At 49.0% G+C, this 284,583-nt stretch overlaps 10 protein-coding genes across 18 annotated transcripts in view; 6 read left to right on the plus strand and 4 right to left on the minus strand.

The window, feature by feature from the left end:
- Positions 1 to 5,497: 5,497 nt before the first annotated feature.
- dek (DEK proto-oncogene) lies at positions 5,498 to 20,527 on the minus strand. Of its 2 annotated transcripts, none has more exons than XM_075466405.1 (12): positions 20,430 to 20,527; positions 18,348 to 18,491; positions 16,110 to 16,208; positions 15,904 to 16,013; positions 14,994 to 15,088; positions 14,785 to 14,914; positions 14,362 to 14,706; positions 12,872 to 13,018; positions 12,719 to 12,791; positions 6,561 to 6,700; positions 6,415 to 6,483; positions 5,498 to 5,902 (listed from the first exon to the last, which is right to left on the minus strand). In XM_075466405.1, the coding sequence occupies exons 2-12, from the start codon at positions 18,463 to 18,465 to the stop codon at positions 5,891 to 5,893; spliced, it is 1,338 nt and encodes a 445-aa protein (XP_075322520.1). In that variant the 5' UTR covers positions 18,466 to 18,491; positions 20,430 to 20,527; the 3' UTR covers positions 5,498 to 5,890. The 2 variants fall into 2 exon arrangements, with proteins under 2 accessions (XP_075322520.1, XP_075322519.1); XM_075466404.1 differs by having other exon boundaries at positions 6,561 to 6,703.
- An 11,669-nt stretch (positions 20,528 to 32,196) lies between these two features.
- Positions 32,197 to 38,622, plus strand: kcnv1 (potassium voltage-gated channel modifier subfamily V member 1). The gene is made up of 3 exons (XM_075466540.1): positions 32,197 to 32,471; positions 34,948 to 35,609; positions 38,099 to 38,622. Exons 1-3 carry the CDS (start codon positions 32,197 to 32,199, stop codon positions 38,620 to 38,622), a joined length of 1,461 nt encoding a protein of 486 aa, XP_075322655.1.
- Positions 38,623 to 53,420: 14,798 nt separating this feature from the next.
- gbp (glycogen synthase kinase binding protein) lies at positions 53,421 to 54,572 on the minus strand. The gene has a single exon (XM_075466875.1). It carries the CDS (start codon positions 54,242 to 54,244, stop codon positions 53,720 to 53,722), a length of 525 nt encoding a protein of 174 aa, XP_075322990.1. The 5' UTR covers positions 54,245 to 54,572; the 3' UTR covers positions 53,421 to 53,719.
- Positions 54,573 to 75,404: 20,832 nt separating this feature from the next.
- LOC142380504 (mothers against decapentaplegic homolog 4-like) lies at positions 75,405 to 140,393 on the plus strand. 2 transcript variants are annotated; one of them, XM_075466407.1, is made up of 11 exons: positions 75,405 to 75,717; positions 90,297 to 90,545; positions 124,376 to 124,553; positions 125,794 to 125,919; positions 125,991 to 126,194; positions 129,452 to 129,571; positions 131,404 to 131,457; positions 132,838 to 133,021; positions 134,388 to 134,556; positions 137,088 to 137,226; positions 139,777 to 140,393. In XM_075466407.1, exons 2-11 carry the CDS (start codon positions 90,303 to 90,305, stop codon positions 139,980 to 139,982), a joined length of 1,623 nt encoding a protein of 540 aa, XP_075322522.1. In that variant the 5' UTR covers positions 75,405 to 75,717; positions 90,297 to 90,302; the 3' UTR covers positions 139,983 to 140,393. The 2 variants fall into 2 exon arrangements, with proteins under 2 accessions (XP_075322522.1, XP_075322523.1); XM_075466408.1 differs by having other exon boundaries at positions 75,405 to 75,573.
- A 2,771-nt stretch (positions 140,394 to 143,164) lies between these two features.
- On the plus strand, positions 143,165 to 154,433 carry LOC142380505 (acidic leucine-rich nuclear phosphoprotein 32 family member D-like). The gene is made up of 7 exons (XM_075466409.1): positions 143,165 to 143,364; positions 146,601 to 146,750; positions 147,532 to 147,651; positions 148,384 to 148,546; positions 148,960 to 149,090; positions 149,179 to 149,236; positions 153,458 to 154,433. The coding sequence occupies exons 1-7, from the start codon at positions 143,311 to 143,313 to the stop codon at positions 153,529 to 153,531; spliced, it is 750 nt and encodes a 249-aa protein (XP_075322524.1). The 5' UTR covers positions 143,165 to 143,310; the 3' UTR covers positions 153,532 to 154,433.
- A 7,315-nt stretch (positions 154,434 to 161,748) lies between these two features.
- On the minus strand, positions 161,749 to 181,281 carry plekho1b (pleckstrin homology domain containing, family O member 1b). Its single transcript, XM_075466427.1, has 6 exons — positions 180,815 to 181,281; positions 178,904 to 179,050; positions 167,520 to 167,660; positions 167,275 to 167,379; positions 165,003 to 165,101; positions 161,749 to 164,876 (listed from the first exon to the last, which is right to left on the minus strand). Exons 1-6 carry the CDS (start codon positions 180,839 to 180,841, stop codon positions 164,352 to 164,354), a joined length of 1,044 nt encoding a protein of 347 aa, XP_075322542.1. The 5' UTR covers positions 180,842 to 181,281; the 3' UTR covers positions 161,749 to 164,351.
- Positions 181,282 to 182,148: 867 nt separating this feature from the next.
- Positions 182,149 to 191,946, minus strand: LOC142380930 (retinol dehydrogenase 13). Its single transcript, XM_075466876.1, has 7 exons — positions 191,809 to 191,946; positions 189,703 to 189,837; positions 187,424 to 187,615; positions 186,212 to 186,373; positions 185,996 to 186,115; positions 184,035 to 184,239; positions 182,149 to 183,765 (listed from the first exon to the last, which is right to left on the minus strand). Exons 1-7 carry the CDS (start codon positions 191,942 to 191,944, stop codon positions 183,660 to 183,662), a joined length of 1,056 nt encoding a protein of 351 aa, XP_075322991.1. The 5' UTR covers positions 191,945 to 191,946; the 3' UTR covers positions 182,149 to 183,659.
- Positions 191,947 to 199,557: 7,611 nt separating this feature from the next.
- Positions 199,558 to 245,664, plus strand: pogzb (pogo transposable element derived with ZNF domain b). 2 transcript variants are annotated; one of them, XM_075466410.1, is made up of 18 exons: positions 199,558 to 199,937; positions 202,952 to 203,070; positions 203,200 to 203,699; positions 211,770 to 211,863; positions 211,939 to 212,097; positions 212,953 to 213,072; positions 213,290 to 213,506; positions 219,029 to 219,174; positions 227,301 to 227,401; positions 227,482 to 227,628; positions 232,500 to 232,634; positions 232,740 to 232,939; positions 235,419 to 235,562; positions 237,318 to 237,377; positions 237,453 to 237,565; positions 240,239 to 241,888; positions 242,378 to 242,414; positions 242,498 to 245,664. In XM_075466410.1, exons 1-18 carry the CDS (start codon positions 199,867 to 199,869, stop codon positions 244,731 to 244,733), a joined length of 6,249 nt encoding a protein of 2,082 aa, XP_075322525.1. In that variant the 5' UTR covers positions 199,558 to 199,866; the 3' UTR covers positions 244,734 to 245,664. The 2 variants fall into 2 exon arrangements, with proteins under 2 accessions (XP_075322525.1, XP_075322527.1); XM_075466412.1 differs by having other exon boundaries at positions 212,953 to 213,066.
- A 12,212-nt stretch (positions 245,665 to 257,876) lies between these two features.
- On the plus strand, positions 257,877 to 271,687 carry selenbp1 (selenium binding protein 1). 2 transcript variants are annotated; one of them, XM_075466424.1, is made up of 13 exons: positions 257,877 to 257,942; positions 262,472 to 262,525; positions 264,467 to 264,579; positions 264,671 to 264,856; positions 266,968 to 267,088; positions 267,197 to 267,379; positions 267,952 to 268,133; positions 268,344 to 268,422; positions 269,621 to 269,742; positions 269,828 to 269,920; positions 270,801 to 270,919; positions 271,009 to 271,189; positions 271,260 to 271,687. In XM_075466424.1, exons 1-12 carry the CDS (start codon positions 257,939 to 257,941, stop codon positions 271,169 to 271,171), a joined length of 1,419 nt encoding a protein of 472 aa, XP_075322539.1. In that variant the 5' UTR covers positions 257,877 to 257,938; the 3' UTR covers positions 271,172 to 271,189; positions 271,260 to 271,687. The 2 variants fall into 2 exon arrangements, with proteins under 2 accessions (XP_075322539.1, XP_075322538.1); XM_075466423.1 differs by having other exon boundaries at positions 271,009 to 271,687.
- Positions 271,688 to 273,128: 1,441 nt separating this feature from the next.
- Positions 273,129 to 284,583, plus strand: part of pi4kb (phosphatidylinositol 4-kinase, catalytic, beta) — a 26,581-nt gene continuing 15,126 nt past the window's right edge. For 2 of the 5 annotated variants that reach the window (XM_075466413.1, XM_075466417.1), the window contains exons 1-5: positions 273,129 to 273,251; positions 280,586 to 280,740; positions 280,839 to 281,541; positions 282,942 to 283,301; positions 284,579 to 284,583. The exon at positions 284,579 to 284,583 is cut by the window's right edge and continues 40 nt beyond it. In XM_075466413.1, coding sequence (XP_075322528.1) covers positions 280,867 to 281,541; positions 282,942 to 283,301; positions 284,579 to 284,583 — 1,040 coding nt within the window. In that variant the 5' untranslated portion in view covers positions 273,129 to 273,251; positions 280,586 to 280,740; positions 280,839 to 280,866. The remainder of the gene's footprint in view (positions 273,252 to 280,585; positions 280,741 to 280,838; positions 281,542 to 282,941; positions 283,302 to 284,578) is intronic. The other 3 variants (XM_075466415.1, XM_075466418.1, XM_075466414.1) reach the window with 2 other exon arrangements.

A 284,583-nucleotide genomic window follows, 5' to 3' on the forward strand; every position in this document is an offset into this window, starting at 1 on the left:
AGGAAGGGAAGGAACCACCTGCCCTCAGGAGGGGAAGGAGCCACCCGCCCTCAGGAGGGGAAGGAACCACCCGCCCTCAGGAGGGGAAGGAACCACCCGCCCAACAAGAGGGGAAGGAACCACCCGCCCTCAGGAGGGGAAGGAACCACCCGCCCAACAGGAGGGGAAGGAACCACCCGCCCAACAAGAGGGGAAGGAACCACCCGCCCTCAGGAGGGGAAGGAACCACCCGCCCAACAAGAGGGGAAGGAACCACCCGCCCAACAGGAGGGGAAGGAACCACCCGCCCTCAGGAGGGGAAGGAACCACCCGCCCAACAAGAGGGGAAGGAACCACCCGCCCAACAGGAGGGGAAGGAACCACCCGCCCAACAGGAGGGGAAGGAACCACCCGCCCAACAAGAGGGGAAGGAACCACCCGCCCAACAGGAGGGGAAGGAACCACCCGCCCTCAGGAGGGGAAGGAACCACCCGCCCAACAAGAGGGGAAGGAACCACCCGCCCTCAGGAGGGGAAGGAACCACCTGCCCTCAGGAGGGGAAGGAACCACCCGCCCTCAGGAGCGGAAGGAACCACCCGCCCAACAAGAGGGGAAGGAACCACCCGCCCTCAGGAGCGGAAGGAACCACCCGCCCTCAGGAGGGGAAGGAACCACCCGCCCTCAGGAGCGGAAGGAACCACCCGCCCTCAGGAGGGGAAGGAACCACCCGCCCTCAGGAGGGGAAGGAACCACCCGCCCTCAGGAGCGGAAGGAACCACCCGCCCTCAGGAGGGGAAGGAACCACCCGCCCAACAGGAGGGGAAGGAACCACCCGCCCTCAGGAGGGGAAGGAACCACCCGCCCTCAGGAGGGGAAGGAACCACCCGCCCAACAGGAGGGGAAGGAACCACCCGCCCTCAGGAGGGGAAGGAACCACCCGCCCAACAGGAGGGGAAGGAACCACCCGCCCTCAGGAGGGGAAGGAACCACCCGCCCAACAGGAGGGGAAGGAACCACCAGCCCTCAGGAGGGGAAGGAACCACCCGCCCTCAGGAGGGGAAGGAACCACCCGCCCAACAGGAGGGGAAGGAACCACCCGCCCAACAGGAGGGGAAGGAACCACCCGCCCTCAGGAGGGAAAGGAACCACCCGCCCAACAGGAGGGGAAGGAACCACCCGCCCTCAGGAGGGGAAGGAACCACCCGCCCACAGGAGGGGAAGGAACCACCCGCCCACAGGAGGGGAAGGAACCACCCGCCCAACAGGAGGGGAAGGAACCACCCGCCCTCAGGAGGGGAAGGAACCACCCGCCCTCAGGAGGGAAAGGAACCACCCGCCCTCAGGAGGGGAAGGAACCACCCGCCCTCAGGAGGGGAAGGAACCACCCGCCCTCAGGAGGGGAAGGAACCACCCGCCCAACAGGAGGGGAAGGAACCACCCGCCCTCAGGAGGGGAAGGAACCACCCGCCCAACAGGAGGGGAAGGAACCACCCGCCCTCAGGAGGGGAAGGAACCACCCGCCCAACAGGAGGGGAAGGAACCACCCGCCCTCAGGAGGGGAAGGAACCACCCGCCCTCAGGAGGGGAAGGAACCACCCGCCCTCAGGAGGGGAAGGAACCACCCGCCCTCAGGAGGGAAAGGAACCACCCGCCCTCAGGAGGGGAAGGAACCACCCGCCCTCAGGAGGGGAAGGAACCACCCGCCCTCAGGAGGGGAAGGAACCACCCGCCCAACAGGAGGGGAAGGAACCACCCGCCCTCAGGAGGGAAAGGAACCACCCGCCCACAGGAGGGGAAGGAACCACCCGCCCTCAGGAGGGAAAGGAACCACCCGCCCTCAGGAGGGGAAGGAACCACCCGCCCACAGGAGGGGAAGGAACCACCCGCCCTCAGGAGGGGAAGGAACCACCCGCCCAACAGGAGGGGAAGGAACCACCCGCCCACAGGAGGGGAAGGAACCACCCGCCCTCAGGAGGGGAAGGAACCACCCGCCCAACAGGAGGGGAAGGAACCACCCGCCCTCAGGAGGGGAAGGAACCACCCGCCCTCAGGAGGGGAAGGAACCACCCGCCGAACAGGAGGGGAAGGAACCACCCGCCCTCAGGAGGGGAAGGAACCACCCGCCCACAGGAGGGGAAGGAACCACCCGCCCTCAGGAGGGGAAGGAACCACCCGCCCAACAGGAGGGGAAGGAACCACCCGCCCTCAGGAGGGGAAGGAACCACCCGCCCTCAGGAGGGGAAGGAACCACCCGCCCTCAGGAGGGGAAGGAACCACCCGCCCTCAGGAGGGGAAGGAACCACCCGCCCTCAGGAGGGGAAGGAACCACCCGCCCTCAGGAGGGGAAGGAACCACCCGCCCTCAGGAGGGGAAGGAACCACCCGCCCAACAGGAGGGGAAGGAACCACCCGCCCTCAGGAGGGAAAGAACCACCCGCCCTCAGGAGGGAAAGAACCACCCGCCCTCAGGAGGGAAAGAACCACCCGCCCTCAGGAGGGAAAGAACCACCCGCCCTCAGGAGGGGAAGGAACCACCCGCCCAACAGGAGGGGAAGGAACCACCCGCCCAACAGGAGGGGAAGGAACCACCCGCCCAACAGGAGGGGAAGGAACCACCCGCCCAACAGGAGGGAAAGGAACCACCCGCCCAACAGGAGGGGAAGGAACCACCCGCCCAACAAGAGGGGAAGGAACCACCCGCCCTCAGGAGGGGAAGGAACCACCCGCCCAACAGGAGGGGAAGGAACCACCCGCCCTCAGGAGGGGAAGGAACCACCCGCCCAACAAGAGGGGAAGGAACCACCCGCCCAACAGGAGGGGAAGGAACCACCCGCCCAACAGGAGGGGAAGGAACCACCCGCCCAACAAGAGGGGAAGGAACCACCCGCCCAACAGGAGGGGAAGGAACCACCCGCCCAACAGGAGGGGAAGGAACCACCCGCCCAACAGGAGGGGAAGGAACCACCCGCCCTCAAGAGGGGAAGGAACCACCCGCCCAACAGGAGGGGAAGGAACCACCCGCCCAACAGGAGGGGAAGGAACCACCCGCCCTCAGGAGGGGAAGGAACCACCCGCCCTCAGGAGGGGAAGGAACCACCCGCCCTCAGGAGGGGAAGGAACCACCCGCCCTCAGGAGGGAAAGGAACCACCCGCCCTCAGGAGGGGAAGGAACCACCCGCCCTCAGGAGGGGAAGGAACCACCCGCCCTCAGGAGGGGAAGGAACCACCCGCCCAACAGGAGGGGAAGGAACCACCCGCCCTCAGGAGGGAAAGGAACCACCCGCCCACAGGAGGGGAAGGAACCACCCGCCCTCAGGAGGGAAAGGAACCACCCGCCCTCAGGAGGGGAAGGAACCACCCGCCCACAGGAGGGGAAGGAACCACCCGCCCTCAGGAGGGGAAGGAACCACCCGCCCAACAGGAGGGGAAGGAACCACCCGCCCACAGGAGGGGAAGGAACCACCCGCCCTCAGGAGGGGAAGGAACCACCCGCCCAACAGGAGGGGAAGGAACCACCCGCCCTCAGGAGGGGAAGGAACCACCCGCCCTCAGGAGGGGAAGGAACCACCCGCCCAACAGGAGGGGAAGGAACCACCCGCCCTCAGGAGGGGAAGGAACCACCCGCCCACAGGAGGGGAAGGAACCACCCGCCCTCAGGAGGGGAAGGAACCACCCGCCCAACAGGAGGGGAAGGAACCACCCGCCCTCAGGAGGGGAAGGAACCACCCGCCCAACAGGAGGGGAAGGAACCACCCGCCCTCAGGAGGGGAAGGAACCACCCGCCCTCAGGAGGGGAAGGAACCACCCGCCCTCAGGAGGGGAAGGAACCACCCGCCCAACAGGAGGGGAAGGAACCACCCGCCCTCAGGAGGGAAAGAACCACCCGCCCTCAGGAGGGAAAGAACCACCCGCCCTCAGGAGGGGAAGGAACCACCCGCCCTCAGGAGGGGAAGGAACCACCCGCCCAACAGGAGGGGAAGGAACCACCCGCCCAACAAGAGGGGAAGGAACCACCCGCCCTCAAGAGGGGAAGGAACCACCCGCCCAACAGGAGGGGAAGGAACCACCCGCCCAACAGGAGGGGAAGGAACCACCCGCCCAACAGGAGGGAAAGGAACCACCCGCCCAACAGGAGGGGAAGGAACCACCCGCCCTCAGGAGGGGAAGGAACCACCCGCCCAACAGGAAGGGAAGGAACCACCTGCCCTCAGGAGGGGAAGGAACCACCCGCCCTCAGGAGGGGAAGGAACCACCCGCCCAACACGAGGGGAAGGAACCACCCGCCCAACACGAGGGGAAGGAACCACCCGCCCAACAGGAGGGAAAGGAACCACCCGCCCAACAGGAGGGGAAGGAACCACCCGCCCTCAGGAGGGGAAGGAACCACCTGCCCTCAGGAGGGGAAGGAACCACCCGCCCAACAGGAGGGAAAGGAACCACCCGCCCAACAGGAGGGGAAGGAACCACCCGCCCTCAGGAGGGGAAGGAACCACCCGCCCAACAAGAGGGGAAGGAACCACCCGCCCAACACGAGGGGAAGGAACCACCCGCCCAACACGAGGGGAAGGAACCACCCGCCCAACAGGAGGGGAAGGAACCACCCGCCCAACAGGAGGGGAAGGAACCACCCGCCCTCAGGAGGGGAAGGAACCACCCGCCCTCAGGAGGGGAAGGAACCACCCGCCCAACAGGAGGGGAAGGAACCACCCGCCCAACAGGAGGGGAAGGAACCACCCGCCCAACAGGAGGGGAAGGAACCACCCGCCCAACACGAGGGGAAGGAACCACCCGCCCAACAGGAGGGGAAGGAACCACCCGCCCAACAGGAGGGGAAGGAACCACCCGCCCTCAGGAGGGGAAGGAACCACCCGCCCAACAGGAGGGGAAGGAACCACCCGCCCAACAGGAGGGGAAGGAACCACCCGCCCTCAGGAGGGGAAGGAACCACCCGCCCTCAGGAGGGGAAGGAACCACCCGCCCAACAGGAGGGGAAGGAACCACCCGCCCAACACGAGGGGAAGGAACCACCCGCCCTCAGGAGGGGAAGGAACCACCCGCCCAACAGGAGGGGAAGGAACCACCCGCCCTCAGGAGGGGAAGGAACCACCCGCCCAACAGGAGGGGAAGGAACCACCCGCCCAACAGGAGGGGAAGGAACCACCCGCCCTCAGGAGGGGAAGGAACCACCCGCCCTCAGGAGGGGAAGGAACCACCCGCCCTCAGGAGGGGAAGGAACCACCCGCCCAACAAGAGGGGAAGGAACCACCCGCCCAACAAGAGGGGAAGGAACCACCCGCCCAACAGGAGGGGAAGGAACCACCCGCCCAACAAGAGGGGAAGGAACCACCCGCCCAACAGGAGGGGAAGGAACCACCCGCCCAACAGGAGGGGAAGGAACCACCCGCCCAACAAGAGGGGAAGGAACCACCCGCCCTCAGGAGGGGAAGGAACCACCCGCCCTCAGGAGGGGAAGGAACCACCTGAAATGTTTCTGCACATTTTAAACAACTTCAACACAATTTTGTCCAAAAAAGTCCGACTTTAATCAGAAAGTTAATCACTGGAAACAGAACAGTACAAAGAAACAGAGTTTGTAGGGTCACCGGATCAGAACACAGAAATGAAAATGTCCTGAGTCTGAAGCAAAGATCCACTAATCTATAAAACATGAGTTCTCCTGGTTCTGACCCGCTCCACGTGGACTGGAGAACCCTTCTTTGAACACTCAGAACATTCTGACGGTCCAACATCCGGTTCAGGAACTCTCGGCCTTTGCTTTGGACCGCAGACGTCTCAGATCTTCATGAACGGCTGAGGTCGTCAGAACGAGTCCTAAAAAAGAGCTTCGTGTGAAACAAACATGACAAGAAACCAAGAAGAAGAAGTTTGTCCTGCTGGCGTTCTGCAGGTCCTCATGTGATGAGCTGTGGAGATTAAGAACAAACGTTAGTCCCCCGAAGGAACCGGGGCTCAGAACCGGTGTTTATCTGAGCTACAGTCAGTGCCTGCGTGCGCATGCATACGTGCACGTGTCTGTGTGTGTGTCCGTGTGTGCGTGCACATGTGTGCCCTTGTGTGTGTGCCTGTGTGTGTGTGCACGTGTCTGTGTCCGTGTGTGTGTGCACGTGTCTGTGTCCGTGTGTGTGCGCACATGTGTGCCCTTGTGTGTGTGCCCGTGTGTGTGTGTGCACGTGTCTGTGTCCGTGTGTGTGTGCACGTGTCTGTGTCCGTGTGTGTGCGCACATGTGTGCCCTTGTGTGTGTGCCCGTGTGTGTGTGTGCACGTGTCTGTGTCCGTGTGTGTGTGCACGTGTCTGTGTCCGTGTGTGTGTGCACGTGTGTGCCCTTGTGTGTGTGCCCGTGTGTGTGTGCCCGTGTGTGTGTGCCCGTGTGTGTGTGCCCGTGTGTGTGTGCACGTGTGCGTGCTGGGTACTCACAGATTTGACCGTCTGTTTGATGAAGTCCTTCCTGCTGCTCAGGTCGTGCTCCGGGTACGTGTCAAACACCTGAAACACAGAAAGGAAGTTGCTGTGAGACAGCTCGCCACGGCAGCCCGATGACATCACGGCGGCGCGCTGCGTACCCTCTGACAGATCTGCTTCATGGTCATCTCCTCCAGGTTGGCCTCCTTCAGCAGCCGCTGCAGCGTCTGCTTCAGCTGCTCGTCCGTCGGAGCTTTTTTTATCATGTTGATGAGCGGCTCGTCCTCATCCGAGCTGTCCTCTGCTGCCGGAGACAGGAAGAGGAACCGTCAGGGGAACCCACAGGGGAACCATCAGGGGAACCAACAGAGGAACCAAAAGGGGAACCAACAGAGGAACCATCAGGGGAACCAACAGAGGAACCGTCAGGGGAACCAACAGAGGAACCATCAGGGGAACCATCAGGGGAACCAACAGAGGAATCATCAGGGGAACCAACAGAGGAATCATCAGGGGAACCAACAGAGGAACCAACAGAGGAACCAACAGAGGAATCATCAGGGGAACCAACAGAGGAACCATCAGGGGAACCAACAGAGGAACCAACAGAGGAACCAAAAGGGGAACCAACAGGGGAACCATCAGGGGAACCAACAGAGGAACCAAAAGGGGAACCAACAGGGGAACCATCAGGGGAACCAACAGGGGAACCATCAGGGGAACCAACAGGGGAACCAACAGGGGAACCAACAGAGGAACCAAAAGGGGAACCAACAGGGGAACCATCAGGGGAACCAACAGGGGAACCAACAGAGGAACCATCAGGGGAACCAACAGGGGAACCAACAGAGGAACCAACAGGGGAACCAACAGGGGAACCATCGGGGGAACCATCAGAGGAACCATCAGGGGAACCATCAGGGGAACCATCAGAGGAACCAACAGGGGAACCATCGGGGGAACCAACAGAGGAACCATCAGGGGAACAAACAGGGGAACCATCAGAGGAACCATCAGGGGAACCATCAGGGGAACCAACAGAGGAACCATCAGGGGAACCAACAGGGGAACCAACAGAAGAACCATCAGAGGAACCATCAGGGGAACCAACAGAAGAACCATCAGAGGAACCATCAGGGGAACCATCAGGGGAACCAACAGAGGAACCAACAGGGGAACCAACAGAAGAACCATCAGAGGAACCAACAGGGGAACCAACAGAAGAACCATCAGAGGAACCATCGGGGGAACCAACAGGGGAACCAACAGAGGAACCATCAGGGGAACCAACAGAAGAACCATCAGAGGGACCATCAGGGGAACCAACAGGGGAACCAACAGAAGAACCATCAGAGGAACCATCGGGGGAACCAACGGGAGAACCAATAGAGGAACCATCAGAGGAACCGATGGTTCGTCAGAGGAACCGTCAGAGGAACCAACAGAGGAACTAACAGGGGAACCATCAGAGGAACCAACAGGGGAACCAACAGAAGAACCATCAGAGGAACCATTGGGGGAACCAACAGGGGAACCAACAGAGGAACCATCAGAGGAACCAACAGGGGAACCAACAGAAGAACCATCAGAGGAACCATCAGAGGAACCATCAGAGGAACCAACAGGGGAACCAACAGAAGAACCATCAGAGGAACCATTGGGGGAACCAACAGGGGAACCAACAGAGGAACCATCAGAGGAACCATCAGGGGAACCATCAGGGGAACCATCGGGGGAACCAACAGAGGAACCATCAGAGGAACCATCAGGGGAACAAAAGGGGAACCATCAGAGGAACCATCAGGGGAACCAACAGAAGAACCATCAGAGGAACCATCAGGGGAACCAACAGAGGAACCGATGGTTCGTCAGAGGAACCGTCAGAGGAACCAACAGAGGAACCAACAGGGGAACCAACAGAAGAACCATCAGAGGAACCATCAGAGGAACCAACAGGGGAACCAACAGAGGAACCATCAGAGGAACCATTGGGGGAACCAACAGAGGAACCATCAGAGGAACCAACAGGGGAACCAACAGAAGAACCATCAGAGGAACCATCAGAGGAACCAACAGGGGAACCAACAGAAGAACCATCAGAGGAACCATTGGGGGAACCAACAGAGGAACCATCAGAGGAACCAACAGGGGAACCAACAGAAGAACCATCAGAGGAACCATCAGAGGAACCAACAGGGGAACCAACAGAAGAACCATCAGAGGAACCATTGGGGGAACCAACAGGGGAACCAACAGAGGAACCATCAGGGGAACCATCAGGGGAACCATCAGAGGAACCATCAGAGGAACCATCGGGGGAACCAACAGAGGAACCATCAGGGGAACAAACAGGGGAACCATCAGAGGAACCATCAGGGGAACCATCAGGGGAACCAACAGGGGAACGATCAGGGGAACCAACAGAGGAACCATCAGGGGAACCAACAGGGGAACCAACAGAGGAACCAACAGGGGAACCAACAGGGGAACCATCAGGGGAACCATCGGGGGAACCAACAGAGGAACCATCAGAGGAACCATCAGGGGAACCATCAGGGGAACCATCAGAGGAACCAACAGGGGAACCATCGGGGGAACCAACAGAGGAACCATCAGGGGAACAAACAGGGGAACCATCAGAGGAACCATCAGGGGAACCATCAGGGGAACCAACAGAGGAACCATCAGGGGAACCAACAGAAGAACCATCAGAGGAACCATCAGGGGAACCAACAGAAGAACCATCAGAGGAACCATCAGGGGAACCATCAGGGGAACCAACAGAAGAACCATCAGAGGAACCAACAGGGGAACCAACAGAAGAACCATCAGAGGAACCAACAGGGGAACCAACAGAAGAACCATCAGAGGAACCATCGGGGGAACCAACAGGGGAACCAACAGAGGAACCATCAGGGGAACCAACGGAAGAACCATCAGAGGGACCATCAGGGGAACCAACAGGGGAACCAACAGAAGAACCATCAGAGGAACCATCAGAGGAACCATCGGGGGAACCAACGGGAGAACCAATAGAGGAACCATCAGAGGAACCGATGGTTCGTCAGAGGAACCGATGGTTCGTCAGAGGAACCGTCAGAGGAACCAACAGAGGAACCATCAGAGGAACCAACAGGGGAACCATCAGAGGAACCATCAGAGGAACCATCAGAGGAACCAACAGGGGAACCAACAGAAGAACCATCAGAGGAACCATTGGGGGAACCAACAGGGGAACCAACAGAGGAACCATCAGAGGAACCAACAGGGGAACCAACAGAAGAACCATCAGAGGAACCATCAGAGGAACCAACAGGGGAACCAACAGAAGAACCATCAGAGGAACCATTGGGGGAACCAACAGGGGAACCAACAGAGGAACCATCAGAGGAACCATCAGGGGAACCATCAGGGGAACCATCAGAGGAACCATCGGGGGAACCAACAGAGGAACCATCAGGGGAACAAAAGGGGAACCATCAGAGGAACCATCAGGGGAACCATCAGGGGAACCAACAGGGGAACCATCAGGGGAACCAACAGAGGAACCATCAGGGGAACCAACAGAAGAACCATCAGAGGAACCATCAGGGGAACCAACAGAAGAACCATCAGAGGAACCAACAGGGGAACCAACAGAAGAACCATCAGAGGAACCATCAGAGGAACCAACAGGGGAACCAACAGAAGAACCATCAGAGGAACCATCGGGGGAACCAACAGGGGAACCAACAGAGGAACCATCAGAGGAACCATCAGGGGAACCAACAGAGGAACCAACAGAAGAACCATCAGAGGAACCAACAGAGGAACCATCAGGGGAACCAACAGAGGAACCAACAGAAGAACCATCAGAGGAACCATCGGGGGAACCAACAGGGGAACCAACAGAAGAACCATCAGAGGAACCATCGGGGGAACCAACAGGGGAACCAACAGAAGAACCATCAGAGGAACCATCGGGGGAACCAACAGGAGAACCAATAGAGGAACCATCAGAGGAACCGATGGTTCGTCAGAGGAACCGTCAGAGGAACCAACAGGGGAACCAACAGAAGAACCATCAGAGGAACCAACAGGGGAACCATCAGAGGAACCATCAGAGGAACCATCAGAGGAACCAACAGGGGAACCAACAGAAGAACCATCAGAGGAACCATTGGGGGAACCAACAGGGGAACCAACAGAGGAACCATCAGAGGAACCATCAGAGGAACCAACAGGGGAACCAACAGAAGAACCATCCGAGGAACCATTGGGGGAACCAACACGGGAACCAACAGAGGAACCATCAGAGGAACCATCAGGGGAACCAAAAGGGGAACCAAAAGGGGAACCATCAGAGGAACCAACAGGGGAACCAACAAAAGAACCATCAGGGGAACCAACAGGGGAACCATCAGAGGAACCATCGGGGGAACCAACAGGGGAACCATCAGAGGAACCAACAGAGGAACCATCAGAGGAACCAACAGGGGAACCAACAGAAGAACCATCAGAGGAACCATCGGGGGAACCATCAGGGGAACCAACAGAGGAACCGATGGTTCGTCAGAGGAACCACCAGAGGAACCGATGGTTCGTCAGAGGAACCATCAGGGGAACCATCAGGGGAACCATCAGAGGAACCAACAGGGGATCCAACAGAAGAACCATCAGAGGAACCATCAGGGGAACCAACAGGGGAACCAACAGAAGAACCATCAGAGGAACCATCAGAGGAACCAACAGGGGAACCAACAGAAGAACCATCAGAGGAACCATCGGGGGAACCATCAGGGGAACCAACAGAGGAACCGATGGTTCGTCAGAGGAACCACCAGAGGAACCGATGGTTCGTCAGAGGAACCGTCAGAGGAACCACCAGAGGAACCACCAGAGGAACCGATGGTTCGTCAGAGGAACCATCAGGGGAACCATCAGAGGAACCAACAGAGGAACCAACAGGGGAACCAACAGGGGAACCATCAGGGGAACCATCAGGGGAACCAACAGGGGAACCATCAGAGGAACCAACAGAAGAACCATCTGAGGAACCATCAGGGGAACCAACAGGGGAACCATCAGAGGAACCATCAGGGGAACCATCAGGGGAACCAACAGAGGAACCGCCAGAGGAACCAACAGAGGAACCGCCAGAGGAACCAACAGGGGAACCAACAGAGGAACCGCCAGAGGAACCAACAGGGGAACCATCAGGGGAACCAACAGAGGAACCAACAGAGGAACCAACAGAGGAGCCGATGGTTCGTCAGGGGAACCAACAGAGGAACCATCAGGGGAACCAACAGAGGAACCAACAGAGGAGCCGATGGTTCGTCAGGGGAACCAACAGAGGAACCATCAGGGGAACCAACAGAGGAACCAACAGAGGAACCATCAGGGGAACCATCAGAGGAACCAACAGAGGAACCAACAGGGGAACCAACAGAGGAACCATCAGAGGAACCATCAGGGGAACCATCAGAGGAACCATCAGGGGAACCAACAGAGGAACCATCAGGGGAACCATCAGAGGAACCATCAGGGGAACCATCAGGGGAACCATCAGAGGAACCAACAGGGGAACCATCAGAGGAACCAACAGAGGAACCAACAGGGGAACCGTCAGAGGAACCATCAGAGGAACCATCAGAGGAACCATCAGGGGAACCATCAGAGGAACCAACAGAGGAACCAACAGGGGAACCATCAGAGGAACCATCAGGGGAACCATCAGAGGAACCAACAGAGGAACCATCAAGGGAACCATCAGGGGAACCATCAGGGGAACCATCAGAGGAACCAACAGGGGAACCATCAGAGGAACCAACAGAGGAACCATCAGGGGAACCAACAGAGGAACCAACAGGGGAACCATCAGGGGAACCGTCAGAGGAACCATCAGAGGAACCAACAGGGGAACCATCAGGGGAACCATCAGAGGAACTAACAGGGGAACCATCAGGGGAACCAACAGAGGAACCAACAGAGGAACCAACAGGGGAACCAACAGAGGAACCATCAGAGGAACCAACAGGGGAACCATCAGGGGAACCAACAGAGGAACCAACAGGGGAACCAACAGAGGAGCCGATGGTTCGTCAGGGGAACCGTCAGAGGAACCATCAGAGGAACCAACAGGGGAACCAACAGAGGAGCCGATGGTTCGTCAGGGGAACCGTCAGAGGAACCAACAGAGGAACCGATGGTTCGTCAGGGGAACCAACAGAGGAACCGTCAGAGGAACCGTCAGAGGAACCGTTAGAGGAACCGATGGTTCGTCAGGGGAACCCTCAGAGTGATGAAGGCTCAGTTTCTGAGGCTCAGGTTTTCTCACCTGTGTTGGTGTTGTTTCTGTTGCTGCTGCTGTCGGCCTTCTTTGTTTTGGCGGCAGGTTTCTTCTTCTTGGGCTGAAAAGCAACAGAACCGATGAGGTCAGAGCTTCCTGCTGGATCTGAACCCTAACCCCACATCGAGGCTTCTTCTCTACCTTCTCCTCAGCTTCGCTGTCGCCGTCAGACTCGTCCGAAGCGTCCTTCTTCGCCCTCTTCTTAGGAGGCCCCGTCTTCTTCGCTGGTGTCCGCCGTCTCTTCGCCGGCGTCTTCTTCTTCCCTCGGCCTGACTTCGGTTTGGAGGACTAACACACACACAGTTTCAAACATCTGGTTTCCAGTGGCGATTCTAGAGATTTATACATGGGGTGGCAGGCATATATTGTAGGGTGGCAATTATTTTAGGAAGCCCATCTTCCTTTGTACTTTATATGAACCCATATAAAATAGTTTTTTCAACACCCAAGTGTGATAAATTCAATATTTGGTCTACATACATGAGCATTCCACTTTTTAGTATATTAAAACAGCGTTTCCCTTTGGATTATTGTAGCAGCAGAATTGTTGCTCATCCCAAGCAGGCCTTCTGGGGGGGGGGGGGGGGGGGGGGATTGTTAATTCAATCGACTCAATCTGAGGCACTTTAACCGCTTTCGGACTGTAGGAACCTTTGGCAGTTCTAATAACCTTTTAATCCGCGGGGCCGTTTTCTCCCGTGTTCGGACATACAGGAACTCGGGGCTTTCTCCCTCAGTTCCTATAACTATTTAGCTCCTTCTCCGAGGTCGGGTCTTTTCATGGTTCTATAGAACACACCTAACGGAGGTGTGTGGTGGTCGGTAGCTACGCCCCATGTCATGCTATCACGGCTGAAATGTTTCCTCATAGACACAGACACAACCGGCGGGTGTTTAATAAGTTAAACTTACACTGGTCTCATTTGTCTGCGGCGCTCTGCTCTCCTTTCTTCCTTCATGAAATAAAAAAGGTATCGTCTCCTGACTCTCTCTGTGAGCTCTTCCAGCCTCGATATTAGACGCCTGATGCGAGCGTCCATGATTAATATCACCATCATGCAGACCATGAACACGGTGGCCTCCCCGCTCTCCATATTAGCTTCTTTGTGGTGTTTTTTCTACTCTCCTTACTTTTACCGGGTTTTGTTTTGTTTTGTTGTTGAATGTGGCGCTAAACGGCTAACGTAACACGTCACTGAAGCAGACGGCTGCGCGCGGCGCATCAGTCCCGACTCATGTGCGAATGCAGACTGAAACAGTTCCGCTGGGGAAGGACAGTTATCAGAACGGAGTTCGGGTAGGACAGTTCTGATAACTGCATTCTTATAACTACTCTGTTCGAAAGCGGCTAATGAAAGCAAAATCAAGCCATAGGAATGATTTAGAAATTAGCGTACTAGCTAACGCCAACCAGCAGACTTTTTAAGAACGGTTCATAGAACTACAATGATATGAAATGCCACAACTTGTTTTGCATTTGATTTGATCTTAAAACGATATTACTAATAATTATCCAATAAATCATCAGTTGGTATTTTTTGACTGGGGTGGCAGCCGCCCCGTGCCACCCTGGTAGTTTCGCGCGTGCTGGTTTCTAACACAAAAACAAATGAATGAGCGGCTGAGCTCACCTCCTCAGACTCCTCTTCTTCTTCTTCTTCCTCCTCCTCAGACTCCTCCTCCTCCTCGGACCCGTCGGAGCGCCCCTCCTCCTCCTCCTTCTCCGACGTCTTCCCCTCGGTGTCTGATTCCTCCACCTCGGCTGAAGCTCCCACCTTCTCGTCCTCCTCCTCCTCCTCGTCCTCGTCGCTGCTGGAGTCCATGACGATGGCCTTGGACTTGCTTCCCGTTTTGGACTTTTTGGGGCTGGACGAGGAGCTCCTGGCCGCGGGTTTCTTCTTCTTCGTGCTCTTGGCCTTTGAGTCGTCGCCGGTCAGCTTCTTCTTGGATTTCTTCTTCTTCTTCACGGGAACGCGCTGCGGGAGGACGGAACTCTCAGGCTCAGACGGTTTGAAACAGGCAGATAAAGAATCTCAGCGGACGCCGCGGCTCACCTTGCCGCTGTTCTTCGGTGCGATGAGGAAGCTGAGGATCCTGTCGATCAGGTCCGAGTGGGTTCCCTTCTTCTCCAGATCCAGAACCGTGCAGAGAACCTTCAGCTTGCTGTTGGTCAGGTGTGAACTCCTGCGTTTCAGGATGAGATGTTTGAGTTGAACTGAACGGGTTCATTAAACGCTGTGAGCGTCTCTGAGCTGAAACCTACTTCAGAAGCTTCTCCCGTTTCCTGCTGAACTGCTCGCTGTCAGCGTCGAACGGGAAGCCGTTAAACAGGCGCAGGTTCTTCTTTATGGTGGCCATCTGAGAGCAGGACAGATGTGGAGAGAGCAGGACAGATGTGGAGAGAGCAGGACAGATGTGGAGAGAGCAGGACAGATGTGGAGGAGAGCAGGACAGATGTGGAGAGAGCAGGACAGATGTGGAGAGAGCAGGACAGATGTGGAGGAGAGCAGGACAGATGTGGAGAGAGCAGGACAGATGTGGAGAGAGCAGGACAGATGTGGAGGAGAGCAGGACAGATGTGGAGAGAGCAGGACAGATGTGGAGGAGAGCAGGACAGATGTGGAGAGAGCAGGACAGATGCGGAGAGAGCAGGACAGATGTGGAGGAGAGCAGGACAGATGTGGAGGAGAGCAGGACAGATGTGGAGGAGAGCAGGACAGATGTGGCAGAAACAGGAAGTCAGAACACCAACAGACACATATAACGAGACATTCAGGTTTAAAAGTCAACAGCTGGCAGGGATTCTGCGGTGGGCGGCGCCCTCTGCTGGTCTGACACGGTAACAACGTCCTGATGTTTCTGCACAAACACTGAAAACTAAAGTTTAACAGAAGCTGAAGGTAAACACTGAAAACCCAGAGGAACCATCTGTGGCCAGACACCTCAGAGCGTTAACCACCATCAAAAATACCACTTTCAAAGTCGACTTCAACGTTGAGTTTGTCCTACTTTCGTATTCATTTTATTTGCAGTTTTTTGTTCGAACTTTTAGCTTCTGCACGTTTGAGGTGAGAAATAAACGCCGTCAGTGATCCGTCTGATTTCTCCTGAATCCGGTTGAATCCTGACAGGATTTATCTGACTGGTTTATCTCTCAGCTCTGAGCTACTGACCTTCCCCGGCCGGTCGAACAGGATGGTGTGCAGAGGCTTCAGGTCGGCCGGCTTCATCCTGGTGATCTGGTAGCCGGTGCGAGGAATTTCTCCCAACTTATCCCCGGTGCCTGAAAATAAGGAACCAAACAAGCCGTCAGGTTCTGTTCACCGGACGGTCCGACAGCGGACACAGAACAGAACAAAGTCACGTATTCATCGGTTACCATCTCCAAACTTAAGCTTCTCCTTCTGCTTCGGCGCCTGGAAGTCGAGCCGCTCCACCGTCTTCTTGGCCCGCTTTCCCTCGATGATTCCCCCCACAGCTGCAACAACAGGTCAGACATCGGTCAGCCCCCGGCCGGTGGACAGAAGAGTTAACTCAGCAGTTAACTCTGAGCAGTTAACTCTGAGCAGTTAACTCACAACAGTTAACTCTGAGCAGTTAACTCTGAGCAGTTAACTCACAACAGTTAACTCACAACAGTTAACTCACAACAGTTAACTCTGAGCAGTTAACTCTGAACAGCTAACTCTGAGCAGTTAACTAACAACAGTTAACTCTGAACAGTTAACTCTGAACAGCTAACTCTGAACAGTTAACTAACAACAGTTAACTCTGAGCAGTTAACTCTGAACAGTTAACTCACAACAGTTAACTCTGAGCAGTTAACTCTGGACAGTTAACTCACAACAGTTAACTCTGGACAGTTAACTCTGAGCAGTTAACTAACAACAGTTAACTCTGAACAGTTAACTCTGAACAGCTAACTCTGAGCAGTTAACTAACAACAGTTAACTCTGAACAGTTAACTCTGAGCAGTTAACTCTGAACAGTTAACTCACAACAGTTAACTCTGAGCAGTTAACTCACAACAGTTAACTCACAACAGTTAACTCTGAGCAGTTAACTCACAACAGTTAACTCACAACAGTTAACTCTGAGCAGTTAACTAACAACAGTTAACTCTGAACAGTTAACTCTGAACAGCTAACTCTGAACAGTTAACTAACAACAGTTAACTCTGAGCAGTTAACTCTGAACAGTTAACTCACAACAGTTAACTCTGGACAGTTAACTCACAACAGTTAACTCTGAGCAGTTAACTAACAACAGTTAACTCTGAACAGTTAACTCTGAACAGCTAACTCTGAACAGTTAACTAACAACAGTTAACTCTGAGCAGTTAACTCTGAACAGTTAACTCACAACAGTTAACTCTGGACAGTTAACTCACAACAGTTAACTCTGAGCAGTTAACTAACAACAGTTAACTCTGAACAGTTAACTCTGAACAGCTAACTCTGAGCAGTTAACTAACAACAGTTAACTCTGAACAGTTAACTCTGAACAGCTAACTCTGAACAGTTAACTAACAACAGTTAACTCTGAGCAGTTAACTCTGAACAGTTAACTCACAACAGTTAACTCACAACAGTTAACTCACAACAGTTAACTCTGAGCAGTTAACTCACAACAGTTAACTCACAACAGTTAACTCTGAGCAGTTAACTAACAACAGTTAACTCTGAACAGTTAACTAACAACAGTTAACTCTGAACAGCTAACTCTGAACAGTTAACTAACAACAGTTAACTCTGAGCAGTTAACTCTGAACAGTTAACTCACAACAGTTAACTCTGAGCAGTTAACTCAGCAGTTAACTAACAACAGTTAACTAACAGCAGTTAACTCTGAGCAGTTAACTCTGAGCAGTTAACTCTGGACAGTTAACTCTGGACAGTTAACTAACAACAGTTAACTCTGAGCAGTTAACTCTGAACAGTTAACTCACAACAGTTAACTCTGGACAGTTAACTCACAACAGTTAACTCACAACAGTTAACTCACAACAGTTAACTCTGAGCAGTTAACTCAGCAGTTAACTAACAACAGTTAACTAACAGCAGTTAACTCTGAGCAGTTAACTCTGAGCAGTTAACTCTGAGCAGTTAACTCTGGACAGTTAACTCAGCAGTTAACTCTGGACAGTTAACTAACAACAGTTAACTCTGAGCAGTTTACTCTGAACAGTTAACTCAGCAGTTAACGCTGGACAGTTAACTCTGAGCAGTTAACTCTGAACAGTTAACTCACAACAGTTAACTCTGGACAGTTAACTCACAACAGTTAACTCTGAGCAGTTAACTCTGGACAGTTAACTCTGGACAGTTAACTAACAACAGTTAACTAACAACAGTTAACTAACAACAGTTAACTCTGAGCAGTTAACTCTGGACAGTTAACTCAGCAGTTAACTCTGAGCAGTTAACTCTGGACAGTTAACTCACGACAGTTAACTCACGACAGTTAACTCTGAACAGTTAACTCACAACAGTTAACTCACAACAGTTAACTCACAACAGTTAACTCTGAACAGTTAACTCTGAACAGTTAACTCTGGACAGTTAACTCTGGACAGTTAACTCTGGACAGTTAACTCAGTTAACTCTAACGTTGTTACCAGATATTTTGGAGCTGCTTCGGTTCTGACCCGCCCCGTCTCCCCGCGCCGCCTCCTGCTGGTCCTCCACTTCCTCCTCGGACACCGCAGAGCTGTCCATCGCTTCCACGTCACTCATGCCTGCGCAGCCGCCGTCACTCGATCCTGCCGGCAGGGTTATTCAAACAACTTAAATTAAAAATGTGAGTGTTTGATGAATGACTTTATCTCTGGGCTGTACCGACGTCCTTATTCTAAAAAGTTTTAATTTAAGGCATCATCAGGTGAACTCCGGCATCAGTGTCGGAGCTTCTGGACCCTGAAGCATGAAGACATTACAGATGTTTTATTTCACTGGAGATGGAACCCTGAACAAAGAACTGGAGGATTTAGTTTTCACTTTCAGACGCCTGCAGAACCGCAGCTGAGCCTCCGATGGTTCGTGGAGTGCGACAGTAAGTTACCGTTAAGGCGAGACACGGCGGGCTAAAACAGGGATTTCATGCAGTGGTCAGTTTTTAGATTTTGGGCCAGTCTACTCCTTCAACATGTGTTATTTCAAAACATAAATTAAAATGTTTATTTCATCACATTTTGTTTAATCGCAGCAGTACGTTTCGCCCAAATTTACCAAAATGAATTCCCCCTATTTAAATCTTTAAATGCCTTTTTCTCAAAATCAGTTTTTTGTATTTTTCCAGTATCAATATCTCAGACTATGGAGCACCTACTAACACCAAACTTTCCAGTTATACACTTAGCAGTATTCTGAAGATATTTACAGAAGGATTTGTTGATAAATCATTCCTGGCCTGATTTATGGGACATTATAATAAAAAAATATGGCGAAAATCGATGTTTTTCAGGCTATGGGCAGTATAATTTTGATTTCCTATGAAATTAAAGCAGATATCCTGAAATCCCTCCATAATTTTCTTTTCATTTTGTGTGTAAACAAAATGAAAAAAGAATTGTGCACCTGGCTATCATAAGTTCAGATCTATCTTACGGAAATATATTCAAATGTGCGCATATTTAATGAGATGATGCATCATTTGCATAATTAAACATACAAATTTCTAAAACTTGTAACAATTTTTTTTCCATACTTGTATAAGTAATCAACTGAGGAAGTTTCATGGTGATATTTAGCATTTTAAAATATTACCCTATTCACCTGTAGTGTCTCTAATCTCTTAAAACAGATGATTCTTCAACGCAGAGACTTCTTTCTGCTGTATGTGCTGATGGAGCTGCAGTTTTTAAACAGAGGTTCATCCTTTTTATTCTGACGTCACCCGCTCTTAACGTCCGCGCTCCGTCACGATAAACGTGCACGCGGATTGGCGTGCGGAAACTTGAGCTTTAAAACCTGTTAGCCGGTAAGTTAGCCCGCTACTGTCCGTCATGTTTTGTTAGAATGCCAAGCGTACAGCATAGAAAGGTATTCTGCTAGAGGTCAGAGAACTGGGGGAGACCAGGCTCTCTCCTGAGGGACTACTTTCCTTTTCTGTGCACTCAGCTTGGAGATTTGTGTTTAATTTCTTAAAGACTACAGGACTTTTTGAAAGGATTTAGTTCTTTTTTTTTTTATTTAGTGAATTGTTTATTATTTTTTCTATTTATTCTATTTTATCACTCCTTCGTCGACGCTCCATACCCGCAGTTACATAATTGTACCGTTGGTGGCGATAATGCAACATTACGGATGCTAACCGCCAATAAATTACAAGAAGAAGAAGAAGAAGAAGAAGTTAGCCCGCTAACGGACTGAGCGCCAAACTCAACACGTCAGCGCTCACTCATACGTCACCGCGGTGCCTGGTGGTTAGTTAACGGGTTCTACCTAGTTAACAGCTGAGTTTAAAAAAACTGACCGGCCGTTAAGTTTGACCAGCGGGAAGCGCTGCGGACAGCTAGCCGCCGCAGCTAGCATGGACGGCGGCTCCAAGATGCTCCGCTGAGCGCTTATTTAGCTTAGCCTTTAGCTTATTTAACGGCCTCTGTGACCGGAAGCAGAGCGAACAAACCGCGCGCACAGGTGACCGAACAGCGCGAGCCCCAATCGGCTGACGCATTTTTAACGGACATCTCAAAGTTTACCTGGTTAAGAAGAACCTGAGTGAACCAAGCCGCCGCTCATCTGTCACTTTCTTGTTTTTGATTTCATGATGGCGGTTTCTCGTAGGGGCGGGGACTAATACAGTGGCTAGTTCACTGATTGGACAAGAACCGATGACGTAAAACGTGTTTCTGTTTTCTAAATTAGCAGCTCAAACATAGACAGAGCTCAAACGCCTTTAATGTTTCATTACCGCCCCCTACTGTCTGAGCGGAGAAACAACAGGAGTCTCACCGCAAGAAAGAATCAATACACATTTATACATACATACATATATATATACAATCTATAATCTGTTCACAGATACAGCAGATTGGAAAATAAATTAATTTATAACACAGACACAGCAGATAGAAAAATAAATAAATGAATTTATAACACAGATACAGCAGATTGGAAAATAAATTAATTTATTTATAACACAGATCAAGTAGAAAGAAAAATAAATAAAACAATGAATAAGAAAGAAAGTGTGCTCAGGGTGGGATTGAACTGAAAATAAGTTTAGATGAAATTTGTTTGTTTCTTGGACTCATTTGGAACTTAAAGCGGAACTCCGGGGCATTTGAAGCGTGTTTCCATTGCTAGAGGTTGTCAAATACTGCCAGTAGGACACAGAGAGATGCGTATCTGCGCTCCCTGTGTGAAGATCGCTCTGTCCGCACACCCTGTCATGCGAGGCTAATACGTGGTGGCTAAGGGGCAAGCGCTAACCCTTCCACGTAAAACAACAACTTGCACACTGCAGAAACGTCACACCACTTTATAAACCATCCGACAATAAAGTCACAAGCCTTACCATCAAAACCATATGCATGGTTCTCACATTACTGGCATGGGGACGTTACAAAACAACTTTATAAACAGCATGTAACTCACCGGCTGGTTGTAGGCTCGCGCATGTGAAAGCCCAGAAGAGTCGAAGGAGGATAATCCCATATACAAAACAATTATATTCTCTAGAAAAACTGCGTTCAAGTATTTAAAACATTACAACAATACATGCCCAGTAATATTGTTGTAATGTTTTAAATACTTGAACGCAGTTTTTCTAGAGAATATAATTGTTTTGTATATGGGATTATTCTCCATCGACTCTTTTGGGCTTTCACATGCGCGAGCGTACAACTAGCCGGTGAGTGACATGCTGTTTATAAAGTTGTTTTGTAACGTCCCCATGCCAGTAATGTGAGAACCATGCATATGGTTTTGATGGTAAGGCTTGTGACTTTATTGTCGGATGGTTTATAAAGTGGTGTGACGTTTCTGCAGTGTGCAAGTTGTTGTTTTACGTGGAAGGGTTAGCGCTTGCCCCTTAGCCACCACGTATTAGCCTCGCATGACATGCTGTGCGGACAGAGCGATCTTCACACAGGGAGCACAGATCTGGACCTCTCTGTGTCCTACTAGCAGTATTTGACAACCTCTAGCAATGGAAACACGCTTCAAATGCCCCGGAGTTCCCCTTTAATGAATTGGATTTTATTAGAATGAACTGGAATCGAATTGGCTGAATTGAAAATATTTTCATCTATTTTTTATTTAAGTCATTAACAGTTTGTATGATGGTTCCTTTAAGGACTTTGTGGACCTGAAAGACAGTTTTGTGCTGGTTGAATCCAGGTCCAGTTCTGCACCAGGCTCAGATTCCCCTCAGAGCTCATTTTACTGAGATGCAGAACAACTGAACATGTGCTGAGTGTCCACATGGTGGCGCTGTGGGAGCAGAGAGTGGAGCAGCTTTTTCCTTTTTCTAAAGTTTGATTAAGAGGCAGCTTGTTGCTGAGCAGCAGCAGGCTGGTATGGGGGGTGATTAGTACCTCAGTCCATTTCTGAAGTTAAAGGAAGCTTTTTAAATCTGAACTGTGGAGGCTAAAGATGAGTTTATGAAACTCTTTATTCACCTTCTGCAAACTGAAACCTGCTGCTACAAACAATCTAAAGTTTACCTCCTCTGGCTTCTCGTAGGCTGTGTTCCAAACCGCATACTTCTCCTACTACTCCTACTAACTTTCTGAGTTAGTATGTGAGTTTGAGTGAGCGAGGAGTTCCCGGATGCATACTAGATTCTCCTAAATGTTGGGTATGCATCATGAGGTTACTACTCATACTCAAACTACCCAAGATGCAACGTAACGTGACGTCGCCGATCGTCATTTCTTGTCAAAACGGCAGTTTCAAGCTAGCTACAACGAGGGTAGGTTCACTTCCTGTTTTCAAAACAAAAGCACCAATTGTATGGTAATGGCTTTCCCTATGATAAAAGGCAACGGGTATTTTATTTGGTGAAAATAACCGGAAGTGCGTTAGCTCACTGCGGCTAGCTTTAGTAGCACCGAATTCGTGGGAACAAAATGGTAAACAGCCGGTATTTTGTCAGGTTTTCAACACGTTGGTGATCTAAACGACTACTTTCTCTCCTGAAAATGTTTCAAATGTTGCTAAAGTTTACAGAGTTTAGAGCTTAAGAGAAATCAGCTTCAGGCCGGCTGATTTCGGCTCGGGCAGGAGCGAAATGCATTGTGGGTAAACGCTCTCCATACTGTCTGATCGATGAGTATGCAGTATGCAGTATGTAGTATGTAGTATGTAGTATGCGGTATGTAGTATGCAGTATGTAGGATGCGGTATGTAGTATGTGGTATGTAGTATGCGGTATGTAGTATGCAGCGTGCAGTATGCAGTATGTAGTATGCAGTATGTAGTATGCAGTATGTAGTATGCAGTATGCAGTATGTAGTATGCAGTATGTAGTATGCAGTATGTAGTATGCAGTATGCAGTATGTAGTATTCAGTATGTAGTATGTAGTGTGCAGTATGTAGTATTCAGTATGTAGTATGTAGTATGCAGTATGTAGTATGCAGTATGTAGTATGCAGTATGCAGTATGTAGTATGCAGTATGTAGTATGCAGTATGCAGTATGTAGTATGCAGTATGTAGTATGCAGTATACAGTATGTAGTATGCAGTATACAGTATGTAGTATTCAGTATGTAGTATGTAGTATGCAGTATGTAGTATGCAGTATACAGTATGTAGTATTCAGTATGTAGTATGTAGTATGCAGTATGCAGTATGTAGTATGCAGTATGTAGTATGCAGTATGCAGTATGTAGTATGCAGTATGTAGTATGCAGTATGCAGTATGTAGTATGCAGTATGTAGTATGCAGTATGTAGTATGCAGTATGCAGTATGTAGTATGCAGTATGTAGTATGCAGTATACAGTATGTAGTATTCAGTATGTAGTATGCAGTATGCAGTATGTAGTATGCAGTATGTAGTATGCAGTATGCAGTATGTAGTATGCAGTATGTAGTATGCAGTATGTAGTATGCAGTATGCAGTATGTAGTATGCAGTATGTAGTATGTAGTATGCAGTATGCAGTATGTAGTATGCAGTATGTAGTATGCAGTATGCAGTATGCAGTATGTAGTATGCAGTATGTAGTATGCAGTATGTAGTATGCAGTATGTAGTATGCAGTATGTAGTATGTAGTATGCAGTATGTAGTATGCAGTATGCAGTATGTAGTATGCAGTATGTAGTATGTAGTATGCAGTATGTAGTATGCAGTATGCAGTATGTAGTATGCAGTATGCAGTATGTAGTATGCAGTATGTAGTATGCAGTATGCAGTATGTAGTATGCAGTATGTAGTATGTAGTATGCAGTATGTAGTATGCAGTATGTAGTATGCAGTATGCAGTATGTAGTATGCAGTATGTAGTATGCAGTATGCAGTATGCAGTATGTAGTATGCAGTATGTAGTATGTAGTATGCAGTATGTAGTATGCAGTATGTAGTATGCAGTATGCAGTATGTAGTATGTAGTATGCAGTATGTAGTATGCAGTATGCAGTATGTAGTATGCAGTATGTAGTATGCAGTATGCAGTATGTAGTATGCAGTATGTAGTATGCAGTATGCAGTATGTAGTATGCAGTATGTAGTATGCAGTATGCAGTATGTAGTATTCAGTATGTAGTATGCAGTATGCAGTATGCAGCGTGCAGTATGCAGATGTAGTATGCGGTATGTAGTATGCAGTATGTAGTATGCAGTATGCAGTATGTAGTATGCGGTATGTAGTATGTGGTATGTAGTATGCAGTATACAGTATGTAGTATTCAGTATGTAGTATGCAGTATGCAGTATGTAGTATGCAGTATGTAGTATGCAGCGTGCAGTATGCAGATGTAGTATGCAGTATGTAGTATAAAGTATGCAGTATGCAGTATATAGTATGCAGTATGTAGTATGCAGTATGCAGTATGCAGCGTGCAGTATGTAGTATGTAGTATGCAGTATGTAGTATGCAGTATGCAGTATGTAGTATGCAGTATGCAGTATGTAGTATGCAGTATGCAGCATGCAGTATGCAGTATGTAGTATAAAGTATGCAGTATGCAGTATGTAGTATGTAGTATGCAGTATGCAGCGTGCAGTATGTAGTATGTAGTATGCAGCATGCAGTATGCAGCATGCAGCATGTAGTATGGAAGTATGTAGTATGTAGTATGCAGTATGTAGTATGCAGTATGCAGTATGTAGTATGCAGTATGTAGTATGCAGTATGCAGTATGCAGTATGTAGTATGCAGTATGCAGTATGCAGCATGCAGTATGCAGCATGCAGCATGTAGTATGTAGTATGCAGCGTGCAGTATGTAGTATGTAGTATGCAGTATGTAGTATGCAGTATGCAGTATGTAGTATGCAGTATGCAGTATGCAGCGTGCAGTATGTAGTATGTAGTATGCAGTATGTAGTATGCAGTATGCAGTATGCAGCATGCAGTATGCAGCATGCAGCATGTAGTATGTAAGTATGCAGTATGCAGTATGTAGTATGCAGTATGCAGTATGTAGTATGCAGTATGCAGTATGCAGCATGCAGTATGCAGCATGCAGCATGTAGTATGCAGTATGCAGTATGCAGTATGTAGTATGCAGTATGCAGTATGTAATATGCAGCATGCAGCATGTAGTATGTAAGTATGCAGTATGCAGTATGTAGTATGCAGTATGTAGTATGCAGTATGCAGTATGTAGTATGCAGTATGCAGTATGCAGCATGCAGTATGCAGCATGCAGCATGTAGTATGCAGTATGCAGTATGCAGCATGTAGTATGCAGTATGCAGTATGCAGTATGTAGTATGCAGTATGCAGTATGTAGTATGCAGTATGCAGTATGCAGTATGTAGTATGCAGTATGCAGTATGTAATATGCAGTATGCTGTATGCAGTATGCAGTATGTAGTATGTAATATGCAGTATGCAGTATGCTGTATGCAGTATGCAGTATGCAGTATGTAATATGCAGTATGCAGTATGCAGTATGTAGTATGCAGTATGTAATATGCAGTATGCAGTATGCAGTATGTAGTATGCAGTATGCAGTATGCAGCATGCAGTATGCAGCATGCAGCATGTAGTATGGAAGTATGTAGTATGCAGTATGCAGTATGTAGTATGCAGTATGCAGTATGCAGTATGTAGTATGCAGTATGCAGTATGTAGTATGCAGTATGCAGTATGTAATATGCAGTATGCAGTATGCTGTATGCAGTATGCAGTATGTAATATGCAGTATGCAGTATGTAGTATGCAGTATGCAGTATGCAGCATGCAGCATGTAGTATGTAGTATGCAGCGTGCAGTATGTAGTATGTAGTATGCAGTATGTAGTATGCAGTATGCAGTATGTAGTATGCAGTATGCAGTATGCAGCGTGCAGTATGTAGTATGTAGTATGCAGTATGTAGTATGCAGTATGCAGTATGCAGCATGCAGTATGCAGCATGCAGCATGTAGTATGTAAGTATGCAGTATGCAGTATGTAGTATGCAGTATGCAGTATGTAGTATGCAGTATGCAGTATGCAGCATGCAGTATGCAGCATGCAGCATGTAGTATGCAGTATGCAGTATGCAGTATGTAGTATGCAGTATGCAGTATGTAATATGCAGCATGCAGCATGTAGTATGTAAGTATGCAGTATGCAGTATGTAGTATGCAGTATGTAGTATGCAGTATGCAGTATGTAGTATGCAGTATGCAGTATGCAGCATGCAGTATGCAGCATGCAGCATGTAGTATGCAGTATGCAGTATGCAGCATGTAGTATGCAGTATGCAGTATGCAGTATGTAGTATGCAGTATGCAGTATGTAGTATGCAGTATGCAGTATGCAGTATGTAGTATGCAGTATGCAGTATGTAATATGCAGTATGCTGTATGCAGTATGCAGTATGTAGTATGTAATATGCAGTATGCAGTATGCTGTATGCAGTATGCAGTATGCAGTATGTAATATGCAGTATGCAGTATGCAGTATGTAGTATGCAGTATGTAATATGCAGTATGCAGTATGCAGTATGTAGTATGCAGTATGCAGTATGCAGCATGCAGTATGCAGCATGCAGCATGTAGTATGGAAGTATGTAGTATGCAGTATGCAGTATGTAGTATGCAGTATGCAGTATGCAGTATGTAGTATGCAGTATGCAGTATGTAGTATGCAGTATGCAGTATGTAATATGCAGTATGCAGTATGCTGTATGCAGTATGCAGTATGTAATATGCAGTATGCAGTATGTAGTATGCAGTATGCAGTATGCAGCATGCAGTATGCAGCATGCAGCATGTAGTATGGAAGTATGTAGTATGCAGTATGCAGTATGTAGTATGCAGTATGCAGTATGCAGTATGTAGTATGCAGTATGCAGTATGTAGTATGCAGTATGCAGTATGCAGCATGCAGTATGCAGTATGCAGTATGTAGTATGCAGTATGCAGTATGTAGTATGCAGTATGCAGTATGCAGCATGCAGCATGTAGTATGGAAGTATGTAGTATGCAGTATGCAGCATGCAGTATGCAGCATGCAGCATGTAGTATGGAAGTATGTAGTATGTAGTATGCAGTATGTAGTATTCACGCAGTATGCAGCGTGCAGTATGCAGTATGTAGTATGCAGTATGTAGTATGCAGTATGCAGTTTTGAACACAGCTATATTTAGGAAATGAAGAAGATGACACCCTCCTCCTCCTCTCAGTGGCACTGTTCACCCCTCATACCTCTCGGCTCTCATTTAAAGCTCGGCGGAGCTCAGAGAGCAGCAGCTGAAGATCTGAGCAGCAGGAACGCCGAGCGTCCACCACTTCATTTAAAGCAGGTGAGACTCAGAGATGATGATGATGATGATGATGATCTGAGGAGTGTTTGTTAGATAAAGTCACAGCTGACTCCACAGTGAGAATATTTATGAACGTCTCAGATTAAAGGATTTAAATCAGAATCAGAAACGAACATGAAACTCAGATTAAATCAGGTTTGATGGTCTTTACAGATGCAGAAACAGCTGTTTTTCAGACTGAATCCAGCAGGAGGCAAACTGTTTATTTCTCTGCTGTGGGTCTGATTCTACGATTAATCTCATTTGTACGCAGAATCCAAAAGTAGTGTATAGCTTTTAGCATTTAGCTTTATTTTAAATGTGCTGCCATATGAATGAAAGTGCCATAACATTTGTTGTGCAAACACACTTTTAACATCAGCATCTTTCTGTAGTTTTTATGTGGAAGCCTCGCTCCACTGTCTGTTTCCTTGAATGACTTGCTGCTATCAGTTGTGTGTTTTGCCTTTAAGTGATATTTTAGACTGGAACTACTACGCTGAGAAGACAATTCAACTTGGCAGAGTTTACAGATGACTTTGGTTCTGTCGACTCCGCCGTCTGGAAGAACTTTAACATGAAAATGGCCGAGTAAAAGTTCCGTACCCTTCTCCATGTTTGGTGGATCCGCCGATTACTTTCTTTTCCTGTTCCACAGCAGACAGCAGCAGACTTTTACAAAATAAAAGCCTGTGAGCAGCAGACTTTTACAAAATAAAAGCCTGCGAGCGACAGACTTTTACAAAATAAAAACCTGTGAGCAACAGACTTTTACAAAATAAAAACCTGTGAGCAACAGACTTTTACAAAATAAAAACCTGTGAGCAACAGACTTTTACAAAATAAAAGCCTGTGAGTGACAGATTTTTACAAAATAAAAACCTGTGAGCAGCAGACTTTTACAAAATAAAAGCCTGTGAGCAACAGACTTTTACAAAATAAAAGCCTGTGAGCAACAGACTTTTACAAAATAAAAGCCTGTCAGCAGCAGATTTTTACAATAACAAAATAAATAATAGAACAGGGGGGGTCCGTGGCGTATTGGGCAGGCGCCCCATGTACAGAGGCTATAGTCCTCGCTGCAGCTGGCCCCGGTTCCAGTCCCGCATCGGACGGCCCTGTGCTGCATGTTGTTCCCCCTCTCTCTGCCCCCTGCTTCCTGTCTCTCTGAACCTTCCATTAAAGGCACAAAAGCCCCCCCTAAATAAAATGTTGTTTTTTTTAAATAAATAAAAGTAAAATAAAACCTGCGTTAATGCGCGATAAAATATTTATCAGCATTAAATAATTAACTCGCCCAGCCCTAGAATTTGTCAGGTTTTTGGGGTTGAGGCTGAAGGAGGGGGAGGTAGGACACGGATGCGGACTTTCAAAGATAACTGAATTTAATTTCACAAAAACAAAAATAACAAAGTTCAAACTAAAAGCGCGGCTGAGCTGGATTCAAAAACAAAACTGGGAAAAAACAAACAAAAGATTTTCATGGCATGGAATAATTAAATACTTAGCTTAAAACGAGGAACAAGGGTACAGCGGCTAACAAGGCGGGCAGGTCAGGTTGGTGAATCACTAACAAAGAACCAACAAACAGAAGGGAGACAAGAGGCTAAATAGAGGGCTGGGAGTGATTGGAGAGTGAGTGCAGCTGGAGACAATGACAGACAGGTGAGGGGAATGAACTAATTACCTGAGTGAGGGAAGTGAGGAGAAAAACAATGGCAAAACTAAAAACTCAAAACCAAGAAGGGGCAACGATCTCCGACTGATATGGTCAGAGACCTGGCCATCACCATGGATGACTCCGTGGTGACATCAACCCGGACCGCGAGGAATCTGGGTGTGACCCTGGACGACCAAACATGGCATCAGTGACCCGTTCCTGCCGATTCCTCCTCTACAAATCCGGAGGATTCGCCCCTTCCTCACCGACAAGGCAGCAGGTGCTCATCCAGGCTCTGGGCATCTCCCGCCTGGACTACTGCAACTCGCTCCTTGCTGGCGCCCCGGCTTCTGCCATCAGACCTCTGGAGCTGGTTCAGAAAGCTGCTGCTCGTCTGGTGTTCAACCTCCCAAAGTTCTCCCACACCACTCCCCTTCTCCGCTCTCTACACCGGCTCCCTGTAGCTGCAGCATCCAGTTTCAGACTCTGGTGCTGGCCTACAGGGCAGTGGAAGGAACAGCTCCTTCATACCTCCAGGCTGAGGTCCAGTTTCAGACTCTGGTGCTGGCCTACAGGGCAGTGGAAGGAGCAGCTCCTTCATACCTCCAGGCTGTGGTCCAGTTTCAGACTCTGGTGCTGGCCTACAGGGCAGTGGAAGGAGCAGCTCCTTCATACCTCCAGGCTGAGGTCCAGTTTCAGACTCTGGTGCTGGCCTACAGGGCAGTGGAAGGAGCAGCTCCTTCATACCTCCAGGCTATGGTCCAGCCCTACACCCCCGCCCGACCACTTCGCTCTGCGGCCACCAGGCGCCCTGCTGCCCCGTCACTCAGGGGTCCCTGCGCAGGATCGACACGGTCACGGCTTTTCTCTGTTCTGGCGCCCCGATGGTGGAACGATCTCCCGACTGATATCAGGACAGCTGAGTCGCTGCCCATCTTTCGCCGCAGGCTGAAACCCACCTCTGCAGGAAACACTACCCTGATCCGCCCTCTGAGGACATCACCTGCTCTGTCCTAGTTCCTTACGCACTTACTGTCTCCTCCACCACTGGCACCCTCTATATTTTCATTACCCCCTACCCGAACCAGGGTTTGCATCCCCACCCCGCTGTGACGGGTGTGCAGTTGGTGAGAGGCTGAGGTAGATTATGGTGGTTGTGGTGTGAGGGGCAGTGTTGGCTGGCATTAGGGGGGTGACTCTGGGACGCCAGTGGTCACTCTCTAGCCTCCTGGAGGTGTCGTGGGCCCAACTAGACGAAACACTGATGAAAGGAGGTTCCCACCTGATGACCCCAATGACATGTTGGTCAGCACTGCTCACTGATCTGTATAATAGGGAGTACAGGGAATTACTCACTGAGTCTGGTCCTTTATTTTATTTTAATTTTTTATTTTCTTTAGCACAAGTTTCTTGTGTTTATATTGAATCCTAAATTGTCTTTGTTTTCTAAATTGTCTTCCCATGTGTCTCGGTACCAGACTTACCGCACTTACTCTGCACTAGTTCTGCTCTTAGCTGTTTGGTTTTGGAAGGAAATGCACTTATGATTTCTTGTGACCTGAAATTCTTTTGCCTCCCGATGTGGAACACACTGATTGTAAGTCGCTTTGGTTAAAAGCGTCTGCAGAATGACCGTAATGTGATGTAATGTAATGTAACTGAACACAAAAACGTAACTTAAAACATGATATTAAAAACACAAGTCCATGGGCCTGACAGAATTTAATTTACTAAAATGTCAACATTTGATGTATTTCAGGGATTTCTGGGCTCAAAGAGTCTGAGAAGGAATCCGTGTCACGCCCACCGGACTCTGCCCAGGTTTTTAGTTGATTTTTTTTTATGTGTTAATTATGTCTTAGTTTTTTAGTCCATGTTTAGTTTTAGTTTTGCCATGTTTTAGTTTCCCCTCACTCAGTTCATTAGTTCAGTCACCCGTTAGTCATTGTCCCCAGCTGCAGCCTGTCTCCAATCCCTCCCAGCCCTCTATTTAGTTTCCAGTCTGTCAGTTTGTCAGATCCTTACCTTCTTACCCATCAATACCCCTTCATGCCATGACGCTACGATTAAGTTAAGTATTTATCCATGCCATGTTAAGTCTTTTGTTTTATTTTGTCTTGTCAAGTTTTTATTCCTAAGTTTAGTTTTGTGACATCCGGCTCAGCCGCGCCTTTTGTTTGATCTTTGTTTTTTGTGAATAAATCAAGTTTGCTGCATCCGTGTCCTACTCCTCCCTGACAATCAGCAGCTTCTGTGCGCTTTGTGGACAGAGGCCACGTGTTTCTGTCTGCGCTGCATCCCTTAAGGTCGTGTTTTTTGGCTGAAAACACCAAAAACGACTCGCTGCACGTTTCAGGCCGGGTGCTGAGTGGCGACTCTTATGTAATATTCACGGTGGAAGAATTAGAGGCGTGACAGCGTTGGATGGCAGAAAGAGAAAGAGCGATAAGAGGAACAAGAAGCTGGACCTTTGGTTCAGCTTCATTCCTCAGCCGATCACAGGGGAGGAGGTTAGCTCATGAGCTCATTAGCTCATCTTCCTACAGCTGCAGCTGTGAGGAGATGTTGGAGATCTCCCCCAAACTTCTCAGAAAGTTGCTGTGATTGACATCGGCCCTGAATAAGGAGGCTGGAGGCAGTGAGCTTTCACCACTTTTTAAAGCAGCCATGTTGGATTTGATGTCAGGGCTGATGAACGTTCCCGGGTTGAATGGTCCTGACAGAAACCTGGAGGAGCTCAGAGCTCAAATAAAGCTGACAGGAATATATCATGGTGGTGGTTTCACATCTTTGTTTCTACCTGCTCTGTGACTCCAGTCCAGCCAATCAGCTTTGTCCCTGGTCCTCACTCATGTGCTCCGTCCTCTCTCCATCAGCTCCTCCACCCGGAGCCTCCGGCACCATGACGGAGGTCATCAGTGGCGGCGCGTCTTTGGCGTCTCTGGACTCCAGCGTTTTCTTCGGCGAGGCGTCCTGCGTCAGAGACCCTCTGGACGTCTTCGTCATCAACGTCGGGGGGAGCCGCCACCTGCTGTCGCAGGAGCTGCTGGCGTCCCACCCGGAGACCCGGCTGGGTAAACTGGCCCGATGCAGCCGGGACTCGGCGCTGGAGCTCTGCGACGACGCCAACGTTCAGGAGAACGAGTTCTTCTTTGACCGAAGCTCTCAAACCTTCCGGTAGGTGGTTCAGTGCACGAGTGTTTCTGCTAATATGACTCATAGAGTCAGAAACACACCCGGGACAGATCAGTGTCCACAGATCAGCGTCCACAGATCAGCGTCCACAGATCAGCGTCCACAGATCGGCGTCCACAGATCGGCGTCCACAGATCAGCGTCCACAGATCAGCGTCCACAGATCAGCGTCCAAAGATCAGTGTCCAAAGATCAGCGTCCAAAGATCAGTGTCCAAAGATCAGCGTCCACAGATCGGCGTCCACAGATCGGGGCGTCCACAGATCAGCGTCCACAGATCAGCGTCCACAGATCAGCGTCCACAGATCGGGGCGTCCACAGATCGGGGCGTCCACAGATCGGCGCGTCCACAGATCGGCGCGTCCACAGATCAGCGTCCACAGATCAGCGTCCACAGATCAGCGTCCACAGATCGGCGCGTCCACAGATCAGCGTCCACAGATCGGGGCGTCCACAGATCAGCGTCCACAGATCGGGGCGTCCACAGATCGGGGCGTCCACAGATCGGGGCGTCCACAGATCGGGGCGTCCACAGATCGGGGCGTCCACAGATCAGCGTCCACAGATCGGGGCGTCCACAGATCAGCGTCCACAGATCGGGGCGTCCACAGATCGGGGCGTCCACAGATCAGCGTCCACAGATCGGGGCGTCCACAGATCAGCGTCCACAGATCGGGGCGTCCACAGATCAGCGTCCACAGATCGGGGCGTCCACAGATCGGGGCGTCCACAGATCAGCGTCCACAGATCAGCGTCCACAGATCGGCGCGTCCACAGATCAGCGTCCACAGATCGGGGCGTCCACAGATCGGCGCGTCCACAGATCAGCGTCCACAGATCGGGGCGTCCACAGATCAGCGTCCACAGATCGGGGCGTCCACAGATTGGGGCGTCCACAGATCGGGGCGTCCACAGATCGGCGCGTCCACAGATCAGCGTCCACAGATCGGGGCGTCCACAGATCGGGGCGTCCACAGATCGGGGCGTCCACAGATCGGCGCGTCCACAGATCGGGGCGTCCACAGATCGGCGCGTCCACAGATCGGGGCGTCCACAGATCTTCAGAAGTGGGTTGAAAAGCTGCAAAGTTACTACAAAAACAAAGGTTTTTGGTGCAGTTTTTAGATTTATTAACATTTATTTCATATCATTAAGTTATTTTATCTAAACTGACACAGTTTAATTTTCCGTATAAATCTATTGAACAGAAAGTAAAATGTTTGTGTTGATGGGAACAAATCATCTCTCCTCTCAAAGCTTTTCATCCTCACTTTATATGAAGGAGTTTACTCCTTTATACCCAAATGTTCAGAACATTTATTCCACTTTCTGGAGAAATAGGACCAACTGAGCTCTGAACTTATTTCCATTTGTTCTTGTTTGTAATGTTTTTTCTTCCCTGCTTTGTGTGTACAGATTTGGTCATAATGTGGCATGTTTACATCCTGTTATATTGATCTTCCCAGCCAAAGTTACAGAAAAAATAATGAATAAAAACCACACAGTGTTTGAGAAAAAGAGCGTCCCAAGAACCAATCCCTGTGGGACTCCATTCAGATCCGTAATATTCAACAAGCTTTCCCAGGCAGTGTTCAAACTGTCCTTCAGATGATCCTCATTAAAGCTGCTTGTTCCCAGAGTTTTACATGTGAGGCCCTCAAATCTGGCGACAGGCAGTATTTACCGCCGTACGTCACTGCTCTGCCGGGCTGAAGATTGAACGTCTCGAGTTGTGCCGGAAGTCAGACATGTTGCTGGTTGTTCCGAGCTTAGCAGCATGCGTTCTGCTGCGACTGTTTGCTGTAAATCAGCTTCATTGTCAGCGGCCGACAGTGTGATCAAACAGCAGCTGCCTGGCCTGGAAGCTGCGCCGAAGGAGGCTCGAAGAGGCCCAGACGATGAGGATGTAAATATTTGATGCTGCTCGTCTTCAGAGAGATGATGACATAACTCTGATCCTGTTAAACCGGACTTCTGTTCTCCTTTTTATCCAGTGAGGTTTGTGAAAATAGAACGGGAGGTCAAATCTGAAGGCTGAGATTCTCCTTCGGACACAGAATCCAAAATGACTAAATTCAGACATTATGAGAAGGTTTTATGTTTGAGTTACAGTCAGTCAGACTAAGACGCTCCTAGGAAGCTGAAGCTTCTCCTATGAAACATGAACAGAGTGAGATGTTGGGGTGGTGTGAGTAAGAACGCCTTCCAAACCTCAATAAAGAAGCTCGTTGGATTTAGATCCGTCTTGATACCAACTCGTTCTTACGTTTAATGTGACTGTGATCAGGAGGAGGCTTTAGACGGCAGCTTAGTGACAAACAGGCTGAGTTGTCAGCTGATCTTTCACCTGTTGGGAAAATGTTCATCCTGATTCCTCCCACAGCAGAGCGTCTGTTGGCCCCCACGTCAGACTCACTTTAAACTTCTCTGACTCAGTAAAGTTTGTGTCTTGTTGACAGATATGTGATGAACTTCTACTGGACGGGTCACCTGCACGTCATGGAGGAGCTGTGTGAGATCTCCTTCCTGCAGGAGATCCAGTACTGGGGCATCGACGAGCTTCGCATCAACTCCTGCTGCCGCGACCGCTACTTCCGCCGCAAGGAGCAGAAGGAGAGCCTGGACGTGCAGCGAGAGGCCGACGACGGTGACGAGGACTTTGTGGGCGCCGCCTGCCCGGCTCTCCGGAGGCGCCTGTGGGACCTTCTTGAGAAGCCCGAATCGTCGCGCGCCGCTCGCGCCTTCGGCTCGCTCTCCGTCTTCTTTGTGGTCCTGTCGGTCATCAACATGGTGCTCATCTCCCTGGACCTGGGGGAGGCCTTCGGTGAGGGCGGCCCGGGCGTCGCAGCGCAGCAGCTGTTCGACGCCCTGGAGTACGTGTGCGTGGTGTGGTTCACGGGCGAGCTGGCGCTGCGGTTCCTGTGCGTCCGAGACAAGTGCCGGTTCAGTCGGAGCATCCCCAACGTGATCGACATGCTGGCCATCCTGCCGTTCTATGTGACGCTGGCAGTGGAGAACCTCCACGGAGGATCCACCAAGCTGGAGAACGTGGGCCGGGTGGTGCAGGTGCTCCGCCTCCTCAGGTCACTGCGCATGCTGAAGCTGGGCCGACACTCCACAGGTAAACAGGTACAGAGTGTTAACCCCGATGTACAGAGTGTTAACCCCGACGTACAGAGTGTTAACCCCGACGTACAGAGAGTTAACCCCGACGTACAGAGTGTTAACCCCGACGTACAGATGGTTAACCCCAACTACAGAGTGTTAACCCCGACGTACAGAGTGTTAACCCCGACTACAGAGTGTTAACCCCAACGTACAGAGTGTTAACCCCGACATACAGAGTGTTAACCCCGACGTACAGAGTGTTAACCCCGACTACAGAGTGTTAACCCCAACGTACAGATGGTTAACCCCGACTACAGAGTGTTAACCCCGACTACAGAGTGTTAACCCCGACGTACAGATGGTTAACCCCGACTACAGAGTGTTAACCCCAACGTACAGAGTGTTAACCCCGACATACAGAGTGTTAACCCCGACGTACAGAGTGTTAACCCCGACTACAGAGTGTTAACCCCGACGTACAGATGGTTAACCCCAACTACAGAGTGTTAACCCCAACTACAGAGTGTTAACCCCGACGTACAGAGTGTTAACCCCGACGTACAGATGGTTAACCCCGACATACAGAGTGTTAACCCCGACTACAGAGTGTTAACCCCGACGTACAGATGGTTAACCCCAACTACAGAGTGTTAACCCCGACTACAGAGTGTTAACCCCGACGTACAGAGTGTTAACCCCGACGTACAGATGGTTAACCCCGACTACAGAGTGTTAACCCCAACGTACAGAGTGTTAACCCCGACGTACAGATGGTTAACCCCGACTACAGAGTGTTAACCCCGACTACAGAGTGTTAACCCCGACGTACAGATGGTTAACCCCAACTACAGAGTGTTAACCCCAACGTACAGAGTGTTAACCCCAACATACAGAGTGTTAACCCCGACGTACAGTGTTAACCCCGACGTACAGAGTGTTAACCCCAACGTACAGAGTGTTAACCCCGACGTACAGAGTGTTAACCCCGACGTACAGAGTGTTAACCCCGACTACAGATGGTTAACCCCGACATACAGAGTGTTAACCCCGACGTACAGAGTGTTAACCCCGACGTACAGATGGTTAACCCCAACTACAGAGTGTTAACCCCGACTACAGAGTGTTAACCCCAACGTACAGAGTGTTAACCCCGACGTACAGAGTGTTAACCCCGACGTACAGAGTGTTAACCCCGACGTACAGAGTGTTAACCCCAACGTACAGAGTGTTAACCCCGACATACAGAGTGTTAACCCCGACGTACAGAGTGTTAACCCCGACTACAGAGTGTTAACCCCAACGTACAGAGTGTTAACCCCAACGTACAGAGTGTTAACCCCGACTACAGAGTGTTAACCCCAACGTACAGAGTGTTAACCCCGACATACAGAGTGTTAACCCCGACGTACAGAGTGTTAACCCCGACTACAGAGTGTTAACCCCAACGTACAGAGTGTTAACCCCGACGTACAGATGGTTAACCCCGACTACAGAGTGTTAACCCCGACTACAGAGTGTTAACCCCGACGTACAGATGGTTAACCCCAACTACAGAGTGTTAACCCCAACGTACAGAGTGTTAACCCCAACATACAGAGTGTTAACCCCGACGTACAGAGTGTTAACCCCGACGTACAGAGTGTTAACCCCAACGTACAGTGTTAACCCCGACGTACAGAGTGTTAACCCCGACGTACAGAGTGTTAACCCCGACGTACAGAGTGTTAACCCCGACGTACAGAGTGTTAACCCCGACGTACAGAGTGTTAACCCCGACTACAGATGGTTAACCCCGACATACAGAGTGTTAACCCCGACTACAGAGTGTTAACCCCGACGTACAGAGTGTTAACCCCAACATACAGATGGTTAACCCCGACGTACAGTGTTAACCCCGACGTACAGAGTGTTAACCCCGACGTACAGAGTGTTAACCCCAACGTACAGAGTGTTAACCCCAACATACAGAGTGTTAACCCCAACATACAGATGGTTAACCCCGACATACAGAGTGTTAACCCCAACGTACAGAGTGTTAACCCCAACATACAGAGTGTTAACCCCAACATACAGATGGTTAACCCCGACATACAGAGTGTTAACCCCAACATACAGAGTGTTAACCCCAACATACAGAGTGTTAACCCCAACATACAGATGGTTAACCCCGACGTACAGAGTGTTAACCCCGACGTACAGAGTGTTAACCCCGACGTACAGAGTGTTAACCCCAACGTACAGAGTGTTAACCCCGACGTACAGAGTGTTAACCCCAACGTACAGAGTGTTAACCCCAACATACAGATGGTTAACCCCGACATACAGAGTGTTAACCCCGACGTACAGAGTGTTAAACACAGCATCATGCACATCGAGGAGTTTTTGTAATTGCTGCCCTGTCGTCCAATCAGATCAAAGTCCCTGTGATGGCCTCATGGCCTCATTCTTCCGTCTGTGTGGTTCTGGTGACTGTATCTCTGATGCGTTCCCTCTTCTGTTCAGGACTAAAGTCTCTGGGCATGACCATCGCTCAGTGCTACGAGGAAGTCGGCCTCCTGCTCCTCTTCCTCGGCGTCGGCATCTCAATCTTCGCCACCGTGGTCTTCGCCCTGGAGCACGACCTTCCCGCCACCACCTTCACCAGTGTGCCGACCGCCTGGGGGTGGGCCACCACCTCCATGACCACGGTGGGCTACGGGGACGTGCGGCCCGACACGGCGCTGGGGAAAGTTCTGGCCTTCCTCTGCATCCTGTCCGGCATCCTGATCCTGGCGCTGCCCATCGCCATCATCAACGAACGCTTCTCCGCCTGCTACTTCACGCTGAAGACGAAGGAGGCGGCGCTGCGGCACGCCGAGGTGCTGAAGAGGCTGGCCCGCGGCTCGGTGGGGGAGGGGGGCGCACCTGCAGCGGGAGGCGTGAACCTGAGGGACGCCTACGCCCGCAGCGTCCTGGAGATGCTGCGGCTGCAGGGCCGCGAGCGGGCCAGCACCCGGAGCAGCGGGGGGGACGAGCTGTGGTGGTAGGACCCGGGCCGGGGGCCAAAACACGGGGGCCAAAGACCTGCTGCCGGGGCGCCAAAACACCTGCTGCTGGGGGGACGGGGGCCAAAACACCTGCTGCTGGGGGGACGGGGGCCAAAACACGGGGGCCAAAGACCTGCTGCTGGGGGCCAAAACACCTGCTGCTGGGGGCCAGCTGTCTGACCCTGCTGTACTCAGAACTCAGAATCTGCTACTGGAAAATAACAACTCTGAGAGACAAATGAAGGGACTGCTGACGGCCCCACAGGGGCCACAGAGAGTCAGGGGAACCTGGACCTGATGGAACCAACAGGCCAGATTTACTATTTATATTCATGTGTTTATATTATGATGAATGTTAAAATAAATGTATGTCAAACTGAGTCCAAAGTTTGTGTTAATCTGTTTTCAACTTCATTTGTAATATTAATTTAAATATATTTCATTTATTTTCTGTCCGTTGTGTCATTTAATGCGTGAGGAGAAGACGCTGAGTCACCAGTTAAATGTGAATATCAGGCATTTAGTTCACGATGTGCAGAAAGAAAAGTTTTTAAACTGTTCTGGTGGATTGTTGTAGAGGAAGAAAAAAACAGTTTAATTCAAATTTAAAAGCTGGAAAACCATAAACTAACAAACCAAAGACTGGATAATGAAATAAGAAGGGCCTTCAAAATAAAACAGGAAGTAACACTAACAATTCAAAATAAAACAGGAAGTAACACTAACACAGGAAGAAGGGCCTTCAAAATAAAACAGGAAGTAACACCAACAATTCAAAATGAAACAGGAAGTAACGCAAACACAGGGAACGATGGCCTTCAGAATAAAACAGGAAGTAACTCCAACACGTAACAAGGACCTTCAAAATAAAACAAGAAGTGACGCCAACACGGGGAACGAGGGCCTTCAAAATAAAACAGGAAGTAACGCCCAACACGGGGAACAAGGGCCTTCAAAATAAAACAGGAAATAACGCCAACAAGGGGAACAAGGGCCTTCAAAATAAAACAGGAAGTAACGCCAACAAGGGGAACGAGGGCCTTCAAAATAAAACAGGAAGTAACGCCAACAATTCAAAATAAAACAGGAAGTAACACCAACACAGGGAACGAGGGCCTTCAAAATAAAACAGGAAGTAACGCCAACACGGGGAACGAGGGCCTTCAAAATAAAACAGGAAGTAACGCCAACAATTAAAAATAAAACAGGAAGTAACGCCAACACGGGGAACGAGGGCCTTCAAAATAAAACAGGAAGTAACGCCAACAATTCAAAATAAAACAGGAAGTAACGCAAACACAGGGAACGATGGCCTTCAAAATAAAACAGGAAGTAACTCCAACACAGGTAACAAGGGCCTTCAAAATAAAACAGGAAGTAACACTAACACAGGAAGAAGGGCCTTCAAAATAAAACAGGAAGTAACACCAACAATTCAAAATAAAACAGGAAGTAACGCAAACACAGGGAACGATGGCCTTCAAAATAAAACAGGAAGTAACTCCAACACAGGTAACAAGGGCCTTCAAAATAAAACAAGAAGTGACGCCAACACGGGGAACGAGGGCCTTCAAAATAAAACAGGAAGTAACGCCAACAAGGGGAACGAGGGCCTTCAAAATAAAACAGGAAGTAACGCCAACAATTCAAAATAAAACAGGAAGTAACACCAACACAGGGAACGAGGGCCTTCAAAATAAAACAGGAAGTAACGCCAACACGGGGAACGAGGGCCTTCAAAATAAAACAGGAAGTAACGCCAACAATTAAAAATAAAACAGGAAGTAACGCCAACACAGGGAACGAGGGCCTTCAAAATAAAACAGGAAGTAACGCCAACAAGGGGAACAAGGGCCTTCAAAATAAAACAGGAAGTAACGCCAACACGGGGAACAAGGGCCTTCAAAATAAAACAGGAAGTAACGCCAACACGGGGAACAAGGGCCTTCAAAATAAAACGGGAAGTAACGTCAACAAGGGGAACGAGGGCCTTCAAAATAAAACAGGAAGTAACGCCAACAAGGGGAACGAGGGCCTTCAAAATAAAACAGGAAGTAACGCCAACAATTCAAAATAAAACAGGAAGTAACACCAACACAGGGAACGAGGGCCTTCAAAATAAAACAGGAAGTAACGCCAACAATTAAAAATAAAACAGGAAGTAACGCCAACAATTAAAAATAAAACAGGAAGTAACGCCAACACAGGGAACAAGGGCCTTCAAAATAAAACAGGAAGTAACGCCAACACGGGGAACAAGGGCCTTCAAAATAAAACAGGAAGTAACGCCAACACGGGGAACAAGGGCCTTCAAAATAAAACGGGAAGTAACGCCAACAAGGGGAACGAGGGCCTTCAAAATAAAACAGGAAGTAACGCCAACACGGGGAACAAGGTTCTTCAAAATAAAACAAGAAGTGACGCCAACACGGGGAACAAGGGCCTTCAAAATAAAACAGGAAGTAACGCCAACAATTAAAAATAAAACAGGAAGTAACGCCAACAATTAAAAATAAAACAGGAAGTAACGCCAACACAGGGAACAAGGGCCTTCAAAATAAAACAGGAAGTAACGCCAACACGGGGAACAAGGGCCTTCAAAATAAAACGGGAAGTAACGCCAACAAGGGGAACGAGGGCCTTCAAAATAAAACAGGAAGTAACGCCAACACGGGGAACAAGGTTCTTCAAAATAAAACAGGAAGTAACGCCAACACGGGGAACGAGGGCCTTCAAAATAAAACAGGAAGTAACGCCAACATGGGGAACAAGGTTCTTCAAAATAAAACAAGAAGTGACGCCAACAAGGGGAACGAGGGCCTGGAAAATAAAACAGGAAGTAACGCTAACACGGGGAACAAGGGCCTTCAAAATAAAACAGGAAGTAATGCCAACACGGGGAACAAGGGCCTTCAAAATAAAACAAGAAGTGACGCCAACACGGGGAACAAGGGCCTTCAAAGTAAAACAAGAAGTGACGCCAACACGGGGAACAAGGGCCTACAAAATAAAACAGGAAGTAACGCCAACACGGGGAACGAGGGCCTTCAAAATAAAACAGGAAGTAACGCCAACACGGGGAACAAGGGCCTTCAAAATAAAACAAGAAGTGACGCCAACACGGGGAACAAGGTTCTTCAAAATAAATCAGGAGATAACAATAAATACTGTGAGTTGACTGAAAGAATCCAGGTAAAATAACAAGAAGAACTGAGATACTAGAAATGAAAACACAAATTTAAATGAGTGATGAACACGAAAACAAACTGGATCTAAAGCCAGAACTCTGAGCTGAGGACTCAGAACAAAGAAACCAAACAGAGAACACGAAGAAGAACCTGAAACAGAAGAAGGTCCAAACTCAGCAGGACAAGAACCAGGAAATGAGTCCTGGATCATTTCAGATCCTGACAGAAACTGCTGATAATGTTCAGATATTCATTTAGTTTCCGTCCAGATGTTTCCATCTGCAGCAGCTGGTTGGCAGTCAGCTGTTTCCAGCATGCCATCAGCTGTGAGCACACATGCAGCTGCAGGCTGTTCTGGGCTCTGGCCTCCTTTTCACCTCCTGTTTCCACTCAGTCATGCAGCAGCAACTCTGTCCTGAGGTCAGAGCGCTGTGGAAAGGTCAGAGAGAAAACACCCTGCAACACCATGTTCTGACCCAACTGCTGCCGGAGGGATGTTCCTGCTCTCTCACACATTAAATCACTTTAACTCAGTTTTCTCTTTGGGTTAGGGACAGAACGGCAGCATGATCATGTGACTGTCAGCGTCACACGGGCCAAGAGAATCTAAAGATAATATAAAATGGATTTCATTCATCACAAAATGGGAAATTTAAGTGAAGCATCAGCAGAATATAAATTATAGAAATAATTGTACACACAAATTTTACATACAAATCCGAAAACGATACACAAAAACTTACAAAAATGAAAAGAATTTACAAATTTTAAAACGTTTGCACACTTGAAAACAACAACAAATAGCTGCTGCATGATAATCACCACACAGGAAGTTTAAAATGAAACGGCTTCTGGTTCTTCACTTTAGACTTCAGATCAGTTTATTCCTCCTGCTGCTGCTTCGCTTCCTCTGAAGAGATCCCAGGATACGTTCATACCCTGCCACCTGCCACCTGCCTCCTGCCATCTGCCACCTGCCAACTGCCAACTGTCAACTGCCACCTGTCACCTGCCATCTGCAAACTGTCAACTGTCAACTGCCACCTGCCACCTGCCATCTGCCACCTACCACATGCCACCTGCCATCTGCCACCTGCCATCTGCCAACTGTCAACTGCCACCTGCCATCTTCCAACTGCCACCTGCCACATGCCACCTGCCATCTGCCACCTGCCATCTTCCAACTGCCACCTGCTACCTGCCACCTGCCAACTGCCATCTGCCACCTGCCATCTGCCAACTGTCAACTGCCACCTGCCATCTGCCACCTGCCATCTGCCAACTGCCACCTGGAACATGCCACGTGCCACCTGCCACCTGCCATCTGCCAACTGTCACCTGCCACATGCCACCTGCCAACTCTGGTTCCCCCAGCATCTGGTTCTGGGTGCTGCTGTGAAACAGTGAGTCTGGTTCAGCTTGTTCAGAGTTAAAGATCAGATGATGGGACTCAGACAGCGTCTGGTTGTCACAACAGTTTACCTCAGAGCTGTTTTACTGCCTCTGCACCGAGGAAGCAAAACCAAACAGGATTTAACTGTTTACAGGTGCTGAAGAGGAGAAAAATGCAGAACCACAAGGTTATTGTATTAATTTACATCTGGTTAACACCAGGTTAACATCTGGTTAACACCAGGTTAACATCTGGTTATGATCTCCTCATTATTCGGTGATGTAATTCAGTCTGGTCAGAAATCTTTTTTCTTTAATCTCAGTGTCAGCGGCTCATTAACATTCAGCACTTTGTTACAAACAGAGAACTGAACATGAATAAAGGAGGCAGCTATTAATATTCATTAAAACAGGCTGATTATTACAATAATTAGATCTAATAAGTGCTCAGATGTCTAAAGGAACTCCGTTCAGAGCAGGTTTGGAACATGAATTCAGTGAGCCGGTTCATCCGGCAGGATTTTACTTTAATCAGAAAACAGATTCTCCTGGATGTTTTCCAGCTGAGAGCCCAAAGGAGGCATTCAGGGCACAGAAAGGTGGAACCCTCTCAGGAGAACACGAGCCTCTGCAGTAACTGAACAGGTGAGATCAGTTTATCAGTCAGGAGTCTGAGTGATGAACACTTCTTCTTCTTCTTCTCTGAACGCTGACTCTGTTTTATTCCAACTCGCAGCTCCAGAGGAATGAGACCTGCAGGGTGTTCTGCTGCCCCCCAGAGGACAAACACCGTCACTACACCTGAGCTGCAGCACCGACTGACAGAAAGTTTAATCTTTATTACAGAACCAAAGCTCAGGAACCACCTTTAAATACAGAATCTGTTGGTAAATCTTTTATTAACGGCGTGTTGGGAAGGGTTCTCCAAAGGTTCTGAACGCACTGTTGGACCGGGCCTCCACTCCCCTCTGATTGGACGCCTGGGAAGCTGGGCTCTGACATCACAAGGGGGTCTTTGTTCAAACGCTCCTTCACCGCGGTTAAAGACGCTGTGAACAGAACCCAGAACAGAACTCAGAACAGAACCCAGAACAGAACCCAGAACAGAACAGAACCCAGAACAGAACCCAGAACAGAACTCAGAACAGAACCCAGAACAGAACAGAACCCAGAACAGAACCCAGAACAGAACAGAACCCAGAACAGAACCCAGAACAGAACCCAGAACAGAACAGAACCCAGAACAGAACCCAGAACAGAACCCAGAACAGAACAGAACCCAGAACAGAACTCAGAACAGAACCCAGAACAGAACCCAGAACAGAACAGAACCCAGAACAGAACAGAACCCAGAACAGAACCCAGAACAGAACCCAGAACAGAACAGAACAGAACCCAGAACAGAACCCAGAACAGAACAGAACCCAGAACAGAACTCAGAACAGAACCCAGAACAGAACCCAGAACAGAACAGAACCCAGAACAGAACTCAGAACAGAACCCAGAACAGAACCCAGAACAGAACAGAACCCAGAACAGAACCCAGAACAGAACAGAACCCAGAACAGAACTCAGAACAGAACCCAGAACAGAACCCAGAACAGAACAGAACCCAGAACAGAACCCAGAACAGAACTCAGAACAGAACTCAGAACAGAACCCAGAACAGAACCCAGAACAGAACTCAGAACATAACCCAGAACAGAACCCAGAACAGAACCCAGAACAGAACTCAGAACAGAACCCAGAACAGAACCCAGAACAGAACTCAGAACAGAACCCAGAACAGAACCCAGAACAGAACAGAACCCAGAACAGAACCCAGAACAGAACAGAACCCAGAACAGAACCCAGAACAGAACCCAGAACAGAACAGAACCCAGAACAGAACTCAGAACAGAACCCAGAACAGAACCCAGAACAGAACAGAACCCAGAACAGAACCCAGAACAGAACCCAGAACAGAACCCAGAACAGAACTCAGAACAGAACCCAGAACAGAACTCAGAACAGAACCCAGAACAGAACCCAGAACAGAACTCAGAACAGAACCCAGAACAGAACCCAGAACAGAACTCAGAACAGAACTCAGAACAGAACCCAGAACAGAACCCAGAACAGAACCCAGAACAGAACTCAGAACAGAACCCAGAACAGAACCCAGAACAGAACTCAGAACAGAACCCAGAACAGAACCCAGAACAGAACAGAACCCAGAACAGAACCCAGAACAGAACAGAACCCAGAACAGAACCCAGAACAGAACCCAGAACAGAACAGAACCCAGAACAGAACTCAGAACAGAACCCAGAACAGAACCCAGAACAGAACAGAACCCAGAACAGAACTCAGAACAGAACCCAGAACAGAACCCAGAACAGAACAGAACCCAGAACAGAACTCAGAACAGAACCCAGAACAGAACCCAGAACAGAACCCAGAACAGAACAGAACCCAGAACAGAACCCAGAACAGAACCCAGAACAGAACCCAGAACAGAACCCAGAACAGAACAGAACCCAGAACAGAACTCAGAACAGAACCCAGAACAGAACCCAGAACAGAACTCAGAACAGAACTCAGAACAGAACAGAACCCAGAACAGAACTCAGAACAGAACCCAGAACAGAACTCAGAACAGAACTCAGAACAGAACAGAACCCAGAACAGAACCCAGAACAGAACCCAGAACAGAACAGAACCCAGAACAGAACTCAGAACAGAACAGAACCCAGAACAGAACTCAGAACAGAACCCAGAACAGAACTCAGAACAGAACTCAGAACAGAACCCAGAACAGAACTCAGAACATAACCCAGAACAGAACAGAACCCAGAACAGAACTCAGAACAGAACCCAGAACAGAACCCAGAACAGAACTCAGAACAGAACCCAGAACAGAACTCAGAACATAACCCAGAACAGAACAGAACCCAGAACAGAACTCAGAACAGAACCCAGAACAGAACCCAGAACAGAACTCAGAACAGAACCCAGAACAGAACCCAGAACAGAACAGAACCCAGAACAGAACCCAGAACAGAACCCAGAACAGAACCCAGAACAGAACCCAGAACAGAACAGAACCCAGAACAGAACCCAGAACAGAACAGAACCCAGAACAGAACTCAGAACAGAACCCAGAACAGAACCCAGAACAGAACTCAGAACAGAACTCAGAACAGAACAGAACCCAGAACAGAACTCAGAACAGAACCCAGAACAGAACTCAGAACAGAACTCAGAACAGAACAGAACCCAGAACAGAACCCAGAACAGAACCCAGAACAGAACAGAACCCAGAACAGAACTCAGAACAGAACAGAACCCAGAACAGAACTCAGAACAGAACCCAGAACAGAACTCAGAACAGAACAGAACTCAGAACAGAACCCAGAACAGAACTCAGAACAGAACTCAGAACAGAACCCAGAACAGAACTCAGAACATAACCCAGAACAGAACAGAACCCAGAACAGAACAGAACCCAGAACAGAACTCAGAACAGAACTCAGAACAGAACCCAGAACAGAACAGAACCCAGAACAGAACTCAGAACAGAACTCAGAACAGAACCCAGAACAGAACTCAGAACATAACCCAGAACAGAACAGAACCCAGAACAGAACTCAGAACAGAACCCAGAACAGAACCCAGAACAGAACTCAGAACAGAACCCAGAACAGAACTCAGAACAGAACTCAGAACAGAACCCAGAACAGAACCCAGAACAGAACTCAGAACAGAACCCAGAACAGAACCCAGAACAGAACCCAGAACAGAACAGAACTTAGTCCGGTTTATTTTTACTCTGAAACTTAAAGAAAAAAACGTTTTGAACAGGTTCTCAGTTTATATTTATATAAATATATTTATTTAGACTCCACCCGGGCGTTTATATTTATATAAATATATTTATTTTGACTCCACCCGGGCGTTTATATTTATATAAATATATTTATTTTGACTCCACCCGGGCGTTTATATTTATATAAATATATTTATTTTGACTCCACCCGGGCGTTTATATTTATATATATTTATATACGTGGAACCTCTCAAAAAATAGTTGGTAGGTCTCCAATCCAAAGATGGAAATAAATGATCCTGTAGTGTTAAACAAATTAAGATAATATTATTTGAAAATTATAAACAAAATTGGGCAGAAGAGATTCTGTACAAACCTAAACTGCCCCCTGTGTGGGTTAGGGTTAGGGTAACAAAGGGTTAGGGTAACAAAGGGTTAGGGTTAGGGTAACAAAGGGTTAGGGTAACAAAGGGTTAGGGTTGGGTTAGGGTAACAAAGGGTTAGGGTTAGGGTAACAAAGGGTTAGGGTTAGGGTAACAAAGGGTTAGGGTTAGGGTAACAAAGGGTTAGGGTTAGGGTAACAAAGGGTTAGGGTTAGGGTAACAAAGGGTTAGGGTTAGGGTAACAAAGGGTTAGGGTTAGGGTAACAAAGGGTTAGGGTTGGGTTAGGGTAACAAAGGGTTAGGGTTAGGGTAACAAAGGGTTAGGGTAACATAGGGTTAGGGTTAGGGTAACAAAGGGTTAGGGTAACATAGGGTTAGGGTTAGGGTAACATAGGGTTAGGGTTAGGGTAACATAGGGTTAGGGTTAGGGTAACAAAGGGTTAGGGTAACATAGGGTTAGGGTTAGGGTAACAAAGGGTTAGGGTAACATAGGGTTAGGGTTAGGGTAACAAAGGGTTAGGGTAACATAGGGTTAGGGTTAGGGTAACATAGGGTTAGGGTTAGGGTAACATAGGGTTAGGGTTAGGGTAACAAAGGGTTAGGGTAACATAGGGTTAGGGTTAGGGTAACATAGGGTTAGGGTTAGGGTAACATAGGGTTAGGGTTAGGGTAACATAGGGTTAGGGTTAGGGTAACAAAGGGTTAGGGTTAGGGTAACATAGGGTTAGGGTTAGGGTAACAAAGGGTTAGGGTAACATAGGGTTAGGGTTAGGGTAACATAGGGTTAGGGTTAGGGTAACATAGGGTTAGGGTAACAAAGGGTTAGGGTTAGGGTAACAAAGGGTTAGGGTAACAAAGGGTTAGGGTAACAAAGGGTTAGGGTTAGGGTAACATAGGGTTAAGGCGCTAGCATGGTTGCCGCGTCTGTCACGGCGGTGGCGGACCGTGACGTCAAAATGGCGTTTCAGGCCTGGCGCTTGCCTTGAAAAGACGGCGCAGCGCGTTGTCGTGCACCAGTCGATTTTTGTAACTTGGCGGCGCCAAAAACAACAAACCAGATGGACCGATGTGAGACCGGCTCAGTCAGGAGGTGCGTTTGTACAGCAGCTGTACGACACTGTAGGGAAACAGCACAGGGAGCACGTAAACTCCCAAACTGGTGCACAGAGATTGGCAGAACTTTGGGGAAAGAGGGAGAGTTCTGTAAGAATGTGTGGAAGAAGCTACGGGACAGATACCTGAAGGCAAAGAAGAGGGCAGAGACTCTGTTGATGCCGGGGGCTTCAAACCTTCACCTCTATTAACTGAATTAAAAAATTAAAATGATCCGAAAACTGCAGCAGTATCATTAATTACAGTATTCTTGCTCTTGACAGCGGCATTGTTTTCTTCTCCACTTTCGTGGTTGTAGAGTAGAGGTAACCTTCAGGTAGCAGCGCCACCTCTGTGACGGAGAAAATTGCAACTACTGGGGCATCGACTTGCGCCACTATATAGGGTCCTATGGCGGGCACGAACTCGTGACGTCATCAACACCGCTCGCGCGAGCAGACGCGGCAACAATGCTAGAGCCTTTAGGGTAACAAAGGGATAGGGTTAGGGTAACATAGGGTTAGGGTAACAAAGGGTTAGGGTAACATAGGGTTAGGGTTAGTGTAGGAGCCAAAATGCACATTTGAGTTTTTTCTTACATCTCCCTTTTTTGTGTTGTGCAAGCCCATTCCTGTCTCCCTCTTGTGGCCAAAGGGGCCATCCACCTTTCCTATATAGACAGGTGACGTTACCTGAGAAGGCGTGGCCGGAGCAGGAAGTGATGGTCTTTGGCCTAAAAACCAAGCAAAACCCAAGCAAATGAATCCTTATTTTATCTTATTGATCCTGCTTCATATGGACATTATATATCTTCTAAGTTTTGTATCATCTGTTATTTTCATTAAACCCCTCAATATTTTCAGACAACCTTTTCTACTGGATATTATTTTCAACTTGGATGTTTGAGTCAGCCTCTCCAGCTCGGCCACCAGTGGCTATCAATAGGACAAAGAAATAGCCACTATTTGTTAGGGTAACAAAGGGTTAGGGTTACAAAGGGTTAGGGTAACAAAGGGTTAGGGTAACAAAGGGTTAGGGTAACATAGGGGTTAGGGTAACATAGGGGTTAGGGTAACAAAGGGTTAGGGTAACATAGGGTTAGGGTTACAAAGGGTTAGGGTAACATGGGGTTAGGGTAACAAAGGGTTAGGGTAACATAGGGTTAGGGTAACATAGGGGTTAGGGTAACATAGGGTTAGGGTTACAAAGGGTTAGGGTAACATAGGGGTTAGGGTTACAAAGGGTTAGGGTAACATAGGGGTTAGGGTTACAAAGGGTTAGGGTAACATGGGGTTAGGGTAACAAAGGGTTAGGGTAACATAGGGTTAGGGTTACAAAGGGTTAGGGTAACATGGGGTTAGGGTAACAAAGGGTTAGGGTAACATAGGGTTAGGGTAACATAGGGGTTAGGGTAACATAGGGTTAGGGTTACAAAGGGTTAGGGTAACATAGGGGTTAGGGTAACATAGGGGTAGGGTTACAAAGGGTTAGGGTAACATAGGGTTAGGGTAACATAGGGGTAGGGTTACAAAGGGTTAGGGTAACATAGGGTTAGGGTAACATAGGGTTAGGGTAACATAGGGGTAGGGTTACAAAGGGTTAGGGTAACAAAGGGTTAGGGTAACATAGGGGTTCGGGTAACATAGGGTTAGGGTTACAAAGGGTTAGGGTAACATAGGGTTAGGGTTACAAAGGGTTAGGGTAACAAAGGGTTAGGGTAACATAGGGTTAGGGTAACAAAGGGTTAGGGTAACAAAGGGTTAGGGTAACATAGGGTTAGGGTAACAAAGGGTTAGGGTAACATAGGGTTAGGGTTACAAAGGGTTAGGGTAACATAGGGTTAGGGTTACAAAGGGTTAGGGTAACAAAGGGTTAGGGTAACATAGGGTTAGGGTAACAAAGGGTTAGGGTAACAAAGGGTTAGGGTAACATAGGGTTAGGGTAACAAAGGGTTAGGGTTAGGGTAACATAGGGTTAGGGTTACAAAGGGTTAGGGTAACAAAGGGTTAGGGTAACATAGGGTTAGGGTAACAGGGTTAGGGTAACAAAGGGTTAGGGTAACATAGGGTTAGGGTTACAAAGGGTTAGGGTAACATAGGGTTAGGGTAACAGGGTTAGGGTAACAAAGGGTTAGGGTAACATAGGGTTAGGGTTACAAAGGGTTAGGGTAACATAGGGTTAGGGTAACAGGGTTAGGGTAACAAAGGGTTAGGGTAACAAAGGGTTAGGGTAACATAGGGTTAGGGTAACAAAGGGTTAGGGTAACAGGGTTAGGGTAACAAAGGGTTAGGGTAACATAGGGTTAGGGTTACAAAGGGTTAGGGTTAGGGTAACTTAGGGTTAGGGTAACTTAGGGTTAGGGTAACAAAGGGTTAGGGTAACATAGGGTTAGGGTAACTTAGGGTTAGGGTAACAAAGGGTTAGGGTAACAAAGGGTTAGGGTAACATAGGGTTAGGGTAACAAAGGGTTAGGGTAACATAGGGTTAGGGTTACAAAGGGTTAGGGTAACAAAGGGTTAGGGTAACAAAGGGTTAGGGTAACTTAGGGTTAGGGTAACAAAGGGTTAGGGTAACAAAGGGTTAGGGTAACATAGGGTTAGGGTTACAAAGGGTTAGGGTAACAAAGGGTTAGGGTTAGGGTAACAAAGGGTTAGGGTAACAAAGGGTTAGGGTAACAAAGGGTTAGGGTAACATAGGGTTAGGGTAACAAAGGGTTAGGGTAACATAGGGTTAGGGTTACAAAGGGTTAGGGTTAGGGTAACTTAGGGTTAGGGTTAGGGTAACAAAGGGTTAGGGTAACATAGGGTTAGGGTAACAAAGGGTTAGGGTAACATAGGGTTAGGGTTAGGGTAACAAAGGGTTAGGGTAACATAGGGTTAGGGTAACAAAGGGTTAGGGTAACAAAGGGTTAGGGTAACAAAGGGTTAGGGTTAATGAGATGCATTTTCTGTTTTACTCTCCTTTTTACCATGAAGTTAGACTTAAGCTCTTCCTTGAATTGACCTTGGAATGTCATGATTTATTTTCTATGTCCGATGAGTGCAGACTTACATCAAAGTGTTTTATTTAGCCCAATATGTATTGGAAGCTCACCAACTTTATGTCTGAGTGGGGTTGTTGCCTACTGACCCGTACATGTTGGATTAGCCATGATGGAGATGTTCTTTGGACTATTGCTTCTTATTACTTATGGTGTGGGTTGCGGGCTGGGCACCTTTTTGGTGTATGACACCGTTTAACAAAATAAACAAAACAAACAAACAAACAAACTCAGTACCACGTCATACATTTGGTTATGTTTGGGTATTCTGTTTCTGGGACATGTCGGAGCTAAGCTAACGGGTTCCTCCAGCTTGGTGTTCTCAGTAAAACCGTCAGCAGAGTTCTGGTTCCCCAGATCCGGTTCAACCAGTTTGATTTATGGATCAGATCCAAGTTTCAGCCTGAAAGTGTGTTGGTTCTGTTGATCGGGTCCAGTCAGCGGTTCTGATCACCATGTTTGCCCCTCGCTGCTGCCGCAGTCTGAACAGATTTTACATGAAACCATTCACAGGCAGCTGGCAACAAACTCCACATTTCTTCCTCGGTGACGTTTCTCTGAACGTTTAGACGTTTTCCTCCTTCAGTGTTTCAGGAAGAACTCGCTGCACATGCTCAGTTCGACCCGTTCCGTCCTTTATTTTGTGGAAATTTATCAGAACTTAGTTCAGTTTTATTCAAACAGCTCCAGTCTCATCTCAGAGTAAACCGATTAATTTATAAGCTTCATTTAGAAAGAACACACAACAAACTGATCAAATGTGGATTAAAGAATAACAAAAACATCAATAAAACCAGAGAAAGTTCCATAAATGAATATAAAACTAATTAATCAACTTAAAACAGCTGAAATTACACTGAATTTAACTTTAAATGTCCAACGCAAAGCAAACTCATAAAGTTTCAGACTTTTTCTGCAGGTCATTAAATGGCTCAGCTGAAAAATCTGGACTCAACGGGTTCAGCTTTGGTGTGACCCGGTTCTGTAAGAATGTGATAATGTCCGGTGGGTAAACAGAGCAGCTGCTGCTGGGGGTCTGACACCCAGGACCTGCTGTTCGCCCCGCTGCCCGCTGGGGGGCGCTGTGGTTCCGCTCACTTCACCTCCACGTGCTGCTCAGTGAAAACACAACGGCCTCCGGCAGGTTTACGCGAGTCACGTGTTCTTACCCCCACAGCGGCGTGATGACGTCACAGCTCCTGAGCACGTGGACAAACACGCTTTGTTACACACGAGCAGCTTCTGCTGTGGACAGAACAGGAACTCCATTAAAAATTCTGACATTTTTCAGTTTGACCCGGTGTGGGGGGGCGGTCCGGCCCAGCAGAACCGGCAGCGGGGTGGGGGCGGTTCGGCCCGCTTTGGGGGGCAGTTCGGCCCACTTTTGGGGGGGGGGGGGGGGGGGCGGTTCTGGGGGGATCCGCCGCCACAACATGTTTTTCTGCTGCTGTGACCCACCGAGGAAGAGTATTTATAGGCCGATAATGAGCGCGTGTCCTTTCAGCGCCACGCTCACATGCACGCGCCCCCCCCAGAGGAGGCAGCGGGGACAAACACAAGAGACACGTGCGCGGCTTGAAAAAACAAAAAGTGTGTTTTTATTAAGACAAACAGAAGGCCTGAACACGCTTCGGTACGAAGCAAGTCACACGTGATCATTCTTTACACAAACAAATAAAAAATAAAAAACCAAAAACAACAACAACAAAGGAGGAAAATCCCGCTTGAATTTCAAACATTGAAAAAGCACCACAGTGACGTCACCCCCATAAACAAATAAACAGGTTGATGACGCGGTCCGCTCAGCCAAGGTGAGCCGCTCCCAGGTGAGCTTTCCCGGGTCAGTGTTCCGGATCAACGTGTCCCAACATGGCGGCTGAACGCTGTGACCCCCCCCCCCCCCGCCCCTCCCTCACCCCTCCTCCCGCACGTCCGACACGCGCATTCAAACATAAACACGCTGATTAGCTCGAGGCTAGCTCGGCTAACTGTTAGCGTCCCAAACACGGTGAAAAATCAGCTCCAGAACTCCAGAACCCCCCGGGCCGGCTTCAGCCCAGCCGGCCTGAGCCCAGTCAGTCCGTGGTGGGGCCCGGTTCCAATATGAAAGTACCAGGGGGCCCGGTTCCAACATGAAAAAAGTACCAGGGGGCCCGGTTCCAACATGAAAAAAGTACCAGGGGGCCCGGTTCCGTTATGAGCAGGGCACGCTGTCCCGGGGGAAGTCTCCACAGTCCGGGGGGAACTGCAGCCGCCTCACGGCCTCCTTGATCAGGTTCCCGGACAGCAGCAGCTCCTGGAGCAGCCGGTGCGGATCATCGTCCTCCTCCACGCTGATCCGCTTCCGGTTCCAGGGCCTGATGCGGTCCCAGTCCTCTCCGCCGGAGCCGGGGAGGTGGTAGGGGCTGGCCCTGCTGGCCCTGCCGCCGGCCCGGCCGCTGCCCCGCTGTCCCCGGCTCCGGAGCCGCATGCAGCAGCTCCTCTGCGTTGGGCCCGCGGCGCCGCCCCCGGCCGCCGGTTTGCCCGGCCCGCCGCCGGCCGCCAGCCCGTGCAGGCAGGACAGGGACACGGACACGCTCTGCTGATGGCCGCCGCCGCTGTTGTTGTTGTTGTGGAGCTGCAGCGCCTCGCCGATCTTGGTGACCAGCGCGTCCACCTCCTTCGGGTCCACGGTGACGGACTGCTCCAGCAGGATGTAGTTCTCCTCCCGGCACGGCATCCTGGCTCTGTTCTGGCTCTGTTCTGGCTCGGCTCGGCTCGGTTCGGCGCGTTGTCCGGGATGAATGAAGCTTTGGGCCGCTCCTCAGCTCTCAGCACGCCGCTCGGCACAAACCAACAAGCCGTTTGATTTGTAAACAATGGATGACACGTTGTGGACCGTACCATTATCCATCGGAGGGGGGGGACATACCACCGCGTCACCGCGGGGCAGAGTAGCGGCTCAGCCCGGCACTCTTCATCACAACTTTCTGATTAAAACATTTATCCGCCTTCGCACCGCGGCTCCGGAAGGTTCTGGTTCTGGGCGGTTCCGGTTCTGGGTTTCCCGCCTCAGACCCCCCTCCACCCCCGCCACAGTGGACTGCTCCGCCCACACCAACATTACATAACATGTCGGTGTCTGCTGCTGACCCAACAGAACAAATAAACCCGGTTCTGCTGCCATTAAAACCAGCTTCTATTTATAGATAAATATTCTATTTATTTATTTATTTTAGTCAGATTTCTGTGTGTGCGTGTACAGACAATAGTAATGCGCGTGCACGTGCGCGGAGAACACGGTGTACTGTTGTGTTTCTGAGAATCAGCGGCCGCTCTGAACCCGCTGCTCCTGTCCTCATGACCAAATAAGGAGCTACTATCACCACCACCACGTGGTGCGGCAGCCAATCACAGGGCCGAGGCCCGAGATGTGTGCTCCTGTGTGTGTGTGCGCGCGACAACACCCCAGCTTCCTGCAACAACAGTAAACATGAATGATCCGGTATCAGAGGGAGGCAGACGGGACGCGCATGCGCACACGGCTTCCTGTGAAACCAGCAGAGCAGATTCCTGATGTTTATAAACACACCGAATAAACTTATAAAGTTTAAAGAATAAACTTTATAAAGTTTAAAGAATAAACTTTATAAAGTTTAAAGAATAAACTTAAAGAAAAAACTTTACAAAGTTTATAAGTGAAACCTGAAACCCGTTTGATGACATCATCTGGTTCTGGGTTCTGTTGGACTCTGGTTCTGGGTTCTGTTGGACTCTGGTTCTGTTGGACTCTGGTTCTGTTGGACTCTGGTTCTGGGTTCTGTTGGACTCTGGTTCTGGGTTCTGCTGGGTCGGGCCTCGGGCCCCAGGCGGTTCTGATCCAGCAGCAGCCCGGGGGAAACGTGCCTCTGGGCCGGAGGATCAACTCTGTTCCGAGTTGGAGGGCAGCCAGCAGGCCGAGTTCAGCGGGTTTACTTCCTGCTCAGAGGCTCCGCCCCCTCAGGCACAGGAACGTGAGTGGTGGAGGGGGCGGGGCCTGAGCAGCTCAGCCAATCACAGCCTCAGCTCAGGCATGTCCCCACACATCAGTCAAAGTGAGCCACAGTTTGGGTTCTGAGTCCTCCTAAAACTAGCTGCTGAAACCCAGAGGGGATCAGAACCAGAGAGGGGATCAGAACCAGAGGGGATCAGAACCAGAGGGGATCAGAACCAGAGAGGGGATCAGAACCAGAGGGGATCAGAACCAGAGAGGGGATCAGAACCAGAGAGGGGATCAGAACCAGAGAGGGGATCAGAACCAGATCAGAACCCAGACGGGATCAGAACCAGATCAGAACCAGAGAGGGGATCAGAACCAGAGGGGATCAGAACCAGAGAGGGGATCAGAACCAGAGAGGGGATCAGAACCAGATCAGAACCCAGACGGGATCAGAACCAGATCAGAACCAGAGAGGGGATCAGAACCAGAGGGGATCAGAACCAGAGAGGGGATCAGAACCAGAGAGGGGATCAGAACCCAGACGGGATCAGAACCCAGACGGGATCAGAACCAGATCAGAACCAGAGAGGGGATCAGAACCCAGACGGGATCAGAACCCAGACGGGATCAGAACCCAGACGGGATCAGAACCAGATCAGAACCAGATCAGAACCCAGAGGGGATCAGAACCAGAAGGGATCAGAACCAGAGGGGATCAGAACCAGATCAGAACCCAGAGGGGATCAGAACCAGAGAGGGGATCAGAACCAGAGAGGGGATCAGAACCAGAGGGGATCAGAACCAGATCAGAACCCAGAGGGGATCAGAACCAGATCAGAACCAGAGAGGGGATCAGAACCAGAGAGGGGATCAGAACCAGAGGGGATCAGAACCAGAGGGGATCAGAACCCAGAGGGGATCAGAACCAGATCAGAACCAGAGGGGATCAGAACCAGAGAGGGGATCAGAACCAGATCAGAACCCAGAGGGGATCAGAACCAGAGAGGGGATCAGAACCAGAGAGGGGATCAGAACCAGATCAGAACCAGATCAGAACCAGAGAGGGGATCAGAACCAGAGAGGGGATCAGAACCAGATCAGAACCCAGAGGGGATCAGAACCAGATCAGAACCAGATCAGAACCCAGAGGGGATCAGAACCAGATCAGAACCAGATCAGAACCCAGAGGGGATCAGAACCAGATCAGAACCAGATCAGAACCAGAGAGGGGATCAGAACCAGAGAGGGGATCAGAACCAGAGAGGGGATCAGAACCAGATCAGAACCCAGAGGGGATCAGAACCAGATCAGAACCAGAGAGGGGATCAGAACCAGAGAGGGGATCAGAACCAGATCAGAACCAGAGAGGGGATCAGAACCAGAGGGGATCAGAACCAGAGAGGGGATCAGAACCAGAGGGGATCAGAACCAGAGGGGATCAGAACCAGAGAGGGGATCAGAACCAGAGGGGATCAGAACCAGAGAGGGGATCAGAACCAGAGGGGATCAGAACCAGAGAGGGGATCAGAACCAGATCAGAACCCAGAGGGGATCAGAACCAGAGAGGGGATCAGAACCAGATCAGAACCAGAGAGGGGATCAGAACCAGAGGGGATCAGAACCAGAGAGGGGATCAGAACCAGAGGGGATCAGAACCAGAGAGGGGATCAGAACCAGAGGGGATCAGAACCAGAGAGGGGATCAGAACCAGAGGGGATCAGAACCAGAGAGGGGATCAGAACCAGAGAGGGGATCAGAACCAGAGGGGATCAGAACCAGAGAGGGGATCAGAACCAGAGAGGGGATCAGAACCAGATCAGAACCCAGAGGGGATCAGAACCAGAGAGGGGATCAGAACCAGATCAGAACCCAGAGGGGATCAGAACCAGATCAGAACCAGATCAGAACCAGAGGGGATCAGAACCAGAGAGGGGATCAGAACCAGATCAGAACCCAGAGGGGATCAGAACCAGAGAGGGGATCAGAACCAGATCAGAACCCAGAGGGGATCAGAACCAGAGAGGGGATCAGAACCAGATCAGAACCCAGAGGGGATCAGAACCAGAGGGGATCAGAACCAGATCAGAACCAGAGAGGGGATCAGAACCAGAGGGGATCAGAACCAGAGAGGGGATCAGAACCAGAGGGGATCAGAACCAGAGGGGATCAGAACCAGAGGGGATCAGAACCAGAGGGGATCAGAACCAGATCAGAACCAGAGAGGGGATCAGAACCAGAGGGGATCAGAACCAGAGAGGGGATCAGAACCAGAGGGGATCAGAACCAGAGAGGGGATCAGAACCAGAGAGGGGATCAGAACCAGAGAGGGGATCAGAACCAGATCAGAACCAGAGAGGGGATCAGAACCAGAGGGGATCAGAACCAGATCAGAACCAGAGAGGGGATCAGAACCAGATCAGAACCCAGAGGGGATCAGAACCAGAAGGGATCAGAACCAGAGGGGATCAGAACCAGATCAGAACCCAGAGGGGATCAGAACCAGATCAGAACCAGAGAGGGGATCAGAACCAGAGGGGATCAGAACCAGATCAGAACCCAGAGGGGATCAGAACCAGAAGGGATCAGAACCAGATCAGAACCCAGAAAGGATCAGAACCAGAAGGGATCAGAACCAGAAGGGATCAGAACCAGAAGGGATCAGAACCAGAGAGGGGATCAGAACCAGAGAGGGGATCAGAACCAGATCAGAACCAGAGAGGATTCTTTGTAGTTTACATGCAGAACTTCTCCAGATCAGGCAGCTCAGACAGAAACAAACCCGTCCTCAGCGGTTCTGTAGTGATACTTCCCGGGTTTACCGGTTCTGATTACATCATGAGTTCCTGTTCCAGGTGCTTCAGGTGTGATCAGACATGGCAGCCGACCCGATGTTCTGACTGCTCTTACATAACAGCACAGCAGGTGCTGCCCCGCGGCATCATGGGAACGATAAACAGCATGTGCTGCCCCGCGGCATCATGGGAATGATAAACAGCAGGTGCTGCCCCGCGGCATCATGGGAATGATAAACAGCAGGTGCTGCCCCGCGGCATCATGGGAACGATAAACAGCATGTGCTGCCCCGCGGCATCATGGGAACGATAAACAGCATGTGCTGCCCCGCGGCATCATGGGAACGATAAACAGCATGTGCTGCCCCGCGGCATCATGGGAACGATAAACAGCATGTGCTGCCCCGCGGCATCATGGGAATGATAAACAGCATGTGCTGCCCCGCGGCATCATGGGAATGATAAACAGATGTTACATGGTGGCTGTAAAAGCTGCTGGTTACTGATTCTGGGAGTTCCTGATGTAAGCCGCCTCCAGCTTTCTTCTTCTCTGCTTTTACCCTCTGAACAACGTAAACACCCGCCAACAAGTATCAGACACTTTGGTCAATAAATAAATAAATACCAGGGGCGTGTTTTAGGGGAGTTTTACACCGGCTGGTGGCCACAGGTGGGAGGTAAAAGTACTGTTACTTTAGAATAATGTGACTCAACTAAAAGTAAAAAGCAGTCATCCAGATAATTAAAAAGTGCTTGGTGAAAAAACTACTCGAGTAACGTCTGATTTATTTGTTAACACAAGCATTCAATCAGACACAAAAAATACTAAATAATCATCTTTAGGCAAATTAGAGTTCATCCAATTGATAAAATGAATTAATTACAAAATAGCTTAAATTAAAATAATCCAGGTAAATTCAGGAACTTCAATATAAAATAAAAGAGACTTAGGAAATGTTTAAAACATATGTAACCCATATGTAACCTAAAAAACAAACATTCACCTATCCATGGGGGAAAAAACGAGTTTAGGAAACTTAGCGCTACATGTTTCCTCAAGTTAGATGTTGAGTTTCTGCTGAAATGTGCGTTTGTTTTGGTTGCCACAGAAGACACATAATGTAGCTGCTGTTTCTCACTCTTTGTAAGGTAAACATGCTTTCAGTATGAGGCCTCGTCTGCGTCTTCATTTCCCACCGTTGGTTCTGACATTTTTCATCTGTTTCTTTCTTTGTTTGCTACGACTGCTAATGCTAAAGCTAACCCGTCCCGCCGCTGAGATCGAGTACGGTCACGTGACCAGACTGCACGGCTGCGTCTGATTGGTGGAACACAGTCAGGTGGTAGAGCCTTTGGCGGAAGTCTCTCTCTCTGTCAGAATAAAACATTAAAATGAGGCGTACGCGGGGGGATAAAAATAATGAGGCGTAGAATACCAAAGAGGTAAGAAGAAAAGTAACCAGCTCATTGTAGCCTAATGTAGCGGAGTAAGAGGACAGTTTCTGCTGCACACATCTACTCAAGGAAAAGTAAAAAGTATAGAGATTTAAAACTACTCCGAGAAGTACAATGCTTTATAAAACTTACTCAAGTTAATGTAACTGGTTACTACCCACCTCTGCCCGTGACTTCAGACGCCCTGATATATGCTCCCAGGAACAGGAAGAAGGAGTTTTACACCTCAGACGCCCTGATATATGCTCCCAGGAACAGGAAGAAGGAGTTTTACACCTCAGACGCCCTGATATATGCTCCCAGGAACAGGAAGAAGGAGTTTTACACCTCAGACGCCCTGATATACGCTCCCAGGAACAGGAAGAAGGAGTTTTACACCTCAGACGCCCTGATATATGCTCCCAGGAACAGGAAGAAGGAGTTTTACACCTCAGACGCCCTGATATATGCTCCCAGGAACAGGAAGAAGGAGTTTTACACTTCAGACGCCCTGATATGTGCTCCCAGGAACAGGAAGAAGGAGTTTTACACCTCAGACGCCCTGATATATGCTCCCAGGAACAGGAAGAAGGAGTTTTACACCTCAGACGCCCTGATATATGCTCCCAGGAACAGGAAGAAGGAGTTTTACACCTCAGACGCCCTGATATATGCTCCCAGGAACAGGAAGAAGGAGTTTTACACCTCAGACGCCCTGATATATGCTCCCAGGAACAGGAAGAAGGAGTTTTACACCTCAGACGCCCTGATATATGCTCCCAGGAACAGGAAGAAGGAGTTTTACACCTCAGACGCCCTGATATATGCTCCCAGGAACAGGAAGAAGGAGTTTATACACCTCAGACGCCCTGATATATGCTCCCAGGAACAGGAAGAAGGAGTTTTACACCTCAGACGCCCTGATATATGCTCCCAGGAACAGGAAGAAGGAGTTTTACACCTCAGACGCCCTGATATATGCTCCCAGGAACAGGAAGAAGGAGTTTTACACCTCAGACGCCCTGATATATGCTCCCAGGAACAGGAAGAAGGAGTTTATACACCTCAGACGCCCTGATATATGCTCCCAGGAACAGGAAGAAGGAGTTTTACACCTCAGACGCCCTGATATATGCTCCCAGGAACAGGAAGAAGGAGTTTTACACCTCAGACGCCCTGATATATGCTCCCAGGAACAGGAAGAAGGAGTTTTACACTTCAGACGCCCTGATGTATGCTCCCAGGAACTTCACTTCAGACATTTATCACGTTAATATCAATAATAACTTTCTTTTATAAACCAGCTCTGATGGAACAGGGGGAGGAAACTGAGTCTAGGCGAGGCTATAAGGCTGATATCGGGTCAACAGTTCATAACCAGGTGTGGCGACACTCCATTAAAGCATCATCACAGTATTTTACAGCCGTGAGCTGATAATCATCTACACACAGGAAGGGAACTCTGTGTTCTCTCTGGTTCTCTGCTGCTGAACTCTGCCCGAGAGGATCTTTACTTTGAACCTTACAACCCGTAAACAGCTCTGCTGTCTCACTGATTCTTTATGGAATCCTTTAAATGTGAATCAGACACCAGCTAAACTGACATTAACCAGAGGTTGGGTGGATCTTTAACACAGACAGGAAGAAGAAGAAATCCTGAATTGTCTGAAGTGGAAACACCTGAAGCAGGACAGAACCAGGACTCTAAACTTTAGCAACATTTGAAACATTTTCAGGTGAGAAAGTAGTCGTTTAGATCCCCAACGTGTTGAAAACCTGACAAAATACCGGCTATTTACCATTTTGTTCCCACGAATTCGGCGCTACTAAAGCTAGCCGCAGTGAGCAACGCACTTCCTGTTATTTTCACCAAAATAAAATACCCGTTGCCTTTTATCATAGGGAAAGCCATTACCATACAATTGGTGCTTTTGTTTTGAAAACAGGAAGTGAACCTACCCTCGTTGTAGCTAGCTTGAAACTGCCGTTTTGACAGGAAATGACGATCGGCGACGTCACGTTACGTTGCATCTTGGGTAGTTTGAGTATGAGTAGTAACCTCATGATGCATACCCAACATTTAGGAGAATCTAGTATGCATCCGGGAACTTCTGCTTACTCAAACTCACATACTAACTGAGAAAGCTAGTAGGAGTAGTAGGAGTAGTATGCGGTTTGGAACACAGCCAATGTTAGGAAAACTACTTCTTCTACTGAATTACAGCCAGGAACAGCGCCCCCTCTGGTGACACCACACAGCTGAGTTCACTTCAAACCATCGATGGAAATGTCGGATTTATGTGGTTTTCCTTCTTTTTTCTTCGATTAATGAATAAAAATTAGTTTGTGTTTGGTGTCCACACCTGAAGGAACGATCGTGACTCAGCAGGTAACATAATTTAATCAAGTTTCTCTTGTTGGGAACAAAAGTGCGGCTGAGTAACAGAACCAGCCGGTGAGAGTTCCTACACACAGGCAGGTCAGTGAAGTACACAGAACCACAGATGAACAAAGCAACAGAACGGCCAACGAAAACCCGCCGAGGCCAAACTAAAGTCCAACTTCTACCTGCTGCTCTCCAAATAAAACGGCCGTGGACTCGCTCCACATTAAAACACAAACCTGTTCCTCAATGGTCCAGAACCCCCCCCCCCCACCCCCAGCCGTCTCAGTCCCTGTGCGACTGTCCCGCCATCAACATGTACTCGTCCAGATCGGCGTCCAAGCGGCTGCGGGACAGGGACATGTACTCGTCCAGCTGTGCGTCCAGGCGGCTCCTGGACAGGGACATGTACTCATCCAGCTGTGCGTCCAGCTGCTTCTTGGTGGGAACGTCCTTCCTGTAGAACCTGCGCCCCCTGGCAGCGGTGGCTCCGCCCCTCTGCTGACTCGGCTGTCGCCGTCCTAAAGAGGAAATGGAGAAAGTTATCGGAGCTTTCCAGAGAACCGGAGCGTTGTGACGTGAGAGGGACGCAGCGCTGAAACTCACCTGCAGGAGGTTTCCTGAGGTTCGCCGCCATCAGGAAGCGGCGCCGGCCCAGCTGATGGTTTCCTCTTCCTGTGGGACACACGGGTGGGACACGGGTAGCTTCCTTCTGCTCTCAGCTAGCTTCCTTCTGCTCTCCGCTAGCTTCCTTCTGCTCTCCGCTAGCTTCCTTCTGCTCTCCGCTAGCTTCCTTCTGCTCTCCGCTAGCTTCCTTCTGCTCTCCGCTAGCTTCCTTCTGCTCTCAGCTAGCTTCCTTCTGCTCTCAGCTAGCTTCCTTCTGCTCTCAGCTAGCTTCCTTCTGCTCTCCGCTAGCTTCCTTCTGCTCTCCGCTAGCTTCCTTCTGCTCTCCGCTAGCTTCCTTCTGCTCTCCGCTAGCTTCCTTCTGCTCTCAGCTAGCTTCCTTCTGCTCTCAGCTAGCTTCCTTCTGCTCTCAGCTAGCTTCCTTCTGCTCTCAGCTAGCTTCCTTCTGCTCTCCGCTAGCTTCCTTCTGCTCTCCGCTAGCTTCCTTCTGCTCTCCGCTAGCTTCCTTCTGCTCTCAGCTAGCTTCCTTCTGCTCTCTGCTAACTTGACGTTGTGCTATCGTGCTAAGCTAAGACATTTTCTCTTTTCTTGGAAATGCTCCCAAACTTTAGACATTTTTCGATTGGATTCCTTAAAGCTAACCGGCCTCGGAGCAGGTGGGGTCAGCAGGTACTCACTGCAGCAGGTGGAGGTGCACCTTGCTCTCCATGTGTACTTGTTCCTGAAGCTCCAGAAGCCCGGCGGTCTGAGAGCCGACAGGCGGCGAGCCAGCTGTTGCCAGCCCAGCCGGGCCCAAACGCTCGTCCTCCTCTTGAGACGCCACTTCATCCTCCGAGAGGCAACAGGAGCCTGAAAGAGAGACAACAGGAGCCTGAAACAGAGACAACAGGAGCCCGAAACAGAGGCAACAGGAGCCCGAAACAGGGGCAACAGGAGCCCGAAACAGAGGCAACAGGAGCCGGAAACAGAGGCAACAGGAGCCTGAAACAGAGGCAACAGGAGCCGAAACAGAGGCAACAGGAGCCGGAAACAGAGGCAACAGGAGCCCGAAACAGAGGCAACAGGAGCCGAAACAGAGGCAACAGGAGCCGGAAACAGAGGCAACAGGAGCCCGAAACTGAGGCAACAGGAGCCTGAAACAGAGGCAACAGGAGCCTGAAACAGAGGCAACAGGAGCCGAAACAGAGGCAACAGGAGCCTGAAACAGAGGCAACAGGAGCCCGAAACAGAGGCAACAGGAGCCGAAACAGAGGCAACAGGAGCCCGAAACAGAGGCAACAGGAGCCCGAAACAGAGGCAACAGGAGCCTGAAACAGAGGCAACAGGAGCCCGAAACAGAGGCAACAGGAGCCGAAACAGAGGCAACAGGAGCCCGAAACAGAGGCAACAGGAGCCCGAAACAGAGGCAACAGGAGCCCGAAACAGAGGCAACAGGAGCCCGAAACAGAGACAACAGGAGCCCGAAACAGAGGCAACAGGAGCCGAAACAGAGGCAACAGGAGCCGGAAACAGAGGCAACAGGAGCCCGAAACTGAGGCAACAGGAGCCTGAAACAGAGACAACAGGAGCCCGAAACAGAGACAACAGGAGCCCGAAACAGAGGCAACAGGAGCCTGAAACAGAGGCAACAGGAGCCGAAACAGAGGCAACAGGAGCCTGAAACAGAGGCAACAGGAGCCCGAAACAGAGGCAACAGGAGCCGAAACAGAGGCAACAGGAGCCCGAAACAGAGGCAACAGGAGCCCGAAACAGAGGCAACAGGAGCCCGAAACTGAGGCAACAGGAGCCCGAAACAGAGACAACAGGAGCCCGAAACAGAGACAACAGGAGCCTGAAACAGAGGCAACAGGAGCCTGAAACAGAGGCAACAGGAGCCTGAAACAGTGGCAACAGGAGCCTGAAACAGAGGCAACAGGAGCCTGAAACAGTGGCAACAGGAGCCTGAAACAGAGGCAACAGGAGCCCGAAACAGTGGCAACAGGAGCCTGAAACAGAGGCAACAGGAGCCTGAAACAGAGGCAACAGGAGCCTGAAACAGAGGCAACAGGAGCCCGAAACAGAGACAACAGGAGCCCGAAACAGAGGCAACAGGAGCCTGAAACAGTGGCAACAGGAGCCCGAAACAGAGACAACAGGAGCCTGAAACAGAGGCAACAGGAGCCTGAAACAGTGGCAACAGGAGCCTGAAACAGAGGCAACAGGAGCCCGAAACAGTGGCAACAGGAGCCTGAAACAGAGGCAACAGGAGCCTGAAACAGAGGCAACAGGAGCCTGAAACAGAGGCAACAGGAGCCTGAAACAGAGGCAACAGGAGCCCGAAACAGAGACAACAGGAGCCTGAAACAGTGGCAACAGGAGCCTGAAACAGAGGCAACAGGAGCCCGAAACAGTGGCAACAGGAGCCTGAAACAGAGGCAACAGGAGCCTGAAACAGAGGCAACAGGAGCCCGAAACTGAGGCAACAGGAGCCCGAAACAGAGGCAACAGGAGCCTGAAACAGTGGCAACAGGAGCCTGAAACAGAGGCAACAGGAGCTTGAAACAGAGACAACAGGAGCCCGAAACAGAGGCAACAGGAGCCCGAAACAGAGGCAACAGGAGCCCGAAACAGAGGCAACAGGAGCCTGAAACAGAGGCAACAGGAGCCTGAAACAGAGGCAACAGGAGCCTGAAACAGAGGCAACAGGAGCCTGAAACAGAGGCAACAGGAGCCTGAAACAGAGGCAACAGGAGCCTGAAACAGAGGCAACAGGAGCCTGAAACAGAGGCAACAGGAGCTTGAAACAGAGGCAACAGGAGCCTGAAACAGAGGCAACAGGAGCCCGAAACAGAGGCAACAGGAGCCTGAAACAGAGGCAACAGGAGCCTGAAACAGAGGCAACAGGAGGCCGAAACAGAGGCAACAGGAGCCTGAAACAGAGGCAACAGGAGCCGAAACAGTGGCAACAGGAGCCGAAACAGAGGCAACAGGAGCCGAAACAGACAACAGTCCTATTAAGCTAACCAAGTCATTATATTTAACTCATTGGCTGCCAGCCATTTTCAGTGCAGAGAGAGCCATACTGCCAAGTGTTTTACAGTATTTTGACTGATTTTCCAAGACCCACAGAAAAGTGTGTCTTATGACTATGTACACACCGAAATCACCAAACGAAAGAGTTTCCTTCTTTCATCAGGAAAAAAAAGTTTGTTTCTACCATTTTCAGTCCTTTAGTAATAGACAGTAGAACATAGGTTGGTTTCACCAAAAACAGCTGTTTGACCAAAAAAAACCGGAGAAAACAAGCTTCTTTTTTTGTGCATAGTGGCACTGCTGCCACCTTGCGGGTAATTTTGCCAGTATATTCTCTGTTTAGTGTTTACAAGCCTAAGATTTAGTGACGAACTCCGCTAGATTGTCCCCCAGCCCGCTCCGTTAAAAACGCAATTGACGTCTATAGACGCCTTTGGCAGTCAACGTTTTTTTTTTAAATTGACGTCTATAGACAAGTTTTTGACCCGTTTCCGCTCTACTTCCTAAACTCCTCCCGTCGATGCTCTCCACTTCCGTTCTGGCGGGCTCCGGTTTGTTTTGCTAGCTAGCTCCGATATCGACGCAGTGAGAAAAAGGAAAACCTTAAGAGGAAAAGTGGTTCGGGAACGACATGTGCAGCAGTTGCTGTACAAACTCAAGAAAGCACTTGAACGAGTGGTTAGATAGAGAGTGCTTTGACAAATGTCCGCATACATGTGGAAAGAGCAATCCAGAGACTGAAGATCTATAAGATTTTATCCCAGACCGTTCCCATCATGGCACGTAAACTGGACAACATCTGGACCATCTGTGCTGGCCTAGTTAACCTGAGAAGTCCACTGATCAGAATGCCTCATGAGGTTTAGAGTCTTGCCTTGTGTCCCTGTGTGCATAGTACATGTTTAACAGTTAATATTGTAAATTATTATTATAGTGATGTAATTGTGTGGGGTCGTTTTGTATTTCACTTTTTAATCCCTGTTAGGATTAAATACATGATCTTTCTAGTTGAAGCCGTTTGTTTCATTTCCTCAAAACAATGAATTAATCCAGTGTTATTAATGTAAAGTATGAGTTTACTATGAATGAACTGTGTTAAAAGAAATTGTAACACTCTAAGGAAGATAGGGCACTCATGATCGTAGTTCAGTGCAATAATGACATGAAATTACATCAACCTTTATTTTCAAGTTTGTACAACAATATATTCAACATTATATTACATTATGTAAACAACAGACATCTGTTGGCACCTTTGGGCAGCTACATATTTACTGCAGAACTGTAACCTTCCCTCAACAAAACAACGATTTTCGGGAGCATGTGGGAAAAGTTTGATGACCTGCTCGGGAGGATCGGTGCCGTGACTTAGCTTCAGGACTGGACTTTTATTGCCTGAATAACGATAAGGAATACGACTGGTCAGCACTCGCTCGGCACAGCTTCATGAGAGAAAGTTAGCAAGTTTAGCTTAGCCTTCGAGCCAAGATCGCCAACAACCATTACATTAACATTACAAAATAAAAACACATTTAGTCAAATGCAATGCTGTCGCCATCTTACTGAGCATAATATACAATAATAATAATGCTAACTGCATTATTACATTAAATACAGTTTCAGTATAACGCTGTGCTTTGTGTAACAAACCTACCATGGGCTCAATCCTCGTGCACTGTCTGCGCCTACATCACAGCCCATATTTACGTGCTGAGGAGAGCCCGGCCGACCAGTGAGCACCCATGATACACAAATAAAGGTAAATATGATTGGCAGTCACTGAGGAAGTGGAATCAACAGCCAACCCGTTACATAAGGACATTATTAGCGATCTACGAGTGGGCTGTCAAAGCTAGCATCATCTGTTTACATTGGCAAACGCTGCGCAAACTACTTCCGGCGGAAATGAAGTGCATTTGTGGAGGGTGATGGCGCCGCCCAGGGTTTGTCGCGTAAAGTTGTCTATAGACGTCAATGGCACCGAAAGAGTTAATATCATACACTGTCCCACTCTACATAAAAACAGTAAAATATCTTTCCATCAGATCCTGATTCTTCAGTGTTTGAGTGGCTAAGAACTGCTGTTCATCCCTGTTAGTTTAACTTGTCCCCCCTCATCAGGTTACTGGAATATTTTAAACATGAAGACACCTTAATTATGGGGATAATTCAGATGAAACATGTCTGCCATCTAGTGGCTGGTAGAGAGTACAACAAGGATTGACTTAATGTGGGACTTTCAGCCCGTTTAATCACACTGGGGGGGGGGGGGGGGGGGGGGGGGGGGGCTCAGGGAGTTAAACACTCAGTGGGGTCACATGGCTCTGAAAGGATCAGATGATGGCTAAATTTCAAATTACAATCAGACTGAGCTGAGCGAGGGTAATTCTCCTTGGATATCTGGCGGTGAATGAATGGGATCAGAGGCACAAAGCGTGTCATACCCCGGTACGATAGGTGGCGCTGTACCCATTCCAGCTGTTGCTAATAGAGCCACTTCCTGTTGACCTCTTCACCACCAACAACAACAACAAACTCAGGCATTGGAGAAAGATGGAGAACGCAGAGCCAGATGAAGCTACGTCCCTCTACATTTGCTCTGTGATGAGCTGCTTGTTGCACAAACTCGATGCCCAACGGAGCATTCTCCATCGCGTTGTTTGTTTCTCTCTGACGGCGACAACAACAGGAATATCGTCTCCTTTGACTTCCGGGTCACGACCCCGGGAAAACATCTGGAGCATGCGCAGAACGCAAAGTCTGATTCACCACGTGCTTCAGCGTCTACAAGCAGGTTTAGAGTGACTTTAACCCAGTTATCTCGGGGTCTGAATCCCATCCGATCCAGTTCTTAGTCAGATTAAGGTGTCTACATGAACTTAATAACTCAGTCTGGTTGTAATTTTGCCAATAATCCGATCTTTTCAGAGCCATGTGACCCACTGAGTGTTCAACTCCTTCTTTATGGGACAGAGTCGGAGCTTCTACAGTTTGATGTTTAAAGTTTCACAGCTCAACAAATTAGAAGCAGCAGAAGAAAAAATATATTCAGAAGTGATGGGCTGTGTTCCAAACCGCATACTTCTCATACTAACTTTCTGAGTTAGTATGCGAGTTTGAGTAAGCAGAAGTTCCCGGATGCATACTAGATTCTCCTAAATGTTGGGTATGCATCATGAGGTTACTACTCATACTCAAACTACCCAAGATGCAACGTAACGTGACGTCGCCGATCGTCATTTCCTGTCAAAACGGCAGTTTCAAGCTAGCTACAACGAGGGTAGGTTCACTTCCTGTTTTCAAAACAAAAGCACCAATTGTATGGTAATGGCTTTCCCTATGATAAAAGGCAACGGGTATTTTATTTTGTGAAAATAACAGGAAGTGCCTTAGCTCACTGCGGCTAGCTTTAGTAGCGCCGAATTCGTGGGAACAAAATTGTAAACAGCCGGTATTTTGTCAGGTTTGAAAACAGGAAGTGAACCTATCCTCGTTGTAGCTAGCTTGAAACATAGCTCTAGAGTAATACTTTTAATAATAATAATCAATAATTATTAATAAATAATAACACATAAATATATATATATAAATAATAGTAATAATCTTTTTATACCACTCTGGCTTGAAACTGCCGTTTTGACAGGAAATGACGATCGGCGACGTCACGTTGCGTTGCATCTCGGGTAGTTTGTAGTGGTGCAACGGATCATCATTGATCCGTGATCCGTTCGGATCAATTATTTCGGTTCGGCACACACATGATCCGCGGATTGATTTATGAAAAAAAATAAAAATTGTGCGCATGTTCAGTCCTCACACAGCCGTTACCCTTCCTGCTAGTTCCAGGGACAGAGCTACTTTCCACGCTCTGGGTAAAAGTCTGCAACAGTTCCCTCTTCAATAAGCAAACAGTCCTGTGGCTCGTTTGTGATTTATTGTCCTCAGCGTACAACATGTAGAACAGTGGGCATGGAAAATAAAAGTAGGCTAGACTGCGGTGACTACTGTAACGATAACTGCTGCCTCTGTCTGTTTCCATATACTCGCGCTGCCACACCAACCTGTCGCCTAGGTTACCACACAGACATAGCACGTAGCTGACATAGCGATAGCTAACAAAGAAAACCCTAACCTGCAACACAGTGTGGTCATGGCGAGCGGAGGAACAGAAGAGCTTGAACGCCCCACGTCATTTAAATCCCCTGTTTGGGAGCATTTTGGCTTCCCTGTCACATTTAATGAAGGAAAGAGGTTGGTGGATAAAACCGTGACGGTGTGTAGGCACTGTGGCACAAGAAAGCCACACAACAGTGGAAACACATCGAGCATGGCCACGCATTTGCAGCGACATCACCCCGGTGTTTCACCGACAGGAGTGAAACCGAAAGCGGCTCAACAACCGCTCATCACCGCGGTGTTTAAGCAGCCCCTTCCTTCACAATCCGACCGGGCTAAAGCGATCACAAACGCTATCGCTGTGTTTATGTTGCACTTTAAGTTGATTTTATATATTTCAGTTTAATAATTTAAAAGTGTTAATAAACAAAGACAAAACATGTTTATTTGTCTTGTCTATTTTTTTTTTTGGCTGATCCGATCCGTGACTCTGATCCGAGGAACGATCCGAACCGTGAGTGTTTTGATCCGTTGCATCTTGGGTAGTTTGAGTATGAGTAGTAACCTCATGATGCATACCCAACATTTCGGAGAATCTAGGATGCATCCGGGAACTTAAAAAAGTTAAAGTTAGTAGGAGTAGTAGGAGAGTAGTAGGCGGTTTCGAACACAGCCATTGACCTGCAACGCCACCCGAAGGACACGGCACACAAACCCCTCAACAGTAGGTCAACAGTGTCACAGCCTCACCTGTCTGGATGGCCTGCTCTGATTGGCTCTCACCTGCAGCAGCAGCACCATCTTCCTCCGCCGCCGTGGGACGGGCTTACAGGTCTCCATCCTGGGCCGGATCAGCCGGGCCTCCAGAACCTGAGAGAACCTGTGACGGATTCAGGCGATTTAAATAAAAACAGCCTGGAACCAGCCGGCCGAATCACCTGGAAACAGGTGCGCGTCTCACCGCTCATCCAGGGAAACCGTAGAGGTGCTCCTCAGGTAGAGCGAGCCGGACTGCGACAGCTCCATCAGGTTTTTATCGTCCTGCGGGAAGCGTAACATCGCTGAGACCAACACAGTTCACCTGGAACACAGTTCACCTGGAACACAGTTCACCTGGAACACAGTTCACCTGGAACAGAGGAACAAATCATCTTCTAATCCAACCTGGCAACATGATTCCAGTTTATATCACCTTTACCTTTTATTGTTTACATTTATCTGATGGAAACACTGGATCCACACGTGAAAATGGAAAATCTAATCTGGAATACTAATATAAAGGGACCTCAGAGGCCCAAGAAGCATCCAAGTTCCAGTACAAGGATCATCTCATCCTAATGAAACTAAAGTACATTTTTATATTTCAGTACAAACAGGAACTGATAAGAATCTGAATCGATAAAGAGAACAGAAATCGATCATCTCCACAGTCTCAGATGTGGTAAAAAAAAGCTGTAAAATTACCCTTTTACTTATATTTTCACAATTAAAAAAATATTTCTTGGCTTGTTCATGATAATCTAGTCCGGGTCGGACCGGTTTAAGCGACGTGTTTTTTAATCTGGACCCGGGCTAAAAGGGTCTTGGTCCCGCTAAATGGCGACGGTTTCACCGCCGCCATTTTGTTTCCGCTAAATACCGCCTGTGGGGACCTCGCGCTGCTGTCCGCGAGCTGCTGTCCGCGTGCTGCTGTCCGCGCCGCCATTTTCTGTTTCCAGCAGAAGGATCGAAATCATTCAGCTCCAATAAAACGAATTTAATCTTATCAGCGACGTCGATGCTTCATAAACTTCTGTTAGCTCTGATGCTAACGGCTCCGATGCAGCTTCAACTAACCAACGACAAGTTAATGAGTTAAAGCTTTAACTTACCTCACAGGTGAGCTGAGCTTAACCACTTGTCCAACCTCCCAGCCGTTGATCCGGTAACCTGAAGGTGAGCTCGGCTTCACTGAGTGTCCGCGCAGCCGCCGCTAGCTTCCAGGTTTCAGGTCAAGTTGGAGTCCATGTTGGTTTCAGAACATTCTGGGCTCCTCCAACCGGATTGAACCGGATACAGACGGCTCGGCCCGGACCACAGAACCTCACACTTCCTGTAGAATTCACATGAAAAAGTCAAATAAAGTGTTTTAATATGAGGAATTACATTTTAAATAGCAGGGATAAAAAATAAGTCAGTTTGGGGGCTCCAATAATTTAATGATTTAATTAATTATAAATTAAAAAATGATGAAAATTAAGTTAATTAAGTTTTATATTTTAGCATTAAATGTAAAAGTCTTTAACCTGTTAAATATTGATAGATTCTGACAGTAAATCATTTTAAATGTGTACAATAAGATTGAATAATAATTTAATTAATAATAAATCAATACATAAAAAGGTTTCTGATATAATATAATCAATCAAAAATGAAGTCTTTTACAACCTCAGATTTGTTTTTAGAATGTAAAAGTTGGCTTAAAATACTTTTAAATGATGAAAAGTTAAAAACCTAAAATTGAATATTTTAGCATTAAATGTAAAAGTCTTTAACCTGTTAAATATTGATAGATCCTGACATTGTATTGGTTTAATGTTTGATTCCTATGCATTAAATAATGAAAAGCTGCCTTCAACAGGCGGTGAGAAATCTGCACGATATCTTTGAACTTATCTGGACTGTTACTTGTTTTAAATTCATTTAAATGATTTTATTTGTTTCTCTTTATATTCTTTTATGTATTTTTAATGCTTCTTCCACTCCCTGCTGCAATGCTTTTATTTTATGTAAAGCACTTTGAACTGTTTGTACATGAAATGTGCTATAAATAAATTTGATTTGATTTGATCAATAGATAGATACTTTATTGATCCTGAAGGAAATTCAAGCATCCAGTAGCAGACATAATAAAGCAATAAAAATGTTTATACAATTATAAACACTTTAAAAAGAATCTAAGAATTTAAAGAAATAATTTAAATAAACAGTTTAAAAATATAAAGTAACCAGTGAAGTAAGACGAAAGAGAAATATAACAATGATGATTGTTATAAAATGATAGAGTTTATTCCTCTTGTTGTTATTGATTATGATTATTATTACAGTGATGTCTGGAATAAATCATGTGTTTTAATTGTTATTGATTATGATTATTATTACAGTGATGTCTGGAATAAATAATGCGTTTTAATTGTTATTGATTATGATTATTATTACAGTGATGTCTGGAATAAATAATGTGTTTTTAATTGTTATTGATTATGATTATTATTACAGTGATGTCTGGAATAAATAATGCGTTTTAATTGTTATTGATTATGATTATTATTACAGTGATGTCTGGAATAAATAATGTGTTTTAATTGTTATTGATTATGATTATTATTACAGTGATGTCTGGGATAAATAATGTGTTTTAATTGTTATTGATTATGATTATTATTACAGTGATGTCTGGGATAAATAATGTGTTTTTAATTGTTATTGATTATGATTATTATTACAGTGATGTCTGGAATAAATAATGTGTTTTAATTGTTATTGATTATGATTATTATTACAGTGATGTCTGGAATAAATAATGTGTTTTTAATTGATCAAAGTCAAAGTTCCAACCTGCAGTTCCTCTCTGCACCACCAGGTGGTGGCTCTGATTCAGGGCCTGACGTCACCGCGTAACCCAGGGCAACCACGCACACGCTTGGAGGGTGCTGATTGGCTCGGCCATACGTCACGCGCACAAACAGACCTCGCTGGGCGGCGCGCGGCCGCCTTCAAAGTCAAAGCTCAAGCTTCACAGCTCCTTCGATCCGTTTGTCCGTTTTTAATGTCACGTGACGAGACATCGCGATGCTTTGTAGGAAATCACGGCGTCATTTTCCCGCCATTAACCATAATCTGTCTCCCAAACACATGGAAGTGTTTAATAAATCAGCCACGTGACGCAGCCCGCCTCAGGTGTGGCGGACAGGTGTGTGTTTGAGCCGCGGTGACGTCACGGCGGGATCAAATCAAAAATCAAATCAAATCAAATTTATTTATATAGCACATTTCATGTACAAACAATTCAAAGTGCTTCACATAAAATAAAAGCATTGCAGCAGGGAGTGGAAGAAGCATTAAAATACATAAAAGAATATAAAGAGAAACAAATAAATAATTTAAATGATTAAAAGAATATAAAGAGAAACAAATAAAATAATTTAAATGATTAAAAGAATATAAAGAGAAACAAATAAAATCATTTAAATGATTAAAAGAATATAAAGAGAAACAAATAAAATTATTAAAATTATTAAAAGAATATAAAGAGAAACAAATAAAATAATTAAAATTATTAAAAGAATATAAAGAGAAACAAATAAAATCATTTAAATGAATTTAAAAACCAGCAACAGTCCAGATAAGTTCAAAGATAGCGTGCAGATTTCATGCATAGACACATGAGAACAGAAATGTTTTTAACCTGGATTTAAAAATGTCTCCATTTGGTGAAAGTTTAATCTCCACTGGCAGTTTGTTCCACTTGTTTGCAGCATAACAGCTAAATGCTGCTTCTCCATGTTTAGTCTGGACTCTGGACTGAACCAGCTGACCTGAGTCCTTGGATCTAAGAGCTCTGCTGGGTTTATATTCTCTGAACAGATCACAGATGGAAACCATCAGCAGGCTTTTAAAATCTATTCTGTGACTGACTGGAAGCCAGAGTAAAGATTTTAAAGCTGCTGTGATGTGTTCAGATCTCTTAGTCCGGGTTAAAGCTCCAGCAGCAGCGTTCTGGATGAGCTGCAGATGTTTAATGCTCTTTGTGGGAAGTCCAGTTAAAAGTTACAGTGATGGAGTCTGCTGGAGATGAATGCATGGATGAGTTTCTCCTGGAAACCTTTAATTCTGTTGATGTTTCTGAGGTGGTAAAAAGCTGCCTTGGTGACAGCTTTGATGTGGCTGCTGAAAGTCAGATCTGAGTCTATCAACACTCCGAGGTTACCAACCTGGTCAGTGATTGTAAGGTCCCGAGTCTCAAGATATTTACCAACGCTGACCCTCTTCTCTTTGCTCCCAAACAGAATGATCTCAGTTTTGTCTTCATTTAACTGTAGAAACTTCTCTCTCATCCAGGTGTTTACTTCCTCCAGACACTGACACAGTACGTCTGCTGGGCTGCAGTCGCCATGGTGACAGAGACACATAAAGTTGTGTATCGTCTGCATAACTGTGATAATTGATGTTAAAGTTCTGCAATATCTGACCCAAAGGGAGCATATACACTGGAAAAAATCTAAATCTTACCAAGTATATTTGTCTCTTTGAGTATCTCATTACACTTAATATGAGACACAACTGCCTAACAAGCACCATTACAGCCAGATATAGGGACTTGTTTTAATACAATACATCTGGAATATCTTGTTAAATTAAAAAGTCTTGAAAACAAATTGTTTTGAGTCATATTTCACATTACACATTTCACTACTGATCGGAGCAGGAAAGCTCAGGAATGACACGTTTCACCGCGTGCTCTTATTTTCCTAACGCGCACCGAGCACCAGACTTCCTGTTATGTCTGGCTGTCGGGGGAGCGTGATACAGCCCCCTCCCTGCCCGCCCGCCTGCCTCCACCCCCGGCGCCCGCAGACACAGACAGTCTGGAGAGACGGAGGACACGCGGACCCACCGACACACGGAGCTCCGGCGGCTTCACCGACACAGGCAGCTGACCACAGCCGAGCGCAGCGCGCCGAGTCCCGGTGAGTGCGTCTGAGGGAGCCGCTGAGGGGGCGGAGGGTTCTGAGCAACTGTTGATGCGGGGAGACGGACGCACAGCCGGTCATCGATCAGGGATCGATAACTCAGACTGATGGGGCTGATGACGACGTCACTTATCAGTAACGGTGACGTCAGTTATTATTTACTGATTTAATCAGATATTTGGAAAAGAATATCATCTGTGATGAGAGATTATTTTGTTGTGATTTTACACCCGAGTGTGTGTCCACCTGTGTGTGTCCACCTGTGTGTGTGTGTCCACCTGAGTGTATGTGTCCACCCGAGTGTGTGTCCACCTGTGTGTGTGTCCACCTGTGTGTGTCCACCTGTGTGTGTGTGTCCACCTGTGTGTGTCCACCTGTGTGTGTGTGTCCACCTGAGTGTATGTGTCCACCTGTGTGTGTGTCCACCTGAGTGTATGTGTCCACCTGTGTGTGTCCACCTGAGTGTATGTGTCCACCTGTGTGTGTGTGTCCACCTGAGTGTATGTGTCCACCTGTGTGTGTGTCCACCTGAGTGTATGTGTCCACCTGTGTGTGTCCACCTGTGTGTGTCCACCTGTGTGTGTCCACCTGAGTGTATGTGTCCACCTGTGTGTGTGTGTCCACCTGAGTGTGTCCACCTGAGTGTATGTGTCCACCTGTGTGTGTCCACCTGTGTGTGTGTGTCCACCTGTGTGTGTGTGTCCACCTGAGTGTATGTGTCCACCTGTGTGTGTGTGTCCACCTGAGTGTGTGTGTCCACCTGTGTGTGTCCACCTGAGTGTATGTGTCCACCTGTGTGTGTGTGTCCACCTGTGTGTGTGTCCACCTGTGTGTGTGTGTCCACCTGTGTGTGTGTGTCCACCTGTGTGTGTCCACCTGAGTGTATGTGTCCACCTGTGTGTGTGTGTCCACCTGAGTGTGTCCACCTGAGTGTGTGTGTCCACCTGTGTGTGTGTGTCCACCTGAGTCTGTGTCCACCTGTGTGTGTGTCCACCTGAGTCTGTGTCCACCTGAGTATTTGTCCACCTGAGTATGTGTCCACCTGAGTGTGTCCACCTGAGTGTGTGTGTCCACCTGTGTGTGTCCACCTGAGTGTGTGTGTCCACCTGTGTGTGTCCACCTGAGTGTATGTGTCCACCTGTGTGTGTGTGTCCACCTGTGTGTGTGTCCACCTGTGTGTGTGTGTGTCCACCTGTGTGTGTCCACCTGAGTGTATGTGTCCACCTGTGTGTGTGTGTCCACCTGAGTGTGTCCACCTGAGTGTGTGTGTCCACCTGTGTGTGTGTGTCCACCTGTGTGTGTCCACCTGAGTCTGTGTCCACCTGTGTGTGTGTCCACCTGAGTCTGTGTCCACCTGAGTATGTGTCCACCTGAGTATGTGTCCACCTGTGTGTGTCCACCTGTGTGTGTGTGTCCACCTGAGTATGTGTCCACCTGAGTATGTGTCCACCTGTGTGTGTCCACCTGTGTGTGTATGTGTCCACCTGAGTATGTGTCCACCTGAGTCTGTGTCCACCTGTGTGTGTGTCCACCTGTGTGTGTGTGTCCACCTGTGTGTGTGTGTCCACCTGTGTGTGTCCACCTGTAAGTATGTGTCCACCTGAGTATGTGTCCACCTGAGTCTGTGTCCACCTGTGTGTGTCCACCTGTGTGTGTATGTGTCCACCTGAGTATGTGTCCACCTGTGTGTGTGTGTCCACCTGTGTGTGTGTGTCCACCTGAGTATGTGTCCACCTGTGTGTATGTGTCCACCTGAGTATGTGTCCACCTGTGTGTGTGTGTCCACCTGAGTATGTGTCCACCTGAGTATGTGTCCACCTGTGTGTATGTGTCCACCTGAGTATGTGTCCACCTGTGTGTGTGTGTCCACCTGTGTGTGTCCACCTGTGTGTGTATGTGTCCACCTGAGTATGTGTCCACCTGTGTGTGTGTGTCCACCTGTGTGTATGTGTCCACCTGTGTATGTGTCCACCTGTGTGTGTGTCCACCTGTGTTTGTGTGTCCACCTGTGTGTGTCCACCTGTGTGTGTGTGTGTCCACCTGAGTATGTTTCCACCTGTGTGTGTGTGTCCACCTGTGTGTGTGTGTCCACCTGAGTATGTGTCCACCTGAGTATGTGTCCACCTGAGTCTGTGTCCACCTGTGTGTGTGTCCACCTGTGTGTGTGTGTCCACCTGTGTGTGTCCACCTGAGTATATGTCCACCTGAGTATGTGTCCACCTGTGTGTGTCCACCTGTGTGTGTATGTGTCCACCTGAGTATGTGTCCACCTGTGTGTGTGTGTCCACCTGAGTATGTGTCCACCTGAGTCTGTGTCCACCTGTGTGTGTGTGTCCACCTGTGTGTGTGTGTGTGTGTGTCCACCTGAATATGTGTCCACCTGAGTCTGTGTCCACCTGTGTGTGTCCACCTGTACGTATGTGTCCACCTGAGTCTGTGTCCACCTGTGTGTGTCCACCTGTGTGTGTCCACCTGTACATGTGTGTCCACCTGTGTGTGTCCACCTGAGTGTGTGTGTCCACCTGAGTGAGTGTGTGTCCACCTGTGTGTGTGTGTCCACCTGAGTCTGTGTCCACCCGTGTGTATGTGTCCACCTGTGTGTGTCCACCTGTGTGTGTGTGTCCACCTGTGTGTGTGTGTTCACCTGTACGTATGTGTCCACCTGAGTCTGTGTCCACCTGTGTGTATGTGTCCACCTGTGTGTGTTCACCTGTACGTATGTGTCCACCTGTGTGTGTCCACCTGTGTGTGTCCACCTGTACGTGTGTGTCCACCTGTGTGTGTCCATCTGTATGTGTCCACCTGTGTGTGTCCACCTGTACGTGTGTGTCCACCTGTACGTATGTGTCCACCTGTACGTATGTGTCCACCTGTGTGTGTGTGTCCACCTGTGTGTGTGTCCACCTGTGTGTGTGTGTCCACCTGTGTGTGTGTGTGTCCACCTGAGTATGTGTCCACCTGAGTCTGTGTCCACCTGTGTGTGTGTCCACCTGTGTGTGTGTGTCCACCTGTGTGTGTCCACCTGTGTGTGTGTGTGTGTCCACCTGAGTATGTGTCCACCCGTGTGTGTGTGTCCACCCGTGTGTGTGTGTGTACACCTGTGTGTGTGTGTGTGTCCACCTGAGTATGTGTCCACCCGTGTGTGTGTGTCCACCTGTGTGTGTGTGTGTCCACCTGTGTGTGTCCACCTGTGTGTGTGTGTGTCCACCTGAGTATGTGTCCACCTGTGTGTGTGTGTCCACCTGTGTGTGTCCACCTGAGTATGTGTCCACCTGAGTCTGTGTCCACCTGTGTGTGTGTGTCCACCTGTGTGTGTCCACCTGAATATGTGTCCACCTGAGTCTGTGTCCACCTGTGTGTGTCCACCTGTACGTATGTGTCCACCTGAGTCTGTGTCCACCTGTGTGTGTCCACCTGAGTGTGTGTGTCCACCTGAGTGAGTGTGTGTCCACCTGTGTGAGTGTGTGTCCACCTGTGTGTGTCCACCTGTGTGTGTGTGTCCACCTGAGTATGTGTCCACCTGAGTCTGTGTCCACCTGAGTATGTGTCCACCTGAGTATGTGTCCACCTGAGTCTGTGTCCACCTGTGTGTGTGTCCACCTGTGTGTGTGTGTCCACCTGTGTGTGTGTGTCCACCTGTGTGTGTCCACCTGTAAGTATGTGTCCACCTGAGTATGTGTCCACCTGAGTCTGTGTCCACCTGTGTGTGTCCACCTGTGTGTGTGTCCACCTGTGTGTGTGTGTGTCCACCTGTGTGTGTGTGTCCACCTGTGTGTGTGTGTCCACCTGAGTATGTGTCCACCTGAGTCTGTGTCCACCTGTGTGTGTCCACCTGAGTATGTGTCCACCTGTGTGTGTGTGTGTCCACCTGTGTGTGTGTGTCCACCTGTGTGTGTGTGTCCACCTGAGTATGTGTCCACCTGTGTGTGTGTCCACCTGAGTATGTGTCCACCTGAGTATGTGTCCACCTGTGTGTGTCCACCTGTGTGTGTATGTGTCCACCTGTGTGTGTGTGTCCACCTGAGTATGTGTCCACCTGAGTGTATGTGTCCACCTGTGTGTGTGTCCACCTGAGTATGTGTCCACCTGTGTGTGTCCACCTGTGTGTGTATGTGTCCACCTGAGTATGTGTCCACCTGTGTGTGTGTGTGTCCACCTGTGTGTATGTGTCCACCTGTGTGTGTGTCCACCTGTGTGTGTGTGTCCACCTGTGTGTGTCCACCTGTGTGTGTGTGTGTCCACCTGAGTATGTTTCCACCTGTGTGTGTGTGTCCACCTGTGTGTGTGTTTCCACCTGAGTATGTGTCCACCTGAGTATGTGTCCACCTGAGTCTGTGTCCACCTGTGTGTGTGTCCACCTGTGTGTGTGTGTCCACCTGTGTGTGTCCACCTGTGTGTATGTGTCCACCTGAGTATGTGTCCACCTGAGTATGTGTCCACCTGTGTGTGTCCACCTGTGTGTGTATGTGTCCACCTGAGTATGTGTCCACCTGTGTGTGTGTGTCCACCTGAGTATGTGTCCACCTGAGTCTGTGTCCACCTGAGTCTGTGTCCACCTGTGTGTGTGTGTCCACCTGTGTGTGTGTGTGTCCACCTGAATATGTGTCCACCTGAGTCTGTGTCCACCTGTGTGTGTCCACCTGTACGTATGTGTCCACCTGAGTCTGTGTCCACCTGTATGTGTCCACCTGTGTGTGTCCACCTGTACATGTGTGTCCACCTGTGTGTGTCCACCTGAGTGTGTGTGTCCACCTGAGTGAGTGTGTGTCCACCTGTGTGTGTGTGTCCACCTGTGTGTGTCCACCTGTAAGTATGTGTCCACCTGAGTATGTGTCCACCTGAGTCTGTGTCCACCTGTGTGTGTCCACCTGTGTGTGTATGTGTCCACCTGAGTATGTGTCCACCTGTGTGTGTGTGTCCACCTGTGTGTGTGTGTCCACCTGAGTATGTGTCCACCTGTGTGTATGTGTCCACCTGAGTATGTGTCCACCTGTGTGTGTGTGTCCACCTGAGTATGTGTCCACCTGTGTGTGTCCACCTGTGTGTGTATGTGTCCACCTGAGTATGTGTCCACCTGTGTGTGTGTGTCCACCTGTGTGTATGTGTCCACCTGTGTATGTGTCCACCTGTGTGTGTGTCCACCTGTGTTTGTGTGTCCACCTGTGTGTGTCCACCTGTGTGTGTGTGTGTCCACCTGAGTATGTTTCCACCTGTGTGTGTGTGTCCACCTGTGTGTGTGTGTCCACCTGAGTATGTGTCCACCTGAGTCTGTGTCCACCTGTGTGTGTGTGTCCACCTGTGTGTGTCCACCTGAGTATGTGTCCACCTGAGTATGTGTCCACCTGTGTGTGTCCACCTGTGTGTGTATGTGTCCACCTGAGTATGTGTCCACCTGTGTGTGTGTGTCCACCTGAGTATGTGTCCACCTGAGTCTGTGTCCACCTGTGTGTGTGTGTCCACCTGTGTGTGTGTGTGTGTCCACCTGAATATGTGTCCACCTGAGTCTGTGTCCACCTGTGTGTGTCCACCTGTACGTATGTGTCCACCTGAGTCTGTGTCCACCTGTGTGTGTCCACCTGTGTGTGTCCACCTGTACATGTGTGTCCACCTGTGTGTGTCCACCTGAGTGTGTGTGTCCACCTGAGTGAGTGTGTGTCCACCTGTGTGTGTGTGTCCACCTGAGTCTGTGTCCACCCGTGTGTATGTGTCCACCTGTGTGTGTCCACCTGTGTGTGTGTGTCCACCTGTGTGTGTGTGTCCACCTGTGTGTGTGTGTTCACCTGTACGTATGTGTCCACCTGAGTCTGTGTCCACCTGTGTGTATGTGTCCACCTGTGTGTGTTCACCTGTACGTATGTGTCCACCTGTATGTGTCCACCTGTATGTGTCCACCTGTGTGTGTCCACCTGTGTGTGTCCACCTGTACGTGTGTGTCCACCTGTGTGTGTCCATCTGTATGTGTCCACCTGTGTGTGTCCACCTGTACGTGTGTGTCCACCTGTACGTATGTGTCCACCTGTACGTATGTGTCCACCTGTGTGTGTGTGTCCACCTGAGTGAGTGTGTGTCCACCTGTGTGTGTGTGTCCACCTGTGTGTGTCCACCTGTAAGTATGTGTCCACCTGAGTCTGTGTCCACCTGTGTGTGTCCACCTGTGTGTGTATGTGTCCACCTGAGTATGTGTCCACCTGTGTGTGTGTGTCCACCTGTGTGTGTGTGTCCACCTGAGTATGTGTCCACCTGTGTGTATGTGTCCACCTGAGTATGTGTCCACCTGTGTGTGTGTGTCCACCTGAGTATGTGTCCACCTGTGTGTGTCCACCTGTGTGTGTATGTGTCCACCTGAGTATGTGTCCACCTGTGTGTGTGTGTCCACCTGTGTGTATGTGTCCACCTGTGTATGTGTCCACCTGTGTGTGTGTCCACCTGTGTTTGTGTGTCCACCTGTGTGTGTCCACCTGTGTGTGTGTGTGTCCACCTGAGTATGTTTCCACCTGTGTGTGTGTGTCCACCTGTGTGTGTGTGTCCACCTGAGTATGTGTCCACCTGAGTATGTGTCCACCTGAGTCTGTGTCCACCTGTGTGTGTGTCCACCTGTGTGTGTGTGTCCACCTGTGTGTGTCCACCTGTGTGTGTCCACCTGAGTATGTGTCCACCTGAGTATGTGTCCACCTGTGTGTGTCCACCTGTGTGTGTATGTGTCCACCTGAGTATGTGTCCACCTGTGTGTGTGTGTCCACCTGAGTATGTGTCCACCTGAGTCTGTGTCCACCTGTGTGTGTGTGTCCACCTGTGTGTGTGTGTGTGTCCACCTGAATATGTGTCCACCTGAGTCTGTGTCCACCTGTGTGTGTCCACCTGTACGTATGTGTCCACCTGAGTCTGTGTCCACCTGTGTGTGTCCACCTGTGTGTGTCCACCTGTACATGTGTGTCCACCTGTGTGTGTCCACCTGAGTGTGTGTGTCCACCTGAGTGAGTGTGTGTCCACCTGTGTGTGTGTGTCCACCTGAGTCTGTGTCCACCCGTGTGTATGTGTCCACCTGTGTGTGTCCACCTGTGTGTGTGTGTCCACCTGTGTGTGTGTGTCCACCTGTGTGTGTGTGTTCACCTGTACGTATGTGTCCACCTGAGTCTGTGTCCACCTGTGTGTATGTGTCCACCTGTGTGTGTTCACCTGTACGTATGTGTCCACCTGTGTGTGTCCATCTGTATGTGTCCACCTGTACGTGTGTGTCCACCTGTACGTATGTGTCCACCTGTACGTATGTGTCCACCTGTGTGTGTGTGTCCACCTGTGTGTGTGTCCACCTGTGTGTGTGTGTCCACCTGTGTGTGTGTGTGTCCACCTGAGTATGTGTCCACCTGAGTCTGTGTCCACCTGTGTGTGTGTCCACCTGTGTGTGTGTGTCCACCTGTGTGTGTCCACCTGTGTGTGTGTGTGTGTCCACCTGAGTATGTGTCCACCCGTGTGTGTGTGTCCACCTGTGTGTGTGTGTCCACCTGTGTGTGTCCACCTGTGTGTGTGTGTGTCCACCTGAGTATGTGTCCACCTGTGTGTGTGTGTCCACCTGTGTGTGTGATTCCACCTGTGTGTGTCCACCTGAGTATGTGTCCACCTGAGTCTGTGTCCACCTGTGTGTGTGTGTCCACCTGTGTGTGTCCACCTGAATATGTGTCCACCTGAGTCTGTGTCCACCTGTGTGTGTCCACCTGTACGTATGTGTCCACCTGAGTCTGTGTCCACCTGTGTGTGTCCACCTGAGTGTGTGTGTCCACCTGAGTGAGTGTGTGTCCACCTGTGTGAGTGTGTGTCCACCTGTGTGTGTCCACCTGTGTGTGTGTGTCTACCTGAGTATGTGTCCACCTGAGTCTGTGTCCACCTGAGTATGTGTCCACCTGAGTATGTGTCCACCTGAGTCTGTGTCCACCTGTGTGTGTGTCCACCTGTGTGTGTGTGTCCACCTGTGTGTGTGTGTCCACCTGTGTGTGTCCACCTGTAAGTATGTGTCCACCTGAGTATGTGTCCACCTGAGTCTGTGTCCACCTGTGTGTGTCCACCTGTGTGTGTGTCCACCTGTGTGTGTGTGTGTCCACCTGTGTGTGTGTGTCCACCTGTGTGTGTGTGTCCACCTGAGTATGTGTCCACCTGAGTCTGTGTCCACCTGTGTGTGTCCACCTGAGTATGTGTCCACCTGTGTGTGTGTGTGTCCACCTGTGTGTGTGTGTCCACCTGTGTGTGTGTGTCCACCTGAGTATGTGTCCACCTGTGTGTATGTGTCCACCTGAGTATGTGTCCACCTGTGTGTGTCCACCTGTGTGTGTATGTGTCCACCTGTGTGTGTGTGTCCACCTGAGTATGTGTCCACCTGAGTGTATGTGTCCACCTGTGTGTGTGTCCACCTGAGTATGTGTCCACCTGAGTATGTGTCCACCTGTGTGTGTCCACCTGTGTGTGTATGTGTCCACCTGTGTGTGTGTGTCCACCTGAGTATGTGTCCACCTGAGTGTATGTGTCCACCTGTGTGTGTGTCCACCTGAGTATGTGTCCACCTGTGTGTGTCCACCTGTGTGTGTATGTGTCCACCTGAGTATGTGTCCACCTGTGTGTGTGTGTCCACCTGTGTGTATGTGTCCACCTGTGTGTGTGTCCACCTGTGTGTGTGTGTCCACCTGTGTGTGTCCACCTGTGTGTGTGTGTGTCCACCTGAGTATGTTTCCACCTGTGTGTGTGTGTCCACCTGTGTGTGTGTGTCCACCTGAGTATGTGTCCACCTGAGTCTGTGTCCACCTGTGTGTGTGTCCACCTGTGTGTGTGTGTCCACCTGTGTGTGTCCACCTGTGTGTGTCCACCTGAGTATGTGTCCACCTGTGTGTGTCCACCTGTGTGTGTTTGTGTCCACCTTAGTATGTGTCCACCTGTGTGTGTCCACCTGTGTGTGTATGTGTCCACCTGAGTATGTGTCCACCTGTGTGTGTGTGTCCACCTGAGTATGTGTCCACCTGAGTCTGTGTCCACCTGAGTCTGTGTCCACCTGTGTGTGTGTGTCCACCTGTGTGTGTGTGTGTCCACCTGAATATGTGTCCACCTGAGTCTGTGTCCACCTGTGTGTGTCCACCTGTACGTATGTGTCCACCTGAGTCTGTGTCCACCTGTGTGTGTCCACCTGTGTGTGTCCACCTGTACATGTGTGTCCACCTGTGTGTGTCCACCTGAGTGTGTGTGTCCACCTGAGTGAGTGTGTGTCCACCTGTGTGTGTGTGTCCACCTGAGTCTGTGTCCACCCGTGTGTATGTGTCCACCTGTGTGTGTCCACCTGTGTGTGTGTGTCCACCTGTGTGTGTCCACCTGTGTGTGTGTGTTCACCTGTACGTATGTGTCCACCTGAGTCTGTGTCCACCTGTGTGTATGTGTCCACCTGTGTGTGTTCACCTGTACGTATGTGTCCACCTGTATGTGTCCACCTGTGTGTGTCCACCTGTTTGTGTCCACCTGTACGTGTGTGTCCACCTGTGTGTGTCCATCTGTATGTGTCCACCTGTGTGTGTCCACCTGTACGTGTGTGTCCACCTGTACGTATGTGTCCACCTGTACGTATGTGTCCACCTGTGTGTGTGTGTCCACCTGTGTGTGTGTCCACCTGTGTGTGTGTCCACCTGTGTGTGTGTGTCCACCTGTGTGTGTGTGTGTCCACCTGAGTATGTGTCCACCTGAGTCTGTGTCCACCTGTGTGTGTGTCCACCTGTGTGTGTGTGTCCACCTGTGTGTGTCCACCTGTGTGTGTGTGTCCACCTGTGTGTGTCCACCTGTGTGTGTGTGTCCACCTGAGTATGTGTCCACCCGTGTGTGTGTGTGTACACCTGTGTGTGTGTGTGTGTCCACCTGAGTATGTGTCCACCCGTGTGTGTGTGTCCACCCGTGTGTGTGTGTGTACACCTGTGTGTGTGTGTGTGTCCACCTGAGTATGTGTCCACCCGTGTGTGTGTGTCCACCTGTGTGTGTGTGTCCACCTGTGTGTGTCCACCTGTGTGTGTTTGTGTCCACCTTAGTATGTGTCCACCTGTGTGTGTGTGTCCACCTGAGTATGTGTCCACCTGTGTGTGTGTGTCCACCTGTGTGTGTGATTCCACCTGTGTGTGTCCACCTGAGTATGTGTCCACCTGAGTCTGTGTCCACCTGTGTGTGTGTGTCCACCTGTGTGTGTGTGTGTCCACCTGAATATGTGTCCACCTGAGTCTGTGTCCACCTGTGTGTGTCCACCTGTACGTGTGTGTCCACCTGTGTGTGTCCACCTGTGTGTGTCCACCTGAGTGTGTGTGTCCACCTGAGTGAGTGTGTGTCCACCTGTGTGAGTGTGTGTCCACCTGTGTGTGTCCACCTGTGTGTGTGTGTCCACCTGTGTGTGTGTGTCCACCTGAGTATGTGTCCACCTGAGTCTGTGTCCACCTGAGTATGTGTCCACCTGTGTGTGTCCACCTGTGTGTGTGTGTCCACCTGTGTGTGTCCACCTGTGTGTGTGTGTCCACCTGTGTGTGTCCACCTGTGTGTGTCCACCTGTGTGTGTGTGTTCACCTGTACGTATGTGTCCACCTGAGTCTGTGTCCACCTGTGTGTGTTCACCTGTACGTATATGTCCACCTGTATGTGTCCACCTGTGTGTGTCCACCTGTACGTATGTGTCCACCTGTACGTATGTGTCCACCTGTGTGTGTGTGTGTGTCCACCTGTGTGTGTGTGTCCACCTGAGTATGTGTCCACCTGAGTATGTGTCCACCTGAGTCTGTGTCCACCTGTGTGTGTGTCCACCTGTGTGTGTGTGTCTACCTGTGTGTGTGTGTCCACCTGAGTATGTGTCCACCTGAGTCTGTGTCCACCTGTGTGTGTGTCCACCTGTGTGTGTCCACCTGTGTGTGTGTGTCCACCTGAGTATGTGTCCACCTGAGTCTGTGTCCACCTGAGTATGTGTCCACCTGTGTGTGTCCACCTGTGTGTGTGTGTCCACCTGTGTGTGTCCACCTGTGTGTGTGTGTTCACCTGTACGTATGTGTCCACCTGAGTCTGTGTCCACCTGTGTGTGTGTGTCCACCTGTGTGTGTGTGTTCACCTGTACGTATGTGTCCACCTGAGTCTGTGTCCACCTGTGTGTGTGTGTCCACCTGTGTGTATGTGTCCACCTGTGTGTGTTCACCTGTACGTATGTGTCCACCTGTATGTGTCCACCTGTGTGTGTCCACCTGTACGTATGTGTCCACCTGTACGTATGTGTCCACCTGTGTGTGTGTGTCCACCTGAGTATGTGTCCACCTGAGTCTGTGTCCACCTGTGTGTGTGTCCACCTGTGTGTGTGTGTCCACCTGTGTGTGTGTGTGTCCACCTGTGTGTGTCCACCTGAGTGTATGTGTCCACCTGTATGTGTGTGTCCACCTGTGTGTGTGTGTCCACCTGTGTGTGTCCACCTGTGTGTGTGTGTGTCCACCTGAGTATGTGTCCACCTGTGTGTGTGTGTCCACCTGTGTGTGTGTGTCCACCTGTGTGTGTCCACCTGTGTGTGTGTGTCCACCTGTACGTATGTGTCCACCTGAGTATGTGTCCACCTGTGTGTGTGTGTCCACCTGAGTATGTGTCCACCTGAGTATGTGTCCACCTGTGTGTGTATGTGTCCACCTGAATATGTGTCCACCTGAGTCTGTGTCCACCTGTGTGTGTCCACCTGTACGTATGTGTCCACCTGAGTATGTGTCCACCTGTGTGTGTCCACCTGTGTGTGTGTGTCCACCTGAGTATGTGTCCACCTGAGTATGTGTCCACTTGTGTGTGTGTGTCCACCTGAATATGTGTCCACCTGAGTCTGTGTCCACCTGTGTGTGTCCACCTGTACGTATGTGTCCACCTGAGTCTGTGTCCACCTGAGTCTGTGTCCACCTCTACGTGTCCACCTGTACGTGTGTGTCCACCTGTGTGTGTCCACCTGAGTGAGTGTGTGTCCACCTGTGTGAGTGTGTGTCCACCTGTGTGTGTCCACCTGTGTGTGTGTGTCCACCTGAGTATGTTCACCTGTACGTATGTGTCCACCTGAGTCTGTGTCCACCTGTGTGTATGTGTCCACCTGTGTGTGTTCACCTGTATGTGTCCACCTGTGTGTATGTGTCCACCTGTACGTATGTGTCCACCTGTATGTGTCCACCTGTGTGTGTCCACCTGTACGTATGTGTCCACCTGTACGTGTGTGTCCACCTGTATGTGTGTGTCCACCTGTGTGTGTCCACCTGTACGTGTGTGTCCACCTGTGTGTGTCCACCTGTGTGTGTCCACCTGTACGTGTGTGTCCACCTGTGTGTGTCCACCTGTATGTGTCCATCTGTGTGTGTCCACCTGTACGTTTGTGTCCACCTGTACGTATGTGTCCACCTGTGTGTGTCCACCTGTGTGTGTCCACCTGTATGTGTGTGTCCACCTGTACGTGTGTGTCCACCTGTGTGTGTCCACCTGTATGTGTGTGTCCACCTGTATGTGTCCACCTGTGTGTGTCCACCTGTACGTGTGTGTCCACCTGTACGTGTGTGTCCACCTGTGTGTGTCCACCTGTACGTATGTGTCCACCTGTATGTGTCCACCTGTGTGTGTCCACCTGTATGTGTCCACCTATGTGTGTCCACCTGTGTGTGTCCACCTGTCTGTGTCCACCTATTTGTGTCGACCTATGTGTGTCCACCTGTAAGTGTGTGTCCACCTGTCTGTGTCCACCTATGTGTGTCCACCTGTAAGTATGTGTCCACCTGTGTGTGTCCACCTGTCTGTCCACTTGTCTGTGTCCACCTGTGTGTGTCCACCTGTCTGTCCACTTGTCTGTGTCCACCTGTGTGTGTCCACCTGTCTGTCCACTTGTCTGTGTCCACCTGTCTGTGTCCACCTATGTGTGTCGACCTATGTGTGTCCACCTGTAAGTATGTGTCCACCTGTGTGTGTCCACCTGTGTGTGTCCACCTGTCTGTCCACTTGTCTGTGTCCACCTGTGTGTGTCCACCTGTACGTGTGTGTTCACCTGTCTGTGTCCACCTATGTGTGTCCACCTGTAAGTATGTGTCCACCTGTCTGTGTCCACCTATGTGTGTCCACCTGTAAGTATGTGTCCACCTATTTGTGTCGACCTATGTGTGTCCACCTGTCTGTGTCCACCTGTGTGTGTCCACCTGTAAGTATGTGTCCACCTATTTGTGTCCACCTATTTGTGTCGACCTATGTGTGTCCACCTGTGTGTGTCCACCTATGTGTGACCATGTGTGTGCTCGGCCCCTCCCCCTCAAGTGACAATGTCTCTGCTCGGCCCCTCCCCCTCAGGTGACCATGTGTGTGCTTGGCCCCTCCCCCTCAGGTGACCATGTGTGTGCTTGGCCCCTCCCCCTCAGGTGACCATGTCTCTGCTCGGCCCCTCCCCCCTCAGGTGACCATATCTGTGCTCGGCCCCTCCCCCTCAGGTGACCATGTCTCTGCTCGGCCCCTCCCCCCTCAGGTGACCATGTGTGTGCTCGGCCCCTCCCCCTCAGGTGACCATGTCTCTGCTCGGCCCCTCCCCCCTCAGGTGACCATATCTGTGCTCGGCCCCTCCCCCCTCAGGTGACCATGTGTGTGCTTGGCCCCTCCCCCCTCAGGTGACCATGTCTCTGCTCGGCCCCTCCCCCTCAGGTGACCATGTCTCTGCTCGGCCCCTCCCCCCTCAGGTGACCATGTCTCTGCTCGGCTCCTCCCCCCTCAGGTGACCATGTTAGTGCTTGGCCCCTCCCCCCTCAGGTGACCATGTCTCTGCTCGGCCCCTCCCCCCTCAGGTGACCATGTCTCTGCTCGGCTCCTCCCCCCTCAGGTGACCATGTTAGTGCTTGGCCCCTCCCCCTCAGGTGACCATGTTAGTGCTTGGCCCCTCCCCCCTCAGGTGACCATGTCTCTGCTCGGCCCCTCCCCCCTCAGGTGACCATGTCTCTGCTCGGCTCCTCCCCCCTCAGGTGACCATGTTAGTGCTTGGCCCCTCCCCCCTCAGGTGACCATGTCTCTGCTCGGCCCCTCCCCCCTCAGGTGACCATGTGTGTTCTCGGCCCCTCCCCCTCAGGTGACCATGTTAGTGCTCGGCCCCTCCCCCCTCAGGTGACCATGTGTGTTCTCGGCCCCTCCCCCTCAGGTGACCATGTTAGTGCTTGGCCCCTCCCCCTCAGGTGACCATGTGTGTGCTCGGCCCCTCCCCCTCAGGTGACCATGTGTGTGCTCGGCCCCTCCCCCTCAGGTGACCATGTCTCTGCTCGGCCCCTCCCCCTCAGGTGACCATGTCGGTGCTCGGCCCCTCCCCCTCAGGTGACCATATGTGTGCTCGGCCCCTCCCCCTCAGGTGACCATGTTAGTGCTTGGCCCCTCCCCCTCAGGTGACCATGTCTCTGCTCGGCCCCTCCCCCCTCAGGTGACCATGTGTGTTCTCGGCCCCTCCCCCTCAGGTGACCATGTTAGTGCTCGGCCCCTCCCCCTCAGGTGACCATGTGTGTGCTCGGCCCCTCCCCCCTCAGGTGACCATATGTGTGTGCTCGGCCCCTCCCCCCTCAGGTGACCATGTCGGTTCTCGGCCCCTCCCCCTCAGGTGACCATGTCTCTGCTCGGCCCCTCCCCCTCAGGTGACCATGTCGGTGCTCGGCCCCTCCCCCCTCAGGTGACCATGTGTGTGCTCGGCCCCTCCCCCTCAGGTGACCATGTCGGTGCTCGGCCCCTCCCCCAGCAGCGCTGACGCCTGCCTCAGCATCGTCCACAGCCTGATGTGTCACCGCCAGGGCGGCGAGAACGAGGGCTTCGCCAAGCGCGCCATCGAGAGTCTGGTGAAGAAGCTGAAGGAGAAGAAGGACGAGCTGGACTCGCTCATCACCGCCGTCACCACCAACGGCGTCCACCCCAGCAAGTGCGTCACCATCCAGAGGACGCTGGACGGCCGGCTGCAGGTAGGACGCAGGTGTGGCTGGGGCTGTGCTTTCTCTGTTGGGGGGGCTTTTTTAGGGAAAGCCATTACCATACAATTGGTGCTTTTGTTTTGAAAACAGGAAGTGAACCTACCCTCGTTGTAGCTAGCTTGAAACTGCCGTTTTGACAGGAAATGACGATCGGCGACGTCACGTTACGTTGCATCTTGGGTAGTTTGAGTATGAGTAGTAACCTCATGATGCATACCCAACATTTAGGAGAATCTAGGATGCATCCGGGAACTTAAAAAAGTTAAAGTTAGTAGGAGTAGTAGGAGAAGTATGCGGTGTGGAACACAGCCTAATCCTTGAAGAGATTTCTCCTCTTGTTGATGTCCCCCACAGTTGTTGTTTGTTCGTCCTCCAGGTTTGTTTCCTGTTAGATCAACGTCCTCTTCTACTGAATTAAAACTTTGTAGCATATAGCGCCCCCTCTGGTGACTCGATGGAACCATCGATGGAAATGAGTCTGATTCATTATTGGAGCTTTTTAAAGATATTTTCAGATCTGCTTCATAATGAATGGAAACCTGGCTGTTAGCAACACCACCGTTTGGGACGTTAGGGTTGGTAAATGTGTCGGTTTGAATAAAACCGGTGCTGCGTTCACTCTTTCAGCCCAGAGTGCAGCGCCCTCAGTGGGAAACACGCGGCTGTTGGGTACCTGTCGACGATCGGAGCCGATAAAAACCGGCTGCAGGGTCATGTGATGCAGCACTGAAGGCTGGTTAAACGCTTTGAACACAGCAGACAGGAGCCTGGTGTTTGCAGGCCTTTGATCAGAGTTAAAGGGGCTTTGTGGTGAACCCAACTAACCAATGAGCCGCTGAGTTTGGAAGAGATCTGAGATGCTGTCAGGTGAGCTGAAGATGAGGCTGAACCAGCCGTGGTGTAAACGTCAAGAAGTGGGGAGTCCAGGAGAGAATAACAACATGACTAATTACTTTAAACTGCTCTTTACTGAGTCATGTGATGGTTTTAAAGCTCAGTATGCTGAGTTAACCTGACCTTTGACCTCTGTGGTGATACAATAGAAACATATCTGAAGCTCCCATCAGGTTCTGAGAACATCTGATGGCGTTCGTGAGTCATGTGACCTCACTGAGGAGGTGAAAGTGACCTTTATCACATCGTTTTCAGCTAAGAGCTCAAACACACCGAGCCGGTCGTTCGGATCATTTGCTCTGATCGTGTCGGGTCCAAACGGGTCCGGATGTTCTGACTGCATCCCTCAGACTCAAACGGGTCCAGATGTTCTGACCGCGTCCCTCAGACTCAAACGGGTCCAAATGCTCTGACCGCATCCCTCAGACTCAAACGGGTCCAGATGTTCTGACTGCATCCCTCAGACTCAAACGGGTCCAGATGCTCTGACCGCATCCCTCAGACTCAAACGGGTCCAGATGTTCTGACTGCATCCCTCAGACTCAAACGGGTCCAGATGTTTTGACCGCGTCCCTCAGACTCAAACGGGTCCAGATGTTCTGACCGCGTCCCTCAGACTCAAACGGGTCCAGATGTTCTGACCGCGTCCCTCAGACTCAAACGGGTCCAGATGTTTTGACTGCATCACTCAGACTCAAACGGGTCCAGACTCAAACGGGTCCAGATGTTTTGACCGCGTCCCTCAGACTCAAACGGGTCCAGATGTTCTGACCGCGTCCCTCAGACTCAAACGGGTCCAGATGTTTTGACCGCGTCCCTCAGACTCAAACGGGTCCAGACTCAAACGGGTCCAGATGTTTTGACCGCGTCCCTCAGACTCAAACGGGTCCAGATGTTCTGACCGCGTCCCTCAGACTCAAACGGGTCCAGACTCAAACGGGTCCAGATGTTTTGACCGCGTCCCTCAGACTCAAACGGGTCCAGATGTTCTGACCGCATCCCTCAGACTCAAACGGGTCCAGATGTTCTGACCGCATCCCTCAGACTCAAACGGGTCCAGATGTTCTGACCGCATCCCTCAGACTCAAACGGGTCCAGATGTTCTGACCGCGTCCCTCAGACTCAAACGGGTCCAGATGTTCTGACCGCGTCCCTCAGACTCAAACGGGTCCAGATGTTCTGACCGCGTCCCTCAGACTCAAACGGGTCCAGATGTTCTGACCGCGTCCCTCAGACTCAAACGGGTCCAGATGTTCTGACCGCATCCCTCAGACTCAAACGGGTCCAGATGTTCTGACCGCGTCCCTCAGACTCAAACGGGTCCAGATGTTTTGACCGCATCCCTCAGACTCAAACGGGTCCAGATGTTCTGACTGCGTCCCTCAGACTCAAACGGGTCCAGATGTTCTGACTGCGTCCCTCAGACTCAAACGGGTCCAGATGTTCTGACCGCGTCCCTCAGACTCAAACGGGTCCAGATGTTCTGACCGCGTCCCTCAGACTCAAACGGGTCCAGACTCAAACAGGTCCAGATGTTCTGACCGCGTCCCTCAGACTCAAACGGGTCCAGACTCAAACAGGTCCAGATGTTCTGACCGCGTCCCTCAGACTCAAACGGGTCCAGATGTTCTGACCGCGTCCCTCAGACTCAAACGGGTCCAGACTCAAACAGGTCCAGATGTTCTGACCGCGTCCCTCAGACTCAAACGGGTCCAGATGTTCTGACCGCATCCCTCAGACTCAAACGGGTCCAGATGCTCTGACCGCGTCCCTCAGACTCAAACGGGTCCAGATGTTCTGACCGCGTCCCTCAGACTCAAACGGGTCCAGATGCTCTGACTGCGTCCCTCAGACTCAAACGGGTCCAGATGTTCTGACCGCGTCCCTCAGACTCAAACGGGTCCAGATGTTCTGACCGCGTCCCTCAGACTCAAACGGGTCCAGATGCTCTGACTGCATCCCTCAGACTCAAACGGGTCCAGATGTTCTGACTGCATCCCTCAGACTCAAACGGGTCCAGATGTTCTGACTGCGTCCCTCAGACTCAAACGGGTCCAGATGTTCTGACCGCGTCCCTCAGACTCAAACGGGTCCAGATGTTCTGACTGCGTCCCTCAGACTCAAACGGGTCCAGATGTTCTGACCGCGTCCCTCAGACTCAAACGGGCCCAGATGTTCTGACCGCATCCCTCAGACTCAAACAGGTCCAGACTCAAACGGGTCCAGATGTTCTGACCGCGTCCCTCAGACTCAAACGGGTCCAGACTCAAACGGGTCCAGATGTTCTGACCGCATCCCTCAGACTCAAACGGGTCCAGATGTTCTGACCGCGTCCCTCAGACTCAAACGGGTCCAGATGTTCTGACCGCATCCCTCAGACTCAAACGGGTCCAGATGCTCTGACTGCATCCCTCAGACTCAAACGGGTCCAGATGTTCTGACCGCATCCCTCAGACTCAAACGGGTCCAGATGTTCTGACCGCGTCCCTCAGACTCAAACGGGTCCAGATGTTCTGACTGCGTCCCTCAGACTCAAACGGGTCCAGACTCAAACGGGTCCAGATGTTCTGACCGCGTCCCTCAGACTCAAACGGGTCCAGATGCTCTGACCGCGTCCCTCAGACTCAAACGGGTCCAGATGTTCTGACCGCGTCCCTCAGACTCAAACGGGTCCAGATGTTCTGACTGCGTCCCTCAGACTCAAACGGGTCCAGACTCAAACGGGTCCAGATGTTCTGACTGCGTCCCTCAGACTCAAACGGGTCCAGACTCAAACGGGTCCAGACTCAAACGGGTCCAGATGTTCTGACCGCGTCCCTCAGACTCAAACGGGTCCAGATGTTCTGACTGCGTCCCTCAGACTCAAACGGGTCCAGACTCAAACGGGTCCAGATGTTCTGACCGCGTCCCTCAGACTCAAACGGGTCCAGATGTTCTGACCGCGTCCCTCAGACTCAAACAGGTCCAGACTCAAACGGGTCCAGATGTTCTGACCGCGTCCCTCAGACTCAAACGGGTCCAGATGTTCTGACCGCGTCCCTCAGACTCAAACGGGTCCAGATGTTCTGACTGCGTCCCTCAGACTCAAACGGGTCCAGATGTTCTGACTGCGTCCCTCAGACTCAAACGGGTCCAGATGTTCTGACCGCGTCCCTCAGACTCAAACGGGTCCAGATGTTCTGACTGCGTCCCTCAGACTCAAACGGGTCCAGACTCAAACGGGTCCAGATGTTCTGACCGCGTCCCTCAGACTCAAACGGGTCCAGATGTTCTGACCGCGTCCCTCAGACTCAAACAGGTCCAGACTCAAACGGGTCCAGATGTTCTGACCGCGTCCCTCAGACTCAAACGGGTCCAGATGTTCTGACCGCGTCCCTCAGACTCAAACGGGTCCAGATGTTCTGACTGCGTCCCTCAGACTCAAACGGGTCCAGATGTTCTGACCGCGTCCCTCAGACTCAAACGGGCCCAGATGTTCTGACCGCATCCCTCAGACTCAAACAGGTCCAGACTCAAACGGGTCCAGATGTTCTGACCGCGTCCCTCAGACTCAAACGGGTCCAGATGTTCTGACTGCCTCCCTCAGACTCAAACGGGTCCAGATGTTCTGACCGCGTCCCTCAGACTCAAACGGGTCCAGATGTTCTGACCGCGTCCCTCAGACTCAAACGGGTCCAGATGTTCTGACCGCGTCCCTCAGACTCAAACGGGTCCAGATGTTCTGACCGCCTCCCTCAGACTCAAACGGGTCCAGATGTTCTGACTGCCTCCCTCAGACTCAAACGGGTCCAGATGTTCTGACTGCCTCCCTCAGACTCAAACGGGTCCAGATGTTCTGACTGCGTCCCTCAGACTCAAACGGGTCCAGATGTTCTGACTGCATCCCTCAGACTCAAACGGGTCCAGATGTTCTGACCGCGTCCCTCAGACTCAAACGGGTCCAGATGCTCTGAACGCGTCCCTAAGACTCAAACGGGTCCAGATGTTCTGACTGCGTCCCTCAGACTCAAACGGGTCCAGATGCTCTGACCGCGTCCCTCAGACTCAAACGGGTCCAGATGTTCTGACCGCATCCCTCAGACTCAAACGGGTCCAGATGTTCTGACCGCGTCCCTCAGACTCAAACGGGTCCAGACTCAAACGGGTCCAGATGTTCTGACTGCCTCCCTCAGACTCAAACGGGTCCAGATGTTCTGACTGCCTCCCTCAGACTCAAACGGGTCCGGGTGGAAAGCGTCACCTGTAGCATCTGGAGGGGTGACGGCTCAGGTGCTTATTGTTGGTTTGTGGTGCAGACTGGGCGGGACTCGCCGCCACAGTAATTATCCGAGTCAGCTCAGATCAGGGATCAGCAGAACCAAAACAGACACTTTAGAAAGATTCCCGTCGAGGCCAACTCAAACTCGCATACTAACTTTCTGAGTTAGTTCCGAGAAGTTCCCGGATGCATCCTAGATTCTCCTAAATGTTGGGTATGCATCATGAGGTCACTACTCATACTCAAACTACCCAAGATGCAACATAACGTGACGTCGCCGATCGTCATTTCCTGTCAAAACGGCAGTTTCAAGCTAGCTACAACGAGGGTAGGTTCACTTCCTGTTTCCAAAACAAAAGCACCAATTGTATGGTAATGGCTTTCCCTATGATAAAAGGCAACGGGTATTTTATTTTGTGAAAATAACAGGAAGTGCGTTAGCTCACTGCGGCTAGCTTTAGTAGCGCCGAATTCGTGGGAACAAAATGGTAAACAGCCGGTATTTTGTCAGGTTTTCAACACGTTGGGGATCTAAACGACTACTTTCTCACCTGAAAATGTTTCAAATGTTGCTAAAGTTTACAGAGTTTAGAGCTTAAGAGAAATCAGCTTCAGGCCGGCTGATTTCGGCTCGGGCAGGAGCCAAATGCATTGTGGGTAAACGCTCTGCATACTGTCTGATCGATCAGTATGTAGTATGTAGTATGGAAGTATGTAGTATGCAGTATGGAAGTATGCAGTATGCAGTATGTAGCATATAGTATGCAGTATGTAGTATGCAGTATGCAGTATGGAAGTATGTAGTATGCAGTATGCAGTATGCAGTATGTAGTATGTAGTATGCAGTATGTAGTATGTAGTATGCAGTATGCAGTATGGAAGTATGCAGTATGTAGCATGTAGGATGTAGTATGGAAGTATGTAGTATGCAGTATGTAGTATGTAGTATGCAGTATGCAGTATGCGGTATGCAGTATGTAGTATGCAGTATGTAGTATGCAGTATGCAGTATGGAAGTATGTAGTATGCAGTATGGAAGTATGTAGTATGGAAGTATGTAGTATGCAGTATGTAGTATGTAGTATGAAGTATATAGTATGCAGTATGCAGTATGTAGTATGCAGTATGGAAGTATGTAGTATGAAGTATATAGTATGTAGTATGCGGTATGTAGTATGGAAGTATGTAGTATGCAGTATGCGGTATGTAGTATGTAGTATGCAGTATGCGGTATGCAGTATGCAGTATGCGGTATGCAGTATGTAGTATGCAGTATGTAGTATGCAGTATGTAGTATGTAGTATGCAGTATGTAGTATGGAAGTATGTAGTATGGAAGTATGTAGTATGTAGTATATAGTATGTAGTATACGGTATGTAGTATGGAAGTATGTAGTATGCAGTATGTAGTATGCAGTATGTAGTATGCAGTATGCAGTATGTAGTATGCAGTATGGAAGTATGTAGTATGAAGTATATAGTATGTAGTATGCGGTATGTAGTATGGAAGTATGTAGTATGCAGTATGTAGTATGCAGTATGCGGTATGCAGTATGTAGTATGCAGTATGTAGTATGCAGTATGTAGTATGTAGTATGCAGTATGTAGTATGGAAGTATGTAGTATGGAAGTATGTAGTATGTAGTATATAGTATGTAGTATGCGGTATGTAGTATGGAAGTATGTAGTATGCAGTATGTAGTATGCAGTATGTAGTATGCAGTATGCAGTATGTAGTATGCAGTATGGAAGTATGTAGTATGAAGTATATAGTATGTAGTATGCGGTATGTAGTATGGAAGTATGTAGTATGCAGTATGTAGTATGCAGTATGCGGTATGTAGTATGTAGTATGCAGTATGCGGTATGCAGTATGTAGTATGCAGTATGTAGTATGCAGTATGTAGTATGTAGTATGCAGTATGTAGTATGCAGTATGCGGTATGCAGTATGCAGTATGCAGTATGTAGTATGTAGTATGCAGTATGTAGTATGCAGTATGCAGTATGGAAGTATGTAGTATGCAGTATGGAAGTATGTAGTATGGAAGTATGTAGTATGCAGTATGCAGTATGGTAGAATGTAGTATGAAGTATATAGTGTGCAGTATGAAGTATGCAGTATGTAGTATGTAGTATGCAGTACGGTAGTGTGTAGTATGAAGTATATAGTATGCAGTATGGCAGTATGTAGTATGCAGTATGGAAGTATGCAGTATGTAGTATGAAGTATATAGTGTGCAGTATGAACTATGTAGTATGAAGTATATAGTGTGCAGTATGCAGTATGCAGTATGAAGTATGTAGTATGAAGTATATAGTGTGCAGTATGAAGTAAGCAGTATGTAGTATGTAGTATGCAGTACGGTAGTGTGTAGTATGAAGTATATAGTATGCAGTATGGAAGTATATAGTGTGCAGTATGTAGTATGCAGTATGTAGTATGTAGTATGTAGTATGAAGTATATAGTGTGCAGTATGAAGTATGTAGTATGTAGTATGTAGTATGCAGTACGGTAGTGTGTAGTATGAAGTATATAGTATGCAGTATGGAAGTATATAGTGTGCAGTATGCAGTATGTAGTATGTAGTATGCAGTACGGTAGTGTGTAGTATGAAGTATATAGTATGCAGTATGGAAGTATATAGTATGCACTATGGCAGTATGCAGTATGAACTATGTAGTAAGAAGTATATAGTGTGCAGTATGCAGTATGCAGTATGAAGTATGTAGTATGAAGTATATAGTGTGCAGTATGAAGTATGCAGTATGTAGTATGTAGTATGCAGTATGTAGTATGTAGTATGCAGTACGGTAGTGTGTAGTATGAAGTATATAGTGTGCAGTATGAAGTATGCAGTATGTAGTATGTAGTATGCAGTACGGTAGTGTGTAGTATGAAGTATATAGTATGCAGTATGGAAGTATGAAGTATGCAGTATGTAGTATGTAGTATGCAGTACGGTAGTGTGTAGTATGAAGTATATAGTGTGCAGTATGAAGTATGCAGTATGTAGTATGTAGTATGCAGTACGGTAGTGTGTAGTATGAAGTATATAGTGTGCAGTATGAAGTATGCAGTATGTAGTATGTAGTATGCAGTACGGTAGTATGTAGTATGAAGTATATAGTGTGCAGTATGAAGTATGCAGTATGTAGTATGTAGTATGCAGTACGGTAGTGTGTAGTATGAAGTATATAGTATGCAGTATGGAAGTATATAGTATGCACTATGGCAGTATGCAGTATGAACTATGTAGTATGAAGTATATAGTGTGCAGTATGAAGTATGTAGTATGAAGTATATAGTGTGCAGTATGAAGTATGCAGTATGTAGTATGTAGTATGCAGTACGGTAGTGTGTAGTATGAAGTATATAGTGTGCAGTATGCAGTATGTAGTATGTAGTATGTAGTATGTAGTATGAAGTATATAGTGTGCAGTATGAAGTATGTAGTATGTAGTATGTAGTATGCAGTACGGTAGTGTGTAGTATGAAGTATATAGTATGCAGTATGGAAGTATATAGTGTGCAGTATGCAGTATGTAGTATGTAGTATGCAGTACGGTAGTGTGTAGTATGAAGTATATAGTATGCAGTATGGAAGTATATAGTATGCACTATGGCAGTATGCAGTATGAACTATGTAGTAAGAAGTATATAGTGTGCAGTATGCAGTATGCAGTATGAAGTATGTATTATGAAGTATATAGTGTGCAGTATGAAGTATGCAGTATGTAGTATGTAGTATGTAGTATGTAGTATGCAGTACGGTAGTGTGTAGTATGAAGTATATAGTGTGCAGTATGAAGTATGCAGTATGTAGTATGTAGTATGCAGTACGGTAGTGTGTAGTATGAAGTATATAGTATGCAGTATGGAAGTATGAAGTATGCAGTATGTAGTATGTAGTATGCAGTACGGTAGTGTGTAGTATGAAGTATATAGTGTGCAGTATGAAGTATGCAGTATGTAGTATGTAGTATGCAGTACGGTAGTGTGTAGTATGAAGTATATAGTGTGCAGTATGAAGTATGCAGTATGTAGTATGTAGTATGCAGTACGGTAGTATGTAGTATGAAGTATATAGTGTGCAGTATGAAGTATGCAGTATGTAGTATGTAGTATGCAGTACGGTAGTGTGTAGTATGAAGTATATAGTATGCAGTATGGAAGTATATAGTATGCACTATGGCAGTATGCAGTATGAACTATGTAGTATGAAGTATATAGTGTGCAGTATGAAGTATGTAGTATGAAGTATATAGTGTGCAGTATGAAGTATGCAGTATGTAGTATGTAGTATGCAGTACGGTAGTGTGTAGTATGAAGTATATAGTGTGCAGTATGCAGTATGTAGTATGTAGTATGCAGTACGGTAGTGTGTAGTATGAAGTATATAGTATGCAGTATGGAAGTATATAGTATGCACTATGGCAGTATGCAGTATGAACTATGTAGTATGAAGTATATAGTGTGCAGTATGCAGTATGCAGTATGAAGTATGTAGTATGAAGTATATAGTGTGCAGTATGAAGTATGCAGTATGTAGTATGTAGTATGCAGTACGGTAGTGTGTAGTATGAAGTATATAGTATGCAGTATGGAAGTATATAGTGTGCAGTATGTAGTATGCAGTATGCAGTATGTAGTATGTAGTATGCAGTACGGTAGTGTGTAGTATGAAGTATATAGTATGCAGTATGGAAGTATATAGTATGCAGTATGGCAGTATGAAGTATGTAGTATGAAGTATATAGTGTGCAGTATGAAGTATGCAGTATGTAGTATGCAGTATGCAGTATGTAGTATGCAGTATGCAGTATGTGGTATGCAGTATGTAGTATGAAGTATATAGTGTGCAGTATGAAGTATGTAGTATGCAGTATGTAGTATGCAGTATGCAGTATGCAGTATGTAGTATGCGGTATGTAGTATGCAGTATGCAGTATGTGGTATGCGGTATGTAGTATGCAGTATGTGGTATGAAGTATGTAGTATGAAGTATATAGTGTGCAGTATGAAGTATGTAGTATGCAGTATGTAGTATGCAGTATGCAGTATGCAGTATGTGGTATGCAGTATGTAGTATGCAGTATGTGGTATGAAGTATGTAGTATGAAGTATATAGTGTGCAGTATGAAGTATGTAGTATGCAGTATGTAGTATGCAGTATGCAGTATGTAGTATGCAGTATGCAGTATGCGGTATGCAGTATGCGGTATGCGGTATGCAGTATGCGGTATGCGGTATGCGGTATGCAGTATGCAGTATGTAGTATGCAGTATGCAGTATGTAGTATGTAGTATGCAGCATGTAGTATGCAGTATGTAGTAAGCAGTATGCAGCATGCAGTATGCAGTATGTAGTATGCAGTGTGTAGTAAGCAGTATGCAGTATGCAGTATGCAGTATGTAGTATGCAGTGTGCAGTATGTTGTATGTAGTAAGCAGTATGTAGTATGCAGTATGCAGTATGTAGTATGCAGTATGCAGTATGTGGTATGCGGTATGCAGTATGTAGTATGCAGTATGCAGTATGTGGTATGCGGTATGCAGTATGTAGTATGCAGTATGCAGTATGCGGTATGCAGTATGTAGTATGCAGTATGCAGTATGCGGTATGCAGTATGTAGTATGCAGTATGCAGTATGCGGTATGCAGTATGTAGTATGCAGTATGCAGTATGCGGTATGTAGTATGCAGTGTGCAGTATGCAGTATGCAGTATGTAGTATGCAGTGTGCAGTATGTAGTATGCAGTATGCAGTGTGCAGTATGCAGTATGCAGTATGCAGTATGCAGTATGTAGTATGCATTGTGCAGTATGTATTATGTAGTAAGCAGTATGTAGTATGCAGTATGCAGTGTGCAGTATGTAGTATGCAGTATGTAGTATGCAGTATGCAGTATGCAGTGTGCAGTATGTAGTATGCAGTATGTAGTATGCAGTATGCAGTATGCAGTATGCAGTATGTAGTATGCAGTGTGCAGTATGTAGTATGTAGTAAGCAGTATGTAGTATGCAGTATGCAGTATGCAGTGTGCAGTATGTAGTATGCAGTATGTAGTATGCAGTATGTAGTAAGCAGTATGTAGTATGTAGTAAGCAGTATGTAGTATGCAGTGTGCAGTATGCAGTGTGCAGTATGTAGTATGTAGTAAGCAGTATGTAGTATGCAGTATGCAGTATGTAGTATGCAGTATGCAGTATGCAGTGTGCAGTATGTAGTATGTAGTATGCAGTATGTAGTATGCAGTATGTAGTATGCAGTATGCAGTATGTAGTATGCAGTATGTAGTAAGCAGTATGCAGTATGCAGTATGTAGTATGCAGTATGCAGTATGCAGTATGCAGTGTGCAGTATGCAGTATGTAGTATGCAGTATGCAGTGTGCAGTATGTAGTATGTAGTATGCAGTATGCAGTATGCAGTATGTAGTATGCAGTATGCAGTATGCAGTATGTAGTATGTAGTATGCAGTATGTAGTATGCAGTATGTAGTAAGCAGTATGCAGTATGCAGTATGCAGTATGTAGTATGCAGTATGCAGTATGCAGTATGTAGTATGCAGTATGTAGTATGTAGTATGTAGTATGTAGTATGTAGTATGTAGTATGTGGTTTCGAACACAGCCGGAGCTTCTGTTCTATTTAAAAAACAGATTTGAACAACTGCCAAAAAAAACGCAAAAGATGGGAGATGACGTCACTAAAATGCTAATTAGCATATGACCGAGCAACATTAAGTAACTTTATGCAGATTTTAGCTGTATTCTCTGAGAGAGAAATTAGCGTTTGTCCTTTCTGGGCTCCTGTAGTAACAGGAAGGAGGTTAAGGTGGTTGTACAGAGCAGCTTCAGCCTGTTAATGTGAATATCAGCCCGTGTTGTGTCTGTAACATCAGAGGCTGCTGGTTAAGGTGTCGAGTTAACTGCTGTTATTCTGAGTCACTGTGCTGTCTGATAACAGACAATAAAACAGGAAATAAGAAGCTTTATTAGGATTTCAGCTGCATTAAAATACAGTTTATGAGAGCAGAGACAGCAGGAGAGAAGCTAACAGATGCTAACACAGCTGGATGTTAGCTGGAAAGCTAATAGCTGCTGATCTGTAGTCCTGTTATCAACATCAGGAGGACGAAGGTTTAGAGATGAATATGTTTTTGGTGATATAACCCAGCGATGACTGTGGCTAAAAGCTGGTTCATGATGTAGATTTTCTATTTTCAATCGTTAATATTACAAAAGTATGATGGAATTATTGATTATGTAAATAATCGTTGGCTGCAGCCTCAGTCCCAACGACAACCTCGGTGACATTAACCTGTTCGATATTCCAGGGCGTAAACAACTGTGTGTATACACCCGTACAGCTCCGCCCCCACAGTCACATGACAGCACCCACGCATATGAATAATCATTGAAAAAAATCATTTTGGCTCTTCTTGCATCTTTTTGGGTGGGAATAAACCAATATTTTTGGAATTTTTGGAATTGGGCTATTTTTGATCATTTTAGGCCATGTTGCATATTAGCAGCTGTGGGCTTTCCTGATTCATTTAGTTCACAAAACCAAGTCATTCTGTGCAGATCGTTTGGCAAAAAAGGTTTAGTGAAAGTTCACCAGTAACTGCTGCTACCACAATAAAATGTATATAATAAACCTTTATTGAACATTCTTAATACAAAGTGCGGAACGCAACCATCATAAACTTTCCATTCAACAACAAATCAAACAGATTTCACAGATCTTTGTTGTGAAAAAGTGAAGCACATATAAAATGCAAAAAATGTAAAGTATAAAAAATGTAAAATAAATAAAAATGTAATGTAAATAAAAATGTGCACATGAAGCTAATAAAAAAATGCAAATAAATAATCATAATAATACAATTTGGAGACCTTTGCTGTGACAACTGTCGGCACATGAAATGTAATGTAAAAAAATATTACACATGAATGTAAATAATGTATGTAAATTTAAAAAAATCTAATAATTTAATGTAAATAAAAATATAATGTAAATAAATAATGTAAATAAATAAAAAGCTTGTTGCATATCTGCAATTTTGGGTGCTGCAAGGTTAAACATCATAGCTTCTCATGTGTGATAAAAGACAAACACCCCCCCCATGTTTATAGGTTATATAAATCTGATACTAGTTCTGTTTCCTCAGCAGATGTTTTACGTTTCTTTTCTTCATGTTTTACTGAACTCTGAGGTCATCGACCTGTTTTCAGTGACATCAGCAGTGCGAGTCGGAGGAGTTAAAGAGGCCGAAAACGATTTGATCCCACTAAGCACTTTCTTCAGAAATATAAAGCTGATATTGATATTTCCTGTTCTTTTTGTAAGCTTTACCCAGAAACATCTGCTCGTCTGTTTTGGAACTGTACATGCTCGAAGAAGTTCTGGAAAGACATTGTTGCTCTGATGTCCAACCAGATTTCCTTCTTTTCTTTGAAAATGTTTTGTTTGGTATCACAGATTTCAAGGCGAAAGATTCCTCTTCCACATACCTTATCAGTCTAATATTGTTGCTTGCTAAATTTCATATTCATAAAAGTAAAATAATGCACAGGAAACCACTTTTTGACCTCTTCGTAAATAGATGTAAAATTGTATCTCGACTCAATCTCGAATTCGATTAACAAAAAGGCTAAAAAACAAAAAGTATTTGGAAAGACTATAACTTATTTTTGTAACTCGCATTTACTTTGGTAACTTTATTTTTTTTGTCTCTCTTCTGTTCTAACAGTTTTCTATCGTTGTATTTTTTTAACTATGTTCTTCTTTCATTTTATGTCCTTTGTTCATTACCAGGGGTCTTTTTTCAGGCCAGGGACCCCCAAACTGATGGAGAGCTGGAGCAGGGACCCCCCTACTATTTATGTGGCATACAGTTGTGTTTTATATTTAACGGGGCCTAGTGCCGTGTATAAACATAGCTACTCTGTTATTGTACATTAAATACTGAGCTATTCAAATAATCCACAGATTTGAACTTTAAACATGCATGTAGATGGGACAATGAATCCTCAAACCATCTGTGGATGGCACACGTTTGCACACAATTTGTGAGAAAAAACTGTTTTTAAAAAAAAAAAGAAATGTTAAAAATCGTCTAATCAACCAAAGATTTCGCGACCCCCTGCAGTACCTCCGCGACCCCCCTGCAGTACCTCTGCGACCCCCTGCAGTACCTCTGCGACCCCCCTGCAGTACCTCCGCGACCCCCCTGCAGTACCTCTGCGACCCCCTGCAGTACCTCCGCGACCCCCCTGCAGTACCTCCGCGACCCCCCTGCAGTACCTCCACGGACCCCCTGCAGTACCTCCGCGACCCCCTGCAGTACCTCCGCGACCCCCTGCAGTACCTCTGCGACCCCCCTGCAGTACCTCCGCGGACCCCCTGCAGTACCTCCGCCGACCCCCTGCAGTACCTCTCCGACCCCCTGCAGTACCTCTGCGACCCCCTGCAGTACCTCTGCGACCCCCTGCAGTACCTCCGCGGACCCCCTGCAGTACCTCCGCGGACCCCCTGCAGTACCTCTGCGACCCCCCTGCAGTACCTCTGCGACCCCCTGCAGTACCTCTGCGACCCCCCTGCAGTACCTCTGCGACCCCCTGCAGTACCTCCGCGGACCCCCTGTTGAAGACCTCTTCTGTACACTATTTCTTTCCTGACTACTGTTACTGTGATATTGTGAAGATAAATAAAGTTTGTGTCTGAATCAGAGCTTCTTTAACTCTGTAAAGGCTGAGTTATACTTCTTTTAACTGCCCTTGTGCTTGCGTTAATGGCTCGAGACGTTTATGCTTCATTTAGCTTTGCCGGCGGTTGCGTGTGCTGCGTGGCGATTCACCGCCTGGACAGTAGGTGGAGTAGCGGGTTTTTTCAATGACAAGCCTACTATGATGAAAGGAAATTCACCGCCAGGAGCTCTTCAGCAAGTTTCTCTTCGAGTGGATTCATCATAGACATAATATATATTATGTCTATGGGATTCATGCTTCTTCTTCTTCGCTTTCTACCTTGGCGTTTGAAAACAGCGGTCTTTGATTAGGGGATGAAACCGGAAGATCAACACGCCGCCGGCTGTGATGTAGATAGTGGCTTTTGTTTTGTTTGTTTGTTTTTTTTAATTGAACGTTTATTACAGATAGTATTTTCATAGAATGAATAACTGTATATCTGTACATGTGCAGATAGGGCTGGGAGATAAAACGATAACGATAGCTATCGATGAATAACTTTTCCTCGATAGAGATATGAAACATGGTCGATATACTTTTCCACAGATTCCATTCGTCCATCTTTTGACAGACAACACGAACAGCCAATGAGAACGAGAGTTGCACCGCGCTGAACCAATCACGTGGCTGGAATAGGGCCATGCTAGCAGCTAGCCGGCTGGACTAGATAGTAGCTTGTGCTCGCGTCCAGAGTGGCTGCTCTATAGCTCTGCTCGGGTCTGGCGTCTTGCGTGAAGTTTAGAAAATTGAGGTGACACACGCAAGCACGCAAGGGGGGGCTTGCGTTGTGTCTTGCGTTACCGACTATAAACCAGGCTTTAGTGTCTGAATCAGAGCTTCTTTATCTCTGTTAGTGTCTGAATCAGAGCTTCTTTAACTCTGTTAGTGTCTGAATCAGAGCTTCTTTATCTCTGTTAGTGTCTGAATCAGAGCTTCTTTAACTCTGTTAGTGTCTGAATCAGAGCTTCTTTAACTCTGTTAGTGTCTGAATCAGAGCTTCTTTATCTCTGTTAGTGTCTGAATCAGAGCTTCTTTAACTCTGTTAGTGTCTGAATCAGAGCTTCTTTATCTCTGTTAGTGTCTGAATCAGAGCTTCTTTATCTCTGTTAGTGTCTGAATCAGAGCTTCTTTATCTCTGTTAGTGTCTGAATCAGAGCTTCTTTAACTCTGTTAATGTCTGAATCAGAGCTTCTTTAACTCTGTTAGTGTCTGAATCAGAGCTTCTTTATCTCTGTTAGTGTCTGAATCAGAGCTTCTTTATCTCTGTTAGTGTCTGAATCAGAGCTTCTTTAACTCTGTTAGTGTCTGAATCAGAGCTTCTTTATCTCTGTTAGTGTCTGAATCAGAGCTTCTTTATCTCTGTTAATGTCTGAATCAGAGCTTCTTTAACTCTGTTAGTGTCTGAATCAGAGCTTCTTTAACTCTGTTAGTGTCTGAATCAGAGCTTCTTTAACTCTGTTAGTGTCTGAATCAGAGCTTCTTTAACTCTGTTAGTGTCTGAATCAGAGCTTCTTTAACTCTGTTAGTGTCTGAATCAGAGCTTCTTTAACTCTGTTAGTGTCTGAATCAGAGCTTCTTTATCTCTGTTAGTGTCTGAATCAGAGCTTCTTTATCTCTGTTAGTGTCTGAATCAGAGCTTCTTTAACTCTGTTAGTGTCTGAATCAGAGCTTCTTTAACTCTGTTAGTGTCTGAATCAGAGCTTCTTTAACCCTGTTAGTGTCTGAATCAGAGCTTCTTTATCTCTGTTAGTGTCTGAATCAGAGCTTCTTTAACTCTGTTAGTGTCTGAATCAGAGCTTCTTTAACTCTGTTAGTGTCTGAATCAGAGCTTCTTTATCTCTGTTAGTGTCTGAATCAGAGCTTCTTTAACTCTGTTAGTGTCTGAATCAGAGCTTCTTTATCTCTGTTAGTGTCTGAATCAGAGCTTCTTTATCTCTGTTAGTGTCTGAATCAGAGCTTCTTTAACTCTGTTAGTGTCTGAATCAGAGCTTCTTTAACTCTGTTAGTGTCTGAATCAGAGCTTCTTTAACTCTGTTAGTGTCTGAATCAGAGCTTCTTTAACTCTGTTAGTGTCTGAATCAGAGCTTCTTTATCTCTGTTAGTGTCTGAATCAGAGCTTCTTTATCTCTGTTAGTGTCTGAATCAGAGCTTCTTTAACTCTGTTAGTGTCTGAATCAGAGCTTCTTTATCTCTGTTAGTGTCTGAATCAGAGCTTCTTTAACTCTGTTAGTGTCTGAATCAGAGCTTCTTTAACTCTTTTAATGTCTGAATCAGAGCTTCTTTAACTCTGTTAGTGTCTGAATCAGAGCTTCTTTATCTCTGTTAGTGTCTGAATCAGAGCTTCTTTAACTCTGTTAGTGTCTGAATCAGAGCTTCTTTAACTCTGTTAATGTCTGAATCAGAGCTTCTTTAACTCTGTTAGTGTCTGAATCAGAGCTTCTTTAACTCTGTTAGTGTCTGAATCAGAGCTTCTTTAACTCTGTTAGTGTCTGAATCAGAGCTTCTTTAACTCTGTTAGTGTCTGAATCAGAGCTTCTTTATCTCTGTTAGTGTCTGAATCAGAGCTTCTTTAACTCTGTTAATGTCTGAATCAGAGCTTCTTTAACTCTGTTAGTGTCTGAATCAGAGCTTCTTTAACTCTGTTAGTGTCTGAATCAGAGCTTCTTTATCTCTGTTAGTGTCTGAATCAGAGCTTCTTTATCTCTGTTAGTGTCTGAATCAGAGCTTCTTTATCTCTGTTAGTGTCTGAATCAGAGCTTCTTTAACTCTGTTAATGTCTGAATCAGAGCTTCTTTAACTCTGTTAATGTCTGAATCAGAGCTTCTTTATCTCTGTTAATGTCTGAATCAGAGCTTCTTTAACTCTGTTAGTGTCTGAATCAGAGCTTCTTTAACTCTGTTAATGTCTGAATCAGAGCTTCTTTATCTCTGTTAGTGTCTGAATCAGAGCTTCTTTAACTCTGTTAGTGTCTGAATCAGAGCTTCTTTAACTCTGTTAGTGTCTGAATCAGAGCTTCTTTAACTCTGTTAGTGTCTGAATCAGAGCTTCTTTAACTCTGTTAGTGTCTGAATCAGAGCTTCTTTAACTCTGTTAGTGTCTGAATCAGAGCTTCTTTAACTCTGTTAGTGTCTGAATCAGAGCTTCTTTATCTCTGTTAATGTCTGAATCAGAGCTTCTTTAACTCTGTTAGTGTCTGAATCAGAGCTTCTTTAACTCTGTTAGTGTCTGAATCAGAGCTTCTTTAACTCTGTTAGTGTCTGAATCAGAGCTTCTTTATCTCTGTTAGTGTCTGAATCAGAGCTTCTTTATCTCTGTTAGTGTCTGAATCAGAGCTTCTTTATCTCTGTTAGTGTCTGAATCAGAGCTTCTTTATCTCTGTTAGTGTCTGAATCAGAGCTTCTTTAACTCTGTTAGTGTCTGAATCAGAGCTTCTTTAACTCTGTTAATGTCTGAATCAGAGCTTCTTTATCTCTGTTAGTGTCTGAATCAGAGCTTCTTTAACTCTGTTAGTGTCTGAATCAGAGCTTCTTTATCTCTGTTAGTGTCTGAATCAGAGCTTCTTTATCTCTGTTAGTGTCTGAATCAGAGCTTCTTTAACTCTGTTAGTGTCTGAATCAGAGCTTCTTTATCTCTGTTAGTGTCTGAATCAGAGCTTCTTTAACTCTGTTAGTGTCTGAATCAGAGCTTCTTTAACTCTGTTAGTGTCTGAATCAGAGCTTCTTTATCTCTGTTAGTGTCTGAATCAGAGCTTCTTTAACTCTGTTAGTGTCTGAATCAGAGCTTCTTTAACTCTGTTAGTGTCTGAATCAGAGCTTCTTTAACTCTGTTAGTGTCTGAATCAGAGCTTCTTTAACTCTGTTAGTGTCTGAATCAGAGCTTCTTTATCTCTGTTAGTGTCTGAATCAGAGCTTCTTTATCTCTGTTAGTGTCTGAATCAGAGCTTCTTTAACTCTGTTAGTGTCTGAATCAGAGCTTCTTTATCTCTGTTAGTGTCTGAATCAGAGCTTCTTTAACTCTGTTAATGTCTGAATCAGAGCTTCTTTATCTCTGTTAGTGTCTGAATCAGAGCTTCTTTATCTCTGTTAGTGTCTGAATCAGAGCTTCTTTAACTCTGTTAGTGTCTGAATCAGAGCTTCTTTAACTCTGTTAGTGTCTGAATCAGAGCTTCTTTAACTCTGTTAGTGTCTGAATCAGAGCTTCTTTATCTCTGTTAGTGTCTGAATCAGAGCTTCTTTATCTCTGTTAATGTCTGAATCAGAGCTTCTTTAACTCTGTTAGTGTCTGAATCAGAGCTTCTTTATCTCTGTTAGTGTCTGAATCAGAGCTTCTTTAACTCTGTTAGTGTCTGAATCAGAGCTTCTTTATCTCTGTTAGTGTCTGAATCAGAGCTTCTTTAACTCTGTTAGTGTCTGAATCAGAGCTTCTTTAACTCTGTTAGTGTCTGAATCAGAGCTTCTTTAACTCTGTTAGTGTCTGAATCAGAGCTTCTTTATCTCTGTTAATGTCTGAATCAGAGCTTCTTTAACTCTGTTAGTGTCTGAATCAGAGCTTCTTTAACTCTGTTAATGTCTGAATCAGAGCTTCTTTATCTCTGTTAGTGTCTGAATCAGAGCTTCTTTAACTCTGTTAGTGTCTGAATCAGAGCTTCTTTATCTCTGTTAGTGTCTGAATCAGAGCTTCTTTATCTCTGTTAGTGTCTGAATCAGAGCTTCTTTATCTCTGTTAGTGTCTGAATCAGAGCTTCTTTAACTCTGTTAGTGTCTGAATCAGAGCTTCTTTAACTCTGTTAGTGTCTGAATCAGAGCTTCTTTAACTCTGTTAGTGTCTGAATCAGAGCTTCTTTAACTCTGTTAGTGTCTGAATCAGAGCTTCTTTATCTCTGTTAGTGTCTGAATCAGAGCTTCTTTAACTCTGTTAGTGTCTGAATCAGAGCTTCTTTAACTCTGTTAATGTCTGAATCAGAGCTTCTTTAACTCTGTTAGTGTCTGAATCAGAGCTTCTTTATCTCTGTTAGTGTCTGAATCAGAGCTTCTTTATCTCTGTTAGTGTCTGAATCAGAGCTTCTTTATCTCTGTTAGTGTCTGAATCAGAGCTTCTTTAACTCTGTTAGTGTCTGAATCAGAGCTTCTTTAACTCTGTTAGTGTCTGAATCAGAGCTTCTTTAACTCTGTTAGTGTCTTAATCAGAGCTTCTTTATCTCTGTTAGTGTCTGAATCAGAGCTTCTTTATCTCTGTTAATGTCTGAATCAGAGCTTCTTTAACTCTGTTAATGTCTGAATCAGAGCTTCTTTAACTCTGTTAATGTCTGAATCAGAGCTTCTTTAACTCTGTTAGTGTCTGAATCAGAGCTTCTTTATCTCTGTTAGTGTCTGAATCAGAGCTTCTTTATCTCTGTTAGTGTCTGAATCAGAGCTTCTTTAACTCTGTTAGTGTCTGAATCAGAGCTTCTTTATCTCTGTTAGTGTCTGAATCAGAGCTTCCAGTTTCCTCCTGTAGTCGATTTCTGGTTGAAACCGCTGAGTTTCTGAAGCCAGCGAGACAGAAAGACCCCTGGATCCTCCTGACAGGGGAGGAGGAGGAGGAGGAGGAGGAGGAGGAGGAGGAGGAGGAGGAGGAGGAGGAGGAGGAGGAGGAAGGGCGGCTGGCTTGTTTTGTCTGAAACACAGGAAGGGGGCCGGGTTAACTAAAGCCAGACTCTGTGTTTTAGTGGGGGCAGACAGAGTTTCTGTAGGAAGTCTCAGACTCTGGGTTCTGGTTCTGATTATTACATTTATTTATTTACATTACATTATTTAAATTCATATGTACGTTTTTATTTACTTTACATTTTTATTTACATTATATTTTTTGCATTACATATCTGCTTCACTTTTTCACAACAAAGATCTGTGAAATCTGTTTGATTTGTTGTTGAATGGAAAGTTTATGATGGCTGCGTTCTGCACTTTGTATTAAGAATGTTCTATAAAGGTTTATTATATACATTTTATTGTGGTAGCAGCAGTTACTGGTGAACTTTCACTAAACCTTTTCTGCCAAACGATCTGCAGAGAATGACTTGGTTTTGTGAACTAAATGAATCAGGAAAGCCCACAGCTGCAAATATGCAACATGGCCTAAAATGATCAAAAATAGCCCAATTCCAAAAATTCCAAAAATATTGGTTTATTCCACCCAAAAAGATGCAAGAAGAGCCAAAATGATTTTTTTCAATGATTATTCATATGCGTGGGTGCTGTCATGTGACTGTGGGGGCGGAGCTGTACGGGTGTATACACACAGTTGTTTACGCCCTGGAATATCGAACAGGTTAATGTCACCGAGGTTGTCGTTGGGACTGAGGCTGCAGCCAACGATTATTTACATAATCAATAATTCCATCATACTTTTGTAATATTAACGATTAAAGTTTCAGACCTGGGTTCTGGTTCATCCAGAGTTTCTGTACTTCATACAACATACTACATGCTTCCATAATACATACTGCATACTACATACTGCATACTGCATACTGCATACTACATACTGCATACTACATACTGCATACTGCATACTGCATACTACATACTGAATACTACATACTGCATACTGCATACTACATACTGCATACTACATACTGCATACTGCATACTACATACTGCATACTGCATACTGCATACTACATACTGCATACTGCATACTGCATACTACATACTGCATACTACATACTGCATACTGCATACTACATACTGCATACTACATACTGCATACTACATACTGCATACTGCATACTGCATACTACATACTGCATACTGCATACTGCATACTACATACTACATACTACATACTGCATACTGCATACTACATACTGCATACTGCATACTACATACTGCATACTGCATACTGCATACTGCATACTGCATACTACATACTGAATACTACATACTGCATACTGCATACTACATACTGCATACTACATACTGCATACTGCATACTACATACTGCATACTGCATACTGCATACTACATACTGAATACTACATACTGCATACTGCATACTACATACTGCATACTACATACTGCATACTGCATACTACTTACTACATACTTCCATACTACATACTGCATACTGCATACTGCATACTACATACTTCCATACTACATACTGCATACTGCATACTACATACTTCCATACTACATACTGCATACTGCATACTGCATACTACATACTTCCATACTACATACTGCATACTGCATACTACATACTTCCATACTACATACTGCATACTGCATACTACATACTTCCATACTACATACTGCATACTGCATACTGCATACTACATACTTCCATACTACATACTGCATACTGCATACTACATACTTCCATACTACATACTGCATACTGCATACTGCATACTGCATACTACATACTTCCATACTACATACTGCATACTGCATACTACATACTTCCATACTACATACTGCATACTGCATACTTCATACTGCATACTACTTACTACATACTTCTATACTACATACTACATACTACTTACTACATACTTCTATACTACATACTGCATACTGCATACTACATACTTCCATACTACATACTGCATACTGCATACTACATACTTCCATACTACATACTGCATACTGCATACTTCATACTGCATACTACATACTGCATACTACATACTGCATACTGCATACTGCATACTACATACTGCATACTACATACTGCATACTGCATACTACTTACTACATACTTCTATACTACATACTGCATACTGCATACTACATACTTCCATACTACATACTGCATACTGCATACTACATACTTCCATACTACATACTGCATACTGCATACTTCATACTGCATACTACATACTGCATACTACATACTGCATACTGCATACTGCATACTACTTACTACATACTTCTATACTACATACTTCCATACTGCATACTACATACTGCATACTGCATACTACATACTGCATACTGCATACTACTTACTGCATACTACATACTGCATACTACATACTGCATACTACATACTGCATACTACATACTGCATACTGCATACTACTTACTACATACTTCTATACTACACACTTCCATACTGCATACTACATACTGCATACTGCATACTACATACTGCATACTGCATACTTCATACTGCATACTACATACTGCATACTACATACTGCATACTACATACTGCATACTGCATACTGCATACTACATACTGCATACTACATACTGCATACTACATACTGCATACTACATACTGCATACTGCATACTTCATACTGCATACTACATACTGCATACTACATACTGCATACTACATACTGCATACTACATACTGCATACTGCATACTACTTACTACATACTTCTATACTACATACTTCCATACTGCATACTACATACTGCATACTGCATACTACATACTGCATACTGCATACTATTTACTGCATACTACATACTGCATACTGCATACTACATACTGCATACTGCATACTGCATACTACATACTGCATACTGCATACTGCATACTACATACTACATACTGCATACTACATACTGCATACTGCATACTACATACTGCATACTACATACTACATACTGCATACTACATACTGCATACTACATACTACATTCTGCATACTGCATACTACATACTACATACTGCATACTACATACTGCATACAGCATACTGCATACTACATACTGCATACTACATACTGCATACTGCATACTACATACTACATACTGCATACTGTATACTACATACTACATACTGCATACTACATACTGCATACTGCATACTACATACTACATACTGCATACTGTATACTACATACTTCATACTACATGCTTCCATACTACATACTACATACTGCATACTACATACTGCATACTGCATACTTCATACTACATACTGCATACTGCATACTACATACTGCATACTGCATACTGCATACTACATACTTCATACTACATGCTTCCATACTACATACTACATGCTTCCATACTGCATACTGCATACTACATACTACATACTGCATACTACATACTGCACACTGCATACTACATACTGCATACTGCATACTTCCATACTACATACTGCATACTACATACTACATACTACATACTACATGCTTCCATACTACATGCTTCCATACAACATACTGCATACTGCATACTACATACTACATACTGCATACTACGTACTACATACTTCATACTACATACTGGATACTACATGCTTCCATACTACATACTACATGCTTCCATACTACATACTACATACTGCATACTACATACTACATACTGCATACTACATACTACATACTACATACTACATGCTTCCATACTACATGCTTCCATACAACATACTGCATACTGCATACTACATACTACATACTACATACTGCATACTACGTACTACATACTTCATACTACATACTACATACTGGATACTACATGCTTCCATACTACATACTACATGCTTCCATACTACATACTGCATACTGCATACTGCATACTACATACTGCATACTACATACTGCATACTGCATACTATAAACTTCATACTACATACTACATACTGAATACTACATACTTCCATACTACATACTACATACTACATGCTTCCATACTACATACTACATGCTTCCATACTACATACTGCATACTGCATACTGCATACTACATACTGCATACTTCATACTACATACTACATACTACATATTACAAACTACATACTGCAGTATGGAAGTATGTAGTATTCAGTATGTAGTATGTAGTATGTAGTATGAAGTTTATAGTATGTAGTATGCAGTATGTAGTATGAAATTTGTAGTATTTAGTATGCAGTGTGCAGTATGTAGTATGCAGTATGTAGTATGTAGTATGCAGTATGCAGTATGGAAGCATGTAGTATGTAGTATGGAAGCATGTAGTATGAAGTATGTAGTATGCAGTATGCAGTATGCAGTATGTAGTATGCAGTATGCAGTATGGAAGCATGTAGTATGAAGTATGCAGTATGCAGTATGCATTATGCAGTATGTAGTGTGCAGTATGGAAGTATGTAGTATGGAAGTATATAGTATTCAGTATGTAGTATGTAGTATGAAGTTTATAGTATGTAGTATGCAGTATGTAGTATGCAGTATGTAGTATGCAGTATGGAAGTATGTAGTATGGAAGTATGTAGTATGCAGTATGGAAGTATATAGTATTCAGTATGTAGTATGAAGTTTGTAGTATGTAGTATGAAGTTTGTAATATGTAGTATGTAGTATGTAGTATGGAAGTATATAGTATTCAGTATTTAGTATGTAGTATGAAGTTTGTAGTATGCAGTATGGAAGTATATAGTATTCAGTATTTAGTATGTAGTATGCAGTATGTAGTATGAAGTTTGTAGTATTTAGGATGTAGTATGCAGTATGTGGTATGAAGTTTGTAGTATGTAGTATATAGAATGGAAGTATGCAGTATATAGTATGCAGTATGTAGTATGAAGTTTATAGTATTTAGTATGTAGTATGAAGTTTGTAGTATTTAGTATGTAGTATGCAGTATGTAGTATGAAGTTTATAGTATGTAGTATGAAGTTTGTAGTATGCAGTATGTAGTATATAGTATGAAGTTTGTAATATGTAGTATGTAGTATGCAGTATATAGTATGTAGTATGGAAGTATATAGTATTCAGTATTTAGTATGTAGTATGAAGTTTGTAGTATGCAGTATGGAAGTATATAGTATTCAGTATTTAGTATGTAGTATGCAGTATGGAAGTATGTAGTATGCAGTATGGAAGTATGTAGTATGCAGTATGTAGTATGTAGTATGTAGTATGCAGTATGGAAGTATGTAGTATGCAGTAAGGAGTATGTAGTATGAAGTTTGTAGTATGTAGTATATAGAATGGAAGTATGCAGTATGTAGTATGTAGTATGTAGTATGAAGTTTGTAGTATGTAGTATACAGTATGTAGTATGAAGTTTATAGTATTTAGTATGTAGTATGTAGTATGAAGTTTGTAGTATTTAGTATGTAGTATGCAGTATGTAGTATGAAGTTTATAGTATGTAGTATGTAGTATGAAGTTTATAGTATGTAGTATGTAGTATCGAAGTATGTAGTATGCAGAATGGAAGTATATAGTATTCAGTATGTAGTATGTAGTATGAAGTTTATAGTATGTAGTATGTAGTATGGAAGTATGTAGTATGTAGTATGAAGTTTGTAGTATTTAGTATGGAAGTATATAGTATTCAGTATGTAGTATGTAGTATGAAGTTTCTAGTATGTAGTATGTAGTATGAAGTATATAGTATGTAGTATGGAAGTATGTAGTATGCAGTATGTAGTATGAAGTTTGTAGTATGTATTATATAGTATTCAGTATGTAGTATGTAGTATGGAAGTATGGAAGTATATAGTATTCAGTATGTAGTATGTAGTATGAAGTTTATAGTATGTAGTATGTAGTATGGAAGTATGTAGTATGTAGTATGAAGTTTGTAGTATTTAGTATGGAAGTATGTAGTATGCAGTATGTAGTATGTAGTATATAGTATGGAAGTATGCAGTATGCAGTATGGAAGTATACAGTATTCAGTATGTAGTATGAAGTTTGTAGTATGTAGTATGAAGTTTATAGTATGTAGTATGTAGTATGGAAGTATATAGTATGCATTATGGAAGTATGTAGTATGTAGTATGGAAGTATATAGTATTCAGTATGTAGTATGTAGTATGTAGTATGAAGTTTATAGTATGTAGTATGAAGTTTATAGTATGTTGTATGGAAGTATGTAGTATGCAGTATGTAGTATGGAAGTATGGAAGTATATAGTATTCAGTATGTAGTATGTAGTATGGAAGTATGGAAGTATATAGTATTCAGTATGTAGTATGTAGTATGAAGTTTATAGTATGTAGTATGTAGTATGGAAGTATGTAGTATGTAGTATGAAGTTTGTAGTATTTAGTATGTAGTATGGAAGTATGTAGTATGCAGTATGCAGTATGTAGTATGAAGTTTGTAGTATGTAGTATGTAGTATATAGTATGCAGTATGTAGTATATAGTGTGCAGTATGTAGTATGCAGTATGCAGTATATAGTATGTAGTATATAGTATGTAGTATATAGTATTCAGTATGTAGTATGTAGTATGGAAGTATGTAGTATGCAGTATGGAAGTATATAGTATTCAGTATGCAGTATGTAGTATATAGTATATAGTATAGAAGTATGTAGTGTTCATTATGTAGTATGTAGTATGAAGTTTATAGTATGTAGTATGGAAGTATGTAGTATGCAGTATGGAAGTATATAGTATTCAGTATGTAGTATGTAGTATGTAGTATGAAGTTTATAGTATGTAGTATGTAGTATGAAGTTTATAGTATATAGTATGGAAGTATGTAGTATGTAGTATGGAAGTATATAGTATTCAGTATGTAGTATGAAGTTTATAGTATATAGTATGGAAGTATGTAGTATGTAGTATGGAAGTATATAGTATTCAGTATGTAGTATGTAGTATGAAGTTTATAGTATATAGTATGGAAGTATGTAGTATGTAGTATGGAAGTATATAGTATTCAGTATGTAGTATGTAGTATGGAAGTATGTAATATGAAGTTTGTAGTATTTAGTATGTAGTATGTAGTATGGAAGTATGTAGTATGCAGTATGTAGTATGTAGTATGGAAGTATGCAGTATGTAGTATATAGTATGGAAGTATGTAGTATGCATTATGGAAGTATGCAGTATGGAAGTATATAGTATTCAGTATGTAGTATGAAGTTTGTAGTATATAGTATGTAGTATGTAAGTATGTAGTATGTAGTATATAGTATGCAGTATGTAGTATATAGTATGTAGTATGTAGTATGTAGTATGGAAGTATGTAGTATGCAGTATGGAAGTATATAGTATTCAGTATGTAGTATGTAGTATGAAGTTTGTAGTATGTAGTATGTAAGTATGTAGTATGTAGTATATAGTATGCAGTATGTAGTATATAGTGTGCAGTATGTAGTATGCAGTATGCAGTATATAGTATGTAGTATATAGTATATAGTATGTAGTATATAGTGTGCAGTATGTAGTATGCAGTATGCAGTATATAGTATGCAGTATATAGTATGTAGTATATAGTATGTAGTATATAGTATTCAGTATGTAGTATGGAAGTATGTAGTATGCAGTATGGAAGTATATAGTATTCAGTATGTAGTATATAGTGTGCAGTATGTAGTATGCAGTATATAGTATGCAGTATATAGTATGTAGTATATAGTGTGCAGTATGCAGTATGCAGTATGCGGTATATAGTATGTAGTATGTAGTATATAGTATGCAGTATGTAGTATATAATATGCAGTATGTAGTATATAGTGTGCAGTATGTAGTATGCAGTATATAGTATGTAGTATATAGTATGTAGTATATAGTGTGCAGTATGCAGTATGCAGTATGCGGTATATAGTATGTAGTATGTAGTATATAGTATGCAGTATGTAGTGTGCAGTATGTAGTATGCAGTATGCAGTATGCAGTGTGCAGTATGTAGTATGCAGTATGCAGTATGTAGTGTGCAGTATGTAGTATGTAGTATGCAGTATGCAGTATGCGGTATATAGTATGTAGTATGTAGTATATAGTATGCAGTATGTAGTATATAGTATGCAGTATGTAGTATATAGTGTGCAGTATGTAGTATGCAGTATATAGTATGTAGTATATAGTATGTAGTATATAGTGTGCAGTGTGCAGTATGCGGTATATAGTATGTAGTATGTAGTATATAGTATGCAGCAGGCCTGGAATTTCGTCATTTTAGGGGCAAGGCCACTTGGCCTTTTGAGTTGTCAATTTTTTAAGGGCACCAAGGCCATAAATTAAAACAATGATTTAACATATGATATGAAGTGACTACGATTGTATATGCATTTACAATACTTTTATATATACTTATTAAGCATTCAATGGACACCAAATTGCAATTAAACACATTTTTTATTAAAACTACACAGGATTCTTATAGCACAGACATGTTTGGCTCACTGTGAGACTGTGGTAGTGGGCCTACGTTGAAAGGACGTCACTTACAATGTAAGTGAATGGCAGTTGCTATGCTAAGCTAACTAAGCTAGTTCTGGCCAGTGGGTGTAATGTATTTTTTTGTGGACAGTTCAGGCATGCCACAAGACATGTGAATGGGTATTTTGATTGCGTTTTGAAAATGGGGCGATATCATTTATATCCACTAGCCACAGACAGATGAGAGCCACTGAATTCATTTGATCAATTTATTAACTAAAGCTTTAAATTCATTTTACAGTGAAATTGGGAATGTACATCCAATTAAAATAATTACAATAATTAAACTTATGTACATACAAAACTTATTCTAGCATTTCATTACTCCTCAACCCTCACAGACTGTTCAGGGTAACATTTTTTGTACATAAAAAAATAACTTTAAAACTGCTCTATATTCATGTGAACCCTGAATCTAAAAAAATGGAAATATTTAACAACTTTCTAACCATGTTTTAGTGCAGATAATGCACAAAATTAAACACAAAACCATGTGCAGAGCCTAATTATGGAATTATGGATACTGTGAAATGCTTAAACATCGTCCGAGCTCTCTGAACTGTCTTAGGATCCATCTAAATCAGTTCCATTTTTCCCTTTTCTCACAAAGTGTCACCATGCCAGATTCAATATATTCAAAATATCATCCTCCTCCCCTCCTTTGGCAGGCATATCTTTTCTCTTCACGGCCGGCTGTCCCAACCATCGCCACATTTTGTTAGTGTTTGCGTCTGTATTTGTACCAATAACACGCTGTCAAATAATGCTCCCCCTTCTCAATGCAATCATTCACAATGATGGAGCAGAGTCACCTAAATAAAGACAGAAGTGTCCCAAATACAAAAATCAAATGGTGAATGACACCCCATTTGTGAATGTTAAGCTAACTGCTTGTTATAATACGATAAGTGTTTTATTACTTTGCATGTCTTCCAAAGAAGAAATTAATCAGACGCAGGGTCGCAAAACATTATGGGCGTGAAAACGAAACTTAGAAAATCGGCTCGGCGCATGCACAAAGTAGTAATTCTCGACAAGTAGGAGAAATCGGCTGAACACCGGCGTCTATCGTATTTCCAAACCAAGAGTGACCCACTCCCCCAGTACGGCAGCCTCGGCGGTTTCTATGCGTTCCCATAGAAACTGCGCTCGCGCGTCCCGCGAAATAGATGGTAAAGTTCCTCATTTATCATCGGCCAAGCCGGCTAGTGAGTTTTTTTTAATACACGCCAAAAATAACTTTCACCCGCATTTGGCGGGTGTTAATTTAGAGCCCTGGATAAACGAGCAGCAAACGAACCTAGTCTGCACAGAGGTCTTTGACTGCTAACAACACAGCGCTAACTGCCTAGTTGTTAGCTAACTGCCTAGTTGTTAGCTAACTGCCTAGCACTAGATAAAAATAAAAGAACACAACTTCAAAATATTATAATTATGTATTACCATACGAGCAAGAAATAGTAATGTTATCCATAAAATTACACTTAAAGCTGGACAAATGAAAAACTTAAGGCAAACAGGATCATCACAAAACCTTACCTCACCTCCAGCGGAGAATCAGCTGGCTACGCACACGGACGCGTGAGGGGGTGGGCGGAGATAGACTGATGTCAACTGTCATCATAGACCGTCCGAGCGGTGTAAATCCAGGCTCGAATCAAGCGCACCGCTGATTTTTTTTTTTTTCTCCACCAGATGCTCATTGATCATTTAAGCCGTGTCAGAAAAGAGGCAGACTGCTAACCGCAAAACTTAGTCAGAGAGGGCATCAAGGCCACTGTGGCCTTATGGCAGATATCATTTTCAAGGGCACAAGGCCAAAGTGGGAGGGCACGTCATGCCACGCCATGGCCCTCGTGGCCCTCGTGGCCCTCGTGAAATTCCTGCCTTGGTATGCAGTATGTAGTATGCAGTATGTAGTATGTAGTATGTGGTTTCCAACACAGCCGGAGTTTCTGTTCTATTTAAAAAACAGATTTGAACAACTGCCAAAAAAAACCTGCAATAGATGGGAGATGACGTCACTAAAATGCTAATTAGCATATGACCGAGCAACATTAAGCAACTTTATGCAGATTTTAGCTGCATTTAGAGTCTGAGACTTGCTACAGGAACTCTGGATGAACCAGAACCCAGAGTAACTCTCAGACTCTGGGTTCTGGTTCATCCAAAGTTTCAGAGATAAAAACAACAAAGTGAAACCGGATCTCGGTTCAGCCGCAGAAGACAAAACAAACGAGTGTGATCCCGTCTGAGGTTCTGACGGACCTCACCCCTCGCCTCTCGGAGAGTTTCCTGCAGATGGAGGCAGTTCTGTTTGTGTCTGACACTGTTGTGTCTGAGGTCTTATCCCTGCCCTTCACCTGTGCTCACACTCTGTGTCGCACCAAGGCCGAACTTTGCTCACTCCATAAGTAATTCCAACCATTCAGACTCTGCTGATGGACTTTAACTCAGTGTGTCGCTGCTTGGATCCACTTATGTCTGCTGGGATGTTAGGACACGTGTTAGAAAAGAGAAAACGCTCCAGGAGACTCAGCCGGAACATTTAAAATCTTCCACTTTTATGTTGTGAAAACCTGTTTGTGCGTCAGAACTGAAATATCAAATCAAATTTATTTATTTAGCACATTTCATGTACAAACAATTCAAAGTGCTTAGCATAAAATAAAAGCATTGCAGCAGGGAGTGGAAGAAGCATTAAAATACATAAGAGAATATAAAGAGGAACAAATAAAATCATTTAAATGAATTTAAAAACAAGCAAATATCTGAGATGGAATCATCAGCCCAGAGTATCAGACTCAGAAAAATAATAAAAACTGTTTCCTGGGATCTGACCATGGACCATCCTGTTCAATCAGCACGTCATTAAAGTTAAACCCGTCATTAGTCAGTCTGAAGCTCTTATACACACGGAACATTCTGCTGTTTTTAGCAATTAGACAAAGTTTTCTGAGGTCTTACTGTGAGCTATGAGACATCAGACGACATTTTACACCTCAGACGCCCTGATATATGCTCCCAGGAACAGGAAGAAGGAGTTTTACACCTCAGACGCCCTGATATACGCTCCCAGGAACAGGAAGAAGGAGTTTTACACCTCAGACGCCCTGATATATGCTCCCAGGAACAGGAAGAAGGAGTTTTACACTTCAGACGCCCTGATATATGCTCCCAGGAACAGGAAGAAGGAGTTTTACACTTCAGACGCCCCGATATATGCTCCCAGGAACAGGAAGAAGGAGTTTTACATCTCAGACGCCCTGATATATGCTCCCAGGAACAGGAAGAAGGAGTTTTACATCTCAGACGCCCTGATATATGCTCCCAGGAACAGGAAGAAGGAGTTTTACACCTCAGGCGCCCTGATATATGCTCCCAGGAACAGGAAGAAGGAGTTTTACACCTCAGGCGCCCTGATATATGCTCCCAGGAACAGGAAGAAGGAGTTTTACACCTCAGACGCTCTGATATATGCTCCCAGGAACAGGAAGAAGGAGTTTTACACCTCAGACGCCCTGATATATGCTCCCAGGAACAGGAAGAAGGAGTTTTACACCTCAGACGCCCTGATATATGCTCCCAGGAACAGGAAGAAGGAGTTTACACCTCAGACGCCCTGATATATGCTCCCAGGAACAGGAAGAAGGAGTTTTACACCTCAGACGCCCTGATATATGCTATTATGATATGATATGATATTTTTAGGGTTAGGTTTTGTGAGGTTAGGGTTTGCTGAACTTCTTTTCTCTGTGTTTGAAGACGTTTCATCTGAACGTTTCCTCAGTTCTGACCCGGTTGCATCAGCTGATAAGCAGACAGGAACCTGAGTTCCATGCTGAGATGAGTTGAACCATGTTGAACTCTTCTCAGCTGTGAGCTGTAGTTTCAGGGAATAAAGATGTTTGCTTCTCTGTGTGGGTGGAGCAGCAGACGCAGACAGACGTCTCAGCTGTTCTCTGATCTGAGGTCAGACATGATGTCATGTCTGTGGTTTGGCCTCGTTGTTTCATTCTGCATCACCTGCCACGCACACACAGTGTTTCCATGGTAACCTCTGCTCTATGACTCACTTTGTCTCAGACTTTATTTCAATTTCCAACCTGGACATTTGCTCACTGACTGCCTGTTAATCCCTCTGTGTCCCCCTGTGTGTGTCCCCCTGTGTGTGTCCCCCTGTGTGTGTCCCCCTGTGTGTGTCCCCCTGTGTGTCCACCTGTGTCCCCACGTGTGTGTCCCTGTGTGTGTCCCCACCTGTGCCCCCCCCCCTGTGTGTCCCTGTGTGTGTCCCCCTGTGTGTGTGTCCCTGTGTGTCCACCTGTGTCCCCCCCCTGTGTGTGTCCCCCTGTGTGTCCACCTGTGTGCCCCCCCCCTGTGTGTCCCCCTGTGTGTGTCCCCCTGTGTGTGTCCCTGTGTGTGTCCCCCTGTGTGTGCCCCCCCCCCCTGTGTGTCCACCTGTGTGTCGCCCCCCCCGTGTGTCCCCCTGTGTGTGTCCCCCTGTGTGTGTGTCCCTCTGTGTGTCCCCCTGTGTGTGCCCCCCTCCTGTGTGTCCACCTGTGTGTCGCCCCCCCCGTGTGCCCCCCCCTGTGTCCCCACCTGTTTGTCCCCACCTGTGTGTGTCCACCTGTGTGTGTCCCCCTGTGTGTCCACCTGTGTGTCGCCCCCCCCGTGTGCCCCCCCCTGTGTCCCCACCTGTTTGTCCCCACCTGTGTGTGTCCACCTCTGTGTGTCCACCTGTGTGTCCCCCCCCGTGTCCCGTCCCCCCCCCGTGTCCCCACCTGTCCCCCCTCCTGTGCAGGTAGCGGGCAGGAAGGGCTTCCCCCATGTGATCTACGCCCGCCTCTGGCGCTGGCCGGACCTCCATAAGAACGAGCTGAAGCACGTGAAGTTCTGCCAGTTCGCCTTCGACCTGAAGTACGACAGCGTGTGTGTGAACCCGTACCACTACGAGAGGGTGGCGTCCCCCGCCTGCACAGGTACCGCCCACCTGACACCCACAGGCGCTCTAATTGGCCCGTTGGTCCCACCTTAGAACCTTATCATCATAGATATGTATAGAACCATAGATATGTATAGAACCATAGATATGTATAGAAGCATAGATATGTATAGAACCATAGATATGTATAGAATCATAGATATGTATAGAATCATAGATATGTATAGAATCATAGATATGTATAGAACCATAGATATGTATAGAACCATAGATATGTATAGAACCATAGATCTGTATAGAATCATAGATGTGTATAGAACCATAGATATGTATAGAATCATAGATATGTATAGAATGGCTAGATGTCTCGTCCGCGTTGCTGGGCAACGGAGTGGAACGTCCGCAGATGGCGGCCATCTTACCACAGGCAGCTCTCTCATTGTGTTGATGGTGAAACATTCAAACATTCAGGACATAACTTGCTTAATTCTCAAACGTTTAGGTTATTATAAACATCAAAGTAGTAAGCTAATTATCACACTACAGACGAAGTCCATATTTATTTTTTAAAATAAAAACGTAAATATTTCAGGTTTATTTGCCCCATGACTCAACTTTATTTACCCCTTGGGATGACTCCCTCAGGGAAATTCAAGTCCCCAGTAGCTCCAAACACACACATAGGATCTCTATAAATATAAATACAGTATAATATAGAATAATTAATATAATATATCATTAATATAGAATAATCTAAAACAAAGTGTAAAAAAGAATATAGGCTATACAAGATATACAAAGTAAAGAGAGTTAAATAAAATAAGTTATAGCACTATGGTTGAGTTATTGCCCATGTTGCACTACACTTGTGTTAATTACACATTGTATGCACATAGTCTGACCATAAATAGAAAAGATATTGCACAGTAGTGACGTGAATTATTGCACAGATGACCGAATAAATAAAATATGGCACAGGGTCTTTTAGTATGTAAAACAGTGTAAAATGGTGGAGATTTCTGTGAGATAAGAGTAACAGCGTCAGAGCAGATCACTTAGCGTAACCATGGTTACCTCAGGTCTGACTGTCTCCCGGACATCTCACCCTGTGGTAAGATGGCCGACCTGTGCGGACGTTCTAAACTATTCTATATATATCTATGCTTATCATCACAGCACCAAACAGCTGATTGGTCCAGCTCAGAGATGTAGTTCCCCCCTCGGCCTATAGGGGGTGCTGTTGGTACAGAGTCTGAAAACGAGTCGTCTGGTTTCAGGTCCTCAGTCTCTGATTAAGGAGGAGTTCCTGCAGGACTGCCTGCAGCTGGACCTGCCCCCCCACGCCGACACGTACAGCCAGCCCCGCCCCGCCATGTATCCCAGCATGCCTCTGTCTCCTCCAGGTGAATGTCTGCAGCCCGTCCTCAGGTGAGTCTCAGGATGTGGACGCCGCTGACGCTGCTGTCTCCTGCAGGAAGGAGCTCCATGGCGTCCGCAGCTCTGAGCGGCGGCGGCGGGGGCGGCGAGGCCCCGGAGGGCCCGAGCATTCTGCAGATTGCCATGCCTCAGAACCACGGAGGCGGGGCCTCCCCACCTCTAACCTCCCAGCCTCCTCACCCTCCTACCCCCACCTCCCCCCACCAGCAGAGCCCCGAGTACAGCAACGCCCCAAAACCTGGTACTGCACCTTTACCTCACCTGTACCTGTACCTCACCTTTACCTCACCTGTACCTGTACCTCACCTGTACCTCACCTGTACCTCACCTGCACCTGTACCTCACCTGCACCTGTACCTCACCTTTACCTCACCTGTACCTCACCTGTACCTTTACCTCACCTGCACCTCACCTGTACCTCACCTGTACCTTTACCTCACCTGTACCTTTACCTCACCTGTACCTCACCTGTACCTGTACCTCACCTGCACCTGTACCTCACCTTTACCTCACCTGTACCTCACATGTACCTTTACCTCACCTGCACCTCACCTGTACCTCACCTGTACCTTTACCTCACCTGTACCTTTACCTCACCTGTACCTGTACCTTTACCTCACCTGTACCTCACCTGTACCTGTACCTCACCTGTACCTTTACCTCACCTGTACCTCACCTGTACCTTTACCTCACCTGCACCTCACCTGTACCTTTACCTCACCTGTACCTCACCTGTACCTTTACCTCACCTGTACCTCACCTGTACCTCACCTGTACCTCACCTGCACCTGTACCTCACCTGCACCTGTACCTCACCTTTACCTCACCTGTACCTCACCTGTACCTTTACCTCACCTGCACCTCACCTGTACCTCACCTGTACCTTTACCTCACCTGTACCTTTACCTCACCTGTACCTTTACCTTTACCTCACCTGTACCTCACCTGTACCTGTACCTCACCTGTACCTGTACCTCACCTGTACCTTTACCTCACCTGTACCTTTACCTCACCTGTACCTCACCTGTACCTTTACCTCACCTGCACCTCACCTGTACCTGTACCTCACATGTACCTGTACCTCACCTGTACCTCACCTGTACCTGTACCTCACCTGTACCTCACCTGTACCTTTACCTCACCTGTACCTCACCTGTACCTGTACCTCACCTGTACCTGTACCTCACCTGTACCTTTACCTCACCTGCACCTGTACCTCACCTGTACCTCACCTGTACCTTTACCTCACCTGTACCTTTACCTCACCTGCACCTCACCTGTACCTGTACCTCACATGTACCTGTACCTCACCTGTACCTGTACCTCACCTGTACCTCACCTGTACCTGTACCTCACCTGTACCTGTACCTCACCTGTACCTTTACCTCACCTGCACCTCACCTGTACCTGTACCTCACATGTACCTGTACCTCACCTGTACCTCACCTGTACCTTTACCTCACCTGTACCTCACCTGTACCTGTACCTGTACCTCACCTGTACCTGTACCTCACATGTACCTGTACCTCACATGTACCTGTACCTCACCTGTACCTGTACCTCACCTGTACCTGTACCTCACCTGTACCTGTACCTCACCTCACCTGCACCTCACCTGCACCTGTACCTCACCTGTACCTCACCTGTACCTTTACCTCACCTGTACCTCACCTGTACCTGTACCTCACCTGTACCTTTACCTCACCTGTACCTGCACCTCACCTGCACCTCACCTGTACCTCACATGTACCTGTACCTCACCTGTACCTCACCTGTACCTGTACCTCACCTGTACCTCACCTGTACCTCACCTGTACCTCACCTGTACCTCACCTGTACCTGTACCTCACCTGTACCTTTACCTCACCTGCACCTCACCTGTACCTGTACCTCACATGTACCTGTACCTCACCTGTACCTCACCTGTACCTGTACCTCACCTGTACCTCACCTGTACCTCACCTGTACCTGTACCTGTACCTCACCTGTACCTGTACCTGTACCTCACATGTACCTGTACCTCACATGTACCTGTACCTCACCTGTACCTCACCTGTACCTGTACCTCACCTGTACCTGTACCTCACCTGTACCTGTACCTCACCTGTACCTTTACCTCACGTGCACCTCATCTGTACCTGTACCTCACATGTACCTGTACCTCACCTGTACCTCACCTGTACCTCACCTGTACCTCACCTGTACCTGTACCTCACCTGTACCTTTACCTCACCTGTACCTTTACCTCACCTGTACCTCACCTGTACCTGTACCTGTACCTCACCTGTACCTTTACCTCACCTGCACCTGTACCTGTATCTCACCTGTACCTTTACCTCACCTGTACCTCACCGGTACCTTTACCTCACCTGTACCTCACCTGTACCTGTACCTGTACCTCACCTGTACCTTTACCTCACCTGCACCTGTACCTCACCTGTATCTCACCTGTACCTTTACCTCACCTGTACCTCACCGGTACCTTTACCTCACCTGTACCTCACCGGTACCTTTACCTCATCTGTACCTTTACCTCACCTGTACATTTACCTCACCTGTACCTTTACCTCACCTGTACCTCACCGGTACCTTTACCTCACCTGTACCTCACCGGTACCTTTACCTCATCTGTACCTTTACCTCACCTGTACATTTACCTCACCTGTACCTTTACCTCACCTGTACCTCACCTGTACCTGTACCTCACCTGTACATTTAACTAACCGTACCTTTACCTCACCTGTACCTTTACCTCACCTGCACCTCACCTGTACCTCACCTGTACCTTTACCTCACCTGTACTTTTACCTTACCTGTACCTTTACCTCACCTGTACCTCACCTGTACCTTTACCTCACCTGTACCTGTACCTCACCTGTACCTGTACCTCACCTGTACCTCACCTGTACCTTTACCTCACCTGTACCTCACCTGTACCTGTACCTCACCTGTACATTTACCTCACCGTACCTTTACCTCACCTGTACCTTTACCTCACCTGCACCTCACCTGTACCTCACCTGTACCTTTACCTCACCTGTACTTTTACCTTACCTGTACCTTTACCTCACCTGCACCTCACCTGTACCTCACCTGTACCTTTACCTCACCTGTACTTTTACCTTACCTGTACCTTTACCTCACCTGTACCTCACCTGTACTTTTACCTTACCTGTACCTTTACCTCACCTGTACCTCACCTGTACCTTTACCTCACCTGTACCTTTACCTCACCTGTACCTCACCTGTACTTTTACCTTACCTGTACCTTTACCTCACCTGTACCTCACCTGTACCTTTACCTCACCTGTACCTCACCTGTACCTTTACCTCACCTGTACCTGTACCTCACCTGTACCTCACCTGTACCTTTACCTCACCTGTACCTCACCTGTACTAATGGGACAGCAGCTGTAGTTGTACAGTAGTAGTAGGACTACTTGTATCAGGAGTTATTGATGATATGAGACAGATACTGACTCCTGTCTGTCTCTGCAGGCACCTGGACAGGTAACAGCCCCGCCCCCTACACCCCTGCAGGACATCAGCACAGTGGGCGGAGCCACACGCAGCAGCCGCCCTTACATCACCATCACCACGCCCCCAACACTCACTTCTGTATGATGTCATATGATGTTCCTGAGAAATGTTACTGATGAACTGGGGTTCAGTTTGGTTCTGTTTGGTTCAGTTTGGTTCTGTTTGGTTCTGTTTGGTTCAGTTTGGTTCTGTTTGGTTCAGTTTGGTTCAGTTTGGTTCTGTGTGGTTCTGTTTGGTTCTGTGTGGTTCTGTTTGGTTCTGTTTGGTTCAGTTTGGTTCAGTTTGGTTCTGTTTGGTTCTGTTTGGTTCTGTGTGGTTCTGTGTGGTTCTGTTTGGTTCAGTTTGGTTCTGTTTGGTTCAGTTTGGTTCAGTTTGGTTCTGTGTGGTTCTGTTTGGTTCTGTGTGGTTCTGTTTGGTTCTGTTTGGTTCAGTTTGGTTCTGTTTGGTTCAGTTTGGTTCAGTTTGGTTCTGTTTGGTTCAGTTTGGTTCTGTGTGGTTCTGTTTGGTTCAGTTTGGTTCTGTTTGGTTCTGTTTGGTTCTGTTTGGTTCAGTTTGGTTCTGTTTGGTTCTGTTTGGTTCAGTTTGGTTCTGTTTGGTTCAGTTTGGTTCTGTTTGGTTCAGTTTGGTTCAGTTTGGTTCTGTGTGGTTCTGTTTGGTTCTGTGTGGTTCTGTTTGGTTCTGTTTGGTTCAGTTTGGTTCTGTTTGGTTCAGTTTGGTTCAGTTTGGTTCTGTTTGGTTCAGTTTGGTTCTGTGTGGTTCTGTTTGGTTCAGTTTGGTTCTGTTTGGTTCTGTGTGGTTCTGTTTGGTTCTGTTTGGTTCAGTTTGGTTCAGTTTGGTTCTGTGTGGTTCTGTTTGGTTCAGTTTGGTTCAGTTTGGTTCAGTTTGGTTCTGTGTGGTTCTGTTTGGTTCAGTTTGGTTCTGTTTGGTTCAGTTTGGTTCAGTTTGGTTCAGTTTGGTTCTGTGTGGTTCTGTTTGGTTCAGTTTGGTTCTGTTTGGTTCTGTTTGGTTCTGTTTGGTTCTGTTTGGTTCAGTTTGGTTCTGTGTGGTTCTGTTTGGTTCAGTTTGGTTCAGTTTGGTTCTGTGTGGTTCTGTTTGGTTCAGTTTGGTTCAGTTTGGTTCAGTTTGGTTCTGTGTGGTTCTGTTTGGTTCAGTTTGGTTCAGTTTGGTTCTGTTTGGTTCTGTTTGGTTCAGTTGGGTTCTGTGTGGTTCTGTTTGGTTCTGTTTGGTTCAGTTTGGTTCAGTTTGGTTCAGTTTGGTTCTGTTTGGTTCTGTGTGGTTCAGTTTGGTTCAGTTTGGTTCAGTTTGGTTCTGTTTGGTTCAGTTTGGTTCAGTTTGGTTCTGTGTGGTTCTGTTTGGTTCAGTTTGGTTCAGTTTGGTTCTGTGTGGTTCTGTTTGGTTCAGTTTGGTTCTGTTTGGTTCAGTTTGGTTCAGTTTGGTTCAGTTTGGTTCAGTTTGGTTCTGTGTGGTTCTGTTTGGTTCAGTTTGGTTCAGTTTGGTTCAGTTTGGTTCTGTGTGGTTCTGTTTGGTTCTGTGTGGTTCTGTTTGGTTCTGTTTGGTTCAGTTTGGTTCAGTTTGGTTCTGTTTGGTTCTGTTTGGTTCTGTGTGGTTCTGTGTGGTTCTGTTTGGTTCAGTTTGGTTCTGTTTGGTTCAGTTTGGTTCAGTTTGGTTCTGTGTGGTTCTGTTTGGTTCTGTTTGGTTCTGTGTGGTTCTGTTTGGTTCTGTGTGGTTCTGTTTGGTTCTGTGTGGTTCTGTGTGGTTCTGTTTGGTTCTGTATGGTTCTGTTTGGTTCTGTTTGGTTCTGTTTGGTTCAGTTTGGTTCTGTTTGGTTCAGTTTGGTTCTGTTTGGTTCAGTTTGGTTCAGTTTGGTTCTGTTTGGTTTTGAAGTACTGAGTCAGTGTTTGTTCCTGCAGGGTCACAGCATCATAGTACGGCTCCGTATCCACAGCCGGTGTCCAACCACCCAGGTGAGTCCCCTGTCCACCTCAGACCACCCGTCCCCTCCCTGTAGACCCGTCCCCTCCCTGTAGACCCGTCCCCTCCCTTTAGAACCGTCCCCTCCCTGTAGACCCGTCCCCTCTCTGTAGAACCGCCCCCTCCCTGTAGACCCGTCCCCTCTCTGTAGACCCGTCCCCTCCCATTTTAGACCCGTCCCCTCCCTGTGGAACTGTCCCCTCTCTGTAGAACCTTTCCATCCCTGTAGACCCGTCCCCTCTCTGTAGACCCGTCTCCTCTCTGTAGATCCGCCCCCTCTCTGTAGACCCGCCCCCTCTCTGTAGACCCGTCCCCTCTCTTTAGATCCGCCCCCTCTCTGTAGACCCGCCCCCTCTCTGTTGAACCGCCCCCTCTCTGTAGAACCGTCCCCCTCCCTGTAGACCCGCCCCCTCTCTGTAGAACCGTCCCCCTCCCTGTAGACCCGTCCCCTCTCTGTAGAACCGCCCCCTCCCTGTAGACCCGTCCCCCTCCCATTTTAGACCCGTCCCCTCCCTGTAGAACTGTCCCCTCTCTGTAGAACCTTTCCATCCCTGTAGACCCGTCCCCTCCCTGTAGACCCGTCCCCTCCCTTTAGAACCGTCTCCTCTCTGTAGACCCGCCCCCTCTCTGTAGACCCGTCTCCTCTCTGTAGACCCGTCCCCTCTCTTTAGATCCGCCCCCTCTCTGTAGACCCGCCCCCTCTCTGTAGATCCGCCCCCTCTCTGTAGACCCGCCCCCTCTCTGTTGAACCGCCCCCTCTCTGTAGAACCGTCCCCCTCTCTGTAGACCCGTCTCCTCTCTGTAGATCCGCCCCCTCTCTGTAGACCCGTCCCCTCTCTTTAGATCCGCCCCCTCTCTGTAGACCCGTCTCCTCTCTGTAGATCCGCCCCCTCTCTGTAGACCCGTCTCCTCTCTGTTGAACCGCCCCCTCTCTGTAGAACCGTCCCCCTCTCTGTAGACCCGTCTCCTCTCTTTAGATCCGCCCCCTCTCTGTAGACCCGTCTCCTCTCTGTTGAACCGCCCCCTCTCTGTAGAACCGTCCCCCTCTCTGTAGACCCGTCTCCTCTCTGTAGATCCGCCCCCTCCCTGTAGACCCGTCCCCTCTCTTTAGATCCGCCCCCTCTCTGTAGACCCGCCCCCTCTCTGTTGAACCGCCCCCTCTCTGTAGAACCGTCCCCCTCCCTGTAGACCCGTCCCCTCTCTGTAGAACCGCCCCCTCTCTGTAGACCCGTCCCCCTCCCTGTAGACCCGTCCCCCTCCCTGTAGACCCGTCCCCCTCCCTGTAGACCCGTCCCCCTCCCTGTAGACCCGTCCCCTCCCTGTAGAACCGTCCTCTGAGTCTCAGCCCCCCCGGTGCTCCGTCTGTCCCACAGGTCCAGAGTTCTGGTGTTCCATCTCATACTTTGAGTTGGACGTTCAGGTCGGTGAGATGTTTAAGGTCCAGTCCAGCTGTCCTCTGGTTACGGTGGACGGTTACGTGGACCCCTCGGGAGGAGATCGCTTCTGTTTGGGCCAGCTGAGCAACGTTCACCGCACGGCCGCCAGCCACCGGGCCAGGTGACCCTTTGACCCGTTCTTACCAGTTCAAACCAGTTCGAACCAGTTCAAACCAGTTTAGATCAGTCAGACCGATTCAAACCAGTTCAAACCAGTTTAGATCAGTCAGACCGGTTCAAATCAGTTCAAACCAGTTTAGATCAGTCAGACCGGTTCAAACCAGCTTAGATCAGTCAGTCCGGTTCAAACCGGTTTAGATCAGTCAGACCGGTTCAAACCAGTTCAAACCAGCTTAGATCAGTCAGACCGGTTCAAACCAGTTCAAACCGGTTTAGATCAGTCAGACCGGTTCAAACCAGTTCAAACCAGCTTAGATCAGTCAGACCGGTTCAAACCAGTTCAAACCAGTTTAGATCAGTCAGACCGGTTCAAACCAGTTCAAACCAGTTTAGATCAGTCAGACCGGTTCAAACCAGCCTAGATCAGTCAGATCGGTTCAAACCAGCTTAGATCAGTCAGACCGGTTCAAACCAGCTTAGATCAGTCAGACCGGTTCAAACCAGCTTAGATCAGTCAGATCGGTTCAAACCAGTTTAGATCAGTCAGACCGGTTCAAACCAGCTTAGATCAGTCAGACCGGTTCAAACCAGTTTAGATCAGTCAGACCGGTTCAAACCAGCTTAGATCAGTCAGACCGGTTCAAACCAGTTTAGATCAGTCAGACCGGTTCAAACCAGCTTAGATCAGTCAGATCGGTTCAAACCAGCTTAGATCAGTCAGACCGGTTGAAACCAGCTTAGATCAGTCAGTCCGGTTCAAACCGGTTTAGATCAGTCAGACCGGTTCAAACCAGTTCAAACCAGCTTAGATCAGTCAGACCGGTTCAAACCAGTTCAAACCAGTTTAGATCAGTCAGACCGGTTCAAACCAGTTCAAACCAGTTTAGATCAGTCAGACCGGTTCAAACCAGCTTAGATCAGTCAGACCGGTTCAAACCAGCTTAGCTCAGTCAGACCGGTTCAAACCAGCTTAGATCAGTCAGATCGGTTCAAACCAGTTTAGATCAGTCAGACCGGTTCAAACCAGTTCAAACCAGTTTAGATCAGTCAGACCGGTTCAAACCAGCTTAGATCAGTCAGACCGGTTGAAACCAGCTTAGATCAGTCAGACCGGTTGAAACCAGCTTAGATCAGTCAGACCGGTTGAAACCAGCTTAGATCAGTCAGTCCGGTTCAAACCGGTTTAGATCAGTCAGACCGGTTCAAACCAGTTCAAACCAGTTTAGATCAGTCAGACCGGTTCAAACCAGTTCAAACCAGTTTAGATCAGTCAGATCGGTTCAAACCAGTTTAGATCAGTCAGACCGGTTGAAACCGGTTCACCCAGCAGGGGGAGCTGTCAGTGTTGTCATCTGTCTGGTCTGCAGGCTCCACATCGGTCGGGGGGTTCAGCTGGAGTGTCGAGGTGAGGGGGACGTCTGGATGCGTTGCCTTAGCGACCACTCTGTGTTCGTCCAGAGTTACTACCTGGACCGGGAGGCGGGCCGAGCACCAGGGGACGGCGTTCATAAGATCTACCCCGGAGCGTACATCAAGGTGAGCACACCTCCTGCTCACCTGTGCTGAGTTAATCTCTCCACCTGGTGCACAGCCTCCAGGTGCTGGAGCCTCTCATCCTGCTCAGATCGTGTTTCATGTGACGCCAAACACCGGAAGTGACAAAAAAACTCATGCAGGAAATGTAAAGAGAAGAATAACTGACATAAATACATCGTTTAGATTTTTAAGTCAAATTATTCACGTTGTAAGATGACAGTAGAATATATCATTTAATAAGTTGGGGGAAATGTTAAAAAATGATGGGAAAATAAATGCAGGCATAAAATAATGAGATTTAATTAAAGGGTAAAATAAAGGAATAAGGAATTCGACAAAACTAAAAGATGTACACATTAATATCACATAATTCTTCTTCATTACTGCATAAATCATTTTTTCTTCTTTATTTTAGAAGCATTTATTGATCTGTGAATTTAATCATTGAACCATTTATGTTTATATCATTTTTATTGAACTTTTTTAACATTAATTTCTAGAGGCATTTTGGTAGTTTTTTTTAAGCTATTGAACCGTTTATATATCTTGTATTATAAAATGTATTTTACATTATGACCTGTGGAAATTTATGGCCAATGATATCATTTCAATACTCTAATAAAACTATAAATCATGTTTATTTTGATCTTTATTGCCACTGTAGCACAGATGCTTGGGAAACATTTGAACTTTAAATACTTAAATAAATTGCTTTTAGTGCCTCATAAAACTAAACTAAAAATGTCTATTTGTAGAACCTCCTCAGCTTAGGTTAATCCACCATAATCACCAACACAAATACTGATTATTATTTGCACACACATATATATATATGTGTGTGTGTGTGTGTGTGTGTGTGTGTGTGTGTGTGTGTGTGTGTGTGTGTGTGTGTGTGTGTGTGTGTATGTATGTATATATATATATATATATATATATATATATATATATATAAATATATATATATATATATATATATATATATATATATATAAATATATATATATATATATATATATATATATATATATATATATATATATATCGTATTTATTTATCTTAACTGACGGTGGCCAACAAGCATCAGGCGCCCCCTGCTGGTGGGATGTGATAAATACAAGCACAAAGATAAAGTTAAGGCAAGGCAATTTTATTTATAGAGCACAATTCATACACAGGGCAATTCAAAGTGCTTTACAGCTACATAAAATCACAAGAAGGCAATAAAATCATTAAAAAGGAATAAAAAAAAACTAAAAGAAAGAAATTAAAAAAGAAAGAAATTTAAGACCCATTAAAATAATCATTAAGTAATTAAAAAGTGAAGAGTGCAGATAAAATACTTTCAGGTGTCATATGCACAGCTAAATAGAACTGTTTTCAGCCTGGATTTAAACATTGTCAGAGCTGAGGCCTGTCTCACATCTTCTGGAAGACTGTTCCAGATGTTAGGGGCATAAAACTGAAACGCAGCCTCACCTTGTTTAGTCCTGACTCTGGGCCCCAGCAGGAGACCCCTCCCTGAGGCAGGAGACCCCTCCCTGGGGCAGGAGACCCCTCCCTGAGGCAGGAGACCCCTCCCTGAGGCAGGAGACCCCTCCCTGAGGCGGGCAGGAGACCCCTCCCTGAGGCAGGAGACCCCTCCCTGGGGCAGCAGACCCCTCCCTGGGGCAGGAGACCCCTCCCTGAGGCAGGAGACCCCTCCCTGGGGCAGCAGACCCCTCCCTGAGGCAGCAGACCCCTCCCTGGGGCAGGAGGCCCCTCCCTGAGGCAGGAGACCCCTCCCTGAGGCAGCAGACCCCTCCCTGGGGCAGGAGACCCCTCCCTGGGGCAGGAGGCCCCTCCCTGAGGCAGGAGACCCCTCCCTGAGGCAGCAGACCCCTCCCTGAGGCAGGAGACCCCTCCCTGGGGCAGGAGACCCCTCCCTGAGGCGGGCAGGAGACCCCTCCCTGAGGCAGGAGACCCCTCCCTGGGGCAGGAGACCCCTCCCTGAGGCAGCAGACCCCTCCCTGAGGCGGGCAGGAGACCCCTCCCTGAGGCAGGAGACCCCTCCCTGAGGCAGGAGACCCCTCCCTGGGGCAGGAGACCCCTCCCTGAGGCAGCAGACCCCTCCCTGAGGTTCTCAGAGCCCGAGTTGGTTCATATGGCTCTAACATGTCAGAGATGTACTTTGGCGCTTGACCGTTAAGTTTAAGTTAAGTTAATATGATAATAAAAGTTCTTCAAATTAAATGAAAAATTCAAGCAAAATGATTTATTAGAATGTGAAATATGCTTTAATTTCAAACTGCATTAATTTAATTTTGTGTTAATGTTTTTTTTTTTTACTTTGTCTCCTGTATTTATTTGTGAATTATTTTTCTTTACATCATATTAATCCATTTATTCCCTCCAAATGATTCATTTCTTTATTTTATTTTATCATAAAATACTAGATTTTTATTTTTTTATTTTATTAGATTTTTGTGAATAATTTTCTTCACAGATAGATTTACTTCCCCTTTGTCTCCTTTATTTGTGTCTCACCTGTGCAGGTGTTTGACCTGCGACAGTGCCACAGACAGATGCAGCAGCAGGCGGCGGCAGCTCAGGCCGCCGTAGAGACTCAGGCGGCCGCCGTCATTGGTGCAATACCTGGTCCCAACAGCGTTGGTGGGATCGCACCTGCCGTCAGTGAGTACCACCTGGGTCTAAATGTGTGTGTAAAACCAGTAAAACCGGTTCAGACCAGTCAAGCTACCTTAAACCAGTTCAGACCACTCAAGCTACCTTAAACCAGTTCAGACCAGTCAGGCTGCCTTAAACCAGTTCAGACCAGTCAGGCTGCCTTAAACCGGTTCAGACCAGTCAGGCTACCTTAAACCAGTTCAGACCAGTCAAGCTACCTTAAACCAGTTCAGACCAGTCAGGCTGCCTTAAACCAGTTCAGACCAGTCAGGCTACCTTAAACCAGTTCAGACCAGTCAAGCTACCTTAAACCAGTTCAGACCAGTCAGGCTGCCTTAAACCAGTTCAGACCAGTCAGGCTGCCTTAAACCAGTTCAGACCAGTCAGGCTGCCTTAAACCAGTTCAGACCAGTCAGGCTGCCTTAAACCAGTTCAGACCAGTCAGGCTGCCTTAAACCAGTTCAGGCCAGTCAGACTGTTCTTAAACCGGTTCAGACCAGTCAGGCTGCCTTAAACCAGTTCAGGCCAGTCAGGCTGCCTTAAACCAGTTCAGACCTGTCAGGCTACCTTAAACCGGTTCAGACCAGTCAGGCTACCATAAACCGGTTCAGACCAGTCAGGCTACCATAAACCGGTTCAGACCAGTCAGGCTACTTTAAACCGGTTCAGACCAGTCAGGCTACCTTAAACCAGTTCAGACCAGTCAGGCTACCTTAAACCAGTTCAGACCAGTCAGGCTACCTTAAACCGGTTCAGACCAGTCAGGCTGCCTTAAACCAGTTCAGACCAGTCAGACTGCCTTAAACCGGTTCAGACCAGTCAGGCTACCATAAACCGGTTCAGACCAGTCAGGCTATCTTAAACCAGTTCAGGCCAGTCAGACTGCCTTAAACCGGTTCAGACCAGTCAGGCTACCATAAACCGGTTCAGACCAGTCAGGCTATCTTAAACCAGTTCAGACCAGTCAGGCTACCTTAAACCAGTTCAGACCAGTCAGGCTACCATAAACCGGTTCAGACCAGTCAGGCTACCTTAAACCGGTTCAGACCAGTCAGGCTACCTTAAACCAGTTCAGACCAGTCAGGCTACCTTAAACCAGTTCAGACCAGTCAAGCTACCTTAAACCAGTTCAGACCAGTCAGGCTGCCTTAAACCAGTTCAGACCAGTCAGGCTGCCTTAAACCGGTTCAGACCAGTCAGGCTACCTTAAACCAGTTCAGACCAGTCAAGCTACCTTAAACCAGTTCAGACCAGTCAGGCTGCCTTAAACCAGTTCAGACCAGTCAAGCTACCTTAAACCAGTTCAGACCAGTCAGGCTGCCTTAAACCAGTTCAGACCAGTCAGGCTGCCTTAAACCAGTTCAGACCAGTCAGGCTACCTTAAACCAGTTCAGACCAGTCAAGCTACCTTAAACCAGTTCAGACCAGTCAGGCTGCCTTAAACCAGTTCAGACCAGTCAGGCTGCCTTAAACCAGTTCAGACCTGTCAGACTACCTTAAACCAGTTCAGGCCAGTCAGACTGTTCTTAAACCGGTTCAGACCAGTCAGGCTGCCTTAAACCAGTTCAGACCTGTCAGGCTACCTTAAACCGGTTCAGACCAGTCAGGCTACCATAAACCGGTTCAGACCAGTCAGGCTACCATAAACCGGTTCAGACCAGTCAGGCTACTTTAAACCGGTTCAGACCAGTCAGGCTACCTTAAACCAGTTCAGACCAGTCAGGCTACCTTAAACCAGTTCAGACCAGTCAGGCTACTTTAAACCGGTTCAGACCAGTCAGGCTGCCTTAAACCAGTTCAGACCAGTCATGCTGCCTTAAACCAGTTCAGGCCAGTCAGACTGCCTTAAACCGGTTCAGACCAGTCAGGCTACCATAAACCGGTTCAGACCAGTCAGGCTATCTTAAACCGGTTCAGACCAGTCAGGCTACCTTAAACCAGTTCAGACCAGTCAGGCTACCATAAACCGGTTCAGACCAGTCAGGCTACCTTAAACCGGTTCAGACCAGTCAGGCTACCTTAAACCAGTTCAGACCAGTCAGGCTACCTTAAACCAGTTCAGACCAGTCAGGCTACCATAAACCGGTTCAGACCAGTCAGGCTACCTTAAACCGGTTCAGACCAGTCAGGCTGCCTTAAACCAGTTCAGACCAGTCAGGCTACTTTAAACCAGTTCAGACCAGTCAGACTTGCTAGCATTGAACCTTGTTAGCGTTGAACCTTGCTAGCGTTGAACCATGCTAGCGTTGAACCATGCTAGCGTTGAACCTTGCTAGCGTTGAACCTTGCTAGCGTTTAACCGTGCTAGCATTGAACCTTGCTAGCGTTGAACCTTGCTAGCGTTTAACCGTGCTAGCATTGAACCTTGCTAACGTTGAACCTTGCTCGCGTTGAACCTTGCTAGCGTTGAACCTTGCTAACATTGAACCTTGCTAGCGTTGAACCTTGCTAACATTGAACCTTGTTAGCGTTGAACCTTGCTAACATTGAACCTTGCTAGTGTTGAACCTTGCTCTCCGGCTCCTGTAAGGTGCATCGGTGTGTTTCCTCCCTCAGGCGTGTGCTCGGCAGCAGGTCTGGGCGTGGACGACCTTCGCCGGCTGTGCATCGTGCGCCTGAGCTTCGTCAAAGGTTGGGGCTGCGACTACCCGCGGCAGAGCATCAAGGACACCCCCTGCTGGCTGGAGGTCCACCTGCACCGGGCGCTGCAGCTGCTCGACCAGGTGCTGCACACGCTGCCGCCGCGGGAGCACTCGCTCTGACGGACCCCCGCCCCGCCATGACACCCGACTACCGACGACTCAGTGACATCATCGGGACTAATCGGCTCCGCCCTCTAAGCAGGTTCCAATGAGCTCTCCGCAGCAGCTCATTGGTCAGTGGAGGCGGACCTCAGACATTCAGCCAACCACAGCTTCACATCCTGCCCGTCATTCTGTTACAGCAGCTGAGGGTCCGTTCACACAGATTTATACAACCTGGCGGCTCAGTGGCTCCCCCCGGTGGGTGGTTTGGGTTGGGTAATAAGCCCCACCCCCTGGTGGCTGGTTCAGATTCAGGTTCCAGACCAGATTCAGGATCCAGATCAGATTCAGGATCCAGACCAGATTCAGGATCCAGACCAGATTCAGGATCCAGATCAGATTCAGGATCCAGACCAGATTCAGGATCCAGATCAGATTCAGGATCCAGATCAGATTCAGGATCCAGACCAGATTCAGGATCCAGACCAGATTCAGGATCCAGATCAGATTCAGGATCCAGATCAGATTCAGGATCCAGACCAGATTCAGGATCCAGATCAGATTCAGGATCCAGACCAGATTCAGGATCCAGATCAGATTCAGGATCCAGACCAGATTCAGGATCCAGATCAGATTCAGGATCCAGATTCAGGATCCAGATCAGATTCAGGATCCAGATCAGATTCAGGATCCAGATCAGATTCAGGATCCAGATTCAGGATCCAGATCAGATTCAGGATCCAGATCAGATTCAGGATCCAGATTCAGGATCCAGATCAGATTCAGGATCCAGACCAGATTCAGGATCCAGATCAGATTCAGGATCCAGACCAGATTCAGGATCCAGATCAGATTCAGGATCCAGATTCAGGATCCAGATCAGATTCAGGATCCAGATTCAGGATCCAGACCAGATTCAGGATCCAGATTCAGGATCCAGATCAGATTCAGGATCCAGATCAGATTCAGGATCCAGATTCAGGATCCAGATTCAGGATCCAGATTCAGGATCCAGATCAGATTCAGGATCCAGATCAGATTCAGGATCCAGATTCAGGATCCAGACCAGATTCAGGATCCAGATCAGATTCAGGATCCAGATCAGATTCAGGATCCAGATCAGATTCAGGATCCAGATTCAGGATCCAGACCAGATTCAGGATCCAGATCAGATTCAGGATCCAGATCAGATTCAGGATGAGGCTGTTGGCCCAAAGCTCAGTGATGATTTGTGTGAACTGACCCTTTAACTGCTGGAAGATATCAAACTTTAAATCAGCTGATACCAAAAACCCAAAGTTCATCTCCTTTCTGCTCCTTTAACCCGCCTCACAGTTTATTTATTCATATTGATTATGGACCAAAGATTGGCTTCTGTTGGATGACATCACATCCTGTTCCGCTGCCGCCGCTCCTCCCAAACCTGTCAGGTTATTTATTCTGTCATCAGGGTTTGTTTTGTTTTGTTTTCCAGCTTTTTATCACATTTAACATGTGAAATGATTTTATACAGAAATGGCTGATAACTATAACTATCTGCTGTTTATTCAAATTAAACTTTTATCATAAAAATAAAACATATCCATGCTTCTTCTCCTGCATCTTTGTGTACTTCCTGCTCCTGAGGCTCTGATTGGTGGGCAGGTTCAGGTGAGGCTCCATACCTGCTCAACATTAAACTCTATTATCAAACCAGACATACATTTAGAATAAACTCAGGAACCCAGACTTTGGTTTTATCTCAGAAAACTTTGTTCAAACGAAATTATTGCATTCTTATAACATTTCTTGATGTTTTTCAATTTTCAACATTTCTTGAAAAAGGCAGAAAATAGTACAAAAAAGTACTTGAAACTACTACTACAATTGATTGATTGATTTTTTTTTTTATTTATTTAGTCATTTATTATTATTAGTTAGTTGTAGTATTTTTAATACAATCATTGTAAATATTTAAAAAAATGTTGAGCTACTTGACTAATTTGAATTATGAATAAAGTATTTTTCTATTTCTACAAAAAAATACTTGAATATGTCAGAGTCCTCTGAAAACCTTGAAGATTTGTGTTATATTAGCTAAACATTAACTATCTTTGTTATTATGTAAAATATGAAATAGATACTTTATTGATCCCGAAGGAAATTCAAGCATCCAGTAGCAAGACATAATAAAGCAATAAAAATGTTTATGCAATTATAAACACTTTAAAAACAACCTAAGAATTTATTAAACACTTTAAAAATAACATAAAAATGTATAAAACACTTTAGAAATAACCTAAGAATTTATAAAACACTTTAAAATAACCTAAGAATTTATAAAACACTTTCAAAATAACCTAAGAATTTATAAAACACTTTAAAAATAACCTAAGAATTTATAAAACACTTTAAAAATAACCTAAGAATTTATAAAACACTTTAAAATAACCTAAGAATTTATAAAACACTTTCAAAATAACCTAAGAATTTATTAAACACTTTAAAAATAACCTATGAATTTATAAAACACTTTAAAAATAACCTGAGAATTTATAGAACACTTTAAAAATAACCTAAGAATTTATAAAACACTTTAAAATAACCTAAGAATTTATAAAACACTTTAAAAATAACCTAAGAATTTATTAAACACTTTAAAAATAACCTAAGAATTTATTAAACACTTTCAAAATAACCTAAGAATTTATAAAATACTTTAAAAACAACCTAAGAATTTATTAAACACTTTAAAAATAACCTAAGAATTTATTAAACACTTTAAAAATAACCTAAGAATTTATAAAATACTTTAAAACTGTAAAGTGACCAGTGAAATAAGACCAAAAGAAAAGATCTGACATGTTTATTTCAGTTAGTTTGCTCAGATAAACGTGCTCAGGTCGTATCGCGCACATTCAGTGAGTGAAACTGCAGTTTTGTGTGTTTATGGAGGAAAACTCGGAGGCATCAGAACAATATGGCGCCAATAAGGACAAAGAGAGGGCGCGTGTAAAGTTTAAACCTTTCATTGTCGCGTTCTTATTGGTCACGCCAACGTCACGCCTCAACGATTTGAGCCAATAGGGAATAAGAATGACAAGACTAACAATATAACAAAACAGTGCAGGGGAGGGGCTTAGTGAATGACCCGTCTTTGGACCAATGGGAGACCAGATCCGTAAAAAGTGAATATTAATGAGAAGGGGGCGTGGCTCTGTGCGGGAGCTCCGGCCACAGCTAACATGGAGGTTTAGTCACTGCTTGATGTCCGCTGGAGAAGGAGGGCCTCACTGAGCTGCGTTTTATTTTCTGTTTTCCTTTGTTTTACTCTTTGGTTTTTTTCGCTCCGTGTTCGGCTTCAATCATGGAGATGAAGAAGAGGATCAGTCTGGAGCTGCGGAACAGAAACCCCGCCGAGGTGAGGACGAACAAACCGAGCGGCGTGTTTTTATCTCCGGAAAGAACCCGCTGAAAGGATGCCGAGTCCATCCGACATGACGATGCGGGAAAAACACACCGCGAGATGGACCGCCGAGCTGTCCCCGCCAGCCGCAAACGAGTTATTTATTTAGTTTGACATTTTGAGCCTCAAACCAGTTATTTATTTAGTTTGACATTTTGAGCCTCAAACCAGTTATTTATTTAGTTTGACATTTTCAGCCTTTTTGGAGCCGTTCCGCCGCGGCTCGAACTCGCGGACGAGCTCCGTTTCCCGCTTGGTCCCCGTGAAATCCGCCGCGTGCAGGTTCCGTTGCGCCATTACTTCTCGCCAGATATACGGAGAGCCTCGCGCGAGCCTCCCAGAGTTAGCACAGAAGCTAACAGCTAACAGAAGCTAACATGCTAATCTTAGAGCGCTGAGCGGAGGCTGGTCAGGCTGAGCCCCGGGGCTCTGGTGCTCAGTAGTTTGGAGAAAACACAGCCGCGCATGGGCGCTCCGTTCCGGCTACACTTGTTTGAACAGCCCTGGTTGTTGCGGGAGCGAGCTCCCATTTTAACCTTCGGTGTTAAAGAGTCGGTGTTCGTGTCTAACGGCGCGTCACGCCGGACTCCATGGCGAAAAACTCTGCTTTTTACATAACTGGGTTCTGTTTGGAGAGACGGTCTGTTTTAGCACTGCGGTCAAGGGAGCTGACGTTCGTCTTTTCCTGATTTAAAGTGCGCCCGTATTACAGAATTTATGGCAAATGCAGGAAGTCCATGATACGGACCGTGCAAATATTTTACTCAACTGTAAAATCCTTTTGATCCATAATTTCTGACAAAGGCGTGTACACGTGAACTTAGGACCATCCTTACTGTTTAGTAATTCAGCCTCAAAATTCACATTTTTAGTTTTTAAAGGGAGATTCTTTTTTTTTTTTTTTTTTTTTTAAATATCGGTTTTGTTTATTTATATATATATATATATATATATATATTTTATAGCACTTTGAGATTTTATTGTAAATGTAAAGTGCGTTATAAATAAAAATGTATTATTATTATTTGTTCTAAATAAGAATGAATCTGAACAAATCAAGAGGATTACACTCCAAACAGGGAAAACTAAACGACTCAGCTGAAAACTGAAAACATCATTACAAACCCTCCATGTCTCAGCTCCACATTTGGGAAACAAATAACATCATTCACTAGTAAAATGTGGATGTGTGAGCAGGAAGTGACTATAAACTGTAGATATAGTCTGAAATCATTGTTGACGTTATTTATTCATTGTTCACAAATCACACAATTCCATTCACCACTCTCTGCCCGCTGAAACGTTTCCGAGTCGATGCACTCAACATGGAACCACCTGTAACAGGTGTCACACTGAACCTGTAACAGGTGTCACACTGAATCTGCGACAGGTGTCACACTGAATCTGCGACAGGTGTCACACTGAATCTATAACAGGTGTCACACTGAATCTGCGACAGGTGTCACACTGAATCTGCAACAGGTGTCACACTGAATCTGCGACAGGTGTCCAACTGAATCTGCGACAGGTGTCGCACTGAATCTGCAACAGGTGTCACACTGAATCTGCAACAGGTGTCACACTGAATCTATAACAGGTGTCACACTGAATCTGCAACAGGTGTCGCACTGAATCTGTAACAGGTGTCGCACTGAATCTGCGACAGGTGTCACACTGAATCTGCAACAGGTGTCGCACTGAATCTGTAACAGGTGTCGCACTGAATCTGCGACAGGTGTCACACTGAATCTGCGACAGGTGTCACACTGAATCTGCGACAGGTGTCACACTGAATCTGCGACAGGTGTCACACTGAATCTGTGACAGGTGTCGCACTGAATCTGCGACAGGTGTCGCACTGAATCTGTAACAGGTGTCGCACTGAATCTGTAACAGGTGTCACACTGAATCTGCGATAGGTGTCGCACTGAATCTGCGACAGGTGTCGCACTGAATCTGCGACAGGGCAAAGGCCAGAAATGTTTTGGCTTTCTTCGTGGAAATCACTAAGTAATTATGTACTGTTCTACAACCTTTTTTTTTTTTTTTTTTTTTTTTGAACTCACATCTTATTTTCAAAATTATTTTAGAAGAATCAAAAGAATTAAACTGCAGTGACAGTGTTTGATATGGAATCAGTTCTTGCACACCTGGCTGATGTAATGCGCATAATGCCTTTTTCACTTCAAAATAATGAACTTTGAGGCTGAGTTTCTCCAAAATGATCCAGTGAATGTGTTTGATACTGAGTGAGTGAACAGTCAGGATGTTTCTGAGTTTAAGTGTATCAACCTTTGTCAGAAATTATGGATCAAAAGGATTTTACAGTTGAGTAAAATATTTGCACGCTCAGTATCATGGACTTCCTGCATTTGCCATAAATTCTGTAATACGGGCGCACTTTAAATCAGGAAAAGACGAACGTCTGCTCCCTTGACCGCAGTGTTTTAGCGACGTTTCCGTGTTTTGGTGCCTCCAGCAGTCGCTGCGAGGCGGATCCTGAACGCTGAGAAACGGGATCCACAGAAACATGTCGGGCCGTTGTTTCCACGCAGTTTCCTGCCGGCGGTTTGGTTGATGAAGCCACACACATCCGGAGTGTAAGCAGTGCGTTAGAGCCATTTTTACCGGCCCGGACAGGTGTCCCGGCTCACAGGCATGGATGAGGGTTTAAACACCTGGGTGGAGGTAGCACAGAGGTAACCTGCACCTGTTGGGATCATTAAAGCTGGAGAATACCGCAGAAAGTATTTCTGTTCATATTAAAAGTGTCTAACTAACCATAATTCTGAGTGTAACACACACTAACATCATGAAAACCTGCGTCACGCTGGTCCTCAGGTGAAACAGCTGTTAGAGGAGTCCTGGTCTGTGTTCGAAATCGCATACTGCATACTGCATACTGCATACTTCCATACTGCATACTACATACTGCATACTACATGCTCATCGATCAGACAGTATGCAGAGCATACATTTGGTGCTTTTGTTTTGAAAACAGGAAGTGAACCTACCCTCGTTGTAGCTAGCTTGAAACTGCCGTTTTGACAGGAAATGACGATCGGCGACGTCACGTTATGTTGCATCTTGGGTAGTTTGAGTATGAGTAGTAACCTCATGATGCATACCCAACATTTAGGAGAATCTAGGATGCATCCGGGAACTTGGTCACGTGGTGTGTTGGTCCTCAGGTGGCGGAGCTGGTGGTGGATAACTGTCGCTCCAGCGACGGCGAGGTGGAAGGTCTGACGGACGAGTACACGGGGCTGGAGATCCTCAGCATGGTGAACGTGGGCCTCAGCTCGCTCTCCAAACTGCCCTCGCTGCCCAAGCTGCGTACGGTGAGTTCACCTGGGGGGTCTGTGCGGCCTCTGGCTGCTGCTGGCGGCCTCTGGCTGCTGCTGGCGGCCTCTGGCTGCTGCTGGCGGCCTCTGGCTGCTGCTGGCGGCCTCTGGCTGCTGCTGGCGGCCTCTGGCTGCTGCTGGCGGCCTCTGGCTGCTGCTGGCGGCCTCTGGCTGCTGCTGGCGGCCTCTGGCTGCTGCTGGCGGCCTCTGGCTGCTGCTGGCGGCCTCTGGCTGCGGCTGCTGCCGGCGGCCTCTGGCTGCCGCCGGCGGCCTCTGGCTGCCGCTGGCGGCCTCTGGCTGCCGCTGGCGGCCTCTGGCTGCGGCTGCTGCCGGCGGCCTCTGGCTGCTGCCGGCGGCCTCTGGCTGCTGCCGGCGGCCTCTGGCTGCTGCTGGCGGCCTCTGGCTGCCGCTGGCGGCCTCTGGCTGCCGCTGGCGGCCTCTGGCTGCCGCTGGCGGCCTCTGGCTGCTGCTGGCGGCCTCTGGCTGCGGCTGCTGCTGGCGGCCTCTGGCTGCGGCTGCTGCTGGCGGCCTCTGGCTGCGGCTGCTGCCGGCGGCCTCTGGCTGCGGCTGCTGCCGGCGGCCTCTGGCTGCGGCTGCTGCCGGCGGCCTCTGGCTGCGGCTGCTGCCGGCGGCCTCTGGCTGCTGCTGGCGGCCTCTGGCTGCTGCTGGCGGCCTCTGGCTGCGGCTGCTGCCGGCGGCCTCTGGCTGCCGCTGCCGGCGGCCTCTGGCTGCCGCCGCTGATGGCATCCCCCTGCTCAGGTGTGTTCTTGTGTTGCAGCTGGAGGTGAGCGATAACTCCATCTCAGGCCTGGACGCGCTGGCAGAGAAGTGTCCCAGCCTGACGTACCTGAACCTGAGCGGGAACAAGATCAAAGAGCTGAGCAGCATCGAGGCGCTGGTAAGTCTGAGCCAACGCCGCGGCATGGGTGAAGCTGGAGTTACAGTTGACGCGGATCGTGACGTCAAAATGACGTTTCAGGCCTGGCGCTTCCCTTGAAAAGACGGCGCAGCGCGGTGTCGTGCACCAGTCGATTTTTGTAACTTGGCGGCGCCGAGCACAACGAACCGGATGGACCGATGTGAGACCGGCTCAGTCAGGAGGTGCGTTTGTACAGCAGCTGTACGAAACTGCAGTGAAACAGCACAGGGAGCACGTAAACTCCCCAAACTGGTGCACAGCGATGGGCAGAACTTTGGGGAAAGAGGGAGAGTTCTGTAAGAATGTGAGGAAGAAGCTACGGGACAGATACGTGAAGGCAAAGAAGAGGGCAGAGACTGTTGATGCCGGGGGCTTCAGACCTTCACCTCTTTTAACTGAATTAAAAAATTAAAATGATCGGAATACTGCAGCAGCATCATTAATAACAGTGTTCTTGCTCTTCATTGTTTTCTTCTCCACTTTCGTGGTTGTAGAGTAGCGCTAACCTTCACGTAGCAGCGCCACCTCTGTGACGGAGAAAATTGCAACGACTTGCGCCGCTATATGTAGCCGGCACGAACTCGTGACGTCATCAACACCGGTCACGCTAGCAGACGCGGCAACCATGCTAGAGCCTTAAGTCTGAGCCAACGCCGCGGCAGTGATGAGCGGGACCTTGACCCCCTGACCTTTGACCCTCTGACCCTGCAGCAGAACCTGAAGAACCTGAAGAGCCTGGACCTGTACAGCTGTGACATCACCTCGCTGGGCGACTACAGGGAGGGCGTCTTCGAGCTGCTGCCCCAGCTCACCTACCTGGACGGGTACGACCAGGAGGACAACGAGGACAACGATGTCCCCGACTCTGACAACGGTGAGCTGATCCGGGAGTGAACCCGAATACTTAACCAATCAGAGGAGCTGGGCTCAGTAAGCCCCGCCCACAAGCTTCCAAGTTATTTAATCTGTTTTTGGTTCAGATGTGAACTGCTTAGCTGCGCGAGCTAACGGCCAAACGCTTCCCGTTAGCTGCGGGAGCTAACGGCCAAACGCTTCCCGTTAGCTGCGGGAGCTAACGGCCAAACGCTTCCCGTTAGCTGCGGGAGCTAACGGCCAAACGCTTCCCGTTAGCTGCGCGAGCTAACGGCCAAACGCTTCCCGTTAGCTGCGCGAGCTAACGGCCAAACGCTTCCCGTTAGCTGCGCGAGCTAACGGCCAAACGCTTCCCGTTAGCTGCGCGAGCTAACCGTATCTGAGCTGAGTGATGAAGCTGATGTTCTGTTCCAGATGAAGATGATGAAGCCGGCCCACCTGGAGACGACGACGATGATGATGATGATGACGACGAGGAAGACGAAGGCTCTGAAGGAGATGAAGATGAGGTGGGGCTGTCATACCTGATGAAGGAAGGAATCCAGGTGAGTTACTGCGGTGACCTCTGACCTCTGCGGTGACCTCTGCGGGCTCCTGTCATCGTGTCTAACCGCTTCCTGTTTCCTCCTGAAGGACGAAGAGGACGATGGCGACTACGTGGAGGAGGAGGAAGACGATGAGGAGGATGGAGGTGAGTGTTGAGTGTTCAGGGTCCAAAAACATCTCGGGTCAAAGCTCTGCTCTGCGTCGTGGGCGGAGCTTGTTCTTTCCTGAGACGTTTTGTTTACCGATGGTTCTTCTTCCTCCGAGTGGTTCTGTTTCTGGTCCAGATCCGGTTCTGTTCGACTGTGACTCAAACAAACGAACATTAAAACTGTTGATGCTGGATAGCGTGGACAGATGAAAGGGGCTGAGCCTTTTGGTAGCTGGCGCCAAACATTAGCGTGGACAGATGAAAGGGGCGGAGCCTTTTGGTAGCTGGCGCCAAACATTAGCGTGGACAGATGAAAGGGGCGGAGCCTTTTGGTAGCTGGCGCAAAACATTAGCGTGGACAGATGAAAGGGGCGGAGCCTTTTGCCAGCTGGTGCCAACCATTAGCGTGGACAGATAAAAGGGGCGGAGCCTTTTGGTAGCTGGCGCCAAAAATTAGCGTGGACAGATGAAAGGGGCGGAGCCTTTTGGTAGCTGGCGCCAAACATTAGCGTGGACAGATGAAAGGGGCGGAGCCTTTTGGTAGCTGGCGCAAAACATTAGCGTGGACAGATGAAAGGGGCGGAGCCTTTTGCCAGCTGGTGCCAACCATTAGCGTGGACAGATAAAAGGGGCGGAGCCTTTTGGTAGCTGGCGCCAAAAATTAGCGTGGACAGATAAAAGGGGCGGAGCCTTTTGCCAGCTGGCGCCAAACATTAGCGTGGACAGATGAAAGGGGCGGAGCCTTTTGGTAGCTGGTGCCAACCATTAGCGTGGACAGATGAAAGGGGCGGAGCCTTTTGGTAGCTGGCGCCAAACATTAGCGTGGACAGATGAAAGGGGCGGAGCCTTTTGGTAGCTGGCGCCAAACATTAGCGTGGACAGATGAAAGGGGCGGAGCCTTTTGGCAGCTGGCGCCAACCATTAGCGTGGATAGATAAAAGGGGCGGAGCCTTTTGGTAGCTGGCGCCAACCATTAGCGTGGACAGATGAAAGGGGCGGAGCCTTTTGCCAGCTGGTGCCAACCATTAGCGTGGACAGATAAAAGGGGCGGAGCCTTTTGCCAGCTGGCGCCAAACATTAGCGTGGACAGATGAAAGGGGCGGAGCCTTTTGGTAGCTGGTGCCAACCATTAGCGTGGACAGATGAAAGGGGCGGAGCCTTTTGGTAGCTGGCGCCAAACATTAGCGTGGACAGATGAAAGGGGCGGAGCCTTTTGGTAGCTGGCGCCAAACATTAGCGTGGACAGATGAAAGGGGCGGAGCCTTTTGGCAGCTGGCGCCAACCATTAGCGTGGATAGATAAAAGGGGCGGAGCCTTTTGGTAGCTGGCGCCAACCATTAGCGTGGACAGATGAAAGGGGCGGAGCCTTTTGCCAGCTGGTGCCAACCATTAGCGTGGACAGATAAAAGGGGCGGAGCCTTTTGGTAGCTGGCGCCAAAAATTAGCGTGGACAGATGAAAGGGGCGGAGCCTTTTGCCAGCTGGTGCCAACCATTAGCGTGGACAGATAAAAGGGGCGGAGCCTTTTGCCAGCTGGCGCCAAACATTAGCGTGGACAGATGAAAGGGGCGGAGCCTTTTGGTAGCTGGTGCCAACCATTAGCGTGGACAGATGAAAGGGGCGGAGCCTTTTTGTAGCTGGCGCCAACCATTAGCGTGGACAGATGAAAGGGGCGGAGCCTTTTTGTAGCTGGCGCCAACCATTAGCGTGGACAGATGAAAGGGGCGGAGCCTTTTGCCAGCTGGTGCCAACCATTAGCGTGGACAGATGAAAGGGGCGGAGCCTTTTGCCAGCTGGTGCCAACCATTAGCGTGGACAGATGAAAGGGGCGGAGCCTTTTGGTAGCTGGCGCCAACCATTAGCGTGGACAGATGAAAGGGGCGGAGCCTTTTTGTAGCTGGCGTCAAACATCATGGACAGATGAAAGGGGCGGAGCCTTTTGCCAGCTGGCGCCAACCATTAGCGTGGATAGATAAAAGGGGCGGAGCCTTTTGGTAGCTGGCGCCAACCATTAGCGTGGACAGATGAAAGGGGCGGAGCCTTTTGCCAGCTGGTGCCAACCATTAGCGTGGACAGATAAAAGGGGCGGAGCCTTTTGGTAGCTGGCGCCAAAAATTAGCGTGGACAGATGAAAGGGGCGGAGCCTTTTGCCAGCTGGTGCCAACCATTAGCGTGGACAGATAAAAGGGGCGGAGCCTTTTGCCAGCTGGCGCCAAACATTAGCGTGGACAGATGAAAGGGGCGGAGCCTTTTGGTAGCTGGTGCCAACCATTAGCGTGGACAGATGAAAGGGGCGGAGCCTTTTTGTAGCTGGCGCCAACCATTAGCGTGGACAGATGAAAGGGGCGGAGCCTTTTTGTAGCTGGCGCCAACCATTAGCGTGGACAGATGAAAGGGGCGGAGCCTTTTGCCAGCTGGTGCCAACCATTAGCGTGGACAGATGAAAGGGGCGGAGCCTTTTGCCAGCTGGTGCCAACCATTAGCGTGGACAGATGAAAGGGGCGGAGCCTTTTGGTAGCTGGCGCCAACCATTAGCGTGGACAGATGAAAGGGGCGGAGCCTTTTTGTAGCTGGCGTCAAACATCATGGACAGATGAAAGGGGCGGAGCCTTTTGCCAGCTGGCGCCAACCATTAGCGTGGACAGATGAAAGGGGCGGAGCCTTTTGGTAGCTGGCGCCAACCATTAGCGTGGACAGATGAAAGGGGCGGAGCCTTTTGGTAGCTGGCGTCAAACATGGACAGATGAAAGGGGCGGAGCCTTTTGCCAGCTGGCGCCAACCATTAGCGTGGATAGATGAAAGGGGCGGAGCCTTTTGGTAGCTGGCGCCAAACATCATGGACAGATGAAAGGGGCGGAGCCTTTTGCCAGCTGGCGCCAACCATTAGCGTGGACAGATGAAAGGGGCGGAGCCTTTTGGTAGCTGGCGCCAAACATTAGCGTGGACAGATGAAAGGGGCGGAGCCTTTTGGTAGCTGGCGCCAACCATTAGCGTGGACAGATGAAAGGGGCGGAGCCTTTTGGTAGCTGGCGCCAAACATTAGCGTGGACAGATGAAAGGGGCGGAGCCTTTTGGTAGCTGGCGCCAACCATTAGCGTGGACAGATGAAAGGGGCGGAGCCTTTTGGTAGCTGGCGCCAACCATTAGCGTGGACAGATGAAAGGGGCGGAGCCTTTTGGTAGCTGGCGCCAACCATTAGCGTGGACAGATGAAAGGGGCGGAGTCTTTTGGTAGCTGGCGCCAACCATTAGCGTGGACAGATGAAAGGGGCGGAGCCTTTTGGCAGCTGGCGCCAAACATTAGCATGGACAGATGAAAGGGGTGGAGCCTTTTGGCAGCTGGCGTCAAACATTATGGACAGATGAAGGGGCGGAGCCTTTTGGCAGCTGGCGCCAAACATTAGGAGAGCTGGGCGGCTGTGCGCGAAGAAGCTAACATGCTACTAGCTGCTGCTCGCCCTCTTCGAGTCGTTGCCGGGAGCAACCGCCACAGCTGATGCAGCGAAGGCTGGATGGTGTAGTGGTAAGATCGCCACCTTTCATGTGGGTGACCCGGGTTCGAATCCCCTCCAGTAGGGTCCTGAGGCAGGACCCCCTGTTACCTGCCTGCCTGTAAGGCAAATACTAGATAAATACGCTTTAACCCTTTATGCAGCGGCGGCAGATCGTATTTGAGCTGAAAATACGCGTTTATTACGGAACACGATCTGTCATTAACGATCGCTCAACCGCTGGTAGATAAAAAAATAAATAAATAACATCCGGTTGATGAAACGGTTTCCAACCGTCGCACCGGCGTTCAAGAAACACCTGAAATCGCTTTTTTAATGACGATGCGGCCAAAATTGTAACATCTGGCGAGCAGGAAAGTTAATATCAGCATCGCTTCAGCTCTTAAGGTGGAAATAAAAGATCTGAAGTGGACTCAGGATTCTGTTGGAAATGTTTGTTACACTGTAACAACAGTTGTTGTTTGCGAAACAACAACTGTTGTTTGTAAAAACAGTTTTCAACTGTTTACACGTGTTTGTGCACGTGTTGCCTCGCAGATGCGTCATTTCGCTCATGATTTGTTTAAACTTTAAGCCCTGTGTTGTATTTGTTGTTGTTTGTTTGTTGTTGTAGGTAGTGTTGTTTGTTTTTTTGGTGTTGTTATTATTTGTTTTTGTGTTTGTTGTTTGTTGTTGTTTGTGAAACATTAAAACCTGTTTTCCCCTCAGATGTGGGCGGAGCCGCAGTTAAAGGAGAGAAGAGGAAGAGGGACGCAGAAGATGAAGACGACGATGACGAGTAGCTGAGCCATCTAGCCCCGCCCACCCCCCGCTGGCCCCCTCCTGTGACCTCTGACCCCCCCCCGCTGGGCGTGGCCTCTGGGCCGCAGACGGACAGGAAGCGCAGCAGTGAGATCTGGTTCAGGAGCGTTCACAGCGTGCTGACATCATGGCGTCCCGTATTATTTATCCACATATCTGACAGAACTCGTTTACACGCCGTCTGGCAGCAGGCGCCATTTTGGATCTTATTTGACTTCCGGTCCGGTTCAGATCTCCATGGAAACCGAACCAGGCTCAGACCAGTTCTGTTTCATGAGCCGGATCCTCCATCTTATTTCTTAAAGCTGCAGAAGAAGAGAGGACGGGGAGAGCGGGCGGCGTCCTCGCCATCAGCTGATTTGTGTTTGATGTCGAACGGAAGTTTTCTGCTACGAACTGAGACGAGCGGCTGTGATGTCACCGAGCGGCCGATCAGAACGCCAGTGGGCGGGCTCACGCTGCACGTGTGGGAGGAGCCAGAAGCATCTTGCCGCCTCCTCGCCCAGCTGCTGTGAACGCCTCTGATCCCGACCTCCCGACACTACCCATGAGCCTTGGCAGCGGTTGTCATGGGGATGATTCCATTAGGCTCTGTGACATCAGAACCGTCTCACTGGCTGCTGCTGATTGGTCCAGTTTAACTTTCCTGATCTCTGATTGGTCACCTCTGGGACTCCTCCGTTATTCCACTGACTGTTACTGCTTTAGCCCCGCCCCCTCCCGCCCGCCGGTCTGCGGCTCGGCGCTGGTCTCTGGTCCGTGTTGTTGTTCTCTTTGAGTTCGGACCAGAACCGGAGCGCCGCTCCGAGTTGATTTTATTTTTTTATTCCCGTCTTCTGATTGTTGCTGTAACCGAGTTTTTGAATAAAACCACTGAACCCGACGCCGGTTCGGCTGTTAAAGGGTGTAAAGCTGTCAGGAACCGACGGAATCAGCCGTAAATGATTAGAAGACTGAAGGAACAAAAGACCAGAATTAAAAGATAGATAAGTACTTTATTCATCCCAGTTTGGGAAATTATTGTTGCAGCAGCGTACATTTAACAAGCAAATAGAATAGAATAAACATTAGCTATATACAAATCTACAGAATGAAGAGTAGTAGGGTAAATAATAATAATAATAATGAACATCAGTAAACTAAATAAAATAAATATAGATTTGTACATTTAACAATAAAGGTAAAAAAATTAATTTAACTGAGCAAACTGAACCAATAAGAAATATGGGGTATATGGATAATTTACATTATAATTAATGTAAATAAATAAGATTAAAAACAGCAGTAAATTATTTATAATTACTTCATTTTTAGAATAACTTCAAACTGAGATTTCATCTTAAAACTACCGAATGAAAACAAAGATTTGTCCTGCTGAGATCAATAAGTTTGGAATGAATCTGATATGATTATAACTGTAATGATTAATGTGGCTGCAGTGCGCCGGGCGTCCAGCAGAGGGCAGCACCGCCTCAGAGACAAAGCGACCCGTGACGTCATCAGCTCCTCATTTAAGGTGGGATTAAAAGTTAAGAGCATGAGACAGGAAGTTGTTTCATCGTGTTTATGATGCTGAGGAGTTTAAACTTTATGACCTGATCAGCGTATAACATTAAACTCATCGATCATTAACATGTGAACTGATCTGAGTCACATGACGACTCGTTTTATTCTGACTTCCTGATCACAGATCAATACCCTGTAAGGTCTGCAGCACACGCAGTGTTTCAGTACAGCTTCCTGTTCTCCTTATAAGGACGTTCAGGACGGGGGCGGGGCCTGACAGACACGTTCAGATCTGAAGCGTTTTCAGTTTCTGATCCGAGAACATTTACTCAGTTAAAGTTTGAACAATTTAACATTAGAGTTTAAATGTAATTCTTCTTCTCTGATGCGATTATATTCACATCAACTGTTTTTAATAATTTAGTTTTAAAGCCTCCATATTGTGTAAAACTCCTTCTTCCTGTTCCTGGGAGCATATATCAGGGCGTCTGAGGTTTAAAACTCCTTCTTCCTGTTCCTGGGAGCGTATATCAGGGCGTCTGAGGTGTAAAACTCCTTCTTCCTGTTCCTGGGAGCATATATCAGGGCGTCTGAGGTGTAAAACTCCTTCTTCCTGTTCCTGGGAGCATATATCAGGGCGCCTGAGGTGTAAAACTCCTTCTTCCTGTTCCTGGGAGCATATATCAGGGCGTCTGAGGTGTAAAACTCCTTCTTCCTGTTCCTGGGAGCATATATCAGGGCGCCTGAGGTGTAAAACTCCTTCTTCCTGTTCCTGGGAGCATATATCAGGGCGTCTGAGGTGTAAAACTCCTTCTTCCTGTTCCTGGGAGCATATATCAGGGCGTCTGAGGTGTAAAACTCCTTCTTCCTGTTCCTGGGAGCATATATCAGGGCGCCTGAGGTGTAAAACTCCTTCTTCCTGTTCCTGGGAGCATATATCAGGGCGCCTGAGGTGTAAAACTCCTTCTTCCTGTTCCTGGGAGCATATATCGGGGCGTCTGAGGTGTAAAACTCCTTCTTCCTGTTCCTGGGAGCATATATCAGGGCGTCTGAGGTGTAAAACTCCTTCTTCCTGTTCCTGGGAGCATATATCAGGGCGCCTGAGGTGTAAAACTCCTTCTTCCTGTTCCTGGGAGCATATATCGGGGCGTCTGAGGTGTAAAACTCCTTCTTCCTGTTCCTGGGAGCATATATCAGGGCGTCTGAGGTGTAAAACTCCTTCTTCCTGTTCCTGGGAGCATATATCAGGGCGTCTGAGGAGTAAAACTCCTTCTTCCTGTTCCTGGGAGCATATATCAGGGCGCCTGAGGTGTAAAACTCCTTCTTCCTGTTCCTGGGAGCATATATCGGGGCGTCTGAGGTGTAAAACTCCTTCTTCCTGTTCCTGGGAGCATATATCAGGGCGTCTGAGGTGTAAAACTCCTTCTTCCTGTTCCTGGGAGCATATATCAGGGCGTCTGAGGTGTATAACTCCTTCTTCCTGTTCCTGGGAGCATATATCAGGGCGTCCGAGGTGTGAAACTCCTTCTTCCTGTTCCTGGGAGCGTATATCAGGGCGTCCGAGGTGTGAAACTCCTTCTTCCTGTTCCTGGGAGCATATATCAGGGCGTCTGAAGTGTAAAACTCCTTCTTCCTGTTCCTGGGAGCATATATCAGGGCGTCTGAGGTGTAAAACTCCTTCTTCCTGTTCCTGGGAGCGTATATCAGGGCGTCTGAGGTGTAAAACTCCTTCTTCCTGTTCCTGGGAGCGTATATCAGGGCGTATATCCAAAGTGCAGTGTTGTGCCAGTTCACAGCTTTTCTGAACTAGGTCAAGTTCAGTTCATACATGCTCAAAGTGAACAGTTCACGTTCAAAGTTCACAATTTTAATTCTGAACTAGTTCAAAGTTCAGTTCATTTTACTTTTTTCGTGAGATATTCAAAGAAATACTTTTTTTCACACTAGGAGCTAGAAATCACTGAACGTTCTTTGAAACTGCTCATTGTAGACATTTGCTCATGACACGGCAATTGTGGGTTTCTTACCAGGTGATGAAACTTGCAGCAGTACAGACAAGGTAGACCAGTTCTGTACTTAGTGCAATGAAATCTACCAGCGTTTAATTAAAAAAAGAATATATAATATGAAATGCCGCCGGGGTCTTGGTTTGCAAGAGTGTAAAATTGTTTTAAATGTTCATAAGGAGAATCGGTGTCTGCATCTCTCTCTCTCTCTCTCTCTCTCTCTCTCTCTCTCTCTCTCTCTCTCTCTCTCTCTCTCTCTCTCTCTCTCTCTCTCTCTCGTTTCATTGCCTGCTACGCGGCGTTGCTATGCCTACCCCGCTCTGCTGCAATTCATCACGGGTAAAGTCGTGCGGAAGCCAGTATGTCACTCAGTTTTCAATGGAAAACAAATTCCAACGTTCATTTACAGTGATGTCTGCCGTTCATGACGCATAATGTGAACTCATTCACGCTCAAGTTCTTTATTAAAAAATGTGTTGCGTTCAGTTCAACGTTCATGAAAAAATGAGCGTGTTCAATGAACGCGTTCTTTTGAACTCGTTCACGCACAGCACTGCCAAAGTGTTTAAACGCAGTAATTAACGGGACACATGCATCACTACGAGTTACGCTGTGTACATCTCGGCTGGGTCCATCACTGTTGATGAGAAAGCATTGTTTGCTAGCATCTGCTGCTAGCTTACAGCTACATGCTAACCTGTTTCCCTCTGGGATCAACAGAGGAACTCTCTGTAAGTAGAGCTGGAGGGTTGTTCAGCTTCATCATGTCATTAAAAAGGAGAAATATGTCTTCCTTTAATTTGAGATTTCTGGCTTTTAGAGTCTTTTTAACAAACTAATTAATAAACTGTAAAAATAACCGACTGCCTGAGTCCTACACAGGTAACTTCTACCTGTTGTTGGCACTTTGTGGTCACAGCTGAAAACGGCCTCACACCTTCACCTCAGACCAGATTCATCCGCAGCTGAAAGTAGTTCCAACAACTATAAAAGCGTTTTTTTGTTTTACATCTGGAACCAGCCAGCAGGAAGGACGATGATGTCAGAGCTTCACAGGTGAGTCTGTCTGCGGGTGTGATCCGGAGGTGTCGGGTTGCTTAGCAACAAGAACGCAGGTGTCGTTTTCTTCACTTCTCGGAACGTTGCTGCAAACATCTACAGAACCTTTGGTGCTACAGCAAAGTGTCACAGCAAAGTGACCGGAGCTGTGGCCGTAAGGTGGTCGGTGCCCCGAACCCGCTGGTGGACCCCAGTGGTGAGGGAGGCCGTCAGGCTGAAGGAGTCCTATCGGGCCTTTTTGGCCAGCGGGACTCTGGAAGCAGCTGATGGTACCGACAGGCCAAGCGGAACGCGGCCTCGGCGGTTGCTGAGGCAAAAACTCGGGCTTGGGAGGAGTTCGGGGAGGCCATGGAGAACGATTTCCGGACGGCCTCGAGGAGTTTCTGGTCCACCATCCGGCGGCTCAGGGGGGGAAGCGGTGCACCGTCAACACCGTGTATGGTGAGGGCAGGGCTCTGCTGACTTCAACTAGGGACGTGGGACCTCCCATTTCTGGGGCTGAGGTTGCCGAGGTGGTTAAAATACTCCTTGGTGGCCCCGGGGGGGGATGAGGTCCGTCCCGATGTTGTGGGGCTGTCTTGGTTGACACGCCTCTGCAGCATCGCGTGGACATCGGGGGCAGTGCCTCTGGACTGGCAGATCGGGGTGGTGGTCCCCCTCTTTAAAAAGGGGGCCGGAGGGTGTGTTCCAACTATAGGGGGATCACACTCCTCAGCCTCCCTGGTAAGGTCTATTCGGGGGTACTGGAGAGGAGGATCCGCTGGATAGTCGAATCTCGGATTCAGGAGGTGCAGTGTGGTTTTCGTCCTGGCCGTGGAACAGTGGACCAGCTCTATACCCTCCGCAGGATCCTGGAGGGAGCATGGGAGTTCGCCCAACCGGTCTACATGTGTTTTGTGGACTTGGAGAAGGCGTTCGACCGTGTCCCTCGGGGACTCTTGTGGGGGGTGCTCCGGGAGTATGGAGTGCCGGACCCCTTGATATGGGCTGTCCGGTCTCTGTATGACCGGTGTCAGAGTTTGGTCCGCATTGCCGGCAGTAAGTCGGACATGTTTCCTGTGAGGGTTGGACTCCGTCAGGGCTGCCCTTTGTCACCGATTCTGTTCATAATTTTTATGGACAGAATTTCTAGGCGCAGCCAGGGCGTTGAGAGGGTCCGGTTTGGCGACCTCAGAATCGGGTCTCTGCTTTTTGCGGAGGATGCGGTTCTGTTGGCGTCATCGGGCCGTGACCTTCAGCTCTCACTGGAGCGGTTCGCAGCCGAGTGTGAAGCGGCTGGGATGAGAATCAGCACCTCCAAATCTGAGACCATGGTCTTCGGCCGGAAAAGGGTGGAACGCTCTCTCCGGGTCGGGAATGAGATCCTTCCCCAAGTGGAGGAGTTCAAGTACCTCGGGGTCTTGTTCACGAGTGACGAATGGAGCAGGAGGTTGACAGACGGATCGGTGCGGCGTCTGCAGTGATGCGGGCTCTGCACCGGCCCGTCGTGGTGAAGAAGGAGCTGAGCCAGAAGGCCAAGCTCTCGATTTACCGGTCAGTCTATGTTCCTTCCCTCACCTATGGTCACGAGCTGTGAGCAGTGACCTAAAGGACGAGATCCTACCCTCACCTATGGTCACGAGCTGTGGGCAGTGACCTAAAGAACGAGATCCTACCCTCACCTATGGTCACGAGCTGTGGGTAGTGACCTAAGGAACGAGATCCTACCCTCACCTATGGTCACGAGCTGTGGGTAGTGACCGAAAGAACGAGATCCTACCCTCACCTATGGTCACGAGCTGTGGGTAGTGACCGCAAGAACGAGATCCTACCCTCACCTATGATCACGAGCTGTGGGTAGTGACCGAAAGAACGAGATCCTACCCTCACCTATGGGCACGAGCTGTGGGTAGTGACCGAAAGAACGAGATCCTACCCTCACCTATGGTCACGAGCTGTGGGTAGTGACCGCAAGAACGAGATCCTACCCTCACCTATGGTCACGAGCTGTGGGTAGTGACCGAAAGAACGAGATCCTACCCTCACCTATGGTCACGAGCTGTGGGTAGTGACCGAAAGAACGAGATCCTACCCTCACCTATGGTCACGAGCTGTGGTTAGGGACCGAAAGAACGAGATCCTACCCTCACCTATGGTCACGAGCTGTGGGTAGTGACCGAAAGAACGAGATCCTACCCTCACCTATGATCACGAGCTGTGGGTAGGACGCCTCCCTGGTGAGGTGTTCCAGGCCCGTCCCACCGGGAGGAAGCTGAGAGACGATGGCTGTGTTCGAATCCGCATACTACATATTGCATACTGCATACTGCATATTGCATACTGCATACTGCATACCACATACTACATACTGCATACTCATCGATCAGACAGTTAGCAGGGCGTTTACCCACAATGCATTTGGCTCCTGCCCGAGCCGAAATCAGCCGGCCTGAAGCTGATTTCTCTTAAGCTCTAAACTCTGTAAACTTTAGCAACATTTGAAACATTTTCAGGTGAGAAAGTAGTCGTTTAGATCCCCAACGTGTTGAAAACCTGACAAAATACCGGCTGTTTACCATTTTGTTCCCACGAATTCGGCGCTACTAAAGCTAGCCGCAGTGAGCTAACACACTTCCGGTTATTTGCACAAAATAAAATACCCGTTGCCTTTTATCATAGGGAAAGCCATTACCATACAATTGGTGCTTTTGTTTTGAAAACAGGAAGTGAACCTACCCTCGTTGTAGCTAGCTTGAAACTGCCGTTTTGACAGGAAATGACGATCGGTGACGTCACGTTACGTTGCATCTTGGGTAGTTTGAGTATGAGTAGTAACCTCATGATGCATACCCAACATTTAGGAGAATCTAGTATGCATCCGGGAACTTAAAAAAAGTTAAAGTTAGTATGAGTAGTAGAAGTATGCGGTTTCGAACACAGACTCTGTCTCTCGGCTGGCCTGGGAATGCCTCGGGGTCCCCCCTGAAGAGCTGGAGGAAGTGGCCGGGGACGTCTGGGATTCTCTGCTCAAGCTGCTTCCCCCGCGACCCGACCCCCGGAGAAGATGATGGATGGATGGATGGATAAACAGTTCATATATATTTATATATGTATAATCACAGGTTGTGTTGTATGCTTTATTTACGTGATGTCTGTCCAACCAAACAAGAATTCACAAAAGTAGAGGGATAACAAAACTGTTGACCAAACTGTCCAAGTTTCTCCTAAAAAACAAACAAAAACTCGTCATACTGTAGATTTGTATATAGCTAATGTTTATTCACTATTTTTATTTTATTATTTTATTTTATTCTATTTGCTTGTTTTTACTCTAATTGTTTACATATCTTTTACTGTACGCTGCTGCAACGCAACAATTTCCCAAATTGGGATGAATAAAGTACCTATCTATCTACATGAGACTGATTATTAATTGAAACATTAACTTAACATCCCAGAATCGTAAGATTCTGTTTTTCCTTCTTTAAGGTGCAACTGAGTTTAAATAAATTTATTAAGCTAGTGAGAACTTCTGTTAAATCCTTATATTTGAACGCTACAGATTTGAACGTTTCCTCCTTAACGCCGGCTGAGCGGCTGAATCAGACGCCACAGACCCGGGTTCAGTTTGCAGAATTTATTTCAGAACATCAAAAGTTTGGACTCGCAGCAGCAGCAGCAGGCTTCACTTCCCCGCTGGACCACATTTCCCATGATGCCCTGCAGGTTTAAGGCTCCAGCGGCAGGAAGACGGCTAAAGGAACATCCCAGCATTCAAACAGAACTTTATCATTTTAATCAATAACATTAACAAACAGAACCGGGAACACAAACAGAACCGGGAACACAAACAGAACCGGGAACACAAACAGAACTTTATCATTTTAATCAATAACATGACGCTCGGTTCTGCTGGACCCGGTTTGCACTACAGAACACAAACAGAACCATTTATCGCTACACACTTCATCTGCTTGCACACAAACAGAACCGGGAACACAAACAGAACCGGGCACACAAACAGAACCGGGAACACAAACAGAACCGGGCACACAAACAGAACCGGGAACACAAACAGAACCGGGAACACAAACAGAACCGGGAACACAAACAGAACCGGGCACACAAACAGAACCGGGAACACAAACAGAACCGGGCACACAAACAGAACCGGGAACACAAACAGAACCGGGCACACAAACAGAACCGGGAACACAAACAGAACCGGGAACACAAACAGAACCGGGCACACAAACAGAACCGGACACACAAACAGAACCGGACACACAAACAGAACCGGGCACACAAACAGAACCGGACACACAAACAGAACCGGGCCGAGCTGCAGTACAAAAATAAACTTCTCTGATTGTTTGGAAAGCAGACATTTGGTTCTGGTACCGCCCTCTGAAGGTCCAAAAGTCCGTTTACAATTACAGAAACATTGTGTCCAGTTCTTTTCTGTCCGAACGGATCAGAACCGGCTGTGAATGACTTTCTGATCCGAACAGATGACATGTCCTCAGGGTTCTGATGGCTGGGATCGGGCCGGGTCGGTCCAGTTTAAGGTTCTCCTGAGTTTCCGACAACATTCACATTGAGAGGAAGAAGAGACGTGTGCATAGAATCAGAATCGTACCGACCCGAATTAACCAGGTCAAACAAAGGATGGATCAGTACCGGCCCAACAGAACCTGGTCCCAACAGAACCAGACATTGTCTGTGTTGATGAGCAAAATGTTCTGAGTTTACACCCAGCTGGTTCTGGAGCTTTCACACAGAGTTCTGCCAGGTCCAGACCCGCTAACGACCCAAATCTGATCGGACCCGGTGCCCAGAACAGAACCTCTCTGTGAGGCTGGTGAAGAACCAGAACCGATAAAGACCTGTTGGCACATTTTCATTCGGACATCTCCAGCTGAGCGGTTCTGAACGGGTTCTGTCCCGGAGTATTTTGAAGGTCCGTCTCCAGGCTCAGATGTTCCTGGTTCTGGTCCAGATGTGATGATGACATCACTGCCTCGGTTCTGGTTGAACTGGCCTCAGCAGAGCACGAACCGGACCTCCCAACCAGCACCGCTGGGATCCCGTCCGGGATCATAAACAGAACCGTGAGGTCCACAGGGTCAAATGACTGGGTCCAGAACCAGTCCAGAACCTGTCCAGAACCAGCCCAGAACCAGCCCAGAACCAGTGCAGAACCAGTCCAGAACCAGTCCAGAACCAGCCCAGAACCAGCCCAGAACCAGTGCAGAACCAGTCCACAACCAGTCCAGAACCGGTCCAGAACCAGTGCAGAACCAGTCCACAACCAGCCCAGAACCGGTCCACAACCAGTCGAGAACCGGTCCAGAACCAGTGCAGAACCAGTCCACAACCAGCCCAGAACCAGTCCACAACCAGTCCAGAACCAGCCCAGAACCAGCCCAGAACCAGTGCAGAACCAGTGCAGAACCAGTCCAGAACCAGTGCAGAACCAGTCCAGAACCAGTCCACAACCAGTCCAGAACCAGTCCAGAACCCGTCTGACCGGTTCTGGACTTAAACTAAACCTGTAAACTGGTCTGAGGTCACTTCTTTAATGGGATTAAAAAAAGAACGTGTGATTCTGCTGGAGCCACCTGAGCTGCTTTAGCTTTGACAGGTCAAAGGTCACGGTGAATGGCGGTCTGAGCGCGCTCAGTTTGGACAATCTGAGGGTTTCCTGCTGCTCGTTTCACCACATGGCGTTGTTGTCCGGTCGCTCGGGAACACTTTGTCTCGTTATTCGGACCACGTTCGAATCTTTTATGCTGAGCTAAGCGGCGTTAGCTGCGCTGACCGGAGTTAGCTGAGCTAACCGGCGTTAGCTGCGCTGACCGGAGTTAGCTGAGCTAACCGGCGTTAGCTTAGCTAACCGGCGTTAGCTTAGCTAAGCGGCGTTAGCTGCGCTAATCGGAGTTAGCTTCACGTTACATGTTTGGCTTCGAATGAAACTGAATTTAAGGCGTTTAACTTTCTGAATGTTTCAGAGGACGTAAAAAAGCTCCTTTTGCTCCTAACTGAGCGCGCTCAGACCGCTGTGTGGGGGCGGGGCTTCTGCTGGGAGGTCAGCTGACTAACGCTGACCCAAACTGGACCCGAGGTTCAGGTGTGCGCACCGGGGCTCCGACAGGTTTCAGCATAAAGTCCAGAACAGGGTCTCTGCGTTCTGGGTCACATCTCGGGGCTCAGTGTGGTGCTGGAGGCGGGGCTTATGGCGGAGGCGGGGCTTAAGGCGGAGGCGGGTCCAGTTGTCGGTACAACGCCCTCAGCTCGTTCACCTCCTCCAGAACCTCGCGGGCTTGCCTCCAGGCCGCCGCCGCCTCCCTCAAGAGTCTCTCGGCTTCGGCTCGCGCCTCCTCGGGCGCCTCCTTAAGCCCCTCCCCCTGCGCTTCCGCCCGCACCTCCGTCAGCAGGCGCTCCGTGTTGTCGAGCTTCTGGCCGATGAGCTCCTGCAGCCGGCCGACCGGCGCCGCGGCGCCCGTGGGCGGCGCCGCCGTGTTGTTTGTCCCGGCTTTGCTCTCGGACTGGGTCAGGATCTCGTCCATCGAGGCGCAGCGGTTCCCCGGCTGCGGTGTCCGGGTCGGGCCCGGGTTCTCCCACGCCACCACCTCACGGGGAAGGCTGCGAGACTTCCCAGAAGCCTCGGCGGTCCGGACTGACAGCATGCCGTCCGTCTGGGACCTGGGACAGTCCGGCAGATCCTCCTGGATCAGGTCCAGGGTCAGCATCCCGTCTGAGGAGGAGGTGGAGGCCTGTAGGACAGAGGGGAACCGGGTCAGAACCGGGTCAGAAACAGAGACAGAACCGGGTCAGAACCGGGTCAGAGAGCCTGTACTGAAACTTAGCCCCTCCCCCAGAGGGGCGGGGCCTGTACTGACCACGGCCAGCAGGTGGCCTCGGGTCGGCAGCCGGCGGTTGTGAGGGATCTTCACTCGATCTCGGGTCAGGTGACTCAGCTGAGCGTCGTCCACCGTCACCTGGAAACAGAAAGAGGTTAGAGGGTACCGGGTCGGGTTCTGAGGGTCCAGGTTCTGTGGTTCTGCTGAGCAGGTTCTGTTTGGTTCTGTTTGGTTCTGTTTGGTTCTGCTGAGCAGGTTCTGGATCAACAGTCACTACAGGAGGCCACGACCGGGTCACATGACTGATGATGTCACTGAGTCTGAATGGAACATGTCGGACTTTTACAGAACTTCCTGATGGAAAATCATCAACGATGCACGAGTTCAGCCTCGGAGCGCATGTGAGCGGGGCGGGGCATCGATCGGAGGCATCGATCAGAGGTATTGATCAGAGGTATTGATCAGAGGTATTGAGCGGTGGAAAAGGCTGCTGGCAAACTGCAGCTTTACACGTTCTGCTGCCAGCGAGGACGAATAAAGTTCCAGGAAACAGGAAGTTTCACAGATTCAACCTGATCAACTCTTCTTATAGCCAGCTTCACCAGACCCGTACAGGGATAAACGGTTGTCTGTTAACTCATTGGCTGCCAGCCATTTTCAGTTCAGAGCCACCCATTCTGCCAAGTGTTTTTCAGTATTTTGACTGATTTTCCAAGACCCACAGAAAAGTGTGTCTTATGACTATGTACACACCGAAATTACCAAAAGAAAGAGTAGACTCTCTTCTTTGATCAGGAAAAAAAAGTTTGTTTCTACCATTTTCAGTCCTTTAGACAGTAGAACATAGGTTGGTTTCACCAAAATCAGCTGTTTGACCCAAAAAATGGAGAAAACGAGCTCTTTTTTTTTGTGCAAAGTGGCAGCAGACGTCAATGGCACCGAAAGAGTTAAGTTGCCTCTGCATTCAACGCCACGCAATAGGATGGCGCAACAACCAATCAGAGCGTCGTCCCACCAACGGAGCAAGCTGGTAAAATAAACTTTTACCGTACCCGGTGGGCATGGGTGTCGCACCCGTGGGGGATGGGGGTGTTTCGACACCCCCACTTTACAGCAAGATGATTTCACCTTTTTGAATTTTCAATGACCAAATAAAGTTTTAACAAATCATAAAATGTGTTTTAAAGACTCTGTACCCTCTTTAGAATAATTCTATCCAGATTTGAGCAGTCTAACTATTGTAGTTTCCATACAGGATCTAGTTCAGTGTGATCAAAATGCAAAAAAATGCAATAAATGGCCCTGTTCTGCATTTGTACAAATCAGAAAAAGGTTTCACAAATCCCAAACAAGGTTTTAATGAATCTATAGCCTCTTTAGAATAATTCCATCCAGATATGAGCAGTGTAACTATTGTAGTTTCCATACAGGACCCAGTTTTGGCCGATCAAAATGCAAAAAAATGCAGTGAAATGGCCCTTTATGCCCATCGATTTAATTTGCGAATCGGATGCCAACTTCAGCGTCGTGTCTATGGGCTTGATGTGGCGCTCATGTAACACCCCCACATTTAAAATCACTGCTCCACCCCTGCCGGTGGGCAAAACTCCGAAAACTTCCTTTCAATGGAAAGCCTGTTGGCTGGGCGCAGCCACTGTTTACCTCTCTCTGGAACTACACACTGAAACGTCGCACCTCTGTCGTCACTCGGTAGCCCGGCCTCCGACCCCGCTCCTCACCATTTCATTGGCCTGATTAAGTTTCGATTTTCAGCCTCGCAAAACGACCACAACTGACTAGACTAGCCCCGGAGCAAATTCAATTTGCGGTCGTTAGGGGCGTCTAGATTTCTCGGCTTATCTTCTTCAGCTCCGAGACAACATCCTTAAATCTGTGAAAATACCGAAACAATCTGAAAGCTGCCGAAAAAGGACTAAATGTGTGACTTAAAAAGGACCACACAGTTATCACCAACAGCCTTTTTTCTGACTATAAGGAGTCAAAAACTGAATAAAAGTTACTTTAGGAGGACTGAGACGATGAAGAAGAAGAAGTTTTCTGCTGAACTAAAACCAGAAGAAAACGTAACCGGATCAGAGTTCGCCTCCCTGAGCTGGACGGACGTTAGCTAACGCTCATAAACTGCAACCGGCCCCAACATGGAGGGAAACATATATAATATATATAATATATATATAAAACCTTCCGTGGTGATGAGTTTTAATACCTGAATCCATCCATGTTCGTCTTCTTTAAACATATCTGAGGATATTGAACCATGAACTAAAACACATCGTCATTAAAGTCGCACCTCGTCCAGGATCCGGTTCTTCCCTCTGGTGATGGCGGCGTTCAGGTTGTTGACCCAAGACTCCTTCTCCTCAGGACTGACGGCCAGAAACACCAAGTTAGGAACCTGGAACACAGGCACATACGCGGCATTATTCCACCTATACACATATTTATATATATATATAAATATATATACAGAAGCACTAAGGTGCGTTCAGGTGCGTTCAGGTGCGTTCAGGTGCGTTCAGGTGCGTTCAGGCGTACCGTGTTCCCCGGCCAGCTGCAGCGCTGCAGCCTGAACTTGCTGAGGTTCTTCTTGCTGCGGCTCTTGTTCTTCCGGATCTCCTCACAGCGCTCGTAGTCGGACAGATCGAGCACCTCGTCAGCCCGACCCAGATCCTTCACCTGCACACACAGGTACGATTTCAGGAAAACGTCACTTCTACAGCACCTCGTTGTCACGCCATGGGACCCATGTTTTGAGTTTTATGTTTTAGGTTATGTTTTTGTGTTTCAGTCTGGTCATTGGTTCATTCACTGCAGCCGTTAGTCACCAGCTGCACTCCCTCTCCAATCACTCCCAGCCCTGTGGTTACTCTCCTGTCTCATCTGTTGGTCGGATCTCTTCGTGCCCTACATGTCTTACCTGCCTTGTCACCGATGTTACCTGTTTTTTTTCCCATGTTCCTGGTCTTCTCCAAGCTAAGTACTTATTTATTCTATCCCAAGCCATGCCAAGTCCTTCTGTTTGTTTTTCTCAGCTACATTTTTGAATCCGGCTCAGCCGCGCTTTTTGTTGTACTTTGTTTTTCTGTGAATAAATACAGTTTTCTTTCGTAAGTTCGTAAGTTTCGTGATGTGTCCTAACTTCACGTCACCACCAAAACCTGCCACTCGTCAGCCCGACCCAGTTCCTTCACCTGCACACACACAGGTACGATTTCAGGAAACCACCAATTATACTAAAGGGGCTTCTACGAGCTGTTGGGATTCTGATTGTTTTTATTTATCATCCAGCAGCACTTTGGGCAGCGTTGGTGTTCTAAAGGTGTTCGGTTTATAAACTTTGACCAAGTCTAAATCTATAGATGAGTTTAACCAGCTGTTCCAGCTGCTGACTGACAGGAAACCAGAGGTCGTCAGTGGAACAGAGGAAAGGAGCAGAAACTCAAAGAAAGGAACTCCAATTGAAAGAAAACAAAACAAAAGAAAACAAATGCAAACGCAGTCAAACAGCAGCGCTGTGGAGGAGCTCCTGATTTCCATAAAAACAGCAGAAAGAGTCCCTGATGTTCAGACTCCTGCTGGAGTCATAAACTGGTTCGTATTTATCTTCTTATCTCTGCTCCCGTTTTACTGTTTTTAGTTTCTTATTAATAGTTTTTATATTGTAGAGTTACCAAAACGCAGCTCCCAGGATCTACATGTAAACTGGCTCCCTGAGAGTCACCTGCACACAGGTGGAACCATGAGGAGACTAAAGGGTCACCAGGTGAAAGTTCTGAAGAATGCATCCAGCTGGCCTGGGCTGTGTTCCAAACCGCCTACTTCTCCTACTACTCCTACTACTCCTACTACTCCTACTAACTTTAACTTTTTTAACTTCCCGGATGCATACTAGATTCTCCGAAATGTTGGGTATGCATCATGAGGTTACTACTCATACTCAAACTACCCAAGATGGAACGTAACGTGACGTCGCCGATCGTCATTTCCTGTCAAAACGGCAGTTTCAAGCTAGCTACAACGAGGGTAGGTTCACTTCCTGTTTTCAAAACAAAAGCACCAATTGTATGGTAATGGCTTTCCCTATGATAAAAGGCAACGGGTATTTTATTTTGTGAAAATAACAGGAAGTGCGTTAGCTCACTGCGGCTAGCTTTAGTAGCGCCGAATTCGTGGGAACAAAATGGTAAACAGCCGGTATTTTGTCAGGTTTTCAACACGTTGGGGATCTAAACGACTACTTTCTCACCTGAAAATGTTTCAAATGTTGCTAAAGTTTACAGAGTTTAGAGCTTAAGAGAAATCAGCTTCAGGCCGGCTGATTTCGGCTCGGGCAGGAGCGAGATGCATTGTGGGTAAATACTCTGCATACTGTCTGATTGATCAGTGTGCAGTATGTAGTATGTAGTATGTAGTATGTAGTATGTAGTATGTAGAATGTAGTATGTAGTATGTAGTACAGGCAGATGGTTCCTGGTTCTGATGGTTTAATTCTAACCTGCTGGTTTCCTTGGTGATGAAACTGTTTAATTGGCTCTGAGTGATTTGGAATTTAATGACATTTTGTTGTGATTTGGTGCTTTTTAAATGAAACTGAACCGAATGTTGAAGCTAGTATCCACACACACACACACACACACACACACACACACACACACACACACACACACCTGCAGCTTCACCCCACAAAGTTCATCTCCATGGAAACAGCATCCATTATTCAGCAGCTTTAAGCTGAGACTTCCTGGGAGGGAGGCCCCGCCCACACTGAGCCTCAGTGGGTCGGTGTGTTGGGATCCCTGCTGAACGGCTTCTGTACAGATTTACAGATGTTTGTTTTATTCTGAGGACGTTTCTGTCCCTGAAACTGGAGCTCGGATCATTTGATTTTCTAAGGATCAGACGCCACGTTCCCCTCAGGCCGCGGGACGCTTCCTGCTTATGTCACCGTCTGCATCAGCGGTTTAATCATCAATGTTCAGAGGCTGCGATCAGTTACATAATCACACACATGTTTACTGAGGCAGAGCCTTCAGTTATCAGGCCCCTCTCTGTGGAACCAGCTGCCAGTTTGGGAGGCAGAGCCTTCAGTTATCAGGCCCCTCTCTGTGGAACCAGCTGCCAGTTTGGGAGGCAGAGCCTTCAGTTATCAGGCCCCTCTCTGTGGAACCAGCTGCCAGTTTGGGAGGCAGAGCCTTCGGTTAACAGGCCCCTCTCTGTGGAACCAGCTGCCAGTTTGGGAGGCAGAGCCTTCAGTTATCAGGCCCCTCTCTGTGGAACCAGCTGCCAGTTTGGGAGGCAGAGCCTTCAGTTATCAGGCCCCTCTCTGTGGAACCAGCTGCCAGTTTGGGAGGCAGAGCCTTCAGTTATCAGGCCCCTCTCTGTGGAACCAGCTGCCAGTTTGGGAGGCAGGGCCTTCAGTTATCAGGCCCCTCTCTGTGGAACCAGCTGCCAGTTTGGGAGGCAGAGCCTTCAGTTATCAGGCCCCTCTGTGGAACCAGCTGCCAGTTTGGGAGGCAGAGCCTTCAGTTATCAGGCGCCTCTTTATGGAACCAGCTGCCAGTTTGGGAGGCAGAGCCTTCAGTTATCAGGCCCCTCTCTGAGGAACCAGCTGCCAGTTTGGGAGGCAGAGCCTTCAGTTATCAGGCGCCTCTCTATGGAACCAGCTGCCAGTTTGGGAGGCAGAGCCTTCAGTTATCAGGCCCCTCTCTGAGGAACCAGCTGCCAGTTTGGGAGGCAGAGCCTTCAGTTATCAGGCCCCTCTCTGTGGAACCAGCTGCCAGTTTGGGAGGCAGAGCCTTCAGTTATCAGGCCCCTCTCTGAGGAACCAGCTGCCAGTTTGGGAGGCAGAGCCTTCAGTTATCAGGCCCCTCTCTGTGGAACCAGCTGCCAGTTTGGGAGGCAGAGCCTTCAGTTATCAGGCCCCTCTCTGTGGAACCAGCTGCCAGTTTGGGAGGCAGAGCCTTCAGTTATCAGGCCCCTCTCTGTGGAACCAGCTGCCAGTTTGGGAGGCAGAGCCTTCAGTTATCAGGCCCCTCTCTGTGGAACCAGCTGCCAGTTTGGGAGGCAGAGCCTTCAGTTATCAGGCCCCTCTCTGTGGAACCAGCTGCCAGTTTGGGAGGCAGAGCCTTCAGTTATCAGGCTCCTCTCTGAGGAACCAGCTGCCAGTTTGGGAGGCAGAGCCTTCAGTTATCAGGCCCCTCTCTGTGGAACCAGCTGCCAGTTTGGGAGGCAGAGCCTTCAGTTATCAGGCCCCTCTCTGTGGAACCAGAGCCTTCAGTTATCAGGCCCCTCTCTGTGGAACCAGCTGCCAGTTTGGGAGGCAGAGCCTTCAGTTATCAGGCCCCTCTCTGTGGAACCAGCTGCCAGTTTGGGAGGCAGAGCCTTCAGTTATCAGGCCCCTCTCTGTTAAACCAGCTGCCAGTTTGGGAGGCAGAGCCTTCAGTTATCAGGCCCCTCTCTGTGGGACCAGCTGCCAGTTTGGGAGGCAGAGCCTTCAGTTATCAGGCCCCTCTCTGTGGAACCAGCTGCCAGTTTGGGAGGCAGAGCCTTCAGTTATCAGGCCCCTGATGGACAGAACTCGCCAAACACCATCTGATGTCGTCCGTGTTGTTACCACGGCGACCTGGGCAGGACTCTCAAATCTGATGTCATCACTTGCAAATAACCACGAGTCTGAAGAACTCATTTGAGAAACAAATCTGAATGGATGCAGAACAAAGTGTGTGTGTGTGTGTGTGTGTGTGTGTGTGTGTGTGTGTGTGTGTGTGTGTGTGTGTCATGCTGGCAGGTTGCCATCGGTTACCAGAGCGAGGGGGAGGGGCGTGCTTCTGGTTGCCATGGACGCCCTCCAGCTGCTGTCTTTAGGACCGGACTCTCACACACTCTTCTATGTTTGTGAGGACATTAACGGGCCTGAACCCGGTTCTTATCAGAACCCTCAAACAGACCGAGCAGAACATCCTTCTTCAGTCATCAATACATCTGCTGATAATGAGTTCTGATCGATCTGTGTTCAGAAAGGTTTTCAGTTCAGTTCAGTTTATCTTTTTGATGATCTTTGGCGTCCTATAATTTCAGGTTTGACAAACTTGAACAAGTAGAGGGACAAACCTCGACACGATATTGGCATTCCGCTTTTTTCTTTTTCTCTTATGCTGGTTAGTAACTATATGTACATATTGAGGTTGAAAGCAAAGCCCCCCCACCCTAACCTGGTTCTCACGCAGATGGATGTTTCTCATCCATCTGGAATTGTGTCGGTTGCCTAGCTGTTCTCTGCTGTGAGTAGGCGGGGCTTGTATTCAAAAACCTCTCGAACCTGATTGGAGAATTCAATGTGTGTGTCACGTACTACTTCGACCAATCATATGGAAAGCGGACGTGACGCGTTGGAGCGCGACCAGTCTCTCGGTCTGTGGTGGAAAATAAACAAAACACAACAGCAGCGAGCAAAGCAGGAGCTAGCAGCAGCTAATCTGTTAACACCCCGCCCCACGACTGTGATTGGATCTAGGCATAGAGGCGGGCCGTTTATGGGGTAACCGAAGACTTCGGGCTCAACAAGGCGCGCCCAGACACTCGTGCGAGCTCACGAAGTGTAACGCAGATGCACGAAGCACGAAGGGTCTGCGTGAGAGCCAGGCTACCCCACCCCACCCCGCCAACATTAACAACTATACGTGTACTATATATGCATAGGCCCTAACAGACACTTGGGCAGTTATGGATATACATATGACGGGACATGGGGGTGGGTTTTACAAGACATTATTAGACTTTTTTTTTATTTTTATTTTTTTATTTAATCTTATTTATTTATTTAGGGATTTATTTTTCATTTCAGGAATTAGCCCAAGTTTTATGTTTTTAATATATATGTATTTTCTTTTTTATTAACATAACTTCTTTTCTCTCTTCTTTTTCATACAATGTTGTGTTTTGGATCATCCCCGTATGGGTGGGGGGGGGGGGGGGGGGGGGTACGTGGGAAAATAATTATTTAAAAGGACTTGCAAGCCATATAAAGAAAGACAATTTATGTTTGTATTATTTGAATGTCCTTTGAAAACAAATAAAAAGATATTAAAAAAAAAAGAAAGGTTTTCAGATCAAAGTTCTGATCCGATCAACAGATTTTTACAGAAAACTGTTTCCACTTAAACTTAGTTATATTCAAATGGTTTATTAAGACCTATCATCACTGTATAAACCTTAATATTTCCTCTCAGATGAAAGCTTTTTACCCAAGTCCCCTTTCATTTAGTGACCATTGAACGGCTTCTTAAATGCTTCCTCTTAGAGGAAAGCTTATCCATGTTCCTGATCTTATTAATGCTTCACTAGGAGGAAAACTTAGTCATATTTGGGAGGTTTCCTCTCCCAAACAGACCAGGAGAAACTCCTCCATGCATCCATCTCCAGCAGACTCCATCACTGTAACTTTTAACTGGACTTCCCACAAAGAGCATTAAACATCTGCAGCTCATCCAGAACGCTGCTGCTGGAGTTTTAACCCGGACTAAGAGATCTGAACACATCACAGCAGCTTTAAAATCTTTACTCTGGCTTCCAGTCAGTCACAGAATAGATTTTAAAAGCCTGCTGATGGTTTACAATCTGTGATATGTTCAGAGAATATAAAGCCAGCAGAGCTCTGAGATCCAAGGACTCAGGTCAGCTGGTCCAGTCCAGAGTCCAGACTAAACATGGAGAAGCAGCATTTAGCTGTTATGCTGCCAACAAGTGGAACAAACTGCCAGTGGAGATTAAACTTTCACCAAATGGAGACATTTTTAAATCCAGGTTAAAGACATTTCTGTTCTCATGTGTCTATGCATGAAATCTGCACGATATCTTTGAACTTATCTGGACTGTTGCCTGTTTTTAAATTCATTTAAATGATTTTATTTGTTTCTCTTTATATTCTTTTATGTATTTTAATGCTTCTTCCACTCCCTGCTGCAATGCTTTTATTTTATGTAAAGCACTTTGAACTGTTTGTACATGAAATGTGCTATATAAATAAATTTGATTTGATATTCATATATTGAAGATCTGTTATCATTCATAATATCAACCGTTCTGTTATTAGCTATATTTTTAAATGCTTCCTCTTAGAGGAAAGTTTATCCATGTTTGTTAGCTTTTGTTAGTTTACTCAAATTACCTGTTATAGTTATACCAATCATACTGTTAGCTAAATTTACTTTAGCTCTGTTATAGTTATACCAATCCTACTGTTAGCTAACTTTACTTTTGCTCTGTTATAGTTATACCAATCCTACTGTTAGCTAAATTTACTTTTGCTCTGTTATAGTTATACCAATCCTACTATTAGCTAAATTAATGTTTTTATTTTTCTGTATTTCTGTATGTCTTTATGTAAAGCACATTTGCCTGTGGTATGAAATGCGCTCTATAAATAAAGATTGATTGATTGATTGATTGATTGATTGATTGATTGATTAAAGAGGACAAAGAATGATCAGATCAGCTGCTGATCGAGCGACGAAAGAACATTTCAAACAAAAAGCACAACAGTCGGTTAAACTAACTGATCATAAACTGAGATGTGTCAGGAGGAAGTTTAGCCGTCAGATTGAAGAACATTTCTGCTTCTGAGTGCGGTTTCCCGGGTGTCACACCGGCTCTATTCCTGGTCGGACAGGAAGTCGAGGTGCCGCCGAGAGCAGCTTCACACGAGCTGATCTGCACCACAGAAACAGAAACGCCACCTTATATGGAGCTGAAGCCGTTTTCAGGAAGCGCCGCCACGACACATGACCACCACAGAGCAGACAGAGCGAGGTCATAAAGAGGAACTGAACACGGAGACATTTAATAATAAGTTAAAGAACAGAAATAAGTTCTGACACCTCGAGCCCGTCAGTGATGCGTCTCACAGAACGCTCTGAATACAAACGTCAACATCTGATGAAGGTTCTGTGCCTGATAAGGGTTCTGTGAGGACGTTCTGTGCCTGATAAGGGTTCTGTGAGGACGTTCTGTGTCTGATAAGGGTTCTGTGAGGACGTTCTGTGTCTGATAAGGGTTCTGTGAGGACGTTCTGTGTCTGATAAGGGTTCTGTGAGGACGTTCTGTGTCTGATAAAGGTTCTGTGAGGACGTTCTGTGTCTGATAAGGGTTCTGTGAGGACGTTCTGTGTCTGATAAAGGTTCTGTGAGGACGTTCTGTGCCTGATAAAGGTTCTGTGAGGACGTTCTGTGCCTGATAAAGGTTCTGTGAGGACGTTCTGTGTCTGATAAGGGTTCTGTGAGGACGTTCTGTGTCTGATAAAGGTTCTGTGAGGACGTTCTGTGCCTGATAAAGGTTCTGTGAGGACGTTCTGTGTCTGATAAGGGTTCTGTGAGGACGTTCTGTGTCTGATAAAGGTTCTGTGAGGACGTTCTGTGTCTGATAAGGGTTCTGTGAGGACGTTCTGTGCCTGATAAGGGTTCTGTGAGGACGTTCTGTGCCTGATAAGGGTTCTGTGAGGACGTTCTGTGCCTGATAAGGGTTCTGTGAGGACGTTCTGTGCCTGATAAGGGTTCTGTGAGGACGTTCTGTGTCTGATAAGGGTTCTGTGAGGACGTTCTGTGCCTGATAAAGGTTCTGTGAGGACGTTCTGTGTCTGATAAGGGTTCTGTGAGGACGTTCTGTGCCTGATAAAGGTTCTGTGAGGACGTTCTGTGTCTGATAAGGGTTCTGTGAGGACGTTCTGTGCCTGATAAAGGTTCTGTGAGGACGTTCTGTGCCTGATAAGGGTTCTGTGAGGACGTTCTGTGTCTGATAAGGGTTCTGTGAGGACGTTCTGTGTCTGATAAGGGTTCTGTGAGGACGTTCTGTGTCTGATAAGGGTTCTGTGAGGACGTTCTGTGTCTGATAAGGGTTCTGTGAGGACGTTCTGTGTCTGATAAGGGTTCTGTGAGGACGTTCTGTGTCTGATAAGGGTTCTGTGAGGACGTTCTGTGTCTGATAAGGGTTCTGTGAGGACGTTCTGTGTCTGATAAGGGTTCTGTGAGGACGTTCTGTGTCTGATAAGGGTTCTGTGAGGACGTTCTGTGTCTGATAAGGGTTCTGTGAGGACGTTCTGTGTCTGATAAAGGTTCTGTGAGGACGTTCTGTGTCTGATAAAGGTTCTGTGAGGACGTTCTGTGTCTGATAAGGGTTCTGTGAGGACGTTCTGTGTCTGATAAGGGTTCTGTGAGGACGTTCTGTGTCTGATAAGGGTTCTGTGAGGACGTTCTGTGTCTGATAAGGGTTCTGTGAGGACGTTCTGTGCCTGATAAGGGTTCTGTGAGGACGTTCTGTGCCTGATAAGGGTTCTGTGAGGACGTTCTGTGTCTGATAAGGGTTCTGTGAGGACGTTCTGTGTCTGATAAGGGTTCTGTGAGGACGTTCTGTGTCTGATAAGGGTTCTGTGAGGACGTTCTGTGTCTGATAAGGGTTCTGTGAGGACGTTCTGTGTCTGATAAGGGTTCTGTGAGGACGTTCTGTGCCTGATAAGGGTTCTGTGAGGACGTTCTGTGCCTGATAAAGGTTCTGTGAGGACGTTCTGTGCCTGATAAAGGTTCTGTGAGGACGTTCTGTGTCTGATAAGGGTTCTGTGAGGACGTTCTGTGTCTGATAAGGGTTCTGTGAGGACGTTCTGTGCCTGATAAGGGTTCTGTGAGGACGTTCTGTGTCTGATAAGGGTTCTGTGAGGACGTTCTGTGCCTGATAAAGGTTCTGTGAGGACGTTCTGTGTCTGATAAGGGTTCTGTGAGGACGTTCTGAGTCTGATAAGGGTTCTGTGAGGACGTTCTGTGCCTGATAAGGGTTCTGTGAGGACGTTCTGTGCCTGATAAGGGTTCTGTGAGGACGTTCTGTGCCTGATAAGGGTTCTGTGAGGACGTTCTGTGCCTGATAAGGGTTCTGTGAGGACGTTCTGTGTCTGATAAAGGTTCTGTGAGGACGTTCTGTGTCTGATAAGGGTTCTGTGAGGACGTGCTGTGTCTAATAAGGGTTCTGTGAGGACGTTCTGTGTCTGATAAGGGTTCTGTGAGGACGTTCTGTGCCTGATAAGGGTTCTGTGAGGACGTTCTGTGCCTGATAAGGGTTCTGTGAGGACGTTCTGTGCCTGATAAGGGTTCTGTGAGGACGTTCTGTGCCTGATAAGGGTTCTGTGAGGACGTTCTGTGTCTGATAAGGGTTCTGTGAGGACGTTCTGTGTCTGATAAGGGTTCTGTGAGGATGTTCTGCCCTTTGTTGTGCAGTGAAATCGGAGCTCTCTGTGTGTCTGCAGCTCAGACTGAAACTCGACTCCTGCAGAACGTCGACTGTAGAAAGTGGAGAAACATTCTGTTTACAGACGGAACCAAAACAAAACCCTCTTCGCAGAACCCTGTGGTCACTGATTCTCATTCAGGTGTGAATCTAAATTTCAAAAATCCAGTTTGTGAATCAGAATAATAAAAATGTTTGGAAGAACTCGATAAACTTAGGAGTTAAACTGATTATTGATCTTCATTCGTTCACATCCCTCAGATCTGTAAACGTGCAATGAAAAAGCTGCACTGTCCCTTTAAGTCCTTTACACGGACCAATGAGGTTACTGATGACATCACAGCTGGTGTCTGTGTGCATGATGCCACATGACTGTGACCTCTGACACCTGGTTACCATGGTGATAATTAAAGCTATAATGAGACGCCCGCTCTGATGGGAGGTGGCCCTCACCTGGTGGCCCTCACCTGGTGGTCCTCACCTGTTGGCCCTCACCTGTTGGCTCTCACCTGTTGGCCCTCACCTGTTGGCCCTCACCTGGTGGCCCTCACCTGTTGGCCCTCACCTGGTGGCCCTCACCTGGTGGCCCTCACCTGTTGGCCCTCACCTGGTGGCCCTCACCTGGTGGCCCTCACCTGGTGGCCCTCACCTGTTGGCCCTCACCTGTTGGCCCTCACCTGGTGGCCCTCACCTGGTGGCCCTCACCTGTTGGCCCCTCACCTGTTGGCCCCTCACCTGGTGGCCCTCACCTGGTGGCCCTCACCTGGTGGCCCTCACCTGTTGGCCCTCACCTGTTGGCCCTCACCTGGTGGCCCTCACCTGGTGCCCCTCACCTGGTGCCCCTCACCTGTTGGCCCTCACCTGGTGGCCCTCACCCGGTGGCCCTCACCTGTTAGCCCCTCACCTGTTGGCCCTCACCTGGTGGCCCTCACCTGTTGCCCCTCACCTGTTGGCCCTCACCTGGTGGCCCTCACCTGTTGGCCCTCACCTGGTGGCCCTCACCTGTTGCCCCTCACCTGTTGGCCCTCACCTGGTGGCCCTCACCCGGTGGCCCTCACCTGTTAGCCCCTCACCTGTTGGCCCTCACCTGGTGGCCCTCACCTGGTGGCCCTCACCCGGTGGCCCTCACCTGTTAGCCCCTCACCTGTTGGCCCTCACCTGGTGGCCCTCACCTGGTGGCCCTCACCTGGTGGCCCTCACCTGGTGCCCCTCACCTGGTGGCCCTCACCTGTTGGCCCTCACCTGGTGGCCCTCACCTGGTGCCCCTCACCTGGTGCCCCTCACCTGGTCTCCCTCACCTGTTGGCCCCTCACCTGTTGGCCCTCACCTGTTGGCCCTCACCTGGTGGCCCTCACCTGGTGGCCCCTCACCTGTTGGCCCCTCACCTGTTGGCCCCTCACCTGTTGGCCCTCACCTGTTGGCCCTCACCTGTTGGCCCCTCACCTGTTGGCCCTCACCTGGTGGCCCCTCACCTGTTGGCCCTCACCTGGTGGCCCTCACCTGGTCTCACTCACCTGTTGGCCCTCACCTGTTGGCCCCTCACCTGTTGGCCCTCACCTGTTGGCCCTCACCTGTTGGCCCCTCACCTGGTGGCCCTCACCTGGTGGCCCTCACCTGGTGGCCCTCACCTGTTGGCCCCGCCCCCAGGGACTCACCTCTTTCTCACAGATGAACAGCTGGTCTCCTCTCAGAACCACGAAACGATTCTTCCAGATCTCCCTGAAGATCCCCTTCCCGCAGAACTTCCTGATCCAGCCCACTTTGTCAGGCGGAGAGTTCTGCGGCCCCGAGTCCGGTGGAACCTGAACAGGAAACAGGAAGCTGTGAGGGCAGGTGAGCACTTTGAGAAACAGATTTCTAAACACCTGAACACCTGTACACCTGTACACCTGAACACCTGTACACCTGTACACCTGAACACCTGTACACCTGAACACCTGAACACCTGTGCACCTGAACACCTGTACACCTGTGCACCTGTACACCTGTGCACCTGTGCACCTGAACACCTGAACACCTGTACATCTAAACACCTGAACACCTGTACACCTGTACACCTGAACACCTGTACACCTGAACACCTGAACACCTGTGCACCTGTGCACCTGAACACCTGAACACCTGTACACCTGATCACCTGTACACCTGTACACCTGAACACCTGTACACCTGTACACCTGTACACCTGTACACCTGATCACCTGTACACCTGATCACCTGTACACCTGAACACCTGTACACCTGAACACCTGAACACCTGTACACCTGATCACCTGTACACCTGTGCACCTGAACACCTGTACACCTGTACACCTGTACACCTGTACACCTGTACACCTGAACACCTGAACACCTGTACACCTGATCACCTGTACACCTGTACACCTGAACACCTGTACACCTGTACACCTGTACACCTGTACACCTGAACACGTGTACACCTGATCACCTGTACACCTGTGCACCTGAACACCTGTACACCTGTACACCTGAGCACCTGTACACCTGTGCACCTGAACACCTGAACACCTGTACACCTGTACACCTGTGCACCTGAACACCTGAACACCTGTACACCTGTACACCTGTGCACCTGAACACCTGTACACCTGTACACCTGAGCACCTGTACACCTGTACACCTGAGCACCTGTACACCTGTGCACCTGAACACCTGTACACCTGTGCACCTGAACACCTGAACACCTGTACACCTGTACACCTGTGCACCTGAACACCTGTACACCTGTACACCTGAGCACCTGTACACCTGTACACCTGTGCACCTGAACACGTGTACACCTGTACACCTGAACACCTGTACACCGGTAGGTGTCTATATGTGGTGGGGTCAGATCTACAGTCAGCACCAGGAACCTTCAGCTGAAACCGCTCAGTTTCTTTATTTAACTCTACCGGCCGGTTCTAACTCGTACCCTGACTCAGTGTTTCTGTGCCCTGCATGTTTTTGATGTTTCCCTCCAGCGCCTGATCCAAAGGATCAAAAACTGCAGTCACCTGATCAGCAGCCAATCATGTGTCAGGTGTGCTGGAGGAGGAAACATCCCAAACATGCAGGGCAGCGGGTCCCAGGCCGTTCACAGAGCAGGGTCACAAAGCGCTTTACTACGGAAGACTATTAGGGCCGGGCATAAGAAAAAATATTTATATTTTGCCTGTCGAGATTAAAGTCGACATGTTGAGAATAAAGTCGAATTTTCGAGAAAAAAAGTCGACTCCTCTGGTCCGTCATCTAATTACTTTATTCTCGACGGGCAAAATATAAATATTTTTTCTTGTGCCTGGCCCTAATATTCTTCCGTACTTTACAGTTACAACAGAAACACACAAGTATAAGTTTAAAACTCTCAGCAGCCCTGGGACAGAGACACACTGGCCTAACTGAACAAAAACAAACCGGGTATTTATTTTGAAAACCGGAAGTGAAGCCTCGCGTAATGAGCGGGTCTCTACTTCACAATAAAGGCTCATTACTAATCCTTCAGGCTTTTGTTCCTCGAGCTTCGGTTTAACGGGATAAAAGGTGTCGGCTCCGGTAAAACTCACCCGTTTCCCGGAGTTGTTCTTCTTCATGCTGCCGGCTGTCAGGCTGCCGGCGGCGGGCGGAACTTCTCCCACTTTCACGGTAACTCCGTTATTCGCCACAGAGCGAGAGACCGGCGGGAGGAGAGATAAAAGCGGGTTAAAAGCGCATCAAAGTCCGGCAGGGACACCGGAGCCTCCGCCTCGGCGCTGCCGCTCCTTGGTGTCTCGGTTCCCGCTGTGACTCCTCTCACCGCCCCGCTGCTGCTGCCTGCTGCCGCCGGGCTCCGCTGCGCTCTGACCGGGGAGGAGCGGCTCCGAGAGTCGGTGTCCGGTTACTCCTCCCTCTCCTCTCCCCCACCCCGGGACTACCCGCTGGCTCAGCGGCTCCTCGGCAGCTCCACGGCGCCATCCTCCGGCGGAAAGGAAGGCATCAGAACCGGGTCAGAACCCGGAGTGTTTCAGCTGCAGTTCTGGTTTAACGGGCCGAACCTGGAACCACCATGGTGCCGTCATGTTCTTCATCATCCTCCAACATCATAAACCACAAAGTTTCAGTGCATCTGTTGGTTTCCTTAGCTGGGAAACTGTTTTTGAATTGGCTCTAGCCTATATGAACGAATTGGATTATTTTATAAATAATTATGATTACAATGAATTGAATTCCAATTGGCTTGAATTGGACTTTATTATCTAAGTGCCTTGAGATGACATTTGTTGTATTTGGCGCTTTATAAATAAAAATGAATTGAATTGAATTGAATTAATTTGACAAAAACTCTTTATTAAAGACATTTAAGCAGAAATCCAACTTTCACTTTTTATCTGAAACAAACTGTTTTATTATTATTATTATTATTAGATAGATAGATGGATGGATGGATAGATAGATAGATAGATAGATAGATAGATAGATAGATGGCCGGAGGAACAAAATAGTTTTTATTGTTGTTATCATATATATTGTAATAAGAATCATCATTATCTATTAATAATCATTAATATTATTATTATATATTATGATATATAATAATGATTATTTATTAATAATGATTATTATTATTCAGAATATTTAACAACAAATCTGCGGATTTCTATTCAGTGAATTGAACTGAATTGAATTCATGGAAAGTTGATCAACACAAACTCCTCAGAACTTTGGAACCTCTGTTCTCCACATGAAGTCGGGTTTCAGTAAAGTTCTGCTGGTTCTGTTTGTGAGAAATAATTGTCCGTAAATATCAGATCAGAACCAAACACACGGACCTGGAGCCGCGGTTCTGTTGAAACAGAACTCATGAAGCAGCCTTTTAAATGACATTAACACTGATTTAATGAAAGTTTAGAGAACAAACAGCTGAATTTCCTCCTGATTTATTGGCAGAATTATAACTTTTACATTTTTATTGGTGAAGAATCACATGAACACAGGCTGCAGTTTGTAGTTTGAGCCACTAGGTGTCACCACATCTTCTTCTGGACTCTGATGGTCTCAGAACCGGTGCTGGAACACGCTGATTAACTCTACTTCCTGCTGTCAGGATTAATTTAATCTGTGAACAGATTAACTCTAAACAGAGTTCATAAACAGTCTGAGAATCAATAAATCACTACAAGATGTTTCTGAACAAACTGCATCAGATCATCAACGGAAGACGAGCGTCAGGAAACATGGAGCAAACATTTCAACAGGAACCGTTCGGGGAACATTTCACCAGGAACCGTTCGGGGAACATTTCAACAGGAACCGTTCGGGGAATATTTCAACGGGAACCGTTGGGGAACATTTCATCAGGAACCGTTCGGGGAACATTTCATCAGGAACCGTTCGGGGAACATTTCAACAGGAACCGTTCGGGGAACATTTCACCAGGAACCGTTCGGGGAACATTTCAACAGGAACCGTTCGGGGAACATTTCAACAGGAACCGTTCGGGGAATATTTCAACGGGAACCGTTGGGGAACATTTCATCAGGAACCGTTCGGGGAACATTTCAACAGGAACCGTTCGGGGAACATTTCACCAGGAACCGTTCGGGGAACATTTCAACGGGAACCGTTCGGGGAACATTTCAACAGGAACCGTTCGGGGAACATTTCAACAGGAACCGTTCGGGGAACATTTCAACAGGAACCGTTCGGGGAACATTTCACCAGGAACCGTTCGGGGAACATTTCAACGGGAACCGTTCGGGGAACATTTCAACAGGAACCGTTCGGGGAACATTTCAACGGGAACCGTTCGGGGAACATTTCAACGGGAACCGTTCGGGGAACATTTCAACGGGAACCGTTCGGGGAACATTTCAACGGGAACCGTTCGGGAAACATTTCAACAGGAAACGTTTAGGGAACATTTCAACAGGAACCGTTCAGGGAACATTTCCACTGGAAACGTTCAAGAAACATTTCAACAGGAACCGTTCGGGGAATATTTCAACGGGAACCGTTGGGGAACATTTCATCAGGAACCGTTCGGGGAACATTTCAACAGGAACCGTTCGGGGAACATTTCACCAGGAACCGTTCGGGGAACATTTCAACAGGAACCGTTCGGGGAATATTTCAACGGGAACCGTTGGGGAACATTTCATCAGGAACCGTTCGGGGAACATTTCAACAGGAACCGTTCGGGGAACATTTCACCAGGAACCGTTCGGGGAACATTTCAACGGGAACCGTTCGGGGAACATTTCAACAGGAACCGTTCGGGAAACATTTCAACAGGAAACGTTTAGGGAACATTTCAACAGGAACCGTTCGGGGAACTTTAAAGTACGCCATGATGCTTCAGCGCCGGACTGGATGAACACCTGGAACACCTGGAGCTCCAGGTCCGTCCTGCTGCCGCCTCCTTCCCTTCAGAGGTCAGCATAGGTCCCTCAGTCCGACCAATCGGGCGCTCTCCTCCCACAGCTTCCTCGCCACCTCCTCGTCCCGCCCCTCTGGAGCCGCCTCCCTCTCTGTGCAGTCGCTGTGGAAACACACACAGGTCTGGATTGGATGGTTTTTGAGGACTCGAATCCTTCCACCTGGTTAAAGGGGGAGTTTCCCATGATGCACCTGTAAATGTGCCGCCTGCTGCCTCAGGGCTGAGTTTGTACGATGAACTGTGGGCACAGGTATCTGCAGGTTAAAGCTGCCTGACAACAGGATACACAACCCGTCACTGCAGGTGTACCTGAAGTAGCAGCCGGTTTGTTCCTCAAGTCCCGCCACTACCTGAAGTAGCCCCGCCCCTACCTGAAGTAGCAGCCGGACCGCTCCTCCAGGCCGGGGGTCACGGCGCAGAACACGGTGGTCTGGCAGCCCTGCCAGGGGGTCTTCATCAGCAGCAGGGTGGGCAGCCTCAGCAGCGCCCCCAGCAGGGGGAACCAGCCCTCCACATGGCGGCCCAGCTCGGTCCGGATCACGCCCGGGTGGAGACAGAAGGCCGACACACCTGAGCCTGGAGGACAGGTGAGAGTCAGCAGGTGTGCTGCAACCAATCACAGCGCAGCGCTAAGCTGATCCAACATCTCAGGGTTAGGGTGTTTGTGAGGGAAAATTTCAACGGGAACCGTTCAGGGAACATTTCAACGGGAACCGTTCAGGGAACATTTCAACAGGTACTGTTCAGGGAACATTTCAACAGGAACCGTTCGGGGAACATTTCAACGGGAACCGTTCAGGGAATATTTCAACGGGAACCGTTCAGGGAACGTTTCAACAGGAACCGTTCAGGGAACATTTCAACAGGAACCGTTCAGGTAACGTTTCAACGGGAACCGTTCGGGGAACATTTCAACAGGAACCGTTCAGGGAACATTTCAACGGGAACCGTTCAGGGAACATTTCAACGGGAACCGTTCAGGGAACGTTTCAACGGGAACCGATCAGGGAACGTTTCAACGGGAACCGTTCGGGGAACGTTTCAACGGGAACCGATCAGGGAACGTTTCAACGGGAACCGTTCGGGGAACGTTTCAACGGGAACCGTTCAGGGAACATTTCAACAGGAACCGTTCAGGTAACGTTTCAACGGGAACCGTTCGGGGAACATTTCAACAGGAACCGTTCAGGGAACATTTCAACGGGAACCGTTCAGGGAACATTTCAACGGGAACCGTTCAGGGAACGTTTCAACGGGAACCGATCAGGGAACGTTTCAACGGGAACCGTTCGGGGAACGTTTCAACGGGAACCGATCAGGGAACGTTTCAACGGGAACCGTTCGGGGAACGTTTCAACGGGAACCGTTCAGGGAACATTTCAACGGGAACCGTTCGGGGAACCGTTCAACAGGAACCGTTCGGGGAACATTTCAACAGGAACCGTTCAGGGAACGTTTCAACAGGAACCGTTCAGGGAACATTTCAACAGGAACCGTTCAGGTAACGTTTCAACGGGAACCGTTCGGGGAACATTTCAACAGGAACCGTTCAGGGAACATTTCAACGGGAACCGTTCAGGGAACATTTCAACGGGAACCGTTCAGGGAACGTTTCAACGGGAACCGATCAGGGAACGTTTCAACGGGAACCGTTCGGGGAACGTTTCAACGGGAACCGATCAGGGAACGTTTCAACGGGAACCGTTCGGGGAACGTTTCAACGGGAACCGTTCAGGGAACATTTCAACGGGAACCGTTCGGGGAACCGTTCAACAGGAACCGTTCGGGGAACATTTCAACGGGAACCGTTCGGGGAACATTTCAACAGGAACCGTTCAGGGAACATTTCAACAGGAACCGTTCAGGGAACATTTCAACGGGAACCGTTCGGGGAACGTTTCAACGGGAACCGTTCGGGGAACATTTCAACAGGAACCGTTTAGGGAACATTTCAACAGGAACCGTTCAGGGAACATTTCAACAGGAACCGATCAGGGAACATTTCAACAGGAACCGTTCGGGGAACATTTCAACGGGAACCGTTCGGGGAACGTTTCAACGGGAACCGTTCGGGGAACATTTCAACAGGAACCGTTCAGGGAACATTTCAACAGGAACCGTTCAGGGAACATTTCAACAGGAACCGATCAGGGAACATTTCAACAGGAACCGTTCGGGGAACATTTCAACGGGAACTGTTCGGGGAATATTTCAACAGGAACCGTTCGGTCCGTGTTTTTAAGTGTTTGTGAGGACCTCTGAGAGTTTTTAAGTGTTTGTGAGGACCTCTGAGAGTCTCTAGTGTTTGATGGATGTGTATTTTGGGAAGAACCTTTTATCCGCTGTGCAAGCTCCCATGTAAACAGGACGTTGGCCAGTTTGCTCTGTCGGTAGCTCTCCAGCGCGCTGTACGGCCTTCTGCTGAAGAACAGGTCGTCAAGGTCGATACGACCTGAAAAACATCAAATGAACAAAACCAGTAAAAGAACCACAGAGATCTGAAACATCGAATCATTTTCGATCAGAGGTCAGAGGTCAGGGGTCATACCCCCACGGTGGGCGATAGATGACACATTGATCACACGGCTGGGGGCGGAGCTCTTCATCACTGGCAGCAGCAGATTGGTCAGCAGGAAGTGACCCAGGTGATTGACAGCCAGTTGAGTCTCAAAACCGTCTTCTGTCAGCCATCTTGGACACATCATCACTCCTGCAGAAAGGTAGAGAGGTGAGCAGACAGGTGAGCAGACAGGTGAGCAGACAGGTGAGCAGACAGGTGAACAGACAGGTGAGCAGACAGGTGAGCAGACAGGTGAACAGACAGGTGAGCAGACAGGTGAACAGACAGGTGAGCAGACAGGTGAGCAGACAGGTGAACAGACAGGTGAACAGACAGGTGAGCAGACAGGTGAGCAGACAGGTGAGCAGACAGGTGAACAGACAGGTAAGCAGACAGGTGAGCAAACAGGTGAGCAGACAGGTGAGTAGACAGACAGGTGAACAGACAGGTGAGCAGACAGGTGAGCAGACAGGTGAGCAGACAGGTGAGCAGACAGGTGAGTAGACAGGTGAGTAGACAGACAGGTGAACAGACAGGTGAGAGTCAGACAGGTGAACAGACATGTGAACAGACAGGTGAACAGACAGGTGAACAGACAGGTGAGAGTCAGACAGGTGAGCAGACAGGTGAACAGACAGGTGAGTAGACAGACAGGTGAGCAGACAGGTGAGCAGACAGGTGAACAGACAGGTGAGCAGACAGGTGTGCAGGCAGGTGAGTAGACAGACAGGTGGACAGTCAGGTGAGCAGACAGGTGAGCAGACAGGTGAGCAGACAGGTGAACAGACAGGTGAGCAGACAGGTGAGCAGACAGGTGAGCAGACAGGTGAGTAGACAGGTGAGTAGACAGGTGAGTAGACAGACAGGTGAGCAGACAGGTGAGCAGACAGGTGAGTAGACAGGTGAGTAGACAGACAGGTGAACAGACAGGTGAGCAGACAGGTGAGCAGACAGGTGAGCAGACAGGTGAACAGACAGGTGAGCAGACAGGTGAGCAGACAGGTGAACAGACAGGTGAGCAGACAGGTGAGCGAACAGACAGGTGAGCAGACAGGTGAGCAGACAGGTGAACAGACAGGTGAGCAGACAGGTGAACAGACAGGTGAGCAGACAGGTGAGCAGACAGGTGAGCAGACAGGTGAGCAGACAGGTGAACAGACAGGTGAACAGACAGGTGAGCAGACAGGCAGGTGAGCTCACCTGCGTTGTTAATCAGAATGTCCAGCCTGTCTTCACTCTCCAGGAAGTCTTTGGCGAACTGTGTGACGGAGTAGACGGAGGCCAGGTCCAGGTGTCTGATGACCACGTTCCCGTTTCCCGTGGAGCGCCGGATGTCCTCGGCCGCCTGCTTGGCCCGAGTCAGGTCTCTGCAGGCCATCACCACCCGGGCCCCTGGTGAGAGAAACAAACGCACCAGCTGTTCTGGTGAGAGAAACAAACGCACCAGCTGTTCGTCAGCATGTGTTCAGGAGTCCATGATGTCATCATAGGCAGCACTTAAACCAGAGGGGGGTCAGAGAGGCTGAAACTATCAGCTGAGGGTCTGACAGAGTGTCATTCTGAACACGTTCAGCTGGTTTGGACAGAATGAACCTTCAGGTGTTCCTGTTACCTCCAAACTCAAAGGAATCCAACAGTGATTCCTGCATTTGATCAACATTAGAAGCCGGCCCCCAAGGGGCGGAGCTACCGACCACCAAGGGGCGGAGCTACCGATCATCAAGGGGCGGGGCTACCGACCACCAAGGGGCGGAGCTACCAAACACCTCCATCAGATGTGTTCCTATAGAACCCAGAACAGACCCAGCTGAGGAGAAGGAGCTGAAATGGTTCCAGGAACTGAGGGAGATGGTCCCTAGTTCCTGTATGTCCGAATGCGGGAGAAAACGGCCCCGTGGATTAAAAGGTTACAGGAACTGCCAATGGTTCCTACAGTCTGAATGCGGCTAAAGATACAAATAGTTCCTCTGTTCATCCCAGAGGGAAACAGGTTAGCATGTAGCTGTAAGCTAGCAGCAGATGCTAGCAAACAATGCTTTCTCATCAGCAGTGATGGACCAAGCCGGAGATGTACACAGCGTAACTCGGTTTATTGATTGATGAATCTGATCGATCAGTGTTTGGTTCTGCTGGGCTGTAACTGCATGATGCTAATATGAGAACCTTCCCCAGAACATTCTCCAGAACCTTCTCCAGAACCTTCTCCAGAACATTCCCCAGAACCTTCTCCAGAACCTTCTCCAGAACCTTCCTCAGAACCTTCCCCAGAACCTTCCACAGAACCTTCTCCAGAACCTTCTCCAGAACCTTCCCCAGAACCTTCCTCAGAACCTTCCTCAGAACCTTCCCCAGTACCTTCCCCAGAACCTTCCCCAGAACCTTCTCCAGAACCTTCCACAGAACCTTCTCCAGAACCTTCCCCAGAACCTTCTCCAGAACCTTCCCCAGAACCTTCCTCAGAACCTTCCTCAGAACCTTCCCCAGAACCTTCCCCAGAACCTTCTCCAGAACATTCCTCAGAACCTTCTCCAGAACATTCCTCAGAACCTTCCCCAGAACCTTCTCCAGAACCTTCCCCAGAACCTTCCACAGAACCTTCCCCAGAACCTTCCTCAGAACCTTCCCCAGAACCTTCTCCAGAACCTTCCTCAGAACCTTCCACAGAACCTTCCTCAGAACCTTCCACAGAACCTTCCCCAGAACTTTCCCCAGAACCTTCCACAGAACCTTCCCCAGAACCTTCTCCAGAACCTTCTCCAGAACCTTCCTCAGAACCTTCCCCAGTACCTTCCCCAGAACCTTCCCCAGAACCTTCCCCAGAACCTTTCCCAGAACCTTCCTCAAAACCTTCCCCAGAACCTTCCCCAGAACCTTCTCCAGAACCTTCCACAGAACCTTCTCCAGAACCTTCCCCAGAACCTTCCCCAGAACCTTCTCCAGAACCTTACAGAACCTTCCTCAGAACCTTCCCCAGTACCTTCCCCAGAACCTTCCCCAGAACCTTCCCCAGAACCTTTCCCAGAACCTTCCTCAAAACCTTCCCCAGAACCTTCCCCAGAACCTTCCACAGAACCTTCCTCAGAACCTTCTCCAGAACCTTCCACAGAACTTTCCCCAGAACCTTCCACAGAACCTTCCCCAGAACCTTCTCCAGAACCTTCTCCAGAACCTTCCTCAGAACCTTCCCCAGTACCTTCCCCAGAACCTTCCCCAGAACCTTCCCCAGAACCTTCCCCAGAACATTCTCCAGAACCTTCTCCAGAACCTTCCTCAAAACCTTTCCCAGAACCTTCCTCAAAACCTTCCCCAGAACCTTCCCCAGAACCTTCCCCAGAACCTTCTCCAGAACCTTCTCCAGAACCTTCCCCAGAACCTTCCACAGAGCCTTCCACAGAACCTTCTCCAGAACCTTCTCCAGAACCTTCTCCAGAACCTTGCAGAACACCCGTCAGGTGACCCGTCAGTAAACCCAGTCTCACCTCTGCCTGCCAGGTCTCTGCTGGTCTCCCTGCCGATGCCGGTGTTCGCTCCGGTAACCAGAACCGTCTTTCCATCCAGACGAACCGAACAGCGACAGACTCCACCTGCGACCCACTTCCTCAGGACCGTAACACCTGCACGCACACGATTAAATATATTTAGCTGAAAACACCTGTTAAAATGCAGGATTTTTACTCAAAACAAAGCTTCTTTGCATAAATACTCTGGTTATTTAAATCTTTTTTTAAAAAGATGATGACAATATTTTATTAAGGCAGAAATAAGTTAGTTTAAATGGGTCATCTGGTGCTTTCTAAGGAAAACCATTTAACTTTATCTGAGTTTTTATTTTTTACTCGTTTTCCTTTTATATTATGCTACTTATGTGAAACTGCAGGGATTATTACATTTTCCTCAGGTTTTATTTCACAGCAGACATTTTGAAAGTATTTTGTCTTAATTAAATCAGGTAGAACTGAAAGAGGAGTGACAGGAAGCCGGGTTTAGGGTTTAAAAGTAAAACTAAAAACTAAACAAAGACCTAGACAGAACACAAAATAAATAAAACACTAAAAAAACAAATGGAAAAACACTAAATAAAACGGAAAAAACTAAATAAAACAGTAAAAACACCAAATAAAACAGTAAAACAACTAAATATAACATGTAAAAACACTAAATTAATCAGAAAAAAACTAAATAAACGGAAAAAAATAAATGAAACAGTAAAAACACTAAATAAACTAAATAAAACAGTAAAAACACCAAATAAAAACAGTAAAAACACTAGATAAAACAGTAAATAAACTAAATAAAACAGTAAAACACTAAATAAAACAGTAAAAACACTAGATAAAAAACTAAATAAACTAAATAAAACAGTAAAACACTAGATAAAACAGTAAAAACACTAAATAAAACAGTAAAAACACTAGATAAAACACTTAATAAACTAAATAAAACAGTAAAAACACTAAATAAAACAGTAAAAACACTAGATAAAACACTAAATAAACTAAATAAAACAGTAAAACACTAGATAAAACAGTAAAAACACTAGATAAAACACTAAATAAACTAAATAAAACAGTAAAACACTAGATAAAACAGTAAAAACACTAGATAAAACACTAAATAAACTAAATAAAACAGTAAAACACTAGATAAAACAGTAAAAACACTAGATAAAACACTAAATAAACTAAATAAAACAGTAAAAACACTAGATAAAACAGTAAAAACACTAGATAAAACACTAAATAAACTAAATAAAACAGTAAAACACTAGATAAAACAGTAAAAACACTAAATAAAACACTAAATAAACTAAATAAAACAGTAAAAACACTAAATAAAACAGTAAAAACACTAGATAAAACACTAAATAAACTAAATAAAACAGTAAAACACTAGATAAAACAGTAAAAACACTAGATAAAACACTAAATAAACTAAATAAAACAGTAAAACACTAGATAAAACAGTAAAAACACTAGATAAAACACTAAATAAACTAAATAAAACAGTAAAACACTAGATAAAACAGTAAAAACACTAGATAAAACACTAAATAAACTAAATAAAACAGTAAAACACTAGATAAAACAGTAAAAACACTAGATAAAACACTAAATAAACTAAATAAAACAGTAAAACACTAGATAAAACAGTAAAAACACTAGATAAAACACTAAATAAACTAAATAAAACAGTAAAACACTAGATAAAACAGTAAAAACACTAGATAAAACACTAAATAAACTAAATAAGACAGTAAAACACTAGATAAAACAGTAAAAACACTAGATAAAACACTAAATAAACTAAATAAAGCAGTAAAAACACTAAATAAACCAGTAAAAACACTAAATAAAACAGTAAAACACTAAATAAAGCAGTAAAAACACTGGATAAAACAGTAAAAACACTAGATAAAACAGTAAAAACACTAGATAAAACAGTAAAAACACTAGATAAAACACTAAATAAAGCAGTAAAAACACTGGATAAAACAGGCGAGACCCCCTTGTGCTACCTGCCTATGTCTGAGGATCTGAGTTCCCTGCAGACAGGAAGTTATTGATCATGAATCAGAAGTATCTTACAGATCAGAGCGACTCCCAGCGCAGCGCCGCACCTCAGCAGCAGAGGCCCCAGGTCCTCCTCCCCCGTCCCCGGCTCCGAGGCGCCGCTCAGGGGCCACGGCAGCACCAGGAAGTCCGCCGGAGCCGCAGCCTTCATCCCTGCAGGTCAGAACAGACTGAGACACGTGGCGGGCCGAGCTGAGGAAGCAGATTAAGGGATTAGAACAGATTAGGCAACCAAAAGCTACTCTGAGATCAGTTACAGAACAACAAGGTTACCCTGGCAACCCAGAACAGGAAGGATCCAGTTTCATTCAGGAACACCAGAAAGTTTCCACAGTTGTTGTTCATATGTGAACTCCAGGTTCTGGGGAGGTTCTCTGGGAGGTTCTCTGGGAGGTTCTCTGGGAGGTTCTCTGGGAGGTTCTCTGGGAGGTTCTATGGGAGGTTCTATGGGAGGTTCTCTGGGAGGTTCTCTGGGAGGTTCTATGGGAGGTTCTCTGGGAGGTTCTCTGGGAGGTTCTCTGGGAGGTTCTCTGGGAGGTTCTATGGGAGGTTCTATGGGAGGTTCTCTGGGAGGTTCTCTGGGAGGTTCTCTGGGAGGTTCTCTGGGAGGTTCTATGGGAGGTTCTATGGGAGGTTCTCTGGGAGGTTCTCTGGGAGGTTCTATGGGAGGTTCTATGGGAGGTTCTATGGGAGGTTCTATGGGAGGTTCTCTGGGAGGTTCTCTGGGAGGTTCTATGGGAGGTTCTCTGGGAGGTTCTCTGGGAGGTTCTCTGGGAGGTTCTCTGGGAGGTTCTATGGGAGGTTCTCTGGGAGGTTCTATGGGAGGTTCTCTGGGAGGTTCTCTGGGAGGTTCTCTGGGAGGTTCTCTGGGAGGTTCTATGGGAGGTTCTATGGGAGGTTCTCTGGGAGGTTCTCTGGGAGGTTCTATGGGAGGTTCTATGGGAGGTTCTATGGGAGGTTCTATGGGAGGTTCTCTGGGAGGTTCTCTGGGAGGTTCTATGGGAGGTTCTCTGGGAGGTTCTCTGGGAGGTTCGAGGCCACAGGAGGCAGATGGAACCGCAGCGCAGCCGTCTGCGACAGCGACGTGTTACTTTAGCGCCACATTCAACAACAAAACAGAACAAAACCAAACCCGGTAAAAGCAAGGAGAGAATAAAAAACAGCACCAAGAAGCTAACATGGAGAGCGGGGAGGCCACCGTGTTCATGGTCTGCATGATGGTGATATTAATCATGGACGATCACATGGGGCGTCTAACATGGAGGCTGGCAGAGCTCACAGAGTCAGGAGATGAAGGATGGAGCGCAGGCCGTACTTCTTGGTTTCATGAAGGAAGGAGAGCAGAGCGCCGCAGACAAAGGAGACCACGTGGAGGTTTAACTTATTAAACACGCCAAGGGTGTGTCCGTGTCGTATGAGGAAACATTTCAGCCTGACAACATGCCAAGGGGCGGAGCTACCAACCACCAAGGGGCGGAGCTACCAACCACCAAGGGGCGGAGCTACCGACCACCAAACACCTCAGATGTGTTCCTATGGAAACCAGAACAGACTGAGGAGAAGGAGCTGAAATCGTTCCAGGAACCGAGGGCCGTGGTCCCTAGTTCCCGAGGGCCGTGGTCCCGAGTTCCCGAGGGCCGTGGTCCCTAGTTCCCGAGGGCCGTGGTCCCTAGTTCCCGAGGGCCGTGGTCCCTAGTTCCCGAGGGCCATGGTCCCTAGTTCCCGAGGGCCGTGGTCCCTAGTTCCCGAGGGCAGTGGTCCCTAGTTCCCGAGGGCCGTGGTCCCTAGTTCCCGAGGGCCGTGGTCCCTAGTTCCCGAGGGCCGTGGTCCCTAGTTCCCGAGGGCCGTGGTCCCGAGTTCCCGAGGGCCGTGATCCCTAATTCCCGAGGGCCATGGTCTCTAGTTCCCGAGGGCCATGGTCCCTAGTTCCCGAGGGCCGTGGTCCCTAGTTCCCGAGAGCCGTGGTCCCTAATTCCCGAGGGCTGTGGTCCCTAGTTCCCGAGGGCCATGGTCCCTAGTTCCCGAGGGCCATGGTCCCTAATTCCCGAGGGCCGTGGTCCCTAGTTCCCGAGGGCCATGGTCCCTAGTTCCCGAGGGCCATGGTCCCTAGTTCTCGAGGGCCGTGGTCCCTAGTTCCCGAGGGCCGTGGTCCCTAGTTCCCGAGGGCCGTGGTCCCTAATTCCCGAGGGCCGTGATCCCTAGTTCCTGAGGGATGGGGTCCCTAATTCCCGAGGGCCGTGGTCCCGAGTTCCCGAGGGCCGTGATCCCTAGTTCCTGAGGGCCGTGGTCCCTAGTTCCCGAGGGCCGTGGTCCCTAATTCCCGAGGGCCGTGATCCCTAGTTCCTGAGGGATGGGGTCCCTAGTTCCCGAGGGCCGTGATCCCTAGTTCCCGAGGGCCGTGGTCCCTAGTTCCTGAGGGATGGGGTCCCTAGTTCCCGAGGGCCGTGATCCCTAGTTCCCGAGGGCCGTGATCCCTAGTTCCCGAGGGCCTTGGTCCCTAGTTCCCGAGGGCCGTGGTCCCTAGTTCCCGAGGGCCGTGGTCCCGAGTTCCCGAGGGCCGTGGTCCCTAGTTCCCGAGGGCCGTGGTCCCTAGTTCCCGAGGGCCGTGGTCCCTAGTTCCCGAGGGCCGTGATCCCTAGTTCCTGAGGGATGGGGTCCCTAGTTCCCGAGGGACGTGATCCCTAGTTCCCGAGGGCCGTGGTCCCTAGTTCCTGAGGGCCGTGGTCCCTAGTTCCCGAGGGCCGTGGTCCCTAGTTCCCGAGGGCCGTGGTCCCTAATTCCCGAGGGCCGTGATCCCTAGTTCCTGAGGGATGGGGTCCCTAGTTCCCGAGGGCCGTGATCCCTAGTTCCCGAGGGCCGTGGTCCCTAGTTCCCGAGGGCCATGGTCCCTAGTTCCCGAGGGCCATGGTCCCTAATTCCCGAGGGCCGTGGTCCCTAGTTCCCGAGGGCCGTGGTCCCTAGTTCCCGAGGGCCGTGATCCCTAGTTCCTGAGGGATGGGGTCCCTAGTTCCCGAGGGCCGTGATCCCTAGTTCCCGAGGGCCGTGGTCCCTAGTTCCCGAGGGCCATGGTCCCTAGTTCCCGAGGGCCATGGTCCCTAATTCCCGAGGGCCGTGGTCCCTAGTTCCCGAGGGCCGTGGTCCCTAATTCCCGAGGGCCGTGATCCCTAGTTCCTGAGGGATGGGGTCCCTAGTTCCCGAGGGCCGTGATCCCTAGTTCCCGAGGGCCGTGGTCCCTAGTTCCCGAGGGCCATGGTCCCTAGTTCCCGAGGGCCATGGTCCCTAATTCCCGAGGGCCGTGGTCCCTAGTTCCCGAGGGCCGTGGTCCCTAGTTCCCGAGGGCCGTGGTCCCTAGTTCCCGAGGGCCATGGTCCCTAGTTCCCGAGGGCCATGGTCCCTAATTCCCGAGGGCCGTGGTCCCTAGTTCCCGAGGGCCGTGGTCCCTAATTCCCGAGGGCCATGGTCCCTAGTTCCCGAGGGCCGTGGTCCCTAGTTCCCGAGGGCCATTGTCCCTAGTTCCAGAGGGCCGTGGTCCCTAGTTACCGAGGGCCGTGGTCCCTAGAGAACAACCACCAGGCTGCACAAAACCGGCCACTGAGACACCTCGGGAGTGAATTTACGCAGGTAATTGAGTCTATTGTCCAGGCAAAAAATTAGGTTTCTTTCGGTTTATTTCTCCAACCACAAGCAAACAAACAAAGAACAATGGGCCTTTGCCGCCTCTCTTGCCCTGGTAAAAACGTATTTGCCCTCCCAGGTGCCTGCTCATCTAAATAAACTCTCCCAGTGCGCCCCAGCTAACCCGGGCTTTCAAAATAAAAGCAGAATTAAATACCCAAATTAACTCAAACAATACTAAATATCATAAACAACCAAAAATGTAATGTATTGTATTCCCCAAACTAAACCCCCAAAAGATAACTAAATAATAAGTGAGCCAAATATACAAAATAACAAATAGCTCCTACACCGGGGCACCCCCGTAAACATGCCCACATTCATCCTGCAGACTACGCTAAGACTGATAAGACTGGCCAAGGAAGAACAACATGGGCACGATTTTCATTATTTCAACCAGTAACCTGCTTTAGCCAAAGCTGCATCTACCAAAGAGTGAAGAGGTTGTATTCGCAGGCATTGGGTGCTGTAGCAGTCACAGTGCCGTGTGGATTAAGAGTTCTTCAACCTCTGACGATACCAACATTCCTGTGGGGGATGTTTACGTATGTGGATAAAAACCAGATCTTCAATTATTTTCCACCAAGGAAAGAGAGACAGAAAACTGCCTAATTAACAACAACCTTCGCCCTTTGAAAGCTTTTGGGGGAGTGGAACTAGCGACAGACACTTGCCATAAATTGGAATAAGCTCAAATTAACAAAGAACCCTTCTTTTGGAAAAGTGGGGGGCTTCCCGATTTTATCTGGACCCATAAATCGAAGTTGACACTTTAACCCCATTCTCCAGATAAAGGAACCAGATGGCTACACACGAACTGAAAATACTTCACTAAGACTCACTTTTAGTCGAATCTTAAAACTGTATAAAATGTGTTTGATAACTTTATACACGTTCTTTCAGGTTTCCAGCTTGATCACAAGACGCATCTAGAGACAATTTGTACGATTCTGGCTTAAATATCGACTGAGAAATAATCTTGTTGGGAAAAGACAAACTCGCCGATGGAACCACATTGCCCCCTAGTGGTCTGTAGTGTTGAACATTTAAATCCCCAAAGACCCAGTAAACCGGACAGTTGTATGCAACAATTTAACTTTTAACGATGTCCCTTCAGTATCTATTTGGTATTTGTTTGGTATCCCCATTGTTAACACAGAAAATTAACATTGTGTGGTTCACTATTCATATGTCACGACTTTACAGATATTCATCTGAATTTTGAGACTAATCGTCTGTTTCATGTTGTGTTATTTGATGTCTTCATATTGCAAGTCTATGTTATATCTTTAACCTGCATATCTTAACAAGTTGTGGTGTTTTCAGAATCACCGAGACAAATGTTCTATGAGACGGAGTAATGGAGAAATAAGAGTTTCTTTGTCTCATCCAGAAATCCCCATATAAAAGCTGATCGCCTTACACAGACACCCAGGCAGACGTCACCACAGTTCAGGCATATCATTGGCTGAAAGAGTAGTGTAAGCTTACGTCATGCCCCGCCTCCGAGAGTCAAACCACGGAGCCCGCGAAACCAGACTCAGAGTTGATGAGAGTGTCAGAAGATCAGAGTTGCTCAGAGAGAGTTGATTTGTTCTTCAGTTGTTCAGTTTTCAGATTTGGAGAGAGCGGAAAGATGAGAGTATGAGCGGTGCAGAAGACGACAGGAGGGAGGAAGGAGATGGCAGAAGGACCCAAAGAGAGACGAGAAAGAAAGACCCGAACAAAGAAACAGAATGAAGTCTGAAGATGCACGTTTTCCGTGTTTTTGTTCGTCCATCGTCATCCATGTCCTTTTTATGTCGCACGTTCTAACCTCCGCTGTTACACGCCATCATCACCTTTTCCTACCAAGAAGCCAACTGTGACACTCGGAGGATTTGATCATCCCACAGTGAAGCCCTCGGCACCAGCGTTCTCGTTTCCCGGTGAAGAGAAACAACCGTGTAGGCCGCTGCAAAACCCGCTGAAGTAATCCACGACTAAGGAAGGCCCCTGAGAGCAGAACGCAGAGAAATCCCCCCGGACTGCGTGGCCACTACCTGCCGTGTTCCGAGCTGACTGAGCAGAACTTCAGCACAGTAAGACCGACCCGTTTTCACCTTAAAGTGGGTTTGATGGATGTCTCGAGGCTTTCACAGAATGATAAATTAACCCGAAATGTCAGTATTTAGCGTCAAATAGTCAGCCAACCCAAACTATTTGAATAAATCCAGTATCTCCCCATTCCCATATTTTATTTTATATTCACTAAGTGTTTTATATAATCACCCATATTCCATGCATCTCCTGTTTGTTTAAAGGTTCATGTCTAAGATCATATCATTGTAATAAACAGTTCATATATCTATATATATGTTATAATCACAGATTGTGTCGTATGCTTTCTTTACGTAATGTCTGTCCAACCAAACGAGAACTTTCATGAAAGTAGCGAGATATGAGACTGATTATTAATTTAACATACCAGGATCGTAAGATTTTGTGTTTTCCTTCATTCGAAGGTGGTGCCCCTATATCCGAGGTTTAAGGTTTATTGAGACAGTGAGAACATCTTATAAATCCTTATATTTAATACATATATAAATGCCCAATATCTACAGTGCGTCTGTGCACGTTCAGCGAATGGACCGTGTCTGACGGCTGTATGAACCACTACACACTGATGGATTGCCGTCATCGTGGTCATGGACATCTTACAGAGGAGAGTCAGAAGCAACCAGGAGAGCTGAGCATGAAGGGGAGGGAGGTGAGAGATGTGTTTTCTCTGTTGTGTCGATGCCCAGGCCTGCCTATAGCCCACTGTAAGTACAAAACGGACTCTCTGGAACGGTTTCCTCCATAGACGTAGTCGCCATACTTACTTCCTGACAACCATCTGAAAACCACGCCCCCTTACGACCACGTGGCTGAAACCAAGCTATTGAAAAGCTAAATGGCTGAACTCAAAAGTGTTTATTTGCTTAGATAGCCTGTTGCTCTGTTAAACCTGCTGAGGTTTGTGCAAATTTGAACAAATGTTCTCTGAATGCCGAGCACCGTCCCTGCTTCAGCCCGAAGTTTGCAGGTTCTTCGGTCCACAGGACTCTGACACATGAACTGTGGAAACTGGGGATCAAACCAGCTCCTGCTGATCGGTGGACAGCCGCTCTGCCTCCATGTCCTCCATGGTGAAACTTTCACCAAATGGAGACATTTTTAAATCCAGGTTAAAGACATTTCTGTTCTCATGTGTCTGTGCATGAAATCTGCACGATATCTTTGAACTTATCTGGACTGTTGCTTGTTTCTAAATTCATTTAAATTATTTTATTCGTTTCTCTTTATATTCTTTTATGTATTTTTAATGCTTCTTCCACTCCCTGCTGCAATGCTTTTATTTTGTGTAAAGCACTTTGAATTGTTTGTACATGAAATGTGCTAGCCCTGTGATGGACTGGCGGCCTGTCCAGGGTGTACCCCGCCTCTCGCCCATTGAACGCTGGGATAGGCTCCAGCCCCCCCGCGACCCGACCGATGGATTCAGCGGTATAGAAAATGGATGGATGAAATGTGCTATATAAATAAATATGATTTGATTTGATGTCTGCTGACAATGTGAACAACTGATGACTATTAACTTTTATTTCTTTACGAGGATCAATAAAGTTTTATCAGTTCAAAATGTCAGATTCAGTCTAGTGAGGAAAGATTTTAACATCTTTTTAAAGTGTAAATTCTTTAATGTGTAATCACCCGATCAATCAATAAGCTAATAAATCTGCCTCTGAATGATGGAAAGTTGTTTTTAATTCTGGAATGTTTTCTTTGCTGTGATGTCAGTTTTTATTTTGGGGGATTTTAATTGAAATAAGTTTGACTAGTTTTTATATTTTATTGACAAAGTAAGTGATAAATCCGTGAATTCTAAAATCTGGTGAAATCAGCTGATATCATGTTTTTTTTTATTTTTTTTCAAATTAATTATTATTTTTTTTTTATTATTATTATACATTTTTTTCTTTATCACGTAAATTTCAGTTTGAAATTGTATTTAAGTTCAGCTCGTGACGTCACACCACGTGGCCCCGCCCAATCTCGAACAAACAAAAACAAAATGGCGCCCTGCCCTGTCAGCACCTGCCGCTTTGGCGTCCCCCCGCCCCCGTGTTGGACCTCCGGTGTGTTTGTGTGAGTGTCGCCGGCCGACGGGCTCCGCCGCCCCGGCTCACCGGAGCCTCGGCGGCAGCCTGAAAACCCGCGGCTCGCTGCTGCGGAACGGACTTCCAGTTTTCCTCCAGAATTTTTTTTCACGGACCAATGACAAGACGGCGCCGTCTGAAAGGGAAGTGACGTACGACTCGTGTGGACCAATCAACGGCTCTGACGCGAGCAGCGGGAGTAAAGCCCGCCCCCTGCATGTCGAACCTCAGCGCGCCTGAAGAAGAACCGCGGACCCGACCGAGCTTCGTGGTGTCCTCCAGCGGCAGGTAAGCCCGGTTCGGCCTGGCCCGGTCCACCGGGTGTTACCCCGGTCCATCGGGTCTTACCCCGGACCTCCGGAGGTGTTACCTCGGTGTGAGAACGAGCTGCAGCCGCGGGGCGGTGCGGGCAGACAGCGGACCCACCGCGCCGCGGCTGCGGGATGAGCGGCGCGGTGGGTCCGCTGTCTGTGCGCGCTGTGCCCCGCATTCAGCTTTAACTGGTCTTTAACTGGTCTTTAACTGGTCTGACTGGGCCCTCCGGTTCTCCCGAACCCGCCCGGACTGGAAGTTTCCCTCCAGCGGGACAGAGGAGCTTCGGCTGGTTAGAAAAGAAACAAACAACCCGGAGGCTGCAGCGCCCCCTGCGGCCGCAGCCTGAACTCCTCCGAAGCGTTTTTCAATGCAACTTTATTCTGCAGGTTCCGCGCGCGTCCTGCAGCCTGTGGGACACCTGGGCAGGTGTTCCCTCTAATTTCTCACATGACTGGGCAAACACACCAGCTCACTGAGCACACTGAGGACCACTGTGAGCAGCATCAGATGTGCACGCCGTGGCCACACACCTGTATCACACCTGTTCAAAACCTGGGATCACAGAAAGTTACACGGCTTATTAAAAGAATCAAATCACAGCAGCAATTTCCATTAGTTTACTTTTAATATAAGCGATTTGGCCCACTTAAAATGAAAAAGACAAAAATCTTGTTGTTCATGAGATGTGTAGTATGTTATATGTGAGCAGTGCACAGAGTTTTATAGTTAACATCATTTTCCTCCCTGTATTTAATATATATGACTAACATTTTGTGTACTGATATGTCTGTGCTCTCATCTACTGTCAGGGTATGCCAGGGTGCATTTTTTTATCACTGCACATAGTCTTATTCTGATTATCTCATTGATTGAGTTCACAAATTCAAAGGCATAGTTTTTGCTTCGCCAGCTTTCTGGTATACTCACATACTTTGCCATGTCATTGTGGATTTGTTGAACTGACATCTTTGATGCATTCATTTTGATGGCAAGTAAACATTGTCAATGAGAACTTTAACTTGCACGGGGTCAGATTTTGTTTTGTGTGACAGCTCGTTCCTTTTCTCTCGGTCTTTGTACCAATTCCCACAGCTTTCAAATTACTTTTCTGCTGAATGTGATGCTCGAGGTAGTCCAACTTCCGCCGCACTGTTGTTAGCTAGCTAACCTGCACGCCGCGTATGGGCAGGGCACATATGCAATCACTATCAATGCTCTGATTGGCTGCATAGCGTAAGTAAACCGTATCGTGTCATTGGCTGAACACCTGTCAGTCCCTGCGTTACATTGAAAAATGGTACAGAAAAACACATTATTGGTCTCATTAATTAGATTACATTAGGTCTAGTATTAGATATTAATCAATAAGTTTATGGTTAATTTTAATTTATGCGCTGCATAGATTTTCTTGTGCGCTGAGAATGTGCGAGCAGCTCAGAGGGAACGTTGACCTGGGTCCAAAGTTTTCATCCTGTTTTTAAACCCGGCGTTTCCACCCGGTCCAACATATCTTTAATCTGTAAGCTCCTCCCACCGGGCCCCCTTCTGTAAGCTCCTCCCACCGGGTCCCCTTCTGTAAGCTCCTCCCACCTGGTCCCCTTCTGTAGGCTCCTCCCACCTGGTCCCCTTCTGTAGGCTCCTCCCACCGGGCCCCCTTCTGTAAGCTCCTCCCACCTGGTCCCCTTCTGTAGGCTCCTCCCACCGGGTCCCCTTCTGTAAGCTCCTCCCACCGGGTCCCCTTCTGTAGGCTCCTCCCACCGTGCCCCCTTCTGTAGGCTCCTCCCACCGGGTCCCCTTCTGTAAGCTCCTCTCACCGGGTCCCCTTCTGTAGGCTCCTCCCACCGGGTCCCCTTCTGTAAGCTCCTCCCACCTGGCCTCCTTCTGTAGGCTCCTCCCACCGGGCCCCCTTCTGTAAGCTCCTCCCACCGGGCCCCCTTCTGTAAGCTCCTCCCACCTGGTCCCCTTCTGTAGGCTCCTCCCACCGGGCCCCCTTCTGTAAGCTCCTCCCACCTGGTCCCCTTCTGTAGGCTCCTCCCACCGGGTCCCCTTCTGTAAGCTCCTCCCACCGGGTCCCCTTCTGTAGGCTCCTCCCACCGTGCCCCCTTCTGTAGGCTCCTCCCACCGGGTCCCCTTCTGTAAGCTCCTCCCACCGGGTCCCCTTCTGTAGGCTCCTCCCACCGGGTCCCCTTCTGTAGGCTCCTCCCACCGGGTCCCCTTCTGTAAGCTCCTCCCACCGGGTCCCCTTCTGTAGGCTCCTCCCACCGGGTCCCCTTCTGTAGGCTCCTCCCACCGTGCCCCCTTCTGTAAGCTCCTCCCACCGGGTCCCCTTCTGTAGGCTCCTCCCACCGGGTCCCCTTCTGTAAGCTCCTCCCACCTGGCCTCCTTCTGTAGGCTCCTCCCACCGGGCCCCCTTCTGTAAGCTCCTCCCACTGTGCCCCCTTCTGTAAGCTCCTCCCACCTGGCCTTCTGTAGGCTCCTCCCACCGGGTCCCCTTCTGTAGGCTCCTCCCACCTGTAAGCTCCTCCCACCGGGTCCCCTTCTGGAGGCTCCTCCCACCGGGCCCCCATCTGTAAGCTCCTCCCACCGGGCCCCCTTCTGTAAGCTCCTCCCACCGGGCCCCCTTCTGTAGGCTCCTCCCACCGGGTCCACATCTGTAAGCTCCTCCCACCGGGCCCACTTCTGTAGGCTCCTCCCACCTGGTCCCCTTCTGTAGGCTCCTCCCACCTGTAAGCTCCTCCCACCGGGTCCCCTTCTGTAGGCTCCTCCCACCTGTAAGCTCCTCCCACCGGGTCCCCTTCTGTAGGCTCCTCCCACCTGTAAGCTCCTCCCACCGGGTCCCCTTCTGTAGGCTCCTCCCACCGGGCCCCCTTCTGTGATGGACCGTGGTTTGAACCACTAAGTCGAAATGATCCATAAAATCGTTTTTTTGCCTCTGATGATGATGAAGGTCAGGAGTCACCCTGCTCTGTCTGTTGTGGTTTCCATAGCAACATGGACACGGAGTTGTTTATGGAGTGCGAGGAGGAGGAGCTTGAGCCGTGGCAACAGGTGGATGACAGCGTGGAGGAAGATGAGATGGACTTCACGGACGCCTACGGCGAGCCAGGTGAGGCGCACGTGCACATGGTGTCATGCTTTTTTTGAACGTGTCATTTTCCGCTCTGTATCTGGAGGAAGCGGCGTCGCTCTTTAACCGTTTCTCTTTCTACCCGCTGACGTCTGTCCGTTTGTGTAGTTGAAGATTCGCTGTCTCCACTTCCTGCCTCTGAGACTCCGCCCCCCAGGACTCCGCCCCCCAGGACTCCTCCCCGTGTTGTGTTTTCGTCCTCAGCTTCATCACCTGTGTGCATCGTCTCCTCCTCTGTGAGGCCGCCGCCTCCTTCCTCCATCACCACCACCTCCACCCTTTGTCTGCCTGCTTGCTCGGCTCCGCCCTTGATGGCACAGGCTCCGCCCTTGATGGCACAGGCTCCGCCCTTGATGGCACAGGCTCCGCCCTTGATGGCACAGGCCCCGCCCTTGATGGCACAGGCTCCGCCCTTGATGGCACAGGCCCCGCCCTTGATGGCACAGGCTCCGCCCTTGATGGCACAGGCCCCGCCCTTGATGGCACAGGCTCCGCCCTTAATGGCACAGGCTCCGCCCCTCTTTCTGACACAAACTGCAAGTGGAACGTTTCTCCTCCCAGCGGCCCCGGGGTCAGGCGGCTCCCAGCCCTTCCTCCTCACTACACAGGTACACAAAACAAGCGCACCCGGCTGATTCACACAGGTCGTCTCCGTGGGTTAGGGTTACCTTTTACTAGTTAAGCTGCTGGTTACCTGCTGTTACTAGCTGTTACTAGTTAAGCTGCTGGTTACCTGCTGTTACTAGTTAAGCTGCTGGTTACCTGCTGTTACTAGCTGTTACTAGTTAAGCCACTGGTTACCTGCTGTTACTAGTCAAGCTGCTGGTTACCTACTGTTACTAGTTAAGCTGTTGGTTACCTGCTGTTATTAGTTAAGCTGCTGGTTACCTGCTGTTGCTAGTTAAGCTGGTGGTTAAGGTGTTATTAGTTAAGCTGCTGGTTACCTGCTGTTACTAGTTAAGCTACTGGTTACCTGCTGTTATTAGTTAAGCTGCTGGTTAAGGTGTTATTAGTTAAGCCACTGGTTACCTGCTGTTACTAGTCAAGCTGCTGGTTACCTACTGTTACTAGTTAAGCTGTTGGTTACCTGCTGTTATTAGTTAAGCTTCTGGTTACCTGCTGTTACTAGTTAAGCTGCTGGTTAAGGTGTTACCTGCTGTTATTAGTGAAGCTGCTGGTTAACTGCTGTTACTAGTCAAGCTGCTGGTTAAGGTGTTACCTGCTGTTATTAGTGAAGCTGCTGGTTAACTGCTGTTACTAGTTAAGCTGCTGGTTAAGGTGTTACCTGCTGTTATTAGTGAAGCTGCTGGTTAACTGCTGTTATTAGTTAAGCTGCTGGTTAACTGCTGTTACTAGTCAAGCTGCTGGTTACCTGCTGTTATTAGTTAAGCTGCTGGTTACCTGCTGTTACTAGTTAAGCTGCTGGTTAAGGTGTTACCTGCTGTTATTAGTGAAGCTGCTGGTTACCTGCTGGTACTAGTTAAGCTGCTGGTTACCTACTGTTACTAGTTAAGCTGTTGGTTACCTGCTGTTATTAGTTAAGCTTCTGGTTACCTGCTGTTACTAGTGAAGCTGCTGGTTAAGGTGTTACCTGCTGTTATTAGTGAAGCTGCTGGTTAACTGCTGTTACTAGTCAAGCTGCTGGTTAAGGTGTTACCTGCTGTTATTAGTGAAGCTGCTGGTTAACTGCTGTTACTAGTTAAGCTGCTGGTTAAGGTGTTACCTGCTGTTATTAGTGAAGCTGCTGGTTAACTGCTGTTATTAGTGAAGCTGCTGGTTAACTGCTGTTATTAGTTAAGCTGCTGGTTACCTGCTGTTATTAGTTAAGCTTCTGGTTACCTGCTGTTACTAGTCAAGCTGCTGGTTAAGGTGTTACCTGCTGTTATTAGTGAAGCTGCTGGTTAACTGCTGTTACTAGTTAAGCTGCTGGTTAAGGTGTTACCTGCTGTTATTAGTGAAGCTGCTGGTTAACTGCTGTTATTAGTGAAGCTGCTGGTTAACTGCTGTTACTAGTTAAGCTGTTGGTTACCTGCTGTTATTAGTTAAGCTTCTGGTTACCTGCTGTTACTAGTTAAGCTGCTGGTTAAGGTGTTACCTGCTGTTATTAGTGAAGCTGCTGGTTAACTGCTGTTACTAGTCAAGCTGCTGGTTAAGGTGTTACCTGCTGTTATTAGTGAAGCTGCTGGTTAACTGCTGTTACTAGTTAAGCTGCTGGTTAAGGTGTTACCTGCTGTTATTAGTGAAGCTGCTGGTTAACTGCTGTTATTAGTTAAGCTGCTGGTTAACTGCTGTTACTAGTCAAGCTGCTGGTTACCTGCTGTTATTAGTTAAGCTGCTGGTTACCTGCTGTTACTAGTTAAGCTGCTGGTTAAGGTGTTACCTGCTGTTATTAGTGAAGCTGCTGGTTACCTGCTGGTACTAGTTAAGCTGCTGGTTACCTACTGTTACTAGTTAAGCTGTTGGTTACCTGCTGTTATTAGTTAAGCTTCTGGTTACCTGCTGTTACTAGTGAAGCTGCTGGTTAAGGTGTTACCTGCTGTTATTAGTGAAGCTGCTGGTTAACTGCTGTTACTAGTCAAGCTGCTGGTTAAGGTGTTACCTGCTGTTATTAGTGAAGCTGCTGGTTAACTGCTGTTACTAGTTAAGCTGCTGGTTAAGGTGTTACCTGCTGTTATTAGTGAAGCTGCTGGTTAACTGCTGTTATTAGTTAAGCTGCTGGTTAAGGTGTTATTAGTTAAGCCACTGGTTACCTGCTGTTACTAGTCAAGCTGCTGGTTACCTACTGTTACTAGTTAAGCTGTTGGTTACCTGCTGTTATTAGTTAAGCTTCTGGTTACCTGCTGTTACTAGTTAAGCTGCTGGTTAAGGTGTTACCTGCTGTTATTAGTGAAGCTGCTGGTTAACTGCTGTTACTAGTCAAGCTGCTGGTTAAGGTGTTACCTGCTGTTATTAGTGAAGCTGCTGGTTAACTGCTGTTACTAGTTAAGCTGCTGGTTAAGGTGTTACCTGCTGTTATTAGTGAAGCTGCTGGTTAACTGCTGTTATTAGTTAAGCTGCTGGTTAACTGCTGTTACTAGTCAAGCTGCTGGTTACCTGCTGTTATTAGTTAAGCTGCTGGTTACCTGCTGTTACTAGTTAAGCTGCTGGTTAAGGTGTTACCTGCTGTTATTAGTGAAGCTGCTGGTTACCTGCTGGTACTAGTTAAGCTGCTGGTTACCTACTGTTACTAGTTAAGCTGTTGGTTACCTGCTGTTATTAGTTAAGCTTCTGGTTACCTGCTGTTACTAGTGAAGCTGCTGGTTAAGGTGTTACCTGCTGTTATTAGTGAAGCTGCTGGTTAACTGCTGTTACTAGTCAAGCTGCTGGTTAAGGTGTTACCTGCTGTTATTAGTGAAGCTGCTGGTTAACTGCTGTTACTAGTTAAGCTGCTGGTTAAGGTGTTACCTGCTGTTATTAGTGAAGCTGCTGGTTAACTGCTGTTATTAGTGAAGCTGCTGGTTAACTGCTGTTATTAGTTAAGCTGCTGGTTACCTGCTGTTACTAGCTGTTACTAGTTAAGCTGCTGGTTACCTGCTGTTACTAGTTAAGCTGCTGGTTACCTGCTGTTACTAGCTGTTACTAGTTAAGCCACTGGTTACCTGCTGTTACTAGTCAAGCTGCTGGTTACCTACTGTTACTAGTTAAGCTGTTGGTTACCTGCTGTTATTAGTTAAGCTGCTGGTTACCTGCTGTTGCTAGTTAAGCTGGTGGTTAAGGTGTTATTAGTTAAGCTGCTGGTTACCTGCTGTTACTAGTTAAGCTGCTGGTTACCTGCTGTTACTAGTTAAGCTACTGGTTACCTGCTGTTATTAGTTAAGCTGCTGGTTAAGGTGTTATTAGTTAAGCCACTGGTTACCTGCTGTTACTAGTCAAGCTGCTGGTTACCTACTGTTACTAGTTAAGCTGTTGGTTACCTGCTGTTATTAGTTAAGCTTCTGGTTACCTGCTGTTACTAGTTAAGCTGCTGGTTAAGGTGTTACCTGCTGTTATTAGTGAAGCTGCTGGTTAACTGCTGTTACTAGTCAAGCTGCTGGTTAAGGTGTTACCTGCTGTTATTAGTGAAGCTGCTGGTTAACTGCTGTTACTAGTCAAGCTGCTGGTTAAGGTGTTACCTGCTGTTACTAGTTAAGCTGCTGGTTAAGGTGTTACCTGCTGTTATTAGTGAAGCTGCTGGTTAACTGCTGTTACTAGTTAAGCTGCTGGTTAAGGTGTTACCTGCTGTTATTAGTGAAGCTGCTGGTTAACTGCTGTTATTAGTTAAGCTGCTGGTTAACTGCTGTTACTAGTCAAGCTGCTGGTTACCTGCTGTTATTAGTTAAGCTGCTGGTTACCTGCTGTTACTAGTTAAGCTGCTGGTTAAGGTGTTACCTGCTGTTATTAGTGAAGCTGTTGGTTACCTGCTGTTATTAGTTAAGCTGCTGGTTACCTGCTGGTACTAGTTAAGCTGCTGGTTACCTACTGTTACTAGTTAAGCTGTTGGTTACCTGCTGTTATTAGTTAAGCTTCTGGTTACCTGCTGTTACTAGTTAAGCTGCTGGTTAAGGTGTTACCTGCTGTTATTAGTGAAGCTGCTGGTTAACTGCTGTTACTAGTCAAGCTGCTGGTTACCTGCTGTTATTAGTTAAGCTGCTGGTTACCTGCTGGTACTAGTTAAGCTGCTGGTTAAGGTGTTACTTGCTGTTATTAGTGAAGCTGCTGGTTAACTGCTGTTACTAGTTAAGCTGCTGGTTAAGGTGTTACCTGCTGTTATTAGTGAAGCTGCTGGTTACCTGCTGTTATTAGTTAAGCTGCTGGTTACCTGCTGGTACTAGTTAAGCTGCTTGTTACCTACTGTTACTAGTTAAGCTGTTGGTTACCTGCTGTTATTAGTTAAGCTTCTGGTTACCTGCTGTTACTAGTTAAGCTGCTGGTTAAGGTGTTACCTGCTGTTATTAGTGAAGCTGCTGGTTAACTGCTGTTACTAGTCAAGCTGCTGGTTACCTGCTGTTATTAGTTAAGCTGCTGGTTACCTGCTGGTACTAGTTAAGCTGCTGGTTAAGGTGTTACCTGCTGTTATTAGTGAAGCTGCTGGTTAACTGCTGTTACTAGTTAAGCTGCTGGTTAAGGTGTTACCTGCTGTTATTAGTGAAGCTGCTGGTTAACTGCTGTGACTAGTCAAGCTGCTGGTTACCTGCTGTTATTAGTTAAGCTGCTGGTTACCTGCTGGTACTAGTTAAGCTGCTGGTTAAGGTGTTACTTGCTGTTATTAGTTAAGCTGCTGGTTACCTGCTGTTATAAGTTAAGCTGCTGGTTAACTGCTGTTATTAGTTAAGCTACTGGTTACCTGCTGTTACTAGTTAAGCTGCTGGTTACCTGCTGTTATTAGTTAAGCTGCTGGTTACCTGCTGTTATTAGTTAAGCTGCTGGTTAACTGCTGTTATTAGTTAAGCTACTCGTTACCTGCTGTTACTAGTTAAGCTGCTGGTTACCTGCTGTTATTAGTGAAGCTGCTGGTTAAATGCTGTTACTAGTCAAGCTGCTGGTTACCTGCTGTTATTAGTTAAGCTGCTGGTTAAGGTGTTACCTGCTGTTATTAGTTAAGCTGCTGGTTACCTGCTGTTATTAGTGAAGCTGCTGGTTACCTGCTGTTATTAGTTAAGCTGCTGGTTACCTGCTGTTATTAGTGAAGCTGCTGGTTACCTGCTGTTATTAGTTAAGCTGCTGGTTACCTGCTGTTACTAGTTACGCTGCTGGTTAAGGTGTTACCTGCTGTTATTAGTGAAGCTGCTGGTTACCTGCTGTTATTAGTTAAGCTGCTGGTTACCTGCTGTTATTAGTTAAGCTGCTGGTTAAGGTGTTACCTGCTGTTATAAGTGAAGCTGCTGGTTACCTGCTGTTATTAGTGAAGCTGCTGGTTACCTGCTGTTATTAGTTAAGCTGCTGGTTACCTGCTGTTATTAGTTAAGCTGCTGGTTACCTGCTGTTATTAGTTAAGCTGCTGGTTACCTGCTGTTATTAGTTAAGCTGTTGGTTACCTGCTGTTATTAGTTAAGCTGCTGGTTACCTGCTGTTATTAGTTAAGCTGCTGGTTACCTGCTGTTACTAGTTAAGCTGCTGGTTAAGGTGTTACCTGCTGTATTTTGGACTCGTGTGTGACGCCATGTGTTGGACTCGTGTGTGACGCCATGTGTTGGACTCGTGTGTGACGCCATGTGTTGGACTCGTGTGTGACGCCATGTGTTGGACTCGTGTGTGACGCCATGTGTTGGACTCGTGTGTGACGCCATGTGTTGGACTCGTGTGTGACGCCATGTGTTGGACTCGTGTGTGACGCCATGTGTTGGACTCGTGTGTGACGCCATGTGTTGGACTCCTGTGTGTGACGCCATGTGTGTGACTCGTGTGTGACGCCATGTGTTGGACTCGTGTGTGACGCCATGTGTTGGACTTGTGTGTGACGCCATGTGTTGGACTCGTGTGTGACGCCATGTGTTGGACTCCTGTGTGTGACGCCATGTGTTGGACTCCTGTGTGTGACGCCATGTGTTGGACTCGTGTGTGACGCCATGTGTTGGACTCCTGTGTGTGACGCCATGTGTTGGACTCGTGTGTGTGACGCCATGTGTTGGACTCGTGTGTGACGCCATGTGTTGGACTCGTGTGTGACGCCATGTGTTGGACTCCTGTGTGACACCATGTTTTGGACTCGTGTGTGACGCCATGTGTTGGACTCGTGTGTGACGCCATGTGTTGGACTCCTGTGTGACACCATGTTTTGGACTCGTGTGTGACGCCATGTGTTGGACTCGTGTGTGACGCCATGTGTTGGACTCCTGTGTGACGCCATGTGTTGGACTCGTGTGTGACGCCATGTGTTGGACTCCTGTGTGACACCATGTTTTGGACTCGTGTGTGACGCCATGTGTTGGACTCGTGTGTGACGCCATGTGTTGGACTCCTGTGTGACGCCATGTGTTGGACTCCTGTGTGTGACGCCATGTGTTGGACTCCTGTGTGACGCCATGTGTTGGACTCTTGTGTGACGCCATGTGTTGGACTCGTGTGTGACGCCATGTGTTGGACTCGTGTGTGTGACGCCATGTGTTGGACTCCTGTGTGACGCCATGTGTTGGACTCCTGTGTGACGCCATGTGTTGGACTCTTGTGTGACGCCATGTGTTGGACTCGTGTGTGTGACGCCATGTGTTGGACTCCTGTGTGACGCCATGTGTTGGACTCTTGTGTGACGCCATGTGTTGGACTCCTGTGTGACGCCATGTGTTGGACTCGTGTGTGACGCCATGTGTTGGACTCGTGTGTGACGCCATGTGTTGGACTCCTGTGTGACGCCATGTGTTGGACTCGTGTGTGACGCCATGTGTTGGACTCGTGTGTGTGACGCCATGTGTTGGACTCCTGTGTGACGCCATGTGTTGGACTCTTGTGTGACGCCATGTGTTGGACTCCTGTGTGTGACGCCATGTGTTGGACTCGTGTGTGTGACGCCATGTGTTGGACTCGTGTGTGACGCCATGTGTTGGACTCTTGTGTGACGCCATGTGTTGGACTCGTGTGTGACGCCATGTGTTGGACTCTTGTGTGACGCCATGTGTTGGACTCGTGTGTGATGCCATGTGTTGGACTCGTGTGTGACGCCATGTGTTGGACTCGTGTGTGACGCCATGTGTTGGACTCCTGTGTGTGACGCCATGTGTTGGACTCCTGTGTGACGCCATGTGTTGGACTCCTGTGTGACGCCATGTGTTGGACTCGTGTGTGACGCCATGTGTTGGACTCGTGTGTGACGCCATGTGTTGGACTCGTGTGTGACGCCATGTTTTGGACTCCTGTGTGACGCCATGTGTGTGACTCGTGTGTGACGCCATGTGTTGGACTCTTGTGTGACGCCATGTGTTGGACTCGTGTGTGACGCCATGTGTTGGACTCGTGTGTGACGCCATGTGTTGGACTCGTGTGTGACGCCATGTGTTGGACTCCTGTGTGACGCCATGTGTTGGACTCGTGTGTGACGCCATGTGTTGGACTCCTGTGTGACGCCATGTGTTGGACTCGTGTGTGACGCCATGTGTTGGACTCCTGTGTGACACCATGTTTTGGACTCGTGTGTGACGCCATGTGTTGGACTCGTGTGTGTGACGCCATGTGTTGGACTCGTGTGTGACGCCATGTGTTGGACTCGTGTGTGACGCCATGTGTTGGACTCGTGTGTGACGCCATGTGTTGGACTCTTGTGTGACGCCATGTGTTGGACTCGTGTGTGACGCCATGTGTTGGACTCGTGTGTGACGCCATGTGTTGGACTCGTGTGTGACGCCATGTGTTGGACTCGTGTGTGACGCCATGTGTTGGACTCTTGTGTGACGCCATGTTTTGGACTCGTGTGTGACGCCATGTGTTGGACTCCTGTGTGTGACGCCATGTGTTGGACTCGTGTGTGACGCCATGTGTTGGACTCGTGTGTGTGACGCCATGTGTTGGACTCGTGTGTGTGACGCCATGTGTTGGACTCGTGTGTGACGCCATGTGTTGGACTCCTGTGTGTGACGCCATGTGTTGGACTCGTGTGTGACGCCATGTGTTGGACTCGTGTGTGACGCCATGTTTTGGACTCCTGTGTGACGCCATGTTTCCTGCGGCAGGGCTTCCAGATGCCGGCGGGGATGAACCCCGGGACGCCTCTGCTGCTGAACCTGCAGCCGGGTCAGACGGTGCGGCCGCTCACGCTGATCCAGTGTAGGTCTCACCGATCAATCAGAGCTGCCATTGATCCCTGCCGATCACTAATCACTGCTGCTTCTGTCCCCGCAGCCCCGTCTCTGGGTCAGCTGGTCCGGCCCAGTGTGGGCGTGTCCCCGGTTCTGCCCCAGGGCCCCGCCCCCTCAGGAGGCCCCGTCCAACCAGGCTCCGCCTTCACCGCCATGCAGCTGCCCGCCACGCTGACCATCCGCACCACCACGGCAGGACCGGGTCAGTGCGCCGCTCAGGAAGGGGTTCTGCTCAGAGAGGGGTTCTGCTCAGAGAGGGGTTCTGCTCAGAGAGGGGTTCTGCTCAGAGAGGGGTTCTGCTCAGAGAGGGGTTCTGTTCAGAGAGGGGTTCTGCTCAGAGAGGGGTTCTGCTCAGAGAGGGGTTCTGCTCAGAATGGGGTTCTGCTCAGAATGGGGTTCTGTTCAGAGAGGGGTTCTGTTCAGAGAGGGGTTCTGCTCAGAGAGGGGTTCTGCTCAGAATGGGGTTCTGTTCAGAGAGGGGTTCTGCTCAGAGAGGGGTTCTGCTCAGAGAGGGGTTCTGCTCAGAATGGGGTTCTGCTCAGAATGGGGTTCTGTTCAGAGAGGGGTTCTGTTCAGAGAGGGGTTCTGCTCAGAATGGGGTTCTGCTCAGAGAGGGGTTCTGCTCAGAATGGGGTTCTGTTCAGAGAGGGGTTCTGTTCAGAGAGGGGTTCTGCTCAGAATGGGGTTCTGTTCAGAGAGGGGTTCTGTTCAGAGAGGGGTTCTGTTCAGAGAGGGGTTCTGCTCAGAATGGGGTTCTGCTCAGAGAGGGGTTCTGCTCAGAATGGGGTTCTGTTCAGAGAGGGGTTCTGCTCAGAGAGGGGTTCTGCTCAGAATGGGGTTCTGCTCAGAGAGGGGTTCTGCTCAGAGAGGGGTTCTGCTCAGAATGGGGTTCTGCTCAGAGAGGGGTTCTGTTCAGAATGGGGTTCTGCTCAGAGAGGGGTTCTGCTCAGAATGGGGTTCTGTTCAGAATGGGGTTCTGCTCAGAGAGGGGTTCTGCTCAGAACGGGGTTCTGCTCAGAACGGGCCGGGTCGCTCACTTTTCTCTTGTTTTCTCCAGTTAACCTCCAGGTGACTCAGATGGGCGGAGCCAACTCCCTGAAGCTGGCGGGTTCCCCCGCCCTCCCCTCAGGATCAGCAAACGGCGTCACCAGAACCGTGCCCCTCAGCAGCGGTACCAGTAAGACGGTCCATACAACAACAGAACCAGCGCTTTGGTTCCGATTCTGGTTCACTCTGCAGTCATTGATCAGGATCAATATTTGCTGCTGATTGGCTCCTTTTGTTACTGATCAATAAAAATCTTGTTGTAAATGATGCTTTTTAAACTCCTACCGATCAGTATTGATTAGGTCTCAGACCTGTGGAGCCACCATTAACAGTTTTCGTGTCCCCAGGTCTGACCGCCCTTCGGCCCGCTCCCTCTGTCGTCATGACGCCCGGCGTTACCGTGGCGCCAGCGTCCGACGCGCCCCGGGTGGTGATGAGCGTGGAGGAGTTCTACTACGGGACGTTCGAGGGCGACCTGAGTCTGAGGAAACCTCAACCTCTGGGAATCAAAACTTCCACCTTCACCTGCCAGATCTGCTCCCACCTGGCAGAGAACAACCTGAGGTGGGTCACCTGAGCTGAGGTGGGTCACCTGAGCTGAGGTGGGTCACCTGACCTGAGGTGGGTCACCTGAGCTGAGGTGGGTCACCTGAGCTGAGGTGGGTCACCCGAGCTGAGGTGGGTCACCTGAGCTGAGGTGGGTCACCTGACCTGAGGTGGGTCACCTGAGCTGAGGTGGGTCACCCGAGCTGAGGTGGGTCACCTGAGCTGAGGTGGGTCACCCGAGCTGAGGTGGGTCACCTGAGCTGAGGTGGGTCACCTGACCTGAGCTGAGGTGGGTCACCTGAGCTGAGGTGGGTCACCTGACCTGAGCTGAGGTGAGTCACCTGAGCTGAGGTGGGTCACCTGACCTGAGCTGAGGTGGGTCACCTGAGCTGAGGTGGGTCACCTGAGCTGAGCTGAGGTGAGTCACCTGAGCTGAGGTGGGTCACCTGACCTGAGGTGGGTCACCTGAGCTGAGGTGGGTCACCTGAGCTGAGGTGGGTCACCTGACCTGAGCTGAGGTGGGTCACCTGACCTGAGGTGGGTCACCTGAGCTGAGGTGGGTCACCTGACCTGAGGTGGGTCACCTGAGCTGAGGTGGGTCACCTGAGCTGAGGTGGGTCACCTGACCTGAGCTGAGGTGGGTCACCTGAGCTGAGGTGGGTCACCTGAGCTGAGGTGGGTCACCTGACCTGAGCTGAGGTGGGTCACCTGAGCTGAGGTGGGTCACCTGACCTGAGCTGAGGTGAGTCACCTGAGCTGAGGTGGGTCACCTGACCTGAGGTGGGTCACCTGAGCTGAGGTGGGTCACCTGAGCTGAGGTGGGTCACCTGAGCGAGCTGAGGTGGGTCACCTGAGCTGAGGTGGGTCACCCGACCTGAGGTGAGTCACCTGAGCTGAGGTGGGTCACCTGAGCTGAGGTGGGTCACCCGACCTGAGGTGAGTCACCTGAGCTGAGGTGGGTCACCTGAGCTGAGGTGGGTCACCTGAGCTGAGGTGGGTCACCTGAGCTGAGGTGGGTCACCTGACCTGACCTGAGGTGGGTCACCTGACCTGAGGTGGGTCACCTGAGCTGAGGTGGGTCACCCGACCTGAGGTGAGTCACCTGAGCTGAGGTGGGTCACCTGAGCTGAGGTGGGTCACCTGAGCTGAGGTGGGTCACCTGACCTGAGGTGAGTCACCTGACCTGAGGTGGGTCACCTGACCTGAGGTGAGTCACCTGACCTGAGGTGGGTCACCTGACCTGAGGTGGGTCACCTGAGCTGAGGTGGGTCACCTGACCTGAGGTGAGTCACCTGAGCTGAGGTGGGTCACCTGACCTGAGGTGGGTCACCCGAGCTGAGGTGGGTCACCCGACCTGAGGTGGGTCACTTCAGCTGAGGTGGGTCACCTGAGCTGAGGTGAGTCACCTGAGCTGAGGTGGGTCACCTGAGCTGAGGTGGGTCACCTGACCTGAGGTGGGTCACCTGAGCTGAGGTGGGTCACCTGACCTGAGGTGGGTCACCTGAGCTGAGGTGAGTCACCTGACCTGAGGTGGGTCACCTGAGCTGAGGTGGGTCACCTGACCTGAGGTGGGTCACCCGAGCTGAGGTGGGTCACCCGACCTGAGGTGGGTCACCTGAGCTGAGGTGGGTCACCCGAGCTGAGGTGGGTCACCCGAGCTGAGGTGGGTCACCTGAGCTGAGGTGGGTCACCTGAGGTGAGTCACCTGAGCTGAGGTGGGTCACCTGAGCTGAGGTGGGTCACCTGACCTGAGGTGGGTCACCCGACCTGAGGTGGGTCACCTGAGCTGAGGTGGGTCACCCGACCTGAGGTGGGTCACCCGAGCTGAGGTGAGTCACCTGAGCTGAGGTGGGTCACCTGAGCTGAGGTGGGTCACCCGACCTGAGGTGGGTCACCCGACCTGAGGTGAGTCACCTGAGCTGAGGTGGGTCACCTGAGCTGAGGTGGGTCACCTGACCTGAGCTGAGGTGGGTCACCTGACCTGAGGTGGGTCACCTGAGCTGAGGTGGGTCACCTGACCTGAGGTGGGTCACCTGAGCTGAGGTGGGTCACCTGAGCTGAGGTGGGTCACCTGACCTGAGCTGAGGTGGGTCACCTGAGCTGAGGTGGGTCACCTGAGCTGAGGTGGGTCACCTGACCTGAGCTGAGGTGGGTCACCTGAGCTGAGGTGGGTCACCTGACCTGAGCTGAGGTGAGTCACCTGAGCTGAGGTGGGTCACCTGACCTGAGGTGGGTCACCTGAGCTGAGGTGGGTCACCTGAGCTGAGGTGGGTCACCTGAGCGAGCTGAGGTGGGTCACCTGAGCTGAGGTGGGTCACCCGACCTGAGGTGAGTCACCTGAGCTGAGGTGGGTCACCTGAGCTGAGGTGGGTCACCCGACCTGAGGTGAGTCACCTGAGCTGAGGTGGGTCACCTGAGCTGAGGTGGGTCACCTGAGCTGAGGTGGGTCACCTGAGCTGAGGTGGGTCACCTGACCTGACCTGAGGTGGGTCACCTGACCTGAGGTGGGTCACCTGAGCTGAGGTGGGTCACCCGACCTGAGGTGAGTCACCTGAGCTGAGGTGGGTCACCTGAGCTGAGGTGGGTCACCTGAGCTGAGGTGGGTCACCTGACCTGAGGTGAGTCACCTGACCTGAGGTGGGTCACCTGACCTGAGGTGAGTCACCTGACCTGAGGTGGGTCACCTGACCTGAGGTGGGTCACCTGAGCTGAGGTGGGTCACCTGACCTGAGGTGAGTCACCTGAGCTGAGGTGGGTCACCTGACCTGAGGTGGGTCACCCGAGCTGAGGTGGGTCACCCGACCTGAGGTGGGTCACTTCAGCTGAGGTGGGTCACCTGAGCTGAGGTGGGTCACCCGAGCTGAGGTGGGTCACCCGACCTGAGGTGGGTCACTTCAGCTGAGGTGGGTCACCTGAGCTGAGGTGAGTCACCTGAGCTGAGGTGGGTCACCTGAGCTGAGGTGGGTCACCTGACCTGAGGTGGGTCACCCGAGCTGAGGTGGGTCACCCGACCTGAGGTGGGTCACTTCAGCTGAGGTGGGTCACCTGAGCTGAGGTGAGTCACCTGAGCTGAGGTGGGTCACCTGAGCTGAGGTGGGTCACCTGACCTGAGGTGGGTCACCTGAGCTGAGGTGGGTCACCTGACCTGAGGTGGGTCACCTGAGCTGAGGTGAGTCACCTGACCTGAGGTGGGTCACCTGAGCTGAGGTGGGTCACCTGACCTGAGGTGGGTCACCCGAGCTGAGGTGGGTCACCCGACCTGAGGTGGGTCACCTGAGCTGAGGTGGGTCACCCGAGCTGAGGTGGGTCACCCGAGCTGAGGTGGGTCACCTGAGCTGAGGTGGGTCACCTGAGGTGAGTCACCTGAGCTGAGGTGGGTCACCTGAGCTGAGGTGGGTCACCTGACCTGAGGTGGGTCACCCGACCTGAGGTGGGTCACCTGAGCTGAGGTGGGTCACCCGACCTGAGGTGGGTCACCCGAGCTGAGGTGAGTCACCTGAGCTGAGGTGGGTCACCTGAGCTGAGGTGGGTCACCCGACCTGAGGTGGGTCACCCGACCTGAGGTGAGTCACCTGAGCTGAGGTGGGTCACCTGAGCTGAGGTGGGTCACCTGACCTGAGGTGGGTCACCTGAGCTGAGGTGGGTCACCTGACCTGAGGTGGGTCACCTGAGCTGAGGTGGGTCACCTGACCTGACCTGAGGTGGGTCACCTGACCTGAGGTGGGTCACCTGAGCTGAGGTGGGTCACCCGACCTGAGGTGAGTCACCTGAGCTGAGGTGGGTCACCTGAGCTGAGGTGGGTCACCTGAGCTGAGGTGAGTCACCTGACCTGAGGTGAGTCACCTGACCTGAGGTGGGTCACCTGACCTGAGGTGAGTCACCTGACCTGAGGTGGGTCACCTGACCTGAGGTGGGTCACCTGAGCTGAGGTGGGTCACCTGACCTGAGGTGAGTCACCTGAGCTGAGGTGGGTCACCTGACCTGAGGTGGGTCACCTGACCTGAGGTGGGTCACCCGACCTGAGGTGGGTCACCCGAGCTGAGGTGGGTCACCTGAGCTGAGGTGGGTCACCTGAGCTGAGGTGAGTCACCTGAGCTGAGGTGGGTCACCTGAGCTGAGGTGGGTCACCTGAGCTGAGGTGGGTCACCTGAGCTGAGGTGGGTCACCTGAGCTGAGGTGGGTCACCTGACCTGAGGTGGGTCACCTGAGCTGAGGTGGGTCACCTGAGCTGAGGTGGGTCACTTGAGCTGAGGTGGGTCACCTGAGCTGAGGTGAGTCACCTGAGCTGAGGTGGGTCACCTGAGCTGAGGTGAGTCACCTGAGCTGAGGTGAGTCACCTGACCTGAGGTGGGTCACCTGAGCTGAGGTGAGTCACCTGACCTGAGGTGGGTCACCTGAGCTGAGGTGGGTCACCTGAGCTGAGGTGGGTCACCTGAGCTGAGGTGAGTCACCTGAGCTGAGGTGGGTCACCTGAGCTGAGGTGGGTCACCCGAGCGAGCTGAGGTGGGTCACCTGAGCTGAGGTGGGTCACCTGACCTGAGGTGGGTCACCCGGCGCCGTGTATCCCTTTTCCAACCCAGTTTAGACTAAGCCACGCCCCCTTGCTAGCACGGAAGCCGCGTATGCCGACGCGAAGCAGCAGCTACCCATACGCTATCATCGCTCGCCCGCCATCGTAACTTTACTGTGTAAAAGCAGTCATTTAGTAATGTTTATTTATTGTCATGAGCGCATATGTCATTCTGATCACAAATGCGAACAGACGTAGCTCGCCTATGTGCTAGGCTATCGGCTATCGGCTATCTTTAGTGTGTAAAGCAGTCAGTTCAGTAATGTTCATTTATTGTCATGACAGACAGCGTAGTTTGGTGTACTACGCCACTCTGTTAAAGATTCTAAGATGCGATTATCTCCCATCATATCTTTTTATATTCTTGAATTCGTTTTGGGAGGCAATTACAGTAATTAATTATCTATGAACAACGCCAAACTAACATGATCATAACTTACTTACTAAGCTGTAAAAAATATGTATGAAGGTGGCGTCAGTGATAACGTGAGATAACGTTAGATGATTAGCTAGACTGTATCTGCTGGCATTAATTCACATAACATGCTAACGTACCAAAGAAGCTCTGCGTAAGTATGATCGTGATCTGTCATCTTGAAAGGGGCGAATTTACCATTTAGGAACGACTGATAAGCGTGCGGCTCGTACTAGTTTCTATTGGGTCAGTCTCTCGCTTCCCGACTAGGCTTCCGTACTGCGGAAGTGGGCGTGGTTTTGTCTAAACTGGGTTGGAAAAGGGATACACGCCACCCGGACTCACCCGGACTCACCCGGACTCACCTGGACTCACCCGGACTCACCCGGACTCACCCGGACTCACCTGGACTCACCTGGACTCACCCGGACTCACCTGGACTCACCTGGACTCACCCGGACTCACCCGGACTCACCCGGACTCACCTGGACTCACCTGGACTCACCTGGACTCACCTGGACGGGTTACAGGCTGTTAAACTGTGTCTGTGTGCAGGTTGATGCAGCACATGCTGCAGCATTCGGAGCTGATCGCCGGCGGCAGCGAGCAGCATTGCTGCCGGTTCTGTTACCGACAGTTCTCGTCTCCGACCCAGCTGCAGAGCCACCAGGACCAGGTGCATGGCTCCGCCCCCTCCTCCTGTAAGAACCACACCTGCTACCTTTGAAATGCATTTCCTCTGTTATTTATTGTTTATGTGAGGAACATTTGGACCAGAACTCAGGTCCACGTTCTGGCTGCGCTGGTCAAACATTTAAAATCAAACACTCCAAATATGTCCGACTTCCAGTTCCATGACCACCGACACGTCGTCTCATACGTTTAAATTTCCGGTGTTGAATTGTGCTGTACAAATAAACTTGCCTTGCCTTACTTCCAGCTGGTCTCTGGCTGGTTTCCAGCTGGTTTCCAGCTGGTCTCTGGCTGGTCTCTGGTTGGTTTCCAGCACCAAAACCAGTCTGAGACCAGCCAGGTTTCCAGCTGGTTTCCGGCTGGTTTCCAGCTGGTCTCCGGCTGGTCTCTGGCTGGTCTCTAGTTGGTTTCCAGCTGGTCTCTAGTTGGTTTCCAGCTGGTTTTGGTGGTTTGGTTTCCGGCTGGTCTCTGGCTGGTTTCCGGCTGGTTTCCGTCTGGTTTCCGGCTGGTTTCCGGCTGGTCTCCGGCTGGTCTCTGGCTGGTCTCCGGCTGGTTTCCGGCTGGTTTCCGGCTGGTCTCTGGCTGGTCTCTGGCTGGTCTCTGGCTGGTCTCTGGCTGGTCTCTGGCTGGTTTCCGGCTGGTCTCTGGCTGGTCTCTGGCTGGTCTCTGGCTGGTCTCTGGCTGGTCTCCGGCTGGTTTCTGGCTGGTTTCCGGCTGGTTTCCGGCTGGTCTCTGGCTGGTTTCCGGCTGGTTTCCGGCTGGTTTCCGGCTGGTCTCTGGCTGGTCTCTGGCTGGTCTCTGGCTGGTCTCTGGCTGGTTTCCGGCTGGTTTCCGGCTGGTCTCTGGCTGGTCTCCGGCTGGTCTCCGGCTGGTGTCCGGCTGGTTTCCGGCTGGTCTCCGGCTGGTTTCCGGCTGGTCTCTGGCTGGTCTCCGGCTGGTTTCCGGCTGGTTTCCGGCTGGTTTCCGGCTGGTTTCCGGCTGGTCTCCGGCTGGTTTCCGGCTGGTTTCCGGCTGGTTTCCGGCTGGTTTCCGGCTGGTCTCTGGCTGGTCTTTGGCTGGTCTCCGGCTGGTCTCCGGCTGGTTTCCGGCTGGTTTCCGGCTGGTCTCCGGCTGGTTTCCGGCTGGTTTCCGGCTGGTTTCCGGCTGGTCTCCGGCTGGTTTCCGGCTGGTCTCCGGCTGGTCTCCGGCTGGTTTCTGGCTGGTTTCCGGCTGGTTTCCGGCTGGTTTCCGGCTGGTTTCCGGCTGGTTTCCGGCTGGTCTCCGGCTGGTCTCTGGCTGGTCTTTGGCTGGTCTTTGGCTGGTTTCCGGCTGGTCTCCGGCTGGTCTCCGGCTGGTCTCTGGCTGGTCTTTGGCTGGTCTCCGGCTGGTCTCCGGCTGGTTTCCGGCTGGTTTCCGGCTGGTCTCTGGCTGGTCTTTGGCTGGTCTCTGGCTGGTCTCCGGCTGGTCTCCGGCTGGTCTCCGGCTGGTTTCCGGCTGGTTTCCGGCTGGTCTCCGGCTGGTCTCCGGCTGGTCTCTGGCTGGTCTCCGGCTGGTCTCCGGCTGGTTTCCGGCTGGTTTCCGGCTGGTCTCTGGCTGGTCTTTGGCTGGTCTCCGGCTGGTTTCCGGCTGGTGTCCGGCTGGTCTCCGGCTGGTTTCCGGCTGGTTTCCGGCTGGTCTCTGGCTGGTTTCCGGCTGGTTTCCGGCTGGTCTCCGGCTGGTTTCCGGCTGGTGTCCGGCTGGTCTCCGGCTGGTTTCCGGCTGGTGTCCGGCTGGTCTCCGGCTGGTTTCCGGCTGGTGTCCGGCTGGTCTCTGGCTGGTCTCCGGCTGGTCTCCGGCTGGTTTCCGGCTGGTTTCCGGCTGGTCTCTGGCTGGTCTTTGGCTGGTTTCCGGCTGGTTTCCGGCTGGTGTCCGGCTGGTCTCCGGCTGGTTTCCGGCTGGTTTCCGGCTGGTCTCCGGCTGGTTTCCGGCTGGTTTCCGGCTGGTTTCCGGCTGGTCTCCGGCTGGTTTCCGGCTGGTCTCCGGCTGGTCTCCGGCTGGTTTCTGGCTGGTTTCCGGCTGGTTTCCGGCTGGTCTCCGGCTGGTTTCTGGCTGGTTTCCGGCTGGTCTCCGGCTGGTCTCCGGCTGGTTTCCGGCTGGTCTCCGGCTGGTTTCCGGCTGGTCTCTGGCTGGTTTCCGGCTGGTCTCTGGCTGGTTTCCGGCTGGTTTCCGGCTGGTCTCCGGCTGGTCTCCGGCTGGTTTCCGGCTGGTCTCTGGCTGGTCTCCGGCTGGTCTCTGGCTGGTTTCCGGCTGGTCTCCGGCTGGTCTCCGGCTGGTCTCTGGCTGGTCTCCGGCTGGTTTCCGGCTGGTCTTTGGCTGGTCTCTGGCTGGTTTCCGGCTGGTCTCTGGCTGGTTTCCGGCTGGTCTCTGGCTGGTCTCCGGCTGGTTTCCGGCTGGTCTCCGGCTGGTCTCCGGCTGGTCTCCGGCTGGTTTCCGGCTGGTTTCCGGCTGGTCTCCGGCTGGTTTCCGGCTGGTTTCCGGCTGGTTTCTGGCTGGTCTCCGGCTGGTCTCTGGCTGGTCTCCGGCTGGTCTCTGGCTGGTTTCCGGCTGGTTTCCGGCTGGTCTCTGGCTGGTCTCCGGCTGGTTTCCAGCTGGTCTCCGGCTGGTTTCCGGCTGGTCTCCGGCTGGTCTCCGGCTGGTTTCCGGCTGGTTTCCGGCTGGTTTCCGGCTGGTCTCCGGCTGGTCTCCGGCTGGTCTCCGGCTGGTTTCCGGCTGGTTTCCGGCTGGTCTCCGGCTGGTCTCCGGCTGGTTTCCGGCTGGTTTCCGGCTGGTTTCCGGCTGGTTTCTGGCTGGTTTCCGGCTGGTCTCTGGCTGGTTTCCGGCTGGTCTTTGGCTGGTTTCCGGCTGGTCTCCGGCTGGTTTCCGGCTGGTTTCCGGCTGGTTTCCGGCTGGTTTCCGGCTGGTTTCCGGCTGGTCTCTGGCTGGTCTCTGGCTGGTTTCCGGCTGGTCTTTGGCTGGTTTCCGGCTGGTCTCTGGCTGGTTTCCGGCTGGTTTCCGGCTGGTTTCCGGCTGGTTTCCGGCTGGTCTCTGGCTGGTTTCCGGCTGGTCTTTGGCTGGTTTCCGGCTGGTCTCCGGCTGGTTTCCGGCTGGTTTCCGGCTGGTCTCTGGCTGGTTTCCGGCTGGTCTTTGGCTGGTTTCCGGCTGGTCTCCGGCTGGTTTCCGGCTGGTCTCTGGCTGGTTTCCGGCTGGTTTCCGGCTGGTCTCTGGCTGGTTTCCGGCTGGTTTCCGGCTGGTCTCTGGCTGGTTTCCGGCTGGTCTCTGGCTGGTTTCCGGCTGGTCTTTGGCTGGTTTCCGGCTGGTCTCCGGCTGGTTTCCGGCTGGTTTCCGGCTGGTCTCTGGCTGGTTTCCGGCTGGTCTTTGGCTGGTTTCCGGCTGGTCTCCGGCTGGTTTCCGGCTGGTCTCTGGCTGGTTTCCGGCTGGTTTCCGGCTGGTCTCTGGCTGGTTTCCGGCTGGTTTCCGGCTGGTTTCCGGCTGGTCTCTGGCTGGTTTCCGGCTGGTTTCCGGCTGGTCTCCGGCTGGTTTCCGGCTGGTTTCCGGCTGGTTTCCGGCTGGTTTCCGGCTGGTCTCTGGCTGGTTTCCGGCTGGTTTCCGGCTGGTCTTTGGCTGGTTTCCGGCTGGTTTCTGGCTGGTTTCCGGCTGGTTTCCGGCTGGTCTTTGGCTGGTTTCCGGCTGGTCTTTGGCTGGTTTCCGGCTGGTTTCTGGCTGGTTTCCGGCTGGTTTCCGGCTGGTCTTTGGCTGGTTTCCGGCTGGTTTCTGGCTGGTTTCCGGCTGGTCTTTGGCTGGTTTCCGGCTGGTCTTTGGCTGGTTTCCGGCTGGTTTCCGGCTGGTTTCCGGCTCGTGTCCGGCTGGTCTCTGGCATTTTTTCAATTAACCTTTTAAAATTAGCCTCATATAAATTTTTGTAAGTGCGGGTGACCACAATACCAAGGTAGATGAATGATTCTCTGTCTAGTCTGAATGGACATGCATTATAATCAAGATTTTGTGCCAAACTGTTAATAGGAAAAATAATACTTTTAGAAAAGTTCAACTTGTAACCAGATATCTTTTTCACATAATTTAAGAAGAGCATGACATGGGGCAAAGAGACTACGGGGTCGGAGAGATACAAAAGAAGGTCGTCAGCATAGAGTGAAACTTTATGGGTGAGGCCCCCCCTAACAATGCCAGGAACTCTGCTGTTAGCTCTGAGAGCTATGGCCAAGGGTTCAATTGCTAAATTAAACAAAAATGGTGATAAACAGCAGCCCTGCCTCACCCCACATTGAAGTGTAAAGAAATTAGAGTTTATTACGTTTGTGCGCACAGCAGCCTCAGGAGTGTTATAAATTATATTCATCCATGTAAGGAAAGTTGGGCCAAAACCAAATCTACCCAGCACCTCAAAGAGGAATGGCCATAAAATTCTGTCGAAAGCCCTCTCCGCATCTAGAGAGAGCAGAACTTCAGGAGTATCAGACGAATGGTTGGAATGAAGTATGCTAAGAAGACGCCGCATGTTAAAAAAGGATTGCCTACCAGGCATGAAACCTGTTTGATCAGTGGAAATAAGATCAGAGATGAGAGTTTCTAGCCGACGTGCTAAGATTTTTGTGAGAATTTTATAGTCATAGCAAAGGAGGCTTATTGGGCGGTATGCGCTGCATTCCAGGGGGTCTTTTCCCTTCTTCAGCAAGAGCGCTATTACAGCCTGGTTCATGGTTACTGGCATTCTGTTCAAAGATAGAATATCTGCATACAGAGAACTTAATATGGGTGTCAATTTATTGGAAAAGGCTTTATAAAATTCAACTGATATCCCATCGGGACCCGCTGCCTCACCACTCTGCAAAGAGCTGATAGCTTGTGTGATTTCCTGACATGATATAGGGGCATCAATAATGGCTTGTGCTTCTTGACTTATCTGCGGAATTTCAAGTTTATCCAAGAACTCTCGGATCTCCCCAGTATCAACATTTGTCTCTGGTGTATAGATACCAGTGTAATAATCTTTAAATTGATCATTAATAGCCTGTGGATGAGTGGTGGTTTTATCTGGTGCAGTGCGAATTTCAGGGATAGTGGTTTTAGCTGTTTTCTGACGTAGCTGATGAGCGAGGAGTCTACCTGCTTTGTCACTATGTTCATAATATGTTTGCTTAGATTTAAAAAGAAGTTGTTCTGTGTCTTTGATGGATAAGCAGTCATATTCAGATTTTAATAGTAAACGTTCTTTATGTAAGTTTGGATCAGAAAGATCAGAAGTAGCCCTATTGTCTAGGTCTTTAATTTTCTTTGATAATTCAGTAAGTTGAAAATAACGTGCTGATCGCAACTTTGCTGTGTAGGAGATTATTTGGCCTCTTATATATGCTTTAAATGCCTCCCAAATTGTACTGTAAGATATGTCGGGCGTTGAGTTTGTTTCAAAAAAGAAATCAATTTGACTACTAATGAAAGTAGTAAAATCCTTATCGTTTAGTAGTAATGGGTCAAAGCGCCATGTCCTGTGTTTAGTGCTACTATTAGGCATCTGGAGATCTAACTGCAGAGGGCAATGATCTGATATAATAATACTGTGGTATTTAGAGTGACTGACAAAAGAAAGAGACCTATCATCAACAATAAAGTAATCTATCCTTGAATAGGACTTGTGTACTGGAGAGTAGAAAGAGTACTGCCTGGTTGTTGGGTTAGAACTTCTCCATGGATCTCTTAACCTGTAATGACTGAAAAATGACAGAAGGACCTCACCAGACTTGGAAACACAGCCCTGTGTCCCAGCCCTGGACCTATCTAAAGTCGGGTCTAGAACACAATTAAAGTCTCCTCCCATTATTAGATGATGTGAGTTGACATCTGGGAGCTTGGCTATTAACTGTGAGAAAAACTGTGGATTGTCCCAGTTCGGACCATATAGGTTAGTTAGGATGATGGGTGTGCCATAAAGTTTTCCTGTAACTATGATATACCGTCCGTTTGTATCAGTGATAACCTGTGACGGAGCAAAGGGGGTCCCTCTTTTGATCAGGATTGCCACCCCTCTGGCTCTGGTACCACAACTAGAAGAGAAAATGTGATCAACCCAACCCCTTTGTAGTTTGGAGCATTCCGTGCTCAAAAGATGGGTCTCCTGCAAGAAAATAATATCTGGACCCAATGATTTTAAATGTGTAAAAATACGGGTACGTTTGATTGGGTGATTCATCCCCTTCACATTCCAACTGATGAGGCGTGTGGCACAGGGTGAACAGCTACTTTGTGAAGTCATACTTTAAATGTACACTCAGAGAGATTCTGTGCTAAAAGTCCCCAGTGGTAAGCAAACAAGGCAAACATATTGAAGAATAAATCGAAGAAAAAGAGCAAGGAAAAGAAAAGAAAAGGGAAAAAAAATAAGTGTACCCTAGGCCCTATTCCCCTATGCCGACCTCCCCCCAACCTGGAGATCGCATAAAAAAACCCTAGAAAAAAGTAAGAGCACATAGCTCTACAGGTACCTAAACTGCTAAACTATGCAGTCTGCAGGGAGTAAGGAATGATAATGATAATGAACAGAGGTACTGTAAATCCCAAACTTTGATCACACCTAAAAAAAAAAAAAAAAAAAACTTAAATCTGCCACATTTATATAAACATAAAAATAACCAGCTGCCACCTCCAACCTTTCAAACATAGAAGACATGAAATAATTAAAGAAGTAGTTTGTATACAAACCAATGCAGTGAAAAGAGTAAGCTACTAACAAGACCACACACTTATTTTGAGTGATGGCAAGCTTCTGCCCCAATGACGTATGAAGGTCCATATTAATTTAGAGAGAAAGAAAGAAGAAAAAAAAAAAATCAGGTTGTAGTAGTAGGCTACACATTCTGTGGCGATATCTCAAGAAAAAAAAAAGAATAACCTGTGGTCATTCAGTAATCATTGGTGGTCAGTTAGCTCCAGGTTAACCAAGTATAGAAAGGGAGAAATATCACCTTTGCAGACCCATGACCAACACCGTCAGTGTTAACGGCGAACAATGTTCTCAGTAACGTAAGTCATGGCAGCGTTTGGATCAGTGAAGGATGACTCGACCCTTGGCTTGGCTGGGAAGCGGAGCCCGTACCTGACATCAGGGGCATCCTTCAGAATTCGTTTCACATCGTAAAACGCCGCCCGTGCCTTGGCCACTCGCGCAGTGTAATCCGGGAAGACAGAGATGGTCATATCGCTGACTTGGATCCTCTGTTTGGTCCTCGCTTGGCGTAGAATTTCGTCGCAGTCCTTGTAGTAGTGAAGGCGCGCTATGACCGTTCTTGGTGGTTTCCCTTTTTCAGGAGCGTCCTGCAGTGAGCGATGTGACCTATCGATCAGGGGAGCCTTGTCTAGCTTAAACTCCTCCTTAAGCAAAGCTGACACCGCTGATGTAGAACTGCTGCCAGCAGATTCGGGTATACCAACTATCCTGACGTTATTCCTGCGTGACCTCCCTTCCAAGTCGTCGCATTTCTTTTGAAGATCATCGGTTAACTCCGTCAGGCGCTTCACTTCGGGCTGTAGCGTGGTAATATCATCACTGCAGGTGGACTAACTTTGCTCTGCGCCAGCTAGCGTGCTATGTAGCACGGCTAGGTCCGAACCAGCAGTGTTTTTGAATTCTTCCAGGCCAGATTTTAAAACCAGAACGTCCGTCTTGAAAACCCCCAGCTCACTTTCAAGTACAGCACGAACCTCCTTCTTCATTACATCAACCAGTTCGTCACGCAATTCGCGTTTAAATCCTTCAAAGTCAAAAGACATCGCTGTGTTCTCCTCTGACGCCTTCGGTTCACATGTGGTCTGACCTGTTAGCTTCGATGCAGATAAGGTCGTTTGTCGTGTTTTGTTTTGTTTGTTCGCCATCTGGCTTATCTAACACTTGAACACCAATGGCAACTTAAACTTGAGGTGTTATTTACTGAGAATACCTGAAAATAATAGTTTTACCGAAGTTTCCTGCAGAGCTACACAAACACACGTCTTACTCCATGCGTGCTCAGCAGCGCCCCCTCTCTTGACACGAGACTTGTTGGATTTTTATTTCCTGGACTTGACCTCAGACTTCACTCGTTGAAGAACTCGAGCTGCGTGTCTGACCCAGGTGTGCTGTTCTCAGGTATGTGCCGTATTTGTGAGTGGGCCTTCGAGAACGAGCCGACCTTCTTGAACCACATGAAGTCCAACCACAAACCGGGTGAGATGCCCTACATCTGCCAGGTGAGCGTCACGTCTTATCTATTTGCTGCCTGTCTGATGGTTCTCAGGTCTTACCCCAGGTGTGTTGACTCTGCTCACAGGTGTGTTCCTATCGCTCGTCCTTCTACTCGGACGTCCTGCAGCACTTCGCCAGCTTCCACAGAGACTCTCGGTTCTTGCTGTGTGTTTTCTGTCTGAAGGTGACCAGAAACCCCGTCAACTACCAGCAACACCTGCTGCGGCACCAGGTAACCCCCCACACACCAGGTAACCCCCCACACACCAGGTAACCCCCCACACACCAGGTAACCCCCCCACACACCAGGTAACCCCCCAGGTAACATAGCAGGTAACCTCCCACACACCAAGTAACCCCCCACACACCAGGTAACCCCCCACACACCAGGTAACACAGCAGGTAACCTCCCACACACCAGATAACACACCAGGTAACAAACCAGGTAACCCCCCCACACACCAGGTAACCTCCCACACACCAGGTAACCCCCCACACACCAGGTAACCCCCCAGGTAACACAGCAGATAACCTCCCACACACCAGGTAACCCCCCAGGTAACACACCAGGTAACCTCCCACACACCAGGTAACACACCAGGTAACCCACCAGGTAACCCCCCACACACCAGGTAACCCCCCACACACCAGGTAACACACCAGGTAACCCCCCACACACCAGGTAACCCCCCACACACCAGGTAACACACCAGGTAACCCCCCACACACCAGGTAGCACACCAGGTAACCCCCCACACACCAGGTAACACACCAGGTAACACACCAGGTAACCCCCCACACACCAGGTAACACACCAGGTAACCCCCCACACACCAGGTAACACACCAGGTAACCCCCCACACACCAGGCAACACACCAGGTAACCCCCCACACACCAGGTAACACACCAGGTAACCCCCCACACACCAGGCAACACACCAGGTAACCCCCCACACACCAGGCAACACACCAGGTAACCCCCCACACACCAGGCAACACACCAGGTAACCCCCCACACACCAGGTAACACACCAGGTAACCCACCAGGTAACCCCCCACACACCAAGTAACCCCCCACACACCAGGTAAAACACCAGGTAAGCTCCCACACACCAGGTAACACACCAGGTAACCCACCAGGTAACCCCCCACACACCAAGTAACCCCCCACACACCAGGTAAAACACCAGGTAAGCTCCCACACACCAGGTAACACACCAGGTAACCCACCAGGTAACCTCCCACACACCAGGTAACACACCAGGTAACCCCCCACACACCAGGTAACCTCCCACACACCAGGTAACACACCAGGTAACCCCCCACACACCAGGTAACCCCCCACACACCAGGTAACCCCCCACAAACCAGGTAACCCCCCACACACCAGGTAACACACCAGGTAACCCCCCACACACCAGGTAACACACCAGGTGACCCCCCACACACCAGGTAACACACCAGGTAACCCACCAGGTAACCCCCCACACACCAGGTAACCCCCCACACACCAGGTAACCCCCCACACACCAGGTAACCTCCCACACACCAGGTAACCCCCCACACACCAGGTAACACACCAGGTAACCTCCCACACACCAGGCAACACACCAGGTAACCCACCAGGTAACCCCCCACACACCAGGTAACCCCCCACACATCAGGCAACACACCAGGTAACCCCCCACACACCAGGTAACCTCCCACACACCAGGTAACACACCAGGTAACCCCCCACACACCAGGCAACACACCAGGTAACCCCCCACACACCAGGTAACCCCCCACACATCAGGCAACACACCAGGTAACCCCCCACACACCAGGTAACCTCCCACACACCAGGTAACACACCAGGTAACCCCCCACACACCAGGCAACACACCAGGTAACCCCCCACACACCAGGTAACCTCCCACACACCAGGTAACGCACCAGGTAACCCCCCACACACCAGGTAACACACCAGGTAACCCTCCACACACCAGGCAACACACCAGGTAACCTCCCACACACCAGGCAACACACCAGGTAACCCTCCACACACCAGGTAACACACCAGGTAACCCCCCACACACCAGGCAACACACCAGGTAACCTCCCACACACCAGGCAACACACCAGGTAACCCTCCACACACCAGGTAACACACCAGGTAACCCCCCACACACCAGGCAACACACCAGGTAACCCCCCACACACCAGGCAACACACCAGGTAACCCCCCACACACCAGGTAACACACCAGGTAACCCCCCACACACCAGGTAACCCCCCACACACCAGGTAACCCCCCACAAACCAGGTAACCCCCCACACACCAGGTAACACACCAGGTAACCCCCCACACACCAGGTAACCCCCCACAAACCAGGTAACCCCCCACACACCAGGTAACCCCCCACACACCAGGTAACCCCCCACAAACCAGGTAACCCCCCACACACCAGGTAACACACCAGGTAACCCCCCACACACCAGGTAACCCCCCACACACCAGGTAACCCCCCACAAACCAGGTAACCCCCCACACACCAGGTAACACACCAGGTGACCCCCCACACACCAGGTAACACACCAGGTAACCCACCAGGTAACCTCCCACACACCAGGTAACCCCCCACACACCAGGTAACACACCAGGTAACCTCCCACACACCAGGCAACACACCAGGTAACCCACCAGGTAACCCCCCACACACCAGGTAACCCCCCACACATCAGGCAACACACCAGGTAACCCCCCACACACCAGGTAACCTCCCACACACCAGGTAACACACCAGGTAACCCCCCACACACCAGGCAACACACCAGGTAACCCCCCACACACCAGGCAACACACCAGGTAACCCCCCACACACCAGGTAACCTCCCACACACCAGGTAACACACCAGGTAACCCCCCACACACCAGGTAACCCCCCACACATCAGGCAACACACCAGGTAACCCCCCACACACCAGGTAACCTCCCACACACCAGGTAACACACCAGGTAACCCCCCACACACCAGGTAACCTCCCACACACCAGGTAACCTCCCACACACCAGGTAACCCCCCACACACCAGGTAACCTCCCACACACCAGGTAACACACCAGGTAACCCCCCACACATCAGGCAACACACCAGGTAACCCCCCACACACCAGGTAACCTCCCACACACCAGGTAACACACCAGGTAACCCCCCACACACCAGGCAACACACCAGGTAACCCCCCACACATCAGGCAACACACCAGGTAACCCCCCACACATCAGGCAACACACCAGGTAACCTCCCACACACCAGGCAACACACCAGGTAACCCTCCACACACCAGGTAACCCTCCACACACCAGGCAACACACCAGGTAACCCCCCACACACCAGGCAACACACCAGGTAACCCCCCACACACCAGAAGATCGCCCAGAAGAAGATCGACCTTTAAGAAGATCGACCTTTAAGAAGATCGACCTTTAAGAAGATCGTCCAGAAGAAGATCGACAAGAAGAAGATCGACAAGAAGAAGATCGACAAGAAGAAGATCGCCCAGAAGAAGATCGACCTTTAAGAAGATCGACCAGAAGAAGATTGACCAGAAGATCGACCAGAAGAAGATCGCCCAGAAGAAGATCGCCCAGAAGAAGATCGACCAGAAGAAGATCGACCAGAAGAAGATCGACCAGAAGAAGATCGACCAGAAGAAGATCGACCAGAAGAAGATCGACCTTCAAGAAGATCGACAAGAAGAAGATCGACCAGAAGAAGATCACCCAGAAGATCGACCAGAAGAAGATCGACCAGAAGAAGATCGACCTTTAAGATCGCCCAGAAGAAGATCGCCCAGAAGAAGATCACCCAGAAGATCGACAAGAAGAAGATCGACCAGAAGAAGATCGACCTTTAAGAAGATCGACCAGAAGAAGATCGACTAGAAGAAGATCGACTAGAAGAAGATCGACCTTTAAGAAGATCGACCTTTAAGAAGATCGACCAGACGAAGATCGACCAGACGAAGATCGTCCAGACGGAGATCGTCCAGACGGAGATCGTCGAGACGGAGATCGTCCAGAAGAAGATCGACCAGAAGAAGATTGCCCAGACGGAGATCGTCCAGACGGAGATCGTCCAGACGGAGATCGTCCAGAAGAAGATCGTCCTTGAAGAAGATCGTCCAGAAGAAGATCGTCCAGAAGAAGGTCGTCCAGACGAAGATCGTCCTTGAAGAAGATCGTCCAGACGAAGATTGTCCAGAAGAAGATCGTCCTGGTTGATCTTCTTCTGGTCGATCTTCTTCTGGACAATCTTCGTCTGGACGATCTTCTTCTGGACGATCTTCTTCTGGTCGATCTTCGTCTGGGCGATCTTCGTCCGGACGATCTTCTTCTGGACGATCTTCTTCTGGACGATCTTCTTCTGGACGATCTTCGTCTGGACGATCTTCGTCCGGACGATCTTCTTCAAGGACGATCTTCGTCTGGACGATCTTCGTCTGGACGATCTTCGTCCGGACGATCTTCTTCTGGACGATCTTCTTCTGGACGATCTTCTTCTGGACGATCTTCGTCTGGACGATCTTCTTCTGGACGATCTTCTTCTGGTCGATCTTCGTCTGGGCGATCTTCGTCCGGACGATCTTCTTCTGGACGATCTTCTTCTGGACGATCTTCTTCTGGACGATCTTCGTCTGGACGATCTTCGTCCGGACGATCTTCTTCAAGGACGATCTTCGTCTGGACGATCTTCGTCTGGACGATCTTCGTCTGGACGATCTTCGTCCGGACGATCTTCTTCAAGGACGATCTTCGTCTGGACGATCTTCTTCTGGACGATCTTCGTCCTTTAAGAAGTCGGACTTGAAGAAGTCGGGTGCCACTCTTGGCTGGAACTAGTCTCAATGGGGGCTATTATCACACAGTGAAACTAAACCAGCAGCAAGCCTACTTAGCAGTCAAAGTATAGCAAAAAGCATCCTGGTACACAAGACAAATGTTACTTATTCTGGATGAATCAAGGAGTTCACAGTCCCTCCAAAAGTTAAGCTAACACTGTGGCGACCTCCTCCAGACGAACCTTTCGCCTTGACTCGGCTCCTCTCTACCTGTTCACAGGTGAATCAGGCCTTCCACTGCAACAGGTGTCGCCTTCAGTTCGTCTTCCTGAAGGACAAAATGCAGCACAAGCTGGAGAATCACCGCAGCTTCCGCCGACCTGCGCGGCTCGAGGGACTCCCACCGGGGTCCAAGGTAGGCCCCGCCCCCTTCGGATGGTCCTGCCCATCACCATCCTCACCGGCTCAGGTAAAACCTTTAGGCTCCGCCCCTCTCAGCTCTTATCGCTGATGTGTGCAGGTGACCGTCAGGACCTATGGGAAGATCAAACCTCTGATGACATCAGCAGGGAGCCGCCTTTTCCAGAGTCCCACCTCCCTCGTTCAGCCAATCAGAATCAAGACGGAACCGCAGAAATCTGCCATCCAGAAGAGTCCGCCGGGCCCCAGATCCAAGTCCCCGACCAAGAGGGGCGCCGGCCGCAGGGAGCACGCCAGCAGGTGAGGGTTCTGCTGTGGAACCAGTCCAGATCCAGATCAGAACCAGATCAGATCCAGATCAGAACCAGATCAGAACCAGATCAGAGCCAGATCAGAACCAGATCAGGACCAGATCTGAACCAGCTCAGAACCAGCTCAGAGCCAGATCAGAACCAGATCAGAGCCAGATCAGAACCAGATCAGAACCAGATCAGAACCAGTCCAGATCCAGATCAGAACCAGATCAGAACCAGATCAGAACCAGATCAGAACCAGATCAGGACCAGATCTGAACCAGATCAGAACCAGTCCAGATCCAGTCCAGATCCAGATCAGAACCAGATCAGAACCAGATCAGAACCAGTCCAGAACCAGTCCAGATCCAGATCAGAACCAGATCAGAACCAGTCCAGAACCAGATCAGAACCAGTCCAGAACCAGATCAGAACCAGCTCAGAACCAGTCCAGAACCAGATCAGAACCAGCTCAGAACCAGTCCAGAACCAGATCAGATCCAGATCAGAACCAGCCCAGAACCAGATCAGAACCAGATCAGAACCAGATCAGAACCAGTCCAGAACCAGATCAGAACCAGATCAGAACCAGTCCAGAACCAGATCAGAACCAGATCAGAACCAGTCCAGAACCAGATCAGAACCAGATCAGAACCAGCTCAGAACCAGTCCAGAATTAGTGTAGAACCAGCCCAGAACCAGCTCAGAACCAGTCCAGAATCAATGCAGAACCAGCTCAGAACCAGATCAGAACTAATCCAGAACCAGTCCAGAATTAGTGTAGAACCAGCCCAGAACCAGTCCAGAATTAGTGTAGAACCAGATCAGAACCAGCTCAGAACCAGATCAGAACCAGCTCAGAACCAGATCAGAACCAGTCCAGAACCAGATCAGAACCAGATCAGAACCAGTCCAGAACCAGATCAGAACCAGATCAGAACCAGCTCAGAACCAGATCATAACCAGCTCAGAACCAGATCAGAACCAGTCCAGAATTAGTGTAGAACCAGCCCAGAACCAGATCAGAACCAGCTCAGAACCAGCCCAGAACCAGCCCAGAACCAGCTCAGAACCAGCTCAGAACCAGATCAGAACTAATCCAGATGGTTCTGGACTGGTTCTGGACGTGTGTTTTCTCTGTTTCCTGCTCTGTGATTGGGTGTTGGTGTCAGGTGTTCTCTCTGCTTCCTGCTCTGTGATTGGGTGTTGGTGTCAGGTGTTCTCTCTGCTTCCTGCTCTGTGATTGGGTGTTGGTGTCAGGTGCTCTCTCTGCTTCCTGCTCTGTGATTGGGTGTTTTGCTTCAGGTGTTCTCTCTGCTTCCTGCTCTGTGATTGGGTGTTTTGCTTCAGGTGCTCTCTCTGCTTCCTGCTCTGTGATTGGGTGTTTTGCTTCAGGTGTTCTCTCTGTTTCCTGCTCTGTGATTGGGTGTTTTGCTTCAGGTGTTCTCTCTGCTTCCTGCTCTGTGATTGGGTGTTGGTGTCAGGTGTTCTCTCTGCTTCCTGCTCTGTGATTGGGTGTTTTGCTTCAGGTGTTCTCTCTGTTTCCTGCTCTGTGATTGGGTGTTGGTGTCAGGTGTTCTCTCTGCTTCCTGCTCTGTGATTGGGTGTTGGTGTCAGGTGTTCTCTCTGCTTCCTGCTCTGTGATTGGGTGTTTTGCTTCAGGTGTTCTCTCTGCTTCCTGCTCTGTGATTGGGTGTTGGTGTCAGGTGCTCTCTCTGCTTCCTGCTCTGTGATTGGGTGTTTTGCTTCAGGTGTTCTCTCTGCTTCCTGCTCTGTGATTGGGTGTTGGTGTCAGGTGTTCTCTCTGCTTCCTGCTCTGTGATTGGGTGTTGGTGTCAGGTGTTCTCTCTGCTTCCTGCTCTGTGATTGGGTGTTTTGCTTCAGGTGTTCTCTCTGCTTCCTGCTCTGTGATTGGGTGTTGGTGTCAGGTGTTCTCTCTGCTTCCTGCTCTGTGATTGGGTGTTGGTGTCAGGTGTTCTCTCTGCTTCCTGCTCTGTGATTGGGTGTTGGTGTCAGGTGTTCTCTCTGCTTCCTGCTCTGTGATTGGGTGTTTTGCTTCAGGTGTTCTCTCTGCTTCCTGCTCTGTGATTGGGTGTTGGTGTCAGGTGTTCTCTCTGCTTCCTGCTCTGTGATTGGGTGTTGGTGTCAGGTGTTCTCTCTGCTTCCTGCTCTGTGATTGGGTGTTGGTGTCAGGTGTTCTCTCTGCTTCCTGCTCTGTGATTGGGTGTTTTGCTTCAGGTGTTCTCTCTGCTTCCTGCTCTGTGATTGGGTGTTGGTGTCAGGTGTTCTCTCTGCTTCCTGCTCTGTGATTGGGTGTTGGTGTCAGGTGTTCTCTCTGCTTCCTGCTCTGTGATTGGGTGTTTTGCTTCAGGTGTTCTCTCTGCTTCCTGCTCTGTGATTGGGTGTTGGTGTCAGGTGTTCTCTCTGCTTCCTGCTCTGTGATTGGGTGTTGGTGTCAGGTGTTCTCTCCTCCTGGTGTCCTGCAGGATGCCGTACGGTGACAGGTTGGTGTGCTTGGAGTGCGGAACAGACGCCTCGGACTTCTCGGCCCACTACCCGACCCACGTGCACTGCCTGCTGTGCCCGTACAGCAGCTGCTGCTCGCGGGCCTACGCCGCCCACATGATCCAGTGAGTAGCCAGGGGCGTCTCTGGGGCTCACAGACCGGGGGGCTCAGGCCCTCATGTTGGCCCTGTCACCCGGTGGGGAGCTCTTATGACGAGTTAAACGCTATTAAATGAGTTATTAACGCAAAATGAGGACAGTTCTTAACTAACTGAAGTCTTAATTTATAGCACCCGTAGTGTAGGTTTGAGAAGTATTAAAAAGAAATCATTTAATTAGCAGTTTAAATCGCTTGAAAATCGGACTAAAATCCCAATTTTTCAGGTTGATTTGGTACTTTAATCATTCTCATTTTTTCTTTGAAACGATATATTTATTGACATTTTCTTACATAATAAAACCAAATTACAAATGAACAATACACATCACAAACATCCAAGTTCTCCGGCACAAAACATCTGTACATAATTCAATGACTTTCGTGGTATTTGAACTCGTTAATTCTGTTCTAACGTTTACGTAACAAACTACTTATTCCTCTTCGTTGTCAGTTGCCAGGTTAATACCGTTCACGAACACATTAATCGGTTCCCATATCTTTTCAGACATCTCCCGCCTTCCTTTTGGTATATATGTCACTCTCCAAAGGAACAGTCGTGAGCATCTGCCTCATCCAATACGGAACATTTGGTCTGCTGGTCTTTTTCCAACAATCTTTGGGCGTGCAACAATCACATATCTATTGATATTCGTTCACTTTTGTTGTATTTATGACCTTTTGGGTAAAGTCCTGAGACAAAAAGTGCAGGATCCATTGGAATACTGGTTGAAATCAATCTAATCTGAACACACATGGAATAATGTCCGCTTCACCTCTGTACATTTTATTTAATTTAACTGGTGTAATATAAGCTCTCATCAACCATTTATACTGCAATACTCTAAATCGGGTGTTGATTGATTGGGTGTTAGTACATATAGATTGCCGGTCCTCTAATGATATATCTGTCCTTGATCTTCCTTCCACGCTTCTCGTTTATTATCTGCATTTTCGACCGAATTTGATAACAAATAGGTCATAAAGCTCTGCTATTGCACCGTTACTTAAGCTGTCCTTAGATGGTCTGGTTAGAAGACTATTTTGGCTCATCCTGATGTAATTCCTAAGCTGGAGAACTTTAAAGAAATGTTTTTTATCGGGTTTGTGGTTTGTTTTATCAAATTTGTCACTATTTCAGAGTAAAAATGCAGGGAAACGGCAAACATCCATCTTCCATTTCTTTCCATTGTGGAACATACCTGGTTGCAAAATAAAACTGAATAGTCCTTAATTGTGCTGCCCAATAATACCATGTTATATTTGGACACTTTAAACCTCCATTGTTTTTCCATATGAAACCATCAGGTGGAGACAGCGGACTATTCTGAAATAGATACAGTCTCTTAGGGAGAATGTTCATTTTTACAATGTTGATTCTACCAGTCAAGGGTAAGGGCAGATGTCCGTTTATTAATTGACTCTTTCATTTCCTCAGTCAATGATTCATTATTAGATTTTACAATTAGAGCGAGTTTGGACCTAATTTTTATTCCCAAGTTTGTAAATGATCGGCCACTTTAAAGCTTCTCTAAGTAGATTTTCTTTCTCTCACTCGTCAAGTAGTAAAATTGAGGACTTGGAGATGTTAACGGTGCATCCTGAGATGCCACCAAATGTTTGTATTAACTCCAGCACCATAGGAATAGTTCTAAGTTGTGAGATGAACAGAATAAGGTCATCTGCATACAACCGTAATTCAGCTGACTGACTGTCGTTGCAGGCACCACCTGCCGCGCTCCAGAGACAAACTCCTCCCTCTGCACAGGCTGCCGCCTCCCTGGTGAGAATCAATAATCCCTGATTGATTTCTGATTATCGCTGTACGTGTGCTGCTGACGCCGCGTGTCTCCCGCAGTGCGTTCCGGCTGCGCTGCTCTCGGTGCGACTTCCTGCCGCCTTCGGCTGATCGGATGGCGGAGCACCTGCTGACCAACCCGGGGCACCGCAGCGCCACCTGCCGCTCGCAGAGTAAGACCCAGCACGCCACACACTGAGGAGGGCGGAGCTGAAGGTGGAGCAGAACCGCCCACAGAGCTCACGACACTTTTCTCTAAAACTTTGGAGAAGATGGTTCTTTGACACTCCTTCCACAACTGAATAGCTTCTAAATTAAAGTCATTTTAATCTTTCTTTCACACCCACAGAGATTCAATTCAATTCATTTTTATTTATATAGCGCCAAATACAACAAATGTCATCTCAAGGCACTTAGATAGTAAGTCCAATTCAAGCCAATTGGAATTCAATTAATTAATAATAATCATAATTCGTAAAATAATCCAATTCGTTCATATAGAGCCTATTCAAAAACAATTTCCTAGCTAAGGAAACCAACAGATTGCACTGAAAACTTTTTGTTTTTCGGTCCAATCTCCCGGCCTGAGCGTGCCTGAGGCGACTGTGGAGAGAAACGACTCCCTTTGAACAGGAAGAAACCTCTGGCAGAACCAGACTCAGGAAGGGTGGCCATCCGCCTCCACCAGCTGGGGTTTGAGAAGACAGAAAGGGGGGGACAACAAACACTGTAACACCATTCAAAGGATATCTGTTGGAACAGGGAAACACGAGTTAATGACCACAATAATATCACATATACATAAAGAGAGTAAAGTGAGGAAAGGTGTGACAGATGAGGCCCCCCAGCAGTCTAGGCCTATAGCAGCTTAACTATGGGATGTTTCAGGATCACCTGAGCCATCCCTAACTATAAGCTTTATCAGAAAGGAAAGTTTTAAGCCTGGTCTTAAAAGTGGAAAGGGTGTCTGCTTCCCGGACAGTTACTGGCAGCTTATTCCACAATAGAGGGGCCTGATAACTGAAGGCTCTGCCTCCCAAACTGGCAGCTGGTTCCACAGAGAGGGGCCTGATAACTGAAGGCTCTGCCTCCCAAACTGGCAGCTGGTTCCACAGAGAGGGGCCTGATAACTGAAGGCTCTGCCTCCCATTCTACTTTTAGAAACTCTGGGAACCTCAAGTAAACCTGCAGTTTGGGAACGAAGTGCTCTGTTAGGAAAATATCTTACAATGAGATCTTTAAGATATGATGGAGCTCGGTCATTAAGAGCTTTATATGTAAATGATGATGTTGGCTGTTTGGTGGCTGTCTTTGTAGATAAACAGGAATCACTCTGATCTACTGACTTTGGAACAGTGAGGGAGACTGGGAGGGAGAACTGAAAACTGATTCTGATCCAAACCCCCCCATCTGTGGGCCAAAGATCCAGAGATCCAGAGATCCAGAGAGCCAAAAATCCAAAAATCCAAAAATCCAGAGAGCCAAAGATCCAAAGATCCAGAGATCCAGAGATCCAAAGATCCAGAGATCCAGAGATCCAAAGAGCCAAAAATCCAAAAATCCAGAGATCCAGAGATCCAGAGATCCAGAGATCCAAAGATCCAGAGATCCAGAGAGCCAAAAATCCAAAAATCCAGAGAGCCAAAGATCCAAAGAGCCAAAGATCCAGAGATCCAGAGATCCAAAGAGCCAAAAATCCAAAAATCCAAAAATCCAGAGATCCAGAGATCCAGAGATCCAAAGATCCAGAGATCCAGAGATCCAGAGATCCAGAGATCCAGAGATCCAGAGATCCAAAGATCCAGAGATCCAAAGATACAAAGATACAAAGATACAAAAATCCAGAGATCCAAAGAGCCAAAAATCCAAAGATCCAGAGATCCAGAGATCCAGAGATCCAAAGATCCAGAGATCCAGAGATCCAAAGAGCCAAAGATCCAGAGATCCAAAGATCCAGAGATCCAGAGATCCAAAGAGCCAAAAATCCAAAAATCCAAAAATCCAGAGATCCAGAGATCCAGAGATCCAAAGATCCAGAGATCCAGAGATCCAGAGATCCAAAGATCCAGAGATCCAGAGATCCAGAGATCCAGAGATCCAAAGATCCAGAGATCCAGAGATCCAAAGATACAAAGATACAAAGATACAAAAATCCAGAGATCCAAAGAGCCAAAAATCCAAAGATCCAGAGATCCAGAGATCCAGAGATCCAAAGATCCAGAGATCCAAAGATCCAAAGATCCAGAGATCCAAAGATCCAAAGATCCAAAGATCCAGAGATCCAAAGATCCAGAGATCCAAAGATCCAAAGATCCAAAGAGCCAAAAATCCAAAAATCCAAAGATCCAAAGATCCAGAGATCCAAAGATCCAGAGATCCAAAGATCCAAAGATCCAAAGATCCAGAGATCCAAAGATCCAGAGATCCAAAGATCCAGAGATCCAAAGATCCAGAGATCCAGAGATCCAGAGATCCAAAGATCCAGAGATCCAAAGATCCAGAGATCCAAAGATCCAAAGATCCAAAGATCCAGAGATCCAAAGATCCAAAGATCCAAAGATCCAGAGATCCAAAGATCCAAAGATCCAAAGAGCCAAAAATCCAAAAATCCAAAGATCCAAAGATCCAGAGATCCAAAGATCCAGAGATCCAAAGATCCAAAGATCCAAAGATCCAGAGATCCAAAGATCCAGAGATCCAAAGATCCAAAGATCCAAAGATCCAGAGATCCAAAGATCCAAAGATCCAGAGATCCAAAGATCCAAAGATCCAGCTGAAACAGAAGCATTGAGACACTTTTTTTTTAAAGCTGAACATATTAACAGAATAATCTTTCTCCTTTTCAGGCTACGTTGAACCTGACATCCAGTTCTGCTTCAGTGAAGGGCAGCAGCCTCCGAATGACAGGGAACCGGGTCAGAACCAAGGCTCATCAGACCTGTCCTGGAAGTCAGCAGACTGTTGGAAACCTCCACCTGAGAGCAGCAACGCTTCGGCCCCCATCGCCCCCTTCACGCAGCCCTCTGGGCCTCACTACAGCCCGTCCAAGAACAGCGACGCCATCGACTTCTTCAACCTGCTCTTCCCCGCCGCCGTCGTAGAGCTGATCACCAAAGAGACCAACGCCCACGCCAAGACCTGCCACTTCCTGGACTCCTGCCCGCCGGACTGGGTCCCCGTCACCGCCCACGAGGTCAAAGGGTTCATCGGCCTGGTTATTCTGATGGGCGTCCACAACCTGCCCGACATGTCGCACTACTGGTCCTGGAACCACTTTGACAACAGCTACACCTTCTACCGAGCCATGAGCTTCAAGCGCTTCAAGCAGATCGCCGCCAGCATCCGCATGGGCAGCTTGGTCACCAACGAGTATCGGGGCAGCACCGACTCCAGCGACTCGTTGCACATCTTCAGGCCCATGCTGGACATCCTGGGCGGGGCCATGTGGAGCGCCTACCGGCCGAACTGCTGCCTGACCGTGGACCGGGCGCTGCTGCCCAGTCTGGAGCAGGAGGGCCCTCACTCCAAGGGCAACCCAAAGACCCAGCCTCAAGTGTGGCTGCTCTGCGACTCCAAGTCGGGCTACTGCCACCGCTTCTTCATCCAGCTGGGGGTGACGGCAGGCCAGGATCCGGGATTCACCGTGGTGCCCGAGCTGGTGAAGGGCCTGGAGGGCAAACACCACCAGCTCTACCTGGCCAATTCTCTGACTTCCGTCCCACTCATGCAGAGTCTTCTGGATCAGGGCATCTACGCCTCCAGCTCTTTCCCTCCGGCCAGCCCCATCCTGCCCAGGAGCCTGTGGGAGGAGGGCCGGCTGGAGAAGCCCGGGGACTTCCTGCAGAGACAGTTTGGCCCCCTACTGGCCACTCGCTGGAAGGACACTAAGGAAATGGGCTGTTTGTCCACCAACGCAGCTCCGGCCGAGCCCGACACCGTTTGGAGGCGGTCTCAGACCACTGTGGGCAGCTTGGACCCCATCACCCGTCCCATGGCCTTCCGCCTCCTGCAGGAGAACATGCGAGGGGTCGATATCTGCAAGCAGCTGCTGGCCTGCAACCCGCTGGGGGGCCTCAGCCAGGACCTACACTGGCGCAACGTCTTCTGGTTCCTGGTCAACCTGAGCGTCGTCAACGCTTTCATCGTGCTGCGCGAGAGCCGCAAAGAGAACCCCCCCGCCTGGGTGCAGGACGGCCTCTTCACTCAGGTCAACTTCCGCAAGCGTCTGGGCAACCAGCTCGCCAAGTGTGCCCAGAAATACTTCGAGACCATGGAGATGGCCGGCTCCCGCGGGACGAGGGGCGAGAGCTCCGAGGAACCCGTCAAACAGAGACACCGGATGGGAAAGATCAGCAACATTTCCAAGAGGTGCAAGAACTGCAACCTGAAGAACGTCCGGCACGAGAGCGTGTACGGCTGCATCGTCTGCAAAGCCAACCTGTGCAAACAGCCCAGCTGCTTCTGGGAGTATCACGGCCTGTCGGCTCACAACAAAGGTCAGTGAGTCACACCGCTGCCTCAGATGAGGTTGGATGTTGTTCTAAAGCTTTACACGCTGGAAAAGATGCCCCTCCAAAAATAAGTAAAAAAACAACAAATAAAATATGTTTTTGCTTGAAATAAGCAAAAAAATCTGCCAATGGAACTAGTGAAAATCGGCTTGTCAAGATTTCTTGAAATAAAATGTGATATTTAGGACTTTTGAGTTAAAAGTGATCTTGAAATTAGCTTAAAAACTTCTTCAAATGTTTAAAAAAAAAAAAAAAAGCTTGTTTCATATGATATGTGACTCAAAACAATTTGTTTTCAAGACTTTTTCATTTAACAAGATATTCCAGATGTATTGTATTAAAACAAGTCCCTATATCTGGCTGAAATGGTGCTTGTTAGGCAGTTGTGTCTGATATTAAGTGTAATGAGATATTTTGACTTAGACTTAGATTTTTTCCAGTGCACGCTTACAGATGTGTTTGATGTGTTCACAGGATCAGCGAAAGTTGGATTTCTTAAGGACCGGTTGAGGTAACGATTCTTTGATTTAAAATGTTTGACTGAAACATCTTTGCTTAGTGACTCAGTTCTGTTTGCTTTCATCTTTTCTGCAGCGGAGCAGTGGAGGTCATCGATGTCACGGATAGCATAGACGAGACCATGGGTCCTATCGAAGACCTGGACTTCTCCGATGACGAGAAGCTGGACGATCTCGAAGATGTTGAAAAAACTGAAATCGATAAAGAAGAATTTATAGCAGAAGTTAAACATTCGGGGTCCGGGTTGCCGTCGGCAACAAACGGACTTGTCCAGCCGGCAGCCATGTTGTCGGGCTCTAAAGAGCGTGAGGATTCCCTGTCGGCCCGGCAGCTGAGGATAGCCATGTTCGCCCTGTGCGACGGACTCCGTCAGGCGTCCAGGGTCTTTTCAACCGAGACGCAGCTCATCCGGTCTTGGCTGCAGGAAGCCAGGAAGCGTCTGAAGCACTCGGAGCAGGAGCAGAGGGCTCAGGCCGTGGGCTCGGAGCGCATGGTGGCCTGGGTGCTGTCCATGCGAGAGCAGCAGCTTCCCATCACAGAGAGCAACCTCTTCCACAAAGCCTCCACGCTGAAGAAGAAGGGAGCCTTCAGCAACTCCTTCCGCATCTCCTACGACTGGGCGGTGAGCTTCCTGCTGCGGCACCGGCTGGGCGTGCGCAGCGTCGGCCGGGCCGCCTCGCTGGGCCGCGTCCTGCCTCCGTGTCTGGAGGCCAAGGTGAAATCCTTCCGGGAGTTCACTCAGAAAGTCTTCCGGACGCACAGTCTGACGGAGACCTCGGTCGCTGCAGTGGACGAGCTGTGCCTCTTCGTGGACCTGAGCTCGGCTCAGGACAAGTCCCGCAGCTCAGAGGCCCTGGAGCTCACCGGGTCCTTGCCTTTGGTCACCGTGTACCTGTCCCTGCTGGCCGACGGCACCATGCTGCCGTCTCTGGTGCTGGCGGCCCGGCAGCTGCCCCTCAAAGTCCTGCCAGAGTTCGTCTTGCTGCAGACCAACCCAGAGGGTCTGTCTGTCGACGAAACCTTGGAGCTCTGGACAAGCAGGGTTTGGCTGAAGCATCTGTCTGGTGCGGCTCAGCCCCGGAAATCCATGCTGATCCTGGACCGGAACCGGGAACACCTGGGAGATCAGTTCCTCGCCTCCATCAGTGGATCCCACAGCCTGCCTGCGGTGATCCCTGGAGGCTGCTCCTTCTGCCTCCAGCCCCTGGAGGTCTGCCTGAAGCCGGTGCTGCAGCGTTTCCTGCTGTCACGCTGGTCAAAGTTCGCAGCCGGAAACCCACCGGAGCTGGAAGAAACCGTACCCCACCAACTCCAAACCAAAGTGACCCAGGTCCTGGTCGACTGGGTGGTGGAGGCCCTAACAACTCTGAACAATCTCACCCACATGTGGAAGCAGTCGTTTGATCTGCAGGGCATCCTGCCAGCGTCCGAAGGGGAGTCGGAGAAGGTGGAGGACGAACCAGGCCAGAAACCGGAGGACATTCAGTCAGACCTCCTCAAGAGTCTGACGGAGATCCTCCTAGGTGCTGAAGCAACGACGCTGGATTCTTCTGAGCTGCTAGAACTGGAGGACGAAGATGAGCCAGAGGAAGTACAGCAAGGAGGGGAAGAACAGGAGACACCAGATGAGAAGCAGGAGGATACAAAAGATGAAGGAATGGAAGCAGAAGAAGCAGGACAGGAGACAGAGGAGATGGACGAGGGAGGAAGGGAAGCTGATGGTACGCCGGAGGACGATGAGACAGAGGAACAGGACGGGAAGGAGGTCGGCATGGAGAATAAGGAGAAAGCCGATGCTACGCCAGAGGGCGATAAGACAGAGGAACAGGACAGGAAGGAGAATAAGGAGAAAGCCGATGCTACGCAAGAGGGCGATAAGACAGAGGAACAGGACAGGAAGGAGAATAAGGAGAAAGCTGATGGTACGCCAGAGGGCGATAAGACAGAGGAACAGGACAGGAAGGAGAATAAGGAGAAAGCTGATGGTAAGCCGGAGGACGATGAGGAGGAGGAACGGGACAGGAAGGAGGTCGGCAAGGAGAATAAGGAGAAAGCTGATGGTAAGCCGGAGGACGATGAGACGGAAGAACGGGACGGGAAGGAGAATAAGGAGAAAGCTGATGCGTTAGAGGACAGCGAGGAGGAAGGAAAGGAGACGGAGGAGGACAGGAAGGAGGCGAGCAAAGAGAGACGAGAGACCAGGATTGTTATAGGAGAAGAAGTCGGGGATGAGTGGAAGTTAACCGTGAAGAGCCGCGTGGAAGGCGTGGAGAACAACGAGGAGGAGGACAACAGGATGGAGGAGAGCTGAGCAGACCATGATGCAGGTCCACAGACTCGTCCTTAAAGACGTCTGTTGGGACATTTGAGCCTCATTAGTGGGCAACACATCTGAGCTGGTCCTGACCCGGTGGACAGAGGACCAGAACCCCACCTGGAACTGGAGGAACGAACTCCAGAATCATGAGAGTAGAAGCTGCTGGGCGGGGTTGTTTGGACCTGGATCGCGTTCACACGTAGAAACCAGCTGGGCTGAATTGTCGCCCATTTTAAAGATGGCGGCAGGAAAAAGAACCCGGTCACATGACATGTTGCGGTTCTGTTGGGAACTGTGAGCGAGTCCAAACCTCACGTAAAAACATTTCTGTCCGTCGCCAAATGATCGTGGAGTGGAGCTGCTTTAAGGAAAGCTGCACCTCCAGTTGTTTTCCGTTTTAGTAACGAATCAGAACGCTGCGACCAGACCAGCCAATCAGAGTCCACCTCCAGGAGCCTGAGGGGAATATGTGGGCGGAGCCGCAGCGTCCGTCAGAACAGACACATTTAGAGGTGTTTGTGAGGCCGACAGTTGCTCAGATTAGGCTCCTCCTCCTCACACACCTGCAGGCCACCTGTACACCTGAGCCAGTGTTTGCTCTGTGGGTCGGCCCAGGTTAATGGCCCGCCGCCTGCTGCTTGGTCACCCGTCCTGAGCCGCTCAAAGATGGCGGCGCGCTGGCGGCTGCTCTTGGCCCGCCCAGAACAGGTCCAGATGTGGGTTCTGACTGTTAAAGGAGTGGCGCTCAGCAGAAAACCAGAGTTCAGTTTCATCATGACAGGGTGAAGCTGATTGGCTGGTCTGGAACATTGGTCGGCAGTAACGTGAGTCACATGACTCGATGATGATGATGATGATGATGTTCCTGTTGTAACTGTACTGATGAAGATGATGGTGAAATAAAAATCTGCTGCTTCAGATCAGATCGTTTTTACCTCCCTTTTGTCATCGTCTCGTGTTCCTGGCATGACCTCATGCAGGTGAAGGGGGCGGGGCTTAGCAGCAGGTGTAACAGCAGAACTGGACCTCAGGTCAAATGAAGACGATTTGTCTCCTGTTTTAAGTTTTAGTTCCTGTTTTTAACTTGAACATGTTTCTGTGTGTCTGATTCTGAATCCGTTGCAGCTTTTTACTTCTTTAATCCATCTTAAGTATATAAAGAAGTTTTTATTTAAAGAGGGGGGGGGGGTGTTAATACTTCCTGTATGATGAGAAGACATCCACAGCCTTCCCCTCAGATCTGAAGATGTTCCATCACAACTTTGACCACAGAGTTTCAGTATTCAGTGACTGAACAGACAAAAATCTATCCAGAGGGATGTTGCGTTACCATGGGGACAGGCGGTACTTCAGCTCCCCTGGTGATGCGTCAGAGGAGGGTACCATGTTGGATGGAACCCCTGGTGATGCGTCAGAGGAGGGTACCATGTTGGATGGAACCCCTGGTGATGCGTCAGAGGAGGGTACCATGTTGGATGGATCCCCTGGTGATGCGTCAGAGGAGGGTACCATGTTGGATGGAACCCCTGGTGATGCGTCAGAGGAGGGTACCATGTTGGATGGATCCCCTGGTGATGCGTCAGAGGAGGGTACCATGTTGGATGGAACCCCTGGTGATGCGTCAGAGGAGGGTACCATGTTGGATGGAACCCCTGGTGATGCGTCAGAGGAGGGTACCATGTTGGATGGAACCCGAGAATCCGTTATAGAAATTCTGTTTATGCTCAGCAGCTTCTCCAAACAGGCCTTCCAACCATAGAACAGGTAAATAGGACTTCTCACCTTCTCACTTCAGGTGAACATCTGCCAAACGTTACATGGTGAGTTCGGTTCTGTTGTTACTGGGCAGGCAGGACACTGGGCAGTCAGGATACTGGGCAGCAGTCAGGATACTGGGCAGCAGTCGGGATACTGGGCAGTCAGGAAACTTGGCAGCAGTCAGGATACTGGGCAGCAGTAAGAATACTGGGCAGGCAGGACACTGGGCAGCAGTCAGGATACTGGGCAGCAGTCGGGATACTGGGCAGTCAGGAAACTTGGCAGCAGTCAGGATACTGGGCAGCAGCCGGGATACTAGGCAGTCGGGACACTGGGCAGTCGGGACACTGGGCAGTCGGGACACTGGGCAGTCGGGATACTGGGCAGTCGGGATACTGGGCAGCAGTCAGGACACTGGGATACTGGGCAGTCGGGACACTGGTTTACTGGGATACTGGGCAGTCGGGACACTGGGTAGTCGGGACACTGGGCAGTCGGGACACTGGCCAGTCGGGACACTGGGCAGTCAGGATACTAGGCAGTTGGGATACTGGGCAGCCGGGATACTGGGCAGTCGGGATACTGGGCAGCCGGGACACTGGGCAGCAGTCGGGATACTAGGCAGTCTGGACACTGGGCAGCAGTCGGGATACTAGGCAGTCTGGACACTGGGCAGTCAGGATACTGGGCAGCAGTCGGGACACTAGGCAGTCGGGATACTGGGCAGCAGTCGGGATACTGGGCAGCAGTCGGGATACTGGGCAGCTTGGATACTAGGCAGTCTGGACACTGGGCAGTCGGGACACTGGGCAGTCGGGACACTGGGCAGTCGGGATACTGGGCAGTCGGGATACTGGGCAGCAGTCAGGATACTGGGCAGTCGGGATACTGGGCAGCCGGGATACTAGGCAGTCTGGACACTGGGCAGTCGGGATACTGGGCAGTCAGGACACTGGGCAGTCGGGACACTGGGCAGTAGTCAGGACACTGGGCAGCAGTCGGGATAGTGGGCAGCAGTCGGGATACTGGGCAGTCAGGACACTGGGCAGCTTGGATACTAGGCAGTCGGGATACTGGGCAGCCGGGATACTAGGCAGTCTGGACACTGGGCAGTCGGGATACTGGGCAGTCGGGATACTGGGCAGCAGTCAGGACACTGGGCAGCTTGGATACTAGGCAGCAGTCGGGATACTGGGCAGCAGTCGGGATACTAGGCAGTTGGGACACTGGGCAGTCGGGACACTGGGCAGTCAGGACACTGGGCAGCTTGGATACTGGACAGCAGTCGGGATACTAGGCAGTCGGGATACTAGGCAGTCTGGACACTGGGCAGTCGGGATACTGGGCAGTCGGGATACTGGGCAGCAGTCAGGACACTGGGCAGCTTGGATACTAGGCAGTCGGGACACTGGGCAGTCAGGACACTGGGCAACTGGGATACTGGGCAGTCGGGACACTGGGCAGTCGGGACACTGGGCAGTCGGGACACTAGGCAGCCGGGATACTGGGCAGCCGGGATACTGGGCAGTCTGGACACTGGGCAGTCGGGACACTGGGCAGTCGGGATACTGGGCAGCAGTCGGGATACTGGGCAGCAGTCGGGATACTGGGCAGCAGTCGGGATACTAGGCAGTCGGGATACTGGGCAGTCAGGAAACTTGGCAGCAGTCAGAATACTGGGCAGCAGTCGGGATACTAGGCAGCAGTCGGGATACTGGGCAGCTTGGATACTAGGCAGTCTGGACACTGGGCAGTCGGGACACTGGGCAGCTTGGATACTAGGCAGTCTGGACACTGGGCAGTCGGGACACTGGGCAGTCGGGACACTGGGCAGTCGGGACACTGGGCAGTCGGGACACTGGGCAGTCAGGATACTAGGCAGTCGGGATACTGGGCAGCCGGGATACTAGGCAGTTAGGATACTGGGCAGTCGGGATACTGGGCAGCCGGGATACTAGGCAGTCTGGATACTGGGCAGTCGGGACACTGGGCAGTCGGGACACCGGGCAGTTAGGATACTGGGCAGTCTGGACACTGGGCAGTCGGGACACTGGGCAGCAGTCAGGATACTGGGCAGCAGTCAGGACACTGGGCAACTGGGATACTGGGCAGTCGGGACACTGGGCAGTCGGGACACTAGGCAGCCGGGATACTGGGCAGTCGGGATACTGGGCAGTCTGGACACTGGGCAGTCTGGACACTGGGCAGTCGGGACACTGGGCAGTCGGGATACTGGGCAGCAGTCGGGATACTGGGCAGCAGTCGGGATACTAGGCAGTCGGGATACTGGGCAGTCAGGAAACTTGGCAGCAGTCAGAATACTGGGCAGCAGTCGGGATACTAGGCAGTCGGGATACTAGGCAGCAGTCGGGATACTGGGCAGCTTGGATACTAGGCAGTCTGGACACTGGGCAGTCGGGACACTGGGCAGCTTGGATACTAGGCAGTCTGGACACTGGGCAGTCGGGACACTGGGCAGTCGGGACACTGGGCAGTCAGGATACTAGGCAGTCGGGATACTGGGCAGCCGGGATACTAGGCAGTTAGGATACTGGGCAGTCGGGATACTGGGCAGCCGGGATACTAGGCAGTCTGGATACTGGGCAGTCGGGACACTGGGCAGTCGGGACACTGGGCAGTTAGGATACTAGGCAGTCGGGATACTGGGCAGTCTGGACACTGGGCAGTCGGGACACTGGGCAGCAGTCAGGATACTGGGCAGCAGTCGGGATACTGGGCAGCAGTCGGGATACTGGGCAGCTTGGATACTGGGCAGTCAGGACACTGGGCAGCTTGGATACTAGGCAGTCGGGATACTGGGCAGCCGAGATACTAGGCAGTTGGGACACTGGGCAGTCAGGACACTTGGCAGCAGTCAGAATACTGGGCAGTCGGGACACTGGGCAGCTTGGATACTAGGCAGTCGGGATACTGGGCAGTCCGGACACTGGGCAGTCGGGATACTGGGCAGCAGTCGGGATACTGGGCAGCAGTCGGGATACTGGGCAGCTTGGATACTAGGCAGTCGGGACACTGGGCAGTCGGGATACTGGGCAGCAGTCGGGATACTGGGCAGCAGTCGGGATACTGGGCAGCTTGGATACTAGGCAGTCGGGATACTGGGCAGCCGGGATACTGGGCAGTCGGGATACTGGGCAGCCGGGATACTGGGCAGCTTGGATACTGGGCAGTCGGGATACTGGGCAGCCGGGATACTGGGCAGTCGGGATACTGGGCAGTCGGGATACTGGGCAGGCAGGACACTGGGCAGTCGGGACACTGGGCAGTCAGGGTACGGTTCATTTGAATCAGATGTGCTGAAACAGGGAAACATGTCAGCCGATACCGATCCATGAAAACAATGCGGAATCATGGTACCAAACGGTACGTTTCATTGTGTGGAAAAGACTGGGATCATTCTGCTGTGCAAGGCTACATCAGACATGATGTAAACATTTCTTTCCTGTTTCTTTAAAAATAAATGAACAGAAATAAATGTACTGAATTACTTGTTTAATTAATTGTGCACCAGTAAAACAGTCTGAACCATAAAAGTATAACGAGCTGGGGCGGAGTTGATTTGAGGATCCACTTCAGTCCAATAGAAAAACAGTCACACCTGCTGACTCCTTCTTCTTCTTCTTTTATGGCGAGCCGAATGTGCCAGTTAAATGGGAATGAAGAGAAAAGCTCAGCTTTATTTATAAAGCACCAAATCACAACAAATCGCACCTCAAGGTGCTTCAAAGATAAAGTCCAGTTCAAACCAAGCAGTCCAGCTCAAACCAAGCAGTCGAGTTCAAACCAAGCAGTCCAGTTCAAACCAAGTAGTCCAGTTCAAACCAAGCAGTCCAGTTCAAACCAAGTAGTCCAGTTCAAACCAAGTAGTCCAGCTCAAACCAAGCAGTCCAGTTCAAACCAAGTGGTCCAGTTCAAACCAAGTAGTCCAGTTCAAACCAAGTAGTCCAGTTCAAACCAAGTAGTCCAGTTCAAACCAAGTGGTCCAGTTCAAACCAAGTAGTCCAGTTCAAACCAAGTGGTCCAGTTCAAACCAAGCAGTCCAGTTCAAACCAAGTAGTCCAGTTCAAACCAAGTAGTCCAGCTCAAACCAAGCAGTCCAGTTCAAACCAAGTGGTCCAGTTCAAACCAAGTGGTCCAGTTCAAACCAAGTAGTCCAGTTCAAACCAAGTAGTCCAGTTCAAACCAAGTAGTCCAGCTCAAACCAAGCAGTCCAGTTCAAACCAAGTGGTCCAGTTCAAACCAAGTAGTCCAGTTCAAACCAAGTAGTCCAGTTCAAACCAAGTAGTCCAGTTCAAACCAAGTGGTCCAGTTCAAACCAAGTAGTCCAGTTCAAACCAAGCAGTCCAGTTCAAACCAAGCAGTCCAGTTCAAACCAAGCAGTCCAGTTCAAACCAAGCAGTCCAGTTCAAACCAAGTAGTCCAGCTCAAACCAAGCAGTCCAGTTCAAACCAAGCAGTCCAGTTCAAACCAAGTAGTCCAGTTCAAACCAAGTAGTCCAGCTCAAACCAAGTAGTCCAGTTCAAACCAAGTAGTCCAGTTCAAACCAAGCAGTCCAGTTCAAACCAAGCAGTCCAGTTCAAACCAAGCAGTCCAGTTCAAACCAAGTAGTCCAGCTCAAACCAAGCAGTCCAGTTCAAACCAAGCAGTCCAGTTCAAACCAAGTAGTCCAGTTCAAACCAAGTAGTCCAGCTCAAACCAAGCAGTCCAGTTCAAACCAAGCAGTCCAGTTCAAACCAAGTAGTCCAGTTCAAACCAAGTAGTCCAGCTCAAACCAAGCAGTCCAGTTCAAACCAAGCAGTCCAGTTCAAACCAATTAATCCAGTTCAAACCAAGCAGTCCAGTTCAAACCAAGCAGTCCAGTTCAAACCAATTAATCCAGTTCAAACCAATTAATCCAGTTCAAACCAAGCAGTCCAGTTCAAACCAATTAATCCAGTTCAAACCAAGCAGTCCAGTTCAAACCAAGCAGTCCAGTTCAAACCAAGTAGTCCAGTTCAAACAATTAGTCCAGTTCAAACCAAGCAGTCCAGTTCAAACCAATTAATCCAGTTCAAACCAAGCAGTCCAGTTCAAACCAAGCAGTCCAGTTCAAACCAAGTAGTCCAGTTCAAACAATTAGTCCAGTTCAAACCAAGCAGTCCAGTTCAAACCAAGTAGTCCAGTTCAAACCAAGCAGTCCAGTTCAAACCAAGTAGTCCAGTTCAAACAATTAGTCCAGTTCAAACCAAGCAGTCCAGTTCAAACCAAGCAGTCCAGTTCAAACCAATTAATCCAGTTCAAACCAAGCAGTCCAGTTCAAACCAAGCAGTCCAGTTCAAACCAATTAATCCAGTTCAAACCAAGCAGTCCAGTTCAAACCAAGCAGTCCAGTTCAAACCAAGTAGTCCAGTTCAAACAATTAGTCCAGTTCAAACCAATTAGTCAAGTTCAAACCAAGCAGTCCAGTTCAAACCAAGTATTCCAGTTCAAACCAATTAGTCCAGTTCAAACCAATTAGTCAAGTTCAAACAATTAGTCCAGTTCAAACAATTAGTCCAGTTCAAACCAAGCAGTCCAGTTCAAACCAAGTAGTCCAGTTCAAACCAAGTAGTCCAGTTCAAACCAAGTAGTCCAGTTCAAACCAAGCAGTCCAGTTCAAACCAAGTATTCCAGTTCAAACCAAGTAGTCCAGTTCAAACCAAGTAGTCCAGTTCAAACCAAGTAGTCCAGTTCAAACCAATTAATCCAGTTCCAACCAAGTAGTCCAGTTCAAACCAAGCAGTCCAGTTCAAACCAAGTAGTCCAGTTCAAACCAAGTAGTCCAGTTCAAACCAAGCAGTCCAGTTCAAACCAAGTATTCCAGTTCAAACAATTAGTCCAGTTTAAACCAAGCAGTCCAGTTCAAACCAAGTAGTCCAGTTCAAACAATTAGTCCAGTTCAAACCAAGCAGTCCAGTTCAAACAATTAGTCCAGTTCAAACAATTAGTCCAGTTCAAACAATTAGTCCAGTTCAAACCAATTAGTCCAGTTCAAACCAAGCAGTCCAGTTCAAACAATTAGTCCAGTTCAAACCAAGCAGTCCAGTTCAAACAATTAGTCCAGTTCAAACAATTAGTCCAGTTCAAACCAATTAGTCCAGTTCAAACCAAGCAGTCCAGTTCAAACCAAGCAGTCCAGTTCAAACCAAGTATTCCAGTTCAAACCAATTAGTCCAGTTCAAACCAAGTGGTCCAGTTCAAACAATTAGTCCAGTTCAAACCAAGCAGTCCAGTTCAAACCAAGCAGTCCAGTTCAAACCAAGTAGTCCAGTTCAAACAATTAGTCCAGTTCAAACCAATTAGTCAAGTTCAAACCAAGCAGTCCAGTTCAAACCAAGTAGTCCAGTTCAAACCAAGTAGTCCAGTTCAAACAATTAGTCCAGTTCAAACCAATTAGTCAAGTTCAAACCAAGCAGTCCAGTTCAAACCAAGCAGTCCAGTTCAAACCAAGTATTCCAGTTCAAACCAATTAGTCCAGTTCAAACCAAGTGGTCCAGTTCAAACAAGTAGTCCAGTTCAAACCAAGCAGTCCAGTTCAAACCAAGTATTCCAGTTCAAACCAATTAGTCCAGTTCAAACCAAGTAGTCCAGCTCAAACCAAGTATTCCAGTTCAAACCAAGCAGTCCAGTTCAAACAAGTAGTCCAGTTCAAACCAAGTAGTCCAGTTCAAACCAAGCAGTCCAGTTCAAACCAAGTATTCCAGTTCAAACAATTAGTCCAGTTTAAACCAAGCAGTCCAGTTCAAACCAAGTATTCCAGTTCAAACCAAGTATTCCAGTTCAAACCAATTAGTCCAGTTCAAACCAAGTAGTCCAGTTCAAACCAAGTATTCCAGTTCAAACCAAGCAGTCCAGTTCAAACCAAGTGGTCCAGTTCAAACAAGTAGTCCAGTTCAAACCAAGCAGTCCAGTTCAAACCAAGTATTCCAGTTCAAACCAATTAGTCCAGTTCAAACCAAGTAGTCCAGTTCAAACCAAGTATTCCAGTTCAAACCAAGCAGTCCAGTTCAAACCAAGTAGTCCAGTTCAAACCAAGTAGTCCAGTTCAAACCAAGTATTCCAGTTCAAACCAAGCAGTCCAGTTCAAACAATTAGTCCAGTTCAAACCAAGTAGTCCAGGTCAAACCAAGTAGTCCAGGTCAAACCAAGCAGTCTAGTTCAAACCAAGTAGTCCAGTTCAAACCAAGTAGTCCAGGTCAAACCAAGGCTGTAGATCCACTGGAGTCACATTTATTGTGTTGTGCAGTACCTGTGATGCCCTGAGGGGGCGCTGTTACCTGCTAAATGACCTGTAATGCAGGCAGTCAGTGGGAAGTGAATAAGACTGTTAGATAGATTCTTTCAATGGCAGCTCAAGAACAAGCCGGAGGAATCTCAAGTAAAATAAAGTGTTGATTGGAAGTCACATGTCAAAGCATCTCAGCGCTGGGCTCAGTGGAACAGAGCTCCCGCAGGAAATCCGTCAGACTGAGCCTCTATTTCCGGGTCTCATTTGCATTTATAGCCTCACAGGTTGGACTCACACTCGACCGAGTATGATTGGACATGAGTAGGTTCAACATGCTTCGTCATATTCTCTGGATCAGCCCAAAACAATGTGTGTGTGTGAATCTGCCCTTGGCTTTCCCAATTGTTTTGTCTTCCCATTCCTTTATGGAAACGTACAGAGTACAGAGACTATTTCATTTATAATGTCTAAGAACAAAGCCAATTTTAACAAGACCCAATAAAAAAGTTCCTGAAGTCTCATCTGATTATTCTGCATCTGCAACCATCAACGACACAAACACATGGCCCCTGGATCTGTGGCCCCTGCATGCCCCGTGCAGCAGCAGCTTGTTTAGCACCCTTACAGCTTCAGACGGAGAGGTTCGGCCCCTGCAGCCTCTCGGGGCCCCCTGTAGCCTCTCGGGGCCCCCTGTTGCCTCTCTGGGCCCCCTGTAGCCTCTCGGGGCCCCCTGTAGCCTCTCTGGGCCCCCTGTAGCCCCTGTAGCCTCTCTGGGCCCCCTGTAGCCTCTCGGGGCCTCCTGTAGCCTCTCGGGGCCCCCTGTAGCCTCTCGGGGCCCCCTGTTGCCTCTCTGGGCCCCCTGTAGCCTCTCTGGGCCCCCTGTAGCCTCTCTGGGCCCCCTGTAGCCTCTCTGGCCCCCCTGTAGCCTCTCTGGCCCCCATGTAGCCTCTCTGGGCCCCCTGTAGCCTCTCTGGGCCCCCTGTAGCCTCTCTGGGCCTCCTGTAGCCTCTCGGGGCCCCCCTGCAGCCTCTCTGGGCCCCCTGTAGCCTCTCTGGGCCCCCTGTATCCTCTCAGGGCCCCCTGTAGCCTCTCTGGGCCCCCTGTAGCCTCTTGGGGCCCCCTGTAGCCTCTCTGGGCCCCCTGTAGCCTCTCTGGGCCTCCTGTAGCCTCTCGGGGCCCCCTGTTGCCTCTCTGGCCCCCTGTAGCCTCTCTGGGCCCCCTGTAGCCTCTCTGGGCGCCCTGTAGCCTCTCGGGGGCCCCCTGTAGCCTCTCGGGGCCTCCTGTAGCCTCTCTGGCCCCCCTGTAGCCTCTTGGGGCCCCCTGTAGCCCCTGTAGCCTCTCTGGGCCCCCTGTAGCCTCTCTGGGCCCCCTGTAGCCTCTCTGGGCCCCCTGTAGCCCCTGTAGCCTCTCGGGGCCCCCTGTAGCCTCTCTGGCCCCCCTGTAGCCTCTGGGCCTCCTGTAGCCTCTCTGGGCCCCCTGTAGCCTCTCTGGGCCCCCTGTAGCCCCTGTAGCCTCTCGGGGCCCCCTGTAGCCTCTCTGGGCCCCCTGTAGCCTCTCTGGGCCCCCTGTAGCCCCTGTAGCCTCTCGGGGCCCCCTGTAGCCTCTCTGGCCCCCCTGTAGCCTCTGGGCCTCCTGTAGCCTCTCTGGGCCCCCTGTAGCCTCTCGGGGCCCCCTGTAGCCTCTCTGGGCCCCCTGTAGCCTCTGGGCCTCCTGTAGCCTCTCGGGGCCCCCTGTAGCCTCTCGGGGCCCCCTGTAGCCTCTCTGGGCCCCCTGTAGCCTCTCTGGGCCCCCTGTAGCCTCTCGGGGCCCCCTGTAGCCTCTCTGGGCCCCCTGTAGCCTCTCGGGGCCCCCTGTAGCCTCTCGGGGCCCCCTGCAGCCTCTCTGGGCCCCCTGTAGCCTCTCTGGGCCCCCTGCAGCCTCTCTGGGCCCCCTGTAGCCTCTCGGGGCCCCCTGCAGCCTCTCTGGGCCCCCTGTAGCCTCTCTGGGCCCCCTGCAGCCTCTCTGGGCCCCCTGTAGCCTCTCTGGGCCTCCTGTAGCCTCTCTGGGCCCCCTGCAGCCTCTCGGGGCCTCCTGCAGCCTCTCTGGGCCCCCTGCAGCCTCTCTGGGCCCCCTGTAGACTCTCGGGGCCCCCTGTAGCCTCTCTAGGCCTCCTGTAGCCTCTCTGGGCCCCCTGTAGCCTCCCGGGGCCCCCTGTAGCCTCTCGGGGCCCCCTGTAGCCTCTCTGGGCCTCCTGTAGCCTCTCTGGGCCCCCTGTAGCCTCTCTGGGCCCCCTGCAGCCTCTCGGGGCCTCCTGCAGCCTCTCGGGGCCCCCTGTAGCCTCTCTGGCCCCCCTGTAGCCTCTCGGGGCCCCCTGTAGCCTCTCTAGGCCTCCTGTAGCCTCTCGGGGCCCCCTGTAGCCTCTCGGGGCCTCCTGTAGCCTCTCGGGGCCCCCTGTAGCCTCTCTAGGCCTCCTGTAGCCTCTCGGGGCCCCCTGTAGCCTCTCTAGGCCTCCTGTAGCCTCTCAGGGCCCCCTGTAGCCTCTCGGGGCCTCCTGTAGCCTCTCGGGGCCCCCTGTAGCCTCTCTAGGCCTCCTGTAGCCTCTCGGGGCCCCCTGTAGCCTCTCTAGGCCTCCTGTAGCCTCTCTGGGCCCCCTGTAGCCTCTCTAGGCCTCCTGTAGCCTCTCGGGGCCTCCTGTAGCCTCTCGGGGCCCCCTGTAGCCTCTCTGGGCCCCCTGTAGCCTCTCTAGGCCTCCTGTAGCCTCTCTGGGCCCCCTGTAGCCTCTCGGGGCCTCCTGTAGCCTCTCGGGGCCCCCTGTAGCCTCTCTGGGCCCCCTGTAGCCTCTCTAGTCCTCCTGTAGCCTCTCGGGGCCCCCTGTAGCCTCTCTGGGCCCCCTGTAGCCTCTCTAGTCCTCCTGTAGCCTCTCGGGGCCCCCTGTAGCCTCTCTAGGCCTCCTGTATCCTCTCGGGGCCCCCTGTAGCCTCTCTAGGCCTCCTGTAGCCTCTCGGGGCCCCCTGTAGCCTCTCGGGGCCCCCCTGTAGCCTCTCGGGGCCCCCTGTAGCCTCTCTAGGCCTCCTGTATCCTCTCGGGGCCCCCTGTAGCCTCTCTGGGCCCCCTGCGGCCTCTCGGGGCCTCCTGTGGCCTCTCGGGGCCTCCTGTAGCCTCTCTGGGCCCCCTGTAGCCTCTCTGGGCCCCCTGCAGCCTCTCTGGGCCTCCTGTAGCCTCTCGGGGCCTCCTGTAGCCTCTCTGGGCCCCCTGTAGCCTCTCGGGGCCTCCTGTAGCCTCTCGGGGCCCCCTGTATCCTCTCGGGGCCTCCTGTAGCCTCTCTGGGCCCCCTGTAGCCTCTCGGGGCCCCCTGTAGCCTCTCTGGGCCCCCTGTAGCCTCTCGGGGCCCCCTGTAGCCTCTCTGGGCCCCCTGTAGCCTCTCGGGGCCCCCTGTAGCCTCTCTGGGCCCCCTGTAGCCTCTCGGGGCCTCCTGTAGCCTCTCTGGGCCCCCTGTAGCCTCTCGGGGCCTCCTGTAGCCTCTCTGGGCCCCCTGTAGCCTCTCGGGGCCCCCTGTAGCCTCTCGGGGCCTCCTGTAGCCTCTCTGGGCCCCCTGTAGCCTCTCGGGGCCCCCTGTAGCCTCTCGGGGCCCCCTGTAGCCTCTCTGGGCCCCCTGTAGCCTCTCGGGGCCTCCTGTAGCCTCTCGGGGCCCCCTGTAGCCTCTCTGGGCCCCCTGTAGCCTCTCTGGGCCCCCTGTAGCCTCTCGGGGCCCCCTGCAGCCTCTCGGGGCCCCCTGTAGCCTCTCGGGGCCCCCTGCAGCCTCTCGGGGCCCCCTGTAGCCTCTCTGGGCCCCCTGTAGCCTCTCGGGGCCTCCTGTAGCCTCTCTGGCCCCCTGTAGCCTCTCTGGGCCCCCTGTAGCCTCTCTGGGCCCCCTGTAGCCTCTCGGGGCCCCCTGTAGCCTCTCTGGGCCCCCTGTAGCCTCTCGGGGCCCCCTGTAGCCTCTCTGGGCCCCCTGTAGCCTCTCGGGGCCCCCTGTAGCCTCTCGGGGCCGCTGAGGTGAACACAGCAGAACTCTTTGGGAGCTTCAGGGTTAACAGGCTCCGCCCCTCTTCTCTGATTGGCTGCCTGTTCCCTCCAGTGTTTGCACAGAGGACTGAACCTCACACAGTTCAAACCTGCAGCCTCAGAGCAGCCGGATCAGAACAGGAGCTCAGACATGGGTGAGTTTGTTTCTGCAGCTTCTGTGTGGACTTTTTTTCATGGAGTCTGGTGGGCAGCCTGGTGGTGACCTTAGTTCTATTTCCAGCTGAGCTGCCCATGCTCAGGAGGGGCTGATAAGGCTGCAGCTGCTTAAATTTAAGGATTTTTTCATGGAGTCTGGTGGTGACCTTAGTTCTATTTCCAGCTGAGCTGCCCATGCTCAGGAGGGGCTGATAAGGCTGCAGCTGCTTAAATTTGAGGATTTTTTCATGGAGTCTGGTGGTGACCTTAGTTCTGTTTCCAGCTGAGCTGCCCATGCTCAGGAGGGGCCGATAAGGCTGCAGCTGCTTAAATTTGAGGATTTCTTCATGGAGTCTGGTGGGCAGCCTGGTGGTGACCTTAGTTCTGTTTCCAGCTGAGCTGCCCATGCTCAGGAGGGGCTGATAAGGCTGCAGCTGCTTAAATTTGAGGATTTTTTCATGGAGTCTGGTGGTGACCTTAGTTCTATTTCCAGCTGAGCTGCCCATGCTCAGGAGGGGCTGATAAGGCTGCAGCTGCTTAAATTTGAGGATTTTTTCATGGAGTCTGGTGGTGACCTTAGTTCTATTTCCAGCTGAGCTGCCCATGCTCAGGAGGGGCTGATAAGGCTGCAGCTGCTTAAATTTGAGGATTTTTTCATGGAGTCTGGTGGTGACCTTAGTTCTGTTTCCAGCTGAGCTGCCCATGCTCAGGAGGGGCCGATAAGGCTGCAGCTGCTTAAATTTGAGGATTTCTTCATGGAGTCTGGTGGGCAGCCTGGTGGTGACCTTAGTTCTGTTTCCAGCTGAGCTGCCCATGCTCAGGAGGGGCTGATAAGGCTGCAGCTGCTTAAATTTGAGGATTTTTTCATGGAGTCTGGTGGTGACCTTAGTTCTATTTCCAGCTGAGCTGCCCATGCTCAGGAGGGGCTGATAAGGCTGCAGCTGCTTAAATTTGAGGATTTTTTCATGGAGTCTGGTGGTGACCTTAGTTCTGTTTCCAGCTGAGCTGCCCATGCTCAGGAGGGGCCGATAAGGCTGCAGCTGCTTAAATTTGAGGATTTCTTCATGGAGTCTGGTGGGCAGCCTGGTGGTGACCTTAGTTCTGTTTCCAGCTGAGCTGCCCATGCTCAGGAGGGGCTGATAAGGCTGCAGCTGCTTAAATTTGAGGATTTTTTCATGGAGTCTGGTGGGCAGCCTGTTGGTGACCTTAGTTCTGTTTCCAGCTGAGCTGCTCATGCTCAGGAGGGGCTGATAAGGCTGCAGCTGCTTAAATTTGAGGATTTCTTCATGGAGTCTGGTGGGCAGCCTGGTGGTGACCTTAGTTCTGTTTCCAGCTGAGCTGCCCATGCTCAGGAGGGGCTGATAAGGCTGCAGCTGCTTAAATTTGAGGATTTCTTCATGGAGTCTGGTGGGCAGCCTGGTGGTGACCTTAGTTCTGTTTCCAGCTGAGCTGCCCATGCTCAGGAGGGGCTGATAAGGCTGCAGCATGTCATGTTTTCAGGTCTAACCTCTGCAGCAGCTGCACCTGATCACGCTGCGTTGGAACCGTCACCCTTCGTCTTCTTGGGCTGGTTTTGGCGGGCTGTTTTATGGTTCAGACCGGTGCTTGTTGGTTTATGATGTCACGAGTCAAACTATAACTTGTGAGCAGCTAATCAATAATCAGGCTCTCAGACATGTCGGCGTGTTTAAAGACGGTTTGAAAACAGAGTCTTCAGTTTGAGATCGCAGCAGGTTTAAAAATATAAAACAGGAAACACAACAAACTGATGATCAGTTCCAGTATTGATTAATCTGCTGATTAATGTCTTTTTAAATTGGACTCAACAGGTGACTGATTGGTTATTAATTCTCATTGATTTTTGCAGCTGTGATCAGCAGAAAAACACCAACCTGCACCTTTAAAAGGCTGTGTTTGTGTGGTGGGGGGGTTACATAACGCTTCTTGGCAGAGTTCCATCGGTTCAGAGCCCTTCATTGTGAGTTCTCCTGTTGCTGGTCTGATGTGAACCTTTTCAGGCTGTGAGCAGTCGGTTGGTTGAGTCACACCTGGTGGTCCCTGAGGGCCAAAGATGAACCTCAGTCTGAATTTATCAGATTTAATAAATTCTGCTGAAATTAAACATCATTTAGATTTTTGCTGTGGTCCATGTTTAACTTTATTTCTTCTTTTAATTTGGTGAACAGTGTTTGCATCAACAGGTGCAGGTGGGGTCACGTTATGGGACACAAACATCACACAGTCATAAATAATTACATTAACTGAATTGAAAACTTTTATTGCGGACTCAATGTTCCATAAAAAACACATACAACACATAAAACAGACAGTACAACACAAACACATCCAGACATCTATACCAGTGCTTCCACATTTCAGAGAAGTATCTCGTATCACTCTGCCTGGTATCACAAAGTAAAGATAAAATGGCATTGCTGGACCCAACAAGTCTACCCATAAATGCATACAGAAAGTTCCTCAGCAGAGCATGAACAGTGGGGACGTTAAAATTTACAAATAAAGTGCTAGCACTTGTCCATCTTGGTAGCTTCAGAAAAATCCTAAAGGCATCATTATATGCCACCTGCAGCTTCTTCAGCTTACCTGCATGTATTTACACCATGGGTTTGCTGTGTAAAAAGGAGTGCAGTAGGCTCTGAAGAGATTGACCTTAACTTCATCTGTGCACATATGGAACCTGCGTGCCAACATATTAGCTTGTGCATACAATTTACGACACTGACGCTGGATATCTTCATCATCACACAGGTCATCAGTGATGATGTGACCCAGATACCGCACTTTACTCACTACATCAAGGGAGCCGTTTGATAAAGAAAAGAAGGGAAAGTTTTGTTTTTGGTCCTCCTTAGTTCTTACAATAACAATTACACTTTTTTTTATGATTGAACTTGATGTCAAATAAAAGTCCATATCTGGAGCACACATTAAGCAATTGCTGTAGCCCAGCACTATATGGGGACATAATAACCAGGTCATCAGCATAAATGAGATGATTAATTATCCTGTCACCCACCATACACCCAGTTTTACACTGCTTAAGATTTTTGGATAGATCATCCATATATACATTGAATAAAACCGGGATAGAATACCACCCTGTCTCACCCCATTAGTTACATAGAAGGGTGTAGATATACTACCACCCCATCTTATTTGCATGGTTTGATTGATATACCAGAATTGCAGGATCCTAATCAGGTAGGATGGTGTACCTCGCTGTTGAAGTTTGCGATATAATTTCCCATGGTTTATTCTGTCAAAGGCCTTAGAAGCATCTAGAAAGCACAGAAAAACAGTAGAACTATGTCTTCTGTACTTGTTTATGATTTCTTTGAGAGCATAGATACACTGGTCAGTTCCAAGTTTGCTCTTAGAGCCAAACTGGTTGTCTGTGGTTTCAACATAATCACTGAGCCTAACTAAAATAATCATCTCTACCACCTTAGAAATAATGCTAGCCAGAGCAATCGGCCGGTAATTATCTATGCTGGAAATATTGCCTGTTTTGTCTTTAATCACTGGCACTAGCAAAACTGACATCATCGTTTCAGGTAGTATTCCATGCATTAAAAGACCAGTAAAACACATTGAAAGCAGGATTGGTAGCCTCCGACAGGCATGTTTTAGATGCTCAGCTGTTACCTGATCAAGCCCACAGGCTTTGTTCATAGACAGTTTCTCAATGGCATATTGCACCTCATCAGATCTAATAATCACATTTTCATTAAAAGGTACATTACCTACATTAAACTCTACACTCTTAACACAGTTAAAAATATCTTCATAATGTCATTAATGTTTCATCTTAAGGCAGAAAGCATGAAAACACGACAGTTTGAGTTCAGTGAACAGACGGAAAGTTCTCTCTGATCCAATCCCCGTCCTGAGCTGCACGAGGCGACTGTGGGGAGAAAAACTCCCTTTGAACAGGAAGAAACCTCCATCAGAACCAGAACCAGGAACCATCTGCCTGGACCAGCTGAGAGGACAGGAAAGAGGGGACAACAAGCAGCGTAACACCAGGCCAGAGACACCTGCTGAGAGAGAGAAACAAGTTAATGACAACAATGATGTCACACCTCAGAGAGGGGCCTGATAACTGAAGGCTCTGCCTCCCAAACTGGCAGCTGGTTCCACAGAGAGGGGCCTGATAACTGAAGGCTCTGCCTCCCAAACTGGCAGCTGGTTCCTCAGAGAGGGGCCTGATAACTGAAGGCTCTGCCTCCCAAACTGGCAGCTGGTTCCACAGAGAGGGGCCTGATAACTGAAGGCTCTGCCTCCCAAACTGGCAGCTGGTTCCACAGAGAGGGGCCTGATAACTGAAGGCTCTGCCTCCCAAACTGGCAGCTGGTTCCACAGAGAGGGGCCTGATAACTGAAGGCTCTGCCTCCCAAACTGGCAGCTGGTTCCACAGAGAGGGGCCTGATAACTGAAGGCTCTGCCTGTTAAATACAGACTGAATTCACTCTAAAATGTTTTTCTGTACCTGTTCTTGTTGTTTCAGCCAAATGTTCAGGATGTGGACCGGGGTACCGCAGCCCGCTGGACGCCATGAAGGGTGAGACGAGCAGCCGTGTGTGTCGGTGATGGAAGAGTTTTTACTTCAGCAGATCATCAGATCCTTTCAGAGGTCAGATAAACTTTATCCTGGGAGGATAAAGTTGTTATCTGTTGTGTCCACAACAACAGGAGGCAGCCAACAGGTCATGTGACCCTCAGAGCCGAATCAGGCCAGCTGGACTCATACTCCACCAACCGGTTCAGAACTGAAGAACCTTTCAGATGAGAGGTCCAGCTGACCTTATTCAGCTCTGGGGAACAGACATGTTTCAAAATAAAACAGGAAGTGAACCTGAAACTGAGAATTTCACAATAAAATCAAACATGACGAATGGTTCCAGGCAGACGGAACCTCAGATTTATATAAACCTGCTGGTTTATAATCAGGACACAAGGTCAACGGCTCTGTTTGTAAATGACACGTGTCTCTAATCTGATTGGCTGTGAGGAGCGCTCACCTGTCCAGGGCTGTGTTCATAACCGCCTACTACATACTGCATACTGCATACTACATACTGCATACTACATACTGCATACTACATACTACATACTGCATACTACATACTGCATACTGCATACTACATACTGCATACTACATACTACATACTGCATACTACATACTGCATACTGCATACTACATACTGCATACTGCATACTGCATACTACATACTACATACTACATACTGCATACTGCATACTACATACTGCATACTACATACTACATACTGCATACTACATACTACATACTGCATACTGCATACTACATACTGCATACTGCATACTGCATACTACATACTACATACTGCATACTACATACTGCATACTACATACTGCATACTACATACTACATACTGCATACTGCATACTACATACTGCATACTGCATACTACATACTCATCGATCAGACAGTATGCAGAGCGTTTACCCACAATGCATTTGGCTCCTGCCAGAGCTGAAATCAGCCGGCCTGAAGCTGATTTCCCTTAAGCTCTAAACTCTGTAAACTTTAGCAACATTTGAAACATTTTCAGGTGAGAAAGTGTCAGGTTGGGTGAGGATGGAGGACACGGATGCGGACTTTAAAGGAAAACTGAATTTATTTAACAAACAAAACAAAGTTCAAACCAAAAGCGCAGCTGAGCCGGATTCAAAAAACATAACTGGGAAAAATAAACAAAAGACTTTCATGGCATTGAATAAATAAATACTAAGCTTTGTGAAATCAAGGAACATGGAGTAAGCAGGAGTCATGCATGGATGGCAAACAAAGATCCGGCAAACTGAGAGGGGAGACTGGAAACTAAATAGGGAGTGAGAGTGAGTGCAGCTGAGGGAAAAAACACAGGTGAAGTGAGGGAACTAATAAACAGAGTGCAGGGAAACTAAGACATGACTAAACTAAACATGGACTGAAAACAAAAACATAAACTAAAACATGAAACTAAAAACGAGAGTCCATGGGCGTGACCGAAAGTAGTCGTTTAGATCCCCAACATGTTGAAAACCTGACAAAATACCGGCTGTTTACAATATTGTTCCCACGAATTCGGCGCTACTAAAGCTAGCCGCAGTGAGCTAACGCACTTCCGGTTATTTTCACAAAATAAAATACCCGTTGCCTTTTATCATAGGGAAAGCCATTACCATTCAATTGGTGCTTTTGTTTTGAAAACAGGAAGTGAACCTACCCTCGTTGTAGCTAGCTTGAAACTGCCGTTTTGACAGGAAATGACGATCGGCGACGTCACGTTACGTTGCATCTTGGGTAGTTTGAGTATGAGTAGTAACCTCATGATGCATACTCAACATTTAGGAGAATCTAGTATGCATCTGGGAACTTAAAAAAAAGTTAAAGTTAGTGGGAGAAGCAGGCGGTTTGGAACACAGCCCCGGTGTCCTCAGCAGGTAACTCCCCCTGTCTGCCGTTTTCTGGGTGCAGGTCCTCGGGAGGAGATTGTCTACCTGCCCTGCATCTACCGCAGCACTGGCATCCAGAAGCCGGATTACCTGGCCACCGTGGACGTCAACCCCAAGTCCTCCAGCTACTGCCAGGTAGGCCCGGCACCTGGTTCGGTAGGCCCGGCCCGGCACCTGGTTCTGCTCGGTGTCTGCAGTTCCCTGAGTCCGTCCTCTCCCTCTGCAGGTGATCCACCGGCTGCCCATGCCGAACCTCCGGGATGAGCTCCATCACTCGGGCTGGAACGCCTGCAGCAGCTGCTTCGGCGACGCCTCCAAGAGCCGAGACCGCCTGATCCTGCCGTCGCTGATCTCCTCCAGGATCTACGTGATCGACGTCGGGACGAATCCCAAAGCGCCCAAAATACACAAGGTCTGATGCTGGAGTCCAAAATAGTTCTCAGAGCTCTCAGCCAATCAGACCCTGAGGCCCCACAGAGGCCCCGACCATCACATGCGCTGCAGCAACATGTAGAGCTGATGGTTTAACCTCCTTCAGGTGGGATCTGTTAGGGTTAGGGTAGGGGTTGGGTTAGGGTTAGGGTTTGGGTTAGGGTAGGGGTTGGGTTAGGTGTTGGGTTGGGTTAGGGTTAGGGTTAGGGTTGGGTTAGGGTTGGGTTAGGGGTTGGGTTAGGGTTGGGTTAGGGTTAGGGTTAGGGTTGGGTTAGGGTTGGGTTAGGTGTTGGGTTAGGGTAGGGGTTGGGTTAGGGTAGGGGTTAGGGTAGGGGTTGGGTTAGGGTTAGGGTTAGGGTTGGGTTAGGGTTGGGTTAGGGTTAGGGTTAGGGTTGGGTTAGGGTTGGGTTAGGTGTTGGGTTAGGGTAGGGGTTGGGTTAGGGTAGGGGTTAGGGTAGGGGTTGGGTTAGGGTTGGTTAGGGTTGGGCTTGGTTAGGGTTAGGGTTAGGGTTGGGCTTGGTTAGGGTTAGGGTTAGGGTTAAGGCCTCAGTATGCTTCTCCGTCGCTATCCCTCAAGCCGACTCCGTAGTCCGTCCTTTCGAAGTTCTCCGTCGGGCTGTCGGATACCCGAGGCAGTTCCCCTCCCGATCAGCAGGCGGCGCTACGTTAGACGACCTAATCTCTTACGTCTATGGTGAAAGTGGTTGATTGGTGGTTCACCTTCCGGCTCCGTTCCTCCTCACAGTGAACGATGGCGACCGAGAGAGAAAGGCTGTTGTTGGAGTTGGAGCTTGTTGGTGTTTTTGCCATTTTGTTGGTGACCAAATGTTGACCGGCACACAGTAAACTCTTTCAAAAATGGCAGCGTTGTTGTTCTGAGAGGAAGGAGCTAAACCAGAAAAGGGATTCTGGAAATGATGTTGTTAGCCGACCAATCACAACCCTTGGGGTCTCCGCGAGTCTCCGTCTCCCCGAAGGATAGATAGGAATGTTGCCCGATGCACGCAAGAGACGGAGAGCGTCTCCGGGAGGGTCTCCGTTGACGGAGAGGGTCTCCATAGGCAACCATAAATCAGCCTTTAGGCCCCATCTGAGGGCCACGAGACGAAGAAGCATCTTACAGCTCTCTGCAGCTCCACAGATATTCAGATATTTGGTTGAGCCCACACAGAGACGGACTTCCAGCAGCTGTGCAGAGAGACGTCTTCTGTCAGAGCGCCAGAAAAGTGAAGCAACGCTGAAACAATGATGGAGGAGGACGGGTTCATGCCGAGTTCAGGCTGAGCAGCTCCCACAGCCGCCGTTAAAAAGACGTTTTAAAGACGTTTCACATGCTGCTGGCGTCGGAGAGTCTGATAAACATCTGACAGAAGCATTGTGTGGAGAGCCCTGCTGGGCCAGAACCTCTCCAAATAATAAATATTAGCTTTGCAAGGGTCAGGAAAAGTTCTGTCCTCTTATGGCAGGAAGCTGGTTCTCCTCCAGCGAGCCTGGGTGAGTTTCAGCTGGGAGTGAAGCTAGCACCTCCCAGTCTGAAGCTCTGCTGCTGGAAACCAGGGGGCTTCAGCCAGGGGGGGAGGCCTCCAGGTTCTGGTCCAGCTGTGAGGGTTAGATGCAGGCAGAACCCCCCTTAGACTGGGTTTGATCAACTTAAGATGAACTTAACTCCTTAACGCCTGAATTTATATAGCTGTATATAAAAAAAATGTTTTGTGTGTTTTAGCCTTTAAGTAGATGGTAAATAATGCTGAGATTATTAATTTCACTTTTGCACAAAAAATAAATACAAATTTTGGTATGTTGCTTATTTGCAACACCAGGCATAATGGTCAATAATAAGATAACAACAACACAGTAATATAACAGTGAAAAAACAATGTTTTTTATTCACCCTTTTTGTTTTGACATATTTATTTATATAAAGGTTCCTAGGTACGTAGTGAATATGGACTAACTGGCATTGGGGGAATAAAGATGCTATCTCAGCTGGTTGATTGAGTCAAACGGTTTGTAGCATATATGCGACAATAGGCGTTAAGGGGTTAAGACGAATGAAAACATGTTTTTCTGATGCTGTTGCTGTGGGTTCAGATGGTGGAGCCCGTGGATCTGTTCTGGAAGTGTGGCCTGGGGAACCCTCACACCAGCCACTGCCTCGGCAGCGGTCAGATCATGATCAGCTGCATGGGGGACCCTTCAGGTGACGGCAAAGGTAAGACCTGCAGCTGTGCTGACATCACGAGGAACCGAAAGAGGAACCCTGAGAACCCAACGTTCTGCTGTGGCGGCCTCTGGTGGACACTCTGGGTTTCTGTTGCAGGTGGCTTTGCTCTGCTGGACGGGGAGACGTTCGAGGTGATCGGTAACTGGGAGCATCCCGGTGAGGCGGCGCCTTTTGGCTACGACTTCTGGTACCAGCCCCGTCACAATGTGATGATCAGCACCGAGTGGGGGGCGCCCAAAGCTCTGGCCGGGGGATTCAATCCGGCTCACGTGGAAGAAGGTAAGACTGGGTAGAACCGCAGAGATCCAGTAAGCTGCTGGGTTCTAGATCCTTATCAGGGTGTTCCACAGGGTTCCAGTTCTGGGTTCTAGATCCTAAACGGGGTGTTCCACAGGGTTCCAGTTCTGGGTTCTATATCCTAAACGGGGTGTTCCACAGGGTTCCAGTTCTGGGTTCTAGATCCTAAACAGGGTGTTCCACAGGGTTCCAGTTCTAATAACAGGTACAGAATAATGAACTCATTTCAGTCAATGTTAGGGTAGTTTAGCATAATTGTTGTGAAACTGACAGATTTGAAGAAGGCCGCTATATCCCAGTGAGACTCAGCCACCACCATTAAATTTAGGTTCCTGTTCCAGAACTACTCAGGTAGACAGCTGAGGTGTTCCTCATCCCAATAGGTCTGTTTGGACTTCTTCTTCTTCCCAGTGAGACTCCCGTTGGGTTTTAGGCTTTTCTGGACCCAGACTCCACTGCCAGCAGAATCCCTTTAGGTTCTTGGTTCTGATCACAGTATCCTTCCCCTGAGAACCATTAACTCTCCTGTACTGGTCCACTGTTCTATGTTCCAGGTCACTACGGAACCGCCCTGCATGTTTGGGACTGGACCACCCACAGGAAGCTGCAGACCCTGGATCTGGGAGAAGACGGTGCCATTCCTCTGGAGGTCAGATTCCTCCACGACCCAGATGCCAAAGAGGGCTATGTAGGATGTGCTCTGCAGGGAAATGTCTTCAGGTTCTACAAAACCCAAGTCAGTACCAGAGGGTGATGATGGTCTCAGCTCTGAGTTTAGTTCTGGATACAGAACATTAGTCTGTGTAACCACTCTCATGGTGAACGAAGTAACTGTTGAACATCTGCATGTTAGCCATGTTAGCATTGTTAGCAATGTTAGCACTGTCAGTGCTGTTAGCATCTTTAGCATGATGATGTTAACATTTAGCTTCTCTTTGGACCTCAGAAAGGCGACTGGGCTACAGAGAAAGTCATCAGTGTTCCCAGTAAGAAGGTGGAGGGATGGATGATGCCTCTGATGCCAAGTGAGTCAGATCATTTACCTGTCCGACTGTTCACCTGTCCGACTGTTCACCCGTCCGACTGTTCACCCGTCCGACTGTTCACCCGTCCGACTGTTCACCCGTCCGACTGTTCACCCGTCCGACTGTTCACCTGTCTGTTCACCCGTCCGACTGTTCAGCTGACTGTTCACCTGTCCGACTGTTCAGCTGACTGTTCACCTGTCCGACTGTTCACCCGTCCGACTGTTCAGCTGACTGTTCACCTGTCCGACTGTTCACCTGTCCGACTGTTCACCGGTCCGACTGTTCACCCGTCCGACTGTTCACCCGTCCGACTGTTCACCCGTCCGACTGTTCACCCGTCCGACTGTTCACCTGTCCGACTGTTCACCCGTCCGACTGTTCAGATGACTGTTCACCTGTCCGACTGTTCACCTGTCCGACTGTTCACCGGTCCGACTGTTCACCCGTCCGACTGTTCACCGGTCCGACTGTTCACCGGTCCGACTGTTCACCCGTCCGACTGTTCACCCGTCCGTTCACCTGTCTGACTGTTCACCCGTCCGACTGTTCACCCGTCCGACTGTTCACCCGTCCAACTGTTCACCCGTCCGACTGTTCACCCGTCCGACTGTTCAGCTGACTGTTCACCTGTCCGACTGTTCACCTGTCCGACTGTTCACCTGTCCGACTGTTCACCCGTCCGACTGTTCAGCTGACTGTTCACCTGTCCGACTGTTCACCTGTCCGACTGTTCACCTGTCCGACTGTTCACCCGTCCGACTGTTCACCGGTCCGACTGTTCACCGGCCCGACTGTTCACCCGTCCGACTGTTCACCCGTCCGACTGTTCACCCGTCCGTTCACCTGTCCGACTGTTCACCGGTCCGACTGTTCACCGGTCCGACTGTTCACCGGTCCGACTGTTCACCGGTCCGACTGTTCACCGGTCCGACTGTTCACCGGTCCGACTGTTCACCCGTCCGACTGTTCACCCGTCCGACTGTTCACCCGTCCGACTGTTCACCCGTCCGACTGTTCACCCGTCTGACTGTTCACCTGTCTGTTCACCTGACTGTTCACCCGTCCGAGTGTTCACCCGTCCGACTGTTCACATGTCTGTTCACCTGTCCGACTGTTCACCCGTCTGACTGTTCACCCCTCTGACTGTTCACCCGTCCGACTGTTCACCCGTCCGACTGTTCACCTGTCCCTGCAGGTCTCATCACAGACATCCTGATCTCATTGGACGACCGTTTTCTCTACTTCAGTAACTGGCTGCACGGTGACATCAGACAGTATGACATCACAGATCGCAGAAATCCCCGTTTGGCCGGCCAGGTGTGATGTTGTGACACCTGTGTGGTGCTGATGTTGAACAGGTGAGGCCTCAGAGGAAGAAAGCTCAGCTGTGTGTGTGTTCCAGGTGTTCCTGGGAGGATGCATCGTCAGTGATGGTCCCGTCCGAGTCATCGAAGACCCCGAGAAGCAGGAGCAGCCGCCGCCCCGCATCGTACAGGTAACACAGAGACCCCGCCCCTTATCGTACAGGTAACACAGAGACCGCGCCCCTTATCGTACAGGTAACACAGAGACCACGCCCCTTATCGTACAGGTAACACAGAGACCCCGCCCCTTATCGTACAGGTAACACAGAGACCCCGCCCCTTATCGTACAGGTAACACAGAGACCGCGCCCCTTATCGTACAGGTAACACAGAGACCCCGCCCCTTATCGTACAGGTAACACAGAGACCACGCCCCTTATCGTACAGGTAACACAGAGACCCCGCCCCTTATCGTACAGGTAACACAGAGACCCCGCCCCTTATCGTACAGGTAACACAGAGACCGCGCCCCTTATCGTACAGGTAACACAGAGACCCCGCCCCTTATCGTACAGGTAACACAGAGACCACGCCCCTTATCGTACAGGTAACACAGAGACCCCGCCCCTTATCGTACAGGTAACACAGAGACCCCGCCCCTTATCGTACAGGTAACACAGAGACCGCGCCCCTTATCGTACAGGTAACACAGAGACCCCGCCCCTTATCGTACAGGTAACACAGAGACCCCGCCCCTTATCGTACAGGTAACACAGAGACCACGCCCCTTATCGTACAGGTAACACAGAGACCCCGCCCCTTATCGTACAGGTAACACAGAGACCGCGCCCCTTATCGTACAGGTAACACAGAGACCGCGCCCCTTATCGTACAGGTAACACAGAGACCCCGCCCCTTATCGTACAGGTAACACAGAGACCACGCCCCTTATCGTACAGGTAACACAGAGACCCCGCCCCTTATCGTACAGGTAACACAGAGACCCCGCCCCTTATCGTACAGGTAACACAGAGACCCCTGTCCACCTGTCTCTCACCTGTCTCCCACCAGGGGAAGCGTCTCCCTGGAGGCCCTCAGATGCTGCAGCTCAGTCTTGACGGTCGGAGGCTTTACGTGACGACGTCTCTGTTCAGCGGCTGGGACAAACAGTTCTACCCGGACATGATCAGGTACTGACCAGAAGGCAGCAGAACCCGGATGGGTTCCGGGCTCTTTGTTCCTCTGTGGGTGCAGTAAACGGGCTGCTGTGTGTCCTCAGGGAAGGTTCGGTGATGATGCAGATCGACGTGGACTCTGACCGCGGCGGTCTCACCCTGAACGAGGACTTCCTGGTGGACTTCGGTAAGGAGCCCGACGGGCCGGCTCTGGCCCATGAGCTACGGTACCCGGGAGGAGACTGCACCTCCGACATCTGGCTGTGAACATCTGGCTGTGAACACCTGGCTGTGAACACCTGGCTGTGAACATCTGGCTGTGAACATCTGGCTGTGAACATCTGGCTGTGAACACCTGGCTGTGAACATCTGGCTGTGAACATCTGGCTGTGAACACCTGCTGCCACCAGCCGAACCGGATCTGCTGCTTCAGCGCTGAAACAGAACCAGGTTCAGCAGAACCAAACATCTGAGATGTTTAATAGAACCTGCAGCTGTTTAAAAAAAAAAAAAAAAAAAAGATTTAATCACAGAATATCTGCTTCTGGCCACATTCCACGAGGAATCGATCATATCATAATGTGCTGATTATTTTTCTGTCAGTCAATTTCTGATCTGAGTCCAGGCAGCAGGAACTAACACTGACTGACCTGTTGTGTGTCTTATCTGTAGCTTATAAGATGTTTCACATGGAAACAGACAGCTGCTGCTGTTGATCCTACAAATATGAAGAAAGATAAATTCCACTTGATGAACTTACAATAAATGTTTGCAGAAAACTCAGTTATGTCTAATCATTTCCGTCAGACTGAGATCATCTGAAGAACAGTCACACTCACAGCTGCAGAGATTCACTGAAACATGTTTAAATCTGAGTCAGAACCAGAGTTAGTTCAGTTCTGAGCAGCTTTAAAGTGAATATCTGCAGATGTTTCCATGGTAACAGCTGCAGAGATTCACTGAAACATGTTCCAACATGAACATAAACCCAGAATCTGAGGCAGAACCAGAGTTAGTTCAGTTCTGAGCAGCTTTAAAGTGAATATCTGCAGATGTTTCCATGGTAACAGCTGCAGAGATTCACTGAAACATGTTCCAACATGAACATAAACCCAGAATCTGAGGCAGAACCAGAGTTAGTTCAGTTCTGAGCAGCTTTAAGGTGAATATCTGCAGATGTTTCCATGGTAACAGCTGCAGAGAGTCACTGAAACATGTTCCAACATGAACATAAACCCAGAATCTGAGGCAGAACCAGAGTTAGTTCAGTTCTGAGCAGCTTTAAAGTGAATATCTGCAGATGTTTCCATGGTAACAGCTGCAGAGATTCACTGAAACATGTTCCAACATGAACATAAACCTGTAGATAGTTCTTTAGGCCTGACACTTCTTCTTCTGTCCTCCACTTGTCCAGTTTCCTCAAATGTTTTAAGGACACACTGCACACCATGCTGAGATATGCCAAGTTTTCAGATAATAAATTTAAATTTTAAATAAAAACTGACCCATACCTGTGTTTTACATACGTTAACAAATCTTTTACGGTTAGTGTCTTGTTAACAAAAAACAAGATTAAACAATAAACTCTTAACCTTGTAGCACCCAGCATATGAATAATCATTGAAAAAAAACATTTTGGCTCTTCTTGCATCTTTTTGGGTGGAATAAACCAATATTTTTGGAATTGGGCTTTTTTTGATCATTTTAGGCAATGTTGCATATTTGCAGCTGTGGGCTTTCCTGATTAATTTTGTAATAATACAATTTGGAGAGCTGAGCTCCCATTAGCGCTGTGAAAGGTGGACAAAGCAGAGCACACCAAACGAGAGCAGAAGGAACTAGAACAGAGCACCGCAGAGCAGAGTGTAACTCACTGAGCCAAGAAAATGATGCTGTGACAACTGTCGGCACATAAAATGTAATGTAAAAATATTACACATGAATGTAAATAATGTATGTAAATTTAAAAAAATCAAATAATGTAATGTAAATAAAAATATAAATAAAAATATAATGTAAATAAATAAAAAGCTTGTTGCATATCTGCAACTGCGGGTGCTACAAGGTTAATATTTATTTATTTTTCCCTTGCTTCCGTGTTTCTGGGTTCATGTTTGAAAGAATAAACCACAAACACACGTATGTAAAAGTAAATCCAGGACATCCTTCGGCAGCTCTGACTCCATCCAAAAGGTAGAGATGCTGCACCGGAAGTGTCACAGGAAAACAACAAGAGAAGAAGAGAAGTCGCCCCCTGCTGGCTGTTAGCTGAGATGAGGATTTAAACAGAATCAATGGAGTCTAACGGGACATAAGCCGTGATTTCAGCCCACTGAACCGTCACCAGGTAGGACTGACTCACCGGGAGACACCCTGATGTGTTGGACAACTCATCTGTGGGGGCGCCAGCCCGAAGCTTAGCTCTGAAATCAGTTTTAGTAAAAAATGCGGAGTTAGCAACAGTTGGCTGGCTAATGCTAATGCTAACATTAAGATAGCAGAGTTTAGCTCGTAGCTGCGCGCTGTTAGCTGTTAGGCTAACCGTTAGTTCTTAATGTTTTTAATGCGTTTGGGAAGCCCCTGGAGGTTGTTTGCACCGCACACAGCTGTTCCGAAGGTCTCCCTGGAGCATCCAGAGACTCCCATATCCGCCCGAATGGTAAACATTGTGTTTATAACCCGTTAATAAACGTTTTTTTAACTTATTCTGAAGCCCGAACCAAAACAAAGATGGCGGCCCGCTACTTATTTAAAGAAATTTAAAAAATAAATCGGTGTACAGAACATCTTTAATCCGCTCACTGCTGAGTTTTTCATGGTTCTGATGAGACTGTTGAGCCGCCCTGTTGTCTGGGTGATGCTAACAGCTAGCTGCTGGAAGCTAACAGTCCGTTTAATGGACTTTAAACTGTGACCGAGCCTTTTAATCCACTGACCGGGTTGTGTTTGTCCTGCGGGCCGCTGGCTCCGGACCGGGCTGGCCTGTTGGTTCTGGTTCTGGTTCGTTTCTGGTGATGAACGACCAGAACTTTACTCTCAGTGGTTCACTGGTTAGAAAGTTTGAACCCAGTTCTGGACCAAGACAGCTTCTCACCGATAAAGATGTTTTTAACATTTTAACATTTTAACGGTCAGTCTATCAGAACCAGATCCGGTCCAGTAAGTGAACCGGGCGGGTCCATCAGCTGATAACCCAGCTGAATACTGATCGGTCTTCAGGGCTGTTCATCACTTTATATTTGGGTGTCCAGGTATCTGCTTCCAACTTGAATGAAGAAAGATTCAACTCCAGCCAGAAAGATCTGTAATTCTTCTCTGAATAACTAAAGGGAAACCACACCTCTCCATGTTCCCCTGACACACCTGGAGAACCCTTTCTGCGCCTGACTTTACTGAAGACCCAAAACTTTCCCCTAAAGCCTGGTTTATAGTCGGTAACGCAAGACGCAACGCAAGCCCTTGCGCGGTTGCAAGCCCCCCCTTGCGTGTGTCACCTCAATTTTCTAAACTTTACGCAAGACGCAAGCACAAGCCACTGGCTGTGTTCGAAACCGCCTACTACTTGAAAACGGCATACTCATCGATCTGACAGTATGCAGAGCGTTTACACACAGTGCACTTCACTCCTGTCCGAGCCCAAATCAGCCGGCCTGAAAAGCTGATTTCCCTTAAGCTATAAACTCTGTAAATATGTAACTTTAGCAACATTTGAAACATTTTCAGGCGAGAAAGTAGTCATTTAGATCCCCAAGGTGTTGAAAATCTGACAAAATACCGGCTATTTACAAGAAGAAGAAGCATGAATCACTCGAAGAGGTCCTGGCGGTGAATTTCCTTTAATCGTAGTAGGCTTGTCATTGAAAAAACCCGCTACTCCACCTACTGTCCTGGCGGTGAATCGCCACGCAGCACACGCAACCGCCGACAAAGCAAAATGAAGCATAAACGTCTCGAGCCATTAACATACGCGCAAGATGCAAGCGCAAGGGCAGTTAAAAGAAGTATAACTCAGCCTTAAAGCAGGTGGAGTCCAGGTGTGTGGTGTCGGTTCCATAAAACGGGTTCGGACTGTAAACGGCTTCGGACTGTAAACGGGTTTGGACTGTAAACGGGTTCCAACTGTACAGTCGGAAGCCGTTTACAGTCCGAACCCGGAAGTGGGACAGTGTGACAACAGGAAGTGGGATAACAGGAAGTGGGACAGTGTGATAACAGGAAGTGGGATAACAGGAAGTGGGATAACAGGAAGTGGGATAGTGTGATAACAGGAAGTGGGATAACAGGAAGTGGGATAACAGGAAGTGGGATAACAGGAAGTGGGATAGTGTGATAACAGGAAGTGGGATAACAGGAAGTGGGATAGTGTGATAACAGGAAGTGGGATAACAGGAAGTGGGATAGTGTGATAACAGGAAGTGGGATAACAGGAAGTGGGATAGTGTGATAACAGGAAGTGGGATAGTGTGACAACAGGAAGTGGGACAGTGTGACAACAGGAAGTGGGATAACAGGAAGTGGGACAGTGTGATAACAGGAAGTGGGATAACAGGAAGTGGGATAGTGTGATAACAGGAAGTGGGATAACAGGAAGTGGGATAGTGTGATAACAGGAAGTGGGATAGTGTGACAACAGGAAGTGGGACAGTGTGACAACAGGAAGTGGGATAACAGGAAGTGGGACAGTGTGATAACAGGAAGTCGGACAGTGTGACAACAGGAAGTGGGACAGTGTCACAACAGGAAGTGGGATAACAGGAAGTGGGATAGTGTGATAACAGGAAGTGGGACAGTGTGATAACAGGAAGTCGGACAGTGTGACAACAGGAAGTGGGACAGTGTCACAACAGGAAGTGGGATAACAGGAAGTGGGATAGTGTGATAACAGGAAGTGGGATAACAGGAAGTGGGATAGTGTGATAACAGGAAGTGGGATAGTGTGACAACAGGAAGTCGGACAGTGTGACAACAGCAAGTGGGACAGTGTGACAACAGGAAGTGGGATAACAGGAAGTGGGACAGTGTGACAACAGGAAGTGGGACAGTGTGACAACAGGAAGTGGGATAGTGTGACAACAGGAAGTGGGATAACAGGAAGTGGGATAGTGTGACAACAGGAAGTGGGATAGTGTGACAACAGGAAGTGGGACAGTGTGATAACAGAAAGTGGGACAGTGTGACAACAGGAAGTGGGATAGTGTGATAACAGGAAGTGGGACAGTGTGATAACAGGAAGTGGGACAGTTTGACAACAGGAAGTGGGACAGTTTGACAACAGAAAGTGGGACAGTTTGACAACAGAAAGTGGGGCAGTGGGACAGTGTGACAACAGGAAATGGGACAGTGGGATAACAGGAAGTGGGATAACAGGAAGTGGGACAGTGTGACAACAGGAAGTGGGACAGTGTGATAACAGGAAGTGGGACAGTGTGACAACAGGAAGTGGGATAATCGGAAGTGGGACAGTGTGACAACAGGAAGTGGGACAGTGTGACAACAGGAAGTGGGATAACAGGAAGTGGGACAGTGTGATAACAGGAAGTGGGATAACAGGAAGTGGGACAGTGTGATAACAGGAAGTGGGACAGTGTGACAACAGGAAGTGGGATAACAGCAAGTGGGACAGTGTGATAACAGGAAGTGGGATAAAAGGAAGTGGGACTGTGTGACAACAGGAAGTGGGACAGTGTGATAACAGGAAGTGAGACAGTGTGACAACAGGAAGTGGGATAATCGGAAGTGGGACAGTGTGATAACAGGAAGTGGGATAACAGGAAGTGGGACAGTGTGACAACAGGAAGTGTGATAACAGGAAGTGGGACAGTGTGACAACAGGAAGTGGGATGACAGTGTGATAACAGGAAGTGGGATAACAGGAAGTGGGACAGTGTGACAACAGGAAGTGGGATAACAGGAAGTGGGACAGTGTGACAACAGGAAGTGGGATAACAGAAAGTGGGATAGTGTGACAACAGGAAGCGGGATAACAGGAAGTGGGACAGTGTGACAACAGGAAGCGGGATAACAGGAAGTGGGACAGTGTGATAACAGGAAGTGGGACAGTGTGACAACAGGAAGTGGGATAACAGGAAGTGGGACAGTGTGATAACAGGAAGTGGGACAGTGTGATAACAGGAAGTGGGACAGTGTGACAACAGGAAGTGGGATAACAGGAAGTGGGACACTGTGATAACAGGAAGTGGGACAGTGTGACAACAGGAAGTGGGACAGTGGGACAACAGGAAGTGGGACAGTGTGACAACAGGAAGTGGGATAGTGTGACAACAGGAAGTGGGATAACAGGAAGTGGGACAGTGTGACAACAGGAAGTGGGACAGTGTGACAACAGGAAGTGGGACAGTGGGACAACAGGAAGTGGGATAGTTTGACAACAGAAAGTGGGACAGTTTGACAACAGAAAGTGGGACAGTTTGACAACAGAAAGTGGGACAGTGTGACAACAGGAAGTGGGATAGTGTGACAACAGGAAGTGGGACAGTGTGACAACAGGAAATGGGACAGTGGGATAACAGGAAGTGGGACAGTGTGACAACAGGAAGTGTGACAGTGGGACAACAGGAAGTGGGATAACAGGAAGTGGGACAGTGTGACAACAGGAAGTGGGATAATCGGAAGTGGGACAGTTTGACAACAGGAAGTGGGACAGTGTGACAACAGGAAGTGGGATAACAGGAAGTGAGACAGTGTGATAACAGGAAGTGGGATAACAGGAAGTGGGACAGTGTGATAACAGGAAGTGGGACAGTGTGACAACAGGAAGTGGGATAACAGGAAGTGGGACAGTGTGATAACAGGAAGTGGGATAACAGGAAGTGGGACAGTGTGACAACAGGAAGTGGGACAGTGTGACAACAGGAAGTGGGACAGTGTGATAACAGGAAGTGGGATAACAGGAAGTGAGACAGTGTGACAACAGGAAGTGGGATAATCGGAAGTGGGACAGTGTGACAACAGGAAGTGGGATAACAGGAAGTGGGACAGTGTGACAACAGGAAGTGTGATAACAGGAAGTGGGACAGTGTGACAACAGGAAGTGGGATGACAGTGTGATAACAGGAAGTGGGATAACAGGAAGTGGGACAGTGTGACAACAGGAAGTGGGATAACAGGAAGTGGGACAGTGTGACAACAGGAAGTGGGATAACAGAAAGTGGGATAGTGTGACAACAGGAAGCGGGATAACAGGAAGTGGGACAGTGTGACAACAGGAAGCGGGATAACAGGAAGTGGGACAGTGTGATAACAGGAAGTGGGACAGTGTGACAACAGGAAGTGGGATAACAGGAAGTGGGACAGTGTGATAACAGGAAGTGGGACAGTGTGATAACAGGAAGTGGGACAGTGTGACAACAGGAAGTGGGATAACAGGAAGTGGGACACTGTGATAACAGGAAGTGGGACAGTGTGACAACAGGAAGTGGGACAGTGGGACAACAGGAAGTGGGACAGTGTGACAACAGGAAGTGGGATAGTGTGACAACAGGAAGTGGGATAACAGGAAGTGGGACAGTGTGACAACAGGAAGTGGGACAGTGTGACAACAGGAAGTGGGACAGTGGGACAACAGGAAGTGGGATAGTTTGACAACAGAAAGTGGGACAGTTTGACAACAGAAAGTGGGACAGTTTGACAACAGAAAGTGGGACAGTGTGACAACAGGAAGTGGGATAGTGTGACAACAGGAAGTGGGACAGTGTGACAACAGGAAATGGGACAGTGGGATAACAGGAAGTGGGACAGTGTGACAACAGGAAGTGTGACAGTGGGACAACAGGAAGTGGGATAACAGGAAGTGGGACAGTGTGACAACAGGAAGTGGGATAATCGGAAGTGGGACAGTTTGACAACAGGAAGTGGGACAGTGTGACAACAGGAAGTGGGATAACAGGAAGTGAGACAGTGTGATAACAGGAAGTGGGATAACAGGAAGTGGGACAGTGTGATAACAGGAAGTGGGACAGTGTGACAACAGGAAGTGGGATAACAGGAAGTGGGACAGTGTGATAACAGGAAGTGGGATAACAGGAAGTGGGACAGTGTGACAACAGGAAGTGGGACAGTGTGACAACAGGAAGTGGGACAGTGTGATAACAGGAAGTGGGATAACAGGAAGTGAGACAGTGTGACAACAGGAAGTGGGATAATCGGAAGTGGGACAGTGTGACAACAGGAAGTGGGATAACAGGAAGTGGGACAGTGTGATAACAGGAAGATGGACAGTGTGATAACAGGAAGTGGGATAACAGGAAGTGGGACAGTGTGACAACAGGAAGTGGGATAACAGGAAGTGGAATAGTGTGACAACAGGAAGCGGGATAACAGGAAGTGGGACAGTGTGATAACAGGAAGTGGGACAGTGTGACAACAGGAAGTGGGACAGTGTGACAACAGGAAGTGGGACAGTGTGACAACAGGAAGTGGGACAGTGTGACAACAGGAAGTGGGACAGTGTGATAACAGGAAGTGGGACAGAGTGACAACAGAAAGTGGGACAGTGTGACAACAGAAAGTGGGACAGTGTGACAACAGGAAGTGGGACAGTGTGACAACAGGAAGTGGGACAGTGTGACAACAGGAAGTGGGATAACAGGAAGTGGGACAGTGTGACAACAGGAAGTGGGATAAAAGGAAGTGGGACAGTGTGACAACAGGAAGTGGGACAGTGTGACAACAGGAAGTGGGATAACAGGAAGTGGGACAGTGGGATAACAGGAAGTGGGACAGTGTGACAACAGGAAGTGGGATAACAGGAAGTGGGACAGTGTGACAACAGGAAGTGGGACAGTGTGATAACAGGAAGTGGGATAACAGGAAGTGAGACAGTGTGACAACAGGAAGTGGGATAATCGGAAGTGGGACAGTGTGACAACAGGAAGTGGGATAACAGGAAGTGGGACAGTGTGATAACAGGAAGAGGGACAGTGTGATAACAGGAAGTGGGACAGTGTGACAACAGGAAGTGGGATAACAGGAAGTGGGACAGTGTGATAACAGGAAGAGGGACAGTGTGATAACAGGAAGTGGGACAGTGTGATAACAGGAAGTGGGATAACAGGAAGTGGGACAGTGTGATAACAGGAAGTGGGATAACAGGAAGTGGGACAGTGTGATAACAGGAAGTGGGACAGTGTGATAACAGGAAGAGGGACAGTGTGATAACAGGAAGTGGGATAACAGGAAGTGGGACAGTGTGATAACAGGAAGTGGGATAACAGGAAGTGGGACAGTGTGACAACAGGAAGTGGGATAACAGGAAGTGGGACAGTGTGACAACAGGAAGTGGGATAACAGGAAGTGGGACAGTGTGATAACAGGAAATGGGACAGTGTGACAACAGGAAGTGGGATAACAGGAAGTGGGACAGTGTGATAACAGGAAGTGGGACAGTGTGACAACAGGAAGTGGGATAACAGGAAGTGGGATAACAGGAAGTGGGACAGTGTGACAACAGGAAGCGGGATAACAGGAAGTGGGACAGTGTGACAACAGGAAGCGGGATAACAGGAAGTGGGACAGTGTGATAACAGGAAGTGGGACAGTGTGACAACAGGAAGTGGGATAACAGGAAGTGGGACAGTGTGACAACAGGAAGTGGGATAACAGGAAGTGGGCGCTGGGGGCCGAGGTCACTCTGAGCTTTTTCTCTCCTTCCTCCCTGAACAGCTGCAGACGCTGGAACTCGCCGGGTTCGGAGCAGGTTTGACCTCAGAGTGACCTCATCAGGACCGGCCGCCGCAGAACCACCGTTTGATGAGTTAGTTTCACCGCCTGGACTCTCATGAGGCTCCTGGCTCCTCCGGCTTGAGGCGTCGGCGGCGGTGTGTGATTTCCATCCATGTTTAATTCTGTTCAGTTAATAATCAAGTGTCTGCTGACCTCTGACCTCTGTCTGACCTCTGACCTCTGTCTGTTTCAGTGGAGGAGGGCGGAGCTTCCCAGCTGCCATGATGGAGGACACAGAAGTGGACCTTTCCCCCACCCCCTCTGACCAGAACAGCCCCTCCCCCTCCCTGTCCGTCTGCTCCTCCCCCTCCCTGTCCCTCCCCTCCACGCCATCCTCCTCCTGTGGCCCCGCCCAGCCCGCCACGCCTCCCCTGGGCATCATCAGCGAGGGCGTGGCCGAGCTCAGCCTGGTGATCGACGCAGAAGTGGCGCAGCAGGCGTGTCACGAGGTCCTGCAGAAGGTGAAGCTGCGACAGGTGGAGGGCGATGCCCCCCACCTGCAGAACGGGACGGCGCCGGACGCGTCACCGGACGCGTCACCAGACGCGTCACCGGCCGCGGCGTCTCCCGCCCCCGCCGTCAAACCGCCAAAGATCCACAACGAGGGGACTGACCCGGAGGGCCCGGCGCCCGGCTCGGTGAAGAGCGCGCGGCGGCGGCAGCGACACAACCCGTCCAAACAGTCGTGGCTGCTGCGCCTGTTCGAGTCCAAGCTGTTCGACGTCTCCATGGCGATCTCGTACCTGCACAACTCGAAGGAGCCCGGCGTGCAGGCGTACATCGGGAACCGCCTGTTCAGCTTCCCCCACGAGGACGTGGACTTCTACCTGCCGCAGCTGCTCAACATGTACATCCACATGGACGAGGACGTCGGGGACGCCATCAAGCCCTACGTGGTGGGTGGGGCCTGAGGGCAGGGGGCGGGGCCTGTGGTTAGGTGGGGCCTGAGGCGGACAGGGGGCGGGGCCTGTGGTTAGGTGGGGCCTGAGGGCAGGGGTCGGGGCCTGTGGTTAGGTGGGGCCTGAGAGGGGAAAGGGGGCGGGGCCTGTGGTTAGATGGGGCCTGAGAGGGGAAAGGGGGCGGGGCCTGTGGTTAGATGGGGTCTGAGGCGGACGGGGGCGGGGCCTGTGGTCAGGTGGGGCCTGAGGGGGGAAAGGGGGCGGGGCCTGTGGTTAGATGGGCCTGAGGGGGACAGGGGGAGGGGCCTGTGGTTAGATGGGGCCTGAGGGGGACAGGGGGCGGGGCCTGTGGTTAGATGGGGCCTGAGGGGGACAGGGGGTGGGGCCTGTGGTTAGGTGGGGCCTGAGAGGGGAAAGGGGGCGGGGCCTGTGGTTAGATGGGGTCTGAGGCGGACGGGGGCGGGGCCTGTGGTCAGGTGGGGCCTGAGGGGGGAAAGGGGGCGGGGCCTGTGGTTAGATGGGCCTGAGGGGGACAGGGGGAGGGGCCTGTGGTTAGATGGGCCTGAGGGGGACAGGGGGAGGGGCCTGTGGTTAGATGGGGCCTGAGGGGGACAGGGGGCGGGGCCTGTGGTTAGGTGGGGCCTGAGGTGGGCAGGGGGCGGGCCTGAGGCGGACAGGGGGCGGGGCCTGTGGTTAGGTGAGGCCTGAGGCTGACAGGGGGCGGGGCCTGTGGTTAGGTGAGGCCTGAGGTGGACAGGGGGCGGGGCCTGTGGTTAGGTGGGGCCTGAGGGGGACAGGGGGTGGGGCCTGTGGTTAGATGGGCCTGAGGGGGACAGGGGGCGGGGCCTGTGGTTAGGTGAGGCCTGAGGTGGACAGGGGGCGGGGCCTGTGGTTAGGTGGGACCTGAGGGGGACAGGGGGCGGGGCCTGTGGTTAGATGGGGCCTGAGGGGGACAGGGGGCGGGGCCTGTGGTTAGATGGGGCCTGAGGGGGACAGGGGGAGGGGCCTGTGCTTAGATGGGGCCTGAGGCGGACAGGGGGCGAGGCCTGTGCTTAGATGGGGCCTGAGGGGGACAGGGGGCGGGGCCTGTGGTTAGATGGGGCCTGAGGGGGACAGGGGGAGGGGCCTGTGCTTAGATGGGGCCTGAGGCGGACAGGGGGCGGGGCCTGTGGTTAGATGGGGCCTGAGGCGGACAGGGGGCGGGGCCTGTGGTTAGATGGGGCCTGAGGCGGACAGGGGGCGGGGCCTGTGGTTAGATGGGGTGTGTGAACGTGACCTGGATGATCGATCATGTTGATTAGTTTGTTTTTGTGACGCAGATATTGATCCAAACAGCACGCTGGCAGCTGATTGGTTGTGTTTAACTCGCTGCTCTCTGCCCTCCGGCCCGTCTGCAGGTGCACCGCTGCCGGCAGAGCATCTCCTTCAGCCTGCAGTGCGCCTGGCTGCTCGGGGCGTACTCCTCCGACATGCACATCTCCACCCAGCGCCACTCCCGGGGAACCAAACTGAGGAAGCTCATCCTGTCGGACGAACTCAAGCCGACCGGGGCCCGAGCCCGCAGGGAGCACCTGACTCTGACGCCATTCTGCCCCGCGGCGTTCCCCGCCACCGGCCCGCTGAACGGAGAACACAGCCTGTCGCCGTCCAAACGGACGCATCAGCGCTCCAAGTCGGACGCCACCGTCAGCATCAGTCTGAGCAGCAACCTGAAGAGGACGGCCAGCAACCCGAAGGTGGAGAGCAGCCCGGACGAAGTAAGAAGGCGTCGAGAGTCATTAAGCACATTAAAAGGGCCAAATTCATTTAAAATACAATTCAGTTTTATTTATATAGGGCCAACAAAAAGTCATCTCAGGGCACTTCAATAATACAGTCCAATTCAAGCCAATTAGAGTCCAGTTCATTAAATTCCACATTAGTCCAGTTCTTACAGAACCAGCTAAATAAAGTTTTAAAGGAAACCAGCAGGTTGCACAGAAGCTTCTCTCTGATCCAATCCCCGTCCTGAGCTGCACGAGGCGACTGTGGAGAGAAAAAACTCCCTTTGAACAGGAAGAAACCTCCATCAGAACCAGAACCAGGAGGGGCGGCCAGGGATACCTGCTGAGAGAGGGGCTGTGTTCGAAACCGCCTACTTCTCCCACTACTAAAACTAACTTTTAAGTTCCCGGATGCATACTAGATTCTCCTGATTCGCCAGACCAGCGATTTCTTCTACTGCCTGGGGTTGAACGGAGGTTGATTTTACTCTATATCGCCACCTCCTGGCCAGAAATCGCACATTGTGCCTTTAAAGGAAATCAGCTTCAGGCCGGCTGATTTCGGCTCGGGCAGGAGTGAAATGCATTGTGGGTAAACGCTCTGCTCTACTGTCTGAGTATGCAGTATGTAGAATGCAGTATGTAGAATGTAGAATGCAGTATGTAGAATGTAGAATGCAGTATGTAGAATGCAGTATGTAGTATGTAGTATGTAGTATGCGGTATGCAGTATGCGGTGTGTAGTATGCGGTATGTGGTATGTAGTATGCGGTATGCAGTATGCGGTATGCGGTATGTAGTATGCGGTATGTAGTATGTAGTATGCGGTATGCAGTATGCGGTATGTAGTATGTAGTATGCGGTATGCAGTATGCAGTGTGTAGTATGCAGTATGCAGTATGTAGAATGCAGTATGCAGTATGCAGAATGCAGTATGCAGTATGTAGAATGCAGTATGCGGTATGTAGTATGTAGTATGCGGTATGCAGTATGCAGTATGCAGTATGTAGTATGTAGTATGTAGTATGTAGTATGCAGTATGCAGTATGTAGAATGCAGAATGCAGTATGTAGAATGCAGAATGCAGTATGTAGAATGCAGTATGCAGTATGTAGTATGCAGTATGTAGTATGCAGTATGCAGTAGGCGGTTTCGAACACAGCTCATCGGGGCAGACCTCGGACCGGAAACCTCGAACCGGAACAGGTAAGGTCAGCGCCCCTTTCTGCAGAACCCAGGTGAACCCAAACTCATCTTCCTCTGACCCTCAGGACTG

The sequence above is a fragment of the Odontesthes bonariensis genome, chromosome 5 (assembly GCF_027942865.1).
Source record: "Odontesthes bonariensis isolate fOdoBon6 chromosome 5, fOdoBon6.hap1, whole genome shotgun sequence".
Taxonomy (NCBI): domain Eukaryota; kingdom Metazoa; phylum Chordata; class Actinopteri; order Atheriniformes; family Atherinopsidae; genus Odontesthes; species Odontesthes bonariensis.

Bases quoted from the DNA above. Each gene is read 5' to 3' on its own strand.
- plekho1b (XM_075466427.1), bottom strand. From the start codon at position 180,841: ATGAAGAAGAACAACTCCGGGAAACGG. The intron at 165,102-167,274 runs GTGCGACTTTAA...TTCTGTTTCCAG, and splicing joins AGAACCGGATCCTGGACGAG to GTGACGGTGGACGACGCTCA. The intron at 164,877-165,002 runs GTCAGTACAGGC...TCTGTCCTACAG, and splicing joins GAGGCCACCTGCTGGCCGTG to GCCTCCACCTCCTCCTCAGA.
- selenbp1 (XM_075466423.1), top strand. The intron at 267,089-267,196 runs GTAAGACCTGCA...TTTCTGTTGCAG, and splicing joins CCCTTCAGGTGACGGCAAAG to GTGGCTTTGCTCTGCTGGAC. The intron at 269,743-269,827 runs GTGTGATGTTGT...TGTGTGTTCCAG, and splicing joins ATCCCCGTTTGGCCGGCCAG to GTGTTCCTGGGAGGATGCAT.
- LOC142380505 (XM_075466409.1), top strand. From the start codon at position 143,311: ATGGAGATGAAGAAGAGGATCAGTCTGGAGCTGCGGAACAGAAACCCC. The intron at 147,652-148,383 runs GTAAGTCTGAGC...CTGACCCTGCAG, and splicing joins TGAGCAGCATCGAGGCGCTG to CAGAACCTGAAGAACCTGAA. The intron at 149,091-149,178 runs GTGAGTTACTGC...TTCCTCCTGAAG, and splicing joins TGATGAAGGAAGGAATCCAG to GACGAAGAGGACGATGGCGA.
- LOC142380930 (XM_075466876.1), bottom strand. From the start codon at position 191,944: ATGAAGGCTGCGGCTCCGGCGGACTTCCTGGTGCTGCCGTGGCCCCTG. The intron at 186,374-187,423 runs GTGAGCTCACCT...ACCTTTCTGCAG, and splicing joins CATTCTGATTAACAACGCAG to GAGTGATGATGTGTCCAAGA. The intron at 184,240-185,995 runs GTTCTTCCCAAA...CCTGTCCTCCAG, and splicing joins GCTTGCACAGCGGATAAAAG to GCTCAGGTGTGTCGGCCTTC.
- LOC142380504 (XM_075466407.1), top strand. From the start codon at position 90,303: ATGTCGGTGCTCGGCCCCTCCCCCAGCAGCGCTGACGCCTGCCTCAGC. The intron at 125,920-125,990 runs GTGAATGTCTGC...TGTCTCCTGCAG, and splicing joins CATGCCTCTGTCTCCTCCAG to GAAGGAGCTCCATGGCGTCC. The intron at 126,195-129,451 runs GTACTGCACCTT...CTGTCTCTGCAG, and splicing joins CAGCAACGCCCCAAAACCTG to GCACCTGGACAGGTAACAGC.
- dek (XM_075466404.1), bottom strand. From the start codon at position 18,465: ATGAGTGACGTGGAAGCGATGGACAGCTCTGCGGTGTCCGAGGAGGAA. The intron at 14,915-14,993 runs GTAGGTTTCAGC...CCTGAAACGCAG, and splicing joins AAACGGGAGAAGCTTCTGAA to GAGTTCACACCTGACCAACA. The intron at 6,484-6,560 runs GTACGCAGCGCG...TCTGTGTTTCAG, and splicing joins TGAAGCAGATCTGTCAGAGG to GTGTTTGACACGTACCCGGA.
- pogzb (XM_075466410.1), top strand. From the start codon at position 199,867: ATGTCGAACCTCAGCGCGCCTGAAGAAGAACCGCGGACCCGACCGAGC. The intron at 199,938-202,951 runs GTAAGCCCGGTT...TGGTTTCCATAG, and splicing joins GTGGTGTCCTCCAGCGGCAG to CAACATGGACACGGAGTTGT. The intron at 203,700-211,769 runs GTACACAAAACA...TTCCTGCGGCAG, and splicing joins CCTTCCTCCTCACTACACAG to GGCTTCCAGATGCCGGCGGG.
- gbp (XM_075466875.1), bottom strand. From the start codon at position 54,244: ATGCCGTGCCGGGAGGAGAACTACATCCTGCTGGAGCAGTCCGTCACC.
- kcnv1 (XM_075466540.1), top strand. From the start codon at position 32,197: ATGACGGAGGTCATCAGTGGCGGCGCGTCTTTGGCGTCTCTGGACTCC. The intron at 32,472-34,947 runs GTAGGTGGTTCA...TCTTGTTGACAG, and splicing joins CGAAGCTCTCAAACCTTCCG to ATATGTGATGAACTTCTACT. The intron at 35,610-38,098 runs GTAAACAGGTAC...TCTTCTGTTCAG, and splicing joins GCTGGGCCGACACTCCACAG to GACTAAAGTCTCTGGGCATG.